The 260411-nt window shown below is 42.9% G+C and overlaps 2 protein-coding genes across 6 annotated transcripts; one reads left to right on the top strand and one right to left on the bottom strand.

Annotated features, from left to right (window-relative positions):
* Positions 1–43904: 43904 nt before the first annotated feature.
* drosha (drosha ribonuclease III) lies at positions 43905–209078 on the bottom strand. 3 transcript variants are annotated; one of them, XM_060849942.1, is made up of 32 exons: positions 208914–209078; positions 194826–195819; positions 193079–193159; positions 187197–187443; positions 185739–185880; positions 184997–185160; positions 184124–184204; positions 182881–182967; positions 182696–182782; positions 179446–179517; positions 177007–177088; positions 175044–175118; positions 168883–169052; positions 163881–164005; positions 150244–150343; positions 143310–143417; positions 136392–136499; positions 133519–133657; positions 131415–131475; positions 124410–124469; positions 122517–122616; positions 120138–120240; positions 110983–111053; positions 104928–104972; positions 97043–97200; positions 87758–87863; positions 85868–86009; positions 85045–85127; positions 83042–83145; positions 74882–74974; positions 65355–65401; positions 43905–44627 (listed from the first exon to the last, which is right to left on the bottom strand). In XM_060849942.1, the coding sequence occupies exons 2-32, from the start codon at positions 195809–195811 to the stop codon at positions 44497–44499; spliced, it is 4158 nt and encodes a 1385-aa protein (XP_060705925.1). In that variant the 5' UTR covers positions 195812–195819; positions 208914–209078; the 3' UTR covers positions 43905–44496. The 3 variants fall into 3 exon arrangements, with proteins under 3 accessions (XP_060705925.1, XP_060705927.1, XP_060705928.1); XM_060849944.1 differs by lacking the exon at positions 208914–209078 and adding an exon at positions 208701–208890; XM_060849945.1 differs by lacking the exon at positions 208914–209078 and adding an exon at positions 203591–203608.
* A 383-nt stretch (positions 209079–209461) lies between these two features.
* Positions 209462–244208, top strand: c34h5orf22 (chromosome 34 C5orf22 homolog). 3 transcript variants are annotated; one of them, XM_060849994.1, is made up of 10 exons: positions 209462–209630; positions 212969–213114; positions 215643–215792; positions 218725–219208; positions 220503–220565; positions 221792–221913; positions 225253–225319; positions 227344–227483; positions 235750–235813; positions 244185–244208. In XM_060849994.1, the coding sequence occupies exons 1-10, from the start codon at positions 209559–209561 to the stop codon at positions 244191–244193; spliced, it is 1317 nt and encodes a 438-aa protein (XP_060705977.1). In that variant the 5' UTR covers positions 209462–209558; the 3' UTR covers positions 244194–244208. The 3 variants fall into 3 exon arrangements, with proteins under 3 accessions (XP_060705977.1, XP_060705976.1, XP_060705974.1); XM_060849993.1 differs by lacking the exon at positions 244185–244208 and adding an exon at positions 236370–236841; XM_060849991.1 differs by lacking the exon at positions 244185–244208 and having other exon boundaries at positions 235750–236051.
* Positions 244209–260411: the final 16203 nt, after the last annotated feature.

Below are 260411 nucleotides of genomic sequence, written 5' to 3'. Positions count from 1 at the left end.
GAAAATGCTCCACAGATTCAGCTTTTCCAATTCAGAGTGACACCACCTCAGCACGACAAACTGTCAGAATGCAATACACTCAGAGGCAATTAAACCCAGTCATCCCACAGACACACAGCTGACCCATTTTCCTGACAGTACATTCTGAGTGGGGAGGGAGATATTATACGCGACTTCAGGATCACAAAAGCTTGTAAAAGAGAGATATGTTCAAGGTCTTCAGTCTATAGAATTTTAAGATCAGAAACATCAGGTCTGATCTGATCTGCTCTCTCCAGGCTGCAAGCAGTTTTTTTTAAAAATAAAGGTACTAGTTGGGTACTTATGTAAATCCAGTGCATTGTTCACTGTTGGAGAACAATTGTTGGGACCTAGACCCGTCAGTGCGCCTTGAAGAATTAACTCCAAAGAGATAAGTTGACAACTTTAGTTTTGACAGATAAAATATACTGATGAAAGCTAGGATTCTCAGCCCATAATCCATGTCAAGAGTACAAATTCATAAAGTTATCTTTTGTAACTTTTAATTGGTCTGATTTTTTTTTGGGGGGGGAGGCGGAAGGCTGAGAGAGCCACCAGCTCTGTACCTATGTCCATGCAGTGGCTGGAAGCATTGCCTTGTTCTAATTAAAATCTGATTGAGACATATAAGATTATTAAAGGAGTGGACACTCTGGAGGCAGGAAACATGTTACCGCTGATGGGTGAGTCCCGAACCAGAGGACACAGCTTAAAAATTAGGGGTAAGCCATTTAGGACAGAGATGAGGAGAAACTTCTTCACCCAGAGAGTGGTGGCTGTGTGGAATGCTCTGCCCCAGAGGGCAGTGGAGGCCCAGTCTCTGGATTCATTTAAGAAAGAGTTGGATAGAGCTCTCAAGGATAGTGGAATCAAGGGTTATGGAGATAAGGCAGGAACAGGATACTCATTGAGAATGATCAGCCATGATCATAATGAATGGTGGTGCAGGCTCGAAGGGCAGAATGGCCTACTCCTGCACCTATTGTCTATTAAGTCTATAAAGATCTCACATTTTGTATTTTAATTTCTTACACGTTACTGAGGGATGTACAAGTGAAACCCATGGCAGGGCAATTCACCTGCTGGTGCAGATAATGGAATTGGTTCTGTTAGAAATGTAAGCACTGACCGGATAGAATTAAACACCCGCAAATTTCATTCAAAATGCAGTGGAAGTGCAGGAAGCTGAAACATTTTAATGTTTTCTGAATTTAGCCGTTAAACTTAGTGGCATTGTCAATACTCAGCGATAATCACTGGAAGAATATTCAATGTATTTCAAAGACTATTTTCATTTAGATCAACCTTATTGTTATTATTCCTTACCCTTGACCCATCTGATGATCATTGCACCAACTAAAATATAAACATACAATTACATTTAAGGCACTGAACTTCTGTGAACAGATCCTAATGATGCAGCAGAAACTGTCTGTATAAATCTTATAAATCTGTCAGATCGGACTTCTCGTTTGCAATAATACTGCCAGATTCTTCAACTCAGTCTGACACAGACCATTGAGGATTTGTTCGAATGAAAGGGAAATGCAAAATCAAACAACAGAATTAAATTTTTTTTGTAACTTCAAAATTCCCTGCAGTTCCCTGTTTTTGCTCAAGATATTCAGCATCAGATTATACTACTTTAATGGTAACCAGAGAATTGGATAATGGGGATTTCTGACATTTGACTGCTATTAGGCAGTTTGTAACCTGAATGTAAGTGAAGATAAACAATCGCTATTCAAGAATTAATAGCTTTCAACCTGTATCTGAGGAGAGATACTCAAACTGATCATTTAAAAACATTAAAATAAAATCCATTAGTTGACAATTCTTGCTTGTTTATGTGCATTCACAGCTCCAGCTCCTCTCTTGGGCAAACAAGTTAAGGAGATTTTATGAAATCTCTGCATACTTTTCCTGTTCGTAAATAGGACACAGATTCAACCAGGCTGAGTAAAGTTCTGTTTTTTCATCTTCACAATGCTTGGGCTAAGAACATGAGGAAGGGTCACTCGACCCAAAAAGTTAACTCTGATTTCTCTCCAGAGATGTTGCCAGACCTGCTGAGCTTTTCTAGCAATTTCTGCTTTTGTTTCTGATTTACAGCACCTGCAGTTCTTTCGGTTTTTATTTAATATGTAACACCTGAGTTGGGAGAAGTGAGTTGCTTCCCATCTTTTTTCAGATGAGAAATCAAAATTACTCACCTGTTTCCCAGGGATTGTTGCGATGAAATCAATCAGAAGAGTAAATATTTGCTCCCTTTTTTTTCGGCTTTTGTTTGTTATTTGGCTTGTGACAGTTCTTTGCTATTCCAAAGCTGCAGTTTATCTATTCTTTAGGATTCATACCCTTGGGTTTAAATTTTTAACAAATCAACTTGTGCTGAGGTGAGTTCCAAAAGAAAAAAAATCAATTCAGCAAGTTTCAAGTTTATGAACAAAGAAGTTTAGTAACTTCAATGTTTAATTGCAGCGTTTTAACAGATAGCTGGGTAAAGCTATCAGTAGACCAGGATACCGACCAAATGTATTTTTAGATACTTACTTAATTGTGGGTTGTCTCCTGAGGTGTCTAAAGATAATCCATTCAATACTGATGCAGCTGAACCTCCCTGAAGCCGAGTAATGTTCAGAAGGCAAGTGCGGAAGTCTTAGCCGGATTATTCTATGTCGATAAGAAATCAATAATTATGAGAAGATTCAGTACCGGGGAAAATGGATGGAATTGTGTAAATAATCCCAAGAACATGGAATTCCATTCAATTAAAATGGACTAGTTCTGATTCGGTCACCATCGGGAAGTGGCCCTGGTTAGGAATTAATGGGAGCCTTGAAACTAGTAGCCATCAAAAACATTATTGCTATCTCAGTATGGAGAGGATTAGTATTAATAGAGTGGTATCAAACAGCAGCAATCTATATACTATTCATATCTTGCCATTGCATATACACATTGCCTTGACCAGAATATGGATTTCGATGAAAGGAGCAGTTTGCACCACCTCTTATTAACTGAAGAAAGATCTCAAACAGCACCCAGTCTCATCTGAGGCTCTCTCGTGAAACAGCATGAAAGGTTATCAGGCCAACAGCAGATTGAGAGCTTAAAGCTAAAACTTTGTAAATATCCCACATTTACATGAGAATCTTGTTCAAATAAGAGGACTGTAACAGAACTTCACTGACATTCCAATACGTGTATTATTTGCATTTTCTTTTGCCAAATTAATCTAAAAATATTTGAATTTGGATTACATAATGGTTACATCTCTTGCACATGTTCGAAAATTGCAACTGAACAAGTTGAGAATAAAATATATTCTGTTTCCCTTGGTTCTATTTCAGTCATGTATAGAATAGCAATTCTGTAAGCTTTGCATTATTTCAGAATTCAGAACTGGACTAATTATCCAGTTAGGGTTAACCTAGACAATCTTAAGACTAATTAATGTTTGTGTAATGAAACTAGGAAAGACTTGTCTGAGTCATTTGGGCACTGAATGTTTGAAGTTTGTTCAATTAAAAATCACAATCTAATCCAGTACAAAAAAGTAAACAGTACGAAAGCAGTGATTTAAATCCTTACAGAGGAAGAAAGAATCAATTTCTTTATTTGTCACTTAGCAGAACCTTGTAGTTTTTTGGATGACTGGTTCAAGGAAGGGTTGCACCCACAGAATTGATCTACAGCTGATGCAATTAGCTACATGACAGGCGAATGCAGGGACAGTGGCTGCATTCAGGTTCTTACTTGTAGAGAAACCAGTATAACTGGTGAATGACACGTAATGGTCCAACTTGCCTTGTATATTTCTACATGGAGCTCCAGTAAGACCAGTATGTTCATTTCCAAGTATTGCCGCTTTCTTTTTTAAATTCTTCCCCCTTGGTTAAATTTGTCAGTAATCCACATTGCTCAGTAATCTAGAGAGATTAATCTCCATATAAACTTGGTTGAAACCAATCCTCAATCCCTGGCCCCTTCTAAAGTAACTGTTCTGAGCTAAGGTAGCGATGGGAGTGATACAATTGGCCTCCATTGAACTATTGGTTGAGGGGATGGTGGGAATAAGGGGATGAAATCAGCTGCCATTGACTAATTCTGATGTTACTCTGTTCAGAGACACCAGTTTGGACTGAGCTGCACTAATCCCTGTATTCTTATTGGCTTGATAGGGGGGTCTGGTAGTGAAGGACTGTGACGGTAAAATGGTCTGCTGGCAATTGTGTAAACTTGTTGAGGGAAACCAAGTGGCGAGGAAAGATGTATAAGGGAGTCAAATCATGTGGACTTCTCACCTGGAACACACTTCCTCCCATACTGAGTCGTTTTGTATACTTATCTGAAATCATGTTTTATCTTTAGGCCAAAAGCTCCCAGGTTGTACCATAGCCCCAGTCAGATACTTTGAAATTATGACCTGCTGTCAAAATAGTTCTGTGGCTAGTAAAATTTTCCATCCGTGTGGAAATACTTTAATCGGACTGGGGCCAGTTTGTAAAACTGAAAATTGCTGATGTCAATGCAGGATCTTTGCTTAGGTTTCTGATTGACAATTGTTTTTCCTGGTTTGAGATTTGCAAAGAATAGTCATTGTTAGCAGCATCCCGTATGTCCAGCCACTGAAAAGAAATCGGAGTCTTTTTTTTGCTAAGTAACATTTTGTACCAAAATTATTTATATGATACTATTCAATAAAATGTTTTTATGTATGGATTCAGTTTCCATTCTCTGTAGTTTTTTTTGAAACTTCATTCTCACTTTTATGAAAAATCCGCCAACGAACAAAGCCACATACATGTTAGAGACTTAGGAGACAAATGGGCCAAGATTTTACAGCTCCCTAGAGATGGGTTGGCGGAAATAGTTAGAGGGGCCTGTCAATCAACCAGAAACACAATTCCCAGTAACCACTCACTGCCCTCTGTTGCCCCCAAGTCATGGAATCATACAGATGTACAACATGGAAACAGATCCTTCGCTCCAACTCGTCCATGCCAACCAGTTAACCTAACTTAATCCAGTCCCATTTGCCAGCACTTGGCCCATATCCCTCCAAACCCTTCCTACTCATACACCTATCCAGATGCCTTTTAAATGTTGTAATTGTACCAGCCTCCACCACTTCCTCTGTCAGCTCATTCCATACACGAACCACCCTCTGCGTGAAAATGTTCCCTCTTAGGATCCTTTTATATCTTTCCCCTCTCACCTAAACTTATGCCTTCTAGTTCTGGACTCCCCCATCCCAAGAAAAATACTTTATTTACCCTATCCATACTCATCATGAGTTTATAAACCTCCATCTCTTGCACCAGGGAAAACAGCCCCAACCTATTTATCATATCCCTATGGCTCAAATCTTCCAACCCCAGCAACATAGTTGTGATTTTATCAGATGACAGTTGGGGTATTGGGTGGCCTGTGGGTCAATTAATTGCCACTTAAGGGTTGCCTGCAGGTCCTGCTTGAAGCCAGTGTCAACCAATAAGCCCAAGTCCTCCAATTGGACAAGTGAATGGGGGAGGGGAGGGTGTAGTTAGTGTCTCCTTTCCAAAAGTCACCACTTCCTTCCTCTCCTTCCCAATGCCCCCAACATTTCCCTTCATGTAGGTCCTTCATATTCTCTTGACAGTTACAACAAGACACCAGACTGGCCTGACAGTCACCCTTGCTACCCCTTCACCCACCCAATCAGGGCTTCTTGCAGTTTGACCAGTGGCCACCCCATTCCCAGTGAGGCAAGAGAGCTGCAACCACTTGGTTGGCTGGTAGTTCTCAGAGACGAAAGTGAGGACTGCAGATGCTGGAGATAGAGTCAAGAGTGTGGTGCTAGAAAAGCACAGCCAGTCAGGCAGCATCCGAGGAGCAGGAGAGTCGATGTTTCAAGCAAAAAATCCTTCATCAGGAATGAGACTGTGAACAGGAATGAGGTAGTTCTCAGAGGCAGGAACCCTTCCCTGATAGCCACCCACTGTGGGGCAAGTCAAGAGAGGATGACCTTGCCATCATATTGTACGCCCTTTGCCCGTGTGCAAGGGGTAAAACTCCCCAGGGTAACATTCAACCCATAGTGCAAATGGTGTCACATAGTGCATTAAGTTTTGATTGGTTGCTACGAAATTGAAGGAGATTTGAGAAGTGGTACAGATTTAATATGTATTTTTGAAATGTGAGTTACACAAATAATAAAATGCAGCTTTGATTTGATTTATTGCTGTCACATGTACCTCAGTGCAGTGAAAAGTTTTGTTTTGCAAGCAGGACAGGCAGATCATAGGGGGCTGAGACAGAGAGAGGTATACAAGGTTATAACTGCACAGGAGGTGCACAAAGCAAGATCAACATTAGATTTAACATTAGAGAGGTCCCATCAACAGTCTAATAACTGCAGAGAAGGAGCTGTTCCTGAACCTGTTGGTATGTGTGTTCAAGCTTCTGTAACTTCTACCTGCCGGAAGAGGTTGGAAAAGAGCACTACAGGGGTGGGAGGGGTCTTTGATAATGTTGGCAGCCTTTACGCTGCAACAGGAAATGTAAATGGACACCATGGAGATAGAAAGTTGACTTCCGTGATGGTCTGGGCTGTGCACGCCACCTTCTGTAGTTTCTTACAGACCTGGGCAGAGCTGTTGCCGTACCAGGACGTTATGCTCCTGAATAAAATACTTTCTATGGTGCATCTGTAAAAGTTGGTGAGGGTCTTTATGGACATACCGAATTCCTGAGCTGCCTGAGGAAGAAAAGGTGTTGTTCAGCCATCTTGACTGTCGCATCTACATGAGAGGTACAGGACAGACTGGAACAGCTAAACAGAAAGTGCGAGTGTAGATCTGGATGCTTCACTGAACAAAAGTCTAATCTCATCACCTCTAGGATTTGCGATTGTGAAAATTTATTTTTATTCATTCATGGGACATAGACATCGCTGGCTGGGCCAGTATTTATTGCCAACCCTAATTGCACCTTGAGACGGTGAGTACCAGCTGCTTGAACTGCTCCAGTCTTGCAGTGCAGGGACACCCACAGTGTTATTAGTGAGGGAAATACATCAGCTGATTTCATGAGAGCGAATTTTCAGTTCCCACAAGTTGAGACTTACTCAAAGACAGTACAATGGCATTTCCTAACCGGGACAGTGCTCCTTCTAGATTGTCCTGGGGGTGAGGACAAAATGAGGAGGTGGGCATATCTGCCCAGCAATCCAGATTGGATCACACAAGATAATAAACTGATAGGGCCCCAAAAAAGAAAATTACAGGGGAACCTTAGGTTGGGGATCAAGCTCTCTGCTGGATATTTATATCTCCACATGCTACTTTAATTTCTCATTCAAAGTCATTCCAGTACACATGAGAGACAATGACAATGTGGTATTCTAGTGGTCCATTCTAATGTTCTGAGGTGTAGAGGCCAGGTCATTGAGTGTACTTAAAACAGAGATCGATAGGTTCTTGATGCCAAGGGGATCAAAGGTTACGGAAAGAAAGCTGGAAAATGGGGTTGAAAAAGCTATCAGCCATGATTGAATGGCAGAGAAGAGTTGATGGGCTGAATGGCCTAATTTCTGGTCCTACGGGTTCAAATCTCACAGCAGCTAGTGGCATTTTAAATGCCACTAAAATTAGAAAATTGGAAAATCAGGACTTGGGAACTAGCCATGAAATTAACATCAGTTGGTGTAAAAACCCAAGTCCTTTTAGGGATGGAAATATGCTATCCTGGCTTGGTGTGGCCTACATATGACTCCAGACCCAGAGTGATGTGGTTGGCTCTGCCCCCTGAAGTGGCCAAGCAAGTTACTCACTGCAGAGGTAAAGAGGGATGGGCGATAGATATTGGTCTTGCCAGCAATGTCATCATTCCACAAAAGAATAAAGCAAATAAACAGCTTACCTACTTCAGAGGTACGAATATAACAGACACTTTAATTAATGCACTGATAAGACTATAATGGCAGAAGTAGACCATTTGGCCCATCGAATCTGATCTGCCATTCAGTGAGATCATAGCTGATCTGACAATTCTGAACTCCAATTTCCTGCCTTTTCCCCATTATCTTTGATTCCCTTCCTGATTAAAAACCTGTCTACCTCAGCCTCGAGTATACTTCATGACACAGCTCAACAGCCCTCTGTAAACAATAAAGGGCACTGCTGAGAAGTGACTGAAGAGGATTCTGGGAAGAGTCAGCTCAGTCATCGCAATCAAGGTAGGGAGCACAGAAGAGCTGCTGTCAGTGAAAAACAAAATCAGGGTGGCACGGTGGCTCAGTGGTTAGCACCACTACCTCACAACGCAAGGGACCTGGGTTTGATTCTGCTCTTGGGTGACTGTCTGCGCGGAGTTTGCATGCTCTCCCTGTGTCTGTGTGGGTTTCCTCACAAAGTCCAAAGGTGTGCAGGTTAAATGGCCTGGCCGTGCTTAATTGTCCAGCGTCCATGGATGGGTCAGTGTGGCTTGGTTGGGCTAAATGGCCTGTTTTCACACTGTAGGGATTCTGTGTGTAGATTAGCCAGGAGAAATGTAGGGTTACAAGGAGAGGATTGGGCTGGGTGGAAAAAAAACCCTCTCATCTCTGTCTTAAATGTGCAACCTCTCATTCTGAGCATATGTCCTCTGCTCCCAGTCTCTTGCACAATATTCTGATTATGATGAACATACATTAACTGGAGGCCATGTTCCTTAACTCTGGCATTCCATCTCTATAGCCTCAGTCTCCCTTTAAGGTGCTCCTTAATGCGCTCCCTTCCCCCCAACCTAATGTCTCTCATGCAGCTTGCTTTCATATTTGGTCTCCTGTGAAGAGTTTTTTTTAAGATATGTGGTCATTTTCAGGACCACTACATAAATGCATGTTGTTGTTAGGATTGTCCCAAAGTGCAACAGAAATGTAAATGCATTCAGTATAAATAGATAATAATTTTGTTGTACTGTAATACACCAGGGAAATCTTCCATTGCAGGGCGAGAAAGGAGGAAACATTACACTGAATAAACTCTTTGCTATACCTATCCTGGGAGTGCTTAAGTGCTGGTAATGGTTTGAGAATGTATAGAACATTTCATTTCACTGAGCTAACATAATTTTGATACAGAATTCATTATATAGAACAGAAAATGTTGAATATTTTCCCTTCATTTTCAGAAAACACTTAATATTCTGTCAGTTTACACTCATAAATGGTTTCATCAGCCTGTTTATAATTTCTTTTCAATGACTAAAAAAAACTACATTTCATTCTTTTTGTAGACTGATATAGTTCTTTCTTTGAAAACAAACAAAATAATCTGACAACCTGGAATCTGGGTGGCAGAAATATTCCAGCGACATGAATGGCTCATGTTTCACAAGTGATGAATTATTCAGTGGTGCAGAATAATTTAAAAGTTGGAGATTTTTAGGCAGACCCACAATACAGAATGTATTTAAGGAAAGTACTTTACTCGGGCTGTTTGACTTCAGGGAGGCCATGGAAGAACGATCAGTTTTTTTCCTGCACAGGCCTCCAAATCTGCCGTGTCAGCACAACGTGGCATGCTAGAGTTTAATCCAACTGCACTGCATCAGCTCTGGTGAAGTCACAACAGACTCAAAATGTTAATTCTATTTCTTTCCCCGTAGAGGCTGGGTTTCTCTAGAATTCACTCCTATTGCACCTTTACAGACTGTCCCAGCACACAGTTTCTGTAACAAATGGGACTGTTGTACAGCATATCAAATTATTCCTTCATTATATCTGAATGACTAAAAACTTAAATCATGGAAATATTTTGTGGCTCCTTTTAGCTTTCAAAACTCTAAAACTGTCAACATTTCTGATTCCTCTAGATTATAAGCTGCTGTCAGCTGGTTTTATGCTTGTTCTCATTTAAACAGACTGGTACAATGAGATGGTGAACAAAGTTTCTTCAGATATGTGAGCAAGCAACCACAAAAGGTATTGATGCCCCAGGTTTCTTTGAAGGTGAAAGAGCAGTACAATAGCTAAGAGCTGGAGCTCGGACTAGCACAGCTAACCCTGGAATGCAGAACAGCTTGGACATGCAAAGTTTGAGCCAAGTGTAGAGTACAGCCAAAAGTCACCTGTACCTAGCTAATCAATTGGGCAGTGAGAAGTTGATCTACCTCAGTATTCAAAAGAGAACAAGGATAACACTGGCCAGTTCCACAAGAACACACCCTGGCCCGCCATTTCCTCACGTAGAAAACCAGGTAAATATGCCACGCAAAGGAAAATACTACAATACAAAGAAAAATAAGGAAGATTTCAAATTCTACAGCCAAAGAAGTATGCATTTTAAATTGTAGTCATTGTTATAACATGCATGTCAATGTACACATAGTCAGATCCCACATGCAGTAACATGGTCATGACCAGATAATCTGTTTTCATGCTGTAGACAGAGTGCAGGTTCATAGCTCCTTGAAAATGGAGTCACAGGTAGATAGCATAGTGAAGAAGGTGTTTGGTATGCTTTCCTTTATTATTCAGAGTATTGAGTGCAGGAGTTGGAAGGTCATGTTATGGCTGGACAGGACATTGGTTCGGCCACTGTTGGAGTATTGCGTGCAATTCTGGTGTCCTTCCTATCGGAAAGATGTTGTGAAACTTGAAAGGGTTCAGAAAAGATTTACAAGGGTGTTGCCAGGGTTGGAGGGTTTGAGCTACAGGGAGAGGTTGAATAGGCTAGGGCTGTTTTTCCTGAAGTGTCAGAGGCTGAGGGGTGACCTTATAGAGGTTTATAAAATCATGAGGGGCATGGATAGGATAAATAGACAAATGTATCGTCTTGGTGTGGGGGTGGGGTGGTGGGGGGGTTAGGTTTAGGGTGAGAAGGGTAAGATATAAAAGAGACCTAAGGATCAACTTTTTCACTCAGAGGGTGGTACGTGTATGGAATGAGCTGCCAGAGGAAGTGGTGGAGGCTGGTACAATTGCAACATTTAAAAGGCATCTTGATGGGTATATGAATAGGAAGGGTTTGGAGGGATATGGGCCGGGTGCTGGCAGGTGGTGCTAGATTGGGTTGGGATATCTGGTCGGCATGGACTGGTTGGACCGAAGGGTCTGTTTCTGTGCTGCATATCTCTATGCTTCTAAGGAGGGTTAATATTATCCCAGGACATCAGAAAGTATTCCTTTGCTTTGTTTTGATATCGATCATTTATATCTAACAACAGGATAAAGTATCATTGAGTCATAGAGCACGGAAACAAACCCTTTGGTCCGTGCAGCCCATTATCACAAAGTGAACTAGTCCCACCTGCCTGTTCCTGGCCCATATCCCTCCAAGCCTAAACTATTCATGTACTTACCGAATATCTTTTAAACATTGTAATTGTACCCACATCCATCACTTCCTGGGAAATTTCATTCCATACGCAAACCACACTCTGTGTAAAAGATCTGCCCCTCATGTATTTTTTAAAATTCTCTCTCCTCACATTAAAAATGTGCTGCTTCATCTTGAAATCCCCATCCTTGGGGGAAGACAACTACCATTAACTCTATTTATATCTCTCATTATTGTATAAATCCCTATCAGTTCGCCTCTCAACCTCCTATGCTTCAGTGAAAGAAGTTCAAAGTTTGTGAGAAGATTTGTAGCTCGGGTGCTCGTTGTTGTGATTCTGTTTGCCGAGCTGGGAATTTGTGTTGCAGACGTTTCATCCCATGTCTAGGTGACATCCTCAGTGCTTGGGAGCCTTCTGTGAAGTGCTTCTGTGATGTTTCCTCCGGCATTTATGGTGGTTTGTCTCAGCCGCTTCCAGTTGTCAGTTCCAGCTGTCCGCTGCAGTGGCCGGTATATTGGGTCCAGGTCGATGTGTTTGTTGAATTCCCTGGAATTCCCGGCTGTTCTCTGTTTGGCTTGTCCTATAATAGTGAAAGAAGTCCCAGCCTATCCAACCTTTCTTTAGAACTTCAACCTTCCATACCTGGCAAACATCCTGGTAAATCTTTCCTGAACCCTCTCCAGCTTGATAACATCCTTCCTATAACTGGGAGACTAGAACTGGACACATTATTCCAGAAGAGGCCTCACCAATGTCCTGTCCAACCTCAACATGACGTCCCAACTCTGATACCCAAAGGACTGAACAATGAAGGCAAGCGTGCCAAATGTCTTTTTAACCACCCGGTTTGTATGTGATACAAACTTGAATAGCAACTACAACACTGCAGCTCTTCCTCAGTACTGCATGACATTGTAAGACCATCAGCACCCTAAGTGGAAAATAAACCCAAAACCTTCTGTCTCTGTGGTGAGGGCACTAATGACTGAACCATTCTGATACAGATAAAATCAAAGGCTTAAACAGCATCAATAAATACGGGATTAAGGAAATTGGAGGCTGTTGCTTCCAGAAAGAAACACTTGCATTTATGTTGTAAAGATGAATTATTATTTTTGCTTTATAGACTATAAATGGGAGAAGATGGTGCTTTGAACCAAGGAAATGATGTATGAAAATGTTTGTGGTTTTAAAAATCCTTACTGGAGTACCTTGTGAGTGACATATGTAATTTTGTCGATTAATGTTGTCTTATTTGAGCAGCGAGGGAGAGTTCCAGTCAAATCAGTACTGTCCATGTGCATTCAAGAGTAATTCTGTTCACAGACATGATTTGGAGATGCCGGTGTTGAACTGGGGTGTACAAAGTTAAAAATCACACAACACCAGCTTATAGTCCAACAGGTTTAATTGGAAGCACTAGCTTTCGGAGCGACGCTCCTTCATCACCTCAACCATCTGATGAAGGAGCAGCGTTCTGAAAGCTAGTGCTTCCAATTAAACCTGTTGGACTATAACCTGGTATTGTGTGATTTTTAACTCGGCCCACAGACAGCTTTTTGATTGGTTTTTCAATTCGTATCAGCTCTTGGGAACTCAAGAGAGCTCAGCATTGTAACAACCCTCTGGTTGGACCAGTCATTGTTTGACACAGACTCTGTTGGAGCGGAATAAAACAGGAGAGGTCAGAAACATGCAGCATCAATGTTCCTCTCTGTTTCCTTGATCTGAAAAATCAACCTCTCCAACTCTTCCTTGACTTTCTATGTGTGTGTGTATATGTGCGTGTAAGAGAGTTTTCAAAAAGGGTAAAGTTTAAATTATGTATACTGTAGATCCTGTCATAGAGATGTATAGCATGAAAACAGACTTTCGGTCCAACCCGTCCATGCTGACCAGATATTCCACCCAATCTAGTCCCACCTGCCACCACCCAGCCCATATCCCTCCAAACCCTTCCTATTCATATACCCATCCAAGTGCCTCTTAAATGTTGCATATGTACCAGCCTCCACCACTTCCTCTGGCAGCTCATTCGATATACATACCACCCTCTTGTGCAATTATGGATTAGTAATCAGTCTGGTCTATTATTTGCTTAAAAACAGTTAAAACAGCAGTTTGAATAAACAGGAAAAGCCTGGTAACCATTCCTTTAACTTGAACTGGACAGTTAGGTAGAATTGGGCATTCTGATGGTACAGTCACATTTTTTAAACTTATGAAAATGCAGGGAAGAGTGGATTTGATTTACAGCACACTCCAGTGAGTTATATCAAACATGCCCTTCATCCGATGCATTGCAGTGACTCACCAAGGCTCCTTTGACAGCACCTTCCAAACCTGGAATCACTACCACATGGAAAAACAGATACACTGGAAATTCCCCCTCAAGCCACACGCTATCCTAACTTGGATCTTCATTGTTTTGCTTCATTGCTACTGGGTCAAAATCCTGGAACTCACTGCCTAACAGTTCTGTACCTGTATCATCTGAAAGACCAGGGGGAGGCATTCAAAGACAAATGTTGGAGTGATGGCTCAGTGGTTAGTATTGCTGCCTCGCAGCGCCAGGGTGACTGTCGGTGTGGAGTTTGCACAGGCTCCCTGTGTCTATATGTGTTTCCATTGGCTGCGAAGGTTTCCTCCTACAGTCCAAAGATGTGCAAGTTAGTGAATTGGCCGTGCTAAATTACCCACATGTCTAGGTAAGGTGCATTAGCCACGGGAAATGCAGGGATGGGAGATTGTTCTGGGCGGGATGATCATTGGAGGATTGGTGTGGACTTGTTGGGCTGAATGACCTGCTTCAAAACTGTGGGGATTCTATATTTATAAAAAACATATTCTAACTAAATTTGTCAATGATGCTATGATAGGCAGAAAACTAAGTTATCAAGAGAGGGTAGAGAATCTATAAATGGATAAGAAATGGGCAGCAATTTGGCAGATGGAATATGATGTGGGTAACTGTGAACCTGTGAATTTTTCAGGAAGAATAAAAGGCTATGTATTACATAAATGGAGAGAGATGACAGGTCTTAATGATAACAGTGCGTACTGGAGGATTCACTCTGACCCGTTCAGAGTGAATGGGAGCAATATGGGAAGTGTTGCTCCATCTCCCTGATGTGCCCAGTGACCCCACTGCTCTCAGTACACATAGGATATTTTAAAAATAGAACCATTGGATTGTTTTCTTACACTCTGCATTACATTATACTTTGATATTGAGCACATTCCTGATCATTAACAGAAGCAGGCACCGCTCCTGTATTCAAAGGAATATTCATAACGAAGGTGAAGCCTGAAACCCCTTCACTAGCCAGCTTTTCTTTATCGCAATATTAATGCTATTCTGTATTCTGGCCAAGAATTCAACTCAGAGTCATAGAGATGTACAGCACGGGAACAGACCCTTCGGTCCAACCTGTCCATGCCGACCAGATATCCCAACCAACCTTGTCCCACCTACCAGCACCCGGCCCATATCCCTCCAAACCCTTCCTATTCATCTTCTGGATCAGAGTGGTGCTGGAAAAGCATAGGAAAATCGACGTTTCTGGCAAAAGTCCTTCATCAGCCCTATTCCGGATGAAGGGCTTTTGCCCGAAACGTCGATTTTCCTGCTCCTCAGATGCTGCCTGAACTGCTGTGCTTTCCCAGCACCACTCTAATCCAGAATCTGGTTTCCAGCATCTGCAGTCGTTGTTTTTACCTCTTTCCTATTCATATACACATTGAGATGCCTCTTAAATGTTGCAATTGTACCAGCCTCCAACACTTCCTCTGGCAGCTCATTCCATACCCGTACCACCCTCTGTGTGAAAAAATTGCCCCATAGGTCTCTTTAATTTTTTCCCCTCTCACCTTAAAACTGTGCCCCCTAATTCTGGACTCTCTGACCCCAGGGAAAAGACTTTGCCTTTTTACCCAATCCATGCCCCTTATAATTTTGTAAACCTCTATAAGGTCACCCCTCAGCCTCCGACGGTCCAGGGAAAACAGCCCCAGCCTGTTCAGCCTCTCCCTAAAACTCAAATCCTCCAACCCTGGCAAATCCTTGTAAATCTTTTCTGAACCCTTTCAAGATTCACAACATCTTTCCGATAGGAAGGGGACTAGAATTGCACATAATTTTCCAACAGAACCAATGTCCTGTACAACCGCACCATGACCTCCCAACTCCTGTACTCAATACTCTGACCAATGAAGGAAAGCATACCAAACGCCTTCTTTACTATCCTGTCTACCTGTAACTCCACTTTTAAGGAGCTATGAACCTGCAGTCCAAGGTCTTTTTGTTCAGCAACACTCCCTAGGAACTTATCATTCAGTGTGTGAGTCCTGCTAAGACTTGCAGCACCTCACGTTTATCTGAACTAAACTCCATCTGCCTCTTCTCAGCCCATTGACCCATCTGGTCAAGATCCTATTGTAATCTGAAGTAACTTTCTTTGCTGTCCACTACACCTCCAATTTTGGTGTCATCTGCAAACTTACTAACTGTACCTCTTATGCTCACATCCAAATCATTTATGTAAATGACAAAATTAGAGGACCCAGCACCGATCCTTGTGGCCCTCCAACATGCCTCCAGTGTGAAGAACAACTCTCCAACACCACCCTCTATCTTCTACCTTTGAGCCAGTTCTGTATCTAAATGGCTAGTTCTCTCTGCATTCCATGAGATCTAACCTTGCTAATCAGTCTCTCATGGGAAACCTTGTCGAACACCTTACTGAAATCCATATAGACCACATCTACCGCTCTGCCCTCATCAATCCTCTTTGTTACTTTCTCAAAAATCTCAATCAAGTTGGTGAGATATGATTTCCCCCACACAAAGCCATGTTGATTATCCCTAATCGGTCCTTGCCTTTCCAAATACATGTACATCCTGTCCCTCAGGATTCCCTCCAACAACTTGCCCACCACTGAGGTCAGACTCATTGGTCTATAGTTCCCTGGCTTGTCCTTACTACCCTTCTCAAACAGTATCACCACATTAGCCAACCTCCAGTCTTCTGGCACCTCACCTGTGACTATCGTTGATACAAATATCCCAGCAAGAGACCTAGCACTCACTTCTCTAGCTTACCAAGGAGTTCTAGGGTACACCTGGGGATTTATCCACTTTTATGCGTTTCAAGACATCCAGCACTTCCTCCCCTATAATACAGACATTTTGCAAGATGTCACCATCTATTTTCCTACAGTCTATATCTTCCATATCCTTTTCCACAGTAAATACTGATGCAAAATACTCATTTAGTATCTCCCACATTTTCTGTGGCTGCACATAAAGGCCGCCTTGCTGATCTTTGAGGGGCCCTATTCTCTCCCTAGTTACCCTTTTGTCCTTAATATATTTGTAAAAGCTCTTTGGATTCTCGTTAATTCTATTTGCCAAAGCGATCTCATATCCCCTTTTTGCCCTCCTGATTTCCCTCTTAAATATACTCCTACTTTCTTTATACTCTTCTAAGGATTCACTCAATCTTTCCTGTCTATATATACGCTTCCTTCTTTTTCTAAACCAAAGCCTCAATTTCTTTAGTCATCCAGCATTCCCTATACCTACCAGCCTTTCCTTTCACCCTAACAGGAATATACTTTCTCTGGATTCTTGTTATCTCATTTCTGAAGTCTTCCCATTTTCCAGCCGTCCTTTTACCTGCGAACATCTGCCCTCAATCAGCTTTTGAAAGTTCTTGCCTAATACCATCAAAATTGGTCTTTCTTCAATTTAGAACTTCACCTTTTAGATCTGGTCTATCCTTTTCCATCACTCTTTCAAATCTAATAGAATTATGGTCGCTGGCCCCAAAGTGCTCCCCCACTGACACCTCAGTCACCTGCCCTGCCTTATTTGCCAAGAGTAGGTCAAGTTTTGCACCTTCTCTAGTAGATACATCCATAGACTGAATCACAAAATTGTCTTGTACACACTTAAAAAATTCCTCTCCATCTAAACCTTTAACACTATGGCAGTTCCAGTCAATGTTTGGAAAGTTAAAATCCCCTACCATAATCACCATATTATTCTTACAGATAGCTGAGATCTCCTTACAAGTTTGTTTCTCAATTTCCCTCTGACTATTGAGGGATCTACAATACAATCCCAATAAGGTCATCATCTCTTTCTTATTTCTCAGTTCCACCCAAATAACTTCCCTGGATATATTTCCGGGAATATCCTCCCTCAGCACAGCTGCAATGCTATCCCTCATCAAAAATGCCACCCCCCCACCACACCACCCCGCCCCCCCAACCCCTTTCCTCTCTTGCCTCCCTTTCTATCCTTCCTGTAGCATTTGTATCTTGGAATATTCAGCTTCCAGTCCTACCCATCTCTGAGTCACATCTCTGTAATTGCTATGATATTCCATGCCCATATTCCTAACTATGCCCTGAATTCATCTGCCTTCCCTGTTAGGCCCCTTGCACTGAAATAAATACAGTTTAATTTATTAGTCCTACCTTGCCCCTGCCTGCACCGACTGTTTGACTCGTTTCTGTTCTCAACTGTACCAGTCTCAGATTGATCTCCTTCCTCACTATCTCCCTGGGTCCCACCTTACTAGTTTAAATCCTCCCAAGCAGTTCTAGCAAATTTCCCTTCCAGTATATTAGTCCCCTTCCAATTTAGGTGCAATCTGTCCTTCTTGTACAGGTCACTTCTACCCCAAAAGAGATTCCAATAATCCAAAAATGTGAATCCTTCTCTCATACACCAGCTCCTCAGCCATGCATTCATTTGCTCTATCCTCCTATTCCTGCCCTCACTAGCTCGCAGCACTGAGAGTAATCCAGATATTACTACTCTCGAGGACCTCCTTTTTAAATTCCTGCCTAACTCTCTGTAATCTTCCTTCAGAATCTCAACCTTTTCCCTTCCAATGTCATTGGTTTCAATGTGGACAATGACCTCTTGCTGGCCCCTCTCCCCCGTGAGAACATTCTGCACCCTCTCTAAGACATCCTTGATCCTGGCACCAGGGAAACAACACACCGTTCTGTTTTTTCTCTGCTGGCCACAGAAATGTCTGTCTGTACCTCTGACTACAGAATCCCCTAACACAATTGATCTCTTGGAACCCGACGTACCCCTCATTGCATTGGAGCCAGTCTCAATACCAGACACTTGGCTGTTCGTGCTACATTCCCCTGAAAATCCATCACCCCTACATTTCCAAAACAGTATTCTTGTTTGAAATGGGTATATCCACAAAAGACTCCTGCACTAGCTGCCTACCTCTCTTACCTTTCCTGGAGTTAACCCATCTATGTGACTGTATCTGAGACTTTTCCCCCTTCCTATAACTGCCATCCATCACATACTGTTGCTGTTGCAAATTCCTCATTGCTTCTATCTGTCTCTCCAACTGATCTATTCGATCTAATAAGATTTGCAGCCAGCAGCATTTATGGCAGATATAATCCGTAGTAACCCTTAAACTCTCTTTAAACTCCCACATCTGACAAGAAGTGCATATCACTCTATTAAAGGCCATTTTTCTCCTTCACAATCTATAGACCCAGAAAATGACACCTTCTTATTCATCTATAAACACTGCCCCAGGTTAAATTCATAGTTATGGCTTATATTTGAAGTTTAATCAAGATACATATCAAGAAAGAACCCACTCTACTTCCTACTGCAGGTTCTCTGTAGGCCACATTTCAAACAACGATTAACTTATCTGATTCTGTGCTGTGAACTTCGCCAACAGTTCCTCCAAGATTAGTTGTGAATTTCACTGTTTGTTAATTTTCCCAAATGCACTCCGATGTTCAGCGATACACGAATTCAAACAGCAAAGGCAATAACTGTGCAGGTTCTCTCTCTCTCTCTCTCTCTCTCCTGCACTGTCCTCGCCATGTGCTTCCTTTTTCTGTTCTTCTCCCTTTTAAAACTGCTGTTGTTTTGACTTTTTTTTCCCTAAGTTCCAAAACAATGCAACAGCATCTCAAACAGGAATTGTTGCTCCTGGAATTCGAGGAAATCACCTCCAACACCAAAAATACCTCAAGAAAGGAGCAGCTGTTACAGCCAGAAATCGTTCCTGTCCTCCATCTTGGATTACCCAGAATCCCTCACTGGTAAATTGAGCAATTTAAAACTGTTCGATTAATTTAGTTCACTGTTTCTTCACCCACAGCAGTGAGCCCGTTGAATTCTCTGCCACAGAATAAAGTTGAGGCCAAAAGATATTTTAAAAAGTTATGAGGAGCAAATGCTTTACACAGAGGGTGGTTTGCATGTGGAATGAACTTTCTCAGGAAGTGGTGGATGTAGGGACAATTACAATGTTTAAAAAACATCTGGATAAGTACGTGAATAGGAAAGATTTGGAGCTATGTGGGCCAGGAGCAGGCTCACATAGTTTAGTTTGAGATTATGTTTGTCATGGACTGGTTGGACTGAAGGGTCTGTTTCCGTGCTGTATGATTCGATGACTCTAAGAAGGAATTTGATGTAGGTTAAGTGTGGATTTGTTACTCAGTTGGCTAGACATCTGGTTTACGAATGTGGAGTGACAGCATCGGTAACCTCAGTATCTGTATAAAGCTGAGGTTACCATGAATGGTCCTGCCTTCTCAACCTCACCCCTCGCCTAGGCATGGTGACACTCAGGTTAAACCACCAAAAGGTGTCTCTGTTTCATGAGACAGTGGGATTATGGCTTCTTTACCTTTTGATATTGTTCTTGGGGCTAAAGGGATCAAAGGGTATGGAGAGAGAGTAGGGACAGAGATGGATGATCTACCAGGATTGTATTGAATTGTAGTGCAAGCTCGAAGGGCAGAATGGCCTATTCCTGCTCCAATTTTCTATGTTCCTCCATGCAAAGGCTTCATTGGCAGCACAATTTCCATGTCCACGGTTGGGTCAAGAGTTGTGTCATTGCTACTTCCTCATCTTTTTTCTGGAACATTCCAGGATCTGTGTCATCAAGGTCAGCTGCACTCACCACTTTGAATTCCAGTCACCTGTTCAAATTACTCCCTTGTACGTGCACTCTATGTATTGGCACTAAAATTATTTCCTAATGCTGAAATAGAATTTTTGAGAAGATCTTTCCTACTCTATCTTTCTTGAATGCATTGTAACTGGAAATATTTTGCTTCACTTCCACCCTGACCTGAGAAGTTCTGTTAATACTATCAACAGTTATTAACTGACAATTTAAAGATTCTGAAGAAAGATCACTCAACCGAAAATGTTAACTCTGATTTCTCTCCACAGATGCTGCCAGACCTGCTGAGCTTTTTCAGCAATTTCTGGGTTTTGTCAATTAACTTACGATCATCAAGTCAGGCTTGCACCCGGTAGAAGCTATGCATACTAATACACCGGCCCCTGGTCTGTGCAGACAGGAAGAACACAGACAGCCCGTGCATCAGTTTCAACTGAAGAAAATTGACAACAACTATTCTCCAGTTCATTCCTCAGGGCAATATCTTGACCAATCCAATTCAACTTGATTGGCTTGAATTAAAAAAAACTTAGCAGTTAACTGTCAGTCATCATGTAACTGGTGTGTTTTCCCTGTCAATGACTTGAAGAATTCCCTTTGCCAGTCAATCAGCCCTCACTTGTCAGACAGTTGTCCCCTTCCTCATGGTATTCTTACAAATTGTCCTGATGAGGGCAGGTAATTAATTAATGATCCCAGAGGCCCTGTGTCCCTATATATCACTGAGCAGCGGTGAGGAGCAGGAATCCTGGCAGAATGATCCTTTTCCCAGTTCTAGGTTATTCTAGCCAGTATCACACCTCCCCAGCTGCTCGCCTATCTGTTATCAGATCGTTCAATTCCTAGCCCTCTAGATTAGTGTTACACTCTGTGCCCCTTTTAACCAGTACACTGTTGTGGGATAACTTATAACTCATTCTCCACACTGCTACACAACAGAAGATCAAAGTAAGGAAAGCAGGAATATAATCTTTTGGCAGATGGAGAATTGGAATTTTAATCCGAGTCAGCTCAGTGACGCACAGATGTTTAAACATTGTGTGCTGACAGTGAGGGTAGTAACAAAGGGTGATTAACTTGAATAGATTAAAACTGTGTCAGAACAAAAAAGAATAAAGAAGAGATAAAGGAGGAAGTTCAAAGCTTGAGATTGTGACTCTTGCCCTGAGGGGGAAAAAAAAACACAATTGACAGGATGTGGTTCTTGTATCCCATGGAGTAGCAAATCTAAATAATTTCCCATGTCAGGGTGAAATTCAAGTCATCAGGAATTTGAAAATGGGGACAAGGTAATGGATGCAGCACCTATTTCTGTCTGGGTTTCTCTCTATTTCCTGCTGTTTAACAAACAACAAATCTTATACCTCAACATTCCCGAAGTCGGATTTCACCCACTCTGCCCCTGATAAAATATGGAGAGGCACCATGCTCAGCTGTAAAAATCCCAAGAGTGGAACATAAGCAGAGACTATGAATCAAGTCCATTGTATTTGCCTGAAAGAAGGATAAAGGAGATCACCAGGAAGCGTCTGTCATGAGAAACAGCAACAGCATCAGAAAAGAATTATGTTCAACCCAGAACATGTTATAAAAGAAAAACAGCTCTGACAAGAGAAACACCAGGGGAGTAGGCTGCAGATAAGCAATCTGGAGCATATCCTGAAGATAACTGGAGACAGATACAGTGAGCACACGTGGCGAAGAATATCAGATTACCTTTGATTAGTGTTTAATTCCTGCCAGAGCAAATTGCATTATTCCAATGTGATAGATGCAATTAGAATAAACAATTATCCTTTAATTTTCAAGCCAATTTTTCTTAACAGTACCTTTACAAGGAGGGACCTTGCTCAGCAGAATTTCTGTTCAGCCCTGCGTATTTTTATTCACTTGTGGGTTGTCAGCGTCGCTGGCTGGGCCATCATTTGTTTCATCTGTTAAGGTTTAACATCTAGAGGAAAATTATAAAAGCATAAAAAATACTTTTCCTGGAAGGCACAGCCTGGGAGGGTAGTGAGGTGGGAAACCTCATCACCTTTAAAAGGTACTTGGATGAAATGAGCTTTCAAGCAGGTGCTGGAAAGTGGGACTAGTGTAGATGTCGAATAATTTTTTTTGTTAGTGCAACCTCGTTGGAGTGAAGGGCCTCTTTTATACTATTTACCTTAAATTGTATTTGTAGGTTTTCTGGCTCTTATAACGACTATATCCACAGATTGACTTAGCAACTAAGAAAGATTTGTATGTGTTAGCCAAGACAAATTTATTGAACAATATAAAGAAACAGGCTGCTAAAATGGTATCCCATCCACAACATTAAATATTCACTCCATTCCAACCATCAATACACGGTGGTAGCAGTGTGTTCTGACTCCAAAATTAATTGGAACAACTTGCCAAACATCTTTAGACAGCACTTCCAAAGCTATAACCTCTACCTCCTCAAAGGAAAGAGGCAGCAGATACATGGGAACACCACCCCCTTGCAAGTTCCCCTCCAAGCCACTCTGCATCCTGACTTGAAACAACATCATAGTTTCTTCACTGGTGTTGGGTCAAAATCCTCGACTTCCTTCCTAATAGTACTGTGGGTATCCTTATACCACAAGGTCTGCAGTGACTCAAGAAGGCAGCTTACCACCACCTTCTCAAGGGCAACTAGGGATGAGTAACACAGACTGACCCGGCCAGCGACAGTGACCTTCGACAAGCGAATAAAAACAGCTTTGATTGTCTGGATATGTTGTGATATGAAGCTTCGCAAAAGACCTGACAAATTGCTACACTTTACAACAATCATGAGCTGTCACCAGTTCTCATTTCCAGAATGTAAAACCTATAATGGGAAGATACAGAAGAAGAGAACTGAGGAAGATACAGAAAAGTTTCACAAGTAGTTGTTGGAGGGAATCCTGAGGGACAGGATGTACATATATTTGGAAAGGCAAGGACTGATTCAGGATAGTCAAGATGGCTTGGTGCATGGGAAGTCAAGTCCCACAAACTTGATTGAGTTTTTCAAGAAGTAACAAAGAGGATTGATCAGGGCAGAGTAGTAGATGTGATCTATATGGACTTCAGTAAGGCGTTCGACAAGGTTCCCCATGGGAGACTGATTAGCAAGGTTAGGACTAGCCATTTGGATAAAGAACTGGCTCAAAGGTAGAAGACAGAGGGTGGTGGTGGAGGGTTGTTTTTCAGACTGGAGGCCTGTGACCAGTGGAGTGCCACAAGGATTGGTGCTGGGTCCTCTAATTTTTGTCATTTACATAAATGATTTGGATGCGAGCATAAGAGGGACAGTTAGTAAGTTTGCAGATGATACCTAAATTGGAGGTGTAGTGGACAGCAAAGGGGGTTATCTCATATTACAACAGGATCTGGACCAGATGGGCCAATGGGCTGAGAAGTGGCAGATGGAGTTTAATTCAGATAAATGCGAGGTGCTGCCTTTTGGGAAAGAAAATCTTAGCAGGACTTATGCACTTAATGGTAAGGTCCTTGGGAGTGTTGTTGAACAAAGAGACCTTGGAGTGCAGGTTCATAGCTCCTTGAAAGTGGAGTCGCAGGTAGATAGGATAGTGAAGAAGGTTTTTGGTATGCTTTCCTTCATTGGTCAGAGTATTGAGTACAGGAGTTGGGAGGTCATGTTGCGGCTGTACAGGACATTGGTTAAGCCACTGTTGGATTATTGCGAGCAATTCCGGTCTCCTTCCTATCAGAAAAATGTTGTGAAACTTGAAAGGGTTCAGAAAAGATTTATAAGGATGTTGCCAGGGTTGGAGGATCTGAGCTACAGGGAGAGGCTGAATAGGCTGGGGCTGTTTTCCATGGAGCGACGGAGGCTGAGGGGTGACCCTATAGAGGTTTACAAAATTCTGAGGGGCATGGATAGGATAACTAGGCAAAATCTTTTCCCTGGGGTTGGGGAGTCCAGAACTAGAGGGCATAGGTTTAGGGTGAGAGGGGAAAGATATAAAAGAGACCTAAGGGGCAACTATTTCACGCAGAGGGTGGTACGTGTATGGAATGAGCTGCCAGAGGATGTGGTGGAGGCTGATACAATTGCAACATTTACGTGGCATTTGGATGTGTATATGAATAGGAAGGGTTTGGAGGGATATGAGCCAGGTGCTGGCAGGTGGGACTAGATTGGGTGGGGATATCTGGTCGGCATGGACGGGTTGGATCGAAGGGTCTGTTTCCATGCTGTACATCTCTATGACTCTATGACATTATCACTAATCAATCTGTTAAATATTTCAGGTGTTTCTTTACCCAGAGAATAGTGATAATGGCGAATTGGCTGCGGCATTGAGGGATTGAGGTGAATGAGATTATGGTGGACAACTTTGATGCATTTAAAGGAAAGCTAGGTAATGAAGGAGCAAGTAATGGATTTCATTGCTGGTAAGATGAGATGAAGTAGGTGGGTTGGATGAAGAGGTTCATATGAAGTATCAACAACAGTACAGACTAGTTGGGTTTAATAACCTGTTCTTGTGATGTGTACCCAGAAATGGTAGCACTGATTGGTGGTGGTATGTTCAGGCTGTGCTGCCAATTGGGTCTTTGTTGAGTTCCAACTCTGTGCAGGATACCATTATCTCTTATGATTGGTGAATCCATCAGGGAGTCAGCAAATGCAGGTATGATGATACTGGAGATGTTACAAATGGACCCTTCGTTAATACAGGACCTGCATTTGGAGAATCTGATGCTCCCACCTTGATTTAGACAATGAACCATTGAACTTTGGCCAGCTTCTCCCTCATAGCTCTATAGTTCCCTTTGTTCAATTGGAATACTGACAATATTGATAAAGTTGTTAAGAAGGCATGCAGCGTGTTAGCTTTTATTGGTAGAGGGATTGAATTTAGAGCCATGAGATCATGCTGCAGCTATACAAAACTCTGGTGTGGCCACACTTGGTGTATTGCGTTGACTGGTCACTGCTTTATAGGAAGGATGTGGAAACATTGGAAAGGGTTCAGAGGAGATTTACTGGGATGTTGCCTGTTACGGAGGGAAGGTCTTATGATTAAAGGCTGAGGGACTTGAGGCTGTTTTTGTTAGGTCTTTTCATTCATCTGTACTGACAGAATCATGGGGGGCATTGATAAGGTGAATAGCAAAGGCATATTACCTATGGTGGGGGAGTTCAAAACTAGGTGGCATATTTTTAAGGTGAGTGGAGGAGAAAGACTTAAAAGGAACCTGAGGGGGACCTTATCACCCAGGTAATAGTTCATATTTGGAATGAATTCCCAGAGGAAGTGGTAGATGCAGGTAGAGTTACAACATATAGAACAAAGAACATTACAATGTGCGCTGACCTGTGGAACCAATCTGAAGCCCATCTAACCTACACTATTCCATTTTCATCCATATGCCTGTCCAATGACCATTTAAATGCCCTTATAGTTGGTGAGTCTACTACTGTTGCAGGCAGTGTGTTCCACACCCCTACCACTCTGAGTAAAAAAACTACCTCTGACATTGTGTTGTCTATCTATCAACCCTCAATTTAAAGCTATGTCCCCTTGTGCTAACCATCACCATCCAAGGAAAATGACTCTCATTGTCAGAACCATCTAACCCTCTGATTATCGTATAAGTCTCAAATAAGTCACCTCTAAACCTTCTTCTCCCAAACGAAAACAGCCTCAAGTCCCTCAGCTTTTAATCATAAGACCTTCCCTCCGTAACAGGCAACATCCCAGTAAATCTCCTCTGAACCCTTTCCAATGTTTCCACATCCTTCCTATAATGCAGTGACCAGTCAACGCAATACATCAAGTGTGGCCGCACCAGAGTTTTGTATAGCTGCAGCATGATCTCATGGCTCTGAAAGTCAATCCCTCTACCAATAAAAGCTAACACGCTGTATGCCTTCTTAACAACTTTATCAATATTGTCAGTATTCCAATTGAACAAAGGGAACAATGGAGCTATGAGGGAGGAGCTGGCCAAAGTTCAATGGTTCAATACCCTAGCAGGGATGGTAGTAGAACAACTAAGGCAGGTATTTCTGGATATAATGCAGAAGGTGCAGGATCATTTCATTCCAAAGCAGAAGAAAGATCCTAAGGGGAGGCAGGGGTGGCTGTTGCTGAAAGTTAAAGATTGTATAAAGATAAAAGAGAAGAAGTATAACATAGAAAGATGAGCTGGAAGCCAGAGGATTGGAAATCTTTTAAAGAACAACAGAGGAGCAACTAAAAAGGTAATACGCGGAGAAAAACATGAGGTACAAAGGCAAACTGGCCAAAAATATAAAGGAGGATAGTAAAACCTTTTTTAGATAAGTGAAAAGACAGAGAAATGGCTAAGACTAAAATTGGGCCCTTGAAATCAGAAAAGGGTGAATTTATTATGGGGAACAAGGAAATGGCAGAAGAGTTGAATATGTACTTTGGATCTGTCTTCACTGGGGAAGACACGAGCAATCATCCAGACATAATAGTGGCTGAAGGATCTAGGGTAATGGATGAACTGAAGGTAATTTATATTAGGCAGGAAATGGTGTTGGATAGACTGTTAGGTCTGAAGGCTGATAAATCCCCGGGACCTGATGGACTGCATCCCAGAGTACTTAAGGAGGTGGCTCTAGAAATCGTGGTCACATTGGTAATCATTTTCCAATGTTCTATAGATTCAGGATTAGTTCCTGGGGATTGGAGGGTGGCTAATATTCTCCCACTTTTCAAGAAAAGAGGGAGAGAGAAAACAAGGAATTATAGACCAGTTAGTCTGACATCAGTTGTGGGAAAGATATTGAAGTCAATTATAAAAGATAAAATTACGACCCAGTAGTAACAGGATAGGACAGAGTCAGCATGGATTTATGAAAGGGAAATCGTGCTTGACTAACCTTCTGGAATATTTTGAGGATGTAACTATGAAGATGGACAAGGGAGATCCAGTGGATGTAGTGTACCTGGACTTTCAGAAAGCCTTTGGTTAAGTCCCACATAGGAGATTAGTGAGCAAAATTAGGGCACATGGTATTGGCGGCAAAATACTGACTTGGATTGAAAATTGGCTGGCTGACAGGAAGTAAAGAGTAGTGATAAACAGCTCCCTTTCGGAATGGCAGGGTACCATAAGGTTCGGCGCTGGGACCGCGGCTGTTTACAGTATACATTAATGATATAAAGATATTAAAAATAATATTTGCAAATTTGCTGATGACACAAATCTGGGTGGCAGAGTGAAATGTGAGGAGGATGACAGACTATGTGAGTGGACAGATGCATGGCTGATGCAGTTTAATGTGGATAAATGTGTGGTTATCCAATTTGGTGGCAAGAACAGGAAGGCAGATTACTATCAAAATGGAGTTAAGTTAGGTAAAGGAGAAGTAAAACGAGACCTCGGTGTTCTTGTACATCAGTCAATGAAAGCAAGCATGCAGGTACAGCAGGTAGTGAAGAAAGCTAATAGCATGCTGGCCTTCAAAGCAAGAGGAATTGAGTATAGGAGCAAAGAGGTCCTTCTGCAGCTGTAAAGTGCCCTAGTGAGACCACACCTGGAATATCATGTGCAGTTTTGGTCTCCAAATTTGAGGAAGGACGTTGTGGCTATTGATTGAGTGCACAAGGTCAATTCCCGGAATAGTGGGACTATCATATGTTGAAAGATTGGAGTGACTGGACTCGTATAGACTTGAGTTCAGAAGGATGAGAGCGGATCTGATTGAGACATATAAGATTATTCAAGGATTGGACACTCTGAGGCAGGAAGCATGTATCTGCTGATAGGTGTGTCCATAACCAGAGGACTCAGTTTAAAAATAAGGAGTAGGCCATTTAGAACAGAGTTGAGGAGAAACTTCTTCACCCAGAGAGTGGTGGATATATGGAATGCTCTGCCCCAGAAGGTATTGGAGGCCAAGTCTCTAGATACTTTAAAGAAAGAGATGGATAGAGCTCTTAATGATAGTAGAATCAAGAATTATGGGGATAAAACAGGAACAGGATACTGATTGAGGATGATCAGCCATGATCATAATGAATGGTAGTGCTGGCTCGAAGGGCCAAATTGCTCACTCCTGCACCTAATGTCTATTATTAACCTGGAAGGGAACTTTCAAGGATCTATTATGTGGACACCGAGATCTCTCTGCTCGTCTACACTACCAAGAATCTTACTGTTAGCCCAGGCCTCTGCACTCCTGTTACTCCTTTCAGAGTGAATCACCTCACATTTCTCGACATTAGACTCCATTTGCTGCCTCTCAGCCCAGCCCGGAAGCTTATCTATGTCTCTCTGTAATCTACAACCTCCTTCACCACTATCCACAACTCTACCAACCTTAGTATCATCTGCAAATTTACTCACCCATCTTTCTATGCCCTCATCTAGATCATTTCTAAAAATGACAAAAACCCCCAAAGCAGATCCTTGTGGTACACCACGAGTAACTGAACTCCAGGATGAACATTTCCCATCAAACACCACCCTCTGTCATCTTTCAGCTAGGCAGTTTCTGATCCAAACCATTAAATCACCCTCAATTCCATGCCTTTGTATTTTGTGCAATAGCCTACCTTGGGGAACCTTATCAAATGCTTTACTGAAATCCATATGCATCACAATAACACTTTACCCTCATCCACTTGTTTGGTCACATTCTCAAAGAACTCAATAAGGTTTGTGAGATACAACCTACTCTTCACAAAACCATGTTGACTATCCCCAATCAACTTACTCCTTTCTAGATGATTATAAATCCTATCTCCTATAACCTTTTCCAACACTTTACCCACAACCAAAGGAAGGCTCAGAGGTCTTTAATTTCCAGGGTTGTCCCTACTCCCCTCCTTGAACAAGGGAACATTTGCTATCCTCCAGTTTTCTGGCACTATTCCTGTAGATAATGACGACATGAAGATCAAAGCCAAAGGCTCAGCAATCTCCTCCCTGGCTTCCCAGAGAATCCTAGGATAAATCCCATCCAGCCCAGGGGACGTATCTATTTTCACACTTTCCAGAATTGGTAACACCTCCTTCTTGTGAAACTCAATCCCATCTAGTCTAGTTGCCTGTATCTCAGTATTCTCCTCAACCACATTGTATTTTTCTAGTGTGAATACTGATGAAAAATATTCATTTAGCACTTCCCCATCTCCTCAGACTCCACACACAACTTCCCACTACTATCATTGATTGGCGCTAATCTTACTCTAGTCATTCTTTTGTTCCTGATATACCTATAGAAAATCTTAGGGTTTTCCTTGATCCTATCTGCTATCGATTTCTCATGTCCTCTCCTGGCTCTTCTTAGCTCTCTCTTTAGGTCTTTCCTGGGTAACTTGTAACTTGCAGTAGCTGGTCCATGACTAGGCTCCACATTTCAATTGTTCCAACCCCACAGTTTCCTTTCCTATCCTATGCATCCTAAATCTTGTCTAATCGCATTGTAATTGCCTTTCCCCAAGCTATAATACTTGCCCTGCAGTATATACCTGTCGCTTTCCATCAGTAAACATAACTGAATTGTCGTCACTATCACCAAAGTGTTCACCTACCTCCAAATCTAACACCTGACCAGGTTCATTACCCAATACCAAATCTAATGCAGCCTCGCCCCTTGTTGGTCTGTCTACATACTGTCAAAATTAACGTGGTGCTGGAAACGCACAGGTCAGACAGTATCCGAGGACCAGGAAAATCGACTTTTCGATTGAGCAGAAGGGGTCCTGCCCAAAACATCGATTTCCCTGTGTCTTGGATGCTGTCTGACCTGCTGTGCATTCCCAGCACCACTCTAATCTTGACTCTAGTCTCCAGCATCTGCAATCCTCACTTTTGCCCTTTTGTCTACATACTGTGTCAGGAAACCTTCCTGCACACGTTGGACAAAAACTGACCCAGCTCGAAACGTCGAATTCTCTATTCCTGAGATGCTGCCTGGCCTGCTGTGCTTTGACCAGCAACACATTTGCAGCTAAAGTACACTTGAACTATAGTATTTCCAGTCAATATTTGGAAAGTTAAAGTCCCCCATTAACAACTATCCTGTCACTCTCACTCCTATCGAGGATCATCTTTGCTGTCCTATTTAAAAGACATCTGGACAGGTACATGAACAGGAAAGGTTTAGAGGGACAAATGCAGGCAAGTGGGATTAATTTAGTTAGGGGAAACTTGGTCGGCATGGACGAGTCGGGCTGAAGGGTCTATTTCCATGCTCTCTACGACTGGATAATAATAAAGTTTTTAAACACTATATTTGCTTGCTGGGTACATTCTTGCTTTTTCTCCTGCAGATATGTTTAATACATTTTCTTATGCAAATTCTAGGTGTTCAAATGAGCCAATTCCTTGACAAAGACTTTCTCCCAGCTCTTTCTGCATCTTCTCTGAATGCACTGAAAGGAAGTTGTTGCATAAAATACTGGAATTCACTGAGGTTGTCATTTGGGAATAGAAAATGGAGTCTTTGTAATTTTAGAAACAGCTTTGACATTACAAGCTGCTCCTGTAGTTACTGGCTTCCTTTGAGTTATTTCATTGTTGGGACGTGATCAGACTATCTAATTAGTGAGATGTGATAACACCAGTTCAAAATGGTTTCTTTTTAAAAAAATACTGAGAATGCATTTGGGGAATTAAAATAAAAACAACTCATTTAAGAGCTAACCCAAAGCAGTTAACCCTGGTTTCTGAACAATGATTTTAAAATGATATAAAGGAGTGAATTTGCCGTGGGCAATAGTCCTTATTGCATCTCATCAGAATTCGTTTCCAACTAACTTCAAAATTGTCTAAACTGGGCTGCTTTTCCCAGAAATAGTTCAGGGATTGTGGGCATCGCTGGTTGGGCCAGCAATGACCCCTGGGAAAGATGATGGTGAACTGCCTTCTTGAATCATTGCAGTGCTTATGGTATAGGCAACCCCGTAGCAGTATTAGGGAACAAACACAAAGGAAGCTAGAAAAATTCAGCACATTCCCTTCCCTGAGGGCAAGGGTTTTTTAGGGATAATACACTCCCCTGCAGCAAGTGTCAATTCAATTCTGTGGAGAGAAACAATTAACATTTCGAGTCTGGCCTGACTCTTCTTCAGACCTTTGAAGTTAAAGTTCTGAAGAATATCATACCAGACTCAAACCATTAACCCTGTTTCACTCTTCACAGATGCTGTCAGACCTGCTGAGTTTCTCCAGCATTCTCCATTTGTTTCAGATTTCCAGCAACCGCAGGATTTTGATTTCGATTGAGTACAATACAAATTATTAGGGAGAGAGCTCCAAGACGTTGACACATGATCCTGGGTCACTGTTGCATGTGGAGGTCAAAGCTGAGCCAACATTCTGAATTTCTCAAGAATCAATAGTCACTGTTAATAACACCCATTTTCTGCTGACAGCGAGCTCCACACTTCCATAGTATAGTAAAATTGAAGTCCTCCTCCAGTGTTGGATTGTCCAAGGAAGAGAAGCCAAGACCCCTTTCTTTGGTACTAAGTGCTATATTCAGGCAAGTCCATTCGCACACATATTTCCAAACACTAGATCACTTTTTCAAGCTGTTAGTGAGAGAGTGTGGGTGAGTGAATGGATGAATGTGTAGATGGGCAAGTAGTTAGGGTGGGTGACGTACAAGGGTAAGGGGTAAAGGTCAGTTGGCAGAGGCATGGGGTGCTGGGCAGGTGTGGTTAGGCCAAGGGAGGGTAAACAGGGCTAACGTCACCCAACAATTTGACTAGGATTTAATATTTCCTTGGCTAGCTACCCAGGCAAGTAAGGAAAACCGTTTTCAGTTTCCAAATCGAAACTGAGATCAGATCATTTCTCAGAGGGTGCAAGGGAGCAGAAGAATTGCAAGGTCAATCTTCCCAGAAGTCAGCACTGTGGGCTTCCACAGGGTCTTACTGCACAACCCTTATCATACACTAACTGAACATATGATCGGAGACTGGAGGATCTGGGTCAACGTCTTCCTGGAGACAGGGGGAAGAGGGGATGGGTGTTCAATGGCATCCTCCTGTTCCTAAACTCCACATTTGCACCCAAAACAGTGCCAGAGACCACATATTTAGGACAATAAACTGAAACATAGATTGGACTTGGACTGCTATATAACTGAAAAACCAGGGGAGTTTTGTGACTTGAGACATATTTTTGAAGTGTGCAATACAATTTCGCTTTTAAAAGCAGTGAGGGAGACTGAGCAGCACTGAGAATTGTTTGAGTTAAGGAAATGCAGCTTGACAACAGCCCTCTGATTGTTGAGGTGCAGCGTATAAAAAGCTGTAAGTACCAGGTCAGTAGAAATACCCAGAGCCTGCAACTGAAAGCATTGATCTTCCTCTTCCTCTCTCGGTCACCTCCCTCAAACCAAGAAAGATTAAAATGGGAGTATTCTAACAAGAAGACATAGGTCTACTTGACCAACTGTGGAACTGAAGAATGATCATCACGGGACAGATGGCAGTATGTCACTGGGGCTAACAATAAACAAAATATAACTTACAAAGTTTGGACTGGGTATCTTGAGAGCTTTCTTTAGCCAGTCTATATCCTTTTTTCAGTTGTCATGACCCACTGGGCTCATTCTCTGGAAATCAAGCTCCGTTCTTCTTGAAGTTGGAACAAATGTGAAGACTTAATGTAAGCATTACAAATTCCAGTTTGCTTCTGACTGGCTGCTGCACAGGATAAAAGCAAACCGCGCTTCAGTCAGAATAACAAATAACTTCATTTGTTGTTACACTTGTAACTTTAACAAAAACAGTATGAGAACAAATCTTCTAGCTTATGTGACTTGAACTTCACTCCTTTTAAAACTCTCTCTCACACTCTCTCACACACACACACACACACACACACACACACACACACACACACACACACACAGTGGAAAGGGAGAAAAAAAAATCAGTTCTGTATCACCAATCCAAAATCTCAAAACTAGATGGGTTGGTACCACAGACATTTTCCTTTCTTGGACGTTATCTGTTAGTTCCAGTATCATTGTGATTGCCTTTGGGTTTCAGAATTATTTCTCTCAGCCCTATAAAATGTATTTTAGACCATAAAACGTGGGAGTAGAATTAGGCCATTTGGCTCATCTTCACCATTTAATCATGATGTGTTTCTAAACTCCATTTTCCTGCCTTCTCCCATAACCTTTGATCCCCTTACTAATCAAGGATCTATCTCTGTCTTAAATACACTCAACGATTTGGTTTCCACACCTTTCTGTGGCAATGAGTTCCACAGATTCACCACTCTCCGTGTGAAGAAATTCCTTCTTATCTCAGTTCTAAAGGATTATCTCTTCACTCTGAGGCTGTGCTCTTGGGTCCAAGTCTCTCCTCCAAGTGGAAACATCTTCTCCACCTCCACTCTATCCAGGCTTTTCAGGATTCTGTAAGTTTCAATCAGATCCCATCACTCATCCGACTCAACTCCGAGCACAGACTCAGAAGTACTCAATCTCTTCTCATATGACGAGCTCTTCTTCCCCAGGATCATTCTTGTAAACCTTCTGTGGATCGTCTTCCAATAGCAGCACATCCAGCTCTTTCCACAGAAATTGGAGACAGCAAATTTATAGAGAAAAGATTGATGGAATTAACTTCTAGATGTCTTGTTGCTTCTGATTTACTCCATTACCACAACCTAGCCAATGTTTGTTGCAATGTTGAGCTTTCCTGTATTAATAACAAATGATGCCACTGTGTACAGACACAATATCCCCAAAACGCAACATCATCTCATATGCACAAGTTTAGATTCGCTTGTTTTCCCAACAACTGCTTGAACTTTCTCCCCGTTTTATAGCAATCTGCATTTTTCTCATTTTTAGACCAATATCTGTATCAAACAAGAACTTAAGATTTATAAACGGGTATAGTTTAAGTGTTTAATACAATAAGTCCTTTCTTCTCTCTGGCTTTTGCTAAAAGTGTGTTCCAATAAAGAGCACAATTTTTGTGAATGATGAACCCTGGTGTGAATTCCCCTGGCCCTGAGTGGCGGTCAGTCAGGCAAATTGGCCAACTGCATGATCACAGTGAGAGTTGATCCATTTCCAATCTTTCCAATTAATTGTTAACACAAGTAAAACTCCAAACAAACCTTAATTCAGTGCATTCCTGACTTCAAACTACTAATTATAATGGACATGACATTGGTAGGTAAATCTTGGCAGCTATATATCTCTTTCCTGTTGGGAAACAAGGGGGTCTCTCCTACACAAGTAGCCCGTGCTCTAAATATATAATCTTCTTTCCATTTCAAACCAACATTTACAATCTTTTTTGAGTCTTTGTTGAGGAAACATTTACAGAAATCTGAATCGAATGGCAATTGGCAACTTGATCAAATGGACCAATCGGCCAAGGAGTGGCAGATGGAGTTTGATTTAGATAACCAGGAGGTGCTGCACTTTGGAAAGGCAAATCAGGGTAGGACCTGTATAACTAACAATAAGGGACTGTTACCGAACAGCTGTACAGGACATTGGTCAGGCCACTTTTGGAATACTGCATGCAATTCTGGTCTCCCTGCTATAAGAAGGATGTTGTGAAACTTGAAAGGGTCCAGGAAAGTTTTACAAGCATGTTGCCAGGGATGGAGGGTTTGAGCTGTAGGGAGAGGCTGAACAGGCTGGGGCTATTTTCCCTGGGGCATCAGAGGCTGAGGGGTGACCTTACGGAGGTTTATAAAATCATGAGAGGGCATGGATAAGGTAAATACACAAGGTTTTTTCCCCAAGGGGAGAGGAGTCCAAAACTAGAGGTCATAGCTTTAATAAGTGAGAGGGGTAAGATTTAAAAGGGACCTATGGGGCAGCCTTTTCACACAAAGGGTGGTGCGTGTATGGAATGAGCTGCCAGAGGAAGTGGTGGAGGTTGGTACAATTACAACATTTAAAAGGCATTTGGATGGGTACATGAATAGGAAGGGTTCAAGAGGGATATGGGCCAAATGCTGCTAAATGGGACGAGATGTGTTTAGGAGTTGGACTAAAGGGTGTTTCTGTGCTATACATCTGACTCCGAACATTACACAGTTGTGATTGTGGAGGACCTAGCCAACAGCTGGAGACAATACAGTGATACCTCTAAACCTGGACCCCAGGTCTGATTGAACACTATTCCTGCACTTTACTGGATGCCTGTGGGGTCCTTGTCATCAGGAAAGGGAATTTCCCCGCCTCTGAGAGGCGCCAGCCAGGCGGCCATCGGATCTCAAATATTGGCACTGCCACCAGGAGTGGTGGCCACAGCTGGTACTGCAGGAGACCTTGATAAAAAGTCATAATTGGAGCACTGTTGAAATGGAGAGGTAGGATCACCACAGCGAGTCAGGGAGATCCTGCTGAGGGACTTTCATATCAAAGGGTAATGGTGTGCTGGTGTGGAGCTCATCATTTACAGTCAGACCCTCTCACTGGCAGTCCCAACAGTTGGGTACCTATGGAGGAGGGAATCCTTCCTCTTCAGGATTCACCTGGCAGGGTCACCCATGGGGATTCACCTGGCAGGGTCACCCATGGGGATTCACCTGGCAGGATCACCCATGGGGATCCACCTGGCAGGGTCACCCATGGGGATTCACCTGGCAGGGTCACCCATGGGGATTCACCTGGCAGGGTCACCCATGGGGATCCACCTGGCAAGTTGTTCACATGGCACAGATCCCACTTGCCAATGGTTGAATACCAACATCATTGGGACAAGACCGAAAGTGACCACTTGAGGGTCTCAATTTTGTCCTCCCTCCATCACTGGTGCTCAGTCGCAGCAGTATGTACAATCTACAAGATGCACAGCAGAAATTCATCAAAGGTCCTTAGACAGCACCTTCCAAACCCATGACCACTTCCATCGAGAAGCCGCTCACCATCCTGACCTAGAAATATATCGCTGTTCCTTCTATTGCTGGATCAAAATCCGGGAACTCCCTCCCTAAGGACATTGTGGATCTACCCACAGCATATGGACTATAGCGGTTCAAGAAGGCAGCTCATCACCACTTTCTCAAGGGCAACTGGCGTCAGACATTGAATGCTGGCCCAGTCAGGAATGCTCACTTTCCCTTAAGTGATTTTAAAAAAATTACACTAGCCCGTGCCTCTCAGGTACAGTCAAGAGTCTCAGAACAAGCAAATAGACACTAACAGATGGTAAACGTGGCATCAATCCACATGAATACTATTTCTAACTACTTTCTCAAAATGTTGGAAGAAGCAACAATTACTAGAGAGAAAGCCAAACAAAAGCCAAGAGAATAAAGTCTTCAAGGTACCGGACGAGCTATTTGACATTATTCTATGCATCTGTTCTTAATGTGATATAGCAAATGACATACAGAACATTCTGAGAGGGCAAGGATCTTTAAGGGGCCACAGATTTCCCTGCAGCAAGTGTCAATTCAACTGGAAATATACTGCTGTTCCTTCAGTGTCACTGGGTGAAAATCCTGGAACTCTCTCCCTAAAGGCATTGTGGATTTACCTACAGCACAGGGACTGTAGTGGTTCAAGAAGGCAGCTCATGCCCACCTTCTCAAGGGGCAACTAGGGATGGGTAATAAATGCTGGCCGAGCCAGCAAAGACCACATCCCACAAATGAATAAAACATAATGAAATAAATGGAAAATTTCAGGAAATTTTGCAAACGCACTTGAAACGTCTTTGCTGTTCTTTCTTCGTTGTTGGGTCAAAGTGCTGTAACTCTCTCCCTAAGGGATTTGTGGTCAACCTACAGCACATGGGCTGCAGCGGTTCAAGGGAAATTAAAGATGGGTAATAAATGCTGAACTGCAGAGTGATGCCGACACCCTATGAATTGAATAGATAAAGAACAGCATCAGGACAAAGGTCAGTACGCCGAACATTCTCTTTCACTCAAATTCCTTGTCACAGCTCAGAGATACATGAAAGTCAGAACCATGTTGGAAGAATCATTGAACTGCAGTCCTGAAGCAAGAAATGCTCTGGAAACATGGGAGGCCTCAAAGTAAATGTCAAATATTTTGTCACTTCCAACTTTTAACAAGAGATGCTGTTATTTCACAATAAAATATTTGACAAGGAAGACACATTTGTACAAATATGTCGTGACAAATCAAGACCAGCAAAGATCAACACTGTACAGAATTTATTTCACATTATCCGAGAAGTGGCACTTGACAGATAAAGAAGTCAGAAACAACTCTGAGAAGGTTTAATTAAGTACCTACTGAGCAATGGTGCAGGGCTCATTTCAACAAACATCGAAAGAGATCTGCAGCTTAGAACAGAGCAATATGGGATCACAGTGGGTTGAATTGAGTTTTGGCATGAGGAGGAATTGTAACAACACTACATATACATTTTTGTTATAATTATGAATAACTATGTGGACTTTAGTGCCTGTTAATAGCAACAATCACAGCAGTGAATATCTTGAAACGTCATTCATCCAAGGTATGTCAGGAACAATAAGATCCTCAGATCATCTAAAAATGGATCAAAAATTAAAATGTTTCTGTGCCCGATTACAGATTAGGAGCATAAACCCAAAGAAATTGCAAGAACATTCCTAGAGGGACTTTGCAGAGGTGGATATAGAGGTGTGTCTCTACAATGGAGAATGGCAAGGATTTTCAAGAGTAACAGAACGTCGTTGAGTAACTCTGCTTTTAGCCCATTCACAATTTCATTCATTTCTTGTCACTTTCACATTCAATAAACTGAATTCAGCAATTGATATTGGGGGGAACGCAAGCTTGTAACCGCAGGTTAGACAGCAAACCATTCACACAATCCATTTCACCTCTCCCAACCTGACCCATTCCCCAGGAATATATCACTCCTGCAAAATTCCCCTTTTGTTCCAAACATCCTTACTTAAAATTGTGTCTCACATCAGAGGTGTGGGCACAAAACAGAGCTCTAAGCTCCAATGCAGCGCTGAGGGAGCACTGCTGTGTCAGAGGTGCTATCTTTTGGAGGAGATATGAAATTGAAACCACCTCTGCCTTAATTGTTAGGTGGATCGAGAAGATCCTGAGGCATTATTTGGAAGTAAAACACTGGACCTAACCCCAATGTCCTGGTCATTAGTGTCGACCCAAACCAATATCATAAAGCAGACGCCTGCATCAGTGTTGCTTTGTTGCTTGTGGGAGTTTGTTGTGCACAAGCTTTCCTGTTCACTGAACTTAAAAATTACTTTATTGGTTGAAATTCAATATTTCCTGAAAAATGCTATATAAATGAAAGCACTTCTTTTCTTTATGTCTAAGTCTGCCCTGGAGGACGGCATTTGGCCGATCATGTGGCAACATTTTGTAAGAACCAGTCAGTCACTTGTTTTTCATCCAAAACCATGCAGATATTTCCTGTTGATTGCTATTTATCTTTCTTCTTACATTCATTGCACCTGTGAGGAAATTACCAATTAACTGAAATGTAATACTGAGGAAGTCAGCCTGCCCTCTGCCTACAAGACCACAATGATCAAACCCTTATGTCCATCATGTTGTTAGCTTACTCTCCATTGGGCCTTCATCCTAATCTAAGAGTACCAATGACTGAGAGCCGCCAACCAGCCCAATACCAGCAGTCCCACTGGGAGTACACAGGGCTGAGAAGTACCATGACAAGGGCACCAGGTGGCACTGGCACTTCCAGCATCCACTAAAATACCTTCTTCTTGGTGCAGGAGGCCTCAAGATCATTAGTAATTTAACTACTTAACAGCCTCATTTAACACAGAAACATGGAAAACAGGAGCAGGAGTGGGCTCTTTGAGTCTGTCTACCATTCAGTGAGATCATGGCTGATCATCCAACTCAATAACATGCTCCCTTCTTACGCTTAGATATAGCTCTTAGAACTAAGGGGATCAAATTCCTCCCTTGAAAACATTTGATGTTTGGCTCGAACACTTCCCAGGTCAGTGAATTCCACTGGTTGAAGATATTTCTCATTTGTCTTAAATGCCTACCCAATATCCTTAAAGTATGACTCCTGGTTTGGGGTCCCCCATCTTCAGGAACATCCTTCCTGCATTTAGCCTGTCTATAAGTTTCTATGAAAGCTTTCCTACCCATCCCCATTCTTCTAAACTCCAGTCTTTCTTCAGAAGCCTGCCATCTAAAAATACAATCGAGTGAACCTTCAATGCACTCCCTCAGTAGCCAGAACATCAGAATGAGACCAAATACCGCATGCAATACTCCTGGTGTGTTCAGTTCAAAGATGTGCTGATCTACACCAAGGCTTACACCATATCATATGAAGTGATGTTCCCACCTTGTTGATGATTTTCACAGTCCATAAAACTCCATCCCATGTCTGCATTAAGTACAGATCTAGCCAGCAGTGTTCTTAATTGGAAAGTAAGTTTAGAGAGGAATACAAAATTAAGATGTGACTGATCCGTTAAGCTGTACATTGTAGAGTATGTCCTTCCCATTGATCTTCCTGTGGTCACTTCAACTCAAGGGTTTTCTGACAGTTGAGCTTTTCTAGCCAGTGGACAACCTGGCCAACCGTAAATCAGCCCAACTGGATCTGAAAACATGATTAGATCTTGCTAGCTTCTTGATGTAAATGTCTTAGAAGCACAGGTTCATTATGCATAGCCTCTCCTACAGCAGGACAGTAACTTCACTGGCTGTGCTGCACTTCCAAAACACAAGTCCTTTCTTTCCTGGTTGAAGTTAAGAAAAGGTTCAGCTACGGGATTTGAGGGGAAAAGGTTTTAAAAGAAAGACCAGAAAAAATTCTTGTTACTTCTCTAGACAACTATAACACAACTGGAGTGAATGACGTCAGGGAGGAAGCTCTCGGCTGGTTAGTCATACATGGCCAACAGGACTGACAAGTGGCAATCACATTATCACAGTAACATTCATACCACACAAAAGCCAGGTAACGTACTTGACTCTTAACTTGACTCAAATAGTGACCTAGCTAGTGACATCCTGTGAATGAATAAAACAAAACAGATAAAAATAATGTGTGCACTCAGTTACATGTTTAACTATATAACAGTTCTTAGCTGTACGTATCAGACATGTGGCAGTAAGGTACTGTGCAGATGGTACAGTGACAAGTCAGACAGATTTTCCCGCACCTTGATATTAAGCTGCTGTTAGATTGCAAGTCTCGTGTGCATTTTAGATTTATGATCGCTCCTCCTTTTAAGAACACTAATCTGCGCTTGCAAGCAGCAAGGAAAGGTTGAGTTGTTCAGAATGTAACAGATGGACTGGGTGTACCCTCCAGTCATTAACATTTCAGAAAAAACATACACAGCCTCCATTTTAATCTTCCAAGGACTGAGAGGTATGTGATATGCCAAGTCATTGTACAATTAGGAAGTCGGTTTAGACATCTGCATGCTGAGGGAGGGAGGGGAAGGGGAGAGAGAGATAGCAAGTGAGTGAGAGAGCAAATATGCAGGTTGGGGAGCGAGGTGCATGATTTGACTTAGTGCACGGTGAGCTGCCCCACAACACATCTCCACACACCTGCATTGTTGAATTTAGTAGAAGTAAATTAGGTAAGAGGGGGAGTATGAGCTCATTATCACATACTGGTAAAAATAACAGCTATCCATCCTCCCAGAGAGAAATTTCAAATTATCTAAAGGAGGAGGAGAGAAAAATAAAGCCACATCAGTGATGGAACCATGAAACTAGAACTGATTGCAGTTCACTATTCTCCTTTAGGGAAGGAAAGCTGCCATCCTTACCTGGTCTGGCCTACATGTGATTCTCGGGCCACTGCAATGTGTCTGACTATTAACTGCATCAATTAGAGATGGGCAACAATGCTGGCCTTGCAAATAGCACCCACATTTTACAACAGAATAATGATAAAAAATGCATCTAAAAAGAATAATGTTTTCGGAGGAATACCTTCTCTGAGCAGGACATAGTCCCTGATATTAACACGAAAGGTTGTATGCTGAATCCCCAATTCGTAATCACTTTTCCAGCCCCCAAAATCTGTGGAAAACAAGTCTAAGTGGCCCCATGTTGACTGTACAAGTGAATGGCTCTCACCAGCTCTCAAGATCAGGTAGTTTCCACTCGAGCCAAAACAGGCCATTTTTGCACTACATCTCATCTTCATGCAGTTTTACACTTTACTTCAACTTTTGCACTTCATGGTCACGTTTAATTAACTCTTAACAGTCTGCTTTGATGACATCACTTTTAAGTCCAACACTACAAGGGATTGCATTTTCAGCAAAGGCTAAGCAAGTTGGGATTCTACACACTGGAGTGCAGAATGAGAGGTGATATCATTGAAACATACTCTTAAGGGGCCTGATAGGGTAAATGCTGAGAAGATGTTTCTCCTCAAGGGAAAGTCTAGGACCAGAGAGTATAAGCTCATATTAAAGAGATGAGAAGGAATTGATTAGATTAGATTACTTACAGTGTGGAAACAGGCCCTTCGGCCCAACAAGTCCACACCGACCCGCCGAAGCGCAACCCACCCATACCCTTACATATCACTACGGGCAATTTAGCATGGCCAATTCACCTGACCTGCACATCTTTGGACCGTGGGAGGAAACCGGAGCACCCGGAGGAAACCCACGCAGACACGGGGAGAACATGCAAACTCCACACAGTCAGTCGCCTGAGGCAGGAATTGAACCCAGGTCCCTGGCGCTGTGAGGCTGCAGTGCTGACCACTGTGCCACCGTGCCGCCCAATTGCTTCTATCAGAGTTGAGTGTCTTTGGAACTCTGGCACAGAGAGCTGTCGGGCAGAGTACTTGTGTATATTTAAGGCTGAAATAGATTTGTGATCAGTCGGGGAATCAAGGGTTATAGGGAAAGGGGAGGAAATTGGATGTTAGGAATGTCAGGTCAGCCATGATCCTATTGAAGGCAGAGCAGACTCAAGGGGCTGACCAGCCTACTCCTGCTCCTATTTCCTAAGGTCTTAAAAAGTAACAGTTTAAACAAACTGGTTGCTTCAAAAATCAAAGCGACTGACACACGAGTGAGAAACCAGAAGTTTGCCATTTATCCTTCAGTTACCATTGTAGGCAATGCAATTTCAAGTTCGGACTTGGCTTTCATGTCGTATCATTAGCCCTTTTTGAACCAGTCATTGATTAAGTCTGGTGGAACAGCACATGTTGAACTGGTCATAGAGATGTACAACATGGAAACAGACCTTTCGGTCCAACTCATCCATGCTGACCAGATATCCCAACCTACTCTTGTCCCACTTGACAACCTTCCTATTCTTATACCCATCCAGATGCCTTTTAAATGTTACAATTGTACCAGCCTCCACTACTTCCTCTGGCAGCTCATTCATACAAATACCACCGTGTGTGTGAAAAAGTTGCCCCTTGGGTCTCTCACCCTAAACCTATGCCCTCCAATTCTGGACTCCCCCGACCCAGGGAAAAGACCTTGTCTCTTTAACCTATCCATGCCCCTCATGATTTTATAAATCTCTATAAGGTCACCCCCAGCCTCCAACGCTTTGTAGCACCTCACACACACACACACACAAATATTCTGATTGACATGCAGCAAGAACAGGTGATGGAGTTTTTGTGAGAACACGTTCGGTAAGTGGTTTTGAAAGAAAACTGGCTTCTCCTGGACTGGGCTGGTAAACGGGCAGATTCCATTTGTTCGAAAATGCCACATGTGTCAAGATGTTCAAAAGGTGCCCTGAAATGAGGTTTGCAGTTTTATGCTGAAATAAAAATCACAGCAGATGCCTGTTAGCATGCACCACTAATTGCCAGATTACCATTCCAGATATTCAGGAGGTCAGGAAGGGTCACAGGGAGCACCAATCACTATTCCGATTTGAAATTCCTTCTCGTTCTCCTGCACTGAATTCAAAGCATCAAAACCATTCACCAGCAAAAAGAAATCATTAAAACATTCTCCTAATTGTAAGACCACAAATAAGCTTATTTTCTTTTGAAATGCCAAATTTCATCTCCTTTGTGGCTCACTCCTTTCTTAAAACAAATTACTCCCTTCTCCAAGAGAATTTGACAAGAATTCAAGAAAGTCGACAAATGTTATTAATGTGTTAACATTCTGACAAGTTATTTTTTAAAAAATACATAATCCAACTGAGTGAGCAGAAAAATTCTCACAGGAAGCCTTATTTAAAAACAGCTGTGTGAAAAGACTCTTGTATATTTGGAGGCAGGATCAATGCTTTGTGTCAAATTCTTTGAGAACAAAATTAGTGCAAAGGCCTTAGGAATCTTGCAGCTTTATATACAGTCCGTCACCATGGAACTGGATCTAAATAAAACCAATAGGAAATGTCTATCTGAAACAAAGTCCAATATTACCAAGGCATAGTATCTGTAGGTATTCTGATTGGTCTTAAAACTTTAATCATATCAAATAGTACATTAGGGTAAAAAACCACTTCCGAGGTTAGGATACATTATATGCAAGGGCAAGTGCGTAATATGCAAAAACACTAAATCCTGATTCAATCGTAAAATCAGTGCATTTAATGAGCTCAGCTTCAGTCAAGTTTCAATTACAGGTAGCAGCACATCTTCGGATTATTACCAATGCTGAACATGCCAAGTGTTTTTTGCTGTATGTATTTATATCGAGTGATGGAATTAATTGGTTTAATAAGTAATGGTACAAAGATTTACACTCAATATACAGTTTTAATCAGAGCAAATCTGACCAAAAGCACAATATTATTTCTTGAACGTTTTGCATTCCATTCTGGGCAAAATGCTGGTCCCATAAAGCCGGGTTTTCTTTTGATGAGTAAGGAGGTATTTTATTGACCTATTATCAAGGTGTTACAGATGTCAAGTTGCATGCGCGCGCGCGCACACACAATTCCCCAAAATAAAAAAACAACAGGTTAAAGTAAAAAAACAGCTGTTTTGAAAATCAAGACTCCAAACCTTCAAGTGGGAAACCAAATAATTAAAGGTAAAATAAAATGCATTCAAATGCATGTATAAATAACAAGAGACAAATCACCCGGTCTAGATAATGCTTCCTGGTCAGGACTATGAGCTTCATACCTCATTGATAAAAGAGTGGAACACCATCTCTCAGGCTTGTTGCACACATTTCATGACTCCTCATTCACTTTCACATTAAAAATAGGTTATGTCCCCAAAGGCAAACGTGGCTGGAATTGCAGTTGTTTAAGGAGGTAAATATGCCACAGTTTTCATGTACTCATTTATTTTCTGCTCTCCTCGGTCTCACTGGGATCCTTCTCCTGTTGCTCTCTTTCCCGCCTCATTTCTCTCAACTCCTGTCTGTATTTCCGCTCAATGAAGCGCTTCTGATGAGCCATCTGGGGAAAGTTATCTGGTGCAAAGGAGGAAATATTTTATTAATGAACTATACCCTGCAGCGCTTCAGGAATGTTACAGTGAAACTGCAACAACAAAAAGTATTCACTCAGAAATACAGTATGTAAAGACACAACAACATTGAAAATAAATCTAGGGCAACTTGCTTGGAGGCGAAGACATCCTTCTATAACTGGTGTATCAGGTCAAACGATGGTCAAATGACCGGGTGACACCAGTGATTTAGCAAAACGTGGTGGATATGAAGCTGAGGGTGTGAGGGGATGAGTAGAAACCGTTCTCTACCTTCTAACTTTGCTTTTGGAACAAGTGCAGAAGCTTAAGCCTGCAGCCTCTAAGTTTTCTGTATGCAGCCATGCAGTAATTTAATGGGGCTGACTGCGGGGGCGGCAATGCAGCTGAATGGAAGAATTGTCTTTTAGAAAACCGCATGCAGCATTAAAAAAAACAAGAGCTTCAATGAGATGGGGACAAGTGTAGGAAGAAAGGTTGAGCATGCATCCATCTGAGTTTAAAAAGTGAGAGCTCATCTTACTGCAATATAATACCAGACTGTGAGAGAACTTGACAGGATGGATAGTGAGAGGTCATTTCCCCTTCTGGGGGAGCTGGGTGGGGTGGCAGGGTTTCTGGATAAGGGATTGCTCATTGAAAATAGAGATGAGGAAGAATTTCTTCTCTCACAGAGGGCTGTCAGTCTGTAAAATGCAAGACCATAAAGATATAGGAGCAGAAGCAGGCCATTCAGCCCATCGAGTCTGCTCCACCACCCAATGAGGTCATGGCTAATCTGATAATCCTCAAGTCAGCTTTTCTGCCTTCTCACCATCCTGAGGGAAGAAGTTCCTCTTCATTTTTGTCTTAAATGTGTAACCCTTTGCCCTCAGATTATGCCCTCTGGATCGAGACTCTCCCACTAGGGGAAAGCAACCTCTCCTCAACTATCCTGTCAAGCCCCACCAGAATCCTGCACGTTTGACTGAGGTCACCTCTCATATTCTTTGAATTTCTAATGAGCAAACTCAGCCACTTCTCATGAGGAAATTATTCCATACATAATTAATCTTGTAAACCTTCTCTGGACTGTCTCCAAGGCCATTTAACGTTCCTTAGATAAGGAGACCAAGATTGTTGACAGTATTGCAGTTGTCATCTGGCTAGTACCTTATGTAGCTCTTAGGAAGGCCTCCCTGTTTTATACTCCATTCTCTTTGATATTAAGCCCAACATTCCATTGCATTTCCTGAACCATTTTGTGATTTGTACATAATAATCCTCAAATCCTGAGCTGCAGCTTCCTGTAGTCTTTCTCCTTGAATATATTCAAAACCAAATTCAAAGGATATTTTTCAAGCAACAAGAAAGTCAAGGATGATGGAAAGGAAGGCAGTAAAGTGGATTGAGGCCAAATTCTGGTCAGCCATGATAATACTGAGAGGTTAAGCAAGCTGGAGGGGGCTGAGTGGTCTCCTCCTGCTCCTGCTCCTGGATCTTATTAAACTGATGGGCATGTTGAATGGACATTTGTAAAAAATTCATTGGGCAAGTTAAGAACAGATGAAAAAGACTGCTTTGTTGCTGAACGCTCTACTTGATATTCCATATCTGTGCGATGAACTGTTAAAACATTAGCAACAGATATTTGGGGAGTAACTTTTAATAAGGCTGGTGCAAATAAACAGAAAATATTGCATAGAGATTGAAAACAGACAGAACTTTAAGGCTGTATACTTTCCTGGTCACATCCTGATGGTTTCAGAGCTGCACTGATAAGTGCAAGTCCACTAAAGTCATGCAGTTCAGTAAAAATGAAGCAGATTGTATATCCATTTCCCTCTCTCTAAACATGAGTTTAATGTACCGGACATTAGACATGCAATTCAAGCCAAACTCCCCCACTTTCTGTTGTCAAGCACTTGTGTCATTGCAATTTGTTGCAGAAACATTCTCTTTTGAATTTTGCTATGTTAAGTCACAGTGCAAACGCAACATCTGACCACTGCATGGTGCTATTTGACATCACTCTAAATATTCACTACCTATAACTTCGATGAGAAGAACTTTCATTTGTCTTTGACATCAACTCTCCCCCCAACTCTTCACTGTATGCGGCACCCATCCCACAACCCAATCGCTCAACATGAAGTCTGTTCTCTGGCTGGAAAACTGTGTTTCAAGTCCCATACCAGAGACCGGAGCCTAAAAACCTCGGTTCACATGCGAGTACAGTACTCAAAGAGTGCTCCACAGTCCAAAGGTGCTGTCTTTCTAATGAGGCATTAAACCAAGGCCCTATGTCCTCTCCAGTGGAATAAAGAGAATCATAGCACTATTAAGAGATGATGAGTTATCCCTTATGATTTGATTTTGATAAGCAGCATTTGACATGATCAATAGTTGAACTTTCCTCTAATGTATTGCCGATTGTCTGTTGTCCAGTTGTGTCTCATTGGGTCCCTTTTTAACACAACCAGTTGAAACCAAAATATTTTCAGGAATGGCTCCACGTTGATGACTTAACAGCCAGGGAGGGACTGGATATTTTCTAACTAATCTGTTCAGAGCAGCTATTATAATCTTCAGGAACAGGTGGGACTTGAACCCAAATTTCCTGGCTCACTACCACTGCACAAGAGGCCTATTTCCTCCTCAACACATCCAACTCGTTTCACTTGTAGGTATGTTCTTATCAACTGCTTTAGAGATGCTATTACAAATCTCTGGAACAGGTGAGACTTGAACCTGGGCCTCGTGGTTCAAACGTATGGACACAGTCACTACACCACAACAGTCCTTTAGGGACTTGATTGTGTATAAGCTCTGGAACAGGAACCGAACATACAACCTTCAAATTCACAGGCAAACTTACCATCTGACCCACAATGAAACTACTGCGCAGTTTTTAAAAACAAAAGCTATTTTTCTGATCAACCTGTTATTACACACCTCTGGAACAGGTGCGACTTCAACCCAGGTTGCCCGGACCACTGTACCACAAAACACATTACAAGTGAGCAACTCAATTAGCACCCACCACCTGTATCCAATTAAACATGATTAGCATACAATTAACATTCTGTAACACACTATCAGAAATTTAGAAATCTAACTAACTGGTTCAACCAGCCTAGCAACTTCAAAGAGTCAGGATGGAGTTTGCTATAGCAGGCCCTTGATTTGCAAAGCTAAGAGTATTGCTGGGGATGATGAATAACCTTGCAATAACCTTCCTGCAACTGATAGAAGGTTTCCTTGAAGCAGAGGAGACAAGAGTGTGGGGTGGGTTTATGAGACATGATGGAGAAGTATAACATTATGAGTGTAGATAGGGTAGACAGCAGAAACATTTGCTGTTAGTGAAGGGATCAATGACCAGAGGCATTGATTTAAGGTAAGGGGAAAGAGGTTTAGAGGAGATGCAAAGAAATTTTAGACATGACCGGCTAAATGCCCTTTTTCTGTGCTGTAGACCTCAATAACTTTGAGGGATCTTCGGGTCTATGTCCATAGATCCCTCAAAGTTGCCACTCAGGTTGATAGGGTTGTTAAGGTAACATATGGTATGTTGGCTTTCATTAGCGGGGGATTGAGTTTAAGAGGTGTGAGGTTATGCTGCAGCTCTATAGAGCCCTGGTTAGGCCACACTTAGAATATTGTGTTCAGTTCTGGTTGCCTCAAATCAGGAAAGATGTGGAAGTTTTAGAGAGGGTGCAGAGGAGATATCCCAGGATGCTGCCTGAACTGGAGGGTATGTCTTGTGAAGAAAGGTGGAGGGAGCTAGGGCTTTTCTCATTGGAGCAAACCAGGATGAGAGGTGACTTGATAGAGGTGTATTAGATGTTGAGGGGCATAGATAGAGTGGAGCCTTTTACCCAGGACAGAAATGTCTATCACGAGGGAGCATACTTTTAAGGTAATTAGAGGAAGGTTTAGGGGAGATGTCAGAGGTAGGTTCTTTACATAGAGTGGTGGGTGCATGGAATGCACTGCTGGCAGTGATAGTAAAGTCAGACACATGAGGGACTCTTGGATAGGCACATGGAAGATAGTACAATAAAGGGTATGTAGATTAGTCTGATCAGAGTAGGGTAAAAGGCCAGCATAGCATAGAATACAGTAGAGACTGTACTGTGTTGTATTGTTCTATGTTCTATATCTCTACTATGATGAGTGGCCTGGTGGCTCAGTGGTTAGTACTGTTGACTCTCAATGCCAGCGACCCGATTTCGATTCCCACCTCGGACGACTGTTTGTGTGGGTTTCCACATTCTCCCAGCTCAGATTTCCTCCCACAATCCAAAAATATGCATGTTAGGTGAATTGGTCATGTGAAACTGCCCATAATGTTCAGGGATGTGTAGGTTAGATGCATTAGTCTGGGGTACATGTGGAGTAGTAGGGGAATGGGAATGGGAATGGGTCTGGGTGCATTAATCTTTGGAGGGTCAGTGTAGACTTGTCACAATGCCACAGAATCCCTACAAGACAAGAACAGTAACAACATTGCAAATTTGTTTGTTGGCAGCCTAAGCAGCAATGTGGTTTGGCAGGACAGAACTGTGAATTGCTGAAAGCAGTTGTCAAAGTTTATTGTCTTGCACTCATCAGGACAATTCACTAGAAATACCAAAGTAAAAGGAAGCAATATTTGTGTTGTAAGTACAATATAAAAGCTATTTATCCTGTACTTTGGAATTTCTTGTAAATTGTCCTGCTGAGTACAGGATGAAAAACTTCAATAAAATGTCTTTTGTCAATACTTGAACACTTATGTTGCTTCACAGAGGTCTTATAATGAAGAGAGAGGCCATTCAGCCATCGTGTCCACGCTAGCGCTCGACATCAGCATTATGATTTTGTGCCAATGTCTTGCCTCTAGCAGGTATTCTTGCACATTGGATGACTGTGTAAAAGCAAGGAGGTAAAAACAATGACTGCAGATGCTGGATTCCAGATTCTGGATCAGTGGTGCTGGAAGACCACAGCAGTTCAGGCAGCATTCAACGAGCTGCTCGCTGGATGCTGCCTGAACTGCTGTGCTCTTCCAGCACCACTGATCCAGAATGTGTAAAAGCAAGGCCCAATTGAACCAGTGTCCAACTGCTTCCAGGCAATTCCACTCACTTGGAAGCAGAAGGCAAATGAATTAGACAGACAGCACGATATCGATTTGGAAAGAAAGAAGCCCAGAGTCGGAAATATCAAGTATTAATATACTTTAAGACAGATATAATCTAGGCAGGTCAGGAGTGATTACAAGTGATTACAAGATTAAGTAAGAGAAATTAATATGACCTATCAAATATGAAGGCGCTTTCATATTGGAAATTTATAGCTCATACACTGAAAATCAAATAAGCACAAGATGAACAGGAAAGTTTCACTCGATGGGGCTCCTTTGTGACTGGTTTTCCCTGAACTAAATTAACAATTCTACAGCCTTGACAAATTTTATTCAATTCCACAGAATACTTGATTAAAAAGTTCAGCTTGATTGTGGATACGTGTGCAGGTACGAGAGAAAGAGCATCTTACACACTCAGAACATGAGAGAATGCCAATTTGCTTTTGCCGATTTAAAGTGGACCAAATAAGGTTGGGGAACTTGCGAAAGCATTTCCAGCAAACAAAAACAGAAATTGCTGGAGAAACTCTGATCTGGCAGCACTTGTGGCGAGAAAGCAAAGTTAACATTTCGAGTCCCATGGTCCTGAGTTTCTCCAGCAATTTGTTTTTATTTCAGATTTCCAGCATCTGTAGTTTTTTTGTTTTATTAAAGCATTTCTGGTGTTGTTATAATTTCAGGTTTCCAACATCAATAATATTTTCACTTTATGATTAATTCACTGCCACCTGTTCTTCAGCTCTGGCCTCCTGAGAGAAATCCTGCTCTTCTCTTCACTTTAACTTGTCTGTTTGTCCCTTTCTCCCCTGTTCCCTTCACCACTAGGCCTGGGACAAAAGCCCTTGAAGCTGACATGATAGCCAAATCTTCCCTCTCCATTGCTGAGTGTCTCTTGCAGTTTCTGGTTGTCTTTCAGATCTCCAGCTTCTGTAGAAGTTGAGGTGCTTTAGTTGAATTCATAGATCTCAGCACAAAGCAGAGGCACAATTAGCCCAGTGTCTCCAACTAGGGGACATGGTCTCAGAATTAGGACAAGACTGTTCAGGAGAAATGTTAGGAAGCATTCCTACACATAAATGGTAGGTGATGTTTGAAACTCTCTTCTATAAATGGTAGTAGATGCAAGATTAGTTGGAAACTTTAAATCTAAGATAGAACCATTTTTATTAAGCAGTAAGGCACAGGGCCAAAGGCAGGTACATGGACTTCAGCCACAGATCAGCCATGATCTTACTGAATGGTGGACCAGACTTAAGAACTTCAGCCATTCACCTTCTCATGATAATCTTGCTGTGTAAGTGATGGAGAAGTGAGTATTGAAAGTTATAATATTTGGGTTGTGGTCTGTTTACGCAGCTGCAACCAAAAGGGGACAAATACAGAGGCTGTTTAACCAAAAACCAAAAAAAAACCCCAGAGTTTTACATTCCTGCACTGCGAGGTTTCAAGAATAAGCTTCAATCATCCACCCACACACAAGCTCTTGGGAACAGCCAATAAATTGGACAAACCAGAAACTTTGAGCATTTTTTTAAAAAGAAACAAACATACAAATTGTGTTGCTAATATAAAGCCATTAAGACAAGGGAAAGTGATTAGACTCCCCAACCATCAGGAACGTCCTGCCTGCATCTAACCTGTTTCGTCCTGTTCAAAATTTATTCATCACAATGGAATCCTCCTTCATTCTTCTAAACTCTACTGAATACAATCCGAAGAAAAAAAAAGTTCTCTCCTCATACATCAGTTCACACAAATCTATTTTGTCACCTTCACTGCACTCCCTCGACCCTTCCTCAGATGAGATCAAATCTGCACATAATATTCTAGTCTCATTGACGCCCTGTATAATTGCAGGAAAACATCCTAGTTCCTGTACCTGAAGCCTTTCACTATGAAGGCCAACATACTGTGTCATTATCTCAGTAATGAAATGCTGGGTGAGAAGGTCCACTGGGGCCTTTCCTCATTTGGCAACCATTAAGGCCACTGCGTGGTCAGTTAATGGCCATTTAAAGGCGTCAACTGGAAACACGGTTGGGGTGACAGGTGCAGATGTTGGCCTCTGAAAGCCAGTCCTCTGCCCTTGCCTGTGACCCAACTCTCCCCATAATACAATGGATTAAAAAGAAGAGCACTTAATTTCTCCTGCTGCATCCCCTCAAGGAGTAGGTCTTGATTGGTGGGTGCATTACAGATCCCAGAGGATGCAGGCCTCTGACTGTCTGTCAGCTTTTGGCAATCTGGGACGCCGGAGTCCAGGTTAGGTGGTCACCTTCGCTCATCTATCAGTTTTATCGGTAGGCAATCAGTAAGGCACGCACCCCAACAAAATATTGGAAAAGAACACTCTTCTTACAGCAAGATAACATCTGTAGTGTATAGCTGGTATCGTCCTGAATTATCTTCACATCGCAAACTTTAAAAGGCTTAAAAAAGCCAATGTTTTACATGGAATTCAAAAACATCAGACAAGGACAGAATTTGGCTCAAGTGTCTATCCGGATATGAGAAAATACAAGGGCTTTTCAACATAGAGGCTCACCCATGAAGACCAGGCACATGGGTAATGATGGTATCAGTGAGGATAGGTAGTTTCACCTGATTTCCCTGTTGAAATCATTGGCACATAAGACCATAAGTTGAAGGAGCAAAGGAAGGCTATTCAGCTCGCAGTTGCTCTGCCATTTAATGAGATTGTGACTGACCTGAAAATCCTCAGCTCCACTTTGCCCATAACCCTTGATTTCTCCACTGATTTAAAATCTCAGTCTTAAATATACTTAATGACCAGCCCTGACAGTCCTCTGTGATAAAGAACTCCACAGTTTTACTACCCTCAGAGAAGAAACGTCTCCTCTTCTCGGACTTAAATGTGCAACTTCTTATTCTGAGGTCACGACCAATGGTCCTAGACTCTCCCACAATGGGAAAGGCTTCCACATCAACCTTGTCAAGCTCCCTATAAATCTTGTATACTTCAATAATAATATTATATTTAGAATCACAGAATCTCTACAGAGCAGAAAGAGGTAATTTGGGTCCAATTAGTCTGCACCAACCCTCTTAAGGGCATCGTACCCATACCCCCACCCTAATCCTGTAACCCCACATTTACCCCAGCCTGCACATCCTCCTAAACTCCAATGAATACAGTGGCTGTCTCCTGATTACCGCCCTTAGTTCTAGTCTCACTCTCAAGTGAAAACACTGTTTTTGCGTGGACTCGATCAAATTCTTTCATCATTCTGAAGACCTCTACCTGGACACACCTTAGTCTTCTCTGTTCTCGAGAAAAGAACACCAGACTGTTCAATCTTTCCTGTTAGGGCTGCATCGGAGTGTAAATGTACCTTTCTTGCTTTACCTGCAGTTCCTCCATAACCTTTTCTGCAATATGGAGACTACAGCCGGTTATGGTATTCAAACCTAACGTTAGATACAAGTTTAACGTAACTCTTCTGCTTTTTAATTCTATTTCTCTAGAAATGAATTCCAGTGCTTGGTTTGTCCTTTGAAGACCTTCAGCACTGCTTTTAGTATCTGTTCATTTATAACCACCAGAACCCTCTTCTCTTTTCTCCCCTACCCCTCATAGCAGCAGGGACCTGGGTTCAATTCCACCCTTGGATGACTGTGTGGAGTTTGCACATTCCCCACATTTGCAAATGTTTCCCGAAGAAAGGATGGATGGAAAGCAGCTGTTCCCTTTGGTCAAAGGGTTAATAACAAGGGTGCAGAATTTGAAGGTGAAAGGCAGGAGGTTTAGAGGGGACTTGGGGTAAAGGTTATTCAACCAGATGGAAGTAGGGGTCTGGAATAAACTGCCGGGGAAGGGAGTTGAAGTGGGAAACCTCATGATTTTTAAAATGTACTTTGATGAGCACTTGAAAAGTCATAATGTTCAAGGCTAAGGGCCTAGTGCTGGAAAGTAGGACTAGTATAGATTTAATGTATTTTTGGCAGTACAGACTTGATGGGCAAAAAGGCCTCCTCTGTACAGTATGTTTCTATGATTATGTAGACTCTTCCTCAGCCTGAGGTGGACACCGTCTTTGTAAAAGGCCATGATTTGGAGGTGCCAGTATTGGACTGAGGTGTAGAAAGTTAAACATTACACAACACCTGGTTATAATCCAACAGGTTTAATTGGAAGCACTAGCTTTCGGAGCGACGATCCTCACAACCACCTGATGAAGGGAGCAGCACTCCGAAAGCTAGGGCTTCCGAATAAGCCTGTTGGACTATAACCTGGCGTTGAGAGAGTTTTAACTACATAAAAGGCAACTAGTTTGCAAATTTGGTTTGTTATTGGAAGCAATGGCATTCTCTATCTCAAATTTATGTTCTTTTATATTCACTGAAAAGCACTTCTGATGGCAATACACGTTAGTGAAGGGATTTATTCAGTATCCACTTCAATTTAATTATCTGCCTTAATTTGTGCATTGCAAAATAGTTCTGATTGAAGTTTATCACTGAAATGAATCCACTCGTGTACAGTATTCACAATACCCCCTAATTGGAAAATTATTTTTATTTGTGTCTAATTTTCCTACTCTAACCAGTTAATTTGATTGAAAGACTGGGTTTTACTTTATTCATTCATTTACCTTTTGTTTAAAGCCCCACTGTTAGCATCAGTAAATTAATAATTTACATGCATTTTGACTGCCTATGTGCTCAATTTCCACCTATTATCATTTTACTTCTCTAAACAACACAATATGCTTGCACGGGCACTATCCTGGGGTTGTAGCAGACCCACCACAATACTCATTCCTGCTCTCATGGGGCCATGTCATCGAAATCTTCACAAAACTCACTCCAGCCGTCACTGAAGAACAATTTACCCAATTGGTTTCACTTTCAATTGGTGTCATTGCTGTGGAGATGGGGACAGAGGTGGGACTGCTGGATACATCACAAGGGAGTGAGCAATGATTATCATCTGAAACACATTGTTAATTTCCAATTTGTCAGAGACACACAAAAGAGAGCATGAATACAAATATGTAAGGACTCTGAAAGTAACAATGTTTGCCAAGTGACAGAATCCAAGAGTGTGGAAAAGTACAGCGTGTCACTTTACAAGTCACAGGTTGGAATATTAATGCCATTCAAAGATGACTTTGGCCACACTTTTAAACAGAAAACTTTGCCTCATTCTATAAGCATTGCAGATGGTGGATATTAGAAATTAAAAAAAAGTGCTGGAGAAATTCAACAGGTCTGCTAGCATCCATGGAGACAGAAACAGAGGTAATGTTTTGAGTTCAATATGACTTTACGTGAAATGAACCATTAACTCAGTTTCTCTCTCCTGATTGCTGAAGAAACTCAGCTGCTCTAGCAGAATCTCTATCTTTTTTTCCTCACTGTCTCATACTGCCTGTACTCGGTGCATAGAACATAGAAACATACAGCGCAGTACAGGCCCTTCGGCCCTCGATGCTGCGCCGACCAAAGTCTACCTAACCTACACTAGCCCAATAACCTCCATATGCTTATCCAATGCCCGCTTAAATGACCATAAAGAGAGAGAGTTCACCACTGCTACTGGCAGGGCATTCCATGAACTCACAATCCGCTGAGTAAAGAATCTACCCCTAACATCTGTCCTATACCTACCACCCCTTAATTTAAAGCTGTGTCCCCTAGTAACAGCTGACTCCATTAACAGAAAAAGGTTCTCAGTGTCTACCCTATCTAAACCCCTAATCATCTTGTACACCTCTATCAAATCTCCCCTAAACCTTCTTTTCTCCAATGAGAACAGCCCCAAGTGCCTCAGCCTTTCCTCATACGATCTTCCTACCATGCCAGGCAACATCCTGGTAAACCTCCTCTGCACGCGTTCCAATGCCTCCACCTTGAAATGCTTTAACTTGTTGCTAGGGGATGTGCGAGAGTGGCCATGGAGAAAGCACCATGTAATTTTGCCTTCTCACTCTTGTCCAGGGCTGGCTTGAAGATCGGCCAAGTAGTTTGTCATGGAAGCACGCGCACAATCAACAGTGAGAGATTATCGTACCAAAATACCCAGGCCTCAGATCACTGCCTGCAACGCACAAAACAATTCAACCAACACCACAACAATGAGTGACTAGATTTTAAAATGACCATTGGCTGTAAAAAGTTTTGGAAATTTCAGGATCGTGAAAAATGCTCAAAAAAAAAGACAATTCTTCCTCTCTCTCACTTTTTTCATCTTTTTGGTATTTTAAAGAAATACATCTTGTTATTTGTGGGTCACATAGGAGGGCAGCCTCAGGAGGTAACACCGGCTCTGATCAGAGGTGACTTTGTGATCTCTCCTGTCATTCCAGTAGCAACAGAGTAAGGCCGAGGCTGGTATGGAGATTCCCAGGTCAGTAGCAGCACCTTTCGTTTGGCAGGCATGCTTGAGATGGTGGTGATAGTTGAGGGGGAGGGTGTCAGTGATCAAAACCAGAGGCTCAGTGTCTGAGGGCATGAAATACTGCACTCATGCCCCAAATTATTGATGGTTTGGAAGTTAACTAACTTCCTCTTTCATCATTATTTTTCACTTCATCATCATGTCTGAGAATGTTTCAATAGTGGTGTCCTTTTCCAATAGTGCCCACTTCCCCAGTTGAGGCTGTCCAGGTGCAGCAGGGACAGCAGCACACCAATCACCCTCAATAATTTGACCACTTGGAGCCTCTATGGTCAAATCACAAGACCGTGGTAAAGATTGTCCATCTTTCCACCACATCCCAACGTCCCCAGAAATTGATTACTCACAATCTTGAGCACTGTCATTGACCAAGCTTCCTTAGTCATCTTGGGATAGAGAATTCCAAAGACTCACTACCCTTCAAGTGAAGGCATTCCTCCTCTTTTCAGTCCCAAAGGGCCAACCTTACATTCTGGAGATTACATGTGACCCCTGTTCTGAACTCCCGAGCTGGGGAAAACAACTTATAAGCATCTGTTAATCAATCCCCTTGGGAATTTTTGCTCCCTCTATTTAATTCATAGGACATGGTGTCACTGGTCAGCATTTATTGACTGTCCCTAGATGGGCGTTGAGGCGGCTGTGGTGAGCTGGCTTTTTGAATTGCTGAAGTGTGTGTAGTGTAGAGACACCCACAGTGCTGTTAGGGAGGGAATTCCAGGATTTTGATCCAATTACATAGAAGGAACAGCAATTTATTTCCAAGTCTGTCCATATACACCTATAAAAATTCAGAGTTTTTCAGTTTATTTAGTTACTTTATTTATTCATGGGATGTGAATAGTCCTGCCTGAGGCAGCATTTATTGTCCATCCTAATGGCCCTTAAAGAAAGTGGTGGTGAGCAGCCTTCTTGAACCTGCAGTCCGTTTGCTGTAGTAACACCCATAGGGCTGTAAGGGAGGGAGGGAGCTCCAGGATTTTGACCCAGTGATAATGAAGGAATGTGATATATTTCCAATGTGCTGCACAAGCACAAGAATGTGTGTCCAATGTTAGATGCTTCAATCAGATCATCTCCCAACCTTACTAAGTTTCAGGGACAATATGTCCAGTTTACTCAATCTCTACTCATTACACAATCCTCTGTTTCAGTCAACCAGTCGACCTTACCTTGATTCTACTTCTACTGGGTTAAATCATCCTTCCTTTGGGTAGGAGACCAGAACTGCACATTGTACTCCAACTTAGATCCTCCCAGTGCTCTGGGTAGTCATGAAAGTACTAAAAGGTCTTTTCAGGCTGGGAATCAATTCTCCAGCAATACAGAAATGCAGCAACATTTTTTATTTTCTTTTAACTATAAATTTGCCAAAAGCTTAAAGGCATGAGGACAAACTATTTCAAGTCAAACCTATTTGTTCTTGTAAATTTCACAGAAACACATTGACAGAAAAAGACAGGGATAATAAGTTGGTTTTTAAATGACATCCCTTGTGTTTTATAAGTGCAGGAAGGGCTTTAAAAAGTGCCTGCTGTTGTGAGCTAAATTTATAAAGAAATCAGAGGAACTTTACACAGTGGATCCTGCCAGGACTAATAGTAGATTCTGAAATGTTGACCATTGTACAGAGAACAAAAATTCTTCAGGAGCAGTGTGGCTCAACAGCATCCAATATTAACATCATTTATAATACTACACTTGACAAGAACAATGGGATAAAGTTATTAAGCAATGAACACCTCTGAAAAGAGGGAATCTAACCACTGCTCTTTGACATTTAATCATTGAATCCTTCATAACCAATATTCTGGGGGTTACTGCTGACTAGAAACTGAACTGGATTCGCCAAGTAGATGGCAGGTCAGATTTTAGGAAATTCTGCATTGAGTATCCCATCTCCTGATTCCCCAAAAGTCAGCAGCGTGATGTACGGGATCCCCACTTGCCTCCAAAAACAGTCACAAAGTTTACACCATCCATCATACATAGACTAAAGAAACTGGGTCCGCTCTCCTTGAAGAGATGAAGGCTTAGAGGAAATCTGATACAGATTTTCAAAAGGGGACAGAAGAGATGGGAGAAATTATTCCTGCTTGTAGAAGAAAAACAAGGAGAGGCATAGATTTAAAATGATGTGCAAAGGCAATAAATGTGTTGTGAGGAGAAATACCTTTTCACTCAGGTGAGTGGTTAGGGTCAGGAATGCACTGCCTGGAAATGTGGTGGGAGCAGGTTCAATTGAGGCATTCAAGAGAGTATTGGGTGATTAATGGATCTAAATGGTGTGCAGGTATACAGAGGAACCTCAATTATCTAACATTCCATTATCCAAATTTCCGATTATCTCGATGCGTGGCAAAACGGTGTTATCCAGCATTCAATTATCCAAACGAAATACTCAGTTGTCAGTGTTGTTCAGATAATCGAGGTTCCTCTGTATAGGGAAAAAGGCAGTGAGAGGCCAAATGGTCTCCTTCTGCATTGTAGCAATTCTGATTCTGTGACATAGTGGTACAATGACTGGTGCTCCTAAAAAAAAGTGTTAAACAAATGTACGGCAAAACAGGCATTAAAATTTGTTGACAGAATCGAAGACATGAGAAACTCTTCCTCAAGAGAAGTAACAGCAATATGCTCTCAAAAAAAATGGTGAAAAAAACTTTCAAGAGTCTTTGTGGACCCAGGTTCTCATTATGGGTGTGAAGGGGATGAAGATCATGTGACTGTACAAGCTGATTTAACATCAGCATGCAAAGCTCTTAAAAACTACACTGTGATGTCCTCATACTGAATTGTGTGGAGTGTGCCCAAAACAGAAAGAGATTTAGATTTTTGTCAGTGACACAAGTAACATCAAACCTCTGGCTTTGTATATTAACAGAACAGACAGAAACTGAAATAGCTTATAACTATACATAGCTGCACTATCAGAACTGTATAATTGAGTATACAAATATGGCTCTCAGTCTAAACTCTTGTTTACAGAATTAATGATCTCTCAACAAAATGTAATCAAAGATTTTTTTCCTCCAAGAATAGGATGGCAAGTCAGCCAACATACAGTGGCAGTGTTCCCACCTCTGAGCCAGCAGGCACAGGTTCAAGTACCTCTGGAACAACTGGTGTCTCATAATATCTCTGAACAGGTTGATTAGAAAATATTGAATGAATTAGAACCAAAAAGTGGTCACTCAACTCTTGAGACAGCACGGCCATTCATTAGGATCTCGGGTGATCAGATTACTCTACATACACACTTACCTCCAGTAATATTTCATCTTTATAAATCGAGAATGCACTTACCTCTGCATGAAAAATCTTCAAAGATGCTGCTTCTACTGCCTTCTAAAGCCTAGCTACCTCAAAACAAAGTCTCTTCATTCCTGCTCTAAGTGGGCAAAGCCTTATTTTTAAAAGTGTAAACGACTAGTTCTAAGTTCCTCACTCAGAGGAAACATCCATTCTACAGTTACCCTGTCAAGCCTGCTCAGGAGCTGGTCAATTGCAAACAAAGGTTCTGACTCTTCTAAACTCCAGTGAGACAATACAGTGACCAACCTTTCCTCATAAAACAAATCCATGTTTCAACACACACACTAAAAACGAAAAACTTGCATTTATTTGGCCTCTTTTACCACAAGATATCCCAAAATGTCACAGTCATAAAGCACAGAAACTAACCCTTCGGTCCAACTCATCCATGCCTACCAAGTTTCCTAAACTAAATTGGTCTCACTTACCTGCATTTGGCTCATATCTCTGTAAACCTTTCCTATCCATGTATTTAGCTAAATGTCAGTTAAATGTGACTACCACTTCCTCTGGAAGTACATTCCACATATAAACCACCCTGTGTGAAAACGTTGCTCCTCAGGTCCCTTTTAAATCTTTCTTCTCTCACCTTAAAAAATATACCTGCTAGTTCTGAATTCCCCCACCTTACCTAGGCCTCACATGATTTTATAACTTCCAGAAGGTCACCCCTCAACTTCCAATGGTCCTGTGGAAAAAGTCCCAACTTATCCAGCCTCTCCTTATAACACCAATTCTTTATGCTTAGCAACGTCCTGGTAAATCTGCTTTGAACCCTCTCCAAATTAATAATATTCTTTCTCTAGCATGACAACCAGAACTGTACAGAGTGCTCCAAAAGTGGCCTCACCAATGACGAATGCAATCTCAATGCGAGTTCCACCCATATAGATTCAGTGGACAAGTATTTCAGATATTCTGAGGCAAACAGTAATGTTTTATTTAATCAAAAACACAACTCCCTCTCCTCTTTATCTTCCTTTTTATCCTTTCTATAGCATGAAATTCACTGAAGATCTTTAAGATAGCACATTCCAAACCCACAACCACTTCCATCTGGAAGGACAGGGCAGCAGATGCACGGGAACACTAGCACTTGCTACGTCCCCTCCAAGTCACTCACCATCCTGACTTGGAAATATATGGTCATTCCTTTAGTATCACTGGGTCAAAATCCTGGACACTCTTCTTAACAGCATTGTGGATCTACCTACAGCACATGAACAGCAATGGTTCACAAAAGCCTATGGGTGACGCCTGACTCACAGTTATGTGGTCAACTTGCAACTGCTCTCAAGAACAATTTAGGGATGGAATCAGGCCTTGCCAGAGACACCCACATCAATGAGGAAAAAGAAAATTTACCCTCCAAATGGATGGTTGTGGGAATTCAATTAACACAACTCTGAGGGGCTGCTCCTCAGACTGAGCAATAGCAAATGATTCATGTGAATTGGTTAAAACAGGACAAAACATTCTGGATTTCAAGTTTTCTACATGCTCTGGGAAAATGGTGAAGTGTTGAGTGGACTCAGACTGAGTAAACAATCCGAAAGAATGCTAAAGAACTGCTTTCATATTTGTAATCATTTCAAACCAGTTTATAAATGGTGACAGAACGATAGGGAAGAGGGAGAACAGGGACAGGTCACTCAGTGGGGAGAGACAGCACTGGGACAGGTCACTCAGAGGGGAGAGGGACAGCACAAGGACAGGTCACTCATTGGGGAGAGAGACAGCACAGGGACAGGTCACTCAGAGGGGAGAGGGAGCACAGGGACAGGTCACTCAATGAGAGAGGGAGTACAGGGACAGATCACTCAGAGGGGAGAGGGAGCACAGGGACAGGTCACTCAATGAGAGAGGGAGTACAGGGACAGATCACTCAGTGGGGAGAGGGAGCACAGATACAGGTCACTCAGGTGAGGAGAGAGATCACGGACAGGTCACTCAGTGGGGAGAGGGAGCACGGGGACAGGTCACTCAGTGGGGAGAGAGACAGCACAGGGGCAGGTCACTCAGTGGGGAGAGGGAGCACAGGGACAGGTCACTCTGGGGAGAGACAGCACAGGGACAGGTCACTAAGTGGGGAGAAGGAGTACAGGGACAGATCACTCAGTGGGGAGAAGGAGCACAGGGGCAGGTCACTCAGTGGGGAGAGGGATCACGGAGACAGGTCGCTCATTGGGGAGAGGGAGCACAGGGGCAGGTCACTCACTGAGGATAGAGATCACAGACAGGTCACTCAGTGGGGAGAGGGAGCACAGGGACAGGTCACTCAGTGGGGAGAGGGAGCACGGGGACAGATCACTCAGTGGGGAGAGACAGCACAGGGACAGGTCACTCAGTGGGGAGAGACAGCACAGGGACAGGTCACTCAGTGGGGAGGGTGAGTACGAGGACAGGTCGCTCAGTGGGGAGAGGGGGTACAGGGGCAGATTGCTCAGCAGGGAGAGAGAGCATAGGAGGACATGCCTCATGCAGTATTCCACCTCCATGAGTATCAAAGAACAAAGAAAATTACAGCATAGGAATAGGCCCTTCGACCCTCCAAGCCTGCACCAATCCAGATCCTCTATCTAAAGTTGTCATCGATTTTCTAAGGGTCTGTATCCCTCTTCTTGCAGATATTCCTTAACCCTGTTTGTTAAAAATATATCATGCCCCCTTTTAGCCCTCTTAATTCCTTGTTTCAGATTGGTCCTACATTCCCGATGTTCTTCCGAAACAACTGTCTTCAGTCGCAAATGTGTTGCTGGTCAAAGCACAGCAGGTTAGGCAGCATCTCAGGAATAGAGAATTCGACGTTTCGAGCATAAGCCCTTCATCAGGAATAAGAGAGAGAGAGCCAAGCCGGCTGAGATAAAAGGTAGGGAGGAGGGACTAGGGGGAGGGGCGATGGAGGTGGGATAGGTGGAAGGAGGTCAAGGTGAGGGTGATAGGCCGGAGTGGGGTGGGGGCGGAGAGGTCAGGAAGAGGATTGCAGGTTAGGAGGGTGGTGCTGAGTTGAGGGAACCGACTGAGACAAGGTGGGGGGAGGGGAAATGAGGAAGCTGGAGAAATCTGAATTCATACCTTGTGGTTGGAGGGTTCCCAGGCGGAAGATGAGGCGCTCCTCCTCCAGCCGTCGTGTAGTTGTGTTCTGCCGGTGGAGGAGTCCAAGGACCTGCATGTCCTCGGTGGAGTGGGAGGGGGAGTTAAAGTGTTGAGCCACGGGGTGATTGGGTTGGTTGGTTCGGGCGGCCCAGAGGTGTTCTCTGAAGCGTTCCGCAAGTAAGCGGCCTGTCTCACCAATATAGAGGAGGCCACATCGGGTGCAGCGGATGCAATAGATGATGTGTGTGGAGGTACAGGTGAACTTGTGGCGGATATGGAAGGATCCCTTGGGGCCTTGGAGGGAAGTGAGTGTGGAGGTGTGGGCGCAAGTTTTACATTTCCTGCGGTTGCAGGGGAAGGTGCCGGGGGTGGAGGTTGGGTTGGTGGGGGGTGTGGATCTGACAAGGGAGTCACGAAGGGAGTGGTCCTTGCGGAATGCTGATAGGGGAGGGGAGGGAAATATATCCTTGGTGGTGGGGTCCGTTTGGAGGTGGCGGAAATGGCGGCGGATAATACGTTGTATGCGCAGGTTGGTGGGGTGGTAGGTGAGAACCAGTGGGGTTCTGTCTTGGTGGCGGTTGGAGGAGCGGGGCTCAAGGGCGGAGGAGCGGGAAGTGGAGGAGATGCGGTGGAGGGCATCGTCGATCACGTCTGGGGGGAATCTGCGGTCCTTGAAGAAGGAGGCCATCTGGGTTGTGCGGTGTTGGAATTGGTCCTCCTGGGAGCAGATGCGGCGGAGACGAAGGAATTGGGAATATGGGATGGCGTTTTTACAGGGGGCAGGGTGGGAGGAGGTGTAGTCCAGGTAGCTGTGGGAGTCAGTCGGTTTATAATAGATGTCTGTGTTGAGTCGGTCGCCCGAGATAGAAATGGAAAGGTCTAGGAAGGGGAGGGAGGAGTCTGAGACAGTCCAGGTGTCTTCAGTCGCCTACACCTTGTCAATGTTTCCTTTTTCCTCTTAGCTAGTCTCACAATTTCACCTGTCATCCGTGGTTCCCTAATCTTGCCATTTCTGTCCCTCATTTTCACAAGAACATGTTTCTCCTGCATTCCTGGAAGCTCCTTACAAATTCTGCACCATCTATACCTCTAACACTAAGTGAATCCGGGTAAATGTTGGTAAATTAAAACTTCCTATCAAAACCACCCTGCTGCTTCCACATCTTTCCAATAATCTGTTTACATATTTTTACCTGTAACTCACGCTCGCAATAAAGTCCCAACATTTTTATCACAACGTTCCAATTTCAGAGCTCTGCCCACAGTGCCCTCCTTCAGCACAGCCACGATATTCTCTCTGACCAGTAATGCAACTCCTCCACCCCTTTACCTCCCTCTCTATCCCACCTGAAGCATCGATATCCAAGGATATTTAGTTGCCAATCATGCCCTTCTCTCAACCAAGTTTCAGTAATAGCCATCACATTATACTCACGTACTAATCCAAGCCTTAAGATCATCTGTCTTACCTACTGCACTTCTCACATTAAAACAAATGCACCTGAGACCACCTTCCCTTTGCGTTCATCATCTGCTCCCTGACGACTCTTCCCCTTAGTCACGCTAACTTCATTACAGAGTTCTTTACAGGCTTCAGTTACTACCTCTTTATTGTCCACTAACCTCCTCATTTGGTTCCCATCCCCCACCACATTAGCTTAAACCCTGCCCAACAGCATTAGCAAAAGCACCCTCCAAGGACTTTAGTTCCAGTCTGGCCCAGGGTAGACTGTCCAATTTATAATAGTCCCAGCGTCCCCAACACCAGTCCCAATGTCTCAGAAATCTGAACCCTTCCCTCCTGCACCTTCTCTCAGGCCACGCGTTCATCCTGCCTATTCTTTCATTTCTACTCTGACTAGCACCTGGCACTGGTAGCAATCCTGAGATCCTACTTTTTAAACTTGGCTCCTAACTTTCTAAATTCTGATTGTAGGACCTCATCCCATTTTTTTTTACCTGTATCATTGGGGCCCACGTGCACCACGACAGCCGGCTGTTCACCCTGCCCCTTCAGCATGTACTGCAGCCGATCTGACACATCCCTGACCCATGCACCTGGGAGGCATCATACCATTCAGGAGTCTCATTTTTGACCACACAACAGCCTATCTACTCCCCTTACAATTGAATCCCCTATGACTCTAGCCCTTCCACACTTTTTCCCTCCCTTCGGTTCAGCAGAGCCAGCCACGGTGCCATGAACCTGGCTACTGCTGCCTTCCCCTGGTGAGCCATCTCCCCCCAGCAGCCGCTGTCCAAATGTATTAGAATGAGAGTACAATTCGACCGCTCCCACTCAGCTCCTTGCTCTCACTGCTCCCCCCTCGCTGCTGCTCGAGCTAACTCCTTTCAAGAGAGAAAACCTACCTTTCCGGCAGCTCCCTGGTCCTCTCTCTCTTGATGGATGCCAACCCAAATTCAATCCAATCGGATTTCACTGGGAGCGAAGTTCAAATCCTGTACCTCTTACCTCTGAGATGTGCAGCCTATTCCTCAGGTGAAGAATTCTCTTTGTATTAATGAATGAAATCACCTCTTTAATCAGATTGAAGAATCCAGCCTGCATGTGTCAAACACACTCTTGATTTGATGGTTTACAGTTTCAGTAACACAACTTCTGAAATACGCGTGTCATTTACTTTTACATCAGTTTCAAACCATTTTATTCAAAAGTATACAATCAAGTCAGTCTCTGAATTTTCTAACAATTGTGAAAAGGGGGAAGAAAAGATAGTAAACCTTAACAAGAAAGATTCTCTTACATTTTTCCAATGCATCCATAGCAGCTCCCATTTCTGCTTGTTGAATGCTGTTGGGAAAAGAAAGTAATTATTAGAATGACAAACATGGACCAGTACCATATTGTAAAATGATTTCACTAAATTGAGCAAGATTTTCTTATCTGTACCGTAGGGAGGCATAGCCTAGGGAGTTGGTGAAGGGTGGAAGAAATTTCACTACCTGATTGTCAGGCCAAGAATGAATTTTTTTTTGCTGTGTTAGACATTGCTTAAACCCATTAATAAAAATGGCTGAAATGCAGTTTCTCTGAAAGTAGCATCTCCAATGAAGTAGACAACATGTACTCAGTCAAACTGCTGGTGGAATGAGCCTTCTACTGACAGTCTCATTATCTCTGACCTGACCTGACACAGTGAAATAACACCAGATGGTTCTCTTCACATGTGTGACAAAAGAAAGATCGAGCGTCATAACACTCCCAGGCCCTAATAAAATTATTAGGAACAATTTGTTTCTCTCTCAAAAGTGCTGCTGAATCTTAATGAGATAAATAAAATAACTTTTTGAGCCTTAATTACCAGTATGTCAAGTAAATCAACTGGGAGGAGTTGGGTGGAGAGTTATTCTGTTAAGTTTTCCAGTTGAGTTAGAAGAAATTGGAATCACCTTTCTTTTGTTGTATTGTAACTATAGTGTATGAATTAAGTGTGTTTTGCTTCAAATCTGGTAGCTTGACCAACTGAATTGCATCTACAAAGCCTGGCACTTGCCTTTAAAATAAGAAAACGTGAGGATCTAGGCTATCTTGTTCATTTTTTTTTGAGAGGGTTTGGTCTGGTCCATAACAATAAGTTAACCCCTTCATCTCAGGAATCAAATCTATTGAATCTGTTTTGAACTGCCTCCAGTGCTAGCATAATTAAAAACTGCATACAGCACTCCAGTACCTCACAAGACAGTTGTACAGCTGTGCCAAGACCTCCCTAGCAATAAAGGCCAAAACTCCATTTTTAATTACTTGCTGTACCTATGCACTAACCTTTTGTGTATAATGCACAACAACACACAGATCGCTCCATGCTGTATATTTTTGGGAGAGCAGCAGAGTTCCTCCTAGATTATTCAAAAAGTTACTTTTTCCCTATCTCAGAAAATCAACCCCTTCTCCAATCCACCTTCTTACGTTTTTAGAATACCAAAATATGGTTGGCTTCGTGCAATGACTATGAAGCTAGCCAGTCTTTACTTTTAATTGATGAGCCTCTCAAACTCTATATAGGAAGGTGGCACCTTGAGAGACTGTACAGGGTTCACCGAGACCTGAAAGGGAAGAATTTCCCATAATTATAGTAGAATAGACAAGAAATAGTTGACCGAGAATGCTTAAGCAAGGCTGATTCGGGTAGAACAATGTGGTCTACTGACTATGTTGAAACGGTCCACACCTCTGTGACATTTCAGTTAAACCACAGGACCATGCGTCCCTGACCATGAGATAGCTGGTTGAAGAGATTAGACAGGATGATAGGACAGGAACAGGTGACAAAGTAGATAGCTGATTAAAAGGTCAAATTCTGATTAAATTATCAAACTAAAATGACAGCACACAATAGGTGCCCTAGGGAGTGACCACTCTAAAAAAGGCGATGGAGACAAACTGTTTTTGACTCCCAGACAAGTTGTTAATTTCTGCATATAGAAAGCTATAACTCATGCTCATGAATAAGAGCGAGTTCAGTTATCCTGCACATCTACCTGGAACTCCTCTCCCAGCTTTTTTCGCTAACGGTTTGTAATAAACAGCTCGATTCACTTGAATGAACTCCTCTGCCTCAGAGTCATTACTGCCTCTGTGATGGTTGCTCTTACTATCCCAGACTTGCAGGACTGTACAGTTTTGGTGTCTGCACCCAAGAAGGGATATTCTTCTATGACCCTATGGTCTTGGATGTGGTACAGCAAGGGTTCATCAGAGAGTGGCCCTTGAAACGACATGGTAGTCCTCTGAGGAGGGTTTAAGTAAACTGGCCTTATAATCTTGGAGGGTTCGTAGAATGAGAGGCGATCTCATTGAAACATACAAGACTCTGAAAGGTAAAGTCAAAATACTGCAGCCACCAGAATCTGAACGAACAGCGAATGCTGGAAAAACTCATCAGGTCTGGCAGCAATAAATGTGATTCTGAACAGTCATACCAGACTTGAAACATTAACTCTTTGTCTCTTTCCATAGATACTGCCAGACTGGCTGAGGTGCTCTGTGCTTGCTTATGGTTCTAAGGTCAACACAGAGGCTGCTTCCACTAAATGGGGAATCATGAACTTAAGGGCACATCCCATGGATATAAAGTCAGACATTTAATTGATCATCATAAGATCTTAAGACAAAGGAGCAGAATAGGCCGTTAATGAGATCATGGCTGATTTTCCACTCCACTTTCCTGCCTTTCCCATGACCCTTACTGATTAAAAATCTGTCTAACTCAGCCTTGAATACACTTAACGGCTCAGCCTTGACAGCCCCTTGCAGTAAAGAATTCCACAGATTCACTACCCGGAGAAGAAATTCATCATCATCATCATCATCTATGTTAAATGAGTGACCCCTTATTCTGAGATTTAGGACCAAGAAGAAGAAAAAAAATTTCTTTTTTTCCACAAACGAGATTCAGACTGGTTTGTGGAAGCTCTCTTTTTGAATATATTCAAGACTAATCTCAAAGAACTGAGGGTTTTGGTGAAAGGGTGGAAAAGGTGGGTTGAAGAAGATTGGCCAAGATTGTGTCAAATAGCCAAATGGTCTATGCCTGCTCCTAAACCTGATGTCCTGATCATTGGCCTTCGAGATGAAAAGACAATGCTGCAGCTAAATGCTCACATGATAATCAGAATGAACATTACTCTTCAGTTTCTGACAGTGATCAAGCTAATTGAATCAGTAACTCATGAGAGGCTGCAATCCTAGAATATTGGCTGCAAGAGTTTTCTGATGAAGGGCTTATGCCCGAAACGTCGAATTTCCTGCTCCTTGGATGCTTCCTGACCTGCTGCGCTTTTCCAGCAACACATTTTCAGCCGTGCAAGAGTTTTCTATTTACAGTGAGAGAAAAACCACAGCTCTTTGCCGTCAGATCTATTTGGTCAGCGAGGAGGAGATCAGGTGCTGTTTGAAACCACTGCCATGAAACACCTTGGGGTTTTCATAATGCTAAAGGTATTGGATAAATGAATGTTGTTGTCGTGAAATATGAGAAAACTGTTAGTTGAGAAGTTATCAAGGCTCAACAGGCTTGTACTCAATCCACACTAGGTGACTTCAGCTCCTTCTGGATAAATGGCACTCACAACGTTTCTCATTGCCTCGAAACTGACTAAATCATTAACTTTTGTGTTCACATTAAATCTCATTCAAGACAAAAAGAAAAAAAAACAAAATACTGCAGTCGTTGGAAATATGAAACATATACAGAACCACTCAGCAGGTCAGTCAGAACTAAGAAGAGAGACACAGATAGTTGATCTTGATGCTAGGTCACAGACCTGAAGGTTCACTCACTTCTTCTCTCCAAGGATACTTTCTGACCTGCTGAATTAATTCCAGCATGTGCATTTCAATTCTACTCCATTCAACAATGCTGAACTCTCTCAAAGACTGGAGTGGGGCTACAGTAAAGCACAGAGGAGTGTGCCTGCACCAGGAGCCCCAAATTCAAACACCGCTCAATCTCTGCATCAGTCCAGTACATTCAGTTCACCATATCAGCAACATCCAAGCACTCACCTCAGTTCATTCATCCAAAAATTATGTGAAATGCTGTCCTTTGTAAGTGGAAACATAAATGCAGAATTGAGGGTCATTTGTACAATTAAGAGTTGAAGCACTGTGGGGGAGCTCTGTGACCCAGCCCTTACTTGACTCTGACATTTTCAGTACAAAGCAGATTACTCCAAGAAAGGCTTCTGGTTGTATTTGTCCTTCCCTGAGGTACTGTGTGATTACCATCATGACTTGGCTTGGCAGCAAATTCCAATGGTTTTGAGCTCTAATTATATTCTTCACAGAAAAAGCTCAACTACCAGATCGTAACTCACCGATAAAAATGAGCACCTTGCATTAAGAGGCAATGCTTATTGCTTTTCCTCACATTACATTTGAATCACAGGTCCCAGAGGTAGGAAATAGACTAAAAACTAATCTCGCAGTTCGCTCAGCCTCCTACAGTCCCTCCTTTCTACTAATTTATGCCGTAGGCAAGTCTTATGGTGCAGCAGCTAATTTTACTGCATAGTGCTGAACTTCTGTGTCAGAGATTATCAGCAAAATAAAACATTAATACGATTCAAATGTCGTTCTTAATATTTTCCAGCAATGGTTCTGCAGGTAGTGGGTCGGCAGTGATATTTAATCAATTTTCTTACATTGAATTAAACTCCCAAAATGTCACAGGTATTACAGGCAGATTGCACAAAATACCAAAATAAATTCAGACTTTTTCCCCCCAGAAAGTTCTCTGCACAATGAAATATGGCAGAATTAATCTTTTTTTTTATTTGTTCTTGGGATGTCGGTGTTGCTGGCAGGGTCAGCATTTATTGTCTGTCCCTAGGTGCCCATAAGAAGGTGGTGGCAAGCTGCCTTCTGGAACCGCCAAAGTCGACCTGCTGTAGGGAGATCAATGCCATTAGGGAGGGAATGCCGATATTTTGATCCAGTGACAATGATGGAATGGTGATACATTTCCAAGTCAGGATGGCGAGTGGCTTGGAGGGGAATTTGCAGGGGTATTGTTCTCATGCACCTGCTGCACTTGTTTTTCTGGATGGAGGTGGTCATGGCTTTGGAAGGCACTGCTAAGGAGTCTTTGTGAATTTCTGCAGTGCATTCTTTGGATTTGTCCTTTTTCTTTGTAAGCAGGACATACGTGGGCAATTTTCCACATCTTAGGGGGAGATGCCAGTGTTGTCGCTATACTGGAAGTCTTGGCTAAGGCTGTGTCAAGTCTGAAGAACATGTCTTCAGCACTTTCAGAATGTTGTCAGGTTCCATCGTCTTTGTAGTGTCCACTGCATTTAGCCATTCTTAATCACATGGAGTGAATCAAATTTATTGAAGACTGGCGCTGTGATGTTAGAGGCCAGTGTGGAAGATCAGCCACTTGGTACTTCTGGCTGAAGACTGTTGCAAATACTTCATCCATATGTTTTGCCCTTGCTTGTTGGGGTCTTCCAGAATTAGAGATGGGGATATTTTTGGAGCGTCTTCCTCCAGTGAATTGGTAAAATTATCCACCAGTATCCATGACTGGATATGGCAGGAATGCAGAGTTTACATTTTATCTGTTGGTTGTGGGATTCCTTCGCTGTCTATCAATTCTGCCTATGTTGTTTGGCATGCAAGTAGTCCTGTTTGGTAGCTTCACCAGGCTAGCACCCCATTTTTAGATATGAGTGGTGCTGTCCCTGGTACACCCTCCTGCATTCTTCTTTGAACAAGAGTTGATTACTTGGCTTGACTGAAATTGTAGTGTGGGGAATGTTGTAGATTAAGTTGGAGTACATTTTGCTGCTGCTGATGGTTCACAGTGCCTCATGACGATCAGTCCTGAGTTGCTAGTTCAATTCGAAAGATCCAGATCTATTCTGTTGGCATGGTGATGCCACACAACAGAACAGAGATAGAAATAATAATAAAAAAAGACACCTGCAGAAGCTTGAAATCTGAAACTTTTAATTCCTTCTTACTGGCCATGGCCCCAAACACATCTTCCAGGTGAAACAATGATTACTTGTACTTCTTTCAATGTTGGTTTACTCCATTCTTTCTCAAGCTGTGATCTCCTCAACACCCAGGACATGGGGGTGGTCACTTTGCAAAATATTTCTGTTCAGTCCACAAGAATTATCACAAGGCTCTAGATGCTCCTGATTATAATTCTGAACATCACTCTCACTGACCTTGAACTGCTGTGTGGCTCTCATGAAGCCCAAACAGAAGGCCAAGTAACGATACCTCAGCAGTCCATTTTCAGTCTTGCATCTCCAAAATTCATTCAGAAATTACAGATCACAACTTCTGCCTTTTATTCTTGACAGCAATTGTTGGCGGGGATTCTGCTTTTTCCACTCACATTTTTTCTATACACACCTTTTCTTTCTTCACTTGTCCCAAAGCGTACCTCCTTTCACTTTGCATCACCATCCTGTTGTCGTCTCATCTCTCCGCCATCTCAGAGCTTCTCTCCCCCCTGCCTGTCTACACCTGCTCAAAAACTTCAAAACTTTCTCCAGTAAGATCATCAACCCCTAGACGTTGACTGTTTCTTGTTCCACAGATGCCCCAGACCTGCTGAGCAAGTCAGGTAATCTCTGGTTGAACAACAAAAGTCTCCCGTGACCATGACACCTGTACTGTCAAAAGATGCATTCTCTGCCAGAAAAAAAGGATACATTCAAAACCTGACCAGATCTTTGACAGTGAAGTCAAGAGATAAATCTCCTTTTACAGGTTCTGCAGTTAATGAAAGCTAGCATCCTGCTGGTTAACACAGCACTGCTGAGAATCAACAATTTATGTCAAAGAAAAGGTTAAATCACACAGGAAATTGCTTACACCCACAATGGTTAATTATTTTCTGTTAATGCTGCGCAATACCTCTGCATGATTTTTACCACAATGGTGATTACAATCATTAGCTTTCAAATGGGTTATGATAAAGGGTAATTAAACATTCAATTTAAGATGTTCAATGTTGCTTAGGCATGTTTTTGTCCTGTTCAGATCTGTATAAAACAAAATGCTGATATTTGTCATGCTGTCCAGACATTTTAATATTCTTAAAGTCAGACTAATTTGTGCAGATGCTGTTTTATTATGGCTACAGCTTTGGGAGTGGTACCTGTGCAGACCAAAGCGGGGCTGCTGGAGCAGAGTTATTGCTAATTCCCATCAGGAAGATTAATGGTTAAGAAGAGCACAAGGACAAATCAATGGCATTACAGTAAAATAAAAGGTGAAAACAGAGTTTACAACATTCCCATCAAGCCTAGTGATCCGCTTGGGAACTGTGAAACTGACAGCAATGCTCGTTAAATTCAGTCGCCTGTTTAAACTCAGCGGCTATGACAGACTACCTCCTTGAAGGGATCTGGCGATTCTTAGCTAAAATGCATTTGGCAGAAATAACTCCATATTTGTTATACACAGGTTTCATCAACAGAAAGGCAATGTCATTCCACATCAACACAATAATTGGTTGTTGCATGCTAAATACTCGTTGAAAGTTTCAAAGCTGCTCCACTGTCGATTCTGTTATTGTACTGTAAAAGTGTTTTTCTCCATCCCAGGTAAATCCAGTCACTTTGGATTAATGCACGTCATAGGCCAACTTGCCATTAATTAAAACAGTGCATCAAAATGAAATGGCTTGTAAAAGGTAGAACTGCTGTGTCTTGGTTTGTTCGCCAGTTCCTGGTTTCTTCCCCTGGATGATACTGATGCAATCCTGGTCAACCTATAACCTTACCTCCTGGTGGCCATTACTTTTATGTGAGCTTTGATCAATGGTGCAAACAGCTTAAGGCAGCATCTAGGTAAAGAACTCCACAGATTCACCACCAGTTTGACTAGGTGCCTCGCAATATCCGCGGTTTTCAAAGGCATTGTATATTACCCAAGGCCAGCTCTCTCCTGCTGATAGTGCAACTCTTTTACATATTTCTAATCTGCTTTCGTACATTCGTGGTTCCCGTTTGCTTTGAGAATATGGGGAGGATTGGTAAGCTCAGCTGGCTGGACAGCTGGTTTTCAACACAGTAGCACAGATTCAATTCTCCCTTCACCTGAGGTGTGGTGAACTTTAGGTTAAACCACGACTCGTCATCACTCTTCAATGGGAGAGCAACCCTAATGACCTCTGGGATTTAACTTCCTTTATAACAGGACCGATAAATGAACTTTCAACTAACAAATTTATTTAACCCCTTCAGCACTAACTGTTTCTCATTCTCCTCCATTCCAATCTTATATTTTTCTTCTATTGTGAGAGTTACTAGCTGGCCAGAAGTAGTGGTGAGCTGCCCTTTTGAACTGCTGCAGTCCATGTGCAGTTAGACCCACAATGCCATTAGGGAGGAAATCCAGGAAACAAAAAAAGCTCCTGACAGGATTTGATAGGGTGGATGTGAGATGATGTTTCCTTGTTAGAGGTTTAAAAAATTCATGAGGGTCACAGATATGGTGAATAGTAAGGGTTTTTTCCTGTAGGGTGGGAGAGATCAAAACTAGGAGCATATTTTTAAGGCGAGAGGAACAAGTTTTAGAAAAGACCGGTGGGGTAACTTTTGTTTTTACACAAACAGTGGTTCCAGTGTGGAATGAACTGCCAGAGGAAGTGATAGACGCAGGTGTAATTACAACAATTAAAAGACATTTGGATAAGTTCATGAACAGGCAAGGTTTGGAGGGCTATGAGCCAAATGCACACAAGTGAGACCAGTTTAGTTTGGGAACATGGTTGGCATGGGTTAGTTTGCCCTAAGGATTTGTTTCCATGCTGTATGACTCTATGACTAGAACTAGGGGTCACTATTAAGGACATAATACTATTATGTGGCATAATGGAAAATGTCATTGGATTAGTAATCCACAGACTCAGGATAATTTGCTGTGGATGCTGTTTTGAATCTCACTATGGCAGATGGTAGAACTTGAAATTCAAGAAAATCAGAATTAAAAGCTAGTTTAATGGTGACCACTGTTGGTTGCCATAAAAAAAACTGGTTCACTAACGTCCTTTAGGGAAGGAAATCTGCCGTCTTTACCTGGTCTGGTTTACTTGTAACCCCAGCCCTACAGCCCACCTAGGGATGAAACAAATGGCAGCCCTGTAGCAATGCCCATATCCCATGAAATAATGGAAAAAAAGGTTGTCCTATTTAAGAGGAGGACATATTATTTTTTTCCCCCTAGAGGGTCATAGGTCTTTGAGCTTTGTTCCCTAAGCACCAGGGAAGACAGGTGTCATTGATTACTTTAAAGGCAGAAATTGATAGATTATTGACTAACATGGGAGTCAAAGGGTGCTGAAAGTAGGTGGGAATGTGAATTTGAGGCCAATATCAAATCAGCTAGGACTTTATTGAATGTTTGAGCAAACGTGGGGTGCCTAATGGGCTACTCATGTATCTATTTCATAATTTAGCAAGTGTGTAAACCCATTTCGAGTTGAGTTTCAATTTTGCAGTTTATTACATTGGTGTTAATTGTACATCAACTGTGCTTCATGATATGCAGATTGTAGGCAAACAAGGGGTTTCACTTAAGGAGTTATAGACTAACACCAGGGTGCAAGTGAGTCTGATACATGCTTGTAATGTTCAACTCTGTAAATAAATGTGAGATTGAGCAAACATGGCCTCCAGTTCAATCCTTGTTTTCTGGAATATTACAGGGATTACTCACTTTCCTATTTGCCAGCAAAGGTCATCAAGAACCACTGCACAAATAACTCTCAAAGTAATGCCACCACAATCAGGAAGACCATCGTACCTTGGACCTGTACCACAACCAATCCTCTCTCCTTTGAAATATACAGCCACAGTGTATGTCCTGGCATGGGATGGTCCCACTGTCTGAAGAATCCTGATAAAGGAAAACAGAGTTTCAACACATTGCAATCTAAAATACAGTCAGCAATCAATGGTCAGGGAAAATTGCTTTTTGAGTGTATTGTTGCATTTGTTCAAAACCAACTTTAAAAGTTTTCATTCCCACAGCATGAACAAAGCATGTTTTCATTTGTAGCAAACACTCAGAAGGGTAAGAAGATGTTCACACAGTTAAACCCTCCAGTGCCATAAATCTAACTTTAACAGATGTTAACAGATAATGCAGGTTATGTCACTAGACTAATAATCTAAAGGCCTCCTCTTTGGGATTCAGAGGCAGGAGTTCAAAAAGTCCCAGTTCTTCAGGACAGCTGGGGAACTTGAATCCAACTAATTAATTAAATCTGGAATTTTAAAAAAAAGTCATCTCAATAAAAGCAGCCATGAAACTACCAAATTATCATACCACAATGTATTGTTTAAAAAAAACTCATCTGGTTCAATAGTGTCCTCCAGAAAGGGAGATCTTTTGTTCTTAACTGGTCTTCCCCAAATGTTACTCTAGACCTACAGAAATTTGGTTGTCTTTTGACTGTCCCCTGAAATGGTCTTGCAACCCACTCAGTTATAGGCAATCAAGGCTGGACCTGCTAACAACACCCACATCCCATAAATAGAAAATACAGACTTTGGAAAATAACGTTCATCAGGTCATGTTTGATATCTGGTTTGTCTGTAGTGGTGCAAATATATTCCTATTTGAAATAACAATTTGACGTAATGTTGTTTTGTCAGCTGATGTTTCACACAGAGGGTGGTGCGTGTATGGAATGAGCTGCCAGAGGAATTGGTGGAGGCTGGTATAATTGTAGCATTTAAAGGGCCATCTGGATGGGTATATGAATAGGAAGGGTTTAGAGGGATATGGGCCATTGGCTGGCAAATGGGACTAGATTAGGTTAGGATAACTGGTCGGTATGGACGAGTTGGACCGAAGGGTCTGTTTCCGAGCTGTACATCTCTATCAGTCTAAGTCAGACCCAGAAATTTGGCTTGGCATATCTTTTTTCTTCATGTAATGAGGTTGTCTTTCACTGAAATGCAGGCATGCAATGCTGCAGATTTGGTTTTAACAATAAAATAGATATTCAGCACAAAAAGGAAATTTAGTGAAAAATGTAGCAAACCAAGCTATTTACAAATAACACCATTTGAAAAATTTTGAAATCCGTGGTAAAATAAAATCCCATCTATTCCCAACATAGACCTTTACAGTACTCTAACACCAGAGAGAAAATTCCCTTCTCTTTCACACTTATAGGTTGGACATAACTGCTTCTCTTACAATTCTCAGTCTGAAGAGTTTGACAGCTTTTTCCTTTATCAGACATACAACAGAGCTTAAACTTTCTTAGCTACAAGTAACCTAGTTTGCTGACCAAACACTTTGGATTCAGAATTTTCCAACTAAAATCCTTACAGTAAGATAGTTCTGAAGAGGAGTCATACAGGACCTGAAATGTTAACTCTGTTTCCCTCTCCACAAATACTGCCTGACCTGCTGAGTTTCTCCAGCATTTTGTTTCCTTTTAGCCTATTTCCTCACTGTTCTGAAATAAGTCCTTTCTCTAGTCTCACATCTCGCTGGAGTAACCCATTGGAAACTGAAGGCTGCTGTTCCCAAGATCATCACGAAAGTTAAAGATTCTATCAAAGTTCGCAAAGTCCTCATTTCATCTTTGAGACGGATCCAGGTTAACGGAAACCACCAAATAGGTTTCTCTACTCAACAACAAACATGTATTACAAATAAATATATTCTAACCACAGGTAAACAACTATAAACTGTAACTAAACAGCTCAATGCATTAGAACTCTAACCTCTTCGAAACTCCTTGAATATATATAGACAGACAAAAAAAATTGGTGTTGAGTGGTGAGGAAAAAACATTGGGGATGTAGTTCAATGGTACCAGTCCTTCACATTTGATGGAGGCATACTTTTGGTTTCCCAACTCCTTTAGTTCTTTCCCCATGTGGCACAGAGCAACTACTTCACAAACTACAATATCGCTGAATTATTGGTTAAAAGCAACAGGTTGGTAATTTTTAATTGGATAGAGAAAGAGACACACCAACTGACTTTTTTTTAAAAGCAGTCGAAAGGCTTCTATCATTATCATTCATACTCACAAGCTGTTCAGCTACCAAGGAACCAATATTTCAGATAGTCGTTGTCAGGCCGATGGTCTTTAACATCCACAACTAGTCTCAGCTTCACAGAACAATCAGCAACCTGTTACCAGTTGAACCTCATTTTGTATGTACCCCCGAGTAGAAAGTGTGGACTGCAGATGCTGGAGAAGTCAGAGTCGAAAAGGGTGGTGCTGGATCAGAGGAGCAGGAAAATCAACGTTCCAGGAATAAGCCCTTCATCAGGAATGATGAACGGCTTATGCCCGAAATTTCAACTCGCCTTCTCCTCAGATGCTGCCTGACCTGCTGCACTTTTTCAGCATCACACTTTCAATATACTGCCTAGTGCCAGCTCAACTCCCCTGCTGCTTGAACAAAGCAGCAGTGCAAACATAACTTCCAATGAGTTTCAGAAACTTGTTTTAAACGTGCAGCAATTCCTTCCACAATCCTTGGTTTTTCAATCAGTCCTTTCCCCATGTCCATCTACAGTCAAATATATAGAAATTAAAAAGAAATAGTCTTTACACAGAGAAACTTATTTCCCTGAAATAAAACCACAAGCTTTCCAACCTGTGAGTTCTTAATCCCAAGTAAAAACAAAAAAGAAAATTCTGGATTCTTCTAAACCATCTTACCTCAATGTAAATATATTTGTTGTTCAATTGAATGGTCACATGAAATACTAACACAGGCAACATGGTGGCTCAGTGGTTAGCACTGCTGTCTTACAGCGCCAGGGACCTGGGTTTGATTCCACCCTTGGCTGACTTTCTCCCTGTGTCTGTATGGGTTTCCTCTGGATGGTCCAGTCCCCTCTCACAGTCCAAAGGTTAGGTGGGATAGCCATTGGAAATGCAGGGCTATAGGGATCAGCTAGGGTCTGGGAAGGATGCACTTCAGAGGGTCGGTGTGGACTTGATGGGTTGACTGCCCTGCTTCCACAGTGTAGGGATTATAAGTTCTAAAGGAAAGTTAATGACTCTTAACGTTTACTCTCTTTGATTATAAAACTCCCAATGCAAACAAATTCCCCTGATATCCAAGAGCTATTGTCTCACACACATCAGTTTAAAAATCATGGCTTCAGAAAGACTGACATGTTAAGTATTAATTACAGCCCCCCCACACACACACACACGCGCAACTAGTTAAAAATCCAAATTTTAGAACAAATTAGATTGGTAAATATATGTAAAACATAAAACCACACAACTTGCATCACACCATTCTGAATATAATCAATCTCCAGCATAAGTGTCACAAGTGGACAACAATATATAACAATACAATAATATATAAATATTGCTATCTGAAAAATCTACCTGTTGTCTGACCTCCCTTTGTACTCGATAATCATCACACCAGGTCACTAACGTTTCAAGGTATTCTAAAAGTTAAGTGGAATGGGCATTTAAATGCTAACCACAGTTTAATTACAACAGTTTAAGCATTTGAATGATCTCATCCCATGGTCATTACGCCAAAGAACAAATAGATAGAGAAAAAAAGAACGTATTATTTGAAAGCCTGAAATATTTAGCTGGACATTAAGACTGACAGAAAAGCACATACACATGAGAACCAAGTATACAGCAAAAATTAAAGGGCTGGATTTCCCCATCAATGAAGAAAGTGCCCATTCTTCAATCGATTTATAACTTTACAGAACCCAAAAGGGCAGATTTGAAACGTGGCACTTGTGAGAAGGGGTTTTGGCATCATTAAAGACAACAACAGAAGCAAATCAAAATGCTGGCACACAGATGGTATTTTAGAGTTTGTCTGGCACTTTGGGGACATATTCCTTTGTTCATGAGGGAATCACACAAATTCAACATCAAATGTCAGTTTAGCAAATTTTCAACTCTAAAGTCAAGAGTTTGTGGATTCAAGATCAACAAGGGGACTTCAACAAGTTTGTACTTCAGGACTGTTATTAGCTTTGGGGTCTGGGAAATCCAATCGATCAATAAAATACAATGGCAACATCCGAAAATGGGTAAATAAGAAGCTCTCCTATTATCCTGGTCAACATTCCTTGCTGGGGTATAGAGATCTAAAGGATCCAATTGGTCAAGTTATGGTCAGTCAAACTAGAAGATGTTCATCTTAAATAAAATGTAGATTATTGCATAATCCCAAGCAGGTACAAATAACATAAAAGTTCCTGATGAAAGGCTCCGGCCTGAAATATCCATTTTCCTGCTCCTCGGATGCTGTCTGACCTGCTGTGCTTTTCCAGCAACACGCTCTCAACACAAATAACATTCGTATGACTGGCATCAGTGTTGACACTATGGGAGAGACTTTTGATATTGTGTCTTGCTCCTTCAAGCTCCAAACCCGTGCCTTACCCAACTCCCTGTCACATCATATCAGTTGGTGCTAAATGTGCTCCTAAACATTAATCTTAGCACATCCTTACAACTCTATATTACAAAAGGCTTAATTGAAACAGGGACAAAACAGCTTAGTTCAAGAGGTGTGGAGAAAATGCCTGCCCTTAATATAAAGACAGTGTTTGACAGAGTGTGGAGTCTTTGCAAAACTTAAATCAATAAAAATCAGGGCAAGACTCCCCATTGGATGGAGTCATATCTAGCACAAAATAAAGAAGGTTTACATCGTTGGATGCCAATCATCTCAGTCACAGACAAGCACTGCACAAAATCCTCAGAGTAGTGCCCAGGCCCAACCAATTTCAGCTGCTTCACCAATGACCTAAGGTAAGAAATGGGGATGCTCACTGATGACTGCACAACGTTCAGCAACATTTGCAACTCCTCAGATACTGAGGCAACCTTGTGAATACGGATAGCAAGACCTGGATAATACCCAGCTTGGAGCTGAGAAGTGGCGAGCAACGCTTCTATTCACATTAAACAAGTGCCAGGTAATGACCATCTACAAAAAGAGAGAACCTCACCGCCACCCTTTGGCATTACCATTATAAAAACTCTCACTATCAACGTCTTAAATCATTGACCAAAAACTGAACTGGATTAGCCAAATAAATGCTATGTATACAAGATCAGGTCAAAAACTGAGGATTTTATTCTGAACAATTCATCTCCCGACTCCCCAAAGCCTATCCACAGGCACAGGTCAAGAATGTAATTGAATTCTCCTTACTCACCGGCAGCTCCAACAAATCTAAAGAGGTTTGACACCATTCAGAACAAACCATCCTGCTTGAGGAGTATCCCAACCACGACCTTAAACATTTACTGCCTTCATCACCAAAGCAAAGCAGCAGCAATATGGACATGTACAATGAGCACTGCAGCATCTCACGAAAACTACCTCACCAATTTCCAAACCACTAACCTCTATATTCTATTATAACAAGGACAGCATATAGGGCAGCAATACCAGCAGCTACATACCCCCTTCTGTTTCACTCACAAACCTGACTTAGGAACAAGAGTAGGCTATTGGGTCTACGCCATCATTCAATTAGATCATGGCTGACCACTGACATCAATACCACTTTTCTGCTTTATTAGCATTTTTTGTTTTATTCACTCATAGGAAGTGGGTATTGCTTGCTGGGCTAGCATGTGTTACCGATTCCTAATTGCCCTGCAGAAGCTGCTGGCAAACTGCTTTCTAAAATCAGTACAGTCCGGAAGGTGTAAAGACACTGACAGTGCTAATAGGGAAGTGGTTGCAGGATTCCGATCCTGTAACACTGAAAGAACTGTGTTATATTTACAATTCAGGATGGTGAGTGGTTTGGAGGGGGACTTGGAGATTATATCATTCCCTTGTGTCTACATCCTATGTCTTCAAAGAAGGTAGAGTTCATGGGTTTTGGAAGCATTAGTGAGTTACTGCAGTGTGTCTTGTAGATGGTACACTGCTGCTACTGAGCATTTATAGATTGCCCTTATGTGCATGTATCACATGGATATGATGTAGTAAACAAACAAGAACATATCAAACAATGTGACAGTCAGAGCAGAGGATGTTAGGGCAGGGATGCAAAAACTTTATCTGAACAAAATAAAATTATGAGAGGCATGGAGAGAGTGGATTGTCAGTCTCTTTTCCAGGGTGGAAGTGTCAAATACCAGGGGGTATTGGTTTAAGGTCAGAGGGAGAAAGTTTAAAGGGGAGGTGCAAGGAACATTTTTATTTTGTTTACACTGATGAAGATAGGTGCTTGGACTATGCTGCCAGGGGAAGGAAATACTATAGCAACTTTTAAGAGGTACTTAGACAGACACATGTTTAAGCAGGGAATAGAGGGATGTGGACCATAAGCAGGCTGATGGGGTTAGTTTAGAATGGCATCATGGTTGGCACACACTTGGTGAGCTGATGGGTCTGTTCCTGTGCTGTACTATACGTTCCTAGGCTTTAAGGAGGTTAAAATCTCTTAAGACAAGGTTTATAGAGGAAATTCCAGAGATTAAAACCTCAGAAACAGAGCCGCTGATGATGGAGAAATTACAATCAGAAAAGTGCAAGAGGCCAAATTTGAAGAGCTTGGAATTCTTGGATAAGAGGTGGCCTGTGGTGGTTCCAAGGAAAGGCCAAGGCCCTGGCTGAATTATATTTTAGAACGATATATTTCTGGACACTGAGCTAAACTAGTTTAATCAACAGGGGTTATGTGGGTTACCACAAATTAGGATAAGGGTTGCAAGAGTTTTATTTTATTTTTGCTTATCTCAATGTCATGGAAGCAGGAAAATTTAAAGTTGTCTCCTAAGCCGATATTTCAAAATTCCAAATAAAAACAAATTACTGGAGAAGCTCAGGAGGTCTGGCAGCATCAGTCACCAGGTCCGAAACGTTGACTCTGCTTTCTCTCCACAGATGCTGCGAGACCTATGGAGTTTCGCCAGTAATTTCTGTTTTTGTTTCAGATTTCCAGCATCTGCAGTTCTTTGCTTTTTTCCCACGTGGTTTGACAAACCATTTGTCCATCAAACAAAGAAAAACAAAATTGGTGGCATTTTCAATTCTCATGTTGTACTGCAAAGATGTTAAAAATCATTTATTTTGTTTCTTGCTTCACAGACGCTGCCAGATCTGCTGAGTTTATTCAGCGTTTTCTTTTTGTTTTAGATATTTAGCACCCACAGCATTTTACTTTCATTTCTTTTGTTTACTTGTACAATATCAACTTGGCTTCAAGAAAAATATGAACTCTTGATCGGACTTTCCCACTGTGGAGCACATTGATTTCCCCGGCAATGATCCCAGTGAGACATTAATGAGGGAAAACAAAACAAAACATTGCTTCATTCCTGCCTGTTAACTCACATTCAGCAAACAGGTATTCTAAAAACTGCATTAAATACTGGCAAACAATTTTGATTGCGCATTTCAGTCAGTATTATACTTTGTAATCATATTTTCTTGCAGTAAAACTGACGAGAAAAAAACACAACCCATAAAGTTATAAAGTCTGGCGCTGGAAAAGTACAGCAAGTCAGGCAGCATCCGACAGGACAGTCAACGTCTCGGGCATAAGCCCTTCATCAGGAATGATCACATTACTGATGAAAGGCTTATGCCTGAAACATCAACTCTCCTGTTCCTCGGATGCTGCCTAACTTGCTGTGCTTTTCCAGTGCAACACTTTCGACTCTGACCTCCAGCATCTGCAGTCCTCACTTTCTCCTCATACACCCCATAAAGGTTATTTATTCTAATATTATCAAAGAATGTCACAGTAAAATGACTGCTCAAAAAGGTTCCAGTCACAAGTAATTGAATATCAATGTAGATACAGCCATCATTTTAAACCCTTTAAACATAGAAGATTGAAGAGAAAGGAAACAATGTCAATGATCCACAATGTGCATAGAAGATAAAACTCCCAAGCTTCTAGTCAATGAATATCATGCAACAAAGGAAAACAAAATTTATTTGCACCACGTGAACTCACTTGTACAAAGGGATGTCTGGCTCTTTGCCTTCTGTCCGAAGAGTCAGGCAGCACTGTTGAAGCTGAGATTTAGGGTCATTCCAATCTTGGTTCAGGATAAACTCCTGCTCCAATATGAAAGAGAAAAAGTAACAATTAAAGTCTGTGCGTGGCATTTGACTAAACTACCGATTCAGCACATATAATCACTTCAGTTAAGTCTTAACCTTTGTGCATTGTACACTTCTGCTTTTACATTTCGTTGGTATCAGTGCAGTGCTATAAGCACATCTCAGCCTGCCATTGATTTTATACAAATTTCACCTACCCCTATCTGTGAACACAGGCACAAGGAACACTAAACAAAAATAAAAAGGCCAAGGATACAAAGACAAATTTAAAATGAACTTATGTCTTATACAGTGCCTTCCATAATCTCATAGCATCCAAAAAGATTTTAAAACCTGGGAAGTATTTCTGAAGTGTAGACACTGCTGTAAAGCAAGAAATACAGCAGCCAATTACACACAAGCTCCCATGTATATAATTAATGACTAGATGGCTCCCTTTTTTGAAACAAACAGAGAATGCTGATGAATCTTAGCAGACATGGCAGCATTTGTGGAGAGAAAAGCAGAATTAATGCTTCAAGTCTGATACGACTCTTCTTCAGTCATATTTGAACTCGAAATATTAACAGTTTCATTCTCCAGAGATGCTGTACCACGGCCTCGAAGTTTATTCAGCATTCTCTGCCTGTTTCAGGTTTCTAGCATCAGCAGTATTTCAGTTTCTTACTTTGATTTTTTTTTTATGTTGATTGAGAGGTAACTGTTAGACAGGGTTGGTTTGGTGCGGTTTTCAAATGGTGTTGTGGAGGTAGTCAGGGCAGATCGAGGAGAAGGGAGGGAGTGTGGTAGTCAGGGCAGATCAAGGAGAAGGGAGCGAGTGTGATAGACAGGGCAGGTCGAGAAGAGAGGGAGTGTGGTAGTCCGGGGAGAGGTCATTGGTTGTAGGGTTCCTCAGCTGTTAGACCAAGTTTTAAACACAGTCTCTCAATCCCAGTGGTAACAACATAGATAATTCCTACACATCTATCTCGAGCCTATACCGAGTTCAGGGTCAGAATCTGTCCATTCAGCAGAGAGTTCCCCATCGGAGTTTAAACTTCCCAGGCAATTCCAATCTAGGTCCACACATCAGGACTTCTGCAGTGTGCGAACTCACAACTGCCAACCTATGCCCATATCTCAGCCAACCTGGAGACTGGAAGATGTGGGTCATTGTGCCAGAAGTCAGGCCTTCATTCAGAATCTCAGGTCAAAGTCAGCACTGTTGGAAATTCTGCTATTGCCAATCTTATGGTTTTTTTTGATGAGGCTCTTCAAATTGAACTTTATCAGGTGCAAGAGCACTAAAAGGCAGGCATTCAAAGAATTAAAAACTTTTAGTTTACTCAGAAATTGATCCATCAATGTAACTTGCTAAGCTGTTCACTATCACATTTTAAAACCAGGTAACTTCAAATCATAGGAAGTGGGCTCAGTACTGTTTGAGCTGAAAATGTGCTGCTGGAAAAGCGCAGCAGGTCAGGCAGCATCCAAGGAGCAGGAGATTCGACATTTCGGGCATAAGCCCTTCTTCAGCTTTTCCAGCAACACACTTTCAGCTCTGATCTCCAGCATCTGCAGACCTCACTTTCTCCTCAGTACTGTTTGAACAAGTCATTTTTTCCTCTGAGTGACAGCATTCCTGTAACCAAACTGCACAAAGTTACCATTCTTTAACATGTCAAGGAAAAATAATGCAAATATTTGAAAGAAAAGTCACATTCAAAAACACTAACCCGTTGCACTGGCGCATGGAAGATTTTATTTGCAACTGTCTTTGCAGAAACTGGAGTTTAAAAAAAATCTATGAGTACAACAGACAGTACAATTTGAACCTGGATCAGTGATGGGTCTAAAGTGCAGACTCTTGATGAATGATTTTACATTGAAGTGACCGAAGTTGTATCCACTGACCTTCAATCGTGGGAAGAAGCATACATTCATGAAAGTACGAACATAGTCCAAATCCTGGTCAATGTAAAGTGCAGCTATGAATGCTAAAGAAAAACAAAATTATACTTAATTAATGATATATAGTCATTCTGTTCGTTCAAATAATTAAGTTAACCTCAACTATCTAGTACGCTGCATTTAAAAAGTAAATACAAAATTACAACACAAACATGTAGCACGATGCCACTACTAGACACTTATTCCCCTCCCCTCCTTTGTCAGCATTCTGAAGGGGCTGTTCCCTGCTGGACATCATGGTCCACTCCTCTTCCACTCCCAACATGTCCCATTGTCCCTCGACACCTTCCCGTGCAATTGCAAAAGATAAAACACCTCCCTCCGCACAATTCAAGATTCCAGACATACTTTCCAGGTGAAGCAGCGCTTTATCTGTACTTCATTAATTCAATCTTATCTATTGTATTCACTACTCACAATGTGGTCTCCTCTATACTGGGGAGACAAAACACAGACTGGGCAACCACTTTGCTGAACACCTCTGCTCTGTCAATACAGATGGTATGAGTCTTCGAAACAATCTTCTTAAAAAGGAAGTGAAAGTAGTGTCTTTAAATATTTTTAAGGCAGAAGCAGATGGATTCTTGATAAGCAAGTGGTTGAAAGATTATTAGGCTTAGTCAGGAATGCAGAGCAATCAAATCAGCCATGACCTTACTGAATAGCAGAACTAGCTCAAGGGACCGAGTGACCTACTCCTGATTTAGATGGTCATTCAAACGCTTTATTGGACAAAGTGTTACACAACAGGGGAGCATGCACTCACATTCTAAAAGGTCAGCAAGAGTTTTGGTACGTAGAGCCACAGGTCGCTTGGTTTTATCATTTGTGATGGCAAAGTCCTGCATGCCCAGCTCTTCTGCCACTTTGGCTTGAGTACGATTATTGACCAGGGAACTTCGCAAAAGCTACAAAAACGAAAAAATCACAAAGATCAAACCTTCCTTCAAACTGTTATTACTGCTCTGATCAATTGTTCTCTTGTATTGTTTCATGGAATGTGAGCATTGCTGGCAAAGCTGATATTTATTGACAATTCTCAATTCCTTGTGAGGTGGTGTTGAACCTCCTCCTTGAAATGCTGCAGGATGTCATTGACCTTTCCAAACATCACTGGACCTTCTACATGCTGTACTGGGTACTTGCAGAGTATTGAGGACAGAGCAGATTAGTGGGACTGAATGGGTTGTTCCAGAGTGTTAGCACAGCCACTTTGGGATGAATTGTCTCCACCACAGCTGTCAAATGTGGTGCTGGAAAAACACAGCAGGTCAGGCAGCATCCGAGGAACAGGAGAATGGACGTTTCAGGCAAAAGCCCTTCGTCGGGACCCGATGAAGGGCTTTTGCCTGAAACGTTGGTTCTCCTCCTCCTCGGATGCTGCCTGACCTGCTGTGTTTTTCCAGCACCACTAATCCAGAATCCTCCTCGGATGCTGCCTGACCTGCTGTGCTGTTCTAGCACCACCCTCTTGACTCTGATCTCCAGCATCTGCAGTTCTCACTTTCTCCACCTCAGCTATAATGACTACGAAATATGTTTTAAAATTTCATATCAAAGAGCTGGAAGCACTTAGTAGATCGGGAGGCACCTGCACGGAGACAGAGGAAAGTTCCAGGAAAGGGGAGGCATAATGTGCATTTCATAGCAGCACCTTTTCTATAGGGACAATGAGTGGAGCAAAGGGAGAAGCTGTGCAATGACAGAATAAGTTCAGCCAAGTGAAGGAAGCTGGTGTCCACCACTCTGTCCCTCCACAGACCCTTTAAGACCTGATGAGCATTCCCAGATGTCCTGCTTTTAGTTTAGATCTCCAGCAACTGTACTGTTTTGCTCTTGTTGATGTAAAACACAAGTTCACAGTGGGGACACACTGGAACTCTGATAATGTCATCAGACGAATAATCTAGAGGCCCAGAATTATGTCCCAGGACACAGGTTCAAATCCTACCACAGCAGTTAAAAGGATAAATGTGGACTACAACCCTCATTTCCCTAACAGTGACTATGAAACTAATGAATCCTAAAGGCCCATCTGCTTCTCCATTAGGAAATGTCATGCCCAGTGAAGGTATGTCCTATTCATAACTTCAGATCTGAACTCAGTCCATGTCTAAAGTTTCAGAAGGACCTTTCAATAAAAATGGACATTGGTAAGGCTGTTTAAGATGGTTGTCAAGGTCAGGTGGCTTACACAATTTCAACTTTCTACATTACAGAACATTCCTACTTTCCCCTCACTGCTACCACCCTTGAATGGGCACACCCTGTGTATAACATGCATTTGGGTGGGCTCCATTAGTGCAGAGTTAGACTTCTGGCCCAAACCATTGGGCAGTCCCACTCTCTTGAGCTGCAGGTGTACTAGGCAGATCCAGAAAAGTCAACAGCCTGCAGAGGTTCAAGAAGGTGGCTCAGCACCACCCTCTCTAAGGGGAAAAGAGATGGGTAACATACACCAGGCTAGTCAGTGATGCTCATATCCCATCGCCAAATACAAAGATAACATTATGGAAAAATCCTCACATAATAATTTCAATACATCATCTTTAATAGCACATTCATAGATATGTTAATTCTTTGACTGGAATGAAAACAGTGCTTACTCAACTTTGAAACAAGATGCTAATTTAATGGGTAAGCAATTGTGTCTCACCGTTAAATGGCCTTCATGATGGTCAGGGAAATGGATGAATAAGTACTCAGTGGCTACCAACTGCATTATAGAATCACCAAGGAATTCCATCCTCTGATTGTGACCCCTGTAAATGAGATCAGCATTGTTAGAAATCAATGAGCGCAAAGCAAATTGAATTGGAAAGCACTTCAGGGTCAGTGCAATTACAGAAGAGCTGAGAGTTTCACAACCAAGACCAAGACTACTCAAAGACTATTCTCTGTAGCATCAACTATGTCCATGAAACGCTGCTTTGTACGTTCAATTTGCTTAACGTTACCCAACGCCCCCAGCAAGTGGAGCAGGCAGACCAGTGCAGAGGTGATAATAACGTTTCTATTTTCTCTTAAAAATTTGAAGGTCCAGGTATTTACCTAAAAGGAGGAACCCACAAAGTTCACCATTTAAAACAGCAGAATTTTATTGCGCCAAAATGAAAGCACGTGAAGTGGAAAAAAATACTCTTTTAAATAATGGTAATAAAAATATAATGAGTTGAATTATTTATCCTACAATCAAAAGGTCCTAACTCCAATTTCCATCTTACACCTATTAAGATTTACACCACAACACTTATCAAAACTCGAATGATTAACTACTTGGTGTGGGTGAGAGTCAATAATTTGTACACAAGGTGACTCCTTGGGCACTACATTTATTTCCAGCAAAGTTGCCCCTTGAAATGTCTTCAGATTGAAAATGCCTCATTCAACCTAGGTATTAAGCATACTGGCCTCAGGTCAGAACTCCCTTCATTTTAGCGAGTTTTGTGAAGAATTGTAGCTCAGGTTGAGGTTCTGAATGCAGGTTTGCTTGCTGAGCTGGAAGGTTCATTTTCAGCACGGTTAGCACTGCTGTCTCACAGCACCAGGGTCCCAGGTTCGATTCCAGCCTCAGGCGACTGCCCGTGTGGAGTTTGCACATTCTCCCCGTGTCTGTGTGGGTTTCCTCCGGATGCTCCGGTTTCCTCCCACAGTCCAAAGATGTGCAGGTTAGGGTGGATCGGCCATGCTAAATTGCCCGTAGTGTTAGTTGCATCAATCAGAGGGAAATGGGTCTGTGTGGGTTACTCTTCGGAGGGTTGGTGTGGATTGGTTGGGCCGAAGGGCCCGTTTCCACACTGTAGGGAATCTAGTCTTCAGCGAGCCTCCGAATGAAGAATGAAGCTTCGGCTGGAGGTTCACTGAAGATGTTACCTAGTATGGTGACGAAAATGAACCGTCCAGCTCAGCGAGCAAACCTACATCCCTTCACTCTAACATTTTTATCTACAAAGCTTCTCAGGTGAAAAACCTCTCCCTCCCCTTGACTTGGCTAGACCAGAAATTCAACTCACTAATAACAGATGCATATAATTAAGATGACCTTTAACACTGATTTCCAACACACAAAGTTTTAACCGAATTTTGCTGAAAGACATGTCTCCTTCACTCCTACTTGTTCTAAATTTTCAACCTAAATTACTGCACTGAAAGCCACCTGGGATCCTACTCAATTTAATAATTAGCTTGTTCAACCTTTTTTCTGTTGTCTTTTTTTTCTCCCAATTTATCGAGTTCGGTGATAATTTACTGAAATCTAATGGTCTGTTTTTTTTTAAAAATGAGAAACTGGATCCTAGTTCTTAAAGGACCACCAACACCCACATACCAGGCACATCGTTTTACTCCAAAACCATAACCATCCTTCCAAAGCAAGCTATTCCAAGGGATTCTATTTCAGCTTGGGAGGACTGACTGTTTTTTGACTTTACACTGCAGTCCCAGCCTCAAATCCCTATAAACAAATTATGCAGGAAGATCTAAAATGTATTATTCTCTAGATTGGCATCAAGGACCTTAGGGAGGCTTGTTTCAGCCTATGAGCTTTGCCTGTGGGCGTCTTGATGATTCTCAAGAGCAGTAACATTTTAACAAAACCACTCAAGACGACTGCAACAACAAATCCTAAACAATGCAGACTGAATAATAATTGTTTGCATCATTATCTGCAGAGAGGACAATCACAGTCTGTCGAATTCTTCTAACCTGCATGAAAACAGTACAACATGAAGAGTCCATCAAGACTGTGACAACTGTCTTGAAGGACAATCCACTTTACCCCAAACTCCAATTCATCCCTGAAATTACTTTCCTTCTGGTTATATTTCTATTCCCATTAATGTAACAAAAACAGGTGAGTATTCAAGAAATGCCAGTCTTTGGCTTAGCCCTGGAGGAAAATACTGCTGAAACTCAGGAAGCCTGGCAGCATCTGTAAAGTGAGACAAAATTAACATTTTAAGTCCCGTATGACACTTCCTCAGAATGGCTCTGGCATGGAGTTCGAACTATTAACCTTTTTGCCCTCTCCGTAGATGCAGCCAGGCCTGCGGAATTTCTCCAAATTTTTCTGTTCTCATTTCTGATTTCCAGCAGTCACATTTCCTGCCTTTATCAGACTGGAGGGAACTTTGGGGCCTTTTTGTTCAGGAAATTCTATCCTATGCTCTCTGGATTGTAGAAATATGGTCTTTAACCAGCGATCCATATGACAGCGTGCTGGTGGAGGGAGAATATTCCTTGTTCCATTAGAATGCTCAGGTTACCACCTCTTTGTAGATTCTACCGTGTCAACTGCCATTAATAAGAATTTGTTGGACAAATCAAACTGTATTGTTTTTATCCCAGTTTCTTTCTATGTCTTTTAGATAAACTGGAGTTAACAACTGTACTTTACAATTTTCTGCACCATTGCAGCTTTCTCTGAGAGAGCTACTTATATTTTAAAAACTCTGCTCCAAGATATAATGGAGTACATGACTCATTGAAAAGTGAGTTGTGTTTTTTTATGTTTTTACTCTTATGCACATCAGCACAAACAAAAACAAAGTCAAATTTCAAATGATCATATATTAAACTACAGGAAAAAGGGCTAGGTGGCAAGTTGGTTAAAGGACGACCCTGGAGAAAGAAATAGAAAACTAAAGGCTCTCCAAACTTTCTAGAGTTTCAAGGTGCAAGACTTGAACATATCCCTCTAGCCTGCAGGAAGTGGATCCCACATCTGAAGGAATATTCCTTTTAGCAAATATCAATGAGCCATATTATGAACTCAACTGATTATCTGAAACTGGTTGATAGTCTAAACATTATTACACACAGGATTATTCAGCAAGTGTTCCTCAATTGCAGAATCACTTTTTACTGTCGACAATTGGCCTTGTGTTTTGCAAGCACAGGCTGGTTGAGTATAGTCTGTCTTCTGCCTATTATGAACAACAAAGGAACAGGGTCTTTGGTTCAACGGGCAAATTGCTGGGTTGTACAGCCTGCGTAACTGAACAAACAGAAGCTGAATACAAAGATTCCAGACCAGAAACTTTCACCCTAGAGATTTAACAGCCTCCACGATCATGGGCAAATGCATCATTTTTATTTTGACTAAAAACCACCCAATAATAAGATCCTGTCCTTTCAGATCTAACCTCACACTCTTTTAATGAGGCAAGATAGAGTGTAGCTATCCCACCAGGTCAGGTCAAGTGAAATTAGAGGATGTCATTTGAAGGAAGGCTTTTTTTAAAATTCAGTCACAGGATGAGGGCATCACTGGCTCAGCCAGAACTGAATGGCCATTTCTAATTGCCCAGGGGGCAGTTAAGATTCATTCACATTGCTGTGGGTCTAAAGTCACATGTAGGACAGATCAGGACAGTAGACTTCTTTCTCTGAAAGGACATCAGTGCACTACATGGATTTTTACAACAATTGGTCATGGTTACATGGTCATTTTGAGCTAGCATTATTTTCATTCCAGATTTTTAATGAATTCAAATTTAATTATCTGCCATGGTGAGATTTGACCTATGTCCCCAAAACAACAACTTCAGTTCTGGTGTATGAAGCCAGATTACTAGGTAAAGGCACATTGGCAGTTCTGGATTGGAGATTTATTGTGTTCCTTTTGCAGAGGTGCTTCAGTCTCCCCCTCCCAATTCTATTCTGATAAAAACTTGAAACTGAATTATATTTTCAGAAAACATTGGTGATTAAATCTGGATAGATAAGGAAGTCATAGAGATGTACAACATGGAAACAGACCCTTCGGTCCAACCTGTCCATGCCGACCAGATATCCCAACCCAATCTAGTCCCACCTGCCAGCACCTGGCCCATATCCCTCCAAACCCTTCCTATTCATATACCCATCCAAATGCCTCTATGCTTTGCCAGTCCTATGATCCAGTAAGATTATGGTGACCTTAACTTCATCTTAATCCCAAACACTTCCAACTAACTGCAAAGATGGAACATTTTGGTAGATGTACTCAACAGGGAGCTGGATGTGGCCCTTGCGGCTAAAGGAGCATGGAAAGCCACTGAGAGGCGACGTAGGCTCAATGGGCTGAATGGCCTACTTCTGCACCTATTTATTATGCTTCTATTTCAATGTACACAACCCATCCCAGAAAAACTGGCGTTCACGTCGTCTGCCATCAGGAGTGCTCTGAGTCGGTGAGACATCCTTCTCGAACGACGCAGCTCAAAAATGTTAGCTTGACCTCGAACTGGAGGAAGTTACTGACATCCGACGTGAGATAAAGGTCTAGCTCAGGCCATTCAGACAAAAAGTTGAGCTTTTCAGTTCATTTCTGAAACATCAATCTGTCAAATTGTGATTTCCACTGAGAATTTCAGCTACATGCTTTGAACACTATCTAACCATATACAGAAATTTTTGAACTTTGGATTTCATTTTGATACTATTAACTGTCACTGACAGCAAAATAAATAAACACAATTCATCATTTGTGTTATACGCAGGAGCTTGGAATGATTTATTACTTATTTCAATTGAATTACTGAGATATGGAAAATATACTTTCTGATGGGTCCAAACCATAAACTAAATTGATTTTTTTGACCAAATAAATATGCACACAGTCACTCTTGCATTCAGTTATTACTTAATGCTTCTGGACTGAGGTTTATTGACATGATTTCAGTTGCAAATATTTTAATCCAGGGTTCAATGCACAGAGAGAGAAGGGGTGATAAGCCAAAGAAAAACATTTTGCATTGTATCTGCTCACTAAATTGTTGCAAAAAGGTCAACTGGATTAAAATCTTTAGCCCTTTGGATTTTTTTTTGAAACAGTAAGTGTACCCTAGTTTTCCAAGGCTGCATATCATTTAGGCATGACAGCTGGCTCCGTTGGTTGACTTGCGATACAGAGTTGCATCAACAGCATGGGTTCAATTCCCACAGCAGCTGAGGTTATCACAAAGGCAACATCCTACTCAATCTCTCCCCTTGCCCGAGGTGTGGTGATGCTCCGGTTAAACCATCACCAGTCAGCTCTCTTTAATGAGGAAATAGCTATACGGCCCTTTGTGACAACGGCGACTTCGCTTCTCTAGTAATGAAAATATGTTGAGCCACCAAGTCTCTCGTGCTTCTCAGTTGTAAACTAAATTGCAAAGAATGCTGGCCTAATAAACCAACATCTTGATCCTATAAAACGAAATTGAAACTGCTGGAGAAACTTAACACTTTTGGGGAGAGCAAGTGAGTTTATGTTTCGAGTCCAAGATATCTAGTCTTCAGAACACTTCTCAAAGATCAGTAATGCGAGATTTGAAATACTCTTGTTTTTCTCTCTCCACAAATGCTGCCAGACCTGCTGAGTTTCTCCAATGTTTTCTGTTTTTATTTCAGATTTCCAGCAATTCACAGTAGTTTATTTTCATTCTGACCCTATGTGTTGGTTGGACGATGTTGTATATTTTGAGAATGAGCTGAAGATGGTTTTCCTACTTGCTGATCAGATGACTGGGTTATAGAGTTGGAGAGTGTGTACACAAACAAGAACGAGAAACATTGATAAAATTCACACAATTTTCAAACATGGCTCCACTTGAGTCAAACTAGTGAGAAAACACACTAACTTAGAAATTCATAGACAAGCGCAAAACATCTGTTTTGAAGCTTTCCTCTGCATTGTCTGTTTCTTTTGGCAATCACCTTCAAAGTCTACCATCTGGTAAGTGATCCTGCCGCCAAGAAAATGGTCTTATTTACTTCAACCAAACCATCCATGATTTTGAACAACTCCATCAAATCCCACTCTAACATTTTGAGCTCTAAGGATAACAACCTCAGCCTCTCCACATCACTGAACTCCCACATCCCTGGGAAGCATTCAAGTAAATCTCCCCTGACACCCTTCCAAGGGCCTTCACATCCTTCTGAAGGTGTGCAAACCAAAATCTGACTCAGTTCCCCAGCTGAGGCCTATCTAGCGTCTTAGAAAGATTGAAAGCTCAGTTGAAGTCCTTTATAATGTGGACATTAAATTCAAATGTTTCCTGTGATGGGAGACCTGAACCAGGGTCACAGTTCAAGGATAATGGGTGGGCCATTCAGGACTCAGATGAGGAGAAATTTCTTCATCCACAGAGTGATGAGACTTTGGAATTCTTTGGCAAACAAAGCGGTTGAGACCAGAGCATTGAGTATTTCAAGGAGGGGGTTTGCAAAGCTCTAAAGGCCAAAGGGATCAAAGGGTATGCAGAAAAAGCAGGAACAGGGCACTGTGTTATACAACCAACCATGATCATATTGCATGGCGAACCAGGCTTGAAGGGCTGAATGGCCTACTCCTTATCCTATTTTCTATGATTCTATGTTCAAAGGTGAAACTGTTTTAATATGAAAACTCAAATTTTCAATTCACAAAAAGAAGATTTAAAGATATATTTACCTCTTTTAGGATTCAAGAATCTTGCATCTAAAGTGAATATTGAAACTTTTTAAAATGGACTTTCATGGTACATAATGAATAAAGTCACTGAAATGGAGAACGACATTCAAACTCTCCTCGTGTTTTCTTTTCTCCTCAAAAAAAATTGCATTAATCATCCAATTCGGAAAAGAAAACAAATTGTTCAAGATTTTCAAAATAAAACCGAGAACTACAAATGCTGGAAATCTGAAACAAAATCAGAAATTATTGGAGAAACTCAGTAGGTGTGGCAGAATCTGAGAACAAAACAGAGTTAAATGTTTTGTATCCAGTGACCCTTTCTCAGAACAGAAAGGCTCACTGGGACGTGGAAGTATCAACTGTTTTTCTCTCTACAGATACTGTCAAACCTGCTGTGTTTCTTGAGTACTTTCGGTTTTTAAATTTTTGAATTTGGTTCCTCTGACAGTAAACCCAGGGACTTTCAACACTCCATTCAGATGAACCAATAATTTACTCGTAATGGCCGGTCCTCCATCACAAGGTCAGAAATTGGGATGTTCACCAAAGACTGCAAAATATTCACCACTATTTGCAAATCCTCTGAAACAGTCCATATTCAAATGCAACAATATATGAACATCCAAATTTAGGCTGACAAGTGGCAAGCAACATTAAATCTACACAATCGCCTGGAAATGACCATCTTCAATCAGAGACAAATTAACCACTGCCCTTTGACATGCAATGGAGTTACCATCACTAAATCCTCCACTAACATCTTGGGGGCTTACCAATGGCGAGAAACTCAACTGGAGTTACCACAAAAACACAATGGAATGAGAATTAGAATCCCTACAGTGTACGAACAGGCCCTTCAGCCCAACAAGTCCACACTGACCCTCCGAAGAGTAACCCATCCCGACCTATTCCCCTACATTTATCCCTGACTAATGCATCTAATCTACACATCTCAGAACACTACGGACAACTTAGCATGGCCAATTCACCTAACCTGTACAGCTTTGCATTGTGGGAGGAAAGTGGAGCACTGGGAGGAAACCCACGCAGACACGGAGAGAATGTGCAAACTCCACACAAGCAGTCACCCGAAGCTGGAATCGAACCCGGGTCCTTGGCACTGTGAGGCAGCAGTGCTAACCATTGGGCTACCGTACCGCCCTTAAATAGCTACAAGGTCAGGTCAGACGTGAGGAATACCATGGCAAGTAACTCATATTCTGACTCCCCAAAGCCTGGTCACCATCGACAAGGCACTAGTCAGGAATGTGATGGAGTATTCCCCACTTGCCTGGATGGGGGCAGCTCCAACAATACTCTAGAAGCTTGACACTATCCAAGACAAAGCAGTTGCTGAATAGGTGCCACATTTACTCCTTTCACCACTGGAGACTGGGCCTGGTGCATTCTGGAGACTTGGTCCTGGTGCATTCTGGAGACTTGGTCCTGTCGACAAAATAACTGCAGAAACTACTAAATATCCTTGGACATCAACTTTGAAATCCACAACTACTTTTACATAGAAGGACAAGGGCAGCAAATACATGGGAACACCACCACCGTAAAGTTCCCCTCCAAACTACTCACAATCCTGACTTGGGAATACATTGCTGCATCAAGATTGCTGGAATGTCCTCCCTAATTCAATCCAGCAAACACCATTGCTGGAATTTCCTCCCCGAGGGCATTGTGGGTCAACCTACAGCGTGTGGATTGCAACGGTTCAAGAAGGCAGGTCATCACCACCTTCTCAAGGGCAACTGGGGTGGGTAATAAACACTGGCCCAGTCAGCTATGTCCATGTCTCATGAATGAATAAGAGAACCTCTCTCAGTTTTGCAATGTGGTTTTGCCACTCATAATGTGGCCTGCTCCACATTAGAGAAACTAAATGCAGGCTGGGTGACTGCTCTGCTGACCAGCTCTGCTCAGTCTGAAAGCATGACTCTGAAGCTGCAGTGGCTCGGTAACTTTCCCTTCACTTCCCGTGTGATCTCAGCCTCCTACCCTGGTCTAACCAAGTTCATTTGTTGAGGTCCAGGAACAGCAACTCGATCTTTCAATTTGGAAGTTTATCTTCCAGGTTCAATGCAATTCAACAATTGCAGGTCACAACCACAGTAGCTGTTTTTTTCTTGGATGGAAATTGTTGGAAAAGATTCTGATCTTGTAATTTCCACTTCCTCCAGATCCCATCCATTTCTTTACTTGTCACATTATCATTCCCGTTTTGCCTTCCATCAGTATCCCTCTCTTCATTTATTCACTCGTCTTCCACTCCTCCTTTTCATCGTATTCCTGTTTGCTTCCTACTGCCATCACCCCTTTTCCCAGTCCCCATTTCTGCTGCAAATCAAACTTACTCACATTCAGATGAAAGGTCATCGAAATAAATGGAAAACACTTCCATTCAAGACAAGAACACCAGAGTGGAAAATAAAGGAACTTAACGGATTTGAGACGTCATTTAAAATACACACAGGGAATGTGGATAGTGACCAAGTTCACTTGACTCACAGTGTTAGATGATTAAATCCAACGGTTCGCAAAGTGAAGGCTCGAGCCAGAAGACGTATGTGAATAAAATTCACTCCAATTGTTTCTTCAAAATCAGTCAGCTTCTTTAGAACAGGAGAAGTGGCAATGAGAGGCCTGTCTGTATTTGATTCTTGTAGCTGATAAAAGAGGTAACATTTAAGGTTTTAATATTTTATCATAAATTGCACAAAACAGATCCAACAAATATTTTCAACAGGTGAACATCCCATCCAAAAAAACCCCTCTGACCATACAGCCCTTGCTCAGTACTGCACTGCAGTGCAGACTCACTCTTATGCTCATGCCCTGGAGTAGGACTTCAGTCTAAAACCTTGTGATGTAGAGGTGACAGTGCTAGCAACTGTGCTATGGCTCACATAGGGGTACAAGTAGTCAGATCTCATGCATCATAGGCTTCACTAATTTTTAGCTGAAAATGTGTTGCTGGAAAAGCGCAGCAGGTCAGGCAGCATCCAAGGAGCAGGAGAGTCGACGTTTCGGGCATAAGCCCTTCTTCATTCCTGAAGAAGGGCTCATGCCCGAAACGCCAACTCTCCTGCTCCTTGGATGCTGCCTGACCTGCTGTGCTTTTCCAGCAACACATTTTCAGTTCTGATCTCCAGCATCTGCAGTCCTCACTTTTTCACTAATTTTTAGCCCATTACGATATCAACATGGCATCGTTCCTGAAACAATACCCGATCATCTTGCCAAGGACCCCCGAGAGAGAGATAGTTAAAATTGGTTCAAAATCTCTACATTCATCAGTCTTTCCTGAGATTAATGCAATCAGAAAGCCTGGAATATGGGGATGTATCTTTTTGAATTATACATCAGCTATGGTTAACCAAAGGCAAGTGGCGGGCACTTACTAAGTTGTTACTTGAGCACATACAAAGAGAAAATTACTGGCACAGGGCAGGTGAGTTAGGAAATACATACTTAAAATGTTTTATACAGTGAATAGATTCAATTTGAGCAAAAACTGGCTCTGGCTTCATCATTCACCAACTACCTACTAGGACTGTAATATTCCTGACATACACAAAGCATCTTTTTGTTCACAACTGATATACTGGAATAGTGTTTACAAATCAGCAAAGCAAATATTCTCTGGATAAACATCAACTTTCATCAATCACACTGTGACTCACACAAAGAGGTGGCTGCTATCCACAAAGCAGTGATTTGGATATGTTGCGTTATTTAACATGGTCTTCAAGGAGCAGTGACAACAACATTGCAATGAAAATAACACCTCAAGCTGACACAAATACAGAAATTGCTGGAGAAACTCAGTGGTGTAGCAGCATCTGTGGAGAGAGAGAAACAGAGTTAACATTTCAGATCCAGTTCTGAAGGAGGGTCACTGGATCTCAAATGTTAACTCCAATTCTTTCTCTCTCCACAGATGCTGCCAGACCTGGTGAATTTCTCCAGCAAATGCTGTTTTTGTTCCAAGTTTCGAGGATCCAATGTCTTTGCTTTATTTTACTTTTCCTTAAACTGAGGGTATTTTGTGCAGTTTCATTGGCTATTCAGGAGTTTCTAACAGTTAGACAGGAGCCTCAACTCTCTCTAAATGGACAACATAAATTTAAGGCTCCACAAAACCTGGTCACTCTCCCCAATGAAAGAAACATGCTAAACTGTCAATAAACTGAGTCACAAGTGCTGTGAAGACCACTGAATCAGATCAAGGTGAAATTCATTTCACTCTTTCTAATGGGGACATGAAAGAGGCAGCACTGTGAATGTTCAACCGTGACTTGCTCTTGGAAGAATAAATACAGGGACTAGCATCAGAGTATTGTGCAAGCTGAGCAGAGAGAAACGAAGAACACACTGGAATGCTGTAAACATTTCCTCAAATAGTGGGATTTAATCAGACAGCCACCATCTGCTTTGGCAATCAGTCAGAACTATATGGTTAATGCTCTGCGTTTGGAATGAGCTGCAAAAGGTACTTGAAGTACAAATTCAAAATGCAATATATATGCAAAGCTCATTCAGTATGACAGACCAACATAAGGATCTTTACAAATTATCTATCATCTGCAGCATATGGGGAAATACAGCCACTGTTCAGACAGCAATTCTCATCAACATGACAAACAGGAAAGTATAAGACCTAGAAAATACAGTTTCCTACTTTTAAAGCTGAATCTTCCAGATAGAATAAAATTTAGCTTGCATTATAGTCACTTTCAAAAATTAAACTGCTGAAAACAGAATGCCAATTAACTCTGAAACCTTTCATTATATCTTCAGTCTAATTGCAATCAATTCTTTTCTTTACTATTTTGTTGGTAAGGGGCTGGGTAAGTCATTTAAAGGGACTACCAAGCCCAGGAATGTATGTATGTGCCTGGGAGTCGAATTAACATCTGTGGACATAGTCATTAACCTGGGACGCTTCACTGATCCTGTCTTTCAAATTCCACATGTTAATTTTGTTCAGGACACTGTGTCAGCTCAGAAACTCCTCTCAGTTGCTGCAATGAAAATTCATGATCTGAACAGAGAATCCGAAGGGGCAGTGATGCGATTGGAATAAAATATTGAAAAGGGTAGAAACGTACATTGCTCGGATAGGAGACCTTTTCTTTTTTAAAATGAACTGGAGCTGGTATGAAGAACACTGAACCCATTGTGGCCATGACACACGTAGCAGCAGACAAGGAGCAGATGGGCAAAACATCCTCCCACTTGTGCTGACAAGAGCAGGAAGCATCATAAAGACTAGACCACTCTGCTATGCAATTAGTGAGCCGCCACACTGACTAAGGTTGCACCTGAGTAGAATGGGCCTCCATTCACTAGATTTTAGAAGACTTGAGCAGCAAAATGAATGCAAATTTGTGAAAAAGGAATAGGGGTAGACCATTCAAAAGTAGGCTCCACTCTTCAATAAAAGCACAGCTGATGTGGTTATGCTTTCAACCCCACTGTCCCAAATAACCCTCAACTCCCTTGATGATCAAAAGTCGGCCTAGCTTGGCCATGAATGTGTTGAAAAATCTCAGATTCCACTGCGTTCGGAGCAAGAGAATTCCAAAAAATTGAACAACCACTGAAAGAAAAGGATTCTCTCAGATTCTAAAATGGGAGAACTATGCCCCTACTTCTAGATTCGCTCAAGAATGGAATCGCCCTCTCAGCATCTGCATTGTCAACAGGCAACATCTGATATCGGTATCCAGCTTTGCTCTCCTTATGTTAGAAAATATATAACAGTCAGGTGAAATTTCACAGAAAGGTCACAATTATTTCTGAAATGAAAGTGTTATCTTATAAGGAAAGGTGAACGAAGTCGGGTGTCTATGCATTAGTACTTAGAAGATTGACAGCGATTTGCTGAGAGGTCATTCCCCTCTGCAGCAGAACTATTCCAAAAGTTACAGGTCATAGGAACAGGAGTAGAACATTCAGCCCCTCGAGCCTGTTCCACCATTCAACAAGATCATAGCTGATTTGTGGCCTTACTCCATATACCTGCCTTTAACGCATAATATTTTTGCTTAACAAAATCTCAGATTTAAAGTTAACAACCAATCTAACATTCCATTTAAGACGGAGAATTTTACTTTGCTCAGTGGGTTGTTTGTCTGTCTGTTGAACTCTCTTCTGCAGAGACCAGAGGAGGTTGGGTTTACTCAAGGCCGGGTTGTATACATTTTTGATTGACAAGACAGTACAGTGTTATGGGGGGTAGATAGGAAAGTGGAGTTAAGGCTATAATCAAATCAGCCATGATCGTATCAAATATCAATGTAGCTAAATATGCTGAATAGTCTCCAGGTGCTTGTATTTCTGAGGTTTTTTTTTAAATCATCTAGCTGACTTTCACCAGCTCAGGGCAATTGGAAATGACACACAATATGCCCAATGGGATAGGACAAGGCCGTTCAGCCCATTGAGCCTGCTCCACCATTCAGTTAATGATAGCTGTGGCTGATCCAATCCCTACCTCCATCCACGTGTCTTGACTTGATACCCCTGTCCAACAGAAATTGAACAATCCAGATCAACACTGAAAGATAAGCAGTGGCACCTCCAGATCTTTTTGTGGGACAGGCTTCCATACATCCAGCAATCTTATCCCAAAAGATTTTCCCCAACTTCTCTCCTGCACAGCCTGACCAAGGTTTTTGAGATTATAGGCACATGCCCTGGATCACCCAAACATTGGGGGATAAAAATCTCGCATCTTACCCCATCAAATTCTTTCACAGACAGTAGCTACAAGAGCAGGTCAGAGGTTAGGAATAATGCAGTGAATAACAACCTCCAGACACCCCAAGTCTGTCTACCATCTACAAGACATAAGTCAGGACCGTGATGGAATATTCCCCACTGGACTGGATAAGTGCAGGTCCAACAATACTCAAGAAGCTTGACATCATCTCGGACAAAATAGTCCGCTTGACTGGCACTACAAACACCAGCGTCCACTCCCTCCACCACTGACGCTCGATAGCAGCAATTTGTAATATCTACAAAACGCTCTGCAGAAATTCACCAAAGATCCTCAGACAGACTTCCAAACCCACAACCACTTCCATTTAAAAGGATTGGGCAGCAGATACATGGGAACACCATCACCTTCAAGTTCCCCTCCAAGCCACTTTACCTTCATGACTTGGAAATATAAAGTCGTTCTTTCAATGTCGCTGGGTCAAAATCCTGGAATTCCCTCCCTAATGTACAGCAGGTGGACTACAGCAGTTCAAGAAGGCAGCTCACCATCTCAAGGGTGACTAAGGATGGACAATTAATGCTGGCCTGGCTAGTTACACCGATATTGCACAAATGAATAATTTTTTAAAAATGTCTTTAACAGCTAAATCATCCCCTGACCTTCAAATCAGCTCAGCTGCCTGTACTGGAGGGAACAGTGAAAGGCCAATTAACAAGAGCTGGTAGGGTCTGTGCCCGGAAATGATGACCAGGTTTTTTAAGTGGGTGGGGGAGGTTTGACAGAGAAATTTCCTGGGTTTCTCACCAACTATATGCACGTTCTGACACTATAATGAGGTCCACTATCGTAACTGGGGATCTAAAATAGAAACAGCAAGTGTTGGAGAAGCCTAGCAGGTCTGGAAGTACCTGTGCAGAGAGGGACAGAGTTCACATTTTGAGTCTGATATGTCTCTTACTCAGAACAAATTCTTCTGAGGAAGTCATCAACATGTTAAGTCTGTTTCTCTGACCACAGTTTCTTGAGCACTTGCTGTTTTTATTTTAGATCCACTATCACCCATCTGGAGGCCAGAGGGTCAGACAAGATGTTAATGTACTGATGATATATTCAAGGCCAGTATAGTGTGATGGGAAATGTACAGGCGAGCAGTCAGTCAGCCAAGATCTCACTGAATGGTCTGCCACTGCTGCTACATCTTAAATCATCTCGCTTGACATCCTGGCCTCCAGACCAGAATCAAACCTTGAGCTTAAGGTTGGAGTTGCAGCAGCAGCTCTGATTTTACCAAGCCCTCTTGTCCCTCAAGGACACCCATTGAAGTTCTGTCTGGGCTGAGTAGAGACAGCCATTAATTCTTTAGACTGCCTGGAAAATCACCGAGAAAGCAGTGGCCCAGCGTGATCAGGGATCTCTGCTATTTCCTGTTGTGTTCTGGAACATCATCGCTGGATTTAAAGTAGGAATCCAGGAAAGATCTGAGGATCTTTTGGGCTTGTTACTTCGCTTGTAAGTGACATAATCCAGCATGTGGCCCTGACAGAAGCAACAGTGAGTAACTGGGGCTTACTGCAGCTGAAGCAAATGAGAAGCAGTCCATTGAGAATTCAGAGTGCTCTCTGCAAGGGGAAGCGATGCAAATGAAAAAACAAACAACCCTTATATCCTCAAAAGAAGCAGAAAATATATTCAAGATTTCAACCTATTCAATTTTCTTTCCCAGTCTCTCCACCTGTGCAACATAATTATAGATTCCACTCTTAATCCTATTTGCACAAACACTGATGACAGGATACACTTAAAATAGTGACTATTTTCCTTCCCCTCAGATTGACTAACATCAGGAGTCTTTTGTTGCCCAAGAAACAAAAAAAAATATTAGTTCTGGAGGCCCCTTTTTGGTATCACCTGCAGTAAACCATCCTTTGAAAGTCATAGCAGTGGTCCCTCTTATTGGAGCAAGTAGTTATCCAACAGTGATCAACAATATCTGCACAGAGGTATGACTGACAGTGTGTTTTCCTCATGAAAAATAACTGGTGGGAATGCTCATCAGATTAGGCAAGATCTATGGAGGGGGGAGTGGGGGGGGGGGGGGGGGGGGGTAGGGGAAAGAGAGAGAGACAGACAGACAGAGAGAGAGAGAGACAGAGAGAGAGAGAGAGACAGAGAGAGAGAGAGACACTCGTAGAGAGACAGAGACAGAGAGAGAGAGAGAGAGAGAGAGAGAGAGACACAGAGAGAGAGACACAGACAGAGAGACAGAGAGACAGAGAGAGAGAGAGAGAGAGAGAGAGAGACAGAGAGACACACAGAGAGAGAGAATGGTGAAGAGACAGAAGGGAACAGAGAAAGTGTTTTACTGCTTCAGCTTGATAAACATTTCCACTAGGACAGAGGAAGGCCGAGTATTTCATAGAAACACAGGAAATAGGAACAGTTTAGACCATTTGGTCCTTTGAGTCGGCTCCACCTGTCAATCTGATCAAAGCTGATCCAACTCGGCACCTTGGTCCTGCTTTCTCCACTTATCCATTGATCCCTTTAGCTCCAGGAACTATAGCAGTGTCTTCCTTTTTTTTTCAGGTATCCAATAACTGCAGGCTTTTCCTGAAATGTTTGTTGTACAGCAGCAATGCCACATGTCAATGACTCCCTCTGAGTGTTTCATGCAGAGATATCGGTACAGGGCAGGAGAATGACACTAAATTACCTGCCTTATCTGGAGGGCCAGTGCAGACAATGGGCAGAATGGCCTTATTCTGCATCATAACAATTCTGTGAATTCACATGTCACCAAGCATGCCAGTATTGTTCACCTAAAACTGAACCAGTTTTAGAACAGCAATACTGGCATGCTCACGACATATTCGGTACTGTTCACGGTGTACTGACCTCTGAGTGCACACACTGTACACTGTAATCCCCTCCAGTATACACTAAATATTCACTAGTACACGGTGAACCACTCCAGGACACATTACACACTCATTATTACACAGTAAGTCCCTTCAATATACACTATACACTCACCAGTACACTGACTGCTGTCAGTTCTTATTTAGGATTCAACCAATCATGTAATCCATGGAAATTCAGTCCAATTGACAGAAAACCAAACCAATTATAAATCAGACACACAAACTATGCAGCAGAATATTCATTAGATATTAATTAGTCAGATAGCTTAAAGTCAAATGTTCAGTCTAACAAGCAAATGATCAGTGATGATCTTACTGAATGGTGGAAAAAGGGTTCTGTGGTAAAGTGGCATTGTCCCTGCCTCTGAGCTGGGGAGCCTGGTTTCAAGACCCCATGCTCCAGTGTTTCAATCCCACATGCACTCAGTGTTTCAGTCTAGAGCACCGAGATCAAGAAGATAGTTTGGTTGTGTTCGGCTTCTGCTCAGATTCAGGTTCCCCCAGCAGTTGATATAGCTTCACAAATAAAGGTAAGATTCTGCACAGGTCAAAACCAGAGAGCAAAAGAATGGGAGAGACTGAAGAAGTAAAAGAGGGGATGGAAATCATTAAAGTTAAATTTCTGAGCATGTTGATGAAGAAAACAGATTGAATAGTGGAACAGATTAGAGGGGCCAAGTGGCCTAAACATGCCCCCATTTTCTTAGACTCAGACTAAAGAATTATCAGAATTAAATCTTACTTGTAAAGGATGAAGTGGATAATTAAGCCATACATCCCGCAGATCCTGTGTAAGAAATGCAGATGGTTAGTATTCTGGAAGACACAAAGGTTACCGTACTATATAATAACATCACGACGCAAGAAATGACCACTATTTTTAATGTTGACACACCAATGAAAATTCAATAATGTTGGAATAAAATGTGACATGGAATGGGACATAGAATCAGAACTAAACCACCTGCAGTACATTGATTAGCAGAGAAGTTAATATGACAGCTCAAAACAATTGACATGATGGAAATGTCCCAATGGTAACTCCGTGGAAAACAGCAGTAACTTGCTCATTGTTTCAAGTGAGTTTGAGAGAATTTCATAGATTCATAAAGTAGTACAGCACAAGAGGCAGCCATTAAACCCACTGAGTTGGTTCCAGTCCTGTTGAAGAGTAATCCAGTTAGTCCTACTCCCCTCCCTCCTCCATTGTTCTTTCACGAGATTCCGTGCAATATTTTCCTCTACCAGTTTTCATCCAATTCTCTTTTGAAGTCAACTGTTCAACATGTACTCACTAGTTTAAATCCAGTGTATTCCAAACCCTCAGCACATGAAAATAAAAATGCTTTTCCCCATGTTGCCTCTGGTTGTATTGCCAATCACCAGTCTGTGCCCTTCCATTGTAGGGTTATCAGCCACTGGAAACCATTTAGTCAATATCAAGTTTTCCTGCCTTTAGATATTTCTTTCACATGGGACTGGGATATTATAGCAATTACAGAAACATGGCTCAAAGATGGGCAAGACTGGCAGCTTAATGTTCCAGGATACAAATGCTACAGGAAGGATAGAAAGGGAGACAAGAGAGGAGGGGGAGTGGCATTTTTGATAAGGGATAACATTACAGCTGTGCTGAGGGAGGATATTCCTGGAAATACATCCAGGGAAGTTATTTGGGTGGAACTGGGAAATAAGAAAGGGATGATAACCTTATTGGGATTGTATTATAGACTATCCCCTAATAGTCAGAGGGAAATTGAGAAACAAACTTGTAAGGAGGTCTCAGCTAACTGTAAGAATAATAGGGTGGTTATGGGAGAGGATTTTAACTTTCCAAACATCGACTGGGACTGCCATAATGTTAAGGGTTTAGATGGAGAGGAATTTGTTAAGTGTGTACAAGAAAATTTTCTGATTCAGTATGTGGATGTATCTACTAGAGAAGGTGAAAAACTTGACCTACTCTTGGGAAATAAGGCAGGGCAGGTGACTGAGGTGTCAGTGGGGGAGCACTTTGGGGCCAGCGATCATAATTCTATTCGTTTTAAAATAGTGATGGAAAAGGATAGACCAGATCTAAAAGGTGAAGTTCTAAATTGGGGAAAGGCCAATTTTGATGGTATCAGGCAAGAACTTTCAAAAGCTGATTGGAGGCAGATGTTCACAGGTAAAGGGACGGCTGGAAAATAGGAAGCCTTCAGGAATGAGATAACGAGAATCCAGGGAAAGTATATTCCTGTCAGGGTGAAAGGGAAGGCTGGTAGGTATAGGGAATGCTGGATGACTAAAGAAATTGAGGGTTTGGTTAAGAAAAAGAAGGAAGCATATGTCAGGTACAGACAGATAGATCGAGTGAATCCTTAGAAGAGTATAAAGAAAGTAGTAGTATACTTAAGAGGGAAATCAGAAGGGCAAAAAGGGGACATGAGAATTAAGCAAACGTGAGAATTTGGCAAATAGAATTAAGGAGAATCCAAAGGGTTTTTACAAATACATTAAGGACAAAAGGGTAACTAGGGTGAGAATAGGGCCCCTCAAAGATCAGCAAGGTAGCCAGTGTGTGGAGACGCAGAAAATGGGGGAGATACTAAACGAGTATTTTGCATCAGTATTTACTGTGGAAAAGGATATGGAAGATATAGACTGTAAGGAAATAGATGGTGACATCTTGCAAAATGTCCAGAGGAGGAAGTGCTGGATGTGTTGAAACGGGTGAAAGTAGATAAATCCCCAGGACCTGATCAGGTGTACCCTTGATCTCTGTGGGAAGCTAGACAAGTGATTGCTGGGCCTCTCGCTGAGATATTTGTATCATCGATAGTCACAGGTGATGTGCCGGAAGAATGGAGATTAACTAACGTGGTGTCACTGTTTAAGAAGGGTGGTTAAGGACAAGCCAGGGAACTACAGACCTGTGAGCCTGACCTTGGTGGTGGGCAAGTTGTTGGAGGGAATCCTGAGGGACAGGATGTACATGTATTTGGAAAGGCCAGGGCTGATTTGGGATAGTCAACATGGCTTTGTGCGTGGGAAATCATGTCTCACAAACTTGATTGAGTTTTTTGAGGAAGTAACGAAGAGGATTGAGGAGGACAGAGCAGGAGATGTGATCTATATGGACTTCAGTAAGGCGTTCGACAAGGTTCCCCATGGGAGACTGGTTAGCAAGGTTAGAACTCACGGAATACAGGGAGAACTAGCCATTCAGATACAGGACTGGCTCAAAGGTAGAAGACAGAGGGTGGTGGTTGAGAGTTGTTTTTCAGACAGGAGGCCTGTGACCAGTGGAGTGACACAAGGATCGGTGCTGGGTCTTCTACTTTTTGTCATTTACAGAAATAATTCGTATGTGAGCATAAAAGGTGCAGTTAGTAAGCTTGCAGATGACACCAAAATTGGAGGTGTAGTGGAAGCGAAGAAGGTTACCTCAGATTACAACAGGATCTGGACCAGATGGGCCAATGAGCTGGGAAGTGGCAGATGGAGTTTAATTCAGATAAATGTGAGGTGCTTCATTTTGGCAAAGCAATTCTTACCATTAAGTGTACAAGTCTTGCTAAGGTCCTAGGGAGTATTAATGAATAAAGAGACCTTGGAGTGCAGGCTCATAGCTCCTTGAAAGTGGAGTCGCAGACAGATAGGATAGTGAAGAAGGCATTTGGTATGCTTTCTTTTATTGGTCAGAGTATTGAGTACAGGAGTTGGGAGGTCATGTTGCGGCTGTACAGGACATTGGTTAGGCCACTGTTGGAATATTGTGTGCAATTCTGGTCTCCGTCCTATCAGAAAGATGTTGTGAAACTTGAAGGGCTCAGCAAAGATTTACAAGGATGTTGCAAGGGTTGAAGGTTTTGAGCTATAGGGAGAGGCTGAACAGGCTGGGGCTGTTTTCCCTGGAAGCTGAGGGGTGACCTTATAGAGGTTTACAAAATCATGTGGGGCATGGATAGGATAAATAGACAAAGATTTTTTCCCTGGGGTTGGGGAGTCCAGAACAAGAGGACATTGGTTTGGGGTGCGGGGGGGGGGGGGGGAGATATAAAAGTGAGCTAAGGGGCAACTTTTTCACACAGAGGGTGGCACGTGTATGGAATGAGCTGCCAGAGGAAGTGTGGAGGCTGGTACAATTGCAACATTTAAAAGGCATTTGATGGGTATATGAATAGAAAGGGTTTGGAGGGACATGGGCCGGGTGCTGGCAAATGGGACTAGATTGGGTTGGGATATCTGGTCGGCATGGACGGGTTGGACCGAAGGGTCTGTTTCCATGCTGTACATCTCTATGTCTGTATGCTTGAAGAACAATCCCAGAAGTTCCAGTCACTCCCTGTAACTGCAACCACACATCCAAGGACCCATTCAATGAAATTTGTCTTGTATGCATTCTGAGGCATAGAATATGCCACTGGCCCAAGTGGTGATTATTCCCGTTTATAATCTGAAACTTCCTGTCACAGAAACATAGGAAATAGGAGCAGTAATAGGCCATTCGGCCCTTTGGGCTTTCAACGCCAGCCAATACGATCACAGTTGATCATCCTGTTCCATACCCTCCCAATACCCTCTGATCCCTTTAGTCCAAAGAACAATATCTAACTTCTTGAAAGCATTCAATGTTTTGGCCTCAACCACTTTCTGTGAGAGAGAATTCTACAGGCTCCTCACTCTGCAGATGAAGAAAATGCTCCTCATCTCAGTCCTAAATGGCCCACCCCGATATTCTGAAACTGTGACCCCTGGTTCTGGGCTCCCTGATTGTCGAGAACATTCTTCTTGTACTAACCCTGTCTAGTCCAGTTATAATTTTATAGATTTCTATCAGATCTCTGCTCACTTGTTTACATTCTAGTGAATATAGTCCTAACCAATCCCATCTCTCTTTACATGCCCGTGTTGCCACCCCATCCCTGTGACTCAATTTTATCTTATTCTGGCAACATATCCTCTCTTCCTTTCTCTCTCATGTCTTCATCAGGCTTTCTCCAAAACCAAAACATTCCATCATCTACTTTCAAAGTTAGCAAAGTTTCATTCGTATGAGAAAAGGTTTCTCCCCAAATCACAAACAGATTGTTTACCGGTGAGCTTATAAAACCGGGTCCCTGGAATGGAAGCAGAGCACTGTGGATGTTCAACAGCTCTTTACCTGAGAATAGCTGACTGGTCTGGGGTACCCTGCCACTCTCATGTTCAATAGGGAGTTGGAGAGGCTCCCATTGTATAAAAAGGTACATTTACAGAGAGAGAACACATTAATTCATCTGCAACCGCCACCGCGACCCTGTCCCCCAGTACAGGGACAAGGAGCGGGATTGGGACTAATTAGATACTGATTTCAAAGAGACAGTACAGGAACGATGTGCTGAATGGCCTCCTCTTGTGCTGTATCATTAAAAATTGATACCTGAGTTAGAGCTGTGGACAGAAAGAATGAGGAAAAGATTGAAGTTCAGTCTGAGCAATCGAAATACACAGAGCTGCAACCAGCCCTCTCAAAACTGCGATGCATCACAACTGGACAGATTAATTAGCCAAGGTACATGGCAAGAACAACAATAGCCGGATTGCCAATTTCTTATTTTTAATCTCCAATAAATATGTTACTTTCAGAAATATTCCAGAACACTATATAGCCGATGGATGAAAAAAAAACACACTCAGCCGTGCCCACTTGCTTTGTCTCATTTAAATGCTCTATCACCCTTTCATCCATTAAAAAGTGCAGTGGTTAAATATGAAATTACACAGGCAAGAAAGCCTGATTGATGAACAGAATTAAAGATGACGAGTTCAGTCAACCAAACAAACTGCTGGCAACTTGACAAGATTCCTTTGACAGCACTTCCCAAAACTGTGACCTCTACCGTCTAGCAGGACATGGGCAACTTACATATGGGAACACTGCCACTTTCAGGTTCCCCACATCCTGACTTAGCACTATATTGTCATTCTTTCATAATCACTGGGTCACAACTTTGGAACACCCTCCCTTTATAGCGCTGCAGAGCTCTGACACCAAATCGACTGAAGCAGTTCAAGAAAGTGGGATGGACAAGAAATGCTGCCCTTATCACTGACAGTCATCCAACGAACAAACAAAGCATGGGTTAAACAGAATGGGGCATTACAGTAGACACAGTAAGAGTTCGACTGACCTTTGCTTTAGCGTGCTCTACATTGCTTATTGGCACATCTACAAATATCCATTTCTTTGTACTATCTACAAGATGTATTTCAGAAATTCACAGGTCGTTTATCTTTAGTTTCTAAACCCATGATCACTTCCATCTAGAAGAACAAGGGCAGCAGATACATGGGAACACCACCCCCTGCAAGTTCTCCTCCAAGCCAGTCACCATCCTGAGATGGAAATATATCACTGTTGTTTCACTGTCACGGAGTTAAAATCCTGAAATCCTCTCCCTAAGGGCATTGTAGGTCAATCTAAAAGACATAAATTGTAGTGATTCAAGAAGACACCACCACCTACTTAAGGACAAATAGGGTTGGGCTATAATGCAGCCCAGCCAGCCATGTCCCATGAATGAAATTGAAAAAAAATGTAATGAATTCTACAGAAAACCTCTGCCAATTAATGCACTGGTTTGATCTTTAACCTCACCTTTTGGAGGGTGGTGGATGAGGCGAGAGAGACTGAGAAGGAAGTCGAAAATCCTTTTTTTTAAATAAACTATTTGCACCAAAAAAAAACTCCTGAACATTCTCACAAAGATGTTGGGAAACTAGGCTACAGCTGGTAAGTGATCACATGCGGAAAAGGACATTGAATATGTTACCGAGCCATTGAACAGCAGTCGCCCAAACAAGTGCTTGCCTTCTTCAAGGCCACCTTCCAAGTAGACAGCACCTGCAAAATAAACACACAATTCCACACATGATAGTTAATCTCAAAGAACAGACATGGATGCATGCCTACAGATTGGTATAGCCAAAACTAATTCATGTATTGAATGGTAACAGGAATCAATCTTTCCCTTTGAAAAATTCAGAAAGAAATTCCTTCATATTTTGAATAAAAAGGCAGCACAAGCTCCATTCTGCTGCACAGAGGCTTCACCCCCAAGGACACAACTACTCCACACTCTTTAATCTCAGGTTAGTAACGGTTTCCTGAAATTTAGCTGAGTAGAAAATGAGGTCTGCAGATGCTGGAAAATGTGTTGCTGGTTAAAGCACAGCAGGTTAGGCAGCATCTCAGGAATAGGAAATTCGACGTTTCGAGCATAAGCCCTTCATCATGGGGCTTATGCTTGAAACGTCGAATTCCCTATTCCTGAGATGCTGCCTAACCTGCTGTGCTTTAACCAGCAACACATTTTCAGCTGAAATTTAGCTGAGCCTATATTTGCTGACAGCCTACCCTCTGTGATACCCTCTTTATGGGCGGCATGGTGGCACAGTGGTTAGCACTGCTGCCTCACAGCGCCTGAGACCCGGGTTCAATTCCCGCCTCAGGCGACTGACTGTGTGGAGTTTGCACGTTCTCCCAGTGTCTGCGTGGGTTTCCTCCGGGTGCTCCGGTTTCCTCCCACAGTCACAAAGATGTGTGGGTCAGGTGAATTGGCCATGCTAAATTGCCCGTAGTGTTAGGTAAGGGGTAAATGTAGGGGTATGGGTGGGTTGCGCTTCGGCAGGTTGGTGTGGACTTGTTGGGCCGAAGGGCCTGTTTCCACACTGTAAGTAATCTAATCTAATCTAATAACAAAGCAGTGAAGTAGTCATTTCAGTTATTTTTTATTTTAAATCCAAACTGGGTGGAAGACAAGTTCAGGGGGACTTAGGCGGAAAGGTCAGAAAAGTAGAAGTAAGGAATGTCGCATCAGCCAAGATCCTGTTGAATATCAGAGCAAGCTTGAGAGATGAACAACCTGCTCGTGTTCCTATTTCTCATGGTCCTATTTGGGTTAGGTGTGGTGTCAGAAACCATTTCCTGTAACAACAACATAATTAACTGCCACTGAGTGGATAAAATACAAAGGGTTCACAAAAGAAATTTCAACTTCCCAACTCATGACCAGCCAACATTTCAGCATTACGCATCAAACTGTTCAGTGTATTACATTTCTGAACCGCAATAAAGTCTGCTGTCACCGATATAAAGATCAGGTAGTATAGAAAACAGGACCATATCAATTCTGTTTTAATTGTGTTCAGTTGTGTTCACTGTCACCTTTTGCAAGGACACGTCCAGACCAGACCAGCGTGCTCTTACTTAATCAACTCTGCACCTTGGGTCCGAGGAGAAGTGGTTACAGAAAGGACAAGGTCATGCTAAATGGGCACCAGTGAGGATTGCAAAATTATTATGGGTTTGAAAGGCATGTTTCTCTCAATTCACCACACTCCCTTGTTTCTGCGATAATTACACCAGCTCTTCAAGGAATATCACTCTTCAAACCTTCCTGAAGTCTTTGGACAGTCAGGATAGAAAAAGTGATGAAAAGTGTCTCCTGGGACATTTTATCCTGATGAGTAATTTATCCCAATGTGTCTCCCAATGCAGCAGGCGATGATATCTCAGATGACGACTTTTAAACCCACGAATGGGGTCAAGATGATGCCGGATACGGTCCACTCCGTGCAAGCTCCTGCATGCAGATCAAAGTTTCCTATTTCCTACTATCATTCGACACTCTTTAAACATAATAGCATAGTTTATTAGTAATTTTTAAAAGTATGTTTTATCTAACCTGTGTTTTTGTTCTGCTGCCGTTTGCCTATTATTTACTTAGCTATGCTATTTAACTCTGCAAGACAAAGCTTTTCACTGTGCCTCGGTACATGTGACAACAAATTAAACTCAATTCAAATTACTCTCTACACAAAGATCATCAGATGTGAAGGTGGCCACTTTATGCTTTATTTTTGTGGAACTAAAATAGGAATACTTAACATTGCTGAAGGACAATTTACTCCAATCTAGCCTCTCCTCCCCTGCAGATACTCCCTAAGTGCTAGGGCACAGTCATAAAGCATCCAGATCTTCTGAGGTTTCTGTCTCCATAACATCTTTTTGTTTATCATCTTAAAACAATGAATCTGGAAACACTTTTCCCTGATCCAACGATAATCTGTAGGAAATAGGGACAGTAGCAGGCTGTTTGGCCCCTCAAGCCTATTCTGTCATTCAATAGGATCACGGCTGACAATGACATTCATCACGCCCACATTCCTGCTCTGACCCTGGAATCCTGGATTCCCCCAATGATTAAGAATATATCTATCCCAACCTTAAATATATACAAGGACTCTGCCTCACAACTCTGCTGCAATGAGTTCTGAACACACAACTCTCTGAAGAAATTCGTCTGCATCTCAGTTTTAAACTGGCACCCTTTGTTCTGAGTTGAGTGTGTGGTGCTGGGAAAGCACAGCAGGTCAGGCAGCATCTAAGGAGCAGACGAATCAATGTTTCGGGCATAAGCCCTTCATCAGGAACAAGGTTTGTGAGTCAAAGGGGTACAGAGATAAATGTGGTGGTGGGGTGGGGGGGAAGAAAGAGGGGATGGTAGCTGAGAGTATGATCGGTAGATGAAGGTGGGGATAATGGTGACAGATCAGAGAGGAGAGTGGAGCGGATGGGTCACACAGAATTAATGTGGATTTTGCCAGTTTCTTCATTTCCCTTCCCCTCCAACTTACCCCAGATCCAACCTTCCAACTTGGCACCGCCCTAATGACCTATCCATCTTCCTTCCCACCCACCTACTCCACCCTCCTCTCTGACCTATCACCATTACCCATACCTTCATCTATCTACCCCACCCAGGCCCACCACCCCCCTCCCATTTATCTCTCTATCCCCTTGGCTCACAAGCCTCATTCCCAATGAAGGGCTCATGCCTGAAGCGTCAATTCTCCTTCTCCTTGGGCGTTGCCTGACCTGCTGTGTTTTTTCAGCACCACACTCTCCTCTCTGAACTCTGACATCTACAGTCCTCACATTCTCCTAGTTAATTTCACGCATTATTCAGAGACTATTTCCTCTGGTCCTAAACTCTCCCAGGAGGGGAAACATGTACTCTGTCAAGTCCCTTAAAAATCCTGACTGTTTCAATGTCTCATTCGTCTAAACTTCAGGGACTGGAGTCCCAACCGATTCAGCCTCTGCTCATAATGCGACCCTTCTGTCACAGGGATCATCCTAGAGAACTTTCTCTGAACTGCCTCATATGAAATAATATTGTTTCTTAAATCAGGGGACCAGAACTGCTCACAGTACTCCATACGTGGCCTCACCAGCACCTTGTACAAGTGCAGTGAGACTTCCCTACTATTATACTCCAATCCCCTTGAAATAATCCCCTGTATGCTGTGTTTCATACACAAGTACCTCCAAGTCTGCTTGCAGTTATTCTCCATTTAACTAATTCTCAATGTTCACCAAAAAACTTGTGCATCAGCTATTTAAGAATTCACCCCTTGTCCTGAGGTGAATGTGTACATTGAAGCAGTGCTTAAAATTCACCTTTTCTACACACTTTGTTACCATATTTAAGAAGTTTCTCTTCAGTAAGGTTACAACAAAATGAAAGCCAAACAAGCGAGAGTTTAGAAACTGACATTCCACTTCCAGTTTCCTGCACAGATTATAACATGCTCAAACACATAGATGATCTTTCTGGCTGCACTTAGAAAAAAAGATAAAAAGACATCAGGCAAATGGGTCAGTGGCTGCCCCTCTTTGACCTCTGCGTCGAGACAGGAGGGGCCAGGGAAGGCTCAGCGGTCCCAATGCCGGTGCAGATTGTGAAGGTGATTTGAGCCAGTCATTACGGTAGTGCATCACACAACAGAGGTCAGCACAGTTCACCATAAGGGGCGGCACTCACTAAGCAGATCTTGGCGCCTGCTCACCCAAGTTCATCACTAATCAAAATCTCTGAAGTGCCCAGACACTCAGGAATTGCTGGGAGCAGTCTCTTGGGCTACTTTAGCTGATGAGCACCAAATCCCAAAGCCCATTTGTATGGAGCACATGTTTCACAGGTTGTGACTTTCAAATGGTGATATGCAAAGATCTTTCACCATGAAAATGATCAGCAATTATAGTTACAATATTCTTTTTGCCCATTAATAAAAGCTCAAAAATAATTTTGGATCCCTCCAACCTCTAAAGACGTTACATCAGTCTACAGCTCTATGTAGAAATTGTCCCCTGCATCTCCCCGTCCATTCTATATTACTCACGTACAAGTACAGACAGTGAATGTTGGCTAGCTTTGTTGCCATGGTGTGCATGATAACCATATTGTATCCAGTCCACTGTCCAGACAGATGTGCAATTTCAATTGAATTGAAAAAAAGCATATTACATGCTTTTCCTCATCCTCCCAGCTACTCCCCCCACCCCCATTTCCCCAGGCCTCCCTCATATGACTGCACAATGTCAGACTGGACTTGGCTTTGTCCTGAACTCCCCAGTTGCAGGGTCCAGTTATAGGTGTAAAGCCCACAGTGACCATCGTGCCCTGTGGTATTGTTGAGAACTGCCAGCAGCCAGCTAATCAAACTGACTGAGGGGTGGGGGTTCCACCTCCAGTCACGTAATGCTCCACAAAAGGTTTAAACACTTTCAAAGGGTTAAAGTGGAGACTGCTGATATTGGTTAGGATGGGATGCCTCACCATCCAAAATATCCTATCCAAGTCTTCCTTCTTTTACATTTGTAAACTTCAAAGTGCATTAACTCAGAAGCAGACCATTTCTTGATAATATTAAGTTCAAAATGATCTTTGAAGTGGTTTCTTTTTGAAATAAACAACTCTAATTACCACTTGATTACATCATTAGTGAGAAAGAATCTGTGTGCTAACAACCATCATCCCCAAAGAGAAAAGCACAAACAGTGTACCATCAATTTGAACAAGAATCCAGCAAGTCAAATTGTTATCTGAATTAGAACGTTCACATTTTCTTTATAATTGGGTGCCTAGGAAATACGTGCATGTGTATAGCTCCTTCCAGGTTACCTAGATGTCCGGAACAACTCAAGAGCTATTGTTAGGCGATGTATCTGGTTCAGTAATGCCCTTAAAGTGAAGGAAATCTGCCATCCTTACCTGGTCTGGCTTACTTGTGACTGCAGACCCACAGCAATATGGGTAACTACTGATCTCAGAAATGGTTGAAGAAACCATTTAGTTCAAGGGCAATTAGGGGGTGCAACAAAATGCTGGCACTACCAGCGTCACTCATGTCACAAGAAAGAACAAAAATATAAAAGAAATTCTCTAACTTGTGCACTTGAAGCCTGAATACAATTCTCCCATGTTTTCTATTGAAAATCCAAATTTCTCTTATAATATGAAAGCTGCCGATGCAGAGTTACAATCGAAATCTTCCACAACGATGTTGAAACAGCACTGTCTCAGGTTTGACCTGGTTGAGCTGGACAATTCCTTGCAGAGCTCCCTTTCACTCAAATGGAATCATTCAACAGAAATGTCGGGGAAGCCTTGTACCAACTGCTGTCTGTGCTTCGATTGATAGAACATCATTGAAGATCCAAATACTTTTCCAAACTCTGGCCCAGTATTTATCCTGACACCAAGTTCACCTTGCTACTTCTGAAAATTCCTTAAGTGTTTTTTATTTGTTCTTTGTATTTAAGCATTATAGACTTTGCTGCCTATGCAGTTTTGGAAGTGTGGACCCTTTTATCGCTCCAGTAGAATAGCTCCAGAATTGAGAGAGAGCACATGAGGCTCATTGGAATTAGTTTTCACGCTCTGGACTCGGAGACTTCCTTTGATGTAGTGGTTGTGTCTCTATTTCTGAGCCAGGAGACACGGTTCTAGACCTACCTATACAGAAGGTGTGTTGTAACATCTGGACAGATTGATTAAAAATAACAAGAGTGAAAAATGCCTCATTATAGTTAAATCCCCAAATAATGACCCCTCACTCGGACTATAGATACCTACAATTGTTTTTTTAAGAAGAAAAGATCTGGGCTTGTGTGGCACAGGGATAGTGGCTGTCCCTCTGAACCAGGAGATGTGGGTTCCATCTGCTCAGAGGTGTATCATAACATCTCTGAGCAGGGTGGTCAGGACAGAGCCATGGTCTTACAGTGGGGAGTTGGCTTCTGGATGGAAGAAGGATGGAAACTGATGTTTATGCTATGTTTTTACAACAAAACTCTCATAAATCTCGAAGTCTTTTGCTGCCTAATTCAAAACATGGATGCCAGTGTTCAAAACAGCTTAGAACTAACTCTCCTAGAAAGGAGTGGCTTATGTGGGTGATTTCAGAGGGCAGTTAAGAGTCAATCACATTGCTGTTGGTCTGGAGTCACATGGAGGTCTGACCAACTTAGGGCAACAGATTTATTTGCTGAAAGGGAGTTTAGTGAATTGCATGGGTTTTTACAATCAAATGATAACTTCATGGTGATCATTACCATGACCAGCCATCGATTCCAGTTTTTAAAAAATATTCCTTCGTGGGATGTGGGTGTAGCTCCCAGCCAGCATTTATTACACTTCCATAATTTATTAAATTCCACCAGCTGCCTTGATTGGATTTGAACCTGTGATACCTGTGTGTTAGCCTGGGTACTTGCAACAATCAATAAAGGTTGCCATTAGGCTAACTTCTAATTCCAGACTTCATTGAACTCCACAATTTCACCTCCTATCACAGTGGGAATTGAAATCATGTCCCCAGAACATTAACCAGTGTCTCTGGATTCCTTGAGGGGAAAGTGAGGACTGCAGATGCTGGATTCCTTGTCCAGTGACATTAGTATTATGTCATTGTTGTTAGTCAGTGTCCCCTAGTGGGAGAGATGGGGAACAAGGGAAACATCCTAAGAGCATCCACCATGTTGAAGCCCTTAAGGATCTTGTGTGTTCTGGTAAGCTTACCTCTCATTCTTATAAACTTTGAAAGACACAGGCCTGCCTCTCCAACCTTTCCTGGAAAGGCAAAACCCTGTCATCCTTGTAACAATTCAGTTAGAGCAATCACTGATAGTTCATGGTCACAATTATTGAGCCTAACATCATGTTCCAGATTTATTAACTGGATTTCAAAATCTACGCTCTGCCATGGAAGGAATTGAATCCACGTTCCCAGAGGATTAACCAGACCCTCTGCATTACCATAACGCCACCATGACCACCACTGCCACCCCACCCCACCTCCCAAATATATCTTTGCCAGGTTGTGTAATGACAGCAGATTTCCTTCCCTAAAAAGGACATAGGTTCACACAACATGTGACAATGGTTTCGTGATCATCCCAGAGACTAGTTTTATATTCCAAATTTACTAATTAATTTTAAACTTCACAAGGGAACTTGAAGCAGTATCATCACAGCAGGGCCTCCAGATAACAAGTCCACGACAACACCATTTTGCTTCTCCATTTAAAAAGCAAACAATCACTATATAACAGGAAGGACAGAATGTGAGGAGTTAAATATAGACTGAATTATGGCTGAGTCAATTGTTTACCTCATTTCACGCACACGTATTATCTTGTTCTCCACTCACATCATTACAGAAGATCAATTAGTACATGTTAATCGCTGGAATCAATTTGTAAAAATCCAATAGTTCCTCCCAATCCCAAAACTGCTTTTGTAACATTTACATCAATTATGACATCTTACCACAGATTGAAAAACTGATTACCCTTTCATAAATAGTGGTACAGAAATTAACTGCAGTGAAGACACAAGCAAGCATTTAACAAGCAAACTTTGCAACACTGTTCATTTGATTTACCTTTATCGGAATAGTTAAAGATGATTTATCGTAAGCTTGTTCATTACTAAACCAATGACAGCTGTTTAACAGTTTAAAACCCAAACTAACAAATGCCAAAATTTAATACAACTTTCAAAAGAAAATCATCCTGTGTGAAGTATGGATATTAGGGATTAACCCCACCAATTCTCATCCTTCACTCAAGAAATGATCCGAGAAATGAAAATCGAGAAGAATCTAAACAATATGATTTCGTGGCTGAACGTGTGGTTTCAGGATGCTTCTGATTAGTGTCAACTTTTATGGCTAGCTTGTTTTTGTCCAAAAGTCCTTCTCTTTGGCTTAACGTACTTGAAAAGAATTGCAATGCACTACTCCAACTTTTCACACTTGGTAATTAAAATAAACAAATGAAAATCTGCCCTAGATATTCAAAGTTAAATCCCTGAATATGCATCTCCTAAAGCAGGTGCCACTCAGGAACAGTTGCATCTCTGAGCAATAACTTTCACTGGTTTTTAATTACTTCTCTGAATATCAGAACATTGGACATTATGTAACATCAGGCAAAAGGGCTTCAACACTGCTGTACAAAACTAAGTAAAACTTTGCAGTAATCTCCTGAAATAAGAAAGGCTACAGATGCCTGGGAACCTGACAGGACTGACATTTAAAGATTGAATTGGACTATGCCCATTGGAGTTTAGGAAAATGGATGTGGGGGGAGGAATCATTTAGGAATCAATCATAAAATTCTAACACGACTGGACAGGGTCAATGCAGGAAGGAACTTCCTGATGACCAAGGAATACAGAACCGGGGTCATAATCTAAGAATACAGGGTAGGCCATTGAAGATAAAGATGAACACCAATGTCCTCACATTGTGAGGAAATTCCACATGCTGACCACTCAAAGAAAGCAACTGAGGACAAAATGTTGAATGCTTTCTAGATGGAATTCAATATAGTTCTTAGGTTTAAGGGATCAAAGGGTATGGGACAAAATCAAGCCCAGAGTTAGATGATAAGCCATGATCAAATTGAATGATCGGACAGGTACGATGGGCTGAATGGTCTACTGCTGCTATTGTCTATGTTTTTGCCTCAGAGTTTGGATTTGCACAGTTGGATCCTCACCCATCGCATTGCATCCTCTAACCTGGACTCCAGACACTGCAGTAACTTTCACTGGTACAACCATTTTTCAATTACCTATCAGAGCTTCAAAACAATTAGCCATCGCATGACGTAAATCGGATTCCCTGCAGAGATCAGGTCCGTGGGCGTACAGCATGAAACGGTCCAATTCCAGTTTCTGCAGGAAGGAACACAAATTAATTTGGATACACACAGAAACAGGAGGCATATCTGTTAATGATGTGCACACAGTGTTCATTTTCAATCTAGAGATTACAAAGAACAAATCCAGCTGCTGAAAGGGAAAGATGTATGGGTCATAGAAATATACAGCACAGAAACAGTCCCTTCAGTTCAACTCATTCATGCTGACCAGATATCCTAAATAAATCTCAGCCCATTTGCCAGCATTTGCCCTACATCCCTCTAACCCCTTCCAATTCAGATACTCATCCAGATGCCTTTTAAATGCTGCAATTGTATCAGCTTCCAATACTACTTTTGGCAGCTCATTCCATACATGCACCACCCTCTGCATGAAAACAAATTGCCTTAGCTCCATTTTTAAATCTTTCTCTGCTCTCCTTAAACCTACGCCCTTTAATTTTGGACTCCCCCACCCTGGGGAAAAGCCCTTGTCTACTTACCCTATCCTTGGCCTTCATGATTCTATAAACCTCTATAAGGTCACCCCTCAAGCCTCCGATGCTCCAGGGAAAATAGCCTCACTCTATTCAGCCTCTCCGTATAGTTCAAACGCTCCAACGCTGGCAACATCCTTGTAAATATTTTCTGAACAAGTTCAAGTTTCATAACATGCTTCCTGCAGCAGGGAGACCAGAATTGCACATAATATTCCAATTGTGGCTTAACCAATGTCCTGTACTGCTAGAACATGACCTCCCAATCCTATATGCAATGCACCGACCAACAAAGGAAAACATACTAAACATCTTCTTCACTATCCTATCTACTTGCAACTCCACTTTCAAGGAGCTGTGAACCTGCACTCCAAGGTCTCTTTGTTCTGCAGCACTCCCCATGACCTTACAATTAAGAGTACAAATCCTGTCCTGATTTCTCTTTCCAAAATACAGCACCTCACATTTATCTAAATTAAACTCCTTCTGCTCCCTCTTGGCCCATTGGCCAAACTGATCAAGATGCCATTGTACTCTGAGGTAAACTTCTTTGCTGTCCACTACACCTCCAATTCTGGCGTTGTCTGCAAACTTCCTAACCATATCTGCTATGTTCACATCCAAATCATTTATCTAAATGACCTTGGATTGAGCACCTCTCAAAATCTTTCAAGCTGCTTTATAGCCAATTAAGCACTTTTTAAAAGTACAGTCACTGGTGCAAAATTAGAAACACTGCAACCAATAGACACACATTTAGTTCCTGCAAAGGGCAATGAATTAATTAGTGGTTAGTTTAATTTTAACTGGTGAATGACAGGTTAGGTAGTGGTCGGGAACGACTCTCCGGTGTTCCTTCTAAAGAGAGCCACTGAATCCTTTACATCCATCTGTGGTTTCTTGTTTCAGCCAAAGACTAGACCTCTGACCTGGCTGTGCTCTTTTAGTACTGCAAGAGGCTGTATGTTGGTTGCAGTATTTCTAATTTTGCATCAGTGACTACTTTTAAAAAGTGACCTTTACTTAAGGTAGCCCTCAGGATAGATGCAGAGAATCTAATTCCACTGGCTGCAGAGCCCATATCCCTCAAGATCTGGATGACATTTAGACTTGGGCTCTCAATGGCAAGCAATAGGTGTGCTACACATGTGCCAGGTAATGACCAGATTCAGCAGGAAAGATTCAAACCATTATCTCTTGACATTTAACGGTATGACCAAGACTAAAGCCCTCACTATTAACATCCTGAACTTGCCACTGACCAGAAACTGAACTGGATTAGCATATAAATAATGTAGCTACAAGAAGCTTGGAATTCTACAGTGAGTAACTCACCGCCTGACTCCCTAATGTCTGTCCACCACGTACGAGCACAAGTCAGGAGCTCAATGGAAGATTTCCTACTTGGCTGATTGACTGCAGCTGCAATAGCACACCATAAATTCAACACCCTCAAGGTCAAAGCAGACTGCATGACTGACAACCAATCCTTCACCTTCAACATTCAGTCCCTCCACCACCAACACTAAGTAGCAGCAGTGTGTACCATCTCCAAGATGTACTGCAGAAATTCACCACAGCATCTGCTGTGGGAGGATTCAAACAGAATACTCAGGACATTATCTGGGTCTTTGGATTAATAGTTTGGCAATAATTTTGTTAGGTCATCACCTCCTCTTACACTGGAATGGATAAAACTAATTAACTGTTTAGCAGTTATACAATAAATTATAACATTAGCAAGCATTCCAAAAGACCCACAGAGAAAGTCTACTCCAGTACAAGGGACCTTGTCTAATTCAATCATACTGACCTTGGCCAACATAGCAAGGTGCTGGTTCTGCACAATCGCAGTGCGGTAGGTAGCTAACCCACCCTCCTCCAGATTTGGAAACAGAAAGTATAAGTGTACGCTGAAAGCAGAAAAAACCAAGTTCAACCAAGTGACATTGATACTTAACACATTAATAATACCCAATAAACTCACTATCATCATATGGGCAGTCTCTTTTGCATTCTGGGAATTTGCAGCATGCAATGCCACATATTTAACATTCTTTCCAATTGTTGTACTATTCACTGACACTTCTGATGGAGACTTCAGCATTCCTTGGGCACAAAGTCAAGGGGCAAAAGGGTATAAGGTCAGAATAAGGGATAGCATATTTAAGACATTGAAGAGGAGGAATACTTTCTCACAGAGGATAGTGAATCTGTCGAATTCTTTCCAGCAGACAGCTATCAAGACTACCTCAATAAGTATATTCAAGGTTGAGAGACAGATTTTTAATCAGTAAGGGCATTGAAAATTACTGAAAAAAAGGCAAGAAAGTCCTCAACTCCATTTCTCTGCAGATGCAGCATTACTCAGCGTTGTTGTCAAATCGCAAAATCATATCTAATTACAGACATTGTGGTGCTAATTTTCAAGTGAAGTCTGGTTGGTGTAAACCACTATCCTGCTTGTTGTGAACAGACAAAGGAACACACTTTGATATGATTCACTGACCTTTTGGACATACAGCCTACATACCAAGCATCACATGTGTCACATTACTCATCGGTATGATAAAACAGTTAGTCCTGCATCTGCTTTCTTGCAAAATGTCCCGATGAATGCAAGGGATAAAACTTCAAATGTGCCTTTCTTCAGCATTACCTTTCCTTCTTTCAATTCGGTCTACCGGATTTACTGCCCACCGCATGCTACCTTTGACTCTGGGGAGACCAAATGTTGGCAGGGTGACCACTTTGCAAACACCTCCACTCAATGCATAACCATGGCCTCAAGCTTCCAGCTGCTTGCTGTTTTAGTGCATCATCTTGCCCTCACGCTCACACCTCTGTCCTGAGCCTGCAAGCTAGATGCAAGCTAGAGGAACAGCATCTCATTTTCTGATTCAGCAGTTTACAGTCTTCAGTATTCAGTATTCAAGGTCAAAAATCACCTGACACCAGGTTATAGTCCAACAGGTTTACTTGAAAACACAAGCTTTTGGAGCCTCAGTCCTTCTTCAGGTGCTAGTGAGAGGAGAGACACCTGACACACGGAATTTATAAGTAAAAAATCAAAGGGTCATGCAAATGATGCAAATGTATTGAAGATGACTGTTAAATCTTTAATCAGTTAGAATGGAGATGCAAGTTTCAATTGATTAATATGCAAATCCCTGAATTTCTTTCAAGTCACTGCCCTGAGATAATTTCAGGTTTTATCAGTATTTGAAAGATTTAACAGCAAATGCAATATCTTCACAGCACAGACGTGGTTCTCAATTTGGTTCCTTTTTTTAAAAACCATACACTGGCCGTTTGGTCAGACCTGCTCATTTCGCCCTCATTCTCAACCAGTATGTTGTTTCATTACTATAACCATTAGCGATTCCATGTCCTTTGTTCCATGACACGTTTATTGCTTATTCTGTCCCATCCTCTAGCCTTTCCCAGGCCTTCCCTTTTGTTCTTCGTCCTTCACAAGCATGAAGCCACCACATTTCTACCCTCCTTCAGCAAAGACACAAACATTAACTCCATGTCTCCCTCACAGAGTTGGTGAGTTTCTGCAGCAATTCCTGTTTTTATTTCAAGTTTACAATATCTGCAGTACTTTGCTTTCACTTTGTTTTGAAATTATATTAAAAATATTCAGAAGTACAAGAAAGTACCATGACAAATCAAAATGAACTAATAAACATTAACTTCCTACCTTGTTAAAAACTCAACCACAGCATCTCCCAAAAACTCCAGTCGTTCATTGTGGTTAATTCTAAAAAAAATACAAACAATGGAACCAATAACTTAAGGTTTAACAGAATCTACACAGACCAAGTTCAACATCCATTGATCATCACTTCAGAATAGTTCATAGTTATCCACATAACTGTGGGTCTGGAGTCACGTGTAGGCCAGACCAGTTAAGAATGGCAGATTTCCTTCCCAAAATGAGAGTTGGAATATAAAGATAGGGCAGGTCAAGCAATGGCTGAGAAGGTAGTGCAGTGGACAAGGATTCAGATGATTTGTAGATCATGAGATCTCTTCTGGGGCAGAAAAGACATGTTCAAAAGGGACAGGTTTCATCTAAATAGGAAGGGGACCAATATCCTGTCAGAGACATTTGCTCGTGCCACTCCTTGGCCCAATGCCCCAGCTTATCAAGATCCCTTTGTAATCTTAGATAACTTCCTTCACTGTTCACTATTACCAACAGTTTGCAGAGATCCGGATTCCAAGAGTGGCTCACATTGCACACACACATAACAATTCAAGAGATTGTTCCACTCCTACCAATCACAAAACCAGATCCAACAACATTCAGTGCAATTGCCATTTCCAGTGCCTGTGCTCCTTGGAGCTCAAATCGCACTGCTTACTCTAGTCAGCAGAAAGCCACGCACAAAAGAACAAAGCTAAAAGTTAGAGAAATCACATTTACTCAGAATACACAAAGCATTCCAGTTTTGAATGAAACCAGATGGTGATAAAAATGCCAGTATTGTATTTAAAGGGTTTGGTTCTGCATCAGTCCCAACTGCCTAAAAGGTATTGTAAATTCTATTCCTTATGAACAGGGAACTAACAGATGTGAAGCAAGAACAAAACACTTCAGACTAGAGAGGTGCCAGCGTGTAGAGAGCTGAAACTGGATAATAATCTGAAAATATTTTGAAATGCAATAGATTTGAGCATTCTGCAACACTGGTAACTGGTTTTAGACTGAGGAGTGTACAAGATGAAGGGCTGAAGAAGGGCTTATGCCCAAACGTCGAATTTCCTGTTCCTTGGATGCTGCCTGACCTGCTGCACTTTTCCAGCAACACATTTTCAGCTCTGATCTCCAGCATCTGCAGTCCTCACTTTCTCCTAGTGTACAAGACCATAAGACACAAGAACAGAAGTGGGCCATCTGGCCCATCAAGTCTGCTCTGCCCATTCAATGAGATCATGGCTGATCTGACAATCTTCAACTCCACTTTCTTGCCTTTTCACCAAAGCCCTCACTGAATAAAAATCTGTCTCTCTCAGCTTTAAATATATTTAATGACCCAACTCAGGCTCAATAGCTCTCTGCAGTAAAGGACTCCAATATTCACAACTTCCAAAAGAAGAAATTTCTCCCTGTCTCTGTTTTAAGTGTGTGACCCTTTACTCTGAGATGATGCTCTCTGGTCCTGACTCTCCCACAAGGGAAGCAACCTTGCATCTACTCTGTCGAGTCCCCTAAGAATCTCGTGGATCTCAACAAGGTCACCTTTCATTGTTTGAAATTCCAATGAGTACAGATTCAACATACTAAACTCTTCCGTATAAGGTAGCCCCTCTCCACCTGGAATCAACCTAATGAACCTTGTTCAGATTCCCTCCAGTATAAAACGTAACAAGTAAAACCATCACAGTCTCAAAGGATCATAGGGTGGCTCACTTATTAAAGAGAGACAACTGATGGTGGTTTAACCTGAGGACCAATATACCTCAGTTAAGGGGAGAGGTTGAGAGAGACAATCCTTCATGGAAACCCCAGCTAGTGTGGGACGTGAACCCATGATATTGGTTCCACTCTGCATCACTATCCATCACCCAACTGACTGAGCTAACCAATCTCTAATGCCAGTGTACCTTTCCTAAGATAAGTATCACTGTGGGCGGCACGGTGGCACAGTGGTTAGCACTGCTGCCTCACAGCGCCTGAGACCCGGGTTCAATTCCCGACTCAGGCGACAGACTGTGTGGAGTTTGCACGTTCTCCCTGTGTCTGCGTGGGTTTCCTCCGGGTGCTCCGGTTTCCTCCCACAGTCCAAAGATGTGCGGGTCAGGTGAATTGGCCATGCTAAATTGCCCATAGTGTTAGGTAAGGGGTAAATGTAGGGGTCTGGGTGGGTTGCACTTTGTCGGGTCGGTGTGGACTTGTTGGGCCGAAGGGCCTGTTTCCACACTGTTTTTTTCAGAAGTCCTCTTCAAATACATACAAATTGAGCTGTACATGATAATAGAAGGAGGAAAGCTGACTTAAATCAATGTCAAATATTCTCCAGTCACTTAGAAATGTCTTTGCAGGATCAGGAAAAAATAATTTTAAAGACTTGCCTTTCTCCAATGCGTTCTGTGATCTCAGTGCATCCCAAAGTACTATAAAGCCAATGAGGTGCTTTTTCAAGAATCGTCACTGTTGTAATATAGGAATCATGGCAGCCAAACCATACAAAGCAAGCTCTCACAAGACACCGGGCGACTGTCTGTGTGGAGTTTGCACATTCTCCCTGTGTCTGCGTAGGTTTATTCCCACAGTATAAAGATGTGCAGGTCAGGTGAATTGGCCATGCTAAACTGCCCACAGTGTTAGGTACATTAGTCAGAGGGAAATGGGTCTGGGTGGGTTACTCTTTGGAGGGTCAGTGTGGACTTGTTGGGCTGAAGGGCCTGTTTCCACACTTTGGGAATCTAATCTAATCTAATAAAATACACCAATGAGTTAATAACCAATCTGTTTTTGTGATGTTGGTTTAAGAACATATTTGGGCACATACCATATTTATGGCTAACCTCAGATTTTTCTTCAAAATAGTGTTTAGGGAATTTTTTTTACATCCACAGGTCTCAGTTTAACTCCTCTGACTGGGGGCACAATTGGCAACACAGAACTTCCTCACTGCCACAGTCAGAGTCAGCAATTTACCCAAGTCCCAGTCTTGACCCATCTATCTCTGGCTCAGATGAGTGGGCTTCTCACTGAGCCACCTGTAGCTGATTTAAGCAGCTTACTTAAGGAACTATACACTGGCTATCAGAAGCAGTCTGGAGAAGGTCCACTTGATTGTTTCCACGTTTAGAAGGATTTTCTTAAGTGAACAGATGGAGCAGGTTGAGCTTGTACTCATTAGAATTTAGAAGACTGAGAGAAGAGCCTATCAGAACATAAGGTTTTTAGGGGACTTAACAGGGCAGGTGTGGAAAGAGAAAACAAAGAACTGCAGATGCTGTATATCCGAAACAAAAGCAGAAATTACTGGAGAAACTCAGCAGGGCTGATTTGTAGAGAGAAAGCAGTTAACATTTGGTGACTCTTCATCAGAACAGTTTGGAAGAAGTCCTAATGGACTCGAAATGTTGATGCTGTTTCTTGCCCTACACATGCTGCCAGACCTGCTGAATTTCTCCACCATTCTCTGCTTTTGTTTTAGTTACAGAAAGGTTGTTTCCCTTGTGGAAGAGTTGAGGACGAGAGGGTGTTATCTCAGACTAAGGGTCTTATGGCACATATAATATTATCCCTGGCTGTCGATCAGGAAATCCAAGATCAAGTTGTACCTGCTGTGGAGGTGTGCAATAATGTCTCTGAACAGGTTGATTAGAAAAGTATAAATCGCAGAATTGTGACAATGCTGCTCCTTTTGGCTTCATTTCCACACACACACACATCCCCCTCCACACCCCTCCACCCCCCAGAGAGGTCGTAAAAGACACAGGTTCTGAAAAATTTAGGTTTGAAAAGTTTTAGGACCTATTTGATTATAGCTAACAGATACTGCCTCATGCAAAAGGCCTTCAAGTGTTTTAAGAGAAAACACCTGCACAATGAAAGGGGAATGGCCAGTTCTCCCAGCTCAGCTTTTCTCTTGTTTGATTTGGTTTTGGCAGTCTGGCTATTCACTGACAGCAGTCAGGCAGTTAGAGGCTCCTGGTGCAAGAAACAGCTACGTAGAAGAGGGCATTCCACACTGCCATCGCACTCTCTCCTGTAAAACCTTGTGTTTGATTTTATCTTTTGTGTCAAGGGGTGTTTATGGGGATTGTTCCAATGATCTGAAATAGCAACATTAAATTGGGATAATCTGTTGGGTTTTCAGATAGGTTAAGTTATTCGGTATTCTGGTCTCTTTTGTTTGCGTTTTATTTGGTAATCTTGTAAAAAAATTCTGCTTTGCTTAAAACTAGAAGTGGTTTGACCAGCTGCATCTCTCATGGAATATCCACTTTACATCTGCTTAAAATAATTAGCAAAGTTAGGATCTGGGCTACTTTCTTGAAATGTTTCGAGGAGGTCCGGACTGGTCCATAACAAAATAAAGCATCACAGGTTTAAGAATTCCTTCTCTCCGAAGTGAATCTGTAGAATTATTTTACTGCAGGGGGCTATCAAAGCTAGATCAAAAGTATATTCAACAGACATATCCTTAGTTAGTAAGAGAATCAAAGGTTACAGGAAAAGATAGGAAAGTGAAATTGAAGACTGTATTTAGCCATGATGTCATTGAATGTTGGAGCAAACTTGATGGGCCGAATTGAACACAGAACAGCACCGCACAGGAACTGGCCCTTCAGCCGATGATGCCGTGCGGAACATTATGCCAAATTGAACTAGTCCTTTCAGCTTGCCCTTGGTCCATATCCCTTCATTCATAACATATTCATGAGCTTATCTAACAGCTTCTTGAATGCCTCTTTTCGTATCTGCCTCCACCATCACTTGTGGCAGCATATTCCAGACTCCTAACATTTAGTGTAAAAAAAACTTGCCCATTACATCTCCTTTGAGCTTCCCCCCTCTTACCTTAAATGTATATGCCCTATGGTTTTAAACATTTCAACTCTGGGAAGAAGATTCTGACCATCATCCTATCTATGCTTCTCATAACTTTACAGACTTCTGCCAAGTCTCCCCTCAGCCTCTACTGTTCCAGAGAAATCAACCTGAGTTTATTTTAGCTTCTCCTTTTGGCTCATACCTTTGGATCCATGCAGCATTCTGGGAAATCTCTTCTGCACCCTCTCCAAAGTCTCCACATCCTTTCTGTAAAGCCGCGGCCAGAATCGAATGCAGTACTCATAAGGGTGATCTAACCAAAGTCTTATAAAGCTGCAACATGACACCCTGACCCTTGTACTCAATTTCTCGATCAATAAAGCACCTGCTTTATCACCCTATCTACTTGTATGGCCACTTTCAGACAACTATGAACTTGAACCCCAAGATCCCACTGTACATCAATACTATTCAGAGTCTTGCCATTAATTGTATACTTTCCCTTAACATTTGATCTCCCAAAGTGCAGCACCTCACACTTACCCAGATTAAACGCCATCAGCCATTTCTCCGTCCATACCTTCAACTGATCTATATCCTGCTGTATCCCTTGACAACCTTCTACACTATCCACAATTCCACCAAACTTTATATCATCTGCAAACATAGTAATCCATCCATCTACATTTTTAGCCAAGTTATTTATACAGAACAACCTCGGTTATCCGAACACCAATTATCCGAATTTCAGATTATCTGAATACGATCTCAAGGTCCTGTAAAAACATTACAACAAAAAGATGTTACTGACATTGGTGTAACAATAGTGATTGGGAAATCTGAACGCATCAGCAAGGAGGATGATGAGTTGACTACAACAGCACATGGGATTTTAAATGGTCGAATGTTTATGGAATGGGGCAGGGATGTGGTTTGAATAATCTGTTGCAGTTTGAAAGCTGGCGAATGAAATGAAATCAGGATGAGTGAAGAGTTTGTATTAGGTGATGAAAAGGCTGGTTTTGCTATTTCCAATGTTTTAATTGCAGGAAATTATGACCAAGCAAAATTGCCAAAAATATCCATATTTACTAAGTTGTAACTAATTTTAAGAAAGTATTTAAAATTGCTTCATGTTAGGTATAATTATTTTGACTCTTATACCTGCGGTGAGGCATGATGTTGTGTCTAAAGATATACTCGTCCAAGATTGATAAAATTGATGCCAACAATATACATTTAATAGATGCCTCATTTGTACACAATGCTGTGGTTGGAACAAAGAAACACAAGCACTTCAAACAACAGCAACTGGATATCTTCTACAAAAAATAATAACCGACCTCTACCTCAATTAATTTTATTTACACAAAAAGTGATTCTATTTGTAAAATATAACAAATTTTGAAGCAATACCCAGTGATCGTACATATTTTATCGATTGAATGAAATAAAAACTCTGTAAACATGCTTTTTTACATAATAATACTCAGGATGGCTTCCTTTGTTGACAATCAGATCAGTTATCCAAGCAATCAGTTGTCCAAACAAAATAGCCCCCACGCGTGTCGCTCGGATAACCGAGATTATTCTGTATATGTCACTAATAGCAGAGGTGCCAATATGGATCCCTGTGGAAGACCACTAGTTACCAACCTCCAGCCAGAAAAACACCCTTTCACACTACCCTCTGTCTTCTATAGGCAAGCCAATTCTGAATCCAAGTGACCAGGTCACCATGGATCCCATGCATCTAAATCTTCTGGAAAGCCTTACTAACATCCATGTAGACAATATCCACTGCTCTCCCCTCAATCACTTTCATCACTCCCATGAAATGGCCTAATTCTGCTTTTATATCTGATGGTCTTATATGTTACTTGATACAAACCAGTTACGAGTGATGAGGAAAGGTCAAATCTGTTACATTTCTAAATATTTTCAGACTGATCCAATGTCCGTACATTGCGCACTTATACCACTCCCATCTGAAACATTTTGCTCTTGCATCACTTCTGTTAGTTCCTTGTTCATAAGGGATAGCATTTACAAAACCTTTTAACCACCGGAAGCTCACTGAAGTCGTACTGTTTGAAAGGCCTCAATATAACACATACCTCTCTGATCAATACTGATCCAGGGACTGAAGGAAGAGTAAACAACGTGCCTTTTTAAAAAATCAACACATACCTTGAGGGTGCTGGGTCATCTTGACCAAGGCGTGACATAATGTTGATTAAAGTATTTATACCTGTTAGAGAAACAGCAATGGGAAATGTCAAGCAGTTTACCAACAAAGTCAAGCCATGAAAATACTGGATAAAAAAATTCAATAACTGCAGAACATTGCAAACCAGGCCTGCAGATTTCCTACTATACTGCTCAAAGTAGTCCAACACACTGTGGCTTGAAATGTCTGATTCTGTAGCTGAAAATCGACATGCAACGGTAATGCAGTATCACCATGCAACACGAATGAAATCAAAATGCAACATTAATTCTACAATCACAAATTAATGCTCTGGCATGTCCTGACCAACTTCCAAAGAATCTAACAGACTAACTTCTGATAATTATGCAACCCACAGTAGGGGTAGGTTAAGGTTCATTATTTCAGACTGAGGAAACATTTCTACACTCAAACGGTTGTGAATCTTTGGAATTCTCTAGCCCAGTGGGTTGTGGAGACTCCATCATTCAATATCGCTAAAGGGCAGGGAATCTCAGGGTGGGGGTGCAGGTGGCAAAGAGGAGTTAAGACAGAAAATTAGCCATGTTCACTCTGATTGATAGAGCTGACATGAGGGCTGAATGACCCCTTCCTGATTCTGCTTGTTCCATTCTGATAGATTACTAGAACTCAGCAAGTCAAACCTATTGTGTAAGGGAGGGACTGTCTTATGAGGAGAGATTAAGTAGATAGGGTCTGCACCCCTTGGAATATAGAAAAATGACAGGTGACTTGATTAAAACTTATGACATTCTTAGGGCAGATGTGGAGATGTTGTTTCCCCTTTTGGGAGAGTCTAGGACCAGAGAGCATAATCTTAGAGTAAGGGGTTGCCCACTTATGACAGAAACGAAGAGGGTAGTGAGTCTAAGGAATTCTTTGCTGCACAGTGTTGTTAAGGCTGGGTCATTAAGTATATTCAAGGCTGAGGTAGATTTTGAATCAGGAAGGGAATCAAGAGTTATGAGAAAAAGGCAGGAAAATGGTGTTGAGGATTATCAAATCAGCCATGGTCTACATCTTAGGAGCACTTTTGGAAGAGAAATTTCCAGAATCTTTACTGACAACTTGGTAATTTTGTCCAGTTTTCCATGGAGCAGTAAATTCTTCACTAGGATGTTGTCGGGATTGCGGGGTTTGAGTTACAAGGAAAGGTGGGGGCTTTTTTCAATTGAGCATAGGAGATTGAACCTTATAGGAGTTTAGAAAATCACAAGGGGTACAGACAGATAAGGTGAAGAGCAAAGGTCTTTTCTCCAGCGTGGAAAAGTTCAAAACCATGGGGCATATTTTTAAAGTGAGAGAGAAAGATTTCAAAGGGACCTGAGGGGCAACGTTTTCACACAGAGGGTGATTCATGTATGGAATGAACTGCCAGAGGAAATGGTAGATGCAGGTGCAGTTACAACATTTAAAGGACATTTGGATAAGTACGTGAATAGGAAATCTTTACAGATATAGGAGTCAAATGTAGGCAAATGGAACTAGTTTAGTTTGGGGAACTTGGTCGGCAGGGACGAGTTGGACTGAAGAATCTGTTTCCATGCCGTATGACTATTTCACAAGCTTGTAATCATAGACATGTTTCTGTTTGGTCAGATGGATGCATCAATACATTTTAAATTAGAGGCTGAAGAGCCTGTAGCTCTTGGTCATTTCCAAGAAGTCTGGTCAGCCAAGTGTACGAACAAAATGACTGACTAAATCCCACATGATGGTGCTCAATTCTTTCAAGTACAAACTGGACCTGTTACTGACTGTAAAATAGACATCACATCATACAATGTCAGGTGTAGTGTTCTCCTGGACTAGTTTAATTCATCCTGCCCATGTCAGCCAGAAATTACCCATAATTTGTTCCCCCAAATCAGGCTGCGTTTTAATCTGCTTCTTTTTCACTTCTCCCAGGAGAGCACACAGTGTCAGATGAACAGAAATTTTATGTGGGACAAGTTGAATGGTCCAGAGGGTCTTTATCTGTCCATCATTGTTCATACAATGTCTCAGAAAGCTCTCCAACACTTTAAATACTCAGCTGCTGTTACACTCCCATTTCTCATTTACCTTTCTTCCTCATATACATGTGATGAACCTTCCTATCTCCATACTTAGGCTGTCGGATACCGCAGTTTGACAAAGAGTTGCGTGCGTGATCTGGGTTCATTCCGAAATTCAGGTGGTGGCTTGGGTGGGTCATTGCAAGCTAAGAACAAATCAGAGATCAGCATGGTCAAAGAGAGTTAACCATTCATATACACCACACAATAGAGATTTAATACATACTTTCCAAAAACTTATTAGAACTAGGAGTAGGCCCATCAGTCCCTTGAGCCTGCTCCAGTTTTCAATATGATCATGACTGATTTGATTACTCTCATCAACCCCTAGCTGAAATGTCACACACTTGTCTGCCCACCTATGTCAGAAAAGAAAATTCAAAGACTCTATTTTCGCTGCCTTTTTTCCCCCCCTAATTCATTCACAGGGTGTAGATATTGCTGCCCATTCCTAATTGTCCAGAAGGCAGCTAACTTTCAATTACGCTGCTCTGGGTCTGGAGTTGTGTGTAGGTTACACTGGGTACTGGCAAATTTCAGTAAAAGCAAAATCAGTGAACCAGATGGGTTTTTCCGACAATTGACAGTGATCATCATTAGGTTAAATTTCTATTCGCTATTTTTATTGAATTCAAATTTCATTATGAACCCATGTCCTCAGAACATTAACCGGAGGTTTTGGATTCCTAATCCAGTAATATGATCATTACATCACCTCTGCTTTTGAGGAATGATTTCATAGAGGCAACTCTTTCTGGAAAAAACAGTGCTCACATGGATAAGTGAACCATGGCCAACAGAATGCACCCAAATTGCTCAGAGACTTTAAAGTATAAAAGGCAGGACACATTTAATCATAATCAAAATCCAATCTGTTCTACATCAATGTCATCTTAAAATTGAAATCCTGATGCAAGGGCACTAGGAACTGATGTTTCATTTTACCTGCAATCTCCACCTTCAGCAGCACTATTACAACAAAAATACTCAAGGAATAAAACTGACAACACTACATAGGTACACACAGAGATATTTTAACTGTCCCACCAAATTTCAGCTCAGAATACAGTCCTTAATGCCAGCTTCTGACTTAAAGGTCAAATCCTTTGGAGTAATTGGTAAGGATGCTGTATCACCAGATTTCTTTTAAACATTAACGATTCACACTAGTAAGACAGAAAACACATGGCTTTATAGTCACATTAAAACAAGGTTTCTGAGTGTCCTCAGTCTATCCACTGAGGAAGCAAGGGTCAGGCAATGAATAAAAGAGAAGCAGCAAACTAAAATCCTGCAGTTTTTCAATAGATATGTTGATTCTCCACTGAGTTACAACGAAAGGTCAACTCCCTACTTTTTCCAGTAATTGGAAAACTTCCAAATAGTCAGAAACCATATAGTTTCCTCTAGCAGATTTTAAAGAAACAAAAGTTGCTGTATTTGAATCGCAGAGAACTTAGAGAAATATTTAAGAGAAGCAGGCCATTCCACCCTTCAAGCCTATTCTGTCATCCAAATACAGTTGATCATCCAACTCAGTACCCTGTTCCTGCTTTCTCCCCATACCCTTTGATTCCTTTAACCCTAAAAACTATAGCCAACTCCCTCCTGAACATATTACAGCACAGAAGGAGTCATTTGGCCCTTAAGTTTCTGTGCTTGAACTCTGAAGGAGCAGTTCACATATTATTCACTTCCTCTGTCTTTTCCCCATCCTCTTTGCAGATTTTACAAAGATAAACGCACTTGTTGCAAAGCATACCATGACATGCTCTACAGAGCAATCAGCAATAGGATTTAAACTGTCGACCCATCCACTCAGGCCGGAACAAAGCAGTTCCCACAGGTAGTGACAGCACAGTCAGCAACGTTCAAAATGGTTCATGGAATTAGTTCTCAAATTGTTTCAAAAGACCAAAAGAAAAGCAAATAAGGTGCCTCCAGGAGGAAAAAAATGCAGTGGGATAACATTTAAAAATAAATAGTGTAGATAGAAATCAATACAATCCAGGAATGATTGTGGATCGATCTCCCAACTGGCACTGACAAAGAGGGATCTCAACTTCACAATTCCACTTTGTAATCTTAAAATAAGTTGGTTTAAAAATTCAATAAAAACCTATTTGAATAACTCTTTTGTTTGGAAGAGAGAAATCTATTGCCCATCATGGGGCTTGAAACGACAATCTTGGGATTAAGATGCCCCATTAACTAGCAACTGAACGAGCTGGGTTGTGGATTAACTTGCTGTGCACAACCTTTCCAACATATTCACCAACTTCGATAAAGTTTTCACACTCCAGGACTAGAAAAGTGAACACTTTATGTGCTGGTTCAGAGTTTATAAATTGGGAGATATTAAATGTCTCCTTTTACCCTCATTTTTGAAAATCAGAACTTGGGAGAATGTCTGAGATAATGCTACCACATGGTTGGTGCCAGTAGGCTGGAGAGAACGGATTTTGAACGGGAATGCTGAGTAAATCAGGATACTGAAAAAAAGTTCTAAAAACAGGCAGTTGACATTTCATTTACGTGGTTATAAGTGCAGTGGCCTGAAACCAAAAGGGGGCAGAAACTGTGCATGCTTAGGGAGTCACAGTAGACCCGAGTGTGTATACCTGCCTGTTTCTGGCAATTGGCTGCAGTGGGTCAGAGGGCAATAAAAAGTAAAATGAGTGTTGCTTTTGGCATTGATATTTTAAGTTGGCATTTTGGATTGGATAGCATACGGTAACCTGTCACCTCACCAAGCCCAACTCCCACTTCCAAACCAGACAGGATCATAGGAGATCTAGCCTCCACCTCAACCCCTTCACCAAGACTACAAACAGTCTCAGGCTTGACCAGTGAATACAGGAAAAGACAAGCAATGCTTACCTGGAGGAGGCAGCGTTCTTTAAACGTATAGCCTATCAGCTTATCCAAGTGCATCAGACACTGATGGTATCGGATATGGTGGGTTAATACTGGCAACATCATGGCATGCTGGGAAAAAAACACAAAGAGCAGGCAGGATAAATTATTAAAGTTTCTCTACACGTAGTATTACTCGTTCCTCATTAGTCTTCTTGGCATACCGCCTCATACATCAGGACCCCAGATCGAGAACACACATTTTGTAGGATCTTTTTATTCAAAGAATCCCTATAGTGTGGAAGCAGGCCATTCGGCCCTCGAAATCCACATTTCAAAAAGCACCCCAACCCACTACCCTATCCCTGCAACTCTGCATTTCCCATGGCTAATCTACCCAGCCTGCACATTATGGGCAATTTAGCATGGCCAATCTTTGGACTGCGGGACACACACACACACACACACACACACACACACACACACACACACACACACACACATGGAGAATGTCGAAACTCCATCCACAAAGAGGCTGGAATTGAACTTGGGTCCCTGTGAGGTACCAGTGCTAACCACTGAGTCACTTATATATTAAATTTAGCTTCCTGGTGGGAGCAACTCCCGTCTGTTTTAGGAAACATAAGTTTGTTCAAATGTTACCAGGTCATCCTTTCAGTCATTATGCAACCATGGCACCTTCCAGAACCGTGCACAACACACCGAGTTGCAAACTTACCGATAGTTCTCAATGCCACTTACTGAAATCATGGAAACTTGCAGCATCAGAATTAGGCCACTCAGCCCATCGAATCTATACTGGCCCTTTTAACAAGCAGCCATGCTGTATACTACCCCACTTCCCTGCTTGTTATTGCAACCCTGAAAAGGCTTCAACATCCAATCCCTCTGCAACTCCTTGGTAAGATTAAAGATGGAATAAACTCCCAGCTTCTCAGGTTGAGCATTCCAGATCCCAACAATTTCCACTGAAAAGAGATTACTGGCTGGGTCAATAGTTATTGCCCATCTCTCGCTGCCCTTGAGGCGGTGATGATGAGATGCCTTCTTGAACCACTGCAGTCCTGTGCAGTAGATAGACCAAGAGTTCTGGGTATGAGAGGGAATTTCAGCAACAGTGAAGGGACAGAGATATATTTCCAACTCAGAATGGCGAGAGGCTTGGAGGGGAACTTTCACTGGGTGGTGTTCCATATAACTGCTGACACTGTCCTTCGAGACAGGAGTGGTTGTGGGTCTGGAAGATGTTGTCTAAGGGGTTCAGAATTGTCCAATACATTCCGGCATAAATCTACATCAGTGATTTAAAGTTCCAGGATGTTCTCCAACTTTATACTGGGTGCATTTCTTTAAAAACCCAAAGAACACATATCAAATCCACACTACATTTTCAAGTCTTCGAACTGAACTCAGAACTCTCCATAGTATCAGGCCACATCAAAAACATCACGTACAGGGGTTCAAAAAGACATTTAGGAGAAAGTGAGGACTGCAGATGCTGGAGATCAGAGCTGAAAATGTGTTGCTGGAAAAGCACAACAGGTCATGCAGCATCCAAGGAGCAGGAGAATCGATGTTTCGGGCATGAGCCCGATGCTGCCTGACCTGCTGCATTTTCAGAAAGACATTTCACCACCATCTTCTCAAGGGCAATAAACACTGGACCAGTCCAGGTCTCAAGTGAAACAGAAAACAAAACTGTTATTGGACAGTACTTAGGTGCAGAGAAAAAAAGACTTCATATTGTTTTAGAGTTACTGCAGATCCCTTAACAGCTACAAGGCTTCAAATGAAGAATTTCTCTTGTTTTCGACTGAAAATAATTTCTATGAAAAATGGTTTGAATAGTCATTGATTAACAAACATGATGTGGCTACAGAAGAGGAGGATGTGGCCATTCAAGCTTATTCAATGTTCTTGTGACTCTTACCCACCCAGGCATTATATTTATCCTGGAATATGGATACAAAGTGCAGCAAAGGTTCAGTTGCTGACATGTACTCTAACCGTACTTTAGTCAGAATCAGAAGTAAGAGGAGAGAAGAGACCAGGAGGAATATTGACCAGGTTACTTAAAAAATGGTTCCACCAAACGTAAGATGCCCCTCACAGGCAGGGAAAGAGTTTATGAAGACTTCACAGTCAGCTCTTTGTGCTGTTAGCCGGTTTCATTCCAGATAATCTTGTTAGAACAAGACCCAGGCTAGAGAATAGAAATTAACCACAGCTTCTGAAAATCATTATATCTACAAAGCCAGAATCTTTTAGCAATAATGAACCAGAAAGCCAATGCAAATTGCATGCACTGGCACAGTAATTAGCAACATTCAGCTTTTGTAAATGTAATAATAAGAAACCTTTGATCAAACTATTTAAAAAGACACACACCTTCCTGTGCACCGTTACTTCAGTGAAATTATATTGATTGGTTTCTGACTAACTTCAGTGAAGCGAAAACAGATGTCGAACTTCAGTGTAATTCAGATAGTTCGGAGTGGATTTATCAATATCTCATTAATGTTAAGTCTTTACATAATGACATGTGTGCGCACTTATCCTTATAACCTTCAAAGTCCTCCACAACCAGATTTAATTCAGCTCATTATTGTGGGATTTAAAATGAAACAGAGGAGAGAATTATCCTGTATACCAAAAATTCTTTTCTTGGAGAGAAAAAAAAATGTACAACCTCCAAATACATTTCTGGATTTTTACTAGTACTTGCCAAAATTAGTGCAAGAGGTCATGTTGTGGCTGTACAGGACATTAGTTAGGCCACTTTTGGAATACTGGTCTGCCTCCTATCGGAAGGATATGATGAAACTTGAAAGGGTTCAAAAATGATTTACAAGGATGTTGCCAGGGTTGGACTATTGGAGCTACAGGGAGAGGCTATGACGGTTTTCCCTGGAGTGTCGGAGGCCGAGGGGTGATCTTATTGAGGTTTATAAAATTATCACGGGCGAGGATAGGGTGATTAGCCAAGGTATTTTCTTTGGGATTACGGAGTCCAGAACTAGAGGGCATAGGTTAAAGGTGTGAGGGGAAAGATTTGAAAGGGTCCTAAGGGTAGTGTGTGAATGGAATGAGCTGCCACAGGAAATGGAGGAGACTGGCACAATTACAACATTTAGAAGGTATCTGTTTGGATATATGAATAGGAAGGGTTTAGAGGGATATGGGCCGGGTGCTGGCAATGGGACTAGATTAGGTTAGGATATCTGGTTGTTAGGGACAAGTTAGACTGAAGGGTCTATTTCCATGCTATATATCTCTATGACTTTAAGAGAATGTATACCTTTACAGTTAGTCACCCAGCACTGAATATAGTGGACTCGCTATGTATTTGAACAAGTGTTTATGCTATTCAAATATCTTGCAGTAGAAGACTGAAACACAGACCTTCAGCAATGTGGACAAAGTCTAGAAAGCTGTCGATTTTATTTTAGGTGGATAGATTGGGATAAAGGAGCAGCGAAAAGGTTCTCATAATGGCAGGCGATGAAAGATAGTTGGAGAACAAGAGAAGATAAGAAGGCTGGCTCTGACATTAGAACTTCCTGAAGGAAGTAGATTAGAGCGACATACACCAAAAGCAAGAATCAAAGTGATAAGTTAGACAATGTTATACTGAAAGGGGGAATGTTCCTACAAGTAAATCCTCAGAAAAGTGTAAGGCATGGAGAAATGAGCAACTTCTCATTGAAATTTCATGGAGAATTAATGTTGATCTCAAGCCCAAAATACGAAACGAGACATCAATTGATTTTTGTCAGTAGGTTTATTCCCAGGATGCAGCGTTGCATGCCTCCTCCTTCTACTTTTAAGTCAGTGTGCCAGTAATCTCTGTAATGTCTGAGAATTTTTACTGAAAGTTAGTCTGCTGTAGACCACAAGGAACCAAGGGCATTTCTTCCCATTAAAGAGACAAGATTTCTTTTGTAGACAGACCCAAGTCCATCTCAGTTGGAATAGGAGTCATTTCTCTTAACTACACCTAGCCATCTCACCTAACGGAGCTCACTGACTCTTGTGTTATATTGAAGAGGACGGTGGTTTGTTACATTTCACCTAGGAAATCAGATGCTGTGGCAACATGTATCTTTACCTGCATATTGCATCCTGGAACTACAGGTGGGAGATGAGACAGGCCCAAAGCTATTCATTGGTGGCTGATCAAGAATGTCTCCCGCTCTTACCACCACTGGAAGGTGGTGGAAGTGTTTGCAGATTGACAGAAAATCTGTTTGGCCACATTAGGAACACACCACCTTTGGTCCTTGGGTGGGACTCAAACCACTTTTCAGCTTGTGTCTCTTTTTGGACATAATGTGCCTGGTATTCCCAGTTGTAGGCATTGATCCTGCTTAACTTCCAGCTTGGATGAGACCAGCTGTTTTCAGAACAATATGATCACAGGTAATTCTGTTCTTAATATGTGCTCAAGACTTTCAATCAAACAATCAAAACCATTCCCCTGTTTATCCTTAGCAATACAATTAATTTAACATTAGTAATCACCACTCCCACCATGCTGCTGGGCTGAACTTTGACAGCTCTTCAATATACCCAAGTGAGATCCTCCACTGTCCACGCCACCAGCTCTTTGGGCAGGATAAAATAACCAGTTCAGCACACCAAGTTGCTGAGCATATTTAATAGTGATTTCAAAATGGACTGAAGCAATCTGACTGAAAGAATAGGAATGACCATTTTGCCAAAGGTCAAAAGTCAGTGATGAGGAGCAACAAAATGAAAACTGGTATGGCAATATGATGGCAGAGATCAGGGCACATTGCTTCAGTGTTTATGGAGCAGGGAAAGTCTAGGCTCTGAACAACTGAGACAGAAACCACTGCATGTTTAAAAAGGAAAATGAAGATCAGGCTGGAAGGGCCCCATTTCCTACATTTCTATATTTCTGAACACTGGGAAAATATCTGTAGCAGAAAAAGATTATATTGTCTTGGGAACTCAATAGAGCTAGCAAATTGAATCCACTCTAACAGGGTGGCAGCATAATGATGCTAAGTATAAAGGTCTCCCTCTGTCCCACAAACTTCCAACTCTTCTGTTAAGCATGTATCAGAATTGAACAGGAGAAACCTGTGGGGTTATGGGAAGAAAGCAGAGGAATAGCCCAAGGTGAACTGCTCACTTGGACATGATGGACTGAATGGCCTACTTCTGGGCCATAATAATTCATTATATCCTGAGCAGGAATGGTCTTCAGGGTTTCAAGGATTAAACACAAAAGTGCTCAGGGTCTGAAGAAAATGCCTGTGGATTAACACACAATCACTTGGATGAAAGATTTGCCAATGACACTCACTTGGGAGACATGGCAAGTTGTAAAGGAAGGAACGGGGTGTCAATGGAGAACACAGACAGAATGTTTCAGCAAAACTAGAAAGCAGAGGAAGTGCGATGTCACAAGACAGACAAATCAAAATATGTACTTAATGGTGAAAGCCAGATTTCAAGGAGCAAGTGGATTCAGGGGTCAATGTGCGGAGATCTCTACAAGCTGGTAGACAGACCCAAAAACTTTTTAAGAAGACAAATAAAACGCTGGCCTCTAAAGGATTGAGAAATGAAATTATGGAGGTTATGTTTCAGTTGTACAAAAGCATTGATCAAGCCTGACCTGGAACACTTGGCTTTAGAGAATAAAATCATAAGAACAAAATAAACACATGAGTCTTGGGGAGGGTACAGAAGAGACTCACCAGAACAAAATGAAATGGTGTGGAGCAGTTGCAGCAAACTGGCTTGATCCCCTTTTTAGTTTACACATGCAGAACAGAGGAGGCACGATGTTAAATCAGTACTGGAGGTGAAACCATGAAGCGTTTCCACGTGAAGGGCTAAGGATAATTGGAACATTCGCTCTTCAGGAGCCGGTGGGAGGGGGGGGGGCAAGTGACAATTACATGACAAAGATCCAAATATTTTCCGTTAGATCAAACAATGTCAAAGGATATGGAGCAAAAGGCAAGTAAATGGAACTGCAGGTTTTTAAAATCACCATCTGCAGGTTTTTTAGGATAGTGGAACAGCTTGGGAGCTGAATGGAACATTTTGGAGATTGCTTGTACATCTCTTCATTGTTTTAGTGACATGGATCATGTGAAGGGGGTACACAGTCTCCACACCACTACATAACAGAACCTGAGGGTCAATACATGTGTGATCTAATGGGCAAGCATATATCAAGATCTGATAAGACAGTATAACTCAGCAGTCATTGAGAATGTCAAGACTCGGATGATTGGAAGAACTGTACTAGACAGCTGTAATATGAAGATCAACAAGCTGGACATTAGAGTACAAATAAAAGAGGATGTTAGAATTCCGGAGAGTCAGACAATGCAGAGACAGAGTTGCAGCACTCCCAGAGCAGGGATGGTTAAGTTTAAGATAGAGCAACTTTAAGAGTACAGGACAGAACCCAATGCTCAGACTGTTACACTGGTGTGTTCTCATTTAAACAAAAGAGGAAGCAAGGGTCAGTCCACCTTCCACAAGTATTCATTTGCATTTTGCTATTCAATACAAACTCCAATCTGCTCTCTCCTCTTCCTCCAGAAAACCAGACAAGCTTGGAAAATATTTTCTGATTAACCTCGGGAGAGAAATGGACTTGAATCTGGGCCTTCTATCTCAGAGGTAGGAACACTACCACCACACCACACAGGCCTGGTAAACGAGCTCTGTGTTTCAAACTACTCCAAGTCCCACTTGCTTCAGAGTGTGTCATAACATCTCTGAACAGCTGGATTAGAAAATATCAACCTGGTTAAACTAACCACCATCTACAACATGGTCGCAATGCTCATAATAACAGAACTGATGAGGCCTCAACAAATACAGTTACATCCAGTGTCAGTGCGATCTATGAAGGCTATCCAAGCTACATACTTGACAGACATCTGAGCGGACACCAGTCTTCCAGAAACCTTGACTGCTCAGTTCGACTGTTACCTCACGTCGCATTGTATTTTTCTGACGGATCTTCTGCAAAGCTTCCTGAAATTAATGGAAATACAGCATTTGTTGACATGTAATAATAGGGATTTTTGATCCCAACACTATTTAAAACATTATATCCCGTATAAGATGAGCATTCATGCTGACTTGCCCCATGCCTCATTTACCCATCATCCCCACAGTGGGTACCAGTTTTGCAGCAAGTGGGTTTTAAAATTCTTATTCTCATTTACAAATTCATGGACTATCTCTGCAGAATGAGCAGATCGCAGCAAAGTGGCAATGTCATTGGACTTGCAAACCTGGAGTGCCCCCTGGGGACAGGGATCAAATCCCACCTTGGCAGATGGTGGGATTTGAATTCAATGAGTAAATTTGGAATAACTAATTGCAGTAACAGTGACTGTGAAACTATTGTAAAAACACAGAACAAAGAGAGAAAATGCTGAAGAAATTGGAGAGTTCTGAAGAGTCACATTGGACTCTGTTTCTCTCTGAAGATGCTGCTTGACCTACTGAGTTTCTCCATCATTGTGTTTGTTTCAGATTATCCAGCGTCCCCAGGATTTTGACTTCATTTGAATTGTGAAAATAACTCAGATGATTAATAAATCAATCAATCTGGAATAAAACGCATCAGCCTCAGGGACTAGAAAACAAGATTGTTATAAAAACCCTAATAGATTAAATAATGTTCATCAAGGAAGAAAACGTGTCATCTTTACCTCCAGACCCACAGCAACATCAATTACTTATAATTGCCATCTGCTGTGAGCGAGGGAGTAATCAGTTCAAGGAAATTAGAGCTGGCCAGCAAATGCCAGTCTTACCACACCCCATGACAAAATAATTGAAATCTCCATCAACTCCACAATCACTGAAATATCTGCCCTTTGCCAATTCAGTCCCAGCCTTAAATCACTCAATGGTCAGCCCTCAGTGCAAAAACACAGACAGTGCCAGAGCTGCCTCCTTTAAAACTCACACTAACCATCTGTCCTATTTACTATCCCAGTAGGCATAATCTAAAACCTCTCCCCTTGACCAAGGCTTTGCTCATTTGGTCCCAATGTCTTTATGTGGATTGGTGTCAGATTGTGTTTGGCAGCGCTCCTGCAAACCACCATGTGGCACTTTACTATGTTAAAGACACTAGATAAATGCAGGCCATTGTTGTTGTCGCAAGCGGGTGGTTGGATCTTAGATTACTTACAGTGTGGAAACAGGCCCTTCGGCCCAACAAGTCCACACCGACCCGCCGAAGCGCAACCCACCCATACCCCTACATATACCCCTTACCTAACACTACAGGCAATTTAGCATGGCCAATTCACCTGACCCGCACATCTTTGGACTGTGGGAGGAAACCGGAGCACCCGGAGGAAACCCACGCAGACACGGGGAGAACGTGCAAACTCCACACAGTCAGTCGCCTGAGGCGGGAATTGAACCCAGGTCCCTGGTGCTGTGAGGCAGCAGTGCTAACCACTGTGCCACCGGGCCGCCCCATGCCACCGTGCCGCCCCTAAAGGTGGATACATACACTTTGTCAGCATTGCAGACTTTATAAAACATTGCTCTCCCCTGTGGTGGCCAGTTTAGACTGTACAAAAACTTATGTGGTGCATTGGTAACATCCTTACCTCTGAGCTAGGAAGTTAAGGTTCTAGTCCCACCTGTGTCAGAGGCACATCACAACATGAGCCATGCATCAGTTGTGGGTAGTTGTTGGAAGAGGTTCTGAAGGACAGGATTATTATTTATTTGGAAAGGCAAGGACCCAGTAGGGATAGTCAATATAGCTTTGTGCGGAATCATGTGTCACTACCTTGATTGAGCATTTTGAAACGATGACAAAGAAGGTTGATGAAGGCAGAGTTGCAGACATTGTCTACAAGGACTTCAGGAAGGTGCTCAATAAGGTTCTACGTGGTAGACTGGTTAGCAAAGGGTGAGATCACTTGGAATCCACTGGGAGTTAGCCGATTTGATACAAAATTAGCTTCAAAGGTAGGAGTCAGAGGGTGGAGGTAACAGGTTGTCTTTCAGACTGGAGGCCTGTAACCACCTGTGTGCCACGAGGATCGGTACTGGGTCCACTGCTTTTGTCATTTATGTAAACGATTTGGATATGAATAAAGGAGGAATGGTTAGTAAGTTTGCAGATGACACCTAAATTGGAGGAGTAGCGGACAGCGAAGAAGGTTATCTCAGAGTACAATGGGACCTTGACCAGGTCCAATAGGCCAAGGAGTGGTAGATGGAGTTTAATTTAAAAACGTGAGGTGTTCCATTTTGATAAGGTAAACTTACACAGTTAATGGGCGGGCCCTTGTGTTGCTAAACAAACAGACCCAAGGGTGCAGGTACATAGTTCCTTGAAAGTGGAGACACAGGTATACTAGGTGGTGAAGGAGGTATTTGTTCCCATTGCTTTCATTGGTAGGAGTTCAGAGGTAATGGTGCAGCTGTAAAGGACATTAGTGAGGCCACTTCTGGAATACTGCATTCGATGCTGATCTCCCTGCTATAGGAAAGATGTTTAAAAAGGGAGCGGAGGAGCAACTTTCTCCATGTAGAGGATGGTGTGTATTCAGAACAAGGTGCCAGAGGAGATGGTGGGGCGGGGTACAATTACAACATATAAAAGACATTTGGATGGAATAGAAAGGACTGAGAGGGGTATGGGCCAAATGTGGCAAATAGGGCTAGATCAGTTTAGAATATCTAGTTGGTGCAGGCAAGTTGGACCAAAGGGTCTCAGTGCTGTGTAACTCTATAACACTCTTAACAGGTTGATTTAATAAAAATCTATAGTGTACAAGGAAAGGAAAGCTTACAGTCTTCAACAATACTCAACGTTAGAAGTTAAAAGAACTCTTGGTGCACTGCTCCCTGTTCTCCTCAGTTGAAAATGACCTATTCTTGCTCTCTATAAATAGCTGAAGCAATAAACCGCATGAAACTTGAAAGGACCTGTGCAGAAACACGCTCCGCTAGTTAAATACACTCGAGTGCTGAAGCAGCCACAGCATTAAACTAATGACAGATGGAAAATGTCAGACAAAGCAAAATTGCATTTCAGCAGCAGTATAGAGCACAGATTCCAAAACCGGTTTCTTTTCTCTAAGGTTAATGATTCTCCTTATAAATAATCCACACTGTAGCTGCAGCTCTCTCGGTATGGATGAATTGGAAGGACTAACAGATCTGAAATAGCATGCCCCCAAAATAAAAATGTTTCAAAAATCACTTATATTCGTACTTTGTGAACTCCTCACCAACCACAAGGCAGTGTGCATTATTCTGCAATTACATGCAGTTGCTTGGCTATCATCTATGACTAATACAATTATAAATTCAAACACTGAGACAGCAGGAGAATAATTTCTATTCTAAAATCATAGAGTCACACAGCACCGAACAGACCCTTCAGTCCAACTCATCCATGCCAACCATGTTTCCGAAATTAAACTCGCCCTACCTAGCTGCGTGTGGCCCTTTCCCTCCAAACATTTCCTTTCTGACCCTATCCAAATGTCTTTTAAGTGTTGTAACTGTACCAGCATTCACCAATTCCTCAGGAAGTGTATTCCATATTTGAACCAACCTTTGTGTGAAAAGGTTGCCCCTTAGGTCCCTTTTAAATCCTTCTCCTCTCACCTTAAAAATATGTCCTGTGGTTCTGAACTGCCCCATCCTAGGGAAAAGGCTTTTGCTATTCACCATATCTATGCCCCTCATAATTTTACAAACAACTGTAAGATCATTCCTCAATCTCCAATGCTCCAGTGAAAAAGGTCCCAGCCTATCCAGCTTCTCCTTACAACTCAAACCTTTCAGTCCCAACCACATCTTGATCAATCTTTTCTGAACCCTCTGCAATTTCATATCCTTCCGATAGCAGGGGGACCAGAACTGTATACAATGCTCTAAAATAACCTCACCAATGTCCTGTACAGCCACAACATAATGTCCCAACTCCTATACATACATGCTAAACATCTTCTTAAACAGCATGTCAACCTGCAACACAAATTTCAAAGAATTACGTACTTGAACCCCTCAGTCTCTCTGTTCGACAGCACTACCCAGGATCCTATTAACTATACAAGTCCTGCCCTTGTCTGTTTTACCAAAATGCAATACCTCGCACTTATCCAAATTAAACTCCACCTGCCACACCTCAGACTCTTGTGAACAGCCTGTCTCTGATCTCCTTTCCAATGAGGTTTACATTGTACATGTTGGATTTCCCAGTGTTTCCCAAAGATGAATAGAGACAAACAGCCATTAATTATTGCTGACCATATCACCATTCTTTACAAAGGGTGTAATGTATTCACTGTTAAAGTGAGCTGGGTTCAACCACTTCAAGGCCAATTCTTAACAATTTCTCCTATTCTTCACCACTCCAAATTCATCTACTACATCCCAATTCCAATTTATTCTGAATTGGATGCCAAAAAGCACTCGCCAACATTAATCATAATTCAACTTACAAATTACCAAATACCTAATCTTTGATCATCATAACTCTAGAGCATTCTCTCGACTCAACCACAATATATTGCTGCCCTTTCTTCAGCAAAACAATAGATATTTGCACTCCTTTTTATTCTAAATAAGACCCAATCTACACTTCCACCTCATGTTAAAGTATACAAACTTTTACATGCCCAGTGCAGAGTGAGATTCACTCTGGATTGCCAGCTCTTGCTGGATCACATCAAATAAATGCCTTGCTCTCAAAACCATACATTTCTGCAGATTTTGGGATAATAGATAACGTGGTCCAGCTCTGCCTAAATCACTCACTATTCCAGAGCCAATTCCTGCAGAACTAAGTTAACCCCATCCTTTGTTCCATCTCTTCAACCTCAAGGATTTCTTCGACATGAAGAGTGAGGTCATCTGTTGCTTCCCTTCATGGATCTTGGATCATTGCTAACATGGATCTCTTCATGGATCATTGCTAACAGTCTGATTGTAAACCTCTCACTCTCTCCTTCTCCTTTGACATTATTTCCAACAAACCGCTGACTATACAATACCCACCTCCTTACTCCCTCCCAGGAGACATCATAATGGTTCACTAGCCCCACGTGCAATCCCCCTTTTGTCAAATCCACTGTCTATCCCACCCCATACCCTCAAAATCAACCTCACTACCTTCTTCTGTCAATACCTTGCTGCCTTCCACATCTCTGTCCAGGTTTCCTGCAAATCTCAGTCCCTCCACAAGATAATGGAATGACTTTGTTTTCGTTTTTATCTTTCATGTTTTGGGGTGTCACTGACAAGGCCAGCATCTGTTACCCATTCCTAATTACCTTTAAACTGAGTGGCTTGTTAGGGCAATTAACAGCCAAGCACATTGCTGCGGGTGTGGGATGACATGTAGACTATACCAGGTAAGGACAGCAGATTCTCTTCCCTGAAAGGACGCTATTGAATCAGATGGATTTTTACAACAATGATGGTTGTACTGTCACCATCACTGAGACTAGTTTTATATTTCAGTTTTTAAGTGAATTTGAATTTCTCCAGTGGGTGGGATTTGAGCCCACATCCTCAAATCATAAGCCAGGAACACTAGTTCTAGATTATTGATTCTGCGACAGTACCACAATGCCACCGTCCCTCTGCAGCTCGTAGCCAAACTAGGTCACGACACCCTCTTGGACTGTGACACGATGTGGTTCCTCCAATTTTGTATAACCTTTGGCAAAGTGCATCACCCCATCAATTGCCCTGCTCTACAGTTTAACTCAACGGAATTGGCTTTGCTCAATTCCACTTGCTCTTGGATAGCTCCCTCCAGTAATGGTCACTCCTCCCACTGCACTGCATCATTAGTTCCAAAGCATCACAAAAGTAAAAATCTACCCTCAGTCCACCTCTTCTCTTGATTTTCTTGAAGATATCATCGAATGACAAAAAAAAAGTCAACATAGTCTTGGCAGGCCACAGGGCTGCTCTCTCATTCGAGAGAGGGAATGATGATGGTTTAACTCGTGAGGAGACAGCATGAAATGGAAAGTCATTTATGGTAACTTCAGCCGCGACAGGAATTGAACCCACACTGTTAACATAATTCAGCATCACACACAAGCCGTCCAGATAACTGAGCTAAACCTCCTCAGCTAAAAACTTGGAGATGCAGGGCATTCTTTTCGGTAGGTGCAGGGAACAGTAATAGGAGAGATAAGGTATCCTTTGGATGAATAAAAGCAGACATAAATTTGCAAATAAAATTGACAAATTCACTAAGTTGTCAACTTGTTAAGGGGATGTCAAGCTGTCATGGTATTTAAACCTCCTAGTTTTTACATTTCTAAATAAGCTGTCCACAGCACGTACAGATCAGTGTTTGCCATTTCACCTCGGTCTGTTGACATAAGACTGAGGACTGTCACTATAGGAATTGTACTGCATGACTGATTTCACAACCTATTGCTGATAAGATGATTCATGGTTCACAGTCTGACTGACGGATAGTGGGATGTGAGGGGTGAGGACTAAAAATCGTTTGTTTGATTTTTGTAAAGTTGTGGTGAAGTTCTAGGTTAACGAGGAGAGCTTTTTTCAGAGCTCACCTGACTAATTCTCACTTCTTTATGAGGCAGCATGCCAGACTGAAGGGCTTATGCTCGAAACGTCGAATTCTCTATTCCTGAGATGCTGCCTGGCCTGCTGTGCTTTGACCAGCAACACATTTGCAGTTACCACCCACCCGTCTCGGAAATGGAAATCCAACTGCACTCTCTCCATCCACATTACTCCAAAGGTTTTGTCCGAAAGCTAGTGTTAGACAAAAACACAAAAACATCAGAAAATGCTAAAGGAGCAAATGGCAGCTTACCTCTCGCTGAGCCAGTTTCTGTTTGTCTGCTTGTTTGACCTTGGGGCTGTTTGCTAGCAGGTGACGCAGTTTGACATAACTCTTCCACAGCTTCTGGTACCTTAGAAGATAAGTTTTAGCTTACTTCCCAATCATAACAAAATATCTCCCCTCTGCCAACACCATCAATCTCAACCAAAATCAATAAAGGAATGGCTCAGAGCAAACATTTTGGTTTGGACAGTAGCATCCATCTTAAAATTCCCTGATGCTACCCATATTCAAGACAGCAGATGGACTGCTCCCATATAGGGGCAGTATGTGTGTTACGAGCAATGGTCACAGACACTTCTATGATGAAGAACACTTGAAATAAGTATCTGATGGACATTTTCTCATAACCAAACAGTGGAACAAGTCATACACCGTGACAACTGCTCGTCAATAGACTGTACAAGCAAAACACAACAAAAACCAGAAGAACTGCTGTAAATCAGAAACAAAAGTGAAGTTGCTGGAAAAGCTCTGCAGGAGAAAGTGAGGACTGCAAATGCTGGAAATCAGAGTCAAGAATGTGGTGCTGGAAAAGCACAGCAGGTCAGGCAGCATCTGAGAAGGAGAGTCAGCGTTTCAAGGCATAAGCCCTTCATCAGGAATGAAAGGTTCAGCAGTCTGGTCGCATCTGATGTCCAGAGGACAGGTCACCGAACCGGAAACGTCAACCGATTTCTCTTCACAGATGCTGCCAGATCTGCTGAGCTATTCCAAAAAAAAAAGCTGAATGCATTGAGATACCTTTGAACTTATATCACGTTTGAAAGGATACGTGTACATCTGATGAGCCAAATGTAAGTTATATTTAAAACTTGGACAAAATCCTGTGTGATTTGTACAAAATTATCCATACATACAATCTCTCCACAGAGTTAAAAGAAATCTCACCCATCAGGTGTACATCCTCGTTGCTGTCGGTCACTTTGTGACGAGGTTATATAAAGAGTGACAGCAACGTCCCCATCCAGGATGAGACGTGCACGATGTGTCCTTTTTGTTTGAGGGGGGAACCCAGTACCTTTTCCCCAGATCATGGTGTGCCAGCAGTCCGGCCAGAGCCAGACTGACAATATTTAGAAAAACATCTTCTACATGCGGCTCAAGCAACGGTCCTCAAAAGGTCTTTCCACCACTGAGACAACAAACAAAGGCTGTGCCTAACAGGAGAGCGTGAAATGCCCAGGTTGTTGTTTCTCTGGCAAATAAAGTGGAGAGGTGATTTGATACAGGTCTTTAAAATGATGGGAAGATTCAAGAAGAGTTCAAAACAGGGAAGGGAGCTTTTGTGCATGGGTGCATGCTTGTACGCGGGGCAGGGGGATCAAAATGAGAGGTTGGACCAAACAGAAGAAAAGCCCAAATACAGAGAGTACCCAGACTGAGGATGTCATTATCATGGACAGAGTACCTGAGGCTAACGATATAAGTGAAGTTGAGGGGAAACTAGACAAGCACAAGGGTAAAGAAACATATCCATCTGTACTGTATTCTGTCTTAGTTTCTCTGCTGTTGAAACCTCCCACTCTGCTGAGGACATGCAGATCCTGGGCCTCCTCCATCGCCATTCCCTTACCACCCGACGTCTGGAGGAAGAATGCCTCATCTTCCACCTCCAGACAGTCCAACCCTGTGGCATCAATGTGGATTTCACCAGTTTCCTCAATTCCTCTCCCCCACCTTATCCCAGTTTCAACCTTCCAGCTCAGCACCACCCTCATGACCTATCCATCTTCCTTCCCACCTTTCCGCTCCACCCTATCACCATTACCCTCCACCTCCATTCACCTATCATACCCTAAGGTACCTTGCCCCCAGCCCCATCCCACACCACCTCCCCTCCCCTCACATTTATCTCTCCACCCCCAAGGTTAGCCTCATTCCTGATGAAATTGTTTTGCCCGAAACGTCGATTTTCCTGCTCCTCGGATGCTGCCTGACCTGCTGTGCTTTTCCAGCAACACATTCTCGACTTAAATGGGAGACCCCTGATGTTTAAGCAGTGATCACCTAGTTCTAGATACTTCCATTAGAAAGCACATCCTCTCAGGGACACTTAATGAGGTCACTTATAAACTCCTCTGCATACAAGGTTCACCTGCCCAACGTTTTCCTCAAAAGCCAACCTGCCCATTTCAGGCATTTGTCTGGTAAACCACCTCTGAACTTGCAACAGCCTTGCAATAATTTCATTGGACACATTTGGCAGAGAAGATGGATAAATATCAGGAGTGCATTTTTTTAAAATTACTTACAGAATGGCTTGTATAAAATATTAGCAGAAAGACTCCAGTGGCATTAAATCAAAGGCATCATAGGAAATCTCCCACTGCTGCATTAGTGAAGCTGAACATGAATACATTTTTCTGCATCTGATTCTCAGAGCACCTGACCTAGAAACTGCTTGATGGAAACACTGAGTACTCAACGTGGACAAGTGCTTTGATAACCAACTATGAAATCCTTCACCTTCATAAACAGAAATAAACTCAGAAATGTTTAGGGAAATTTATTTTTTTGAAACAGCACAGAAGCCACTAGCTAAAACAGAATGTCAAATCTACACATTTCAAACAATTTAAGCCGACATTTCTGACAGCAAACCAGTGTCTAGCATAAGGTTAAAAATTAAAATTAAAAAGTAAGCTTAGAGTGGGGTTGCTGACCAAGTACTTTCATTTAGGAATTATTGGTAGCCATTATAACAACAAGAAATACTTTTCATGATTATCCTCCTTGTTTGCACATTCTATGTTGTATACTCCAGAGAAATGTTTCAAGTCATTTCCAAACCTCAAACTTAATTCCACCAAGTTCAAATTAGCCTTTTTACTGACAACAATACTCTCAGTCAACCTACGAGCAAGTTCCACAGAGCATTCCCGAGAGACACTGAGCCATTTCCTTTCTAATAACAGAGTGACTGCAGCAGGATTGTATTCACAGTTATATACACCACTAATGACTGACAAATTTGGTTTCTCCTCCAAATCTGGTTCAATTCTAAAATGCAAACACTGAAGAGGAAACCTACAGGGAATTTAATGCAAGTTTACTTGTAGGACACAGCCAACAGTCCGTGGATACATTACTCTGATCTTACTTCAGTGCTCAGGACTGACCATATATTAGGCACACGGCAACACATGAACAAGTCAACATCTATATTGCGTTAACTAACTTCACATGCAGCCTTTAAGGAAAGCCAATGTGATTGGAGTTAGGGCTGAACACAAAGCCTAGAAATAGGCCACTCTGGACAACTTGTTCATGCTGACATTATGCGGCACAGAGCCTTTACTACATAGGGAAGGGACCTACATAAGTATAAGTAGATCTTGTTGCAATTCACAGAGACCTTTGATGAGACCATGGAATGGAATCTTGCAGAGGTGACAGGGTCTCGCTTGCCATTGGAGGACCAGCAAAACACCAGTGCCCTTCTTTTCAGGCAACATATCACATGACATTCACTGGTCAGAGAATTGAAAGGTAAACTAATAGCAACATAGAAACACAGAAGCAGGAGTAAGCCGTTCAGCCCTTTGAGCCTGCTTCTCCATATAATATGATCATCCAAGTCAGTTCTCTGATCTCACTTTCTCTTCATACCCTTTGAATCCTTTAAGCTCCAAGCACTATACTTAACTCCTTCCTGAAAACATTCAATGTTTTAGCCTTGAGTTACTTTTTGTGACACTGAATCCCACGCACTCTGAGTGAAGAAAGTTCTCTTCATCTCGGCCTTAAGTGTCCTACCCAGGCTGAGATAGACATATTATTAATCAGAACGGGAATCAGGAATTATGGGGCGGGGGGGGGGGGGAAGGCAGGAAAGTGGAGTTGAGGATTATCAGACCAGACATGATCCCATCGGATAGTGCAGCAGTCTCAAAGGCCAAATGACGCAATTCCACTCCTATGTCTTAGGGTGGTGGTGGTTAGCTCAGATGGCTGAATGGCTGGTTTGTGATGCAGTGTAATAAAAAGAGCGTGAATTCAATTCCTGCACTGGCTAAGGTTGCCAGGAACAAAGAACAAAGAGTGATGAAGGATTCTCCTCACTGTCTTCCCCTTGCCCTTGCCTGGTGACCCTCAGGTCTGTAGATTAGATTAGGTTCCCTAGAGTGTGGAAACAGGCCTTTCAGCCCAACAAGTCCACACCGACCCTCCAAAGAGTAACCCACCTAGTCCCATTTCCCTCTGACTAATGCACCTAACACTACGGGCAATTTAGCATGGCCAATTCACCTGACCTGCACATCTTTGGACTGTGGGAGGAAACCGGAGCACCCGGAGGAAACTCACGGCTTCAGAATGATGAGGAGAAATCGGATTAAAACCTACAGAATAGGGAGAGCTGGGTGGAGTGGACATGGGAGATAGGCAAAAGTGAGGACTGCAGATGCTGGAGATCAGAGTCAAGATTAGAGTGGTGCTGGAAAAGCACAGCCGGTCAGACAGCATCCGAGGAGCTGGAAAATCGACGTTTCAGGCTGGAGCCTTTCATCAGGAATGAGGCTGGGATTTTATCTCTCCATCCCGGAGGCTCCCAGCACCACTCAAATCTTGACTCTGGACATGGGAGATGGCATTCCCACTAGTAAGAGAAACCAGGATCTGAAGGTTCAGCCTCAGAGTGAAAGGATAACCCATTTGGATGGAGGTGAGGAAGAATTCTTCAGCCGGGGGGTGGTGAATCTGTGGATCTGATTTCCACAGTGAGCTGTCAAGGCCAAGTCACTGAGTATATTTAAAACAGAGATAGAAGGGTTCTTGACTGGGAAGGTTTATGGGAGAAGGCAAGCAAATGGGTTTGAAAAACATACCAGCAGTGATGAAATGGCAAAGCAGACTTGATGGGCCAAATGGCCTAATTCAGTTCCTGCATTTTACAGCTTTTTGGTTAAACCACCACCAGTCATGTTTCTTGAATGAGAGTGCAGTCCTATGGCAAGGTAGGACTATGCCATCTTTATCTTTCTCTTAAAGCTCTAGAATTATCTTCCTCAGTTTTGCCAACCCTTTAGCCTCCTCTCTATCCTTGAAACTACATCTTAGCTCCAGATATCTGCGATCTGTCCGAGCAACACCTTATGTGGTTTGCTGTCCAGTTCTAAGTTATCAAATTCCTACTTTGGAGCACTTTGCAATATTAACGGCACCATTTCTGCACACACAAGCTGTGGTAAGCTTGATCGCACAAAGTTCTAGTGAAATAGTTTACAATCTCCAAAATACAAACTCATCCCTACTTAAAAGAAATGTTGACTTTTAATAAACACAATGAAACCCCTCAGCACAAACTATACACAGTGCAGCATTTAGCTAGCTTTATTGAAATTCTCATGGAAGTGAAATTGATTCATTAGACATCACCCACTGCGAAATAGGGCAAAAAAATTGGATTAGAACAAATTACTTGCTCATAATAGGAATTATGTGAGCAATAATATTCGAAGTGGATGCTGACGAAGGAGGATTGTACACTGCAAGAAATTAACGCAAAAAGGGTGGGAAGGGAGAGTTTGAAGGAGGGAGATCATAAACCAACGCCAATTCCCCTGTTGAAAGCCAAGCAGCATTTAGTCAAACAACCTCACTGCTAAATTACTGTGCGGAATCCACCATTCACCCAATAAAATAAACTTTCCTTGTGCTTCCTATGACGCTACTGCCACCATTGGGTGATGTTGTGAACTGACACAAGGCCAATCAAATACACATTCCTTTTGAAGAGAGATGAAAAAGACAGCGCCACTAGGGAATCAAGGTATGCAGGAAAAGGGCAGGAAAGTGAACATCAGGAATGTCAGATCAGCCATGATTCTATTGAATGGCAAAGCAGGCTCGAGGAAGTGAACAGTATACAACTGTTCATATTGCTTATGGCTTTTCTGTACATTTAAAAACGCTGCATATCTCTGATGGGCTGAACAGTCTACTCCAATTTTCTACACTTACACGCTTATAACCTCCTCCCGTTTGTGACTTTTGGCACCTATGAACTTGTTTGCTACATAGTATTAATACTCCAACAGAACATTAGCAATGCAAGTTTCTAATGTTCCACTGATAGAAAATTTAAACATGTACATATTTTTATTCATTCAATGGGATGGAGGTGTTGTTGGCTAGGTCACTGTTTACTGTCACACATTAAGATTCAAATACATTGCTGTGGATCTGGAGTCACATGTAATGACAGACCAGATAACAGAGACAGATTTAATTTCCTCAAAGACATTGATGATTTAGACGGGTTTTTATCACAATTGAACAAGGGCTATATGGTCAACATTTATTCCAGATTTTTATTGAATTCACATTTGACTATCTGCTGCAGTGTGATCTGAACCCTGGTCCCCACTGTCTGAGGCTCTGGAATACTAAACCAGTGACATTACCACTATACCACCAGCTCCTTGGTACATTGTATATATTCTACTCACTTCCTCCAGTGTTGGTGTACAATGGCTCTTTCAATTGCATCTTCCAGGCCCTCTAATTCTAGAACAAGGACAGCAATTAGGTGGGAACACTGCCATTTGCAAGTTCCCCTCCAAGCTACTCAACAACTTGACTTGGAAATATATTGTTGTTCACATGTCACTGCGTCAAAATTCTGGATCTCCCTCCCTAATAGCATTGTGGGTTATTGAAACGGTTCAAGAAGGTCACTCACCACCATCTCCGAGGAGTAACTCGGGACCGAACAACAAACGCTGGTCCAGCCAGCGACGCCCACATCCCAAGAACAAATCCCTTCAAAAATCTAACAAAGCTTAAACAAACTGGACAGCCATTTGATTTGTTAAACTCATATTATTTATCTTTTAAAAAGAATTAGAGACTTTTTGTTGCCCCATTCTTTGAGGATCATAAATGAATATATAGTGCGCTGCCACAGAGCAGCTGGCATTACGGACAGGCTATCTGGATGGGGAACTGCTGCGTACACATGGTCTGCTGGGAACGTTTCACTACCTTTACAGAGGTGTGTCAAGCATCCAGATAGGAAACCAGGCCAAAGGATTCAAAAGATTCCAGATAAGTTAGTTTCTCAGCTGAAAACAATGAGGAAGGTTACAACATTTACGTTTAAGTTTTGAAGGAAAAGTTAGTCAGCTGTGTATGTGTTATGCACTGTCACACACAATTGGATTAATAATGGCAGAACAAAAATAATCTTTTGAAAACGAATCAAATTGACAACTGGGATAAAGAAAAAAATTCACGTCGTTCAAGAGTACTTTATGAAGGATGTGAAGATTTTAGCAAGAATGCGGTAAAGGTTTGAGTATAATTTTTGGGATGAGGGGTTTCTGTCACAAGGGTGTGCGTGCGCGCGTGTGAAGAGTGAGAGAAAGAGATGGTGATAAATGTTTATGAGTACATAGCGTGCAACTGTTTACATTAGTGAAGGGGTCAAGGGCCAGAAGGCACAGATTTAAGGTCAAATAAAACCAATACACTGTGGGTGCTGGAAGCCAGAAACAGAAATTGCAGGAGAGACTCAGTAGATCTGACAGCATCTGTGAAGAGAAAGGAGAGTGAATGCTCAGAGTCTAGTGACATATCTGCTGAGTTTCTCCAGCAGTTTTTGTTTTTATTATTTTGAACATTGCTTGCAATTCTGCTCTCCCTTCTATCGAAATGATGCTGTGAAACTTGGAAGGGTTCAGAAAAGATTTACAAAGATGTTGCCAGGGTTGGAGGATTTGAGCTTCAGGGAGAGGCTGAATAGGCTGGGGCTGTTTTCCCTGAAACGTCAGAGGCTAAGGCGTTACCTTTTAGATGTTTATAAAATCATGAGGAACATGGGTAGGGTAAACAGACAAGGTCTTTTCCCTGTGGTGGGGAAGTTCAGAACTAGAGGGCATAGGTTTAGGGTGAGAGGGAAAAGATTTAAAAGGAACCTAAGATGATAGTGCGCATATGGAATGAGGTGCCAGAGGAACTGGTGGAGGCTGGTACAACTGCAGTATTTAAAAGGCATTTGAAAGGGTTGAGGGGGATATGGGCCAGATGGGACTAAATTAGGTTAGGATATCTGGACGGGTTGGACCAAACTGTCTGTTTCTGTGCTGTACATCTCTATGACTCTATGGCTGTTTTACAGATTTAAAGACAGTTGCTGAAAGAACCAGAGGTGACATGAGGAGAAAGCTTTATAGGCAGGAAGTGGTTAGGATCTGGGATGTGCTCCCTGAGAGTGTAGTGAGGCAGAATGTATTGAGGCTTTCCAAAGCAAACTGGATAGGCCCTAGAAGGAGAAACAATTTGCAGGGCAGCGAGACTCGCTGAGTCAGTCTTGCACAGAGCTGACAGAGACAGAGGAAGTGGATAGGGTAATGGCGGTTGAATAACCTGAAATGGTCAGCTTCTTTACCTCTAGCGTCTTCACACAATTGCAGAAACGTGAACAATGAGGAAAGCAAATCAGAGGTAAATGGGTGCATCATTTGTTGAGTAAAACTTGGTTACAACACAGTGACTTAATCAAGTCAAGAATTTGTTCCAAAACAGAATAAGAGAGCCATCAAGGTCTACAGCACAAAAAAAAAAGCACCTTCGGTCCATCATGTCTGCATCTGTTGATAACAACCATCTCACTGTTCTAATCCCATCTACCAGCACTTGGCCCATTGCCTTGTATGCCTTGGCATTGTAAGTACATACCTAAATACTTAAGAGTCACAGGGTCATGGAGATGTACAGCATGGAAACAGACCCTCTGGTCCAACTCATCCATGCCGACCAGATATCCTAAATGAATTTCGTCTCATTTGCCAGCACTTGGCCCATATCCCTCTAAACCCTTCCTATTCAGATACTCATTCAGATGCCTTTTAAGTGTTGTAATTGTACCAGCCTCCACCACTTCCTCTGGCAGCTCATTCCAGACATGCACCACCCTCTGCGTGAAAAAGTTGCCTTAGGTCCCTTTGAAATCTTTCCCCGCTCACCTTAAATCTATGCCCTCTAGATGTGGACTCCCCCATCCCAGGGAAAAGACCTTGTCTATTTAGCCGATCCAGGGCCCTCATGATTTTATAAACATCTATAAAAGGTCACCCCTCAGCCTCCGATGCTCCAGGGAAAAAAGACCCAGACTCCTCAGCCTCTCCTCAAATCCTACTCCTTGTAAATATTTTCTAATCAAGTTCAAGTTTCACAACAACGTTCCTATAGGAGAGAAACCAGAATTCCAAAAGCAACATGATCTCCTAATTCTACACTCAATGTTCTAACCAATAAAGGAAAGCATACCAAACACCATCTTCACTATCCTATCTATCTACGACTCCATTGTCAAGGAACTATGAACCTGCACTCCAAGGTCTCTTTGTTCAGCAACACTCTCCAGGACCTTACCATTAAGTGTACAAGTCCTGCTCTGGTTTGTCTTTCCAAAATGCACCACCTCACATTTATCTAAATTAAACTCCATCTGCCACTCCTCAGCCCATTGGCCCATCTGATCAAGATCCCATTATGAGGTAACCTTCTTCGCTGCCCAATATACCTCCAGTTTTAGTGTCATCTGCGAACTTACTAACTAAACCTCCTACATTCACATCCAAAGCATTTCTATAAATCATGAAAAGCAGTGGACCCAGCCCTGATCCTTGTGGCACACTGCAGGTCATAGGCCTCCAGTCTGAAAAGCAACGTTCAACTAACACCCTCTGTCTTCTACCTTCAAGCCAGTTGGATTTCTTCTTCTATCATCTTGACTGGCAATGAGTTCCAGATTCTCACTATTCTCTGGGTGAAAAAGGTTTTCCTCACATCTCCTCAAACCTCCTGACCCTGCCTTAAATCTATGCTTAGACGTTGATCCCTCCATTAAGGGTAAATGTTCCTTCCTCTTTACCCGATCGATGCCCCTCAATTTTATATATCTCAATCTTGTGATCTTTACTCTTAAGGCAAACAACCCCAGTCTGTCCAATCTCTTCATAACTCAAACTCTCCAGCCTAAGCAACATCCTGTTAAACCACCTCCGCAACCTTTTTCAGTGCGGTCATATTAATTCTATAATGCGGATTCCAGAACCGCACACAATATTCTTGCTGTTGCCTAACCAACATTTTATACAGTTCCAGCATCACTTCCCTGTTCTTAATCTATGCCTCAACTAATAATGGCAATTATCCCATTTGCCTTTTTAACCCATGCTACGTACCTGCCCTGCTACTTCAAGGGACCAGGGGTCATGCACAGAAAGGTCCCTTTGATCTTTGGTGCTTCCCAGGATCCTATCGTTCATCATGTATTCCCTTGTCTTGTTTGTCTTGCTAAATGCATCACCTCATTTATCTGGATTGACCAGGGAACACATTTTCGCAGGGTTTCATCCAGTTTCTCAACAACAATTCCCATTTACAACACACATTTTCACAGAACAAAATGCCAAGGCACATTCAAGGAGCATTGTTAGATTATTATTATTATTATTGACACAAAATTATGTGGGGTGATATTAGGATTGTTTGAGGGTGTAGGTTTTAGGGTACTGTTTTTTAAACAATGATTTCTCTGAATATTCCACTGACATTATTGTTAACGATTCAGAGCATCTTCCACGGTAAACGTTTTCACTGCTGATTATTGGTCTCACTCTTTCAGGCTGTGGGAGTGAAAGTTCTAATGACATGAAGTGAGGCTTGTGGATGGAGGGACACATTTGTAATTTAACACAATGGGTGCTCTTTAAGTATAGGACTGAGCGCAGCCATCACAATCCATGCTGTATGACTCCAACATCTCTCTCAGTTCACTGTAATTTTCCGATCTCACTTCACAACTTCAGTGCCTTATTCTAGCTGGCATTCTGGTAAACCTCCCTCATTCCTTTCTAAGGTCTTTACGCCTTCCAAAGCATTGATTACTTCAAATGTAAACAATATTCGATCATCTATAAATGTAGCTGTAACGGTTTTAATTAGCCACTTCCTGGATTGAGAGTAAAATATTAGAATCACACACTAACTTCCCCAGGAGGCTAGAGGCATTAATATAAAAATTGAGCAAAGCTCATGAAACGCAGTACCTGTACAAAAGCAGGCCAACAAAACTGCTCCAAAAACAACTCCAGAAATACCTGTGCTTCTATCTGAAGTGATTTGCTGCTTCAGCGTTCAGGAAACATGTGGGTTTTCTGGCATGTTGGTCAGCAGCCAGCAGAAAGGCTGAGTGAGAGACTTGTGCCGCCTCTAGCCCATCAAAGGGCGTTAATAAAAAGAGCAGAATCAGGCCATGCAGCCCATCAAGTCTGCATCAGCTGTCAATCATGGCTGAGATGCTTCTCAATCCCACTTTCCTGCCCTCAACCTCTCCCATGTCTAAAGGGACTGCATTCTCAACTTCAGTCCCAAGACCCCAACCACTTCCCATGGCACTTCTCCATGTAAATGCAGGGGCGCCCTCTCACTTTCGTCTCTTGCCCCAAGCCCCAATCACTCTTTCAAGGGGTAACAGCGATCTTTTTCCAAAATCCTCAGGACCAACTGGTTCTTACTCCCCATCATGACAGAGCTATTCAGACCAAGTACATTTTTCCAAAAGGGCCCACACACAAACAATCTATACTTCCATTCAGGATCACTCTCAAGAAAACCTTTTGTGTTTCAGACTTTTCGGTTTTTGGACTGTGTGCAAAAGCTACCCAACCTTGTTCAGCCGCACTAACTGTACTCGCTGCTCACAATGTGGTCAGCTCTACAATGGGAGACCCAAGGCAGGCTGGATGACCGCTTTGCGGAACACCTATGCTTAGTCTGCAAACACGATTCTGAGTTACTAATCAGCTGGTATTTTATTTCTTCGCCTTGTTGCCATCTGACCTCTCTGTCCTTGGTCTGCAAACTTCAATAGCAGCTTGAAGAACAGCACTTATCGACTTTAACCACTTCATAATGTTTCAAACTCAACATCGACAGCAACCGTTTGAGTGTAACCTCCACTTTGTTCCATGTTCTGCTCGGCAGTTGCTGGTTTTACTCTTGTTTTTTTCAGTCGTTGTTGATTTTGAATAGTGGTTATTTTTCATTCTGAAATTTGAATTGATAACTGCGCTGGCATTTAATCTCTCCTACCTTCAGTTCTCCATCAATCACAGAATTGTTATGGTGCAGGAGGCCATTCAGCCCATTTGCTGGTTCTATCACATGGTGCCAATCTCCTGCTTTTTCCCCACATCCATGCACACCATTTTTATCCAAATAATCATTCAATATCCTTTTCAAAACCTCAATTGAGCTGGTCTTCACATTTCCATGCAGTGCATCCCACACCCTAATGTTTCCTCACATCGTCCCTGCTTCGTTTGCACATAGTTTTAAATGTACGCCCTTTTTGTTTTCCTAACAGAAGTATATTCTTCCTATCTACTCCGTCCAATCCAATCTCCCCACAGACCTCCATATTTGCACAGAAGAAACAAAATCAACACCTTGCCCAGTTCTAAAACTTAATTTCAATTTTAATAACTTTTCAAAGTACAGGGTTAAGAACATAGCGAATGCATTACAAGTAGTATTCAGCAAGCAGAAGTAGTGATAAGCAGAGCATTGGAAGAGATGTTGATTTTAGGGCTGGAGTTTGTAAACAGGAGTGAAACAGTGGAAGGGAATATCTGAAAATGTACCAAGTATGAGTGAAAGCACTAAGATGGTCACAACAACCTGTTGATTTTTTTTAAAAAATTCATTTATCCGATGTGCACATTGCTAACTAGGCAAAATTTATTTCCTATCCCCAAATATCCTTAATCAACATTTCAGAGGGCGGTTAAGATTTAACCATATAGTGGTGGATCTGGAGTCCGGAAAGGGATGACAAATTTCTCTCCGCGAAAGATATCAGTGAACCAAAAGGGTAGTTATAATAATCAGAGGGCATACAGCTAACGGATTTTTATTCAAAATTCACCATCTGTTATGGCAGGATTCAAACCCGTGCCCATAAACTTTGGTCCTGAACCCCTAGGTTACTGGTCCAGTGATACTGCCACTGTACCCTCAAATTATGGCAGTACTGGTTGTGTATTTAGGGGCTGGGGGAGGGAATCTGTGGGGAGGAGGAATTGAACATTTGATGTGGAGAGGAGTTAAATAACAGAACACAGAAGGAAGGCCATTCTGCCCACTGCCACACTGAAGGCAAAGACCAACTTAATGAATCCCACTTTCTCACCCCCGACCCTTGTTAGGAGCTGCTCAGACATCAGATTGAACTTTCTTTCATTAAATCGTTCTAAACCCTTCACAATGAGACATCGGTGCAAAATCACCTCTTCCTGGTCTCTGCTCTACACTAAGCGACCCAGCTTCTCCAGAGTATCTGCAACCCTTCCTCCTTGGAACTATTCAAGTAAATATTTTCTGCCTTATACTACACATCCTTCCAAAAATGTGGTGCACAGAATCAGACACGACAGTTCGGTCAGAGGGGAATGAACCTTTTATAAAGCTTTGGTATAACCTCCTGGTCTTCACACTCTCGCAGGTTTATCAGTAACAAGACGGCATCATTTCTAGCACATGCAATACTTTGCATTTGGGTGTAGCAGTAATGGAAAGGAAAGTGCTCAACTTACTGTGGGTCTCCAGCATAACTTAGCTGAGCAGGCCGAATGCCGAAATGAACTATAATCGGGAAAGTTATGACCTCAGGGTTAAACTGCTCCCGGTCTAATTGGTCGATACGAACAGAACTGGGTTTCTGTAAAGAAATCAAAAGTTTCAGGTGAAACAGCTGCCTGATAAACAACAGCAACACATTTACATAAAGATCTGGGATTGTTTAAGTTGACTAATCTTAGAGGGGGCAGACTTCAGGAGTCACCAAACCACTTTTCTCACAAGAGATTCACATCAGAATTTGAACAATAGCATCCAGATAGAATACTTGGTAGCACAAATTGCTTGATGGTGTATCATATGGATGTCACTTAGCTAAATGAGGAGAGATTCAAACAGGTGACCAAAGGCTTAGTAAGAGAGATCAGTCTGGAGGAGATCGTTGAGGATGAAAGACTAATGCAGAGGTCTGGGAGATCATTGCAGAGCTTGAGGCTCAGGCATGGCCCCCAATTGGAGTTCTTTCTGAATTTGAACCCAATATTTGACACAAGACATAGAAATTCATTCAAATTTACATCTTTCCTCTTATACAATGCTTGCAATATATCTCTTAGCTAGTAATGATAATCAACTTAGGGTTACTTCAGCAACAGTGCAATTTAAATTAGATTGCAACAAGCAAAACTGAGGCGTAAGGTGTTGGTATTATTTATTCAAACTTCATATGAAAGCAGAACAATGAAGAAACCATTCAGTCTCTTGTTAAGTGTGCAGTAACAGGAATATTTAATAGTCTTCAAATATACCATTGTTCACTGGGGTTCCATGAGCAGAGTTGATGAGATGGTTGTCGCATGATATTAACAGCTGATTATTCCTGATGAAGAGCTTATGCTCGAAACGTCGAATTCTCTATTCCTGAGATGCTGCCTGGCCTGCTGTGCTTTGACCAGCAACACATTTGCAGTTGTGATCTCCAGCATCTGCAGACCTCATTTTTTACTCGCATGATATTAACAGCCTGGGTTCCATTCCTGCACCAGCTGAGGTTACATTAAATGACTCTCGTTCTTGTCTGAAGTGTAGTGATTCTCAGATTAAATCACCATTTCTCTTGAAGAAAGAGCACAATGCTCATTTAAGACAATGGCGACTTTGCTTTGACCTTGTGTTCAGTGATAGACATTAATGGCGGACTCATTTTTCCTGCCACATTCAGAAGTAGACCGACACTGTGGTTGTTGGGTTTGGAAGGGCATGCTTGTTTAGTACATCTTGGTAAATAAAAGTGAGTAAAGGTCCAATCAGATCCTTTACTACCTGGCTTTCTCAAAGTCCTACATTCACTAAGATCATGGCTGATCTGTCACTTGAGTCCACCCAGCTGCCTTGGTTCCTGCCAACAATCTCAGGAGCAACATTATTCGGTAAGTTAGAAGCTCCTGCACTTTGTTGGAGAGTTTTTTCACACTTCTAAGCACAGACGGGTTTCCTCATTTCTCTCCTGAATGACTTTGATTTTGAGGTGATGGCCCTTTGGCAGCAGTGGCCGTGTACAGATTCCGTCCAGCTACTGGAATCCACGATGTGAAGCGCAAATGAGCTTAATCAAAAACAAAATGCCAGCAAAACAAGCAAGCGAGTGATGTTGTCACATACATGACAACTCTGGGTAGCCTGACTGCATGTCAAAAGCAAAAATGAGAAAACCCAACCACTAAGAGATTCTTACATTAAAACTCCTGGCTGCAACATCACCTGCAGCATTTATCCCACCAGCCAGTCCCCATGACAACTCGCTCCAAGAACATAATCTTGCCAGATACTGTAACAAAAGTCAAGATTAGACTGGCCATGTTATGCAGCATTGTCACACCTTAAAGATGTAAAATTTCATTGAAACTTTTCAAAATACCTATTATTCAATCTAGAATGTCCAGTCTTCCAGCTGTGTGTTTTTATTGGTTCCCTGATCCCTCTTGCTGTTATAATTGGGTCTTCTATCTGCCTGGGAATTTAATTAGCTTCTCCTTCGTTTTTGCTTTTGTCAAATGATGTTAAAACTTTGCAGCATAGAAACAAGCCCTTCAGCCCAAATGATCTCTCTCCTAGTCCTGAAGCGCCACAAGAACCTCCTCTTCCTTCATCTCATCTATTCAATATACACTTGCACCCTCCCACTCTCCTATCCAAAACCCATAATATTCCAAATAAAAACCAAAAGAACTGTGAATTGCTGGAGAAGCTCAGCTGGTCTAACAGCATCGATAGAGAGATATCGGCTTTAACATTTCAAAGGTTCCGAGGACAGGTCACAGTTGGCGTTGATTTTTCTCCACAGATGCTGCCAGACCTGCTGAGCTTTTCCAGCAATTTATGCAATTCCACTTTTATAGCTTCACCTAAATTCCTGCTTTATTCTGTTCAAAAAGTACAAACTACACTTTTATTGGTATTCCAGTCAATTCACACCCAACTCACTTTGTTCCCACCAGGCATTGGCTTTTACCACTGCCCCTCATTATGCACCAATATCCCAACATGTTCCCCTGGGAATCACATCAAAAATGGTTGTCCATATGAGGGGAATTACGTTGACTTGAATTTATTATCATGTGTACAAAGGCACAGTGAAAAGCTTTGTCTTGCAAGCAATACGGGTAGATCAGAGTTAAATAGCATAGATAAGTAAATAGGAGGTAAACAGCGGCAAAAACAAAACACAGGTACAGGCGAATGTTAAGGGTTTGTGAGTCCATTCAGTATTCTAACAGCAGCAGGGTAGAAACTGTTGCAAAACCGGCTGGTGTGTGTATTCAGGCTTCTGTACCTTCTCCCGCTGGTAGAGGTTGTAGAAAAACATTGCCAGGGTGGGATGGATCTTTAGAGAACGCTGGTGGCCTTTCCTTGACAGCGGGGTCTGGTAGATGGACTCTATAGATGGGAGGTTGCCCTTTGTGAGTGTCCGGGCCGAGTTCACCACTCTCTGTAACTGACTCTGATCTTGAATGGTACAGTTACCACACCAGGTAGTGATACATCCAGACAGAATGTTCTCGATGGCGCACCTATAAAAGTTGGCAAGGGTATTCACCGTCATGGCAAATTTCCTCAGCTGCCTGAGGAAGAAGAGGCGTTGTTAGGCCTTTGTAACCAGTGCATCCACATGAAGATTCCAAGTAAGTTTGTTGTGGATGACCACTCCCAGGGGTTTGACATTCTCCACTCGTTCCACCTCTGTGCTGTTAATGTTTAGGGGGGGGAATGAGTAACATCATGCCGAAAGTCAATAATGAGTTCCTTGGTTTTGCCAGCATTGAGAGCTAGGTTGTTCTCAGTGCACCATTTTTCCAGGTCTCCCACCTCCCGTCTGTTTCGTCACCAGCTGAGATTCAACTGACTATGGTGGTGTCATCAGCGAACTGATAAATGACATTAGTCTGGTATTTGGTGATGCAGTCATGGGTATACAGTGAGTACAGTAGGGGGCTGAGTATGGACCCGGGGGGGTGGGGGGGGGGGGGGGGGAGGGGTTCCAGTGTTGAGTGTTAGTGAAGATGTGGCCTATGAGTCAGGAAACTGAGGATCCAGTTACAGCGAATGGGGTTTAGTCCGAGATCACTAAGTTTAGTAATCAGTCTCGAGGGGATATTAGTGTTGAAGGGTGAACTATAGTCAATGAGTAGGATTCTTGCATAGCTGTTCTTGGTGTCAAGATGTTCTAGGGAGGAGTGAAGGGCAAGTGATATGGCATCTCACGTGGATCTGTTGGTCCAATAGGCAAATTGGAGTGGGTCAAGAGTAGTGGGGAGGCTGGAGTTGATTAATGCCATGACCAGCCTTCCAAAGCACTTCATGACCACCAAAGTAGATATGAAGCATTGGCTTGGTCAACAAGGAGTGTTTTCGGAGATAGCTTCAAGGAAGAAGGTTTCGAGGAGCAGGCTCGAGGAGCTGAATGGCCTATTCTAGGGTTAGTGAGGAAGCTCCAGAGCATGAGGCCATGTGACTAAAGACTCAAGCACCAACAGCAGAGTAGGGTGCAAAGCAAGGGTGGAGATACATAACACAGAAACTGAGAAGATAGGAGAGTAGGCCATTCAATCCTTCTAGCCTGCTGCACCATTCAATATGATTATGACTGATCATCCAATGATGTGATGAGAATCAGTGATTCTGGCAGGAAGGATTAAATCTGAAGATGTTTCCTGAGAATGCATGCCTTCCACTTGCACAACAGATAAAAGCAGCATTTGATGCATCGACAGGACTTCTTTCTCACGATCTGACTTCAGTGGTAAAGTGCATTGTGTGACCAAAAGGTTTACTTGAAAATCATGGAAACATAAAGAAGGAATGGGAGGAACCCATTCAGCCCTTTGAGCCTGCTCCAACATTCCATGTCATCATGGCGGATCATCAAACTCAGTCCGAGTTGTTCCTGCTTTCTCCCCATACCTTTTAATCCCTTTAGCCAATCCATCCGACTCGCACACCTTTGGCTGTGGGAGGAAACCACCGCACCCAGAGGAAACCCATAGACAGACTGACACAGGGAGAATGTGCAAACTCCACACAGACAGTTGCCAAAGGGTGGAATCAAACCCAGGTCCATGGCGCTGTGAGGCAGCAGTGCGAACCACTGAGCCAGTGTCACCCACATTCTTTTCTCCAATCTGTATCGATATTATGTTGAAGTATAGTGAGAGAAATTTAAAGATTCCTTCTTCAAACAAAAATCAAAGTATTTCAATTGTTGCCCCATGTAAGAAAATGGGCAAATAAAGCAAGATGAAGGTTTCTGGCCCGAAACGTCGAATTTCCTGTTCCTTGGATGCTGCCTAACCTGCTGTGCTTTAACCAGCAACACATTTTCAGCACTATTAGATCAGCCTTGATCTCACTGAACAGCAGAGCAGACTCAATGGTGGAATGTGCTCCTATACCTCATGGTGTTATCTTCTTGTCTGAAACACAAGGTTCTATTGACATATCCCTTTCTGGGTTACTACATACCATTCCTGGGTGGGTTACTATCATGCCTTTACATTCTTCCGCATACTTCTGCCATTCCAACTCCTCCCACTGCAGCATGTTCGCAATCTCCTCCTCAGGAACCAGGGGTTTACTGCTGCGCAACAGATAAAGCAGCACCTGATGCATTGACAGGACTTCTTTCCCACTATCTGACAAGGAAATAAAACAAGAAGGAGTCATAATCAGAATAACAATGGGACTGTAACTCACATCACATCTGTTTGTTGACATTAAGGTGTTTACTTCCAAACAACATTTGGTGTGTCAGTCCCACCACTAATCGCCTGCTTCCAGTTACCAGCAACAAGTCAACCTGTTAAACATGGAGGGAGCGGCCTCCTTCATGGTTTGGTAGCAAAGTATACCGAAAAAGTAATCAGCAAAGCATGTGGTATGTCGGACTTGAGGAAAAGAACACTGTGTACAAACACAATGGAAAGTACTGCAGATGCTGGAAAACTGAGAAACAGAAAGCACTGAAAGAATCTTAACAGGTCTGTGGAGAAAGAAACAGAATTAATATCAGGAGTCTAGCAGGACTCTTCATCTGAACCCATTTCTGAAGAGGAGTCAGTTTGGAATAAATATTTAATTCTGTTTCTCTATTCACAGATGCTGCCAAAACTATTGAGTACCGAGACGAGGAATTTATGTTGAACCTTTCTACAGTTCGGGTTGAATCACAGCGATAATATTGTGACCAGCTCCAGTCAACACGTGAAGTTCTGTGACATGATGTTGAGGCGATTTACCAGGATGGCTCCTAGACGGAGGGAATTTAGATGCAAGTCTAGACTGGAGAAGCTGGGATTGTTCCCCACGGGGGCCATAGAGATTGAGGGGAGATTTAAGTGAGCTGAAGAGGTTATAACTAGAGAGATAAAGAAACGCTGTTTCCATTTCTGAATGGCACAAGGATTAAGAAAGAAGATTTTGGACAAGCGATATGGGGATGATGCGGGTGTGATTTATACAAATGCTCTATACATACACACACCCCACACCCCAAAACCTCAAAAGGATGCACTAGCAGCCTTCAGGGAGACTGAGGCAACAATGGGTCTTCTTCCAGTCACATTACTGAAAGGCCTTCACACACCAAGAGAAAGGCTGTATTAGTGAGTACAGTGGGTTCTTTCTTGATTATATGTTTTTGGAGATAAGTCTCTTGACTAAACTTATATTTTAAGTCATAGCTATTAACTCATCCTGGGGCAGTGTTTGAAGAGGAATAAGATGGTATTATTTTCTAGGTCTGTAGATTGTGAAGGAGCAAAAATGGCCTTTGCAGTGAAGTTGATGAATTGCTCAACCTCCTCGCGGGAGCACGAGGTAGTGCCAATGCAGTCATCAATGTAGCAGAGGAAGCAACTTCACCAACACATTCCACCCTGACCTTAAATTTATCTGGACCATCTCTGACACCTCCTTCCCCTTCCTGAACCTCTCCATCTCCATTAGTGACAACTGACTTGACATGACATTTTTTTTTTACAAACCCAACGACTCCCACAGCTACCTGGATTACACCTCTTCCCACCCTACCTCTTGCAAAAATGCCATCCCGTATTCCCAATTCCTCCGCCTCCACCATATCTGTTCCCAAGAGGACCAGTTCCACCATAGAACACACCAGATAGCCTCCTTTCCATATGGTTAAAGATGCCCTCCAACGCATTTCGGCCACATCCCGCACCTCCGCCCTCAGACTCCACCCCTCCAACTGTAACAAGGACAGAACGCCCCTGGTGCTCAACTTCCACGCTACAAACCTTCGTATAAACCAAATCATCCGCCGACATTTCCGCCACCTCCAAAAAGACCCCACCACCAGGGATATATTTCCCTTCCCACCCCTTTCCGCCTTCCGCAAAGACCGTTCCCTCCGTGACTACCTGGTCAGGTCCATGCCCCCCTACAGCCCACCCTCCCATCCTAGCATTTTCCCCTGCCACCACAGGAACTGTAAAACCTGTGCCCAGACCTCCTCCCTCACCTCTATCCAAGGCCCTAAAGGAGCCTTCCACATCCATCAAAGTGTTACCTACACACCCACTAATATCATTTATTGTATCCGTTGCTCCCAATACGGTCTCCTCTACATTAGGAGACTGGGCGCCTCCTAGCAGAGTGCTTTAGGGAACATCTCCAGGACACCCGCACCAATCAACCACACCATCCCTTTCCCAACATTTCAACTCCCCCTCCCACTCTGCCGAGGACATGGAGGTCCTGGGCCTCCTTCACTGCCGCTCCCTCTTCACCAGACGCCTGGAGGAAGAACGCCTCATCTTCCACCTCGGAACACTTCAACCCCAGGCCATCAATGTGGACTTCAACAGTTTCCTCATTTCCCCTTCCCCTACCTCACCCTAGTTCCAAACTTCCAGCTCAGCACCGTCCCCATGACTTGTCCGGACTTGTCCGACCTGCCTAGCTCCTTTTCCACCTATCCACTCCACCCTCTCCTCCCTGACCTATCACCTTCATCCCCTCCCCCACTCACCCATTGTACTCTATGCTACTTTTTCTCCACCCCCACCCTCCTCTAGCTTATCTCTCCATGCTTCAGGCTCACTGCCTTTATTCCTGATGAAGGGCTTTTGCCCAAAACGTCAATTTCGCTGCACTTTGGATGCTGCCTGAACTGCTGTGCTCTTCCAGCATCACTGATCCAGATTCTGGTTTCCAGCATCTGCAGTCATTGTTTTTACCCAGATGATTGCATGGTTGAGGAGTTGGTGTATGGGAGAAGGATTCACATTTTTGGATCATTGGAATCTCTTTTGGGGTAGAAGTGACCTGTACAAGAAGGACGGATTGCACCTAAATTGGAAGGGAACTAATATACTGGCAGGGAAATTTGCTCGGACTGCTTGGGAGGATTTAAACTAGTAAGGTTGGGGGGGGGGGGGGTAGGACCCAGGGAGATAGTAAGGAAAGAGATCGATCTGAGACGGGTACAGCTGAGAACACACATGAGTCAAACAGTCAGAGCAGGCAGAGACAAGGTAGGACTAATGCATTAAACTGCATTTACTTCAATGCAAAGGGACTACCAGGGAAGGCAGATGAACTCAGGGCATGGTTAGGAACATGGGACTGGGATATCATAGCAATTACAGAAACATGGCTCACCTTAGTTCCAGGGATGGGCAGAACTGGCAGCTGAATGTTCCAGGATACAAATGCTACAGGAAGGATAGAAAGGGAGGCAAGAGAGGAGGGGGAGTGGCATTTTTGATAAGGGATAGCATTACAGCTGTGCTGAGGGAGGATATTCCCGGAAATACATCCAGGGAAGTTATTTGGGTGGAACTGAGAAATAAGAAAGGGATGATCACCATATTGGGATTGTATTATAGACCCCCTAATGGTCAGAGGGAAATTTGCAAACAAACTTGTAAGGAGATCACAGCTATCTGTAAGAATAATAGGGTGGTTATGGTAAGGAATTTTAACTTTCCAAACATAGACTGGGACTGCCATAGTGTTAAAGGTTTAGATGGAGAGGAATTTCATAAGTGTGTACAAGACAATTTTCTGATTCAGTATGTGGATGTACCTACTAGAGAAGGTGCAAAACTTGACCTACTCTTGGGAAATAAGGCAGGGCAGGTGACTGAGGTGTCAGTGGGGGAGCACTTTGGGGCCAGTGACCATAATTCTACTCGTCTTAAAATAGTGATGGAAAAGGATAGACCAGATCTAAAAGTTGAAGTTCTAAATTGGAGAAAGGCCAATTTTGATGGTATTAAGCAAGAACTTTTGAAAACTGATTGGAGGCAGATGTTCTCAGGTAAAGGGATGGCTGGAAAATGGGAAGTCTTCAGAAATAAGATAACAAGAATCCAGGGAAAGTATATTCCTGTTAGAGTGAAAAGGAAGGCTGGTAAGTATACGGAATGCTGGATGACTAAAGAAATTGAGAGTTTGGTTAAGAAAAAGAAGGAAGCATATGTCAGGTACAGACAGGATAGATCGAGTGAATCCTTAGAAGAGTATAAAGAAAGTAGGAATATACTTAAGAGGGAAATCAGGAGAGCAAAATGGGGACATGAGACAGCTTTGGCAAATAGAATTAAGGAGAATCCAAAAGGGTTTTTACAAATATATTAAGGACAAAAGGGTAACGAGGGAGAGAGTAGGGCACCTCAAAGATCAGCGAGGTGGCCTTTGTGTGGAGCCACAGAAAATGTTGGAGATACTAAATTTTGCATCAGTATTTACTGTGGAAAAGGGTATGGAAGATATAGACTGTAGGGAAATAGATGGTGACATCTTGCAAAATGTCCAGATTACAGAGGAGGTGGTGCTGGATGTCTTGAAATGGTTAAAGGTGGATAAATCCCCAGGACCTGATCAGGTGTACCCGAGAACTCTGTGGGAAGCTTGAGAAGTGATTGCTGGGCCTCTTGCTGAGATAGTCACAGGTGAGGTGCCAGAAGAATGGAAGTTGGCTAACGTGGTGCCACTGTTTAAGAAGGATGGTAAGGACAAGCCAGGGAACTATAGACCAGTGAGCCCGACCTCGGTGGTGAGCAAGTTGTTGGAGGGAATCCTGAGGGACAGGATATACATATATACATGACAAATGACTGATTAGGGGTAGTCAACATGGCTTTATGCGTGGAAAATCATGTCTCTCAAACTTGATTGAGTTTTTTTAATAAGTAACAAAGAGGATTGATGAGGGCAGAGCAGTAGATGTGACCTATGTGGACTTCAGTAAGGTGTTCGACAAGGTTCCCCATGGGAGACTGATTAGCAAGGTTAGATCTCATGGAATACATGGAGAACTAGCCATTTGGATACAGAACTGGCTCAAAGGTAGAAGACAGAGGGTGATGATGGAGGGTTGTTTTCCAGACTGGAGGCCTGTGACCAGTGGAGTGCCACAAGGATCGATGCTGGGCCCTCTACCTTCTGTCATTTACATAAATGATTTGGATGCAAGCATAAGAGGTACAGTTAGTAAGTTTGCAGATGACACCAAAATTGGAGGTGTAGTGGACAGCGAAGAGGGTTACCTCAGATTACAACAGGATCTGGACAAGATGGGCCAATGGGCTGAGAAGTGACAGATGGAGTTTAATTCAGATAAAGGTGAGGTGATGCATTTTGGGAAAGCAAATCTTAGCAGGACTTATTCACTTAATGGTAAGGTCCTAGGGAGTGTTGCTGAACAAAGAGACCTTGGAGTGCAGGTTCATAGCTCCTTGAAAGTGGAGTTGCAGGTTGATAGGATAGTGAAGGCGGCATTTGGTATGCTTTCCTTTATTGGTCAGAGTATTGAGTACAGGAATTGGGAGGTCATGTTGCGGCTGTACAGGACATTGGTTAGGCCACTATTGGAATACTGCAGCAATTCTGGTCTCCTTCCTGTCGGAAAGATGTTGTGAAACTTGAAAGGGTTCAGAAAAGATTTACAGGGATGTTGTCAGGGTTGGAGGATTTGAGCTACAGGGAGAGGCAGAACAGGCTGGGGCTGTTTTCCCTGGAGCGCGGAGGCTAAGCGGTGACCTTATAGAGGTTTATAAAGTTATGAGGGGCATGGATAGGGTAAATAGGCAAAGTCTTTTCCCTGGGGTCAGGGAGTCCAGAACTAAAGGGCATAGGTTTAGGGTGAGAGGGGAAAGATATAAAAGAGACATAAGGGGCAACATTTTCATGCAGATGTTGGTACGTGTCTGGAATGAGCTGCCACAGGATGTGGTGGAGGCTGGTACAATTGCAACACTGAAGAGACATTTGGATATGTATATGAATAGGAAGGGTTTGGAGGGATATGGGCCGGGTGTTGGCAGGTGGGACTAGATTGGGTTGGGATATCTGGTCGGCATGGACGGGTTAGAACGAAAGGTTTGTTTCCATCCTGTACATCTTATGACTCTATATATCCCCCAAATTACCCCCATGATCATGCTCAGATGGCCTGTCCCTTCTTAACATTTCAGAAATCAACCATGAGACCAATTTGACAGATAGCACTCTGTCCTGTACTCCCCGTCCCCCTGAACGTACAAGAGAGCTACCGGCCACAAGCTTCTCTGAATCTTTTTATCATCACTCACTTTGTCACTCTTTAAAATCAGACCTAACACACTCACTAACGTATTATTCGATCACTCTTTACTCACCGGGTATTGATCTAACAAAACGGGGCAGGAAATGAAACCTTGGACAAGATGGAACACCGTTTTCAAACACAGGACCTAGGACACAGCAAAATATATTTTACAGAATCGTAAGTGAACGAGACACCAATTTCCTGTCAGACTATGTTCAGGAAAAATATAGCTGAAAGCGAGGTGGACTTTACAGGCTAGGAACAATAACAAAAAATTCAGACATTCTTTTAAAGCTTTACACTCCATTTTTATATTTTAATGTTCATTTTAAATTCTGAAGACTGTATTTAGAATGGATATGTTCTCAGATAAACATCTTCTCACTATCGTATCATCAAATCATAAAGATTATAATCACGATAGAGAAATCATTAAATTCCACAGCTGGTTCAATTTCAGCACTTCACAAACCACCCAGAAAACTAATTTGATAAGAGACCCCCCCCGCCAACTAAAATCAAGTAATCGTATTTCAATAGAAACAAATCAGTTTCGTGTTGTAATGCATAATTATTCCTCACCATTCTGTCAGCGTATTTATTGATCTGATATCAATAAAAAGGTTTGGCAACAGTTTCATTAACCATGATGTCAATGGTTTATCTTCCTTGTAAAACAAAATCAACCTAGTTTTTAATCATCAACTCGGAGAAACTCAACAGGTCTGGCATCTCCTTTGGAGAATCACGGTTAACGTTTCAAGTTCGGTGTGATTCTTCTTCGGAACTGGGCTCAAAATTATAATATAAAACAAAGAATTGCGGCTTCTGAAACAACATCAGAAATTTCAGGAACCCCACAGGTCTGGCAACATCCATGGAGAGAAAGTTAACATCTGAAGTCCAGTGACTTTTCAATTTACTGTTCAGGACTCAACTTGAAGGCTCAGACCTACTGTGTTTCTCCAGCATTCTCTGGAAAACAACGTCTCACAGCACAGAACATCAGTGAAGGTGAAGATGTAACAGGGAGACAGACCCACAATTTAAACAGACCTCGGCCAACCATTTTACCAAGGCAACAGGAACAGTCTACTTGTAAATCGGGCAAAGCATCTTCCTTTTACATTTTCTATTCATTCAATTACCTGACTATAAGAAATAGGAACGGGGTAGGTCGTTCAGCCCCTTGAGCCTGCTCCACCATTCAATAGGATTATGGCTGATCCAACATTCCTTACATCCACTTTCCTGCATTTTATCCATAATCCTCATTTCTCTTACTAATCAAGAATTCATCTCAGTCCTAAACATACACGAGGACTCTGCCCCACAACTCTCTGTGACAAAGAATTCCAAAGACTCAACTATCTACAAGAAAAATTCCACCTCAGCCCAGTCAGAATTATGAGTCCTTTAAGTCCTTAAAGCCTATGCCCTCTGGTCCTAGATTGAATGAAAAGGAATTGTAACACACACTAGGTGACACCCTCAGTGCTTGGGAGCCTCCTGTGAAGCGCTTCTGTAGTCTTTCCTCCGGCATTTGTAGTGGTTTGAATCTGCCGCTTCCGGTTATCAGTGCCAGCTGTCTGCTGCAGTGGTCGGTATATTGGGTCCAGGTCGATTCCTAGAGGCATGGCGCTCATCCACAGATTCAATCAATAAGCACATCGACCTGGACCCAATATACCAACTACTACAGCGGACAGCTGGAACTGACAACCGGAAGCGGCAGATTCAAGCCACTACAAATGCCGGAGGAAACATCACAGAAGCGCTTCACAGGAGGCTCCCAAGCACTGAGGATGTCACCTAGACAGGGGACGAAACGTCTGCAACACAAATTCCCAGCTCGGCGAACAGAACCACAACAACGAGCGCCCGAGCTACAAATCTTCTCCCAAACTTTGAACTTAAACTCTGCTAAAAGATTCTTGCACAGCATAAAGATTTCTCACAAATGTATATAAATAGACTCAAAAGTTAGTGCCCCGTCAATTTTACCTTAAAATTTACACAGAGTTATACATTACCGTGAATATTCCAGTCGTAAAGCTCTAAAATATCTTTGAATAAGAATGAGGCAAACATTTCCAATCCTTTCACACAGAAATTCTGAAACCAAAACAAAGGGGCAGGGCTGTGAGACGCTGACAATAAACAGAAGCTTTACAAAGTCAGTGGTCAGTGTTCTTTGTTTTGCTTTTTTCCTGATCCCTCATCAATTCTTCAGTATAGGGGCTCTTGTGGTGCAATGGGTAATTGTCCCTCACATCTGAACCAGAATGCCTGGGTACAAATCCCATCTGTTTGAGGGTGCACCATTGCATCTCTGAATAGGATGATTTGAAAACATCTGCAGTGGGTAGTGTCCCTTCCTCAGTGTCTGGAGATGCAGGTTCAAGCCACACTCTGGGAGGTGTCAGCTACAAAAGGAGCTTTCATGTCGCAGTTTAACCAGCAGATAATCATCCTTCCACCACCTCCTCCCTCACTATTTCCAAAAGGGATACAAATAAATTGTGCAAGAAGATAGGCTTAAAAAATTCTTTAATTGCATTTGTGTAAAATCTTAAGTACTAAACATCTTTGCTTCTGTAAAATGCATAAGCATGTTTGCTTCCTCAATATTCTTGAGCTAACATCAACATAGTCAGTCTCTCTTTTCAGGGCATACACACCTCACTACGACCACTGTGGAGAGAGAAACAGGAAGGAAATCAGGCCCCATGTTTAGTTTCATTTATCAAAAGTGAATGAGGACAGGCCAACTGACCAGACCATCATTTCTGATAGATTCAGACAATAAGATGTAGGAGAAATAGGCCATTCAGCCCATCCAGTCTGCTCTGCTTCTTGAAGCTATCATGGCTGATCTGATAAACTTCAACTCCATTTTCTTGCCTTTTCCTCATAACTCTCGATTTCCTTACTGATTAAAAACCTGCCTCATCATTGAATATACTTAACATTCCGGCCTCAACAACCCTTTGGAAATAAATAATTCCAGAGATTCACCACCCTCAAAAGAAATTGCTCCTCATCCCTGTCCTAAATGTGTGACCCCTTACGTTGAAATAATGCTGTATGGTTCGAGACACTCCCACAAGGTGAAACAATCCCCCCAAATTGACCCTGTCAATTTTAAATGTTCTGGATGTAGGTTTGCTCACTGAGCTGGAAGGTTCGTTTCCAGCCGTTTTGTCACTCTATGTGATAACATCTTCAGTGGGCCTCCCGGCGAAGCACTGCTGATGATTCCTGCTTTCTATTTATGTGTTTGGGTTTCTTTGGGTTGATGATGTTACCACAGTAAATGACATCACCAACCCAAAGAAACCCAAGCATAGAAATAGAAAGCAGGAATCATGTACAATGCTTCACCCAGTACTTGGCATGGTGACAAAATGTCTGAAAATGAACCTTCCAGCTCAGTGAGCAAACCTACATCCAGAACCTCAACTTGAGTTACAAATCTTCTCAAAACTCACTAAAATCCTAAACGTTTCAAAAAGGTCCCTCTCCCCTTCAAAACTCCAGCGAGTACATGCCCAACCTACACAACCTCCTCTCATAAAACAGTCCCCCCATACCCAGGAGCAGCCTAGCAAATATTCTTTGGACTGTCTCCAAAGCTAGTATATCATTCCTTAGATAAATGTACCAAAACTGTCCACAGTAGTTGTTATAGTTGTTATCTGACTAGTGCCCTGAATAGTTTAGCAAAACTTCTCTACTTTTGTTCTTCCTGCCTTTTGAAAGGAAGGTCAACATTTCATTTGCTTTCTCTATTAACTGAACTTGGATGTTAGCTCTTTGTCATTCAGGGATGAGGACTCCCAAAACCCTCTGTGCTGTGGCTTTCTGCAGTCTTTCTGCTTTTAATTAATATTCTTGCCAAAGTGCACAAACTCACATTTCCCACATTATACTCCATCTGCCATCCATTCTCTTAATCTGTTTGTATCCCACTGTAGACTCGTTGGGTCATCCTAACCACTTACAGTGTAATAGAAAATTACTGATAGGACAAGACTAGTTAGCCCACTGTGAGACTGAGATACCTAAACAAATCCCATTTTCCATACCTTAATCCATGACCTGATTACTTGAAGCACTACAAATGCATTTTCAAGTGATTTTTAAAAACGTGATGAGAGCTTCTGCTACTGCCCTTTTCAGGCAGCGAGTTCTATCCTCTGGGTGAAAAAGGAAACCTCAACTCTTCTACTTCTCAGTCTGTGCTCCCTGGTTTTTGACTTCTCTGCTAAGGGAGGGATGTTGTTCCTAGTCTCATTAATTTTAACAATTAATAATCATATACATCACACTTCAACTTCCCCTCAGCATCCCCTGTTCCATTATTTAAAAAAATAGAACCATAGTTATTCAATGAGCAGAAACTTTTGACATTTATCATCTGATGATCGCTCCTCACTTAAGTTTTTGGTCGGAGGATACTCCATACTTGCCTCTGGCATCATTTCTTCAATGAAGTGGATGGTATAGTCGATATTGAAACGAATGACCCTGCACAATGGAATCTGGAAAAGTAAAGGCATTTGATTTTTAAGTGAAACATCTTGGAATTAATACATGAAAATTTAGAGATTTATGATGATAAAGGAAGTTTAAGAACTAGGAAGTTAGTCTGCTTGTGAGGCTGCTCTGGTTAATTAAGAAGCAAGCCATTTGAATGCATCAGTGCCAAATGGCAAGCAAGCACGGTGTACAATGGTGAGTATTGCAACACAATGCAAGCAGATATTGAAGGTGCCATCAGGATAAATATAAAAAAAATGCATTAGTATAGCATCTTTCACAGTCCCAAAGCACATCACAGTTTTTCTGAAGCAGTGTCATAATTGTAATGTAGAAAACACAACAATAAAATTGAGCACAGGAAGCTGATACAAACAGCAGTGTGATAGTGACCAAACAATCTGTTTTTGTGACAGGCAGAGGCACAGTTAAACATCTCAATCAACGGATAGCAGCTGACAGCACTCCATCACCAGAGTGTCAGCACCGACTTTCAGACTAAATTCATCATAGAATGTAGAAAAATATAGCGCAGTACAGATCCTTCGGCCCTCGATGTTGCGCCGATCCAAGCCCACCTAACCTACACTCGCCCACTTTCCTCCATATGCCCGTTAATTGCCCATAAAGAGGGAGAGTCCACCACTGTTACAGGCAGGGCATTCCATGAACTCACGGCTCGCTGAGTAAAGAAAGTGAGTTATGTGTGACTTGAACCCACAAACATCTAACTTCAAGCTGAGCGTGTTACCCAATGAGCCACACAGGATGACATTAGGTTCTCTCATGCTTTATGTCAGCAAAAGCTCAAGCCCCTTTCGGATGCTTCACTTTGCTCCAACTTTACAAGCACCCAACCCATCTACATTAGACTCAGGAGAAAAAGCAATGATTTCTGTACTTCTGTACACAATCAGGTCCCGGACCTTCCCGTGGCGTGCCACTTCAACACACAATCCTGCTCCCATGCCCACGTCTGTCCTTGGCCCGCTGTAATGTTCAGTGAAGCTCAACGCAAACTGGAGGAACAGCATCTCATCATGGCTGAGGATGATCAGCCATGATCATAATGAATGGTGGTGCTGGCTCGAAAGGCAGAATGGCCTACTCCTGCACCTATTGTCTATTATCTTCCAACTAGGCACATTACAGCCTGCCGGTCTCAACATTGAATTCAACAACTTCAGATGATCATCCCATCTCAACCCCTGTTTTCATTCTGCTCCATAATTTTATTTCATTTATTTTATTTATGTTTTAATATAGATTTTATTCACTGTTCTGTACCTCTTATTTCTTGATTGTCTCTCTTTGTCTCACTCCCCACTTTCTCATCACCTTTTTCCTCTCGTCTTCCCCCTTTGCTAACCTTCTCCTGTTTTCCATTTTGCCTCTGCTTCACCCATCCCCCCATCCCTCACATATTTTGTCACACAGCACTGGCTTCAGCCTTGATCATTCACAGCTCCTAATCTCCCTATAATCTCTCTGTGCACTGTCATTATCACCTCTTTATTGCTACCTTTGCTTCTGGAGCCATGTCTCGCCTTCTCTCAGCCTAGTATTCATCACCTTCCTATTTCTCCCTCTTTTTTAGCTCTGACAAAGGATCAGTTAGACTCGAAACGTCAGCTCTTTTCTCTCCTTACAGATGCTGCCAAACCTGCTGAGACTTTCCAGCATTTTCTCTTTTGGTCAATACTTCATTCTTCAGAATTGGGATTCCAAAGCTGTTTGCTGTTCTGCAGATGGAGTGAGATACTTCTCGGATTTAACATCATTAACTTTTATGCTCGAAAATTTGCAGCGGGTAATAAAAAAATGCACCCATCGCAGTTCCCCCCGCCACAATATGATAATCTTTCCCAACCAAGCCTTCTGCTCAGAACACAGCATGAGTATGAGAATACAAATTGAACACAACTAAGTTATTAACAGAAAAGATAAAACAAACAATAACTCCCATAAGTTTTAGTTCGAATGGGGAGTGGGCTAGGGTCAGTAATAGTTGGTGATGTCATTTGAGCTGGTGACAGGCAATAAGGTATATGGCTGCTCAGGACAGATTCTACACTGAGTCGGTGGTGAGTTCAAATCCCGATATGTTAGCTGATGGATTTTAAACTCTATTAATAAATCTGAAATTGAAATCTAGTCCCAGTAACAATGCCTAGAAAACTGTCAGCAATCGTTACAAAATCCCATCTGGTTTATTAATGCCCTATATGGAAAGAAATCCGATGTCCTTATCTGGTCTGACCTACATATGACTCCAGACCCACAGCAATGCAGGTGACTCTTAATTGCAGTCTGAATAGCTCAGCAAATCTTTTAGTACAAGTGCAATTTGGAATAGCCTTGACAGCAAAACTGCAGCCCCATGAATGAATTTCTTTTTTTAAATTATTTTAATTGAATATAAACAATTCAGGATCTTATACGTGATTATTAAAATTAAAATACATAAACAATTTGGAAAGGTGAAGCTTAACTGAGGCTTAAATATAATCCTTATATGAAAGAGATTCATACCAGACTCAAAACGTGCACTGTTTCTCTCCCTACAGATGCTGCCAGACTTGCTGAGTTCCTACAGCGTTTTCTATGTTTGTTTCAGATTTTCAGTATCCACAGTATTTTACTTTCATTCCCTTGGAGTGTATCATGTTCGAAAAGAAGTCAAAAGGAAAAAAATAACAACATGGGCAAGGTGGGGATTGCTACACAGTTCACATTGACCACGAGAATAAAATCAGATTGTATAACTAGATCCTACATGATGGACGATGACTTTGTAGTGTCAGAGAATACAGGGCATGATGAGGCCAATCAGCCCATCTGATCTACAATAACTCATTGCTTGAGTAAGCCAATTAATCACACATTTCTGTTCCTATTCCCATAATCCTGTGGCCTACTTTTCTCAATTAAGTATTCTTTTTTGACAGTTACTACTGAATCTGCTTCCACTGTCAGTGTATTCTGATTCACGGCAACTCACCGTGCAGAAGAGAAATAGCACTGGATTTATCTCGGTCTTCTGTTTTACTTGGAATGACAGAGTCAAAATAACAGCATGTCTGCAGGTCACTAATTTTGATCAGATGTCTTACGAGAAGTAAATGCATCTAATATTTGATAGAAAATGCACAGCTGATGGTTTATAATTGTGGTACTCACGTTATTAAGAGGAGTGTGAGAAAACAACGAAAATCCTTCAAAGATATATTCATGGTCATCGTACTCTATCACGGTTGGTCTATCAGTCTAAAGGGAAACAGATCAGTTTGGAGTTTAACACAAATTCACAGCGATATACGACCGGAAAAGACTTGCGTTCTGTTCTTCCATAGCTGATAACTTACCAAAAAGTTTGTGGGTGGGGACACTGTGATTCTGTAGTGGAATAATTTCCCTGCATTATTAGTCATTGGACGACATGCGTCATTTGGCTGGAATAAAACAAAAAAAGATGCTAAGAGTTTCCTGAAGAAATTAGATATCACTCTTCGGGTTAAAGGGATCAAAGGATCTGAGGAGAGCAGAAGCAGGGGAGGAGTTGGATGATCAGCGGTCTTAGTGGCTGGTGGAATAGACTTGCAAAGCTGAATGGCCTACTTCTGTTCTTAGTTCCTACGTTTCTACTTATCCAGCTTTTCAACAATTTCAGAGTAACAAGTGACCCAAGAACTTTTCAGCTACTCTGCAACCTTTAATGAAATATGGTCAGAATCGGACCAGTTAGCAAGGAGTTTCACGTGACTAAAAAATTTATACAACGGAGTTAACAATAAAGATAGATTCAGACACTAAGTGGCTCAGCAGCATCAAATCTCTCAAATTCAAATAATTGCACATCAAGTGTCAGCTTGTCTTTTATTTATTCTTTCATGAGACCATGCTGGGAGGCTAGCAATAAAAGCAAACGGGATGAAAAACCAGAGGCGAAAATGTTGAATTTCATATATCTTTATAGAGAGCTAGGTACTCCCAGATGAACCAGGGCTCTGGTGGTGGAGTGGATAGTGCACCTATCTCTGAGACAAGAAGTCCAGGTTCAACTCCCACCTGTCCTTTTTAAATTCCTCTCCTCTCACCCTAAAAATGTGCCCCCCAGGTCTGGAAATTCCTCATCGCAGGAAAAGGACAACTACTATTAATCCTATCTATGTCACTCATTATTTTATAAGCTTCTATAAAGGTTGCCTCTCAACCTCCCATGCTCCGGTGGAAAACAATCCCAGCCTTTCCTCATAACTCAAACCTTCCATACCAAGCAACATCCTGATAAATCTCTTCTGAACCCTCTCCAGTTTAATAATGATAGACTTAATTCCAGATTTTTATCGAATTCAAACTCCACCGTCTGCCACGGCAAGATTCGAACCTGAGTCACGAGATAATCCCCTGTAGCTAGGGACCATCAAGTAAACTTCATCATAATAAGCTCTATTAAAAAAAAAGCTGCAAGGAGAAAAATAATAGATTCATACACAGGTTATCCTGTACCACTTCCAAATATATTGCAATCGTTTGAAATATGCAAAACCCTTTTTTTGAATCACACAGGATTCAAAAAAAAATCAATAAAACAAAGCATATTCTTACCTCTTCACCAGGGTAGATGCTATGTCGAATCCCAGTTCGTTTAGCCTTGGCACTACATTTACACAATGGACCATCATTCATCTATGAACAAATGAAATCAAACAAAATTAGAAGAGGAGGAAATGAGAAACAAAATCAGAAACTGCTGGAAAAACTCAGGACTGAGTGTCTGTAGGTTGAGATTTTTCAGCAAGTTCTCTGTGTTTTCCAGCATCCACAGTTCTTTTGGTTTTCTAAACAGGCAATGGTTGAAAAAAAATCTGAAGGAATGTCACCTTTTATATAATTCACAAATAACATCAATTTAGTTAATACAGAATAAATAAATATTAACAGCAGATCACTCAGCTTTGAGGAAATTTACTCTGAGGTTTTGCACTCTCCATTCAATTCATTCGATCCAATTCTGACCAATCCTATATTGTGACCAGAACTGTACTTCAGGTCATGTCTAACTGATGTTTTATGCAGTTCTAGCATAATCTTCTGCTTTTTTATTCTAGGTCTCAGGTAATAAAGTGTCAAAGTTATCTGCATGACCATCTTCAGAACAGTTGTGAGAAAGGGTTACTTGACCTGAAATGTTACCCGATTTCTCACCATATATATGCTGCCAGACCTGCTGAGCTTTAACAGCAATTCCTGATGTTCCACTACATTTAAGTCTGAATCACTGATTTGCAGCATAAACAAAGGGATTTAGCACAGAGACTAGTGGAACCCCGCTACAAACAACTTCCCGTAATAGAAACACCCAGACATCCACTGGCCTCTCCTTCCTTACATCCAAGATAACCTTCAATCCAACTGGAGACTTTACACTGGAGGTCTTTGTCAGGTGCTAAACACTGCGCAAGGGAAGGACTCTCACACCTGGCCTGGGTCATTGTACCAAAGCTCCTCATGTAGTCGATCAGGGTGTGCCTTTCTACGTTTGATTTCCTCAATGACGTCGATGATTTCAGAGTCTGAGCTGCAGGTGCTACTCCCGCTGCTGTTATCATCTGAGTCACAACCCGAATCACTGGAGCTGTCATCTGAGCAGGAAGAAATCACATTCAAATAGAACAGACAAGGAAACAAGAGACTCAGGAAATATTTCAAACACTCTCACAACAATCACAGTCCAATGGGAATAACATCCTGTAACTGGCAAACATTGCCAAAGTTTAAGTCAGGGTCAAATTTACTGTCTGGCCACAAAAATAACCCCAAGTTTCCAGTTGCCTGCCTCTCCGACACATCACTGTGTTCCTTGGCAGACTCAAGCCTGCTGCAGTGCTCCAGAGAAGCTCAGCGCAAACTGAGCTAATGGCCTTTAGGGAAGCAAATCTGCCATCTTTCCGCAGTCTGGACTACATGTGACTCCAAGTTCACAATATGGTCAACCCTCAGAAAAAGGCTACACAGTGTAAGAGCATTTGGGATGACCAAGAAATTGATACCCACATCCCATATTAGGAAAAAAGGCAATGCAAAGTGAGCAAAACTCAATTACTGCGGAGTTCTGGAAATTATATGAGTGTCCATAGCTCAGCTGGTTCTGGATAAGCCCACTCACCCATCAGAGGATTGCTTGGTTCGACATAGAGAGATACATAAACTGCTTTCAAACCTGGTTCTTCATCCAATTTGGTTTTTGGTGGTTCCCAGGGTGGTCTGGCAGCTCTTGCCTTTTCCTGCCTCTGCCCAAGCTCCTCATCAAACTTTGCGTAAAGCTGTCGGAGCTTACTTGTGCCAACAACAGTGGAGTCGCCCTGAAATAAGTCAGTTTTTGGACACGGGTTTACAAATGTGTTCACTTTAATCCCAGAGTCATAAGTGCTTGAAAAACTTTTTGTTCTAAATTTTTCCCATTGCTCCTGTAGCCCACACCAGAAGATCAGAGAGATTGTGGAGAATTTCACACAAGAGGAAGCTAAAACAAATCATGAAAGCAAGAATATACATACATTAAACCTTGCAGAACATAACTATAGTGGGATGTAGGAAAGATAATTCCACCTGCAAGGGACACCACAACCAAAAGCCTAATGAAATGAAATGATCACTAATGATTTTGGTCTGGATTTCAGGAGAAAGATTTGCACAGAGAGCAGTCAGTGGGTGAAACTGCTATCACAAAAATGCTTTTAAAGGGCAGCTGGATACTGTACGTACTTATGTATAGGTCGATCTCATGTACAAGTCAACCCTACTGTATCGCATTAAATTGCATTGATTCATTCACACCAGTAACTCTATTCATTGCTCTTTGTTTACTATATCACATCTCTATTCATTCATAACTCTACTTACCGCACTTGATTTACTACAGCACATTCTCACTCATTCATTCAGACCAGTACTAAATCTATCAGTAGTTATCGCACTTTGTTCACTATATATTCAAAAGTTAATATTGTTAAAAAGTTAATCATTTTAATTATGTCGTAATATCCAAATAAAAGTGAGATATATTAGCTTCATATCAGTATATCTTTAATTCTTTGACAAATGCGTGAATGTTGCTGAGGTTCACAACTTGCGAGAGTAAATGGGAGGGAGATGAATGAACTTTCCTGCCAAGTTCTAGATGCTTTCACATTCAGAATTTAATAAATGCTTCATTTGAAGTGTGCCATTATACCAGGCCATGATGACGTTGAACGTGTGATTTTGCAGGATTATAATGAATCTTCGACATGTTAAATGTTCATACCAGTCGCTTGCTTTACCTTTACCATAACTCATTGTGTTTTACTCCTTTACCTGGGATTAGTTATGCGATCAAATCGACTTCTGCTAATAATACGCTATTGCAAAATGCAGCGTGAATTTCAGCGCCTCAAAACTGATGCCCAAAACGTATGTCAACTCCCTAATTTCATCTTTAAAAAGCCACCTTCAAAATTCAACCTATACATGATTATATATGGTAATCATACAAGGGAGAAAGGACATGGTGACAGGATGGACAAGGTCAAGTGGGAGGAAGCTCACATGGAGCATCAACAGCAGCAACAACCAGATGGGTTGAATGGCCTGTTTCTGCGTCAGTAAATTCTCTACTATAGGACCAAGCTATCCTTACCACCTGATCCATGGGATCACTGGAATAGTAATTCTCTGAGTGAGTACAGCGGATCCACACAGGCTTTGTATTCAGCAGCTCTTCTTCCTCCTTCTCCTCTTCAATATTTTCAGAGAAGGGATTCGCTTCAACCTCCTTGCTTCGAGTGGTAGATTGAGATTTCTCCTTACTTGAACTGTGACCTGTTGACCTTCGATCTCTCTCATTCTCCCAGCGAGGGCGCTTCTTTTCTCTGCTGCTTGACCGGCTTCAAGAGAAAGCACAGAAAGATTCCACTCACACAAACTCAGAGAAGTATAGCACGGAAACAGACCCTTCAGTCCAACTCATCCATGCCGACAAAGTATCCTAAATTAATATAGTACTATTGGTCAGCATTTGGCTCATATCCCTCTGAACCCTTCCTATTCATATACCCATCCAGATGCCTTGTAATTGTACCAGCCTGTGTAAAAACATTGCCCCTTAGGTCCCTTTAAATCTTTCCTCTCTTGCCCTAAACCTAACAACCCCATGGAAAAGACCTTGCCTATTTACCCTATCCATGCCCCTCAAGATTCTATAAACCTCTACAAAGTCACCCCACAGCCTCCGATGCTCCAAGGAAAATGATTCAACCTCTCCCAGTAGCTCAAATTCTCCAACCCTGGCAACATGCTTGCAAATCTTTTCTGAACCTTTTCAAGTTTAACATTTTTTCCTAATGTAGGGAGACCAGAATTGAATGCAATATTCCAAAAGTGGCCTAACCAATGTCCTGAACTACCACATCATGATCTTCCAACTCCTGTACTCAATGCACTGACCAATAAAGGCAAGTGTACCAAACGCCTTCTTCACTGCCCTGTCTACCTGCGACTCCACCTTCAGGGAAGTCTGAACCTGCACTCCAAGGTCTCTTTGTTCAGCAACACTCTCCAGGATCTTACCATTAAGTGTAAAAGTTCTGCCCTGATTTCCCCTAACAAAACGTAGCACCTCACAAACTTCTAGATTCTATATGAGCCTTTGCAAAGAATATTTTCCACAGGTTTTGACAAAGAAAAGCTTTATTTCAATATGAACTTGATTGAGTTTTTTTGAAGAAATAACAAAGACGATTGATGAGGGCAGAATGGTGGACGTGACCTACATAGACTTCAGTAAGACGTAAAAAAGGTTCCTCACCCGGTGACTGATTAGCAAGGTTAGATGTCATGGAATACAGGGAGAACTAGCCAAATAGATACAGAACTGGCTCAGAGGAAGAAGATAGAGGGTGGTGGTGGAGGGTTGCTTTACAGATAGGAGGCCTGTGACCTGTGATGTGCTACAGTGGTGTTGGGTCTGCTACTTTTCATCATTTGTATAAATGATTTGGATGCGAGCATGAGGTACAGTTAGTAAGTTTGCAGATGACACCAAAATTGGAGGTGTAGTGGACAGCGAAGAAGGTCAGATTACAACAGGTGGGCCAATGGGCTGAGGAGTGCAGATGGAGTTTAATTTAGTCAAATGCGAGATGCTGCATTTTGTAAAAGCAGATAAAAACTACTTATTCAGAATTAAAAATCACAAAACACCAAGTTATAGTCCAACAGGTTTAGTTGGAAGCACTAGCTTTCAGAGCGACGCTCCTTCATCGGGTGGTTGTGGATAACAACCTGATAAAGGAGCAGTGCTCCAAAAGCTAGTGTTTCCAATTAAACCTGTTGGACTATAACCTGGTGTTGTGTGAGTTTTAACTTTGTACACCCCAGTCCAACACCAGCATCTTCAAATCATGAGTACTTATTCAGTTAATGGTAAGGTCCTGGGAAGAGTTGTTGAACAAAGAGATCTTGGAATGCAGGCTCAGTTCCTTGAAAGGAGAGTCACAGGTGGATAGGATTGTGAAGAAGTATGCTTTCCTTTATTGGTCAGAGCATCGATTATAGAAGGTCATGTTGAGGCTGCACAGGACATTAGTTCAGCCACTTTTGGAATACTGCGTGCAGTTCTGGTCTGCAGATACTGAAGGATGTTGTGAAACCTGAAACGGTTCAGAAAAGATTTATAAGGATGTTGCCAGGGTTGGAGGATTTGAGATAGAGGGAGAAGCTGAATAGGATGGGGCTGTTTACCCTGGAGCATCAGATGCTGAGGGGTGACCTTATAGAAGTTTATAAAATCAAGAGGGGCACAGATAGATAAATAGACAAAGTCTTTTCCTTGGGGTGGTGGAGTCCAGAACTAGAGGGCATTGGTTTAGGGTGAGGAGGGTCAAGATCTAAAAGGGAACCTAAGGGGCAACTTTTTCCACACAGAGGTTAGTGCGCCCATAGAATTGGCTGCCAGAGGAAGTGGTAGAGCCTGGTACAGTTACAATGTTTAAAAGGCATCCAGATGTGTATATGAATAGGATATGGGCCAAGTGATGGCAAATGGAACTAGATTAGGTTACGATATCTAGTTGGCATGAACGAGTTGGACTGAAGGGTCCGTTTCCGTGCTGTACATCTCTATGACTCTAACGAATGGTACAAGGACCCCGTGGGGTCAGGCAGTGAAGCTACTTTCAGATTTTGGTTTTGTGCATGAAATGCAGAATGGTTATACACAGTATTGTCAAATGACATTGGCCTTGAGCTCTCGGCCAACAGGAAGGTGCTGCTGGGTGGGGATGTAGTGGAAATGGAGACAATCAACATTTCAACGTTAAATAGACTATGTCTCCAGGGAAAGCAGCCCCAACCTATTCAGCCTCTCCCTCTAACTTTGGGCTTTGGGGGTGGGGGAACTGGATTACCACACAAAGAGCCAGAACACGCTAATGAGCTGAACAGCCTCTTTCCATGGCATGAAAGCTCAATTATGGGTCAAATCGAGAAAAGGGGAAAATCTTAACATTATAACCACAACATACCAGGGACAAAATCAGGAAGGGCATCTGCACCGCACACAGTGAATCTGAAATCTGGAACGTTTCTTAAGGCTTTGCATTCCAAAAATCAATTGAATCTTTTAAGATGAGGACTGTCAAATATTTGGGAGGTCAGGGTCAAGGAATAAAGAGTTAAGATAGGAATACAGGTGCAGCTCATAACCTAATGGAGTAGCAGAACAGGTTCAAGGAGCTGAATGACCTCCTCCTATTCCTACGTTTACACACATGGAAACCTTTCATTCTCCAATTTTATCAAGTAAACTGCTCTAGGGTAGATTCCAAACTGATGGAAACTGCTTAGCAGATTTAACTTGTCTCTCCGCCACCACTTTATTCTTCCTTTAAATTACTTTGTATTACAGCACTTTCAGCTGTTAGTGTTAATTTAAAGATTTTTGGTAAAACTGCCAAAAGGTGAAAGCTGGGTAAGGCTGGGCAATCAAAGGGCATTCATTTGAAACATATTTCCATCAATTGTGGTTTACAGCCTTTTCCATACTTCAAATAATCAACATTAAAACTAAGGGAAACAGCCAGACTGAAAGCACAATATTGCTCCTTCAACCACTCTGCTCCAAGTTAAAACGTTTACTCTTGCCACAGTGAAACTCAATCGCAAGTCAATTGCCATCATTTTTAATAAGGACATACAGCACAGAAATAGACCCTTCAGTCCAACTCAATCATGCTGACCAGATATTCTACATTAATCTAGTCACAATTGCCAGCATTTTGCCCATATCGCTTTAAAGCCTTCCTATTCATATACTTATCCAAGATGCGTTTTAAATGTTGTAAATTGCACCCAACCACCTCCCCTGGCAGCTTATTCCATACACGCGTTACCTTCTGCATGAAAATGTTGGTCCCTTCCAAATCCTTCCCCCTCAGCTTAAACCTGTATTCCCAGAGTCCCATACCTCGGGGGAAAGACCTTTACTATTCACCCTATCCATGTGCCTTATGATTTTATAAATTTCTATTAATTCACCTCTCAGCCTCCGACACTCCAGGAAAAAAAAACACAGCCTATTCAGCCTCTCCCTGTAACCCTGACAACTACACTGCAACCCTTTCAAGTTTCACAACATCTTTCCTATTACAGGGAGACCAGAAATGAACACAGCATTCCAAATGGCTGCAGTATTCTTCTAACACAAGCTCTCCATCAGGAAAGACATTCCTGATGAACAGCTTATAATAGAAACATCAACTCTCCTCCTCAGATGCTGCCTGACTGGCTGTGCTTTTCCAGCACCACATGTTTTTACTCAGATCTCCAGCATCTGCAATCTTCTTTTTCTCCTATTTCTCTAGCATCCACAAACCACAACCAAAGCACAAGCTTAATTTAATACTACTGTACATTAAATATTATTGGAAAGACACAAGAGACATTGAGAGGGTGCAGATGAGATTTAAGCAAATGTTTCCAGTTACGATGGATTTTAGAGACAAAGTTAGGTCAGAGAAGCTGGGCTTGTCCTCCTTGGAGCTAAAGCATGTCAAGGAAGAACCCTACGGTGGTGCACAGAATTCTGACAGTTAGATAAGGTACAATGACAAGGTAAACTTCAAAACTTTCATAGATTAAAAGAATCAACAATAACTCTTTCTGCAATATGCTGTTTCCTAAGTTAAAAGAACAATGACAAACTATTATAAAGCAATTAAAAGCATCATGCCAATTAGCCATTTCCAGGAAGTGAAGGGGTCAGGCTACACAAACCAGCTGCTTTCACAACTGTTTGATAACTGATTGCCCGAGACCACAGGACAAATGATTGCCTGAGGAATTTGAGGAGTTAATGGCAGGACAGACTTCAATCAGACAGCTAACATCAAATGTGACAAGGAACAAAAGTCTAAGTTGAGAGCTGTTGGCTTTCACACCTGTTAAGGAAGCAAGCTACTGACTTAATGATAATGACCTGGACCTCACTGCCAACGGGAAGATGGGGGAGGGGCAGGGGGTATGTAATGGGTATGAATAACTCTGTAAGCGTCATCAGTGCTGTGGCTGGACACCAATAGACAGATGTTATTGATTGGAATCATGGTTACATTCCACCATTAATCAAACAATAGCAAAGTAGACTTAAGAGGCTTAACTTGCTTATTTGAAGGATCTTATTATGGTTGCTACATTAAATAAAGTTGAAATTATTGTTTCAGTTTTAATTGCCTGAGAAATTTCTTAATTAGTAGCCAAATTAAAAAGTAGCTTGTGATAATATCCACACAACATTACCAAAGGAAAGCTACACACAATAGTCGATCATCCAAGGACTAGGAGACACAGATTTAAGATTCTGGACAAAAGATGCAGGAGCAATGTGTGGAAAAATTTATTTTCTCATAGCAAATGGGAGCAACCTGAAATGTCTATGAGGCTGTTGAATGCAGATAATCAGTGAAAACTAAATGCTCACCTGAGGGAAGAAAATCTGCAAGACAACATGGAGATACAGCAAAGGAACGGGATGCACTAGATGGCTGTACATTGAGCTAGCATGGAATCGATGGGCTGAATGACTTCCTTATGATCCAGCATGACAGAGGCCTATACTACTATTGGAGCAGAGTGGTTGAAGGAGCAATATTGTGCTTTCAGTCTGGCTGTTTCCCTTAGTTTTAATGTTGATTATTTGAAGTATGGAAAAGGCTGTAAACCACAATTGATGGAAATATGTTTCAAATGAATGCCCTTTGATTGCCCAGCCTTACCCAGCTTTCACCTTTTGGCAGTTTTACCAAATCCTGGAATCTCTTGGCCAGTCTTTCAGTAAGAGGCCGCTGTACATATAACTGACTGTAGACGCCATACCTTTACAGATAACATTAATCAACAGACTTGACAGATAAGTGATTCATGCTAGATTTTCCGAGATGAGTTCGGAATAACTTAAAACAAAATCCAAAAGCAATGGATTTTGGGGTGTTAAGGAATGGGACAAAAGAATGCAAGAAATGTAACCTGTGTGTCCTTTTCCGATCTCGTCTGTGTGATCTTTCATAGGATGGTGATCGGTAACTGTCACGGTGCTTATGCCTGTCTCTGAAAAAGGAAAAGGTTTGGTAAGTTGATTTTTGAGGTTTTGTACTGACTTAACAGGAACTCTATCCACATCACACTACAGCACGATAGCAAAGGGCATAAAAAAATCAATTGCTGTTAAATCTCTGAAGTCAGAGATTTTACAAGCTCTTGGTTTCGGTGCTCTTATTTACAAAGAGCCCTCTGTGTGATCTCAGTTTTGGTATATTTTAATTTATTTAATTTAAAACGAGCCCTCACCTGCTGCGATCGAAGTTTCCATTATACAGTTATAAATGTTTACAGCATGGAAACAGGCCCTTCGGCCAACCTGTCCACGCCGCTCAGATTGCACATTTAATCAGTCACACTTGGCTGTGATTGGTCCATACTCTCCATTCCACTCCCATCTTTCTACGTCGCTACAAGTTTCTTAAATGACAAAATTGTAGTCACCTCCACCACTACCTTCGGCAGAGCGTACCTGTCACTCACGACCCATCAGGTCACTTTTATATCTCCCCCCCACTCACCTTAAACCATTGGTGCTTTATACATTATTGGGAAAGCAGCTCCTGCCCGCTGTGCACCCCCCATCTCTGCCATCTTTATTATTAAACGGCCACCCCCTTCACCCGCCGAGCCTCCAGGGTGTGATATTAAGGGGGCCCCTCCCGCTCCCTCCCCCCCCTCCATCCCCCCCCAGCGTGTGTTATTAAAGGGACCCCTCTCCCACCCCTGGGTGTGTTATTAAAGGGACCCCTCTCCTCTCCCAGGGTGTATTACTGAAGGGGTGCCTGTCCCCCTGGGGTGTGTTATTAAAGGGGCCCCCATGCCTCAGGGTGCATTATTAAAGGGGGCCCCTATCCCTCCGGGATGTGTTATTAATGGGGCCCCTATCCCCCCATGGTGTGTTATTAATGGGGCCCCTATCCCCAGGGGTGCATTATTAATGGGGCCCCTATCCCCCCATGGTGTGTTATTAAAGGGGTCCCTATCCCCCCGGGATGTGTTATTAATGGGGCCCCTATCCCCCCATGGTGTGTTATTAAAGGGGTCCCTATCCCCCCGGGATGTGTTATTAATGGGGCCCCTATCCCCCCATGGTGTGTTATTAATGGGGCCCCTATCCCCCCGGGATGTGTTATTAATGGGGCCCCTATCCCCCCATGGTGTGTTATTAATGGGGCCCCTATCCCCCCAGGGTGTGTTATTAAAGGGGTCCCTATCCCCCCAGGGTGTGTTATTAAAGGGGTCCCTATCCCCTCAGGGTGTGTTATTAATGGGGCCCCTATCCCCCCAGGGTGTGTTATTAAAGGGGTCCCTATCCCCCCAGGGTGTGTTATTAAAGGGGTCCCTATCCCCCCAGGGTGTGTTATTAAAGGGGTCCCTATCCCCCCAGGGTGTGTTATTAAAGGGGTCCCTATCCCCTCAGGGTGCGTTATTAAAGGGGTCCCTATCCCCTCAGGGTGCGTTATTAAAGGGGTCCCTATCCCCTCAGGGTGTGTTATTAAAGGGGTCCCTATCCCCCCAGGGTGTGTTATTAAAGGGGTCCCTATCCCCCCAGGGTGCGTTATTAAAGGGGTCCCTATCCCCCCAGGGTGCGTTATTAAAGGGGCCCCTATCCCCCCAGGGTGCATTATTAAAGGGGCCCCTATCCTCGGGGTGTGTTATAACTGGCCCATACCTGCTGTGCCCGTGGTCCCGGTGCCGGCTCGGTGTCCTCTCCCGGTCATGACTGATCCTCCTGCGGCCGCTGTCCACCCTCCTATCTCTGTCCCTCTCCCTGTGCCTGTCCCTGCTGTGTCGGCGCTCAGGCCTGGCCTGAGTTGGGCTCCGCCGTTGCTCCCGGTTACGGTAGGCCCTGTCCTTGTGGCGGTTATCACGCTCGGCCTCGTGCCGTCCTCCGGACACTCTGGCGGGCGGCGTGCGCTGCGGCTTGTCACGGAAGTGCTCGGCGGGTGGCCCTGACCCCAGGCCCGGCGGCGGTTGCTGTGGCGATGGGACGTTGTGGTAACCCCCAGGGCCTGGGCCCGGATGGATGACAGCTCCTGCTCCCGGAGGATAACCGCCCGCTCCCGGGGCCTGAGGATAACCGGCGCCACCGAAATGCTGGAGCGGGTAGGGCTGGGGGTAAGGCAGCGGGTACGGCGGTTGGAAAGTCGCCTGCTGTGGGGGTAGGAGCGGAGCCTGGGCCTGGGCCATCAGCGGCTGGTAACCCGCCCCACGCTCTGCGCCTCCCGCATTCGGCGCCGGCGTGAAGCACGGGAATCCCGAGCGTGGTACCGGAGGCCCGGGGTAAGGAGGCCTAGGCCTCAGCTGCTGGGCGGCCGGCCCCGGGCGAGGCTCTGAGGCCTGAGGGATGTGTGGCGGGTAGGCCAAGAAGCCTGGGCCTGGGTAAACCGGGCTCTGCGGGCTGGGGAAGCGGGGAGGAGGGGGAGGTGGTGGTGGTGGTGGGGGAGGGGGCATCGGCAAAGCGAGCTGCTGCTGCTCGGGTGGGAATAATGGAGGCGGTGGGTGGACAGGCCGAAAGCCACCCCCTCCAGCACCGGCCTCGAAGGACTGCTGGGGGGCCCGGCCCCCCGGGGTTACCCTGCCCCGGGCACCGCCAACCTTCGGCATCACCCCATGGCCAGTGTGTGCAGCGGCCCCTCGGCATGGATGAAAGGACATGGTTCCTCCTTTAAATACAGAGAAAAAAATTAGAACAACTTAAACACATCTGATTGTGACAGTGTAAAACAGCTTGGCTAAACACAACTAAATCCCACCGTGTAGATGTTAGAAATGTGCCCCTTGGCTGGGGGGACAACAGAGGAGCATGAAAATCAACGTTTCAGGCAAAAGCCTTTCATCAGGAATCAATGAAGCGCTCATTCCTGATGAAGGGCTTTTGTCTGAAACACTGATTTTCCTGCTCCTCGGATGCTGCCTGACCTGCTGTGCTTTTCCAGCACCACTCGGATCTTAATTATAATCTCCAGCATCTGCAGTACCGTACTCCGTTCCACCTGGGGAACAACAGAACTGATTGCTCTAAAGGGCAGCAACTTGCAAAGATTTCCACGGTCAACAGAAAAGGACACAAGGAGGCTGCAAAACTGTAGTGATGTGTTAAGGGCAACAACTTGCTACATGAAGTGACTGGACAGAACAAGTATAAGGTTAAAAATGTGAAACTGACCACTTTGGCAGGAAGCAGCAAATCAGAAGCATGTCATCTAAATGGTGAGATGGTAGAGCTCTGAAATGCAGAGGGTTAAGAACATAAGGAATAGGAGCAGGAGTAGGCCATCTGCCCCATCGAGCCTTCTCTGCCATTCAATAACATCACGGCTGATCTTTTCATGGACTCAGCTCCACTGACCTGTCCACTCACCATAACCCTTAATTCCTTTTTCTGTTCAAAAGTCTCTATCTTTACCCTAAGATGATCTGACGATTCAATTCCACAGATTCACAACCCTTTGGGTGAAGATGGTCCTCCTTGTTGAGCTGCCAGAGGGGGTGGTGGAGAGAGGTGCAATTACAACATTTAAAAGGCACCTGGATGGGTATATGAATAGGAAGGGATTAGAGAGATATGGGCCAAACGCTGACAAATGGGGCAAGATTAATTTAGGATTTCTGGTTGGCACAGACGAGTTGGGCTGAAGGGTCGATTTCCATGCTGTAAATCTCTTTGACTCTATTCAATTCAGTCCAAAATCTGCTGTCTCTTATTGAGACTATGCCCCCAAGTTCTAATTTCACCCGCCAATGGAAACAATCTTCCTGCTTCTATCTTATCTACTCCCTTAGTAATTTAATGTTTCTATAAGAATCCCCCACCCCCACTCTTCTAAATTCTAATGAGTATAATCCTAGTATACTCAATCTCTCCTCATAAGCCAACCTTCTCAAATGTGGAATCAGCCTAGTGAATTTCCTCTGCACACCCTCCAGTGCCAGTACATCCTCTCTATTACTGTACACAACACTCCAGGCCTCACAAGGTTAATTCCCGGAATGGCGGGACTATCTTACACTGAAAGATTGTGGGCTTGTATACGCTTGAGTTTAGAAGGCTGAGAGGGAATCTGATTGAGACATATAAATTATTAAAGGATTGGACACTCTGGAGGCAGGAAGCAGGTTTCTGCTGATGGTCGAGTCCCGAACCAGAGGACACAGTTTAAAAATAAGGGGTAGGCCATTTAGAACAGAGTTGAGGAGAAACTTCTTCACCCAGAGAGTGGTGGCTGTGTGGAATGCTCTGCCCCAGAGGGCAGTGGAGGCCAAGTCTCTGGATACTTTCAAGAAAGAGTTGGATAGAGCTGTTAAGGATAGTGGAATCAAGGGTTATGGGGAGAAGGGAGGAACAGGATACTGATTGGGGATGATGATTTCCTGATGAAGGGCTCTGGCCCGAAACGTCAAATTTCCTGTTCCTAGGATGCTGCCTAACCTGCTGTGCTTTAACCAGCAACACATTTTCAGCACTGATTGGGGATGATCAGCCACGATCATAATGAACGATGGTGCTGGCTCAAAGGGCAGAATGGCCTACCCCTGCACCTATTGTCTATTGTCTCACCACCGCCTTCAACAGCTGCAACATAACCTCCCCATTTTTAAATGCCATCCCTCTGGCAATGAATTCCATTTGCCTTTTTAACTGCCTGCTGCACCTGCAAACAATTTTTTTGAGATTCATGCACAAGGGCACTCCAGTCCCTCTGCACAGCAACATATTCCAATTTTTCACCATTTAAATAATAGAACATTTTGTTGTTATTCCCACCCAAATGAACGACCTTACATTTACCAACATACTCCACCACCTAGACCCTTGCCCACTCACTTAACCCATCTCTCTTCCTCTGCGTGCTTTGGTCTACCACTCATCTTAGTGTCATCTGCAAACTTTGACACTACACTTGGTCTCCAATTACAAATCATCCAAGTAAATTGTAAACAATTGTAGTCCCAAAACTGATCCCTGAGGCACACCACTAGCCCCTGATCGCCAACCAGAAAAATACCCATTCATCATCATTCTGTTCTTGTTAGTTATTCAGTTTTGGTTCCACTGACCCTTCAAAATGGTGGTAGCTAGGAAAAAGTTTTTTTTTAAAAGCAGAAGGGTGGAAGGGGGTAAGGAGTAAATGACAGGTGGAGGTAGATCCAAAAGAGAGAGAAAGACGGTTGAACAAACAGGAGTGGAGAACAGTCCCAGCCGAGGAGAATGAATGGCTGCTGGTGGGAACTATGGGTAAAATGCTAAAATGGGTAGTGTGTAATAGCAGACGATGTGATAACAAGGCCTGGGGTTGGGGTAAGAATATGGGAGAAGGTGTCCCAAGACCTAAAATTGTTGAACTTAATATTAAGTTTAGAAGGTTATAGAGCTCCCAAGCGGAAGAACACTATGTCATTTCCCAACTTGCACTGCCCTTTGCCAGAGGACTGCCACAAGCCTGAGTCAGAAATGTTGGCCAGGGAACAAGATGGTGAGTTTAAGTCGCAGGCAACTGGAAGCTCAGGGCCTTTTTTTCCCCCCCACACAGAACTGCAAAGCAGTCACTCAATCCATGCTTAATTTCCCCAATGTAGAGCAGACTGCATAATGAGCAGTGAATCCAATAGACTAGATTAAGTGAGGTGCTGGCAATGTGCTGCTACACCTGGAAGCTGTGTTTGGGACTTGAGATACAGAGAAGGCAGAAAGTAAACGGGCAGGTGTTACACTTTCTGTAGTTGCAGGAAAGGTGCCATCGGGCTGTGGGGAGTTGTTGAGAGTGAAGGAGGATGTAGCAGGGTGCCCAGAGGGAATGGTCCTTGCAGAAGAAGATGGCAGAAATGGCAGCTAGTGATTCTCTGGATGGAGTTGCTGGTGAAATAGTAGGTAAGGGCAAGGAGGAAAAGAGGGGGTGAGGGCTAAGGTGTGGGGAAGGGTCAGACCCGATTGAGGGCCCGGTCAACAATGACGCTGGGGAAACCTCTGTTGAGGAAGAAGATGGACATTTTGGTGGCTCTCTTATCGAACTTGGCATAATCGGAACTAAGGAACTGGGAGAATGGAATACTGTCTTTACAGGAAACAGGGTGAGGATGTATAGTTATGAATATATGAGTCGGCTGGTTTGCAGTGGATATTAGTGTCTAACCTATCCCCTGAACAGAAACAAACATGTCAAGGTAGTGGAGGAAGGAGTTGGATGAACCAGGTGAAGGTGAGAGTGGGGTGGAAATTGGAAGTGAAATTGATAAACATTTCCAATTCAGGAGGAGAGAACGAAGCAGCGCTGATTATACCAACGTGGGTCTGGGCCATGAGGGCACAGCAACAAGGAATGTTTCACATACTCTACAGACACAGGATAATCGAGACACATGCGGGTACCTATGGCCAACCATTTGACCTGAAGAGTAGCGAGGTTACACTTCAGTTATACAGGACATTGATGAGACCACACTAAGAGTATTGTGTACAGTACTGGTGTCCTTGTTTAAGGAAAGATGTAAATGTGCTGGAGACAGTTCAGAGGAGGTTTAATAAACTAATACCTGTAATTGGCAGGTTGTCTCATAAGGAGAGGTTGGACAGCCTAGACTTGTATCTGCTGGAGATTACAAAAGAGACTACTTGATTGAAGCAAAGAAGATCACGAGGGGTTTTGAGAGTAGATGTGAATAACATGTTTCCTGTTATGGGAGAATCTAGAACTAGGGGTCACCGTTTGAAAATCAGTGGTCAGCCATTTAAAACAGAATACGCATTGTTTTCTGAGCATCAGATTCATTGGAACTCTCTTCCTGAAAAGGTAACTGAAGTTGAGTTATAGAGTCATAGAGATGTACAGCACAGAAATAGATCCTTCGGTCCAACTTGTCCATGCCAACCAGATATCCTAACCTAATCTAGTCCCATTTGCCAACATTTGGCCCATATCCCTCTAAATCCTTCCAATTCATATACTCATCCAGATCCCTTAAATGCACCAATTGTACCAGCCTCCACCACTTCCTCTGACAGCTCATTCCATACATGCTCCATGTTCTGAATGAAAATGTTGCCCCTTAAGTCCCTTTTAAATTTTTCCCCGCTCACCCTAAATCTATGCCCTCTAGCTCTGCACTCACCCCACCCCAGAGAAAAGACCTTGAATATTTACCCTATCTACGCCCCTCATGATTTTGTAAACCTCTACAAGGTCACCGCTCAGCCTCTGACACTCCAGGGAAAATAGGCCCAACCTATTCAACCTCTTCCTGTAGCTCAAAGCCTCCAATCCTGGCAACATCCTTATAAATTTTTCTGAACCCTTTCAAGTTTCACAACATCCTTCAAACAGGAGGGGGACAAGAGTGGCACGCAATATTCCAAAAGTGGATTAACCAATATCCTGTACAGCTGCAACATGACCTCCCAACGTCTATACTCAATGATCTGACCAATAAAGGAAAGCATACCAAATGCCTTCTTCACTATCCTATCTACCCAAGACTCTATTTTCAAGGAACTATGAACCTTGGTCTCTTTGTTCAGCAAAACTCCCCAGGACCTTACCATTAAGTGTACAAGTCCTGCTCTGATTTGCCTTTCCAAAATGCAGCACCTTGCATTTATCTAAATTAAACTCCATCTGCTAGTCCTCAGCCCATTGGCCCACCTGATCAAGATCCCATTGTACTCCGAGGTAACCTTCTTCGCTGTCCACTACATCTCTAATCTGCCAACTTACGAACTATACCTTCTATATCCTTGAATATGTTTAAGGCAGACATAGATCCTTGCTAAGCAAAGGACTGAAACATTCTCAGGGATAGGCAAGAATGGGGATTTGACATTACAATCAGAGCAGCCATGATCTTAATAAATGGTGGAGCAGGATTGAGGGGCTGATTGGACTGCTCTTGCTCCTAATTCATGTTACGATGAGTTGTAATAGTACTTTCACAGCTATCGGCAATCCCAAAATACCACAGCTCAATACTCTTAAAGTGCTTCACATAACATAGGAGAAACATCCACCAATTAGGTTACAGCAACTCCTACGACAACAATGTGGAAATGAACAGAATCTGTTCTTTATTCTATTGAGGACAAATATCCGTCAAGACACTGATGAGAACACACATGCTCTTCTTCGCAATAAGATTAGACTACTTACAGTGTGGAAACAGGCCCTTCGGCCCAACAAGTCCACACCGACCCGCCGAAGCGCAACCCACCCATACCCCTACATTTACCCCTTACCTAACACTACGGGCAATTTAGCATGGCCAATTCACCTGACCCGCACATCTTTGGACTGTGGGAGGAAACCGGAGCACCCGGAGGAAACCCACGCAGACATGGGGAGAACGTGCAAACTCCACACAGTCAGTCGCCTGAGTCGGGAATTGAACCCGGGTCTCTGGTGCTGTGAGTCAGCAGTGCTAACCACTGTGCCACCGTGCCGCCCACATCCTCCCAGCTGGGCAGGCGAGGCCTCAGTTTAATTGAGATTCCGGTGCAATACCAAGGGAGTGGATGCAATTTTAACCCAAGTGGTCATATCCATGCATGGCACAGCTGCCATGTCGAAAGGGAAAGTATGAACTGTCAGACAACACTGGATTCCACATGCTAGGAAGGACGCGATAGCTGTGGAGAGGTGCGGATGAGATTTACCAGGATGTTGTGTGGGCTAGAGAGTTTTAGTTAAGAGGAGAGATTGGACAAATTCGGATTGTTTTACTTGAAGCCAAAGCCACTTACGAGGGTCGTTATGCTGATGTATAAAATTATTAGGGGCATGGACACTCACGCCACACAAATACTAGGCAATGACCATCCCCAAATAAAAACTGAGAACTGCTGATGCTGTAAATCAGAAAGAAAAATAGAAGTTGCTGGAAAAGCCCAGCAGGTCTGGCAGCATCTATGGAGAAACATCAGAGCTAATGCTTTGGATCGAGTGAAACTTCTTCAGAATTTTGAGAAAGGATCATTAGACCCAAAATGTTAACTCTGATTTCTCTCCATAGATGCTGCCACACCTGCTGAGCTTTTCTAGCAATTTCTATGGTTGTTTCCATAAGAGACAATCTGATCATGAACTCTTGACATTCAATAGTGTTACCATCACTGGATCCCCCACTATCAACATGCTGAGGAGTTATCATTAACCAGAAATTCAACAGGATTCATCATGTAAATGCAGAGGCTTCAAGATCAGATTAGAGGCAAGGAATATTGCAGCAAGAAACTCAACTGCTGACTCCCCAAACGTATCCACCATCTATAAGGCACAAGTCAGGAGTGTGATGGAATACTCGCCACTTGTCTGGATGAGTGCAGCTCCAACAACACTCAAGACTTGACACCATCTAGGACAAAGCAGCCCACTTGAGTGGCAGTGTGTCCACTCCGTCCCCCACCGAGTGGCAGTGTGTCCACTCCGTCCCCCACCGAGTGGCAGTGTGTCCACTCCGTCCCCCACCGAGTGGCAGTGCGTCCACTCCGTCCCCCACCGAGTGGCAGTGCGTCCACTCCGTCCCCCACCGAGTGGCAGTGCGTCCACTCCGTCCCCCACCGAGTGGCAGTGCGTCCACTCCGTCCCCCACCGAGTGGCAGTGTGTCCACTCCGTCCCCCACCGAGTGGCAGTGTGTCCACTCCGTCCCCCACCGAGTGGCAGTGTGTCCACTCCGTCCCCCACCGAGTGGCAGTGTGTCCACTCCATCCCCCACTGAGTGGCAGTGTGTACTATCTACAAGATGCACTGCAGAAATACATCAAAGATTCTTCGCACCTTCCAAAACCAAGACCACCTCCATCTGGGTATCATGGGGAACAACTACATGGTAACACCACCACCTGCAAGTTCCCTACCAAGCCACTCACAATCCTGACTTGGAAATATTCACCGTCTCTGGAACAAAATCCTGGAATTCTTTCTTTCGAGGTGAACCTACAGCATGTAGACTGTGGTGCTTCAAGAAGACAACTCACCACCACTTCCTCAAGGTCAACTATTGGAGGGGCAAGAAATGCTGGCTGCCAGTCAGCGACAACACCTCCTGTCAATAAAAAAAGACTGCAAAGGGAAAGGAGGGATCAACGACCAGGAAACATAGTTAAAGGGCAGGGCATTTAGAGGAGAAGTGAGGCAAAACCTTTTCACTCAGAGGGTGGCGGGAATCCTGACTCTGCCTGTAACAATAATAGTGGCAGAGGACCTCAACATTTAAGAAGAATTTAGATGTACATTTGTAATGCAATGGGACAAACGCTGGAAAATGGTTAGAATAATTAAGCAGTTTTTGACTGACGCAAATGCAATGGGCTGAAGGGTCCTTTTCCTGTGCTGGAAGACCTCTTACGACAGTGTGGGAAAATATTTAATCACTGAAGGATTAATCCTCAAACTGAGAATCAAAAACATTGCTGTTACAAATTCAAACTTGTACTGAATTCAAGTTACCTCTTTTTGTTGGTTACTGTGAAGTGTAAATTTATATTCTGAACTCCCTCTTGTGGTCATAAACCCGATGGTTTGTTTGCCCATCATTAGACAGTGATTGCCAGCATGGTCTGCACACACAGCTAAACCCAAATACAGCAAAATGAATGCATATTAACAGAGATAGGGTGGAGTTACTCATGAAATTTTCTCCACCCTCCAATCTAGCCTTAGCACTGAGGCTAAGAATTAAATTAACCTCAAAGTTTGAGAGAAGATTTGTAGCTCGGGTGCTCGTTGTTGTGGTTCTGTTCGCTGAGCTGGGAATTTGTGTTGCAGACGTTTCGTCCCCTGTCTAGGTGACATCCTCAGTGCTTGGGAGCCTCCTGTGAAGCACTTCTGTGATGTTTCCTCTGGCATTTATAGTGATTTGTATCTGCCGTTTCCGGTTGTCAGTTCCAGCTGTCCGTTGCAGTGGCTGGTACATTGGGTCCAGGTGGATGTGCTTGTTGATTGAATCTGTGGATGAGTGCCATGCCTCTAGGAATTCCCTGGCTGTTCTCTGTTTGGCTTGTCCGATAATAGTAGTGTTGTCCCAGTTGAACACATGTTGCTTGTCATCTGCGTGTGTGGCTACAAAGGATAGCTGGTCGTGTCGTTTCGTGGCAAGTTGGTGTTCATGGATGCGGATCGTTAGCTGTCTTCCTGTTTGTCCTATGTAGTGTTTTGTGCAGTCCTTGCATGGGATTTTGTACACCACGTTGGGTTTTGCTCATGCTTGGTATCGGGTCCTTTGTCCTGGTGAGTTGTTGTCGGAGAGTGGCTGTTGGTTTGTGTGCTGTTATGAGTCTTAGTGGTCGCAGTAGTCTGGCTGTCAGTTCGGAAGTATTCTTGACGTATGGTAGTGTGGCTAGTCCTTTGGGTTGTGGCATGTCCTCGTTCCGTTGTCTTTCCCTTAGGCATGTGTTGATGAAATTGCGGAGGTATCCGTTTTTGGTGAATAGAATTGTATAGGTGTTCTTCTTCCTCTTTTTGCGGTTCTGGCGTGCTGCAGTGTGTTGTGGCCCTTTTGAATAGTGTCTTGATGCAACTTCTTTTGTGTGCGTTGGGATGGTTGCTTTCGTAGTTTAGGACTTGGTCTGTGTGTGTGGCTTTCCTGTATACCTTTGTGGTGAATTCTCTGTTCGGTGTTCTCTGTACCATCACATCTAGGAATGGGAGTTGGTTGTCCTTTTATTCCTCTCTCGTGAATCGGATTCCTGTGAGTGTGGCGTTGATGACCCGGCATCCAATTACAGACGCACACAACAGATTACACAAATACAGACAAGAAATTGTGCGCCAAAATTCGTTAATTTCAAAAACCACCAATCAGGAATGGACCCGGACCATAGAACAGGCTGTCACCATAGGACAGAACAGGTCCACACACCGCAAAAAATGGCACTAAAAGAAAAAATGGCGAAACTAACACACAACAGAGAAGACATCACAACACACTCGGATTAGAAACCTTTCCCACAGACACGGAAAGAACAATACTGGCCAAGGGACTCAACTACAACCACAGGGACGCCAAGACAGCAGACTTCCTAGCAGCACTAGAATGCACACTCAGAAACAATGGACTGACAGAAGAGACACAACAAACAGTGAGACAAAGTATCGTACCTCTGATAACAAGGAAAAGGCAAACACATAACCTCAACACCAAGGAGAGGGAAGCACTAAAATCACTAAGAAACGATAAGAACATAATCGTACTACCAGCAGACAAAGGCAGAATGATGGTCATCCTGGACAAAGCAGACTACATCCAAAAAGCACAACAACTACTTGCAGATACCAACACCTACCAAAAGAGGGAGTTTGACCCCACCCCACAGCTCACCAATAGGATAAACAACACACTGAGGAATCTACAAAAAAAAAACAGACAGATAACCAGGTTTAACCGACAGAGAATGAAACCTGAAAGCAACAACACCCCCAGATTCGATGGACTACCGAAAGTGCACAAACCAGACATCCCACTCAGACCCATAGTATCACTACCAGGGACACCATCACACAAACTGGCAAAAGAGCTACAGCAGAAACTGAAACACCTGATCAGTGGATCCAGACACTCTATACAATCAACACAGGAATTCTTGGACATCATCAGAAATATACACATAGACAAGGAAGAAACTATGGTCTCATTCGATGTAACGACACTGTTCACGTCTATCGACAAAACCCTAGCCAGAGAAACAATAGCTAACCTGCTGGACATACAGAACAGACAACATGATGTTGAACCTATCAACAAAGACGGCATACTCAAACTACTGGACCTGTGCCTCACAACACACTTCACATTCAACAATAAAATATATGAACAAATCAACAGCACACCTATGGGCTCACCCAACTCTGGACTCATAGCAGAAGCAGTAATGCAAAGGTTAGAACAAACAGTCTTACCGCAAATTCAACCCAAACTCTGGGTCAGATATGTGGATGGCACCTTTGTAATCATGAAAAAACACAGAAATAGAGAACACACACCGGATCATCAACGCCACACTCACAGGAATCCAATTCACGAGAGAGGAAGAAAAAGACAACCAGCTCCCATTCCTAGACGTGATGGTACAAAGAACACCGAATGGAGAATTCACCACAAAGGTATACAGGAAAGTCACACACAGACCAAGTCCTAAACTACAAAAGCAACCATCCCAACACACACAATAGAAGTTGCATCAAGCCACTGTTCAAAAGGGCCCAACACACTGCAGCACACCAGAACTGCAAAAAGAGGAAAAAGAACACCTATACAATGTATTCGCCAAAAATGGATACCCCCGCAATTTCATCAACAGATGCCTAAGGCAAAGACAACGGAACGAGGACATGCCACAACCCAAAGGACTAGCCACACTACCATACATCAAAAACATTTCTGAATTGACAACCGGAAGCAGCAGATACAAATCACTATAAATGCTGGAGGAAAGATCACAGAAGCGCTTCACAGGAGGCTCCCAAGCACTGAGGATGTCACCTAGACAGGGGACGAAACGTCTGCAACACAAATTCCCAGCTCAGCGAACCGAACCACAACATCATATTAACCTGGCTGGGGTCAACTAACTGAGCACATACCAGACATCAAACCTTGTGCTCTGCTGCTTTCTGCCATTTAATATATCAGGCTTCCAACAGCACCATACAAACCCATGGCCACTACCACCTAGAAGGACTAGGATAGCAGATACATGGGAACACATATCAACTTGATATTCCCATTCAAGCAACACACCATCCTGATTTGTTCCACTATTGCCAACGTGTCAAATCTTGGAAGTTCTCCCTCAGCAGACTACAGTGGTTTAATAAGGTGGCTGATCACCTTCTGCAGAGCAATCAGCGTTAGAAAGTAGAGTTGAATAGGCCACAATAGGCTCAGCCAGACAATGCACACATCCCAGGAACGAACAAAAACAAAGTAAACTATTTTGGATAATCTTCAGAAGAGGTGGAGAAAATGTCCCACATGTTTTAAGTCATTCAGACTGCTAGTCCACATTGCTAAGGAATGATAATACTTTATGTCCTTAACTAACCTATATCCAAGCAGGCTGCAATGAAGTTTTCTCATGTCATAAAGTCATAGAGCCATACAGCAATGGAAACAGACCCTTTGATGCAACTCGTCCATGCCTACCAAATTTCCTAAATTAATCTAGTCCCATTTGCCTGCATTTGGCCCACATCTCTAATACCTTCCTATTGATTTTTTTTTATTGATTTTAAATGTTGCAATTATACCATCCACTAACACTTCATCTAGCAGTTCATTCCACCATGCTCCATGAAAAGGTTGCCCCAAGGTCCTTTTCAAATCTTTCCCCTCTTTCCCCAAACCTATGCCCTTTGGTTTTGGACTCTCCTACCCTGGGGAAAAGACCTTGACTACTCATCCTATCTGTGCCCCTCATGATATTCATAAACTTCTATAAGGTCACCATTCAACCTTCAACACACCAGGTAAAATAGCCCCCACCTATTCAGCCTCTTCCCACAGCTCAAACCCTCCAACTCTGGCAACATCCTTATAAATCTTTTCTGAATCCTTTCAAGTTTCTCAGCATCCTTCCTGTAGCAGGGAGACTAGAATTGATTGTGGTATTCCAAAAGTCCTGTACAGCTGCAACATGACCTCCCAACTCCTATACTCAATGTAATGACCAACAAAGGCAGCATACCAAATGCCTTCACAATTCTGTCTAACTGTGACTCTCCTTTCTAGGTACTACAAATCTACACTCCAAGGTCTCTTTGTTCAACAACACTCTTCAGGACCCTACCATTAAATGCAGAAGTCCTGCCCTGATTTATCTTTCCAAAATGCAGCATTTCACATTTATCTAAATTAAACTCTACCTGTCACTCCTCAGCCAATCTGATCAAGGTCCGCTGTATTCTGAGGAGAAAGTGAGGACTGCAGATGCTGGAGATCAGAGCTGAAAATGTGTTGCTGGAAAAGCGCAGCAGGTCAGGTAGCATCCAAGGAGCAGGAGAATCGACGTTAGGGCATGAGCCCTTCTTCAGTTTCTCCTGCTCCTTGGATGCTGCCTGACCTGCTGCGCTTTTCCAGCAGCACATTTTCAGCCGGTTGTATTCTGAGGTAACCTTCTTGGCTGTCCACAACACCACCAATTTTGGGTCATTTGCAATTGCTACAAGTTAGGGTGCAGCACCCTCCTAGTCACAATCGAATTTGGCCTCTTGTCCTTTCTAAAGGCAGCTTGCAACATTGAACACAATTGTCCAATTCAAAAGGTGTTCCCAGCTACAAACAATCGCCACTTTAACAGGTTCGAGACGGACCGAATATGCACAATGCACACGTCTTACAGCAGAGGGCTGCACATCAACACTGTAGGTAACTCCAAGGGAGAAGCGATAAAACTTCAAGAACTGCGGGATAGAAGTGGGGGGGGGGGGGGGGATTACATTTGTATGGCACCTTTACAGGTCAACAGGGACATTGTAGTGCAGCAAACAATGAAACCTATTTGTATAAAGGAAGCTCAAGAACAAATGCAGCAATAAGGAACTGCACATTGATAAAACAAACCTTTTCTCTCTCTTTCTAGTCATCCCAGTCTAATTCAGCCCCTTGTTCCTGAAAGCAGCAGCATTGTGTGTAAATGCTGCAAATCCCTGCCCCGTTATTCTTTCCCGATTGCAGGCGCTGCCCAACACGGAGCTCGCCCTTAGATCAAACGCTGCAGACCCAGCCCCACTCGAAACAACCTGCTGCATTTCAGTCATTGCGCTGCGGACTTACAGGTTGCGAGGGCCGGTAGTTTCCAGGCGCAGGAAGCGGAGAAGGAGCTGAGACGGAAACTCCCGTCAAGTGCCGGGCCCTCGCTCTGCCCCCATTGGCTTTTCACAGGGACATGGCGCTGCCCACAATGCAAAAAGAGAAAAATAAAAGCAAATGCAGCATTCAGGGGGGAAATATGCACCGCTTCTGTTTGCAGACACACTGTGCGCTGAGTTAGCGATGGGTTGTTTTTTTTAAGCAGTCTCTTAGAAACTGCATATTATTCCAAAATCTGTCATAGATTGTAATTGCACACAATGTGCTTCATTGCAAAAAGGGAAACTTTATTTTAAAAAATTGGAACTGGCCTGGGATTGATGCAAATTGAGTAAATGGGACAAAACTTGAAGATGACGGTAGCAGCCGGTTGGAAGGTAACGCCCTGCAGCAGGAAAGCGCAGAGAGGGAGGTTTCCAACCGGAACTCAGCGCCGGTTCCTTTGTTTCCGGCCGGCGGTTTTAAGGCGCTGGACTCGCTTTCCTCCAATCAGAGGGAGAGGGGAGAGGTCCGCCCCCGGATTTGCTTCCCCCGGAGGCTCTGCGGTCACGGGGACAGGGACAGGGAGAGGGAGTGAGGGGCTGCCGCTGCCGCCCGCCGCCGGGAGCCATGAGCGGGGCCGCCCGCTGCCTGCGCCGCTACCCCCAGCTCCCGGTCTGGGTGGTGGAGGACCATCAGGATGTAAGGGCGGGCCTTCCCCCCGCGACACCCGGCCGCGGCGTTACCCCGGGAATGACGGCGTTACCCCGGGAATGACGGCGTTATCCCGGGAATGACGGCGTTATCCCGGGAATGACGGCGTTATCCCGGAGATTACAGCGTTATCCCGGGAATGACGGCGTTATCCCGGAGATTACAGCGTTATCCCGGGAATGACGGCGTTATCCCGGGAATGACGGCGTTATCCCGGAGATTACAGCTTTATCCCGGAGATTACAGCTTTATCCCGGGAATGACGGCGTTATCCCGGAGATTACAGCGTTATCCCGGGAATGACGGCGTTATCCCGGAGATTACAGCGTTATCCCGGGAATGACGGCGTTATCCCGGAGATTACAGCGTTATCCCGGAGATTACAGCGTTATCCCGGGAATGACGGTGTTATCCCGGAGATTACGGCGTTATCCCGGGAATGACGGCGTTATCCCGGAGATTACAGCGTTATCCCGGGAATGACGGCGTTATCCCGGAGATTACAGCGTTATCCCGGGAATGACGGCGTTATCCCGGGAATGACGGCGTTATCCCGGAGATTACAGCTTTATCCCGGAGATTACAGCTTTATCCCGGGAATGACGGCGTTATCCCGGAGATTACAGCGTTATCCCGGGAATGACGGCGTTATCCCGGAGATTACAGCGTTATCCCGGGAATGACGGCGTTATCCCGGAGATTACAGCGTTATCCCGGAGATTACAGCGTTATCCCGGGAATGACGGCGTTATCCCGGAGATTACAGCGTTATCCCGGGAATGACGGCGTTATCCCGGGAATGACGGCGTTATCCCGGAGATTACAGCGTTATCCCGGGAATGACGGCGTTATCCCGGAGATTACAGCGTTATCCCGGGAATGACGGCGTTATCCCGGCGATTACAGCGTTATCCCGGGAATGACGGCGTTATCCCGGAGATTACAGTGTTATCCTGGGAATGACGGCATTATCCCGGAGATTACAGCGTTATCCCGGGAATGACAGCGTTATCCCGGGAATGACGGCATTATCCTGGAGATTATAGCGTTATCCTGGCGATTACAGCGTTATCCCAGGAATGACGGCGTTATCCCGGAGATTACAGCGTTATCCCGGGAATGATGGCATTATCCCGGGGATTACACATTATCCCGGGAATTATAGCGATATCCCGGGAATGACGGTGTTATCCTGGGAAATGACAGCGTTATCCCGGGGATGACAGCACTTTTCCGGGAACCTTATCCTGGAGGTTGCAGCATTTTCCTGGGGATTCGGAGAAAGCATTGACCCAGGATTTGAAATGCTATCCTGGGGATTGTAACTATCGGAGCTGAAAATGTGTTGCTGGAAAAGCGCAGCGGGTCAGGCAGCATCCAAGGAGCAGGAGAGTTGATGTTTCGGGCATACGTCGACTCTCCTGCTCCTTGGATGCTGCCCGACCTGCGCTTTTCCAGCAACACATTTTCAGCTCTGATCTCCAGGATCTGCAGTCCTCACTTCCCCTCGAAGATTGTAACTATAAGACATAGGAGTGGAAGTAAGGCCATTCGGCCCGTTGAGTCCACTCCTCCATTCAATCATGGCTGATGGGAGTTTCGACTCCACTTATCTGCACTCTCCCTGTATCCCTTAGTTCCTTGTGAGGTCAAGAATTTATCAATCTCTGCCTTGAAGACATTTAACGTCCCGGCCTCCACTGCGCTCTGTGACAATGAATTTTACAGGCCCACACTCTCTGGCTGAAGAAATGTCTCCTCATTTCCGTTCTAAATAGACCCTCTCTAATCTAAGGCTGTGCCCACAGGTCGTAATATCCTGACCTAATGGAAACAAATTCCCAGTGTCCACCTTTTCTAAGCCATGCATTATCTTTTAGGTTTCTATTAGATCTCCTCTCAACCTTCTGAACTCTAATGAATACAATCCCAGGATCTTTAGCCATTCATTGTATGTTAGGCTTACCGTTCCAGGGATCATCCGTGTCAATCTCCGCTGGACAAGCTCCAGTGCCAGAATGTCCTTCCTGAGGTGTGGGGCCCAAAACTGGACACAGTACTCCAAATGGGGCCTAACCAGAGCTTTATAAGGTCTCAGAAACACATCACTGCTTTTATATTCCAACCCTCTTGAGGTAATGTTCCCTGGAAGGTTGCAACATTGTTTTAGGGAATGGAGGAGTTGTCCCGGGGTTTGTAACGTTGTCCCAGGGATTGCTGCATTATCCCAGGGATTGGAAGATTGTCCTGGAATTACAACATTTTCCCGGGAAGCGGAATGTTGTTGCACAGATTGAAAGTTTGTCTCAAGATTGGGGATTGCAATGCTAACTGGGGGACTGGGAGGTTGTCCCAGGAGTTGGAACATTGTCCCAAGAATTGGAATGTTTCCCTGGGGATTGGAACATTTCCCGGGGTTTGGAAAGTTGTCCTGAGGGTTGTAGCATTTATATTTCTGAGTGTTTTATATCTCTCAGGAGATAATCGTGCTCCGTGTATTATAGTTGATCATTCTGAAGTTACTGTAATATGGTACCCACTATACTATAATAAAACTACTCTTTATTCAAGTTACGTACCTTTTGTGCCAAAGACTTATTAATAGGTAATTCTTCACCGTTGACTATTCACAAGACTGTAGACTAGGATTACAAGGAGGGTTGCAATGGTCTTTCGATGCAGTGGAGGTGACCCTGTCTCTGGACCAGAAGGCCCAAATTCAGAACCCAACATCTTGAATTAAAAATGCAATTGGAATTGGTGGCAGCATCTTTACCCAAGATTTTCAGACATCTTTCAGGTGAAGATTGAGCAAAGCCTGTGCATCCCACCTCTTTCCCCTGGCCCACCCACCATCACCATCACACCAACCATTCAGCAAAAAGAGAACCCTTGACAGCAGTTTTGGTGGAGGTAACAAAAACAGAAATTCCTGGAAAAGCTAAGCAGGTCTGGCAGGATCTGTTGAGAGTTCTGAGGAAGGGTCACACGACCCGATCTGTTAATTTTGATTTTTCTCAACAGATGCTGCCAGATTGGCTGAGCTTCTCCAGAAATTTCTGGGTTTTTTTCTGATTTACAGCATTCAGTTTCTTTTTTCAATTTTTACTTGTTTTGATAGAGGTGTTTGTAATCATGAGTGAGTCTTAACAAAATAATTGCTTGTACATTCCTGTTGGTGGAATGGGAGCAAATGTATTGTTGAGCTATGACTGTGACTTTGCGTGATACGTGAGTGTTTAATACAGAAACTTCAGTGTCGATTTCTGTTCACCCTCTTCCTCTTTCAGCTTTCTTCATCAGTCTCTCTGTTTATGTTTATTTAGGTGGTACCGTTCATCTATCGAGCAATCGGTTCAAAGCATTTGCCAATTGAAAATATTGCTCTGGTTCACCTGGATTCACACCCAGACCTTCTCATCCCAGTTGACATGTTAGCTGACAGCGTTTTTGATAAGGAGTTACTTTTTGGGTAACGTAACTTAGCTTTTATTGCATTTAAATGTTGCCTAATCTGTATCTCTGACGTTGTTGAAATAACTATAAATAGTCTCATATTTGCAAACTAGTCCCTGTTTGGTAAGTAGATACAGTTAATGTCGAGTTGACAGTATAAAAATTAATTATTGTATTTGGCAAACAATTGATATTTCAAAGGTGGTGGCATCACAGTAATATCACTGGGCCAATAATTCACACTGCGCTGGGAGTTAATTACCAACCAAGGCAGGGAGTGAAATTTTAATTCAACATTTTTAAAAATCTAGAATAAAAAGCTGGTCCAGTGGTGGCTATGTAACCAATTGTCGTTTAGACCCAGATGGTTCACTCATATGCCTAGTCACAGCTTAAGAAAATCTGACGTCCTTACCTGATCTGGCCAACGTGTGACTCCAGACCCACAGTAATGTGGTTGACTCTTAACTGACCTCTGAACAATTAGGGATGGGAAATAAAGTACTGGTCTAGCCAGCAACAATCACACACCGTGAACATTTAATTTTAACAAAAATTCAGTAACCCATTGTCAGAGCCTTAGGCATGGAGGGTTTCCTATACCTAGGTAATTTTGTTTATGATTTTGTGTGACGCTGTCACAGGAATCCCGTCGCAGAGCAGGCTAAAGCTGGGACTGGGCACAAACCACAAACCCTGAGCCTGGAAAGAAGAATGATGTGGGAGGGAAAGCAGTTTGATTGGGAAACATGGAGTTCAGACTTACTTTCAATGTGGGGAGGGTGGGAGTATGAGGAGGAGCCGGAGAGATATGCTGGAAATCAGAAGGATGCTTCCTGTCATTGAACAATTGAACAACAGAAAAGGCGAGAGCAAGAGAACTTTCTGTTGGATCGAGTCTGGGATTGGATCACAAGCTTTGCCTTTTGTTCAAGTCAGGAACTGCTGAAAAGATCAATTTGGTAACAAAGTAGCTGTTGAATATGATGGGAACAGTTGAAAACCATTCCGGTCAATGTGCTCCATTTCCCTTTGAGGTTAGGATCTCTTTACTGAGGTTTAGTGAGCAGGGTGGAGGTCAGTGCTCCAGATTGGGTCTGACCAAGGCTTTGTGTAACAGAATTCATTTTTTAGTTCAACCAGGTAAAGGCCAAAGCTTCTAACCGACTCTGTTTGGAGGTGGGGAGAGCTTCAGTGCAGCTGCCCAGCTTGGTTTTGTGATTTTTGGGCTGTTTCACATTGTGGTCATAGCTCCAGCCAGAGGCTATAACGTCATTGGAGTGAAAGCAGAGTTAATGTTATAATTCTGATGAAAGAGCTCAGATTTCAAGTCCAGTGACCTATCTCTCTCCATGGATCCTGCTGGATCTGCTGAGTTTCTCCAGCCCTCTCTTTGTTTGTTTCAGATTTCCAGGATATACGTTTTTTTGTTTTATTTTAGAGTTAATGTTTATGATGATATCTTGGACAGAAACATTGCTGAAGCCACATTTCACCCCAATACCATTCGAGCTTGTTCTAATACCAAGAGTAATGCGGACACCACGGTTATACGGGATATCCACATCCACCTGACACCATGCTTTTATGTGAGCAGCAAAGACGCTGTTGGAGCTGGGATGGGAAGAACAGATGAAGCTAGGAAAGAACGAAAGACATCATTTAGCTCCTATATAGATATGGGACAGATGTCAGAGATACTTTCTTTACTCTGAGTAATAGGGGCATGGAACGGCCTGTCTGCAGCAGGAGTAGACTTGCCAACTTTAAGGGCACTTAAATGGTCATTTGTCAGAGATACTCATGAAAATGGAATAATGTAGGTGAAATGGGCTTCAGATTGGCTTCACAGGTCAACGCAAGATCGGGAACGGAAGCACCTGTGCTGCGCTGTAATGTTCTATATTGTAGCTCTGCTGACAGCGGGAGGGCTGTGCGGGTGTGTTATCACTGAGTGAGCTTCTAATTGACTCCCTCATGGGAGATGGCATCACTGGCTGTGCCAGCATTTATTGCCCATCCCTAGTTGCCCTGGGGAGAAGGTGGTGGTGAGCTGACTTCTTGAACTATTTGCAATCCGTCTGCTGTAGGAGGATCCACATTTGAGCAATGGTGGAGATGCGAGACTTTGATCCAGCAACACTAAGGGAACACCGACATTGTTCCAAGTCAGATGGTGTGGGGCTTGGAGGGAAATTTGCATGTGTTTGTGTTTAAATGTACTTGCTGCCTTTCTAGATTGTAGAGGTCATAGGTTTGGAAGAAGCTGCCAAAAGAGACTGGGAAAGTCATTGCAGGGGATGGCGATTTGCTTTCAGGTCTTGGAAATAACATTGTTTAAATCCGGGAGATTCTGCCCCATCAGGGAGGTTTGATGTTTGTGGAACTTGATCGTATTTTAGTAAAAATGGGGCACCTTGTGACAGTCTGAAACCATTATTCAGTTAGACGGAAAAAAATATTCTGTTTTTCTCATTTCAGTTTCTTATTTGTATTGGAGAAGTGATCAAACATTTTCTTCTCCCCACTCTGTCCTACATCCAGAGACCTGAGCATTGAGAACTGGATCATGCCTGTTGTTTACGCTGGCCATTTCTCTGATGTCTTTTGGCTTCACCCTCTCTGGGCCCAGCAGATCACCGACGGGAAGCACCACTTCTTTGTTGGTAGAGATCCCTCAACGAAAACCATCAGGTATTGCTGCTGTTTACTGCGACGGGAATGTTGGGAGGTTATGCTTCAGTTAGACAAGCTACTGGTTATGCCACACTTGCAGCATTGTGTACATTACTGGACTCCTTATACAAAGAAAGACATAACTGAATTGGTAAAAATCAGAGAAGGTTTCTAGATTAACACCTGAAATGGGCACTTAAGGAAACGTTTTAAAAAACTACTTGGATGAGCACTTGAAATGCCATAACCTTCAAGGCTAGGGACCAAATGCTGGAAAGTGGAACTAGTGTAAATTTAGTTTTTTGTCATTGCAGATTCAATGGGCCAAAGGGCCTCCTCTGAATTGTATGATTCATTGAATGGCAGGACAAGCTCGACTTGTGTCAGCTGGTGTTAGAGTTAAGAGACAACTTGGCTGAAACATAGAAAGTAAAAAGTGAGGTCTGCAGATGCTGGAGATCAGAGCTGAAAATGTGTTGCTGGAAAAGCGCAGCAGGTCAGGCAGCATCCAGGGAACAGGAAATTCAACGTTTTGGGCACAAGCCCTTCATCAGGAATGAGGAAAGTGTGTCCAACAGGCTAAGATAAAAGGTAGGGAGGAGGGACTTGGGGGAGGGGCGATGGCGATGTGATAGGTGGAAGGAGGTCAAGGTGAGGGTGATAGGCCGGAGTGGGGTGGGGGCGGAGAGGTCAGGAAGAAGATTGCAGGTTAGGAAGGCGGTGCTGAGTTCGAGGGAATCGACTGAGACAAGGTGGGGGGAGGGGAAATGAGGAAACTGGAGAAATCTGAGTTCATCCCTTGTGGTTGGAGGGTTCCCAGGCGGAAGATGAGGCGCTCTTCCTCCAACCATCGTGTTGTTATGTTCTGCCGGTGGAGGAGTCCAAGGACCTGCATGTCCTTGGTGGAGTGGGAGGGAGAGCTAAAGTGTTGAGCCACGGGGTGGTTGGGTTGGTTGGTCCGGGGTCCCAGAGGTATTCCCTGAAGCGTTCCGCAAGTAGGCGGCCCGTCTCCCCAACATAGAGGAGGCCACATCGGGTGCAGCGGATGCAATAGATGATGTGTGTGGAGGTGAAACATAGAAAGTCTTGTGGGGTCTTGACAAAATCTGGAACAAGGGGGGTCAATGTTTAAAAACAAAAGGGTCGCCATTTAGGATACAAATTAGGAGAAATATTTTCTCAGGGAGTTGAATGCTGTGTTTTCCTTGAGAACTGAATGTGCTGTTGATTATAGTTAGTGTCTTACCCCACACGGTAATAACCAGGTCACAGATGTACATTCTCAATTCCCCACATGATGGGAGGTGGTGACATAGTGGTAATGTTCTTGGAGCAGTAATCCAGAGTAATGTTTGGTGGCCATGGGTTCACGTTTCACCGTGGTAGATGGTGGAATTTGAAAAAAATTTTTAAAAAATTTATTTACAGGAATTGGGCATCAGTAGCTGGAGCAGCATTTACTGCTGTTTGCAAATTGCTCAGAGGGCAGTTTGTTGCTGTGGGTCTGGAGTCACGTGTAGGCCAGACCAGATACATTCTTTATTCACTCATGGGATGTGAGCATTACTAGCTGGACCAACAAGCTTTTACCTGTCCCTCGTTGCCCTTGAGAAGGTGGTGGGTGAACTGTCTTCTTGAACCGTGACAGTGAAAGAACAGTGATATATCTCCTTCCCTAAAGAACCAGATGGGTTTCCTGAAGAAGGGCTTATGCCCGAAACATCGATTCTCCTGCTCCTTGGATGCTGCCCTGACCTGCTGCGCTTTTCCAGCAACACATTTTTCAGCTCCTTTCTGACAATCCACAATGGTTTCATAATCAAGATTGACTCTGATTTCCAGATTTTTAATAAATTCAAATTCCACCATCAGCCATGACATGATAGGAACCTGGGTCCCCAGAACGTTACCTGGGTCTCTGGATTAGTAGCATAGCAAGAATACCACTTGGTCACTGTCCCCCTAATGTTCATAAAGAATAATTCATAAAGAATCTGCAAAATAAAGCTTGACTCCATATTAATGATACTGGAACTACCATCGATTATCATGAAAACCTTTCTGACCCATTAATGTCCTTTCGGGAGGACAATCTGCTGTCCGTACCTGGTCTGACATACATGTGACTCCAGACCCACAGCAATGGGTTATAACTGCCCTCTGAAATGGTCAAACAAGCTGCTTAGTTAAAGGCTGGTGTGGGATGGTGAACAAATGCTGGCCTTGCCAATGAAAGAATAAAGAACCAAAACTCGTGATTCCCAGTTTTGGGTGTACCTTGGTACCAAGGCAAAGAGCAGTCTGCTGACTGTAAAAGGAAGTGTTTGCACTGCACCGTTTTCTACTTGTTGCCATTGCCAGAGCTGATGGATGGTAGACTGAAACAGCGACAGCAAGTTAAACTTCTATAGTGTCCCAGGGGACACAGGAGTGAAGGCATCAAACCATGGGAAATATTAAGCCAAGTTAGTTAGAGACAAAAACTGAGTGCAAATGCTGGAATCTAAGGTAGACAGGCAGGAGTCTGGAAGAGCACAGCAAGCCAGGCAGCATCAGGAGCTGGAGAGGTCGATGTTTCGGGTGTAACACTTCGGTGGTATGGGGAAGTGGGGAGCAGGATGGGGATAGGTGAAGACAGGTAAAGGGTATGACCTGGTTGCTCAATGGGAGGAATGAATCCGTTTGGTGGCTGGGAGGAGTGGAAGGGAGGGGATGGGAAGGGAGGTTATTTGAAATTGGAGAACCTGTTCAAAGAAGTAGTTCTAGGAGGAAACAGATGGAGAAAAAGGTAAGGAAAGGATGAGTAAATCAAATCACTTCTAAGCTGCTGGTTCCTATTGTAGTGTCTTCTCCCTCCTACCTGCATTTGTGACACATATGTTTTATTTAAATGTGCAAAGATTGTTTCATTCTAATCTGTTTTTTTGTGATTATTGTGTTCTCTTCTCAGGGTTACAAGTGGCGAGAGCTACTTTCTGAGTGATGGACTGTACGTATCGGAGAGTCTGCTGGAGAACAGGAAGCAGTTAGGATTACAGGTCATTCCAATAGACCCAGGTGAGCAGAGCAGAGATGGCTGTGAAGAACTGGAGGAAATCAGAACATCAGCCGCCAAGAAACCAAAAATGGAGCAGTTAACCAACATAGAAGGGGTATCCGGGGCTCTGTGTGCCTCCTCATCCAAACAGAACAATCCACCATCTAAGTACAGATCTGATGATAACATTTGTCCAGTTACACACTCCACAACTGACAGACACACACAGGAAACCAGTCCATCCCCCACAGCAGCAACAAGTGCTCAGACTGTACAACAAGAGAAGAAAATGGTTAAGGATCTTCTTCATGTCTTGGACAAAAGAGATGCCTTCATCCTGGATATTGACTTGGATTTCTTTTCAGTTAAAAATCCCTTCAAAGAAATGTACACTAAGGTACTTTTCCTTACTTGTAGCTTTGGGGAAAATGGTTTCTGAATTTTACCAGTCTCTTAACTGGTTGAATGTCGTTAGTCTATCTTGGAAGGTTCATTTTCAGACATTTCATCACCATACTAGATAACATCTTCAGTGAGCCTTCGGATGAAGCACTGGTGGTGTAGCCTGCTTTCTATTTGAATTTGGGTTTCCTTGGGTTGGTGACGTCATTTCCTGTGGTGACGTCATTTCCTGTGGTGATGTTATTTCCTGTTCTTTTTCTCAGGGTGTAATATAGTGATGAAATGTTTGAAAGCAAACCTACATCCAGAACCTCAACCTGAGCTACAAATCTTCAGAAAATTCGCTAACACATGATCTTCTCACATCTTGTGTGCCTGGGTTCAGTCTGTTGCTGGGGTAACATGTAAGGACAGAGGAAAGAGACCATTGGATTAGCTTGTGAATGTGAACTCTTGAGAGAAACAAGCAGGCTGTTGGTCTGAAGGAAAGTTGTATTCAATGCAAAATATAGTCCATTCCTGATTGCTCAGAGAGCAGTTAAGAGTCAGCTACTTTGCTGTGTGTCTGGAGTCACATGTGGGCTAGTCTAGATAAGGAGGGCAGATTTTCTTCCCTAAAGGGTATTAGTGAACCATATGGTGTTTTACAATAATTGACAGTGGTTACATCTCTATTTTATCTCTCTTTCTTTGTAATATTACAATCTGTCATGCTGGGATTTGGCCCCATTTGCCAGCAGCAGCCTGAGATTCTGGATTACTCATCCAATGACATTTGCAGTATGACAGCCCCTCTTTTAAATGGCTCCTGTATTTTCAGGATTTCAGCTGAATGACATTGAATTGAGACCCATCCTGCTCACTAAGCTGGGTGTGAGACATCCCAAGGCACAATCTCAAGGATCGTGGGAAATTCTTTGCTGTCCTGTCCAATATTTATCATTAGCCTGCTATCACTCAAACAAATGATCTGATTGTTGTCATGTTGCTATTTGTTGGAGCTTGCTATGTACAAACTGGCTGCTATATTTCCTTCAGTACAGCAATGACAGTAGTTCATTGGCTGTAAAGTAAGTATAACCTATCCTATGGTATGAAAGGCACTTTCAAAATGCAGTGCTTTTCTTTACAAAAGCAAAAAGATGGATGCATGGAAAGATTTGTGTTTGGATTGTTCTAAGCCTAAATACTACAACTAGGCAGCAGATGTTAAATGCGAACAAGTATCATTTCTTGCTTAAGCCTTTGGCACTGTAAGTATTCATAATCACTTTCATCTTGTCCCTCAGGAGGAATATGAAATTCTCAAACAGTTGTACAGTTTTAACAAACCTGATCGGGAAGACTCTGAGGTAGGTGATGATCAAATGTATTTACTATTCGTGCAACATGACGTTATGTTAATTCTGAAGAGATGAAAATGTATCCTTCCAGGTTTTTCAACTGTTGAAATTTGCTGCTTGTGTTTTTTAAAAGAATACAGTTGCCAATTCAGTGAGTGTTTAAGTGCTATGACTGTAACAGCCATAGACAGGATCTCTGCTATTTCTTTCTGTCAAAAGGAGAATAGTATTAACTGTTGCTGTGACCGTGGACCAGCAGCTTTATGTTACAATCTTGTTAAGGAGCAGTTACCTCTTTTCAAAACAGACTTATTCCTGTGATGTAAAAGTTGTCACAGTCCTACTGAACCATGGGCCTGCTCTCTCACTGGTGGGGGGTTAATCTGAGGGTCACCACGCCTCAGGCGAGAGGAGAGGTTGAGAAGGAAAGTCCTTCATGCTAACCTTAGCTGGTGTGAGAATTGAATCCACAATATTGGCATCGGTCTGCATTGCAAAGTATCCATCCAGCCATCTGAGCTACCCAATTTATGAAGAGAGACTGGATTGGTTGGGATTATATTCACTGAAGTTCAGAAGACTGAGAGAGGATCTCATAAAAACCAATAAAACTCTAACAGGACTAGATAGGGTCAAAGCAGGAGAATGAGATGTTATCTTATTGAGACATGTAAGACCTGGAGACTGAATAGAAGAGATACCAGGAGGACATTTCCCCTCGTGGGAATGACTAAAACAAGCACACACTATATTCTCCTTTTTAAGGCAGAGAAGAGAATGATTTTCTTTTTATCAGAGGGTTGTGAGAATTTGGAATTCTCTTTCCCAGACATGAGTGAGGCAGCATTTAATTTAAATTTATTGAAGGTTGAGTTGGATGGACTTTGCAGAGATGAGGGTGTTGAGGATTGCGGGCTGTAGACAGGAAAGTGGTACTGACACCACAACCAGGTCAGCCAGTGTCTTATTGATGGTGGAACGGACTGGAGGGGCCAAATGGCCTATTCCTGCTCCCTGTTGAAATATCTCAACATGAAAAATATACTTAAATCCATCACATTTTAAATAGGAAGTTAACAAAATAGCTTCTTTCTAGAGCAAAGAATGGGGCACACCAGAAAGAATAAGAGTTGGGTTTTTTTTAAAGATTTGGGCAAGGAAGTTTTGACATTAATGATTTTAATTTAAAGGCAATTTCTCAAAACAAATCTGCAAATTATATATCGTCCCCTCAGGAGGCCTTGATCGATTGTGTGGAGGCTCGTACAAGACAGTTGGAAGATATGGAAGCTGCGTTTGCAGATTTGTGTGAAGATGATAGCGAAGAGAGTGTACAGAAGTGGGCAGCAATCCCTGGGTAAGTGAAATAACTTTACAATCAAGCAGCAACGTTTCTCTTGACAGGAGAATTCATCACTTGGATAAATAAAACAAAGAACTGCAGTTGCTGGAAATCTGAAACAAAAGCAGATGGTGCTGGAGAAACTCAGCAGGTCTGGCAATGTCTGTGGAGAGAAAGCAGATCCAGTGACCCTTCTACAGAACTGTTGATAGCTTGGAACAGGTGACATATACACTGAAGGAACTGCGGGGGTGTCGTAGGGTGGGAGGTCGGAGTGAATGAATAGATGTTGACGCAGCCTAGAGAAAAAGGCAGGAGGGCAGACAAAGGGGTGGAGAATGGTAAGTCAGGGAGAAAGGAAACCTGACAATGGGAACCTTAAGAAAGTGAAAATGGATTGGCTGAATTATTCAGTTGGATTTGTTTGGATTGCTTGTTTTTCTGGTTTCATTGACTTCTGCACATCCGTTCCTTCCCCCACAGCCCCACTGTTTCTCCCGCCCCAGCTGTTTACTGACTGACTTCACCGGCCCCTGCCCACATGATAATAACTTGCTTTTTAGCTGCTTGGACCAGTTCCTACACCACCTGACCATCCCCGGATCTCCCAGTACAGTCGGAAGGTGGAGTGCTGGTATTGTCACAGGGTTAGCAATCTGAAGATCCAGGCTCATCTGTGGGGGCACTGGTTCAAATCCCACTGTGGTATTTGATGGAATTTAAATTCAATATCGAGAATATGTAGCCAGTCTTTATGATAGTGAAACCACCATTGGTTTTCATAAAAATTCACTTGGTTTGCTAATGTCGTTTGTGGAAAAACATCTGCACCTCTTACCCGGTCCTATCGCAAGTATGTTAACTATTTGTAGTGTCCCATTGGTTAGCACTGCTGCCTCACAGCATCAGGGACCCAGGTTCGATTCCAGCTTCGGGCACCTGTCTGTGTGGAGTTTTCATGTTCTCTGTGTCTGCATGGATTTCCCCCAGCTGGTCCGGTTTCCTCCTACAGCAGGTGAGATGGATTGGCCTTGGGAAATATAGAGTTACAGGAATGGAGTAAGTGGGGTGGGACTGAGTGGGATCCTCTGGAGAGACAGTATAGACTCGATGGACTGAATAGCCTGAACTTCCATGATTTGCCATCGCCACTCCTGTGGTAGCAGGATCCATACTGTCTGAATGTCTGTCTCTCTTTCAGACCACATATGTAATTTTGTGAGTGGTTTTGGGCCTTTTTATCTAAGGAAGGAGTGTTGATATTGGAGGGGGGTCCAGAGGACGTTTATAAGAATGCTCCCAGAGATAAAGGGCTTGTCATATATGAGGAACAATTGAGGACTTTGGGTCTGTACTTGATGGAGTTTAGGAAGGGGATCTGCGGGAATTCAGATTGAAACGTAAGGAAGACTGAGAGGCCTGGATAGTGTGAATATGGAGGAGATGCCTCTGCTAGTAAGTAAGACTAGAACCCAAGGGCACAGCCTCAGAGTGAAAGGATGACCCTTTAGAACTGAGAGGAGGAATTTTTCATCCAGAGGACAGTGGATCCATAGAACTCTGACACAGAAGTGTGTAGAGGCCGAGTCATTCAGTGGATTTAAAACAGATGGATGAGATTAGATTTATTGTCATGTGTTCGGAATAAAGGGAAAAGAGTCTCCACCCTCCAGCACCTCCTTGGATTTCTAAATAGAAAGCAAGATATTAAAACAATAGATTTGGAAATTGTCCAGTTTTGTCCATTTGATGTGTCTGCAAGAGCTCAGCTCCCACCCACCTACACAGCTGGGATCTCTGACTCTTTCCTGACAATGGAAACAGGCCGGGTCCTGGATCTGGGCTTCTCCAGATTGAGAAACGTATCAGCCATGGTTGAATCTGCTCCGCCATTCAATGGGCTGAATGGCCTAATTCTGCTCCTATACCTTATGATGTTCTTGCTGAGTGGATTCCTAGTAACTAATTTCTATTTATAGTCCCAAGTTTTGGATGCTTCCAGTTGTGGAGGTGTCTGCATGTGGGGATTGATATGTGAACCAAGCAGTGCGGGCAGCAGAGGTTTGGAGATGTTCAGGTTTGTGGAGGGTGGGAGATACAAGGATGACCAAGAATCTGTCAGAGAAGTGACATGCAGTGGGTCTGGCAGCCCCTAAACCACGTTAATGTTTTAGGTCTGGGATCTTTAATCAGGTTCTCAGAGAAGATCATCAACCTGAAACAGCTGTTTCCCTCTCCCCACACACTGTCTGACCTGCTGATCTTTTCCAGCATTTTCAGTTGTTATTGCCAGGTTTCCAGTATCTGCAATGTTCAGCTTCACTGTATCTGTTATAGATTGACATTACAGGTTGGATTTCATTATGATTCAATACAAAGATTCTTGGTTGCAGGAACCCAGATTTTAGCTGGGGAAAGAAATTGGGATGTTTATTATTCATTCGTTAGACATGAGCTTGCCAACATTTTATTGCCTGTCCGTTGTTGCCCTTGACTCCAAATTGTAGCCCAAAGGGTGCCTCCCAAGTAAATGTTATAAGGTCTTGTGACGCAGGTAGTGTCCCTGTCTCTGACCCAGGAGTTCCAGGTTCCAGTCCCATTCCAGGACCCAATGGCTAAGGAAAGTGTGTTTCAAATGCAGTGGAACAGGTTATGCACCAATGTGTGAATGTTTCCGGTACAGACTGATGGCAGCTATTAACTGGTGGAGAACTTCAGTGGTCTGCCATGTGGTAAGAGACTGGAGATTCTCCCATCACTGTCTATAGCTCCAGACACAACCCTTCCACATTTACCTTGTCAAACCCCCCCGGGTATATTTCAATAAGATCACCTCTCATTTTAACAACATGCAGCTGGATGTATGTCACAGCAACTGGGAAACCTTTGTTTGGGGGAGGGGTGGTAGTGCCAGTTGTCTCGGGTGGGAGGGCGGTTGGTGTGGCTCAGATTGCTAACACAAACACTACGTACAAATTAGGAATAGGCCATTCAGTCCCTCCAGCCTGCTCTGTTGTTCAATAGGAACATGGCTGAACAGACATGTGACCTCAACTCCGCATTCCCGCCCCACCAATAACCATCAGGTGCCCGTTAGTCAGGCATGGAGTTTGATCCCCATTCTGACTGGGATTTCTTTGGGACCAGCATCCTTGCCCTGTCTGTGGTGAAGGTTGTGGTGCTGTGGTTCAAACCTGCCTTCAGACAGAGAACTGAAGAACAAGTGAATACCGTGGCAGCAAATGTGTTTTCTGATTCGTCATGCTGTTTGTATGTTCGTGTCTAACATTGAATTCCAGAACACGCTTGTTTGTTGCAATCATTGTCATATGAGAATTTTGCATTTGTTTGCAGCCTGGAAAAACTCACTCAGCTTGTGCTTAGCCTTAAGGAGAGACTGGGAACACCTGACTATGAAATGGTGGGTATGACAACAGTTAGCTGCCTTGTTTGTCTTTGTTCTTTCATGGGCATCGCTGGCAAGGTCTGCATTCATTGCTCTTCAGAGTAGCTAAGAATCAAACACATCCACAAGCATCCACTCCCCACCCCACTCCCCCCATCCTCCACCCCCACCAACGTTCAGTAGCAACAGTGTGTACTATCTACAAGATACACTGCAGAAATTCACCAAAGATTCTCAGACGGCACCTTCCAAACCCTTCCATCTAGAAGGACAAGGGCAACAGATACATGGGAACACCATCCCTGCATATTCCGCTCCATGCTACTCACCGTCCTGACTTGGAAATATATCACCATTCCTCCTTCCTCTACTCTCACGAGGTAAAAATCCTGCAGTTTCCTCCCTAAGGACATTGTGGCTTCACCTTTAGCAGGGGGACTGCAGCGGTTCAAGAAGGCAGCTCATCACCACCTTCTCAAGGAGAACCAGGGACAGGCAATAAATGCTGTCCCAGCCTGCAATACCCACGTCACATGATTGAAGAAACAAAAGTTCAAATTTATTTTGAACATAAGGATTGAATCTGCTGCTACCCACTCTCTCAGGCAGCACATTCTATATCCTGAGTCACTGTATATAAAAATACTTCCTCACATCACCTCTAGTTCTTCTGTCAATTAGTAAAACTCTGTCTCCTCTGCTGATTGGTATTTTTGCCATTGGAAAGTTTCAAAACGTTTTGTTTCTCCTTGTTGAGAAGTTTCTGCTGAGACCCCCGGACTGGATTGTAATGTCATGAGTCCGATGATTTGCAGAACTCCCTGAATGATAACCATTCAGGCACAAAACTAGGACCAGAGAACTGGTTGACAGTGGACAGCATCACAGCTGAGCTGGAATCTGCACTTGGAATACGTGGGGGCATTCACGTAGTACCCCCTCCACCCACCCACATTCAAGGCCCAGCAGAATTAGAACTAGTGTCTCTACTCCCTGAACGTCACTGGATTCAGGACCTTGCTGAGCCATCAGAGAATTGGGTGGCTGGGTTGTGTCTGGAACACAGTGCGCAGTTTGAGTCTCCTCAGTGTAAAAACTCGAGAAAAGTTAGCAGCACTAGTTTCTGGAATGAAGGGATTATCATGTGAAAAAAGGTTGAGCAGATTTTGTCTGGAGTTAAGAAAAACAAAATATGATTGAAAGATAAAAAAAAACCTTGAGAGAACTTGAGAGAGTGGAGGCTGATTGAACGTTTCCCATGTGGGAGAACTAAAGGACACGTAAAAAAAACATTAAAGATCTCCCATTTAAGACTGAAATGAGGACTTTATTTCCTCTTTTGAGGGTCATTCGTGTTTGGAATTCTCTACTGTTGTGGTCGCAGTGCCATTGAATATATTCAAAGCAAAGTTAGATTTTGAATCAACAAGAGTCTATGGTTATGGGGAGCAGATAGGAGAGTGGGGTTGAGGTCACACCAGATCAGCTATGATCTTATTGAATGGCTCAACAGGCCGAATGCCCTAATCCAATTCTAATTCCTTATAATCCATGTGACCATATGCAAAGTGAGGGTGTCTGATTGCATGCATTTCAATTGTAACTCCTGTTTGTAAAAGCATTTGTAGAAACTAGTTTATTACAGGGGAAAGCAATGGCCTAGTGGTATTATCACTGGACTGTTAATCCAGGGACCTAGGTAATGTTCTGAGGAACCTGGGTTCAAATCCTGCCATGGCAGATGGTGGGGAATTTGAATTACAGATAAAAATCTGTAATTCACAGTCTAATGATGACTGTGAATCAATTATCAGGAAGAACCCATCTAGTTACTAATGACCTTTAGGGAAGGAAACAGCCATCCTTACCTGGTCTGGCCTACATGTGACTCCAGACCCACAGCAATGGGGTTGGGTCTTAACTGGGGATGGTTGATAAATGTTAGCCTAGCCAACAACGCCCTCATCGTGTGAATGGAAAAAAAAGTTATTACTGCAGTAGCACCGAATAATGTACTTGGCTGGGTTTTTTATTTTCAGGTTCACCAGGCGGGGCTAACGTGTGATTACTCGGAACTTCCACACCACATTAGCACTGAGGAAGAGATAAACAAACACATGGCTGCTGTAAAACGGTTGCTTAAAGTTTTGCCCAGGCCAACTCTCATTACCATTGCAAGGTATGTAATAGATTACAAAGGCAAAGTGCAGTGGATGCTGGGTGATCTACAATGAAATCAAAAAATGCTGGAAACCCAGATCAGGCAGCTTCTGAGGCTGAGGGAATAGAGTCAACCTTTAAGATTGCGGACCTCAATTAAAGTTGGGATGATAAGTGATTTACCTGACACATTAATTCTAATTCTCTCTCTGCAAATGCTGCCAGACCCGCTGAGCCCTTCCAGCATTTCCTGCTTTTACTTATCCATAGGCTGTCTCAGTGCCAAGTGTGCAATCCTGCACATGTCCTGAAAAAGAGGCTGTGTGTCAAACCTAAAAGAATAGGTGAGATTCTGAATGATTACTTTGCATCATTGTTCACTGAGGAGAGGGACATGATGTATGTTTAGATTAGAGATAGAAGTTTGTTTACTCTGGATCACATTGACAGAAGTAGGGAAGATGTGTTAGGTAGGCTAGAGGTTATTAAGGTGGACAAATCCCCAGGACGGGTGGGGTCTATCCCAGGTTGCTGAGGGAGGCGAGAGAGAATATAACTGGGGCCCTGACAGATATCTTTGTGGCATCCTTAAACACAGGTGAGGTGCCGGAGGACTGGAGGATTGCTCACATTGTCCCCCTGTACAAGAAGGGTAGTAGGGATATTCCAGGTAACTACAGACCAGTGAACCTGATGTCAGTGGTGGGAAAGTTGCTGGAGAAGGTACTGAGGGTTAGGATCTTTTTATATTTAGAAAATAATGGGCTTATCATAGAGTCATAGAGATGTACAGCATGGAAACAGACCCTTCGGTCCAACCTGTCCCTGCAGACCAGATATCCCAATCCTAGGCAACATGGTTTTGTGCGGGGGAGATCGTGCCTTACCAACTTAATAGAGATCTTTGGGGAAGTGACCAAGTTGATAGATGAAGGAAGGACTGTTGATGTCATGTACATGGACTTTAGTAAGGTGTTTGATAACAATCCCCATGGTAAATTAATAGAGAAAGTGAAGTCACATGGTGTGCAGGGTGTTCCAGCTAGGAGGATAAAGAACTGATTGAGCAGCAGGAGACAGAGTAGTAATTGAAGGGAGTTTCTTGAAATGGAGAAAGGTGACCAGTGGTGTTCCACAGGGGTCAGTGTTGGGGCCACTGTTGTTTGTGAAATACATAAATGGAAGATGGCACTGTTGGTATGATCAGCAAGTTTGCAGATGACACAAAGATTGGTGGAGTAGCCGAAAGCGTAAGGGATTGTCAAAGAATACAGGACAATATAGATAGACTGGAGAGCTGGGCGGAGAAGTGGCAGGTGGAGTTCAATTCAGGCAAATGTGAGGTGATGCATTTTGGCAAGTCTAATTCTAGAGCGAATTATACAGTGAACAGAAGAGCCTTGGGAAAAGTTGATGAGCGGAGAGATCCGGAAGTGCAGGTCCATTGTACCCTGAAGGTGGCTGCACAGACGGATAGAGTGGTCAAGAAGGCATATAGTACGCTTACCTTCATATGACAGGGTATTGAGTATTAGAGCTGGCAGGTCATGTTAAAATTGTGCGTGACGTTGGTTTGGCCGCATTTAGAATACTGTGCACAGTTCTGGTCGCCACATTACCAAAAGGATGTGGACGCTTTGGAGAGGGTGCAGAGAAGGTTTACGAAGATGTTGCCTGGTATGGAAAGTGCTAGCTATGAAGAGGTTGAGTAGGTTAGGTTTGTTTCATTAGGAAAAAGGAGATTGAGGGGGGAACCTGATTGAGGTTTACAAAATCATGAAGGGTATAGACAGGGTGGATAGAGATAAGCTTTTTCCCAGGGTGAAGGATTCAATAACGAGAGGTCACGGTTTCAAGGTGTGAGGTGGAAAGTTTAAGGGGGATACACGCGGCAAGTACTTCACACAGAGGGTGGTGGGTGTCTGGAATGCGTTGCCAGCAGAGGTGGTAGAGGCAAGCACAGTGGATTCATTTAAGATGCATCTGGACAGATTCATGAGTTGGTGGTGAGCAGAGGGATATGGATGCTTAGAAATTGGACAGTAGATTTGGGCTCAGGCTTGGAGGGTCAAAGGGCCTGTTCCTGAGCTGTAAATTTTCTTTGACCTTATATTCTGGCTCAAAGAACATTCATTCTGTATGAATACCTGTGTCTTAGGAATAAAGAAACAAGAGGACTTTCAGGCCATCGAATTTGCAAGTCAATAAAGCGATGACTGATCTAAGGGCTAACCCAGTCTCAATACCTTCAGCCCATGTACTTTGGAGAGCAAAACTGGGTCAATCTCAGTGTTAAATCTCGGTATTAATCTCGGCTTGAATTCTGTTTGTGGGGAGTTCCAAGTTTTTGCTGCCAGGTATGTGTAGGAGAGTTTCCTAATTTCATTCCAGGCAGCTATGACTCTTGAGTCCTGTAGTTCTAAGCACCCCAACCAGTTGAAATTGTTTCTTGCTAAAATAAAGCGAAGATCTGAAACAAAAAGAAACTGCTGGAGGTACTCAGCAGGCCTGGGCAGAAATCTGTGGAGAGAGAAACCAAATTAATCTTTTGAGTCCGTTTCTGAAGTGTCACTGAAACATTAACCCATTAAACTCGGATGCTCCCAGATCTGCTGAGTTTCTCCAGCAATTGCTGCTCTTGTTTACAGTAATTTCCCTCTATCCCATTTAACTCAAATTATCTGCAAACATTTGATCAATTCGCACTATTGGTTTTGTAAATTCCAGGGAATACAATACTGGTTTGCACAATTGCTTCTGCAATTTTAACCATTGAAGTCTAGATCATACACTGCACTGCCTTCAAGTCCAATATATCTTGCCAAATGACCAAAACTGCTTGCACTAACTCCGCTCAAACCAGGAGCTATTTCTGCAGGAAAGGTGCTTTTTCATCCACCAAATCTTTTCCTCCTCTGGACTGTACAGTCTGCATGGGCTAACATTCTGTTTTACCTAGTCAATGGGAGATGAGCTGAAATGTAGTCTTGCCATTAAGTTAAACTACTCTGGGCTGTAAGGTTTGTCTGTGAAATGTGCTTGGATCACATTAACCCATCTGTTCACACCCACTGGGAATCATTGACATGCATGGAATTGGCTCCAATTGATCACTGTTATTGATAGGATTTGAGATTAAATCACTTTCTATCAATGCTTGGAGTTTTGCCAGAAGACCAAGCCCCAATCCAGAGACTGAGATTCCCTGCAGTGTGGAAACAGGCCATTTGGCCCAACAAGTGCAGACCGGTCCTCTGAAGAATAACCCACCTAGATCCATTTCCCTCTGACTAATGCACCTAGCATTATGAACAATTTAGCATGACAAATTCACCCTGACCTGCACATGTCTGGAATGGGGGAGGAAACTGGAGCAGCTGGAGGAAACCCACACAGGGAGAATGTGCAAACTCCACACAGACAGTCACCTGAGGCGGGAATTGAACCTGGGTCCCTGGTGTTGTGAGGCAGCAGTGTTAACCACTGAGCCACCATGCCACCCTAAATATAAGCAGGCACACTCTGGAGTGCAGCACTGTTGGAGCTGCTGCTTTTTGGCTATTGTCCAGAATGCTTTTGTTCCTTCGATTTGGTAATAAAAGATTTCCGGTCCAGTCATGGAGTCATTCAGCATGGAAACAGACCCTTCAATCCAACCAGTGCTGGCCATAATCCCAAACTAAACTAATCCCACCTGCATGCGCTTGGCCCATATACAGAGGAACCTTGATTATCCAGACGGGATGGGCGGCACTATTTCATTCGGATAATTGTTTATTCGATTAATTTGATTTTCTTTGGGGTTTGGAGTTTTCTGTGAAGTCTGCTCCCTTTCAGGAGACAAGGCAGCAGCACACCACACGTGAGCCCCCGCCCTCTGCCTGCTCCCCAACCCCGTCCACCTCCGCCCCCTGTCCACCCCCAGCCACCATCCAACCCCTGTCCGCGCCCCCCCCCCCCCCCACCCCTGCCAACTCCACCCCACCACCACCAACAGTCAGACTGCTGCCGCCTTTGTGGCTTAAATCTCCAAATAGCAGTGCGCACACCTAACTTTTTGACACGTTCCACCTCTGCTCTGTACAGGACAATGTTGGAGAGATTGTCTGGGGAAGGGGGAGTTTAGGGTACGCCCCTGTGTAGATCTCCAGGGAAAGTGTTGGGGGAGAGAGAGAGGGCGGGGGGTCAATCATTTAGAGACAGTTGCAAATGTGTTGCTGGTCAAAGCACAGCAGGCCAGGCAGCATCTCAGGAATAGAGAATTCGACGTTTCGAGCATAAGCCCTTCATCATTCCTGATGAAGGGCTTATGCTCGAAACGTCGAATTCTCTATTCCTGAGATGCTGCCTGGCCTGCTGTGCTTTGACCAGCAACACATTTGCAGCTGTGATCTCCAGCATCTGCAGACCTCATTTTTTACATTTAGAGACAGTGTCTGGACTGTCCAGGACTGTTCGGCAGCATTTCAGTGAGACGAATTTGTTTTTAATCATTGTACCTGTGAACAAAATACGCAATCATGGTTGAAACAACTCTTTGATCTAATGTTTCTGTCGGGACTTCGGGATCTCCTTCAGATAATCCGATATTTGGATAATTGATATTCGGATAATCGAGGTTCCTCTGTACATCCAAATTTCTTATTCATGAACTTAAGTAAATATCTTTTAAACATTGTAACTGTACCTGCACCCACTACCCCGGAAACTCAGTCCACACATGAACCACTCTCTAAGAAAAAAGTAGCCTCTCATGTCTTTTTTTTTAATCTTTGTCCTCTCACCTTAAAAATATGCTACCTACTCTTGAAATCCTTCACCCGAGGGAAAATACACCTGCCACTCACCTTATCTATGCTCCTCATGATGTTATAAACCTCTATAAGATGTTTGGAAAAAAAGGAAAGTAGTCCCAGGTGACTTGAGTCAGTACCTATTCCTCAACAAACGTCACTAAAATGGATTATTTGATCACTAAGACAATGCTGTTTGTGGCAGCTTGCTGTGCAGAAAATGGCTGCCATTTTTGCTATATCAAAAGAATGAACAGCCATCAGATTGGCTATGAAAGGCTTTGAGATGTCCTGAGGTGGTGCAGTACTTTGTAGAAGTGCCTATTCTTTCTTTTTCCTTACAACACCAGGTTGCAGTCCAACAAGTTTATTTGAAAGTACAAGTTTTCGGAGCGCTGCTCCTTCGTCAGGTAGCTAGTGGGTCAGGATTGTAGGACACCATTTATAGTAAAAGATCAAGGTGTAGGTGTCATACAATTGATGCGGTGTATTGATCAAACCTACCTATCTGACGAAGGAGCAACACTCCAAAAGCTTATACTTCCAAATAAAGCTGTTTGACTATGACCTGGTGTTGTGTGATTTTTAACTTTGTTGACCCCAGTCCAGCACCGACACCTCCACCCATTGTTTATCCTGATTTGGTTGGATCTCCACACAGTCAGCATGACACCAGTCAGCACAGCTGTGACCAGCAGTCATAATCATAGAGATGTACAGCACAGAAACAGACCTTTCGGTCCACCTCGTCCATGCCAACCAGATATCCTAATCTAATCTAGTCCCATTTGCCAGCACCTGGCCTATATCCTTCCAAAGCCTTCCTTTTCATATACCCATCCATTTGCCTTTTAAATGCTGTAATTGTACCAGCCCCCACCACTTCGTCTGACAACTCATTCCATACGCTCACCACCCTCTGCTTGAGAAAATTGCCCCTTCGGTCCCTTTTATATCTTTCTCCTCTCCCCCTAATCCAATGCCCTCTAGTTCTGGGCTCCCCCCCCCCCCCCCCCCCCCCCCTCCACAGAAAAGACCTTGTCTATTCACCCTATCCAGGCCCCTCACGATTTTAAAAGCCTCTATAAGGTCACCCCTTAGCCTCTAACGTTCCAGGGAAACAGCCCCAGCTTGTTCAGCCTCTCCCTGTAGCTTAAATCCTCCAACCCTAGCAACATCCTTATTAATCGTTTCTGAACCCTTTTAAGTTTCACAATATCCTTCCAATAGGAAGGAGACCAGAATTGCACACAATATTCCAACAATGGCCTAACCAATGTCCTGTACAGCTGCAGCATGACCTCCCAACTCCTGTACTCAATACTCTGACCAATAAAGGAAACATACCAAACACCTTTTTCACTATCCTATCTACCTGTGACTCTACTTTCAAGGAGCTATGAACCTGCACTCCAAGGTCTCTTTGTTCAGCAACATTCCCTGGGACCTTACCATTTAGTGTATAAGGCCTGCTAAGATTTGCTTTCCCAAAATGCAGCACCTCGCATTTATCTGAATTAAACTCTATCTGCCATTCCTTAGTCCGTTGACCCATCTGGTCAAGATCCTGTTGAAGTCTGAGGTAACCTTCTTCACTGTCCACTACGCCTCCATTTTTGGTGTCATCTGTGAACTTACTAACTGTATCTCTTATGCTCACATCCAGATCATTTATGTAAATGACAAAAAGTAGAGGACCCATCACCGATCCTTGTGGCACTCCACTGGTCACAGGCCTCCAGTCTGAAAAACAACCCTTCACCACCACCCTCTGTCTTCTCCCTTTGACCCAGTTCTTTATCCAAATGACTAGTTCTCCCAGTATTCCATGAGTCTCACCTTGTTAACGAGTCTCTCGTGAGGAATCTTGTCAAACGCATTACTGAAGTCCATATTGATCACGTCCACCACTCTGCCCTCATCAATCCTCTTTGTTACTTCTTCAAAAAACTCAATCAAGTTTGTGAGACATGATTTCCCACATACAAAGCCATGTTGACTATCCCTAATCAGTCCTTCCCTTTCCAGATACATGTAAATAGTGCCCCTCAGGATTCCCTCCAACAACTTGCCCACTACCAACGTTGCTCACCAGTCTATACTTCCCTGGCTTTTCCTTACCACCTTTCTTAAATAGTGGCATCATGTTTGCCAACCTCCAGTCTTCCAGCACCTCTCTTGTGACTATTGATGATACAAATATCTCAGCAAGGGGCCCAGCAATCATTTCCCTAGCTTCCCACAAAGTTCTAGGGTACACCTAAGTACATCCTGGTGATTTATCCGTTTTTATGTGTTTCAAAACATCCAGGACCACTTCCTCTGCAATATGGACATTTTTCAAGATGTCACATTTATTTTCCCACACTCTATCTTCCATGTCCTTCTCCACAGTATACACTGATGCAAATTACCCATTTAATATCTCCCCCATCTCCTGTGGCTCCACACAAAGGCCACCTTGATGATCTTTGAGGGGCCCTATTCTCCCCCCCCGTTACCCTTGTATCCTTAATTGTTGAACCTCCCGAGCAGCTCTAGCAAATGTCTCTGCCAGTGTATTAGTCCACTTCCAATTCAGGTGTAATCCATCCTTCTTGTACAGGTCACTTCTACCCCAGAAGAGATTCTAATGATCCAAAAATATGAATCCTTCCCCCATACACCAGCTCCTCAGCCATCTGCTCTATCCTCCTATTCCTACACTCACTAGCTCATGGCACCTGGAGTAATCCAGAGATTATTATCCTCGAGGACTTCTGTTTTAAATTTCTGCTTAACTTTCTATATTCTTCCTTCAGAATCTCATCCTTTTCCCTTCCGTTGTAATTAGTTGTGTACAATGACCTCCTACTAGTCCTTCTCCCCTTTCTGCACCCTCTCTGAGACATCGTTGAACCTGGCACCAGTAGGGCAACACGCCATTCTGATTTTTTTGCTGCTGGCCACAGAAACATCTGTCTGTGCCTCTGACCAGAGAGCCCTCTATCACAATCAATCGCTTGGAACCACTTGGTGTTCTGTGTAAACTTGGAATCATGCAGTTGACTGGACATCTGATTCGCACTGCAGAATGGCACCAGCAGTGTGGGTTTAATTCCTGCACCAGCTGATGTTGCCATGAAGGATTCTCCTGTTTAACCTTCCTCACCTGAGGCATGGTGACCCTCCGGTTAAACCGCCACCAGTCACCTCCCTCTAATTAGAGAGAGCAGCCCTGTGATCCGGTAAGACTCTGGAGACTTTACCATTGCCTGTGTTAATCGAGAGTATTACTGTCTGTTATACTGTCTGTTAGCTGTAGAAACTGTCTGTTAGCTGTAGAAACTTTGCGTTCCTCTGAATGTTTGTGGTTGTATTGAATATAAGCAGCAAGCCGGTGATTTACGTCACTGTTAATGTTTTCACGAAACTTTTCCTGCGAGCGTTTCTGCAAATTGCAGTGTGTTTGGAGCAAATTGTGTCAGGTTCTGTGCTCTACTCTTGTTTCAGGTCCAGTCTAGATGATTACTGTCCATCTGAACAGGTAGACTCGATTCAAGAGAGGATGTTAAAGGTACTACATTGTTGCTATGGGTCATTAGACGTACATTTGGAATACTGAATTTTGTCAGATGCTATATCCCTGTGTCTGAACCAGAGAGTGCGTACAGCCGTCAGTCTCATTTCCAGAAGAGAGCATCAAAATAGGAGCAGAAGGAGGCCATTTGTCCCACCATGATTCAAATCAATCCTGGGCTTCAACTCCACTTTCTAAAGAGAATTTTATTTAATAAATTATAATTTTAATGACACTTTTAACGTTGTTCTTGATCTTTGTTTCAACAATCTTGCTGTTAATGTTAGCAGTTTTATATAGTAAGCGAGTGTTTTTTTTTCTGACTGTTACGCAGTGCAGGATGAGGCCATTTAGTCCATTAGGGCCTGTGCTGTCCCCCTGAAAGAATCTTCCTGTTTGTAATCCAGTCAGTTTGTTATCTTCAAGATTCAGTCAAACATGCATGTCAAATTATTTTTATAAAATCAGTTTCTCTTCCTGGTCAAGTGTCTCAGATAGTTCTTGAATGAAAAAAACTTCTCCTGTTCTCCCTTTTTTTTCAATCTTGTTCCAGTGCTTTTTGGATCCCATTACCTCGTGTTAATGATGCAGTGACCAGAGGAAATAGTTCTTCTCCATCAGAATTTCTCACCATCTTGAAAACCTTGCTAAGGACACCTCTTGACCATCTCTCTTCCAAGGAGAACATTATGAACATTTGCAAGCCCCTCTTGCAACGAAAGTCCCCCATTCCTGGTAACATCCTGATAACATCCTCTGTGTCTGTTCTGAGTCTGAGTGAAGTTAGTCACAATACAGTTAAGTTTCTGATCAACAGCAAGCACAAGGTATACTTGGTCCTATTTCTCCCTAAGGGACAGAGTGTGGTGTAGTGGTAATATCACTGAATTAGTAATTTTGAGGCATACACTTGTGCTTTGGGAACCTTAAATTCAAACCTCACCCAATTGAAAAGGAATCTGGAATTAAAAGGTAGTCTCAGCTCAGTAACAGTGACCATGAGCTATCATTGACAGCATCTTCAAAACATGCGGGTCCTAGCTTTCTCTGTGGGATTAATCTCTATCACCATATAGAATGACAAGGACAACAAATACATGGGAGCACATGCATGTTTCCCTCCAAGCCACTCACCATTCCTTACTTGAAAATATATTATCAATTTTTCAAGGTTGCTGTATCAAAATCCTAGAACTCTTTTCCAAACAGTACCGTGGTTGTAACTAGTCCCCAAGGTCTACAGAGGTTAAAGAAGGCAGTTCACCACCATCTTCTAGATCTAAAGGGCAAAGGAAAATATTCTCACCTAATTGGGTCAGCATTTCAGCAAGAGGATGTTTTGCCTTGTTATTTATATTAAAAGATGCATTGAGTAAAGTTTGCCTGCCAATTAGGGACTGTTCTTGGCAATGGGAAAATATCTTAGTCCCAGCAAGCTTTCATGAGTAAACATAAGATTATACAACCTCCCAAAGCACCTTAACTCTTAACTTTCCACATTGTCTCTAATCAAATATGAGCTAACATACTCTGTAGATGTGGGTTGGGAAACGTTTGAAGCTCGGGTGTTTTCATCATTTCCTAACTGAATGTCACAATTCTTGGTGAATTTGCCCTTATTTAAGATTTCCTATTGACTTCTATTCTCCATCCGATGAGCTGTAACTCAGCAATGCATGGAAGATTGAGAAGTTATGATCTCAGAGGAAGCCTATTGTTCTTTTAAAGACATCTGAAATCTAGTTCTTTACAAGGAGAATGTAGCACAGCAATATTCCACAGTTTGAAACTGAAGAAATTTTACCATATGAGAATCAAACTAACAAGCGACCATAAAATACTATCTTGGGTACTGCCTAAACTCTGAAATCCCAAAATAACAGGTGAATGTGAACTCAAAGGCAATTTAAGTTGATTATAAACTATGAATTGATAGGTAGAAATAAGATCTTGCAAACTGCTTCCACATATCATTCAGCATATAGGTCATCATAAAAGTCATTAAAAACGCTTGTCTTCCTCAAAGAATTTCATCTCCTTGTCTTCTACAATTGAGCTTGACTTCCAGCCAACAGCAGCATGTTTGGGGTATCATATTCCCCAAACAAAATAAGACACCTGCAGAACCTGTACAATCAGTCTGGATGACTTCGATTACTGGCAGTTAGACACACCATTGTTCTGAGATAAAAGGTAGGGAGGAGGGACTAGGGGGAGGGGCGATGGAGGTGGGATAGGTGGAAGGAGGTCAAGGTGAGGGTGATAGGCCGGAGTGGGGTGGGGGCGGAGAGGTCAGGAAGAGGATTGCAGGTTAGGAGGGCGGTGCTGAGTTGAGGGAACCGACTGAGACAAGGTGGGGGGAGGGGAAATGAGGAAGCTGGAGAAATCTGAATTCATACCTTGTGGTTGGAGGGTTCCCAGGCGGAAGATGAGGCGCTCCTCCTCCAGCCGTCGTGTAGTTGTGTTCTGCCAGTGGAGGAGTCCAAGGACCTGCATGTCCTCGGTGGAGTGGGAGGGGGAGTTAAAGTGTTGAGCCACGGGGTGATTGGGTTGGTTGGTTCGGGCGGCCCAGAGGTGTCCGCAAGTAAGCGGCCTGTCTCACCAATATAGAGGAGGCCACATCGGGTGCAGCGGATGCAATAGATGATGTGTGTGGAGGTACAGGTGAACTTGTGGCGGATATGGAAGGATCCCTTGGGGCCTTGGAGGGAAGTGAGTGTGGAGGTGTGGGCGCAAGTTTTACATTTCCTGCGGTTGCAGGGGAAGGTGCCGGGGGTGGAGGTTGGGTTGGTGGGGGGTGTGGATCTGACAAGGGAGTCACGAAGGGAGTGGTCCTTGCGGAACGCTGATAGGGGAGGGGAGGGAAATATATCCTTGGTGGTGGGGTCCGTTTGGAGGTGGCGGAAATGGCGGCGGATAATACGTTGTATGCGCAGGTTGGTGGGGTGGTAGGTGAGAACCAGTGGGGTTCTGTCTTGGTGGCGGTTGGAGAAGCGGGGCTCAAGGGCGGAGGAGCGGGAAGTGGAGGAGATGCGGTGGAGGGCATCGTCGATCACGTCTGGGGGGAATCTGCAGTCCTTGAAGAAGGAGGCCATCTGGGTTGTGCGGTGTTGGAATTGGTCCTCCTGGGAGCAGATGCGGCGGAGACGAAGGAATTGGGAATATGGGATGGCGTTTTTACAGGGGGCAGGGTGGGAGGAGGTGTAGTCCAGGTAGCTGTGGGAGTCAGTCGGTTTATAATAGATGTCTGTGTTGAGTCGGTCGCCCGAGATAGAAATGGAAAGGTCTAGGAAGGGGAGGGAGGAGTCTGAGACAGTCCAGGTGAATTTCAGGTCGGGATGGAAGGTGTTAGTAAAGTTGATGAACTGTTCAACCTCCTCGTGGGAGCACGAGGCAGCGCCGATACAGTCATCGATGTAGCGGAGGAAAAGGTGGGGGGTGGTGCCAGTGTAGTTGCGGAAGATGGTCCATCTTCCGCAACTACACTGGCACCACCCCCCCACCTTTTCCTCCGCTACATCGATGACTGTATCGGCGCTGCCTCGTGCTCCCACGAGGAGGTTGAACAGTTCATCAACTTTACTAACACCTTCCATCCCGACCTGAAATTCACCTGGACTGTCTCAGACTCCTCCCTCCCCTTCCTAGACCTTTCCATTTCTATCTCGGGCGACCGACTCAACACAGACATCTATTATAAACCGACTGACTCCCACAGCTACCTGGACTACACCTCCTCCCACCCTGCCCCCTGTAAAAACGCCATCCCATATTCCCAATTCCTTCGTCTCCGCCGCATCTGCTCCCAGGAGGACCAATTCCAACACCGCACAACCCAGATGGCCTCCTTCTTCAAGGACCGCAGATTCCCCCCAGACGTGATCGACGATGCCCTCCACCGCATCTCCTCCACTTCCCGCTCCTCCGCCCTTGAGCCCCGCTCCTCCAACCGCCACCAAGACAGAACCCCACTGGTTCTCACCTACCACCCCACCAACCTGCGCATACAACGTATTATCCGCCGCCATTTCCGCCACCTCCAAACGGACCCCACCACCAAGGATATATTTCCCTCCCCTCCCCTATCAGCGTTCCGCAAGGACCACTCCCTTCGTGACTCCCTTGTCAGATCCACACCCCCCACCAACCCAACCTCCACCCCCGGCACCTTCCCCTGCAACCGCAGGAAATGTAAAACTTGCGCCCACACCTCCACACTCACTTCCCTCCAAGGCCCCAAGGGATCCTTCCATATCCGCCACAAGTTCACCTGTACCTCCACACACATCATCTATTGCATCCGCTGCACCCGATGTGGCCTCCTCTATGTTGGTGAGACAGGCCGCTTACTTGCGGAACGCTTCAGAGAACACCTCTGGGCCGCCCGAACCAACCAACCCAATCACCCCGTGGCTCAACACTTTAACTCCCCCTCCCACTCCACCGAGGACATGCAGGTCCTTGGACTCCTCCACCGGCAGAACACAACTACACGACGGCTGGAGGAGGAGCGCCTCATCTTCCGCCTGGGAACCCTCCAACCACAAGGTATGAATTCAGATTTCTCCAGCTTCCTCATTTCCCCTCCCCCCACCTTGTCTCAGTCGGTTCCCTCAACTCAGCACCGCCCTCCTAACCTGCAATCCTCTTCCTGACCTCTCCGCCCCCACCCCACTCCGGCCTATCACCCTCACCTTGACCTCCTTCCACCTATCCCACCTCCATCGCCCCTCCCCCTAGTCCCTCCTCCCTACCTTTTATCTCAGCCGGCCTGGCTCTCTCTCTCTTATTCCTGATGAAGGGCTTATGCTCGAAACGTCGAATTCTCTATTCCTGAGATGCTGCCTAACCTGCTGTGCTTTGACCAGCAACACATTTGCAGCTGTGATCTCCAGCATCTGCAGACCTCATTTTTTACACCATTGTTCTGCCATTCTCACGTTCCAACCATTTAATCTGAACTAATCTCCTCCAAACTCCATCCCATCCCCCTACACTATTGTATAAATGCTGCCCCCTTAACAATTCACAGCAGCTCTGATGGAGAATCATCTAGACTTGAAACGTTAGTTTGCTCTCTCTCTGTGGATGTTGCCTGACCCGCTGTGATCTCCAGCATTTGTAGTTTTCGGACAGATTCCAGCATCTGCAGTAAGTTTGTCTGACATAGATTGAGTAATGTTGTTTTCCAATAGCAGACATAACCTTGGCGAGTTTTGAGAAGATTTGTAGCTCAGGTTGAGATTTTGGGTGTAGGTTTGCTCGCTGAGCTGCAAGGTTCATTTCCAGATGTTTCGTTACCCTACTAGGTAACATCTTCAGTGGGCCTCAACCTGAGCTACAAATCTTCTCCAAATTAAGATCTATGGGCGCTATACACTAAAAATGGCCCGATAATGGGAAACGAATGCCATCCGACAGCGCCACCCGCGAGCAGCTGTACTTCCTGCATGAATGCCTAAGGAAACAGGTACTACCTAAATATCTTCAATACAAACTTCCCCTTAACAACCCTTTAGCCAAAAGAATAGCAGAGCAAAATGGCCACAGAATGCTGAGAGAAATTATTAATGATGCCCACAACAGACTCCGTAAATACAACCAGGACATTTTGCATCAAAATCCTTAGTCATGCAACAGACCATGAATGGACAGACACAGTACAACAAGCCATAGATATTAGACAGCGACAAACACAGAAAATGAAAAAACCAGATCTGCACAAAAAATATACAAACTTATACAAAGGAACAACACTGACAACACAGAAGCATGGATAAAAACTTATCTGACCAACCCTTAACAGACACTGAAAAAGCCATCCTAGTAAGAGGATTAAATTACAACTGCCAGGATGCGGACAAGATTTCTTAGCAGCTTTAGAAACAACACTAAAAGACAACCAACTCAACAGAAGAAACCCAGCAAACTAACAGACAGGTAGTCACACCAACATTAAGCAGATAAAAGGAAGGAAACAAACTATATACACAAGAAAGGAAGGCATTAGAAAGACTGAAAAAGATAAAAACATTGTTATCCTACCTGCAGACAAAGGATGTTTGACAGTCATTCTGAATCGAAGAGACTACATTGAAAAAGCGAACTCACTACTTACAGATACTAACACTTACCAACAGGTGGCGATAGACTCGACCCCACAATCGGAGAACCGAATCACAGCCCTACTCAAAAAACTTCAGAAATCTGGAGAAATAAATAAGACTGACTTCCAAAAAATGAAACCAGATGGATCCAACACACCATGCTTCTACGGATTACCCAAAATTCACAAACCAGGAGCCCAGACCCATATTATCACTACCTGGAACACCAACTTACAGATTGGCCAAGGAGCTACACCAAAGCCTAAAACACTTAGTAGGAATCTCACACCACTCCATCCACTCCACCCAAGAATTCCTGAAGACCATCAAAGACACTAAGATAGAAGAGGATGAAGTAATGGTCTCCTTTGATGTAACAGCCCTGTTTACATCAATCAACATTAACCTGGCCAAGGAAACACTGACTACACTATTAGAAGACCCAAAGACACATACACCAAATACCACCAACTTCATCAACAAAGACAGTATTATCAAGCTAGTGGACCTGTGCCTTCCCACCCACTTCACCTTCAAAAACAAAACCTACAAACAAACCAACGGAACATCCAGGGGGTCTCCGATATCAGGGTTTCTAGCAGAGGCAGTAATGCAGAGACTTGAACAAACAGCACTGCCAACCATCCAACCCAAATTTTGGGTCTGCTATGGGATGACACCTTTGTCATCACTAAACGAAACAAATTAGAGGAAACCTTCAAGACCATCAATAATACCCTTACTGGCTTAAAATTCACTAACGAGGAGGAAAACAACAACAAACTGTCATTCCTAGATGTCGTAGTAGAGCGAACAGCTGATGGGGAACTTCTAACCAGCGTCTACAGGAAAACAACACTTACGGACCATATACTAAGCTACAGAAGCAATCATCCCAACATCCACAAACGAAGCTGCATCAGAACATTATCTCCACGAGTCAGCACACACTGCAGCACAGAGGAACTACACAGTGCCGAGGAAAATCATCTATACAGTGTCTTCAAAAAGAATGGTACCCAATGAACACAGACTGCCAATTTCTCAGCAACAAACCCAAACAAGCAGTCAAAACATATCCAGAAACCCTAGCTACTCTCCCTTACATCAAAGACATCTTGGAAATGACTGCCAAACTACTCAGACCCCTTGGCATCATGGTAGCCCACAAACTCACCAACACACTAAAACAGCAACTAATGAACTTGAAAGACCCTATACAGACAACGTGCAAAACTAATGTCATTTATAAAATACCATGCAAGGACTGTAACAAACACTACTTTGGACAAACAGGCAGAAAACTAGCCACCAGGATACATGAACACCAACTAGCCACAAAAAGACATGGCCCTCTCTCACTAGTTTCCTTACATATGAATGAGGAAGGACACCACTTCAACTGGGACAACACATCCAACCTAGGACAAGCCAAACAAAGACACGCACAAGAATTCCCAGAAGTATGGCATTCCAACTGGAACTCTATCAACAAACACATCGAGTTAGACTCCATCTACCAACCCCTGAGAAAAGGAACTGGAAGTGACTTCACCACAGGAAATAACATCATCACAGGAAATGACATCAACTCAAAGAAACCCAAACATATAAATAGAAAGCAGGAATTTTCAGCATTGCTTTGCCTGAGGCCCACTGAAGATGTTACCTTGTAAGGTAACGGAACGTCTGGAAATGAACCTTGCAGCTCAGCGAGCAAACCTACATCCAGACATAACCTTGGCTTCTGTTTCTATCCTCCCTCCTTCAACCTGCCTGTACTGCACTACTGGAGTCATCAACTGCTACTACTGAGCTCTGGCGACTCCTACATGCTTTTAACAAGCTTCAGTCTCCCCAGGTATTCTGGTTTCCAATTATAGTTTCAGTTTTCATTTCCTTAGAACTTCTGAGGGCCAGTTTCTCTTTTTAGTTAGGGTCTATCTCAAAAATTACAAGGCGCTAAATCACAAAGTCCATGACAAAATGGGAGGTATAGAAGAGGAAGATAGCTAGTAATATCATCCACATTGTTTCTGGAATGTGGTGTTTAGAAATCTTGCTCCTTTTTCAACTCTTTAGGCTGTGATTTCCATAATGTTTGCCAATAATCTTTGTTAAATGAATAATCATGCCCTGATATACAGTATTGGGGTGACTGTTGTCAGGGCTTAAGCAGGAGAAACAATAACCTAAACACCAAAGGAACATAACATTCTTTCATCTTTTCTGCAAGGATTGTATTATTTCTCCATCTTTAGGGAGGATAAACTGCATTCAAAAATTGAAGGAAGATGATGTAGACTCCCACCGTCTATCTCTCTAATTGGAGTGAAGGTAAGACTTCTTGAAATTAATACTTTTCAAGTAAACCTTATTTTTGGATATTTCTGTGAAGGATAGCATTTCACTAGAGGGAGCCAAACTTTGTTTTTTTGATTTGTATTGAACATTAAATCTCCTTTTCCATCCAGTCACTGTCTGACAGTTTGTTATTCATCACCCAGTGTTTGACCTTTGCTGTATTGCCATGTTTTACCAGTATCGCTGAACTGTGACTTTGTCACTGGCTACAATAATAGACTGACCAGCATTGGATATGTAATCCTGAACCCATGCCTGAGAGAGATTCTCTATCTATTGATAATATACTCTAAAGGTGCTGGATAAATAAATGTTTTGGTTGTAGGTTTGCTTGCTGAGCTAGGAGGGTCATTTCCAGATATTTCGTCACCCTACTAGGTAACAAGTGGGCCTCAGGCAAAGCAGTGTACATGATTCATGCTTTTTATTTATATGTTTGGGTTGGTGATGTCATTTCCTGTGGTGATTTCAGTTCCTGTCCTATTTCTCAGGGGGTGGTAAATGGGGTCTAACTCGATGTGTTTGTTGAGAATTCCACACTTCTAGGAATTCTCGTGCGTGTCTCTGTTTGGCTTGTCCTAGGATGGATGTGTTGTCCCAGTCGAAGTGGTGTCCTTCTTTATCTCTATGTAAAGATACTAGTGAGAGTGGGTCATGTCATTTTGTGCAAAACTAATCTCATTTACAAAAATACCTTGCAAGGACTGTAACAAACACTACATTGGACAAACAGGCAGAAAACTAGCCACCAGGATACATATACATTAACTAGCCACAAAACGACATGACCCTCTCTCACTAGTATCCTTATATAGAGATAAGGAAGGACACCACTTTGTCTGGGACAACACATCCATCCTAGGACAAGCCAAACAGAGACATGCACGAGAATTCCTCGAAGCATAGCTTTCCAACCGGAACTCTATCAACAAACACATCGAGTTAGACCCCATCTACCACCCCCTGAGAAAAAGAACAGGAAATGCCATCACCACAGGAAATGGCATCACCAACCCAAACATATAAATAGAAAGCAGGAATCATGTACACTGCTTCGCTGAGGCCCACTGAAGATGTTACCTAGTAGGGTGACAAAACGTCTGGAAATGAACCTTCCAGCTCAGCGAGCAAACCTACATCAAGAACGTCAACCTGAGCTACAAATCTTCTCAAAACTCGCCAAAATAAATGTTTATTCACCATGTTAGTTGCCCTTGAGAATGTGGTAATGTTCTGCCTTTTTGAACCTCTGAAATCTGTGTGCTGAAAGTACGTCCACATGAACGTTGTTATAGTTCCAGGTGAGAGTGGTGTGTGACTTGGATAGGTATGTGGTGGTGTTCCCATCTATCTGGCCATGGGTTTAGCAGGTGCTGTCAGAATAAACTTGTTGCAATGCGTCTTAGAGATGGTGCACACTACTAACACTGTGCATTGGTGGTCATAGTTTTAGAGTTATAGAGCTGTACAGCATGGAAACAGACCTATTAGCCCAACTTGTCCACACCGACCAGATATCCTAATCCAATGTAGTCCCATTTGCCAGCACCTGGCCCATATCCTATTCATGTACCCCACCCAGATGCCTTTTAAATGTTGTAATTGCACCAGACTCCATCACTTCCTGTGGCAGCACATTCCATACATGCATCACTCTCTGCATGAAAAAGTTGCCCTTTAAGTCCGTTTTACATCTTTCCTCTCTCACCTTAAACCTATGCCCTCTAGTTTTGGACTCCCCCACCCTGGGGAAAAGACCTTGTCTATTTACCCTATGCATGCCCCTCATGATTTTATAAACCTCTGTAATGTCACCCCTCAGCCTCCGATGCTCCAGAGAAAATATTCTCAGCTTATTTAGCCTCTCCATAAAGCTCAAACATTCCAACTCTGGCAACATCCTTGTAAATCAGAGAATGTTTAAAGTGATGGATGGGGAACGGATCAAACGCTTATGTAAAAGTTTGATTATTTTTACAGGTGATGCGCCAACCTCCTGCTACACTCTGAGGGTGACCCTTCTTCCTACCCTGAGACAGAGTGTTTGCACCATTCAGTTCATTTTTCCCCAGGTATTCCACTAATGTCATACAAAGCAGGATTAGAATAGAATCCCTACAGTGTGGAAACAGACCCTTTGGCCTAACAAGTCCACACCAACTTTCTGAAGACTAACCCCAAACACGATTGGCAATTCAGCATGGCCAATTTACCTAACCTGCACAGCTTTGGATTGTAGGAGGAAACCAGAGCCAAACCCACGCAGATACAGGGGGAACATGCAAACTCCACACAGACAGTCGGCCACGGTTGGAATTGAAGCCAGGTCCCTGGTGCAGTGAGGCAGCAGTGCTAACCACTGAGCCATTGTGCCGCCACAAATAGGATAATCATTTCTATCCTAATGTTATGAAGAATGGGGTTAAGGTTATACCAAAAATTTGGAGGAGTCAGTCCTTGGATGTAAATGGGTGACATATTAACTTTAACCTAAGTCATGCTTTCCTAATGTCAGTTTTGGGACTGTCTACATTTACCCCTAGATTTTGCTTCACAAGCTGTTTTCACACTGTTCCATAATCACAGCTCAAAAACTCTCATCAGCAATCCTAACCTGGATAGTCATAAGTTCAGGTAAGCTACTCAATGGTAAGTTCATCCATTGTTTCTGTCTCAATAGATTTCTTCCTCCCCTCACCCCCAACCACCTTCACAGATTATTTCCTCGGTTCCATCACCAGTCCTTACACTTACAGCAATACACCTGGATCAGGAGATGCAATTATTATAAGAAATTGCTGATCTCCATATGTAAACCAAAAAAAAATTCCCAATACACCGAGGGAAATTCCCTTAATCCTAGGATCCCGACAGTGTGGAAGCAGGCCATTCGAGCTGTTGAGTCCATCCAAGAAACATCCCACCCAGACCCAAACCCATCTCTGTAACTCTGCATTTCTCATGGCTAATCCACCAATCCTGGACATCTTTGGACTGTGGGAGGAAACCAGAGCACAAGGAGGAAACGCACACATGCGTTTGAGAATATAATAAGAGAAAATGTATGATGGAGCAAGACGGAAGAAGATGATGATGGGACAAGAACAAGACGAAAAGATCAGTCTTGAGGAGGTATGAATGGCACCAGGTTGATTAGCAGGGTTATAAGGAAGTATGCAAAATCCAGAAAGAGGAGGAAGATCCCATGGGAATATACAGAGATTTAGGGATACATTGGGGCTGTTGGCTGGCTATCAGGAGATGATTGGTTGTGAAGAGGTCAGTGGGAAAATGTATCAGTGACATGAAACTCAGAGGGGTTTGAGAGTTAGATGTTGGTTCCATGAAGCTGTTGATAGAACAGTACAAATTAGCCAACAAATTGTGGCAGTTCTCAAATAACTGGGGAGCCCCTCTTCGCTGACCTTGCTGCTCCATTTGCACCTTTATGAAAATTGTGTCTTTACACGATCTTTCAACTCCACACGTGGAAAAAGAGGTGCAACTGCAATGTCTTCTCCCAGCCACCAGGCGCAGAACTGAGACACTAATAAATTGAAAGCAGCTCCATTGGGTAGGAGCCAGGAGCAGGAGCTCTGGGAGCCAGCTGCGAGAGGGCATTACCATGAGGATGGTGGTGGAGGCGAGATGGGGACTTCTGGTCTGGGGCAACTGCACAGCGAAGTAACTCAAGCCCGGCCAATGACAGGAACCCGAATCCAGGCCCATGCCTCAGCACTTAACAAGAAGGAATGTAACATCAAACTTCTTTACTTTCTGCCTTTATATTCTATGTTTTGGTTTGCTTTCTAGGTTTTGGGATGGCTCTGGAGACTGGGGACACGATACAACATTTTTCACTGTATTTGCAACATGATACAAGCATCAATAAATAAATCAACTCAAATAAGTCAAATCAAATAACCCACTCAAGAAGCATTGCCGGTAACCTTTCAGGAATCATTGGAGTCAGGGAAGATGCTAGATGATTGGAAAGTTTGACATACCCTTTTTGACAATTTCAGAGATGTTTTCCCAACTTTTTAGAAAATGCAAAATAACTGAAAGTTGTCCCATTAATGTATGGACTTAAATGTAACTCTGCGGAAGAGTCATATTGGACTTGAAGCATTAACTCTGTTTCTCTTTCCACAGATGCTGCCAAACCTGTTTCATCATCACTCTGTGTTTGAATTGGAAATCTAGCCTCTCTTGATGGAATTATCACACTACATTACTTGAAGCCAAAATCATAAGTGAAAATGTATCATATTACATGGAATTTAAATAATTTTACAGTAACCGGTTATTCAACTCAACTGCTCCTTTCCAGATTCTGTTTGCTACATGGATCTTCTCCCGTCTAATTGCATCTCACACAGTCATCATAAACCTTGTGTTCTCCTCAGGATTCTCTTCAAATGTATTGATGTTACTCCCCTCAGGCACTCCATGGGGAAGCGAGCTCTGTGTTCTCACCACCATTCTGGAGAAAAGAGTCTCAGTCTTTCCCGAGGCGTATGGCCTCTCAGTTCTAACACTACTCCTTGACATTTTATTTAACCAGCAGTTCTCAAGAAGACTGCATAGTCCAACCAGGATTCTGGGTCATTAGAATGTCACTTCTCTTCTTTCAAAATTTCTACAGTGCGATGCGGCCACTTTTAAATAAGTGTTATTTTCTGCGCAGATATTATGAAAATAGAGCTTTATCATAGAATCTCTATAGTGTGAGGGCAGGCCAGTTGGCCCATCAAATCCATATCAACGCTCCAAAGAGCACCCCACCAAACCAGCCCCCTCCACCTACTTTATAGAGGTTTCTAAAATTATGAGGTGCACAGATAGGGTAAATGGACAAGGTCTTTTTCCCTGGGGTGGGGAAGTGCAGAACTAGAGGGCATAGGTTAATGGTGAGAGGAGAAATATTTAAAAGGGGCGTAAGGGGCAACCTTTTCACACAGAGGGTGGTGCGTGTACGGAATGAGCTGCCAGAGGAATTGGTGGAAGCTGGTACAATAATAACAGTTAAAAGGCATCGGGATGGTTATATAGGAAGGGTTTAGAGGCATATGGGCCAAGTGCTAGCAAATGCGACTAGATTAATTTAGGTTACCTAGTGGGCATGGATGAGTTGGACCAAAGGGTCTATTTCCATGCTGCACATCTTTATGACTCTATGGCAGTTGACACAAGGGAGCAAGCAGGTCCCCCTCCAAGCCGTCCTGACTTGGAAATATGTTGCTGTTCCTTTAGTCTTGCTAGGTCAAAGTCCTGAAATTCTTCCCTAATGGCATTGTGGGATGACCTATAAAGAATGGACTGTAGCTGTGCTAGAAAACAGCTCAGTACCACCTTGTCAAGGGCATTTAGAGATGGACAGTAAGTGCTGGCTCAGTGAACAATGTCCTTATCCCATGAGTGAATCAAACAAATGAAGTGATACTATTGAGATTATACAGTGAAGGAACTAAGGGATTTGGAGGTAAGTCCATATTGCACTGGATTTTGAGTGATAAAGGGCAAAGCAACATGTGCATTAGAGACTCAGATCTTTGAAATATCAACATGTCTTCAAAACCAAAATGTCTTTGGAGAAAAACTGAAAGGTTACATGTGGTATTTTAACCCTGAAGAGGGTTTCATATGGGGCAGGATATGGCCAGTGTGAAAGACAGCTCCTGCAAGTCTGTCCACCTCAGGTATACTCGCTGCAGTCCCTTCGATGCATGCGTTGTTTGGAGTGGACTAAACCCGAAAAAGCTACAGATGCTGTAAATCAGAAACCAAAGCAGAAATTGCTGGAAAAATAAATCAGAAACAGAAATTGCTGGGGAATTCTGAGAAAGGGTGACTGAAACATTAACTCTGATTTCTCTCTGCAGATGCTGCCAGACCTGCTGATCTTTTCTAGCAATTTCTGTTTTTGTTTCACTTTAAGATTAGTTTTTGGAGTAGTGGGAAGTAAAGCAGCCAACTCTAATCATGTGCACACTCAAAAACGCACCTTTATTACCTCCCAATGAAGAGCTCATGTGCATCAGATGAGGGGCCCCCTCCATTCAGATTACCCTGAACCAAACCACTCCAAACAACGCATGCATCGAAGGGACTGCAGCGAGTATACCTGAGGTGGGGAGACTTGCAGGAGCTGTCTTTCACACTGGCCTTATCCTGCCCCATATGAAACCCTCTTCAGGATTAAAATACCACATGTAACCTTTCAGTATTTCTCCAAAGACATTTTGGTTTTGAAGACAAGTTGATATTTCAAAGATCTGTGTCTCTAATGCACATGCTGCTTTGCCCTTTATCACTCAAACTGTTTCATGCCTTAAAGAACACTGGTAAGTGTAACCTTTCAGCTTTTAAACCCCAAGGACTGCTGCACAGTTTCTGAAATCTAGCTGATTAAATTTTGTGGTTTTTCTATGAGTCATCACCGGGGCAGGTAATGAGAGCTTTGCAGTTATAAAATGAGGACACCCATCTTCAATCACTCAGAAAGGTTCTTTATGCCTTTTCCTTGGATGAAAAATTCTTTGCTAGATGGAGATTATTATCATTAAAAGGACACCAAAGGCAGTGTGTATGTGAATTTTGAACTCCACAGGAGACAAAATCACATTGAGGTGACGTTGTGTTCAATCCTACAAGTTCATCCTAATTATTCTAATGATCAATTAGAATTAATTGGATGTAATTCTGACTAAGACTGTGCAGAAAAGCATACATGCTTATTGTGGTGTTTGCCCTGATTGTCACTTCATGTATCTGTCACCAGTACAAGGACAAGGGTTGTCTGAGATTGTTCACCGCCACATTTTTCAACATTTTGGGGCCTGTCTAATAATAGAGAACACACCAAGTCCTTACAGAAAAGGCACTTGTCTTAGCTAACAAGATATAGTATTGCATTCTAGCAAAATGTACAACAACACTACAAATTAAGCTTGATTACCGTGACAGAAACAGACATTTCTGGAGAAACTCAGCAGCTCTGGCAGCATCTGTGGAGAGAAAGCAGTGGAAAGTTTTCAAGTCAAGTGCTCTAGGGAACAGTTGAATAGGCTGGGGCTGTTTTTCCTGCAGTGTCAAAGGCTGAGGGGTGACCTGATAGAGGTTTATAAAATCATGAGGAGAATGGATAGGATAATTAGATAAGTTTATGGGGTAAACTAGAGGGCATAGGTTTAGTGTGAGAGGAAAAGATTTAAAAGAGATGTAAGGGGCAACGTTTTCACACAGAGGACAGTATGTGTGTGGAATACGCTGCCAGAGGAAATGATGTACGCAATTGCAATCACAGTTTCCATGATTAAGAAAGCGAATGTAATGTCATTTATCTCAAGAGGGTTGGAATATAAAAACAGTGATGTGCTTCTGAGACTTTATAAAGCTCTAGGTAGGCCCCATTTAGAATACTGTGTCCAATTTTGGGCCCCACATCTCAGGAAGGACATACTGGCACTGGAGCGTGTCCAGCGGAGATTCACACGGATGATCCCTGAAATGGTAGGTCTAACATACGATGAAAGGCTGAGGATCCTGGGATTGTATTCATTAGAGTTTAGAGGGTTGAGGGCAGATCTAATAGAAACTTACAAGAAAATGCATGGCTTAGAAAGGGTGGATGCTGGGAATTTGTTTCTGTTAGGTGGGGATATCAGGACCCATGGGCACATCCTTAGAATTAGAGGGGGTCAACTTAGAACGGAAATGAGGAGATATTTCTTCAGCCAGAGAGTGGTGGGTCTGTGGAATTCATTGCCACAAAGTGCAGTGGAGGCCGGGACGTTAAATGTCTTCAAGGCAGAGATTGATAAATTCTTGATCTCGCAAGGAATTAAGGGCTACGGGGAGAATGCGGGTAAGTGGAGTTGAAATGCCCATCAGCCACGATTAAATTGTGGAGTGGACTCAATGGGCTGAATGGCCTTACTTCCACTCCTATCTCTTATGGTCTTATGGTCTTAAAAGGCATCTGGATGGGTATATGAACAGGAAGGTTTGGAGGAATATGGGCCGGATGCTGGCAGGTGGGACTAGATTAGATTGGGATATCTGGTTGGCGTGGACGAGTTGGACTGTAGGATCAGTTTGTGTGCTGTACATCTCTATGACTCTCTGACTCTATGACCCTTCCTCAGAACTAACTACTGGAAATCTCAGAAGCTGTACAAAATAGACTTTTTCCTGACAGAGGCTATTGCAGAACTGCCCTTTCCATCCAAAGAGTGTGTGGAACATCAGCAGATTGTATGGAGCTTAATACAGTTTTAGCTTTAACTCTCTAATGGCCTTACCCGAGGAAACACATATGGCACTGAAAATAGTTAGTTTAGAAATTGAGTCACAGAGTCATACAGCGTGGAAACAGACCCTTCAGTCCAACTTGTCCATGCCAACCTGATATCCTAAACTGAGCTCGCCCTGTTTGCCTGCATTTGGCTCCAAACTCTCTAAACCATTCCTCTTCCTGTAGCTCAAACCTTCCAACCCTGTCAACATCCTTGTAAATCTTTTCTGAATCATTCAAGTTTCACAGCATCCTTCTCATAGCAGGGAGACCAGAATTGCACACAATATTCCAAAAGTGGCCTAACCAATGTCCTGTACAGCTACAACATGACCTCCCAACTCCTGTACTCAATGCTCTGACTAAGAAAGGAAAGCATACCAAACACCTTCTTCACTATCGTATCTACCTGTGACTCCACTTTCAAGGAACTATGAACCTGCACACCCTGGTCTCTTTGTTCAGTAACACTCCACAGGACTTTACCACTAAGTGTATAAGTTCTGCTCTGATTTGCCTTTCCAAAATCAGCACCTCGCATTTAGCTAAATTAAACTCCATCTGCCACTCCTCAGCCCATTGGCCGATTTGATCAAGATCCCATTGTACTCTGAGGTAGCCTTCTTCGCTGTCCACTACACTTCCATTTTTGATGTCATCCGCAAACTTAATAACTATACGTCCTGTATTCACATCCAAATCATTTATATAAATGCAGCACAGTGACTCAGTGGTTAGCACTGCTGCCTGACAGCGCCAGGGACCCAGGTTCAATTTCAACCTTGGGCGACTGTCTGTGTGGAGTTTTGCACATTCTCCCCGTATCTGCGTGGGTTTCCTTTGGGTGTTCCGATTTCCTCCCACAATCCAAACATGTGCAGGTCAGGTGAATTGGTCGTGCTAAGTTGCCCAAAATGTTAGGTACATTAGTCAGAGGGAAATGGGTCCGAGTGAGCTACTCCTTTGGAGGGTTGGTGTGGATTTGTTGGACTGAAGGACCTTTTCCACACTGGAGGGAATCTAATCTAATTAAAAATAAATGACTAAAAACAGTGGACCCAGCACCAATCCTTGTGGCACTCCACTGGTCACAGGCCTCCAGTCAGAAAAGTAAACCTCCACCACCACCCCCTGTCTTCTACCTTTGAGCCAGTTCTGTATCCAAATGGTTAGTTCTCCGTGTATTGCCTGAGATCTAACCTTGCTAACCAGTCTCCCATGGGAAACCTTGTCGAACACCTTACTGAAGTCCAGACCGCTCTGCCCTCATCAATCCTCTTTGTTGCTTCTTGAAAAAACAATCAAGTTAGTGAGATGCAATTTCTCATGCACAAAGTCATGTTCATTATCCCGAATGTGGGACATGGAGCCAGGGTGTGTGGCCGAAGCTAAGATACAGATCAACCACGATTTTGTTGAATAGCAGAATAGTTTGAGAGGCTGAATGCCTCGTCCATTTGTACTGAGTCCCCAGCAGTGACTGTAAGGAACAGTAAATGTTTGTGAGGCAATGCATGAGCAAGTTTCTCCTCTCACCTAAGCAACAGCTTGATATTTGAAATAAATTACTTCAATGTATGAACAATCATTCTGCAGTCATGCTGTTTATATGAAAACAATTTATTTTTCTCAAGTACACAATTGCTGTGAAGCTTAAACTGATGTGTGGTGGCTTTATGCATTTGGTGTTGTTTCCAATAATATTTTGAACACCGTTGCCATTTTTCCAAGGTGAAGATCTTATTATATAATATTCTGACACTTTTTTTCAAATGTGATTCAGCAGGTATGTGAGAATTACTGTTTTGTACCATCTGCAAACAAACAACCTGCTGTTGAGATAATAGATGCTGCAGTTTACAGCATAACCCAGGTACCATAGCAACTCTGCTACTACCTGATATATATGATAGGATTTCATAGGTTTTGGATAAGGAATGAGGGAATTTCTTTTGTTTGTCTATCTACTAAAATGTGTAGCTGATTAAAATGCTACAAAAATGCTAGACATTGTTACTTCTATCGTTTTCCATTCCCTCGTGGAACATGGGTGTTATCGACTGGGCTAACATCCCTAACTGTCTCTTGAACTGCTGTAGTCCATGTGTAGCCCATTATGCCATCTGTGATGAATTTCCAGGATTTTTACCCAGCCACACTGAATGAAAGGTGATATATGTTCGAGTTAGGGTGGAGTGTGGCTGAGAGTTGTGATCCCATGTATCTGCTGCCATTGTCCTTCTAGTGGTCATGAATGGAAATGGTTATCAGTTTAGAAGGAGCTGTCTAAGGGTCTTTGGTAAATTTCTGCAATGCATCTTGTACAATGTGCATTCTGATATGACTGAGCGTCAGTGGTTGAGGGAGTCCATGGTTGTGGATGTCGTGCCAATGAAGCGGGCTGTTTTGACTTGGACAGTGTCAAGTTTCCTGAGTGTTGTTGGAGCTGCACCCATCCAGACAAACATGGAGGATTCCATCATAGTCCTGACTTGTACCTTTTCGATGGCGGTAGACTATGGGAGTCAGGAGGTAATCTACTTGCTGCAATATTCCTTGCCTCTGATCTGTTTTTGTAGCCATTGTATTTATATGGTGAGCCCAGTTTAGTTTCTGCTCAATGGTAACCCCAAGAATGCTGATAGTGGAGGACTCATTGATGGCAATACCATTGAATATCAAAGAGCAGTTGTTACACTCTCTTGTTGGAGATAATCATTGCTTAGCATCTGTGTGGTGTGAACATTACTTGCCACTTTCCAGGTAAAGCCTGGATATTGTCTGGGTCCTGCTGCTTTTGAGTATGGACTGCTTCAGTGTTTGAGATGTTGCTGAACATTGTGCAATCATCAGCGAACATTCACTTCTGACCTTATGGTGGAGGGAAGGTCATTGCCGAAGCAGAACAATGACGTTCCTGTGCATGTTTATTAAAATAAGAACATTCAGAAGTTTCCATCAATAATAACTGACTTTGCAAGGGGTACTCTGTAACATTTCTTGTGAATTGGCTCAGTGCTGAAATCAGTTTGACTTTAATGTATGAAATCTCACATTTGAACTTAAGAGACCTATATGCAAAAGGCACCAGAAAATCTTTTTGTTTGTGAATTCTGAAGGAAAAGAACTTTTAAGAGTGATCGCTGCTACTGTAGTGATTGTAATGAGATCGGTCAGGTGGACTTTATAGAATAGAGTTCCCGAATTGGGTCTGTTAATCTAGTCCAGTTAGGGAGCCCTGGCTAACAGATATAAACAGGAGAAAGTGAGGACTGCAGATACTGGAGATCAGAGCTGAAAAAATGTTGCTGGAAAAGTGCAGCTGGTCAGGCAGCATCCAAGGAGTGGAGGAAGACAGCTTCTTCAAGGAAGGCATCCTTATAAGAGGATTCGCAGTAGGTTAAAATCTTCCAGGAGAAAGGGCTGCTTCCTGAAGAAGGGTTTATGCCCGAAATGTCGATTCTCCTGCTCCTTGGATGCTCCTGACCTGCTGTACTTTTCCAGCAACACTTTTTCAGCTCAGTAACAGGTATAAACAGGTGTGTCAGAGGTTCTGTTCACTCAGAGAGCTGGCTCTGAGGGAGCTGGGTCAGTGTCAAGGACTCTCCGTGTGTAAATAAAGGAGGACTTGGTGATGGGATACCTGCCTCTGTGAAGTTATTTCAACTACCAATTAACTTCTCTGTCACTTAGATATTAATTAAATAAAATTAGTATTTTAAAACTGTGGAGCTACATATATTTCTCAACTGGTGTTGGAGATTGGAAGAAATGTTTGTCTGCCTTAATTTTTTCCATTTAATTTAATTTTCTGCACAATACTTCACCTTCTCTACATGATTTCATACTACCTCCTCCACTTCCTCCTTTATACAGCCTGGATTGGACTCTGCCTGGCTCTCAGATCTATTACTCCTCTCTCTTCTCTCTCCCCACTGCCCTCCCTCCACCCCACCACATCTACACCAATGTTCCGTTCCACTACACCTTGCCATCCAGATTAGTTTTCTACATTTGTGTCTCAAGCAGAGATTTTGTACCGGTGTGTTTAACACAGCTTCAATGTTGTGGACTATGTCAGACACTATGAATAGAGATAGTTCAAGTGTAATGATGATTTGGGAAATAATTCAACAAAGTAAAGAACATTAATAAACACAGAAAGCTTAACCATTGAATGTTTTCACATAATTGACAATGTTGTTATGAACTGCAGTGATTTTCATGGCCTGCAAACAAAGCAATGTTTTCAAATGACTAATGACAACTTGTTTTTAAATTACTTTCGATGTCACTTCTAATTCTGTTGAAATAATTGTATTCATATTCTACCAGAGACACCATTTTATCAAATAAAACAATTCCATCGAAAACCAGGCTATGTAATTAATTAAAACATTGACCAGCAGATGTTGAAAATCTGGAACAAAAATAGAAACTGCTGCAGAATCTCAGTAGATTTGTTCGCATCTGTCTGAAGTAAAACAGTGTTAACGTTTCATGTCCAGTGACCCTTGTTCAGAATAGAATGGTCAGATTGGGATTAATTACCCTTAAGTTTTAATTTAAACTCTCGAAACCTATGCTTTATTCAATTGGGTAATTGGTCAGAAGACTTTCAGATGTCTTCTGTATCTGTACAGATGTGTACTGGCCTTAGTGTACAACGGCAAACATATCAAATTGAAGTGTTTCAAGTGGTTAGCACTGCTGCCTCACAGCGCCTGAGACCCGGGTTCAATTCCCGACTCAGGCGACTGACTGTGTGGAGTTTGCACGTTCTCCCCGTGTCTGCGTGGGTTTCCTCCGGGTGCTCTGGTTTCCTCCCACAGTCACAAAGATGTGCGGGTCAGGTGAATTGGCCATGCTAAATTGCCCGTAGTGTTCGGTAAGGGGTAAATGTAGGGGTATGGGTGGGTTGCGCTTCGGCGGGTCGGTGTGGACTTGTTGGGCCGAAGGGCCTGTTTCCACACTGTAAGTCTAATCTAAAAAAAACTGCCTTTCCTTCACGTGTGCTCCCAGTCAGAAATCATACGAATGTTAAAATTCCTGTACTTTTTCCACATCCGGTCATGGCCTTGCCTTCTCTCCATAACTTTCTCTGATTCCACAACCCACCAGTGTTTCTCTAATTCTTGTCTCTTGTATGTCCTCCATTCCCTTCACTCACTGTTGGTGATGTATAAATATCATAGTCTCTGGAGGTTTGGGATAAGTATAAATTAGACATGACACAAGTGCAAGTGGGTGACAATTATTTACAATAAAACTCCACACAGAAATATGGTCGAGGGGAATATTTTGATGCTAGAAAAGCAGGTCAGCAGCATCCGAGGTGGAGGAGAATCAGCATTTTGGGCCAAAGCCCTTCATTAGTCCTTCCTGATGAGGGACTCTTGCCTAAAACGTCGATTCTGCTGCTCCATAGATGCTGTCTGACCTGCTGTGTTTTTCCAACACCCCACTCTCAACTCTGAAATACAGCATTTGCAGTCCTCACTTTCTCCTCGGGATATTTTGAATGCCATCTCCCATCAGACATCAATCTCACATGATCAGACATCGTCTTGATAATACAGGTACAATCCAGCTATTAAAGTAGCTTTAACTCATAAACTACAGATTGGACTTTCAGTTGCCTAACACCTCATTTGAGAATTTGCTTCCTAAATACCTCATCAGCCATCGCTGTTCTCTTTTATGACATTCCTTAATATATCTCTTTGATCAAGCTCCGGGCAATCTACTATTGTATCTGCTTACACCACTTGCTGTTGAATTCTATTTAGCAACTAGGTCAAAAAAAGTGACAAAATTCCAAACGGCTTTTTGTTAATTATTCATGGGATGAGGGCATTGCTGACAAGCCAGCATTTGCCCATTTTTTAATTGGCAAACATTTTGAAAAAAATTGCTCATCACTCACAGCAATGATATATCCCAGCGGTTGATTGATTGATTTGATTTATTGTCATGTGTACCTAAGTACAGTGAAAAGCTTTGTTTGTGAGCAGTACAGGCAGATCAGCATAATGAAGGACAGACAGATCATCGAGTGATAAAAACTTGGACAGAGTGAAGTGTACAGGTCATGCCGCACAGGACGTGGATGAGGTAAGGTAATCATGAACAAGATCCATATTATTTGAAGTTAGAGAGTCCATTCATCAGTCTAATAAAAGTGAGGAAGAAGCTGTTCTTGAACGTGTGTGTGTGTGTGTGTGTGTGTGTGTGTGTCTGTGTGTGTGTGTCTGTGTGCATGTGTGTGTGTGTGTGTGTGTGTGTGTGTGTTCAAGCTTCTGTATTTTCTGCCTGATGGAAGAGGTTGTTGGAAACCTTGACCAGGGTGGGAGGGGTCTTTGATGATGTTGGCAGCCTTCCCATCGCAACAAGAAGTGTTAATGGGTTCCATGAATGGGGGGTTGGCTTCCGTGATGATCTGGGCTGGCACACAAACTTCTGTCGTTTTTTACAGTCCTGGGCAGAGCCATACCAACCCATTATGCACCCACACAGTATGCCCTCTGTGATGTATCTGTAAAGGTTGGTGAGGGAGGAGGATTCCAGGAAGGTGATAAATCAACCATATCAAACAGGAAAATTAAGGGATATGTCAATTGAAAGAAAAAATCCTACTGTATGCCAAATCAATGTGGTAAATCAGAGGATTAGGAAAGGTTTAAAAGCCAACCAATGATTTGTCATTTATGTGAATGATTTGGATGTGATCATAGGAGGTACATTTACACATTACACCAAACTTTGGGGGTGTAGTGGACAGTGAAGAAGGTTACCTCTGAGTACAATGGGATCTTGATCAGATGGGCCAATGGGCTGAGGAGTGGCAGATGGAGTTTAATTTAGATAAATGTGAGGTGCTCCATTTTGGAAAGACAAACCAGAGCAGGACTTATACACTTAACAGTAATGTCCTGGAGAGGGTTGCTGAACGAAGAGATCTTGGAGTGTAGGATTGTGAAGATAGAATTGTGAAGAAAGCATCTGAGATGCTTTCCTTTATTGGTCAGTTCATTGAGTAAAGGAGTTTGGAGGTCATGTTGCAGCTGTACAGGACATTGGTTAGGCCACTTTTGGTGTATTGTGGGCAATTTTGGTCTCCTTCCATTCGGAGGGATGTTGTAAAACTTGAAAGGGTTCAGAAAGGATTTACAAAGATGTTGCCAAGGTTGGAGGGTTTGAGCTATGGGGAGAGCTTGTGAATAGGCTGAAACTGTTTTCCCTGGAGCATTGGGGCTGAGGGGTGACCTTATAGAGGTTTATAAAATCATGAGGGACATGTATAGGATAAATTGACAAGTTCTTTTGCCCAGGTGGGGGAATCCAAAACTAGAAGGCATTGCTTTAAGGTGAAAGGGGAAAGCTTTAAATTGGATGTAAGAGGCAACGTTATCATGCAGTGGGTGGTGTGTGTATGGAATGAGCTGCCAGACAAAGTGGTAGAGGTCTGGTACAATTGCAGCATTTAAAAGGAAGGGTTTGAAGGGATATCGGCCAAATGCTGGTAAATGGGACTAGATTCATATAGGATATCTGGTCGGCATGGACGAGTTGGACTGAAGGGTCTGTTTACATGCTGTACATCTGTATGACTCTCTAACTCTAAAATGAGAAGAATCTGTGGAGTTCTCTACCACAAGAGGCTTTGGAGACCAAGCCGCTGAATATATTTAAGAAAGAAAGACATTTTAAGGGGCTATATGAGGGTGAGTGTAGGATTCTGGCATTGAGATGGAGGGTCAGCCTTGATCATATTGACTGGGGAAGCAAGCTGGATGGACTGCTCCTTGTTTCTATGTTTCTATCT

Source organism: Hemiscyllium ocellatum, chromosome 34 (genome assembly GCF_020745735.1).
Source record: "Hemiscyllium ocellatum isolate sHemOce1 chromosome 34, sHemOce1.pat.X.cur, whole genome shotgun sequence".
NCBI classification, from domain to species: Eukaryota; Metazoa; Chordata; class Chondrichthyes; order Orectolobiformes; family Hemiscylliidae; genus Hemiscyllium; species Hemiscyllium ocellatum.
This window is presented reverse-complemented; position numbering and strand designations above follow the sequence as displayed.

Excerpts from the sequence above, each read along its gene's own strand:
- drosha (XM_060849942.1), bottom strand. The coding sequence starts at position 195,811 with ATGTCCTTTCATCCATGCCGAGGGGCCGCTGCACACACTGGCCATGGG. Across the intron at positions 150,344-163,880 it reads AGTTATGCTGGAGACCCACA|GTACCAGAAGCTGTGGAAGA; the intron begins GTAAGTTGAGCA and ends TTATCTTCTAAG. Across the intron at positions 85,128-85,867 it reads TCTTGCTGACCTTTTAGAAT|CATTCATAGCTGCACTTTAC; the intron begins GTGAGTGCATGC and ends GTTTTTCTTTAG.
- c34h5orf22 (XM_060849991.1), top strand. The coding sequence starts at position 209,559 with ATGAGCGGGGCCGCCCGCTGCCTGCGCCGCTACCCCCAGCTCCCGGTC. Across the intron at positions 215,793-218,724 it reads CCCTCAACGAAAACCATCAG|GGTTACAAGTGGCGAGAGCT; the intron begins GTATTGCTGCTG and ends TTCTCTTCTCAG. Across the intron at positions 219,209-220,502 it reads TCAAAGAAATGTACACTAAG|GAGGAATATGAAATTCTCAA; the intron begins GTACTTTTCCTT and ends CTTGTCCCTCAG.